Source organism: Phacochoerus africanus, chromosome 9 (assembly GCF_016906955.1).
Source record: "Phacochoerus africanus isolate WHEZ1 chromosome 9, ROS_Pafr_v1, whole genome shotgun sequence".
NCBI classification, from domain to species: Eukaryota; Metazoa; Chordata; class Mammalia; order Artiodactyla; family Suidae; genus Phacochoerus; species Phacochoerus africanus.
Genome location: NC_062552.1, coordinates 97,033,674 through 97,322,031, shown reverse-complemented (window position 1 = coordinate 97,322,031; position 288,358 = coordinate 97,033,674). Strand labels below are relative to the sequence as shown.

Genomic DNA, 288,358 nt, shown 5'->3' with positions numbered 1-288,358 from the left:
TTTTTTTTTTTTTTAGTCTTTCTAGCTATTGTATTTCTTCTTCTTATTATTATTATTTTTCTTCTGAGGGCTGCAACTGTGCAGATGGAAGTTCCCAGGCTTAGGGGTCAAACTGGAGCTGCAGCTGTTGGCCATAGCCACGGCCACAGCAAAACCAGCTCCAAGCCAAGTCTGAGACATATGCCAAAACTCACGGCAACGTTGGGTCCTTTAACCCACTGAGAGGCCAGGGATCAAACCTACATCCTCATGGATACTAGTGAGATTCTTAACCTGCTGAGCCACAGTGGGAACTCCCTGTATTTCTTTATTTTTTCAAAGTGCAAGTTCTTGGTTTTGTTGAATCTCTCAATTGTGTTCTATTTCATCAACATTTGTTTGTATCTTAATTATTTGTTTCATTTTACTTTTCTTTATTTATTATTCAATTTTTTAGATATTTTAGCATAAGGATTTATTTATTTTAAATATTTACTGTTTTAATAAATTCATTTGAGGCTATAAATGTTCCACATATTTACTTTAGTTGTTTTCCACAGGTTTTAACATGTAATGCTTTTGGTTTCCATCTTAAATATTTTAGTTTCTTCTGATTTCCTCTTTAGCTCATGAGTTATTCAAGTTAATTTTTCCCAGCTTTTTACTTTGTAAAATTTTATTTTGAAAAATTTCAAAAGAGTAGAAAACCCGAGATAGTTACACAATGAGTAATTATAAGATGAACACTCCTATACCAATTACTTATATTTACAAATTATGAACATTTCTCCACATTTTTTTTCTCCATCAACTTTTTTTTTTGGATGAACCATTTGAATGCAAGTTGCACACATCATGACTCTTCATCCTTAACTAAATATTCACTATTATTGCTATTGGTAGACTTTTTTTTTGTTGTTAGGTAATGTCATCTTAAAGCCTATTAGACATTTTTTCCTTAAATTCTATTTTGTCTGTTGTTAATGTGGCTATACAGGATTTCTTTGGACTGGCATTTGTATGATAATTTCTTTTCACTTCTTTATTTCAAAACTTTCTGTGGGAGAGGTAATTTGTGTAGTTTTGTTTCTTACAAGCTGTTTACCTGGGTTTTACACTAACAATGAACTGAGGAAGAAATTAGCAAAACAATCCCATTTACAATCGCATCAAAAACAATAAACTACTTAGGAATAAACTCAGGAGATGAAAGATTTGTACATAGAAAACTACAAAATTGCTAAAAAGAAATTAAAAAAGACAAAAGGAAAGACATCCTATGTTTATGGACTGGAATACTTGGTATTTTTAAAATGTTCATATTACCAAAAGCAATCTACAGATTCAATGTGATCCCTATCAAAATCCTAACAGGTTGTTTGTCTTTTTTTTCTTTTTAGGGCTGCACTTGTGGCACATGGAAGTTCCCAGGCTAGGGTTGAATTGGAGCTGTCGCCACAGCCACAGAAAAAGGGGATCCAAGCCGCATCTGTGACCTACAGTACAGCTCATGTTGAACTCTTAACCCACTGAGTGAGGCCAGGGATCAAACTTGCATCCTCATGGATACTAGTTAGGTTCATTATTACCGCTGAGCCACAGTGGGAACTCCCCTAACAGTATTTTTTTATGGAACAAAAAGCACTGTCTGGAGCTTTGAAGGATGACAAAAAACCAAAGCAACCTTGAAAATGAAGAACAAACCTGAAGCATCGCACTTCCTGATTTCAAAATATATTACAAAGCTATAGTATTTAAAATAATAGGATACTGGCATAAGGGCAGATGTATAAACCAAGGGGATAGAAATACATAAACGCATGTAGTCAAATAATCTTTGACAAGGATGCCAAGAATAAATATGGAGGAAAGATGTGCCTTTCCCACAAATAGTGTTGGGGAAATGATATAAGCATACATAAGTATGAAATTAGACCCTATATTACACCATACACCAAAAACAACTCAAAATGGATTTAAGACTTAAAAGTAAGACAAAAAACTGTAAATCTCATAGAATAAAACATAAGAGAAAAGCTTTAGGACATTGGTCCTGGAAATGATTTCATAACTATGATACCAAAAGCACAGGCCACAAAAGTAAAAACAGACAAGTAGGACTATCTTAAAGTAAAAAATTTCTGCATAGAGAAGGAAACAAGAGTGAAAAATGCAACCTACATAAGAGAAAATATTTGCAAACCATACATCTGAAAAGGGATTAATTTCCAAAATATTTAAGGAACTCCTACAACTCAATAGCAAAAAAACCCCTAATAACCCAATTAAAAATGGACTAAAGATTTGAATATTCCTCCAAAGAAGACATACAAATGGCCAATGTCATGCGTCATCAGAGAAATGCAAATCAAAACACATCTCATATCTATTTGGATAACTATTATAAAAAACAAACAAAAACAATCAAAAGACAACAAATGTTGGGGAGAATGAGGAGATATTGGAACATTGTACTTTGTTGGTGAGAATGCAAAATGGTGCATCCGTTAAGGAAAATATTACAGAGATGCCTAAAAAATTAAAAATAGAACTACCTTATGATCCAGTAATTCCACTTCTGAATATTTATCCAAAAGAACAGAAATCAGGATCTTGAAGAGATATTAGTACTCCTATATTCATTGTAGCACACACTATCCAAGATGTGTCTGTCTATGGAAGAGTGGATAAAGAAAATGTGGCATATGGAATTCCCATCATGGCTCAGCAGAAATGAATCTGACTAGGATTCATGCAGGTGCAGGTTTGATCCCCAGCCTCGCTCAGTGGGTTAAGGATCCAGTGTTGGCGTGAGCTGTGGTGGAGGTTGCAGAGGCAGCTTGGATCTGACATTGCTGTGGTTGTAGCATAGGCCAGTGGCTACAGCTCTGATTCAGCCCCTAGCCTGGGAACCTGCATATGCCTTGGGTGAGGCCCTAAAAAAGACAAAAAGACCAAAAAAAAAAAAAAAGGATCTATGCATTGTACCATTGTATTTCCCTCCCTTTTAATGATTTTTTGTTTGTTTTCGTGGTTTTTTGGGGCCACAAAAAAGTATGTCACAATGTCTATTCAGATGTTACCATTAATGCCTCTAAATCTTTGGTTGTCAACTATAAGCAAGAGAGAACATAGATGTTCTGCAGTGCTTGGGACTTCTCTAGATCTTTGCTTCTGCAAATGTGGTACAGGACCGGTAGAATGGGCATCAGGTGACGGCCTCAGGTTAGAGATATAGGTTGACCCAACTCCAGACCTAATGAATGAAAAGATACCTTTAACAAGATCTTTGGGTAATTTTGCATATGCATTGAATTTGAGAATCGCAGTCTAGACACCATCATACCATTGTGATGTTTTCTTTTTATCTCCTTCTGGAATGTGAGCTCTATGGGAACATTGGTTTTTATAATTCTATCCTTTAAGCCTACACGGCAAGTGGTACAGAGTAGACACTCAACAAATGCTTACAAAGTGAATAAGATGGGGATAATGACACTAAGAGGTTGTTTACTTTTGGTGAGGGCTTCATGTAAGGCTGGCTGCTGTGTTTCTTTCCTAGGTTTGTATTAACTATCACCCTCTAGCAAATAATAGGAAGAACTCCACCTTGCGCCCACCAACACTATCTGTCTTGTCATGACCATATAGCAAAAGATTTTCATGTCTTGATGAAGCCATAAGCTTGGGGATTTAAGAAAGATTTTTGTAAAGTCAGAGATCAGAGAGCTGTTCATTTAGTGGCATATATTAGGCTAGGCTACAAGAAACATCTCAGAAAAAAGAATCCTTAACAATAAGCCCCAGGAGAATGGAATTAGATTTGGCCACAGCCATTGCTCCTTGGCTAGAGGAGAGGAGAGGCCGGAAGGAGATCTGAAATGTATCAGGAATAGAATAAGAAAGGGGGAGAAGAAGGATAGCAAAGGAGGAAGACAAGAGTAGAAAGAAAAATGTATATGGAAAGAAAAGAAATTTTCCATCAGCATCAGCTCCAAGACAGAGAAAAGAAGGAAAATTTTAGAGTCCCATCTAATGCTTACTACTTGGTAAGTGCCCTCTGAATTAAGTACAAATGCTTTAGCCTGACATTCAGAATTCTTCACTAAATGTCCAAATCTCACCCTTTAGCTGCCGTTTCCATTATCTCTCTCTGTGTTCCCTTACAGCCAAACTGCATCACTTATATTTGTCTTTGTTAATCTAAATCATTGCTTACAATGCCCCCTTGAACTGGACTGTCCCTTTGTCCGATCTTCTATAGAAACTTTACCAATCCTTCCAGGCTCTACCAAAATGCCCCTTTTCCTCGAAGCCTTTCTTTTATTCTCTCCAGTGGATGCCCTACTCTCCCTCCTTGCAGAGCATCCTCTTCTGTGACTTTCACCTTCAAGTCTAGTTGTGTTCTTGCCTTCACTTATGCAACCACAATGTCATTGATCATTTTGTCTCCCAGTCTCCTAGGGTTCTGCCAATGCAGGAGGCATCTATTGGGCATGGCAAGTGAAATGATTTCAGTTTATTTGCAGTGAACTCATTTGGATCTTACCTGGAGATGCAGTGACTTCCTTCTCAAAAAATTGCCCACCCCCTCTATTTTAAAAATTTGAATATATATAAATATAATGCCAGGTAGACCTATCTTCCTTTTTCTGACTAAATCACAACTTGGTCCCATGGAGAAATCCTCTTCCTTCTCCTACTGCTGATGGCTCATCTTCAAACATGCATTTAACTTGAAGTACTAACATAGCAAGGTATTCTCACCCAGAGATTTGACCATTCATGAGTAGCCTAGGAGGTTGATGACATCCATAATTTATGATCTTCCAGGACATGAATTTGTAAGAGCTGCCTGGTATTAAAGAGTAAGTCATTTGAAGGTGAGCATATCTAGCTAACCATCCACCACATTTCAACACAGCTTTGTTGTTTGCTAGCCACTTTAGAATTCTGTTGACTTAGGAGGGGAAAGCCCAGAGTCTCAAAGAAGTAATCGAACTCAGATACATTTGTTTGACCTACTCAGGTTTGTATCCATTTAGAAAAACACATTGGTTATCAACATTTTTTAAATTTTTGATATATTTTTATCAACTTGGGTCCATAGTTAATATTACAGTTCATCGGGGGTTTTTTGGTGGGTTTTTTTTGTTTTTTGTTTTTTGTTTTTTTGTCTTTTTAGGGCTGCACCCTCTGCACCCACAGCCATAGCCAATTCGGGATTTGAGCTGCATCTGTGACCTGCACTACAGTTCATGGCAATGCTGGATCCTTAATCCACTGAGGAAAGCCAGGGATCAAACCTGCATCCTCATGGATACTAGTCAGATTCGTTTCTGCTGAGCCACGATGGGAACTCCATAGTTCATTCTTTACGTTGTGCAGTTCTATGGGTTTTGACAAGTGAATAATGTCATATATTCTATAATATCATGCAGAATAGGTTTACCACCCTAAAAATCCCTGTGATCTTCCTTTTCATCCCTTCCTCCCTTCTCCCAAGCCCCTAGCAACCACTGATCTTTTTAGAGTCTCGATAGTCTTGCCTTTCCCCAAATGTTATATGGTTGAGATCATACAGTGCATATAGCCTCTTCAGACCAGCTTTGTTCACTTAGCAATGTGCATTTAAAGCTTCTCCATGTCTTTTCTTGGCTTAATAGCTCATTTCTTCTCAGTGCTGAATAATACACCATTGTTAGGATATGTCATGATTGTTGATCCATTCACCTGCTGAAGGATATCTTGGTTGTTTCAGGTTTTAGAAATTATGAGTAAAGCTGCTATCAACATTTGTGTGCAGGTTTTTGTGTGGACACAAGTTTTCAACTCATTTGTGTAAATAAGAAGGGGAACAACGGATGGATTATGGTAAGACTATGTTTAGCTTTGGAAGAATCTGCTAACCTGTCTTCTAAAGTAGCAACAAGTGCGGTTTGCTGTTGTTCCACATGTTTGCTGGCATTTGGAGTTACTAGTGTTTTGGATTCTATCCGCTGTAATAGATGTGTAGTTGTGTCTCATTTTAAGTTGCAATTCCCTTATGACACGTGACATAGAGCATCTTTTCATACGTTGTTCTCCATCTGCATTTCTTCTTTGGTGAAGTGTTTTTTCAGGTCTTTTGTCCACTTTCAATTGAATTGTTTATTTTGTCATTGAATTTTTTTCCTTTACCTAATGCATTGACTAGTACTTGTAGGATAAAATTAGGCGGTTTCCTATAAATATGTATATTTCTGGCTTCTCTTGAAAAGAAAAATACAGAATTGGGCAAGCTGCCTATCTTGAAAGACATTGGCTGGAGTTGAGATGGAGCATCTGCCTTTGCTTTCCCTGCATTCCTCAAGATTCCTAGTCATGACACTTTGCTCCTTTGTCCTTTGTGAAAAATGGCCATCAAGAGAGGATTGCCATTTCTTTTTAAATTGCAAACATGGTCAGGGTATTCCAAGACTTTCACAAAAATCAGAGAACAATCTCCATGGGCATGTGGTTTGGCAAAAAGCCCAGGGCCTCCATAAACAGCTCTCTTTCACATATTTGGGACTTGTTAAGATCTCCAAATATCTCCTTGTGTATGTCAGTAGTCTACTAAACAGGCAGCCCCCATCTCATAGCACCTCCCTCATCACGGCTGCCTCAGCCCATCCCTCAGATCTCAAAGTTCTGCTCTTGACCTACTCCTTTCCCTATTTCATTGCCATTTCATGTCACTCTTCCTGCCTCTACCGGTATTCTTTCAGGGAACGCTTCAGGATATCGGGAATCCAGCAGGGTGGACATGTTGCTAGTGCTTTAAATCTACAATGATTGCCTTAGAATTCTGTGCTTTGATTCAGATGTTGTTCTCAGCCGACTTAGAAACCTTATCACCATGGTCACACCATTTCTATGAGAACGTGTGTTGGAGCTCCCAACAAATCCCTTAAAATGGAAATACAACTTGTCACTAGGTTGAGGCCACCTGCAGCCCAGTCAGGGCAGGAAGAACATTGTGACATACGGGCATCAGCTGCTTCAGTGCTTTGTGCCAGGTTGGCCAAAGCTGGAGTAGAACTATAGCATGTCACCATATGAGTGCATGTATGTGTGTGTGCACATGTGTGTATGTGTGTTGCACGTGTGTGCAAGCATGCATGCACATCAGGGAGGGGCAGGCAGGGAAGGAGGGAAGGAAGTATCATCACAGTTTGCCCAGTGTTCAGATTCTCATATTTGACCATTCAGAACTTTGGCATTAGTCATCTTTCGGTGTTACACTGCCTTTTTCCTTTGCGGCTAGTTGTCATCGGCTTCAGACAGGCATCAGCTTCAAGAATCTTCTTTTGAACTTCAAAAGAGAGTTATCTAATTCATAGGGCAGCAAAGCCAGGTATGGGCATGGAAAGAGTTCTTCTCAAAGCTCTGAGCCAGTGATTCTCAACCTGGATGCATATTAGAATCACTAGGGAGCTTTGAAAACCTGCCAGCGCCTGGCCCTACCTCAGACCAATTGAATCAGATTCTCGAGCGTGAGGTCCAGGAAATGTAACATAGATACACACACATACCTGGGTGGTTCTAATGCAAATCAGGTGGAGAAGCACTGCTCTAAGAGAGTGACACTCAAGTTTGTCGCCCTCAAATGTGATGCTAAGATATAATCATCTTATCTGAGCAAGGATCCTACACCTACCCCTGCAGAGGAGGCTGCTCACAGACACTGTTCTTTAGCGACATGACAGGCACGGATGCTTTAGAAGGAAAACGGATCTCTTTTTTAGCAGTGTTCTCTCTTTCAAGGGAAGAGGAAAAGGTAAAATTGACATCCACCAAGATAATTGAAGCAAGTTAATCTCCAGGCACAGATGACACGAAGTTCTTCTACGCAGCCATCAAATAAAGGCAATTGCTGCTTCTATGATAAACATAATTTGTACTAAATCTTCCCCTCTTTGGAATTATCTATAAATTTCTAAATTAACCTGCAGCTGCTGAGACATTGCTTACGGTTGTGAGAACATCTTCCCCCATCTCCCTCCCCCTGATGTGCTTTGCTTCGATTTCTTTTGCTACAAGCTGGGAAAGCAGGAGGAGAGGAAGGTTTTTTATGTGTTTATTCTAGAGGCCACACATACTTATCAAAACAGAACCCCATTAAAAATACTTTCTCTCTGGCTCATTCAGCAGTTGAATTTAGGGGTGAGCAGGGGAGGGATTCAAACATTAGTTCCCTTGGAACAGAACTGGTGAGTATCTGGCACACGTGAGTGATGAGTCGAGCCACTGGAAGACTATAATTTGTGGAATAAACAATCAGGAACTGGCAGCCAACATTGTAAATAATCAAAATTGGAGCCATGTCGGTTACTGTCTCAAGGTAAATTAGAGTGAGTAAAACCGATCTGCCTTAGAAACGAGGTTGGTTTTCTTCTGTGGCTGGGAAATGCACGCACCCCCCCCACACACACTCACACTCCACACACACTCGCAAGGGTAGGGAAATCTGGTTGGCTGTGCTGCTTCATCTTACCTGAATCCACAGGTGAGGGGCACAGAGCAAGGAGAAGATGAGGAGTCGGGAGAAAGGTGACAGAGTGAGAATGGGAGGTGTGAGAACATTTATATGTCCACTCGCATCAGAGCCCACTTGTAATTCATTCACCTGCATCGGCACTGACCGCCTCTGAGCAAGGGGAAAACTGCATGGGCTGTGGAAGCTTGGCTCTTGAGTTTAGAATGGAACAGTGGCATGTCATCACTTGCTGGTCACTGATGAGTCCTGAGAAGAGAGTGTGGCTGTATTGAATGGTCGGCTGGAATCACCACCACTTCAGGAAAAACTATTCAAGATGCACGCGCTATTGATGCTGTCATCACAGCAGAAGACAGATGGCTTTCCTTGTTGTGATTCCACAGCCTCCGTCAGACTTGTTTATCGAGTGTCTGGCTACACTGACAGATCAGTTAGTTAGAGGGGAGAGACTCATTTGGCACAGAGAGACAGGGGGCCACATGCACTTATGGAGCAGGAAGATCATAAGACTATTCTAAACACACTTTGTACAACTCTCCTCAAACAGCTGAATCTCAGTAGATACCAATTTTCCTCTCACACGTCCTGATCTGTGGATGAGAGAAGTAAAGACCAGGAAGGTCGGGAGCCATGGTCCCTGACACATGATGCAGGGTGCCAAGCTTGTTTGTTTGTTTGTTTGTTTCTTTCTTTCTTTCCTTCCTTCCTTCCTTCTTTCTTTCTCTTTCTTTCTTTTCTTTTTTTTTTTTTTTTTTGTCTATTTGTCTTTTTAGGGCCATGCCTGTGGCATATGGAGGTTCCTAGGCTACGGGTCCAATCGGAGCTGTAGCCGCCAGCCTACGCCACAGCCACAGCAACACCAGATCCAAGCCGTGTCTGTAATCTACACCACAGCTCACAGCAATGCTGGATCCTTAACCCACTGAGTGAGGCCAGGGATCGAACACACAACCTCATGGTTCCTAGTCAGATTCGTTTCTGTTGCACCATGATGGGAAATCCCCTGTTGCTTTCTTTTTTTAAGCTTTTATGGCCATAGATGAGGCGTGTGGAAGTTTCTGTGCCAGGGATTGAATCTGGGCCACAGCTGCGACCTGAGCCACAGCTGAGACAAACGTGTTTCTTTTTCTTTCTTTCTTTTTTTAAAATTATAGTTGATTTACAATGTTGTGCCAATTTCTGCTGTACAGCAAAATGACCCAATCATACATAGATATACATTCTTTTTCTTCTATTATTTTCCATCATAGTCTGTCTCAGGAGATTGGATATAGTTCCCTGTGCTGTACAGTAGGAAAGCTTGTTTCTTATATGTGGGAATTTGATTTTTCTTTTTTCTAACACTTGACTTCAAGATGATGAAAATGAAAACAATGACAATAATGTCCATTTACATGCATACATTTGGTAGGACATCCTGGGTTCCTACGGCAAAGGTACTGGCTATTCTTTGCCACTCCCCTCACCTATTCTCCACCTTTCCTTGTCCCTTCAGCTTCTTGTTGGTTTTGGTAGAGGTGGGGGATAGTAACAGAGATCAGAAGTTGAGAGGAGGGGAGAAAGCGGATATTTGATTCCCCTGACTCCTTGGCCATAGCCTCTAGGTCAGCACTCTTTTGGGGAGGACTTATAAAATGCCCCATTCATTGCTGTAGTATCCTTCCCACATTGCCTGTGATAGAGCAATGAAAGAACTCACATGGCAAAGAAATAGAGGTAATGGAGATGGGTCTATAGAAACTAAGTAACTATCCAAGGTCCTTCAATTAGAAAATGAAGTCAAGGAACTCTCACTATGGCACAAAGGGATCGGCTCCATCTTGGGAGCACCTGGACATGGGTTCCATCCCCAGCATGGCACAGTGGGTTAGGGATCCAGCATTTCCTGCATCTGTGGCTTAGGGTGTGACTGTAGCTGGGATCACATCCCTTACCCAGGAGCTCCATATGACATGGGGTGGCCAAAAATGGAGAAAAAAAAGAAAAAGAAAAGAAAAGAAAATGCAGTCAAGAATAAAATCAAGTCTGTCTAATTATCCACCAAAATGGCTACATCTCTTTATTGCCATGTTGGATATATCTTCCAATTTCTGGCAAAATCAGTTTTCCCTGAGCTGAATAACATTATACAATGAATGAAACTAATAGACACATAAAGAACATTCCATTCAACAGCACCAGAATGCATACCCTTCTTGACTGCACATGGGATATTCTGAAGGACAGATTATGTTTTGGTCCACCAAGCAAGGCTTAACAAATTTTAAAAGACTGAAATCATATCTAGTATTCTTTCCAAGTACAATGGTATGAAACTAGTAATCAATAACAGGAAGAAAACTGAAAAATTTACAAATATATGAAAATTAAACAACTCACTCCTGAACAATAAATAGATCAGTAAAGAAATCTAAAGGGAAATCAGAAGGTATCTTGAGACAAATAAGAAGGAAAACACAACATGCCAAAACTTTTGGGCTGCATCAAACGAAGTTCTATGAGGCAAGTATATAGCAATAAATGCTTACATTAAAAAAAGAGAAAGATCTCAAATAAAAACCTAAATTTACCTCTCAAGGAATTAGAAAAAGGAGAACTAAGTCCAAAATTGGCATAAAGAGGGAAATAATAAAGATTAAACCATACATAAATAAAATAGATAGTAGAAAGACAAATGAAAAAAATCAATGACACTAAGGGTTTATTTTTTTAAAAATATAAGCAAAGTTGACAAACCTTTAGCTGGAGTCACAGACAGAGAGAGATAGAGAGAGGGGGAACTCAAATAAACAAAATTATAAATAAAGAGGAGGCATTGCAACCGGTACCACAGAAATATAAAGGGTCATAGAGGTTACTACGAACATTATACATCACCAAACTGGGTAACTAGAAGAAATGGATAAATTCCTAGAAACACACAACCTACCAAGACTGAATCATGAGGAGACAGAAAATCTGAACAGATCAGTAATGACTAAGGACATCAGAGAAGTAAACAAAGCACCCAGAAAAGAAAAACCCAGTACCAGATGGTTTTATTGGTAAATTCTAACCAACATTTAAAGAAGAATTAATGTTACTCCTTCTCAAATTTTTCCAAAAACTGAAGAAGGGGCAATACCTCCAAACTCATTTTATGAGGTTAGCATTACCCTCATATCAAAGCCAGATAAAGACACTGTAAGAAAACTAAAGGAGTTCCTGTCATGGCTTCATGGTTAACGAATCCAACTAGGAACCATGAGGTTGCAGGTTTGATTCCTGGCCTTGTTCAGTGGGTTAGGGATCTGGAGTTGCTGTGAGCTGTGGTGTAGGTCACAGACATGGCTCGGATCCTGTGTTGCTGTGGCTCTAGTGTAGGCTGGCAGCTGTAGCTCTGTTTCAACCCCTCGCCTGGGAACCTCCATATGCCGGGGGAGCGGCCCAAGAAATGGCAAAAAGCCAAAAAAAAAAAAAAGAAAAAGAAAAAAGAAAAGAAAACTAAAGGTCAATATCCTTGATGAATATTTATGCAAAGATTCTCAACAAAATTCTAGCAAACTGAATTCAACAGCACATTAAAAGGATCATATCCCATGATCAAGTGGGATTTATCTATAGGATGCAAGATAATTTAACATACATAAGTTAATAAATCTTAATGTTATACACTGTATTAATAGAATAAAAATAGCATGATCCTTTCAAAAGGTGCAGAAAAAGTACTTGAGGAGTTCCAGTCATGGCTCAGTGGTTAATGAATCCAACTAGGAACCATGAGGTTGCAGGTTGGATCCCTGGCCTTGCTCAGAGGGTTAAGGATCCGGCATTGCCATGTGGTGGGGGTTGGATCTCGGGTTGCTGTGGCTCTGGCAAAGGCCGGTGGCTACAGCTCCAATTAGACCCCAGCCTGGGAACCTCCTTATGCCATGGGTACAGCCCTAGAAAAGGCAAAAAAGAAACAAAAGAAAAGCAAAAGCAAAAGAAAAAGTACTTGACAAAATTCAACACTCTTTCATGATAAAAAGCTATCAACATATTAGGTATAGAAGTAACATCCCTCAATGTAATAAAGGCCATATATGAAAAATCCACTGTTAATGTCATACTCAAATGTGAAAAACTAAAAACTTTTCCTCTAAAATCAAGAAGACAAGAGTGACAACTCTCACCGCTGCTTTTCAACATAGTACTGGAAGTCCTAGCCAAAGCAATCAGACAAGAAAAAGAAATAAAAGGCATCCAAACTGGAAAGGATGACATAAATTATCTCTATCTGCAGATGACATGATCTTATTTATAGAAAACCCTAGAGACTCCACCAAAAAACTGTTAGAACTAATAAATGAATTGAGTAAAGTTGCAAGACACAAAATCAACATACAAAAATCAGTTGCACTTCTGTATATTAACAATGAAATATCTGAAAGAGAAATAAAGAAAACAATACCATTCAAAGTAGCATCAGGGGAAGGCCCCACAAAATGAGTCTTTATCGGTCTCAGCTAGTCTGTTTATCTAGTTTTCCTTACCAAAAGATTGCTTTGGGTAATTTCATGGAAGTGTAATTAAATTGTGGTTAAAAAGATGTTAGGAAAAATTATGAGAGGCACTTCTGGGAAGGGATTCCTTGCTCTTAAGAAGTTAACACAAGTGAAAGACTTTTTTTTCTTGTTTTGAACATTGTTATCTACATAGATGTCTAAAAATGCAGAAGTCATGAGGTGAGCCATCCTAAGAGGACACCACTTTGAGGATGAGAGAAGTTAAAGGTGGAAAGAATTGGATTTTTACAGAAGGCATGAAGGCCCTGACTGGAAGCACCCTGGACTTGCCCTATCTCGCCTAATTTTTTTTTTAATGATTTAGTAAATGTTCCTTATGGTTCAAATTCCCTTCTACTGGGCCTTCTTTTTAATGTAAACAGATAGGGTAGGGAGTCCCCAGAGCAAGAGAACCAGGCATGGCTTTCTTGGCATAAGAGAAGTCATTTTAGGCCTAAGACACTTTGTGATCTAAACCTGGCCATAATGCTTGTCCTTGAAGGGTCTAAGTAATTAATGATCCTAAGGGAACAAAGGAATGAAAAGCAGACAAGAAAAAATAGTTCAGCAATAAAACAGAGGCCTTGTTCCTCCTCAAGGGATATACAGCACATTCTGATATATAACTTTGAGTTCTCGTAGGAACTAAGACCCCCACCCAGGTGGAGGATGGTAACTGCATGCTGAGACCCCAGACTGATTGGAACATAAGGAATGATGATGTTGACCTTTTTGGACTCTTATGACTTCAATCACTAAAGCTTGGACTCTGTCAACTTTTGCGCCAATTCTATGCTGAATTCTCTTTGGCTCAAGGCCCTTCATGAATATGTATATGCTGCCCAAACCCCTTCATGAATATTCATGTACCCTTTGCTTAAAACTTCCCCAATTTTGCTATTTGGGGAGATACTGCTTTGGGAAAGATCCCTGGTATTCTCGCTGCAAGTAATAAATCCTCTCTTCTCCCACTCTTTGGCTCATTTGTGTCTTTTGGCTCAACAGCCACCAAGAGATGAACCCAGTTTTGGGGTTACATTACTTGTAGCCAAAATAAAATGCAGATAGATACATATAAATTGTGATTCTGGTATCAACTTCTAATATTTAAGGACATTGTCTAAAGGAAGTAATGGTGTTCTGATCTTGTTTGGATCCTCTCATTCCACTGTCTTTGTCCAAACTTCTATATAGTTCCTTTAAATGGTCACCCCAGCCATGGGTCAAGCATCACATAAAAGAACTCCAGAAATTTAAGCCTTACTATCTTTGCTCTAAGTCTGCTGCCTTGACCCGTCCCTTCCCTTGATTTCCCAGTTTTGCCTCCGTGTCCTCAGGGTTCCCACTGGTTAAGACTGGGGGTCTCCCTGTGAATACACAGCTTTGGCAGGACCTAGGGAAATGTCTCTGTTCCTCTCTCATCTTGTACCTCTCTTGGGTCATCTCGGGATTTTTGCTTCTTATCCTTTTTGGTTTGAGTTTCTGTTCTGGCTTCTATTGCTACCATGTCTGCTTACTCAGACCAGAGGTTTGATCCAATTGTTGTAACTCCTTAGTCTGTCTGAACGGGCTCAACATTTCCCCTGAAGTCTGAGTTGTCTTCAACTCTGTTTCCACGGAGGGTTGCTTCTCTTCAGTGCACACTTGATGGAAAGAGCCAGCTGCAGCTGTTACCTGGGAAGAACCCTCCCTCTCAGCAGTTCTGCATAGTTACCTCTGCCCCTTTTCTGACAAATAAGAATTGCAACCCTGCCATGACTGTTTTTGATAGAAAACATCAGATTGGATGCAATTCTACGTTTCTGACCCTCTCCTCATTCCTAGGTTTAACTGCCAGGGCTTTTCCTGTTCAGTTTTTCAGCCCAACAATATGAAAGCTATATTAGGAGGTGAGAGGTATGCCGAAACTCACCAAAAGTTCCCTGCCCTTGTTTTAGTAGGAGATGCCTGCCTACCTCGAAGGTCGGTTCCAGCTGTTAAATTCCATGCTTCCAAATAAGATAGTAAAATATTCAACTTTATGGATTGTTAACAGATTCTTGGACCGAAGCATGAGCCACCCTCAACACGCCTGATTGAATAACAATGCAAAGTACAATGGTATAACACGTGCAATGCATTGGCTTTCCTTTGTAAAAACTCGTTTTATAAAACCCCTTAATTGAATCAGGCTTGAACTTCCTGTGGCATAAAACCAAATAGAATTACACTGATGCTAAAAATGTAAATGTATCCCAGATACCACTGAATGATGTATTCATGGGAACACTCAGGCCTGAAGACTTGCGTGCACACACTGTGATAATAAAGCAGAGCATGAAGATCAGGCATTTGAAATATAAACATTTATGGGAACACTTTTAATTCCCTGCTTTTTTAGGATTGGAAAATAGTTTTGACCTTGGAATCCTAGAATGTCGGACTTGGGACGATCCCTAAGAGATCATTGGTTGAATCTCCAAATGGTAAAAAGGATGCCTGGAGGGGTAAAAAGTTACACTCAAGGGCACTCACAGTGCAAACAGAGCCAGGGCCAGGCTGGTTCAACACACCTGTATGAAGCTGCTCCCTGGTGTCCACCACAGCTCTGGACATTGGGATCGAGAGGTAAAGAAAAACCACTGCTCTCAACATAGCCCCAAGTGTTCAGATGCCCGGATCAGTTCTTGTCCTACTTTCTCCCTCATTCTGAATAGACTCCTTGAGAAATAGGAAACTCTATATTTAGCAGCATATGCCTAGGAGATCAGGAAAAAATAAAGGAATATTTCCCCATCTCTCTGGTCTTGCGCCCTACTCCTGCAGCAGAGCCCCGTGCTGAGTCGCAGAGAGACATTTAGCTGGGTCTCCTTCAGCTGCATCGTTGTGCCTCTCATTCCACTGCAGAAGCTCATGTCTTATTATGCATTTACAACTTCTCTGTGGACACCCTAGCCTGGTGACATTTCAGTTTATCACCATCTCCGTGTTTGGTGGCTGGTTAGGGAATATCCTTTGGAGAATGCATGTACAAAACACTTATTTTCCCTTTCTTTTTCTTTTAAAAAGAGTGTAGTCAGCCCAAGGAGGAAACTGCTGTGTGACGCAGCTGCACCCATACAGAGAGGCTGGCTCTGATCTTGGGGTCTGGGATCCCTCCTAGCACTGTTGCCAGGCAGACTTGTTACTGACACACATTTCCTCCGCAGTAAGTTGAGTTCTTCCCCCTCCCAATTGCATTATGCCTGCAGCCGGAGCTCCGCTGCAGAGGGAGCCGTGCCAGACACTCTGATTCACGCTCCTAAAATATCAGCCGGCCTGGGTATGCGAATGATGCGTAAATCTGGAGAACATAAATCAGATCATCGGATGCTCTCTCTGTTCAGGTATATTGGCTGCAGAGACCACGATGACGTGCCCTCCAACCCTTTGGGGGTTACAGTTAAGAGGAGGCTTAAGGATGCAGCTTCCAGACCTGGAAAAGGTGGGAGAGGAAAGAGGGGCTGGTGTGCTGAAGAGGCCTTAAAAATTGTTGACATGCATCCCGGGAACCAGATAGGAAACTAACATGGAGTTCAGGCTGAGAAATTGTTGGGAAGGCTGGAAAGGACATCTAAGGAGTGGCCCCAATGTTAGCAAGCTTGTCAATTCCCTGTGTTTGGACACCGGGGGAAGGTTGGCTTCAGTTTCACCAGGAATCCAGTCAAGACAGAAAATCAAATACACAGAATGAGGCAGGTTGGAAGCCTCCTTAAAGAACCCTCTAGAAAAAGCCAAGCAACAAGGCCCTTCCTTCAGTGAATAAAGTGCCTCCCCTGGAGCCACTTAATTGTTTCAGAGCCCAGAAAAGAAGGGTCTTGTCCATTTAGCAGAGTTCAGGCCACTGGATGCCAGGGTTTCTTGACCTGGGCCCGGGGACACTGGGCTTGTCACAAATGGCATTACTCCTCTGGTTCTGACATGCCAGGATTCCTATTTCAAAAGCAGTTTTAGACCTGTATGAAAGTAAAAAGGGTTCATACCTCAGCTTCCCAACACTCAAGCATTGCTTTGCTAGGGTTAGGTCCTGCTACATCAGTGGATTGCCCTAACATCAGATCAGATTCCCTGGGGCTTTGTGCCAGAGGATGCATAGAATGACTAGGAGTTAATAGGAGACAAAGCTGGGATGGGATGGGAGGTGCCTCCTAGGAGCAGCAGTGAAGGTACGCTTTAAAAAACGAAGCAGCAATCAGTGGCCCACCCAAAATGTTCAAGAGTTATATCTTGAGGAGTGAAGGAAGACCCATGAACAGACTGACACGTGGGAAGGCCAACGGCTGCACCTAACATCGTGGTATTGGGTAAGTGAGACCAGCTCACTTGTCTCCAGGCATTTAGTCGAGAAAGACAGACAATGTGCAACAAAGTGAGAGGTTGAGAAATTAATTATAACTTATCTTGTGCGCTACTCTGACCTATCACCAAAAACAATGGGAAGATAATTTACCCTTTTCCCTTCCAGGAAAGGCAGCCAGAGTTTTGTGTTCCCAGACCTGGGTGTCTTGACCCCAGGCAGGGAATTTCCAGCTCCTTGTGAGTCAGACCCACCTGGAGAATTAAGGAGGCGTCTAAGAAGGGAAAGGGGTAGAGGTTTATGTGCTGTTGGGGGAAGAGAGCATCGGGGTCTGACTCCACGGAGGTGGTTGGATCCTGGGAACTTGGAAAACGAGACAGGGTGGGTTTGTGGGATTCTCTACATGGCCTGTTCCTTACATTTTGGGCCACCCGCCCCCCCCCCCCCCCACGCCAACCCCATGGCCAGATGAGAGATGGCCATGGATACTCATGAGTCCTGGACACCCCTGTGGCCTTGGTGGTGTGGAGAGGAGCCATGAGGGCCATCTTTGTGGTTGCCTGAAATAGAAGTGCCCCGCAGGAGGCAGGAACCACACGTGACAGGGGCTTCAAAGAGCAGAAACAGCTGCAGTGACAAGATCGACAATAAGCTAGTGAGTGAGTTGACCTTGATGAGCTTCCAGACCCAAGGCGGAGGGTTCTGCACACCCTCTGTCTCCTTTTCCTAAGCTGATCTCCACCCATCCCACGCCTCAGAATGACTGACACGGCACCCACGGATTCCCATAGCTCTGCTTTCCCCTGCCCGGCCCAGGGCTCTGGTTGCACAGCTGTGCACCATGTGCACGCCAGCGCCCACCTAAGCCCATACCCACGGGGATTGAGGGAGACGCACTGCAGACTAGCCAAGTTCAAGATGCTGACAAGAAATATTACATAAGCTTTTGTGTTTAATGAAAAGCACTTCTAGCCCTTTCCTTGTCAGAGAGCAAAACCCACAGCTGCACGCAATCAGGCACCAACATGCAGGGAGCCATTCCTCTGGCTGCACAGGAAGCTCCGGCATGCGCCATGTCCCTCTAGCATCATGCCATCAGGCCAGCCAAGGCCCCAGCTCTGGCCCTAACCCAGGGCTGGCTTGGACTTTGCTTTCTGAATTCACCCCACATCCTGGGTCCTCTCCCCAGTGGGGACAGCACTGCTGGTCCAGGCCTGAGCTTGCCTCCCTGCCGGTGTTCAGCCAGGGCCTATTTAGGGTCCTGTGATGACTCAAGACGGGGCAAAGGCCTCAGGGGATGGAACTTGTAGGCTGACTGGTTTCCTCCTGCCCCAGTGCCGTCGTCCCTTAATTGCGACCTCAGTTTCCAACATACCTCCTGTGTTCAGCCCTCCTTCTCCACGAGTAAATGCATAAAGGTTCTTTTTTTTTTTTTTTTTTTTTGCCACCCTGTAGGCATATAGTGTTCCTGGACCAAGGATCAGATCCGAGCCACAATTGAGACCTACACTGCAGCTGTGTCACTGCTAGATCCATTAACCCACTGTGTGGGGGCCGGGGATTGAACCTGCATCCTGGCACTGCAGAGATACAGCCCATCCTGCCATGCCACAGAGGGAACTCTCATAAGGGTTCTTTAAGGTCCAATGTAGACACCTTTTCCTGTGGGAAGCCTCCCTAGCCTCCAAGCAGATTCACTGCTTGCATTTCTACACCTGCATTACCCTGTCTTTTCCACTTGTTAGATAAGAAATCCTTGGAGAAGAGAAGCCACATCTTATTAATCCCCAAGCCTTATGTAATGCAGGTATAATAAGTATTTCTTCTTCTTTTACAAATTCATTTTAAAAAGCACATTATGTGGGTGGAAAGCCCAAACTATGGAAATATCTGGTTTTCAAAAGAGATCACGAGATATCCGAGTCAAAAACTCTTGTAAAATTGCCTATGGAAAGATGTTTCTTTTTTTAAAAAAAATATGAAAAATTTACCATTTGAATCTTTTTTTTTTTTTTTTTTTAAGCTGACCTATGGCATGTGGAAGTTCCCGAGGTAGGGATTGAACCCACACCTCAGCAATGATCATGCTAGATCCTTAACACACTAGGCCACCAGCTCCCGTTTTAACCATTTTTAAATGTATAGTTCAGGCATTAAGTGCCTTTACATTGTTGTACAACCATCCCTGCTATCCACATCCAGGACATTTCATCTTTCCCAACCCAAACTCCATGTCCATTCACCACTCCCACTCCATGCTCTGCTTCCCCCAGCCCCTGGCAACCACCGTATTGCTTTCTGTCTCTATGAATTTAGCTACTCTGGGCACCTCATATAAGTGGAGTTTCCAATATTTGCCTTTTTGTGATTGCTTAATTTCACTTGGCATAATATCCTTAAATTTCATCCATGTGCTTGTGTCAGAATTTCCTTCCTTTTAAAGCTGAATAATATTTCACCATATGTATATGCCATATTTTATTTATTCATTCACTGATGGACATTGGGGTTGCTTTCATCTCTTGACTATTGTGAATAATGCTGTTGTGAACGTGGGTGTACAATTATCTCTTCGAGACTGCTTTCAATTCTTTCAGGTATAAACCCAGAAGTGGGATTGCTGGATCGTATGGTAATACTACATTTGATTTTTTGAGAAACCACCATACTGTTTTCCACAGTGACAGCACCATTTTATATTCCCACCAACAATGCGCAAGTGTTCTAATTTCTCTGCATTCTTGCCAACACTTGTTATTTTCTGTTCTTTTTTTTTTTTTTTCTCCTCTAATTGCCATCCTAGTGGGTATGAAGTGGTATCTCATTGTGGGTTTGAGTTGACTCTCCCTAGTGATAAGTAAAATTGAGTTGACTCTCCCTAGTGATAAGTAAAATTGAGCAAAAATTTTTTTCTTTACTATTTTTTTCAGATTAAAGCAATACATCATGTACTATAGAAAATTTGAAAAATATGGAAACAAAAATTACAGAAAAGTATGGGAACTCACAAGAGAAAAAAAAACTTGTAATCCAGTTACCTGGAGATAAACTCTGTTAACATTTTGAAAATAACCTTCCAGTCCTTTTTTTTTTTTTTCTGTGTAAATGAATTCTTATGGCAAAAATTCATTTTCTGATTAGCAACTCCCCACTCAGTCCTGCCCCCAGAAGCGACCTTTTTTGTTCACTGAATGATGTGCTAAGCTCCCCAAGGGGTATGCTAGAGGAAAAAAATGAATCATTTAGTTTTTGCCTTACTATCAGCTTTTGTTTTGCTGAGTGGACATATCACAAAAGGCAAGAATTGAATTATTCAAGCACTGAGGACACTTTTAAGGGCTGGAGATGGTGAAAGGGAAGTACATGGCAGAGAAGAGTAACAGAGTGAGGTGAGCCTGCGACAAGGGAAGAAAGAACAGATGTCCATGGGGGAATTTAATTCTGTTCCTGTCTCCCTACAAGATCTTCGGTGAAATCCATATTGCTCACCAGGGGATGATGGGGGTGTATTTGCTACCAAGAACATCGCAAATATACCGACAAGGCTGGAAAAGAGCAAGAACAGAGCCTGGCTACACGGCTGGGACAGAAAGAGACGTAGCTTATGCAAGTAGAGATATGGGCCCTTGGAAAAGTTGGACTGATAGCTACTCTATGCACAATGCTCTGTTGGCATTTTCCCATATATTCAATAACCTCCTAAAGGGTTCTATCTGGGCCAAGACTAGGAACTAGTTACCGAAGATCCATTTCTTCTTCCTGGGCTCCTTTGCAGTGAGATGGCCCAGTGAGACTGCTTTAGCCAAAAGAGAGGGGAAATCATTTGTCCCATTTCTGGGCCAAGGCTTTCAAGAAGCAGTGCTGTTCCCTTCATCCTCCTTTCCTTTCCGCCAGCTTGATGAGGGTGATGACAAGGCCCTAAAGGATGGGGGATCCAAGAGATGGAAAGAACCTGGGTTCCTAAAAAAGGCAATGAAACCAGCCGAAGAAAGCCGGCTGCTGACCAGAAACACTTGTTTCAAGTTGTTACGTGGTTGTCATTTCTATTTCTAACAGCCTAGTCTGTCCCAGCTAATGTATCGCCATCAGAGGCAGGTTAATTGCCCAATATTCTTACTGGATAAACTGCATGTTGAGGTGTCATACCGTTTTAGTTCAACTGCCCAGTAGTCAGGTGTATTAGATGAAAGGCTTTTGGCTACAAGTTAACAGAAAACCTGATCCGAACCTCACAAACAAGATGGCATTTATTGGCTAACAGGAGCCCAGAAGTGAATGGAGTGTATCGATGGTTACAATGTGGTGAGGACTCAATTTCTTTCTATCTCTTCTCTTTTATACCCAACTGTTGGCTGCCTCCTAGGACTAACTTCCTGGTGATTGCAGGAGGATTTCACACTCTCTTGTTCTCATGTAACAGGACAGTCCGTCTCCTTCAATTAACCGACAGCAGCTCAGAGCTTTGTGCCTACCGGCTCACCCCCGAACCAAACCTTGTGACTGTGACAATTGGATTTCCAGTAGCCCAGACCAATCGGGGTTATCTGCTGGAGCTGAAAGTGGTTCTGGTCCCACCCAGTGATGGCCAGATGGCTGCCACAAATGATGCTTATCTTTACAGAGAGACAGTGAAAATGGGTTGCCTGGATATACAAACGAGAAAGGCACTTGATTCCAGCTTTCTCTGAAACAGAGAAAGTTTTTGGAGATGCTAAATAAAAGTGAAGTCATTTCCCCTTCTATGCATTGAAATATGTCTTTGGAAAAATGACTTTCTGCAAAAAAAAAAAAAAAGACAAGAAAGATTGAAACGACGAAAGAGGTGGATGATTTAAAGACAAGGACACAGAGTCAACAACCTGGGGAAAATTAAATGACTTAGAAACAAAGTCTGGCTATGTCAGAAAGTATATTTTATCTGAGGCATTTTCATGATGGGCTGGTTCAAAGCGGCATAAAGAAAGGACCGTGGTATGTCCCGATGTCACATGTAGGAAATTGACATTCAAATCTGCTTCTTGGATGATTCCCTCTCTGCTATTGGAATCCCTTGCACACCTGCTCCCATTAAACATGATGTCAAGGATGTTGTCTCTATGCTAAATTCAGTCTAGTTATGCTGATCTCAGCTCTTCCCTCAAACGGTATAAATTCATTTTTCTGGACATCATACCATGGATCAGAAACAGAAGAGAGGTAGTTAAGTGAATGCTTTTCTTCCTACGCTGCATCACTTTTTACCTCTAAGACAAGACTTAGATAGGTTTTTCTTGTTCATTCAGAGAAGAATTGGGCCAATTATTTTTATGCACACAAAAATAATTCCTTTCAGACGCTCATTGATTGATTTAAAACCCCTGCAAGTAAAATCTGCACAAACAAAAGGAATTCGAAGAGATGGGCTATTAAAAGATTAAGCTCAAATGGCAAAGCAGGTGTTGAGCTGAAAATTAATTGGCAATGTCCACCACAAAATGGTCTAATTCACCTTCTCTTCAGAAGCAAGGGAACCTGCTCTGGTTTTTTTTTCTGCCCTTTCCCTTCCCCGGTGCAATTCTCATCTTTCCAATGCAATCTTCAAAATCTAGCTCAACTGCCACTTCCTCCATGAATCTTCCTGAACTACGATAGCCTCTATCTCCAGAATCCCTGGTACGCACCTAAATGGAACTAAAGAATAGAGGTTAAAAGCTCAGGCTGCGATGTCAGACCTGCCATCAACCTAGATCCTTAGTCCATTAGCTGTGTGACCTGGAGTTTATCCACTCAGAGCCTCCGTTTCCTCCTCTGAAAAATGGGACCAAGAGGGTGACAGTAAGAATAAAATGCAATGCGATAATGCCTGGCTAGGAGCAGTCAATGAATGGTAGGTGTTACTGGAGTTCTCTTGTGATGCAGCAGGTTAAGGATCCAGCCTTGTTGCCACAGCGGCTCAGGTCACTGCCGTGGTGCAGGTTCGATCCCTAGCCTGGGAACCTCCAAAAAAATTAAAAAATAAAAATTTAAAAAATGAATGTTAGCAACATTCATATTATTTTGTATACAGTCTTCCCCCAACTTGGAGTAGCATATCATTGGCCAGAGAATATCTGTTCCACCCATCCCTGCGGCCCTGAACAGAAGGGTGTTAAAAATGCTTTTCAAAGTGGAGGATGGGTGTGGGCCAGGTTGGACCAGGAAGGTCCGTGGCTGCAGGGCAAGGGTGACCCTGTTCTAAGATGGACCTGCAGTGCATCCTCCATTAATGCGGCATGAAACAGGCACAAAACCCCAACCAACTCAAGTGACTGCAGGAAACTCCGGCTTTGCTGCCATTAGAGCAGGAACTTGAAGAGGGACATTGTTCAAAAGAGCACAGCAAGTCAGAGCTTCCTGTGCAGTGGCCAGTCGAACAGAAACTTGGACCCTGAAGGAATTTAGAAATGGGCCAAACTCATTAGCGTTGTTCGTTAGATTGTAATGAGGCTGAAAGGGAGAGGCGGCTCTTAACGTTTTAAAGAGAAAAATGGATTTTTTCCATCACCAAAAAAAAAAAAAAATGAATGGACAAATGAGCCACTTACAAAGGATCATTATGAGTTTGTGAACTGAAGCAAATCCGTAAGGCCTTGGATTGAGCAACACAAGCCAACCAGCACTCGTAGTTGGAGTGGTGAGTGTTCATGGCTGGAGTGAGAACCTGGGCCACACGATGATATAAATCAGCGCCAGGGCTCTGACCCTGCTCCCCACCAGGCATGATCTTGGAAACGTTATTCATTCAAGTATCGGTTTCATCATTTACAAAATGGGAATAAAGTTCTCCCTATGTCAAATGGTTTCTGTGAGGCTTCAACGAGCTCATTCATGCAAAGTACTCAGTTTAGCATCTGACACACAACATAGATTCAATAAATGGTAAAAATAACCTTCACAATTACGATAAAAATAACTATCCCACAACTGAGTTTTTACTATTTTCTTTTAGCATTGTCTTCAAATGCTGACTCCTTTGGTCACGCTTTTACAGGAAACAGAGATAGCATGTTGCTGTTTAAGGAATTTGCCTTTTTTTTTTTTTTGGCCGCCCTCCGGCATATGGAGTTCCTGGGCCAGGGGTTGAATCCTACCCAGAGTTAAGACCTATGCCACAGCGGAGGCAACTCCAGATCCTTATCCCACTGCTCCAGGCCAGGGATCAAACCCATGTCCCTGCCGCCGCAGAGACACTTTCGAGCCCGTGGTGCCACAGCTCTAACTCCAGCAATTAGCTTTTTTTAACCAATAAATCTTCTGAATAGTGCTCTGTGGATATCAAGGACAATAAAGAGATGTATGGGTTGTCGCAGAAAATCTGTATAAGAGATGGGAAAACTAGGTGAAGGAGGTTGATATAATTTACATTTCAGTATATAAGAAATCAGCTCCTTTTGCCAAAATGAGTTGATTTCCTACCCTCAGCAGGACACGCTTCAATTTCTTTTTTGACATGAAAATTTCTAAAAATCAAATACCAAACCAAATCATCTATGCCCTTGACTAAATCTGGGAAATTCTGAGTTATGATATTATGCACCTAATACAGAAAGAATGAGCTCAAAGTCATTCTCCGTAGAGAGATTTACATAATAGGCTGTGCTTTGTATATATTCTGAGATGAGGTCATGGTCTCGCTGTCATTGGGAGGGGGCCAGGAATTGTGATGGGGCTGGGCCCCAGCAATGATGGATTTTGCTCCTCTCACCTGGGCCCTGGGAGAACAATAACCCCTTTGTGAGGTATCAGGCCTCTCTTCTAGGGAAAGGAAGCATAGACACCTGACCTGTAGGAGGGCTGGCACCCCCATGCCTGCCTTATTCTAAGAGGGCTCTAACCACCAAGGCGAAAAGCCACAGTCTTCGATGAGCCACTGAGAATGCAAGACAGACACATCCACTGCCCTCCTGGAGCTTACCGTCTAGTGGAAAAGACGGTAAATAAATGATGGGGCAGATATAAATGAATTACAATTGCAGAGAGCCCCATGATTTTATATTGGGAGCTGATTGGGTTCAGGGGGGACCTTAGGTATGAAACTGCAAACACAACTTTTATAGCAAAGCAAGCGTAGATCCATGGTGTAGAACACAAGCTTGCCTCTGCCTGGCCTGGGGTGGGACTGGCTTGCTGTTTCCTCTCCAGAATTCCACACGGAAGCTTCCAGGGGTGGCTGAGTAGGAAGAGGTGAAGAAGCCAGGCTGGGGCACAGCAGGTTTGAGCTTCAGCACTAAAGCCCTCTAAAGAAATGAGACGGCCCTTACTAATAGGTGATCATCGCTGGCCCAGATTGGCAGCCACCAACTCCTTTACCTAGCCGTTGCATTCTCCAGATTCTTTTATTTATCTTTATTTTTTGCTTTTAAGGGCCACACCTGTAGCATATAGAAGTTCCTAGGCTAGGGGTTGAATCAGAGCTGCAGCTGCCAGCCTACACCACAGCCACAGCAATGCCATATCTGAGCCATGTCTGCGAGCTCTACCACAGCTCACGGCAATGCTGGATCCTTAACCCAGTGAGTGAGGCCAGGGATTGAACCTGCATCCTCATAGATACTAGTCAGATTAGGAACCACTGAGGCACAGCAGGAACTCCCATTCTCCAGATTCTTCACACAGCTTTCAATGCTGTCTCCTCAGCCCAGGCTGCCCCTCTGGTTTTAGGTTATCATCTATCTAATCTTCCCTCTGGGTGTTTCTTGGGAAACAGAGTGCCTGCGGCAGGCGTGGGAGGAGGGGGGGGGGGGAGGGAAGACGGGAGTGGGAGGGAAGCAGAGGGGAGGGAAGGAGACAGACCTCTGACCCACTCTCCTTTCCTACCACACCGTTTCTCTCTTTCTTTAGGCAATTATCAACTCCTCTGCTAATTACCTATTCTAAGCAGTCCCTCCTGGAACCTGGGACTTGGTTGCCTCAAAGCATTTGCTGTAAGATATTGGCCATTATCTGGATACTGCCCTCGCTCAGCCTCTTCAAATTTCTCTGACTAGACTGGCCTTTTATTTATTTATTTATTTATTTATTTATTTCCTCTGTTCAGCATGGGGACCAAGTTACACATACATGGAGACATACTTTTTCCTCCCATTGTCGTGCTGTGGTGTAAGTATCTAGACATAGTTCTCAATGCTATACAGCGGGATCTCATTGTAAATCATTCCAACAGCAATAGTTTGCATCTATCAACCCCAAGCTCCCGATCCCTTCCACTCCCTCCCTCTCTCCCAGGGCAGCCACAAGTCTATTCTCCAAGTCTATGATTTTCTTTTCTGTGGAAAGGTTCATTCATGCTGTATATTAGATTCCAGTTATAAGTGATATGATGCTGTATTTGTCTTTTTCTTTCTGACCCATTTCACTCAGAATGAGAGTCTCTAGTTCCATCTGTGTTGCTGTAAATGGCATTATGTCATTCTTTTTTATGGCTGAGTAGTATTCCATTGTGTATATATACCACATCTTCCTAATCCAATAGTCTGTCGATGGACATTTGGATTGTTTCCATGTCTTGGCTATTGCGAATAGTGCTGCAATGAACAAGTGGGTGCATGTGTATCTGAGTTGTGGAGAAGGGCCCTTGGCTTGTCCTGGGTCATGGAGAGACCAATGGTGTGAGGAAGACACAGACGCAGGGAGGAGGGTGGCCTTCTCTTTCACAAAGTGTGTGGGATGGAAACACTGGAAAAGTTTCACCCTCTCCTATCCGCAAGGTGGTACCAGTTGCAGGAGAATCTCCAGAACCAGGAAAGCTCATAGCACAGCAGAACCTGAATGTTAACAGGGACTCACCCTAGAACTATAGCTTCCTTGAATTTTTTTTTTCGTTTTTATAATGATTTTTACTTTTTCCATTATAGCTGATTTACAGTATTCTATCAATTTTCTACTGCACAGCAAGGTGACCCAGTCACATAGACATGTATACATTCTTTTTTCTTATATTATGCTCCATCACAAATGACCAGTGCTTTTTTGTTGTTGTTGTTGTCATTGTTGCTTCCTTGAATTCTTGAACATCATCAAAACTAAAGATGCCCAAGAGTTCCTGTCATGACTCAGCAGAAACGAGTCCGACTGGTGACAATGAGGATGCAGGTTCGATCCCTGGCCTCGCTTAGTGGATTAAAGATCCAACATTGTGGTGAGCTGTGGTGTAGGTCCCAGATGCAGCTTGGATCCTGAGTTGCTGTGGCTGTGGTGTAGGCTGGCAGCTACAGTTCCCGATTAGACTCCTAGCCTGGGAACCTCCATATGCCTCAGGTGCAGCCCTAAAAAGACAGGAAAAAAAAAAAAAAAAAAAAACACAAAACAACCTGAAGAAGCCCTGAGTAAAGCATAACTGAAAAACTGAAATGACCCCTTAAAAATTCGAATAATTCAGGAGTTCCTGTGGTGGCACAGTGGTTAACGAATCCGACTAGGAACCATGAGGTTGCGGGTTCGGTCCCTGCCCTTGCTCAGTGGGTTAAGGATCCGGCGTTGCCGTGAGCTGTGGTGTAGGTAGCAGACGCGGCTCGGATCCCGCGTTGCTGTGGCTCTGGCGTAGGCCGGTGGCTGCAGTTCTGATTTGACCCCTAGTCTGGGAACCTCCATATGCCACGGGAGCAGCCCAAGAAATGGCAAAAAGACAAAAAAAAAAAAAAAAATTCGAATAATTCTGTTACCATAGGACTCCAGTTATTTGTGATGGTCTTTCACTTTCTTAGATCCCTTTGAGATGGGCACCCAGCATCTGGGCCCCTTCACTGGAGTGTTTGCACCTGGTCTCCTCCAGCAACGAAATACAAAGAAACTATCGGGGCCTAAAAATACTGCATGCATGTGCAGTTGGGGAAAATTATGAACAATAAGATACAAAAAAGGCCACAAACCAAAGGCCACTTCTAAGGTGCCAGTAGCAAAAGCAGGGTACAGCACACAGCTCCACCAAGGGGATGGGCAGACCCCCTAAGGCACTCCTCCAGCCCGGCCCATGGATCCACCCCTACCCTCACCTCCTAGAAGGAACCAGCCCGCCCTCTTCAGAGAGCGAGCCAGGGACCTGTGACTTATTTTCAAGCCTAATAAAGCCTTGCCTAAATTCTTAGTCTGGCCTCTTATTGACTTGTATTGATTAAAGAGTCCAAGGACCCAGGTTGGTAATACCTTAACATGCATCATTAGCAGGTGTCTGGCTGTCAGAGTCATTTATCATATAAGAAAGTTGGTTTTTGTTTGTTTGTTTTTGTGAGAATAATTCCAATGAGCAGAGATTGCCTGTGTTGATCCGTGGAAGTTGTAATAACCACGGGCTCCCTGAGATGTGCACACTCTACACCAGCTCCCCCATAAAATGTGATGCCTTAAGAAGCAGAATATATCTTTTTTAAATGCTGAGAACTGAATCCTTGATACATTTCAAACCAGTTGGAAAAAGAAGGAAATAGTCAATAAATGGTATCGTGTCAACACAATACCCGCTTCCAAACAGAGAAAAGCTAGCCTCTCTCTACTCCACCTCACGCCTTACTTACCCAGTAATTAATTCCTTACAATTGAAGAGCTAACATAAAACAAAACTAACAACTTTAAAATATCTGTATATACAGGATAATTTTTAAAGTAATCCTGAGTTAGGAAAAGCCTCTCAAAGACTTCAAATGCAGAAAATTTAAACAAAATAACTGAGAGATGTGATTACATGAAAACAGCAAACTTAGCAACTAAAAGATGCCATGAACACAATAGCACAGCCACTATGGAACAGTACAGAGTCACCCCCCCCCCCACAAATTAAAAATAGAACCATCATATAATCAAGAAATTCTCACTTTATATTTGAGATAAAATTGCTGTCTCCAAGAGATACCTGCATTCCCGTAGCCATGGCAGCGTTATTCACAATAGCTGAGATGTGAAAATAAATGGTTTGTCTGACGGATGAATAGATAAAGAGGATGTAGTGGTGTGTGTGTGTGTGTGTGTGTGTGTGTGTGTGTGTACATGTTACTCAGTCATAAAAGAAGAAGGAAATCCTGACATTTGCAAAAACATGAGTGGACCTTGAGAGCATTATGCTATGTGAAATAACGCAGAGAAAGAAAATCCTGTATGATCTCACTTACATGTGGGACCCTAAAAAAGCCAAACTCACAGAAACAGAGAGTAGAACGGGGATCACCAGGGACCGATGGACATGGGGAGATGTTGGTCAAAGGACACAAACTCTAGTAATCAGATGAATAAGTTCTGGGAATCTAATGTAATGCAGGGTGACTGTGGCTAACAAAACTGTATCCTCCGCTTCAAAGTTACTAAGAAAATAGCTCTTGAATATTCTCAACACATACACACACACAAGATTTTTTTGTGAAGTGATGGATTGTGGTGATCATTTTGCAATATATATGTGCAACAAATCATCACATTGGACATCTTAAACCTACACAGTGTCATAACGAAATTATTTCTCAGTAAATGTGGAGAGAAAAACAAAACCCAAAACAAAATTAAAAACAAAATGGCCAGACCAGAAGCAAATAGAGATACACCTTACGAGTTGCCTCCCCAAGCAATCTTTTCTGAGGAGAATGCTTCTTTTTTTTTTTTGTCTTTTTTGTCTTTTTTGTTGTTGTTGTTGCTATTTCTTGGGCCGCTCCTGCGGCATATGGAGGTTCCCAGGCTAGGGGTTGAATCGGAGCTGTAGCCACCGGCCTACACCAGAGCCACAGCAACGCGGGATCCGAGCCGCGTCTGCAACCTACACCACAGCTCACGGCAACGCCGGATCGGTAACCCACTGAGCAAGGGCAGGGACCGAACCCGCAACCTCATGGTTCCTAGTCGGATTCGTTAACCACTGCGCCACGACGGGAACTCCCGCTTCTTATCTTTAACACTCACGTTTCACAGAGCATATGTATCTCTCTAATATAACATGTTTAGGGCCAAGATTTCTATAGAAAAATGTCATTTGTCCATCCTCCAAACTTAATATAACATTTTAAACAAAGTGATATGTGTATGGGGAGGGGGTAGGAATTCTTTGCTTTCCAAATATAATTGGAGGGATTTCAGAGTCACATGCAGATGTTTTGAAAAGGGCAGACTGTCAACAAAGGGATGTGAGTCAGACGTTGATGATGCTCAGAGGGGCTGGGGGGCTGCACACCTGCAAAAGTCTATTAAAAGTCATATTCACTCTTTGGTAATCAGGAAGCAATGTTTTCTACATCTGACACACTAAGTAATTTGTTACATGTATTAACTTTTTTCTGTGTTTTAGGAAATTCGTTGGGTAGTAATGGATTGGCAAGAAAGGGGCTGCAGGTCAAGATTGTCACTCTGTGCCTGGATTTCCTAATAGTAAATGAGAGCTACTTGTATTCACATTCAGTAGCACAAATTAATTAATACTAATTCATTATTAATACTGAAAAAAGTATAATTCAATATATTCAAATGTGAAAGAAAAAACAACTACTAGAGGAGGGGTGAAGGGTGGAAACAGATAACTCACAAAAGAAAAAAATGTGACATTGGTCAATAAATACAAACAATACTCAACCTCACCAATAAATGAGGAAATGCATTACATACATTAAAGAACTACCGTTTTAAAAATTCATCAGAACAAGCAAAGAGAAAAAGTCTAATAATATGTATAGTTATTGAGGATTTGGAAAAATCAGGCACTTTTACCTTGCTGATGACTGTGTATATTGATGAAGGCATTTTTCAAGGTAAATTGGCAGCATGTATTAGAAATTGTAATGTACACATACTCTACATTAACAACATGTTTCTAGAAATCTACTATTCAGAAATAGACATAAGCACAGAGACGTGTGTAGGGATAAATATCAAGACATTATTTGTAACAGCAAACCATTTTGAAATGAACTAAAAGTATACCAAGAATTTAAATATATTATGACATGAAAAGCCATACAGATGTTAGAAAGAGTGGGACAGACTTATTATATGTACTGATAGGAAAAGGTCTCTAAGGCAGATTAAAGAGAGCAAATTGCAGAATAATATGTGTAATATTCTACATTTATGTGCATATATATATATATATATATATATGTATACACACACACACACACACACACACACACACACACACACACACACAGAAGCCAATACATAGGAAAGGGGACTGCAGTGTTGAGAGCAGTTACCTCTGGGAGGGACGTCATCCTAGGAGGAGGTAACAGGATATGTCTTCTTGTTCACTAGACTTTCCCGTTTCTTTCCCAGCTGTGCTCCTTTCCACAGGAGGATATATTCCCACACTGTTGACCTCAGGAATGGCCATGTGACTTGCTTTGGCTGAAGAAATGATGTTTGTCACTTTTGTACAGTCTTAAATGTCAGGGCATCAGGTGTCTTGTCTTTTTCCTTTGCCATGAGATTGATAGTGCTCCAGATAGAGGCTAGGGTTTTCCATAAGCTTTAGTTCTAGAGTAAAAAAGGCAAGAGGTAGAACTTGTAGCCAGCTCATGAACAGCATCCAGTTTGAACAAGAAATGATCATTTTTTTGCTATAAGCCACTGAGATTTGGAGGGTGGGGGGTGTTCGTTACTGCCATATAACATGGCTGACTCTGACTGATACAAATAAAGCAAGATTTCTATAGGTTTTCTTTGTGTATTTCTCTACACAGTGCCCAAAGGCATCCCAATGAATGGTGAGACCACAGTGGTTGCTTTTATAAATACTGGGAAACATTTTTCTTCTCTTATAGGGACTGAATGGCAATTACTGCTGACCCACAGTTGTCTGAGTGTGTCAGCCTCAACAGATGTGTCTAGAACACAAAGAATTTGAGAATCACCAACCCAGGAAATAGAGCAGATAATTGCACATAGGCTCTTATTTCCCAATGGCTGCCGTCCCTTGCTCAAATTTCAGACTTATTCATTGATTGACCACCACCTCTGTGTCAGACACTGTCACTTACATTAGCCATCACACAATCTTAGTTCTCAAACACACAGCCTAGATCAATATTACATACTCAGAAGCAGGGATAACAGTAATACCAGTAAAAACCAGCTAGGGAGCAAACCCAAGTCACAGCAGTAACCCAAGCCTCCTTAGTGACAACACCAAGTTCTTAACTGCTAGAACACCTGGGAACTCCAGGTATGTATTATTTCTAATTCTCAAAAAAAAAAAAAAATCCTGCAAGCTAAGTATAATTACACCTACTTTTTTGAATGAAAAAACTGAAGTGGATCAAAATTAATGAAACTCCTTCAGTTCTGACAGCCTGGAGATAGGGGTCAGTCTCAAGTCCTTTTGTTGTCTACACTAAGTCTCCTCCTCAGCAAAGGGATGATTAATAGCAGCATCAGAGGGGGAGTAACTGGGCCTTGAATCAAAATGTTAACCCTCAGAGCAGGGTGCAAAGACCCAGCCTTTTGTTTATGCTGTCACCAGAGGGCGAGGCAGAGCCTGGCCAGCAGCCAGCCTGGTGATCTGACTTGAGTTAGTGCTGGATACCATTCCTCCCATCTCTGCCCACACCCTCTCCTGCTTCTAGTTCTGGAAGTAAACATCTTCCTTGCTCGAGGCATGAAGATGGGCATAAGGAAATTCCTCCCCATAGGCCTACTGTTGTGCAAGAATTCTAGAAAATGCGGACCCGGGTTGCGGCAGCACTTGAGGCTCCAAGGTCCAACACCTCAAGTCCCGTCTGTGGCTGAGGCTGGGGAATTGGTCATGCAGATCTGCTGTCAGCTCGGTACTCTATTTAACCCTCTTCCTGGTTAAGCACTCAGCACAGAGAAATACCCTAGGAAATCTAACTCATGGCTGTTCTTGGTTCCTTAAGAAGCTTAACTTAAATAAGGACATGGCAGGGCTCCCAGCTCCCAGACTGGTATCATGTGGGGCTTGTTTGCCCACCAGCAGAGAATGGTGAGTGAAGGACATTTCACCAAAGAGCCTGAAAGTTCTTGAGCAAGAGCCTTTGGGTATGCTCTCCTTTCTTGGGCTCTGCTTCAGGGTTGTGGTCACAGGACTCAGCTGGCCTTTGCCCTCCAAAACCCAGCAAATCCCCTGGGGCACTCAGAACAGAGCCAGGGGCTTCTTAGTCAGATGAGAGAAATTCTAGGCCACCTATAGGATGGAGATTCCAGTGAGGAGTTCAGCTCCATATTGTGGCTGGAAACACAATATGGAGCAGAGGAAAAAAAGAGATTCAAGCAAGTCTCCCAACAGGCACTCCAGCTGGCACTGAAATGGCAAATGAAGAGACAGAACACTTGAGTGAGAGGTGAAAAGGCTATGAGGATGGGAAATGTAGGCTTCTCCTTGGAATGTGAGAAAAAAAAATATTTTGGTGGAGCACCAGTTAGTGAAAGTTTCATCAGAGTTATGATTCAATGAAATGGAGCGTCAAGTTTATATTAGTGTCAGATTTTATATTAATTAGTGGCATAAATGATTCCACACATTTATTTATGGACTCATCAAGAGTCAGAAAAGGTCAGCTTTTCAGTTGTCCTCAAGTGAACTTTTTTTTTTTTGGTCTTTTTGCCATTTCTTGGGCCGCTCCCGCGGCATATGGAGGTTCCCAGGCTAGGGGTCCAATCGGAGCTGTAGCTGCTGGCCTACACCAGAGCCACAGCAACGCGGGATCTGAGCCGCATCTGTGACCTACACCAGCTCACGGCAACACTGGATCCTTAATCCACTGAGCAAGGCCAGGGATTGAACCCACAACCTCATGGTTCCTAGTTGGATCCATTAACAACTGAGCCATGACAGGAAATCCCAACTGAACTTTTTAGGAGAAATTTTGTGCCTTTGTGAAGCAGGTATGCAAAATCTCAGAGGGCATGCACTCAGGGTTGTGCAAATGGGCACTGCTTAAATCTTGTCTCCTATGCCTCACTGGTCTCACCCTAGACCTGGCCGGGGATCTAGCACAGTGCTGAGGGGAGAGTAGGAGCTTGGCTGTTGAATGAATAAAGGCACAAACAAAGGAGGCGTAGAAGAAAGACACACTCATTGGGGAGGGTGTTTTCACAGTCGTTGAACACCCTGTTTTCCAGAAGGCTCAAGTAGAGGTAGATGAATGAGATTTTTAGCATCATTGTCATCTTAGTCAGCTTAGGCTACTATAACAAAATACCAGAGACTGACCCATATTTCTCACAGTTTGGAGACCAGAAGTCCAAGATCAAGGTGCTGGCTAGCTCAGGTCCTGGTGAGGACCTCTTCCTGGCTTGTAGATGGCTGCTTTCTTGCTATGTTCTCACATGGCAAAGAGAGCGTTCTGGTCTCTATTTTTCTTATAAGAAAGAACACCAATGTCACTGTGGGGGTCTATCCCCTCATTATCTCAAAAAAACTAATCACCTCCCAAAGGCTTCCCCTCTGAACCTCATCACATGCAGATTTTGGTGGGACATAAACATTTCACCCCTGTCAGTGGTGGATTAAGATTACATGTTTTGAGGCCTTGCTTTTGTATGAGAGTTTATCACTGATGTAGACAGAATTCTAAGATGGCCTCCAGGATTCCCCCGCCCACACCCCAGCCTAGTGTGCACACCCTGTGTAACCCCCTTCCTTGAGGTGGGTGGGCATGGCCTAATCTTTAAAGGTGACACTTTAAAGAGAGTCAAGAGGTCAGAGAGGTTGAAAACAGAAGAGGGATTTTCCTGGAGTCTTGAAAGAGCTAACAGTTATATCGGAAGGCAGCTATGCTCACCACCGTACCACCAACGTGCTCACAGCTCTCTTGTGAGAGGGCCTTTGGAGAGGGTCGCATGGTGGGGAAATGTGGGTGGCTTCTAATAGCTGAAAGCAGTTCCCAACCACAGCCCATAAGAAAACAGGAACCTCAGTCCTACAACCAAAAGTATCTAAATTCTGCATAAGTCTATGTGAACTTGGAAGAGGATCACATACTTCATATGAGGCCCCAGCCTGGAGGGCACCTTGATTTCACCTAATGAGACCCAGAGCAGAGAACCCAGTCACACAATGACAACTGATTTACAGAACAGCACGATAATAAATTTGTGTTGTTTTCAGGCAGTACGTTTATGGTAATTTGTTACACAGCCTCGAAAACCAATACAATCTTCTTTCTACAATAGATCAGCCCACATCTCTGGGTCCCTTTTATGAACAACGGCTTCTGTTTGGTTGTTGATTACATTTTCCCTTATATTAATACACAACCTCTTTTCTTTGTCTTCCTTTTTTTCCCCCTTACTGTTTTCTTTGGGAATTTACATAGTAATTCAAATCTACTATGCACACATTGTTATGTTAACATTATTTAATGCAGAAACTATATATCATCTCCCCAACCTCTACAAAGCATCTGCAGGGCACACATCATTGTGAGGCTACTGTTTTCTTTCTTCCCAACCAGTGCTCAAGGCTTCCAAAGCTTAACATTATGTTTATTGCATAATAGCATGACATAAGCCCAAACAATCTGCTTTCTGGGCTTTTAAATAAAGCAACAGCAGAAATCTCTTACGGGCTTGATGAAGAACCACTTCAAACATCTCCTAATTTCAGCAATTTTCTGGTCTATAGAATACAAGGTCTACAAATGGCTCTGCAGGTAAACTGCTCTCCCAGGAAACCCAGCCCTCCCTCATCAGACACAATGATGCTGGGTGGAAATTGGGGAAGGAACCAATCAAGGCCCTTCTGCTTGTTGGGATTTGCAGGCGGCGTCTCAGGGAGCCTTGCCTCTCTGTGAACCACCCTCAGGGAGAAAATGGAGAAGGCCCGGAAGTGGAGCCCTTCCAGGTTGGCACCACAGTGTCAGCCCCTCCCTTTGTTCCTTTTCTAACTGGCAGGACCACTGGCAGTCATGTTCACCTAGGAGATGCTTGGTTCCCTTAAGACCCCCCTGATATGTGGAATCTAATAAAAAATGATACAAAAGAACTTATTCACAAAACAGAAACAGGAGTTCCTGCGGCGGCTTTGCGGGTTAAGAACCTGACTAGTATCCATGAGGATATGGGTTCAATCCCTGGCCTTGCTCAGTAGATGAAGGATCTGGTGTTACGGCAAGCTGCTGTGTAGGCTGCAGACGCAGCTCAGATCTGGCGTTGCTGTGGCTGTGGTGTAGGCTGGCAGCTGCAGCTCCAGTTTGACCCCCAGCCTGGGAACTTCCATATGCTGCAGGTGTGGCCCTCAAAAAAGACCAAAACAAACAAACAAACAAACAGAAACAGACTTAAAGATTTCAAAACCAGACTTACAGTCACCAAAGGGGAAATGTGGGAGGGATAAATTTAGGAAGTTGGGATTAACATATACACATTACTATATATAAAATAGGTAACAAGAACCTACTGCATAGCACAGGGAAATCTACCTGATACTGTGCAATAACCCATTTGGGAAAAGAACCTGAAAAGGAATGGGTATATGTATATATGTGTTACTGATTCACTTTGCTGTATACCTGAAGCTAAGACAATTACACTTCAATAAAATTCAATTTGGCTTAAGAACAGGGAACTTCTTAGCTTGGGCATCTGCTGAACAAGGGTTGTGCTGTTCCCTTTGACCTCCCCATGGTGGTTCTATTCTGAGGCACCTGCTTCTCCAGGTCCCAACTCTGAAGGTGCCCCTCACCTTCCTGCCCTCCTCCCCCAAATCTCTGGGCTTGCCCCATGGGACAAGGATGCCTCTTTCTCCAATTCCAGCCCCCTGCCCTGGGCTGACTAGTTGGGCCTGGGTCACACGCCCTTCTCTTGAATCATCACTGTGGCTGGGGAGGTGGAACCCACTGTTTGGCCAGGACGAGGCATGTGTCCACTTCCAGAGCAGGAGTATAAGTCACAAGGACTGGGGTTAGGGGAAAAGGGTGGGTCCCTGAGGAAAATCAGGGTGCTGTTCCCAGAAGAGGGTGGGGTGTACACTGGGCAGGCCAGAACAACTGATGTCCTCAGCAGGCTGGGCTATTCTAAGGCAGGGTATCTGGGGACAGGTGGGACCTGGAGAAGCAGTTGGGAGCAGAGGATCTCCCCCGCCTCCATGCTTCCACTGAGCTACCTGGAATTGCATATGTTCATCTCCGTGTGTGTTTGCTTTTCACCCATGTCACCAGCCGAGAAGCAGAGTCAAGGTGTAAACGTATAACACAGTTCCTCTCTGCCCTCGGCCTTTTAATGTCCTCTCTTGGCTACAAGGTGGTAGAAATTTCTGTTCCCCTGTACCTGTGTTCCTCTGAGAGAGACCTGGCATCCTTCAGTGCACAGAACACCTGGGGGCCATGTGAGGGCTGCACCCTGGACAGATAGCCTGCCATGTGTGAGGGTCTAGATCACGCTGCCCCTGGAGCTACTGCCTCTCTCCCTGGGCTCATGTCCACCACCCAGGAGGACCTTTCTGTACCCACTTCCAATAGCTTCTTCCCTGTGCACCTGCCAAGGGTTCCATGACCCCTGCTTTCTGGATCGGGGAAGGGAGAGGGCTCTTATAAATTCCCTCTGAGCTCTGGCCCATGGCAGACAGAACAAGTGCTGGTTCAAAGTGTCCTCTTCACTCCCTTAAACAGCTCCCATTTCTTTTGCTTGTTGGTCTTTTTTAGGGCCGAACCTGCAGCATGTGGAGGTTCCCAGGCTAGGGGTCAGTTGAATCAGAGCTGCAGCTGCCAACCTATACCACAGCCACAGCCATAGCAATGTGGGATCTGAGCCATGTCTGCGACCTACACCATAGCTCATGCCAATGCCAGATCCTTAACCCCCTGAACAAGGCCAGGGATCAAACCTGCGTCCTCATGGATACTAGCTGGGGTCATTACTGCTGACTCACGACGGGACCCCCTCCCATTCCTGCTTTGCCAGCAAAACTTCCCTATCCTATCAAAGGGTTAAACAATTGTTGACGGGGAAGGCAGATTTTCCTTACATAGGACACATATTTGGAAACCAGTCTCTTAGTAGCTGGCTGTGCTATACATAAAAGGAGTGCCAATTAGTTTGGGCCAATTTTATTAATATTATAAAACCACTCTAACGTACATATCAAAACAACTCTGGGACACCACTTCACACAGGTCAGAATGGACATCATTAAAAAGTCTACAATAACAAATGCTGGCGGTGGCATGGAGAGAAGGGAATTCTCATACACTGCTGATGGGAATGTAAATTGGTGCAGCCACTATACGGTATGGAGGTTCCCTAAAAAACTAAAAATAGAGTCACCATATGATCCTGCAATCCCACTCCTGGCCATATATTCAGACAAAACCGTAATTCAACAAGATACATGTGCCCCATGTTCATAGCAGCACTATTCACCATAGCCAAGACATGGAAGCAACCTAACTGTTCATTAACAGATGAATGGATAAAGACAATGTGATGTCTAAACACTCGCACAGTGAAATAATGCCATTTGCAACAACATGGATGGACCTAGAGATTCTCATACTAAGCGAAGTAAGTCAGACAGAGAAAGACAAATGCCATGTGATATCACATATATGGAATCTAAAATATGACACAAATGAACTTATTTATGCAACAGAAACAGACTCACAGACATAGAAAAAAACTTACGGTTACCAAAGGGGGAAAGAGGGAGGAGAGGGATAAATTAGGAATTTGGGATTAACAGACAAAATTACTATATATAAAATAAATAAACAAGGCACAGGGCACTATATTCAATATCTTGTAATAAACCAGAATGGAAAAGAATATGAAAAAGAATACACACACACTCACACGTGTATATATATATTTCTGTATGTATAACTGAATCACTTTGCTGTAAACCAGAAACTAACACATTATAAATCAATTACACTTCAGTTAAAAAAATAAAAAATAAAACAATTCTATTATATAATAATATACCTTACTATATATCCTAGTGGAATTATCTATTGGCTTAATAACACTTAAGTCATTAATTTTGTATTTAACATAAGGAAAGGAAATGACTCACTTACGTATTAAACTTGTACTTACTGAATAGTTAATGAGTGCACAGTTGTGAGCCAAGGGAGACAAAGATATTTAACATTTAAATCTCCAAGAGTTTACAATCTACTAGATGAAATAAATGCATAGCCCAAAAGTAGATAAATATGGTTCTATGTCAAAGTCAGTCTATTTTTTTTTTAAAAGACAGTTTACTCTAAGTTCATCTATCTCCCAGCTTGAGGGATTTACCTGAAATTAGCTAAGTTTTGGCTAGAGTATCTGATATCAAAAGGGCCACTCTGAAACTCCAGATACCAGGAAAGATTGAGGAGTTGGGGAGAGAGCTGGAGTGTTGAAAGGAATCCTTTTGCTTCAAAATGAGGTAAGAATTTCTTTACTACTCTGAAAGAAGCTGTATGAAACCCAGTGAAGAAAATGACTAAATCACACTTGATCCTTTGGTTTTTAACAAGAGCAAGGCATATGTGGAAAAGAAGCAGGAACATTGGCTTACCAATGGCACATTAACCATTTGGAGAACCCACCGATCAATAGATTGTGTAAGAGAAACCATTAAAGGAGATTCGTCATATTAGGTCAGAAACCAGAGTAAGGATGAGGGGATGTGTGCTGGGCATTGGCGGGCTCTCCCAGAGCCACCATGGAGAAGGTATCTCAGTGAGTTGGGTCCCAAAGTTAAACATCTCTGGGAAAGGTCCTGGTCAGCCTGTCTTTGGTCAGAAATCACCCTTAGACCAGTCAACTGGGGTCATGGGGCAAGGGTTATGCCATGCAAATACCTGATGATTCTGTAGTAGCCATGCCTGTGTAGGGAAGGTAACTGGGGGTGGGGAGTGGTGGGGAGGAGTTGAACAGACCAGAACATGTATTCAGTAGGCTGATGTTAGCTGCAGAGGTTTCAGTAGCTCAACTTTAGCATCCGGCCACGAAGCACCGAGCTACTCTTGTTGATTCTATGTCTCAGAAATTAAGCCCTGATTCTAAAAAGTGAGTCGTGGCTGAGAAATCCCCACCTGGATTGTTGAAACTATGGTTCTTCACCCTGTACTGGATGAATCCCCACTTCCCTAACCTGTTCCAGTAATTCAGTCATTCTAGAACTGGATTTCTTGGGGGCAGAGGTCCTTATCCTGAACCTGGACCTATGTCCCAAGCTTCACCATGTGCTAACAGACCTTCCCGATGTCAACACATGCCTTCCTGCCTTTTCCTCGATCCCCAGCTGCCATGGTTTCAGCTCCACATCTGTTGTCTTCCTGCTCCACTTGACTGAGCCATGACCACTACCTAACCAAGGATATCTTCAAGACCGAGCTTGAGGGCTTTGCAGAGGACTAGGGGGTAGTGATGTGACAAAAGACCAAGTCAACATTCCTGGAACTGGTCGGTACCAGAATTGTCAGGGAGAGCAGGATGACCACAAAAGACCATCTAGAGAGTTCTTACGTTATTCCTGACTTCCCTGTCTTTCCAGACGTGGGCATAAGGAGTCTGAGTGGGCTGGAGTGGGTGGGTGAGGTGGAATATGAGAAAGTATATATATCAAGACTCGATGGAGTTCCCGTCGTGGCGCAGTGGTTAACGAATCCGACTAGGAACCATGAGGTTGCGGGTTCGGTCCCTGCCCTTGCTCAGTGGGTTAAGGATCCAGCGTTGCCGTGAGCTGTGGTGTAGGTTGCAGACGCGGCTCGGATCCTGTGTTGCTGTGGCTCTGGCGTAGGCCGGTGGCTACAGCTCCGATTCAACCCCTAGCCTGGGAACCTCCATGTGCCGTGGGAGCGGCCCAAGAAATAGCAACAACAACAATAACAACAACAACAAAAAGACAAAAAAAAAAAAAGACTCGACAGCTTCAACACCACAATAACACAATCTTACTATGGATTCTGCCGTAGATATTTGGCTAGTTTGTGAGACAGCTTGAAAATCACACACAACATGCAAATCACATGGCCACCGACAGACAGCCCTCCAGTGCTGCCCATTTTCCCGGATGGGACTCTTCAGAAACACCCATGGGGGTCTCTATCATCTCCTACCCTTCTAAGCGGATCACCACAGGAAAGAAGACCATGAATGAAGATTTCCAGGAGTCTGGCAGTGTGAACCACATCTTGGGTCACTGAAATCTTCCCCCTAAGAGGATGTGAAAAGACAGCCCAGCATCCATGCTGTTTCTAAACTCCCAGGGGTGACTCCTGAGACAGGCCAAACCATCGCGCTAAAGTGGTGGCATCAGGAAAGATTGCTCCTACCCTGGAGAGGGTGAAGAAATGATCAAAACATCCAGTTTTTAAAACTCCAGGAATATGAGACAATGATCTGTGAGTCCCTAGTCTTTAGAAAGAATCGCTAGACTTAAAAACCAAACCAGGGAGTTCCCATCCTGGCTCGGTGGGTTAAGAATCCGACTAGTATCCATGAGGATGCAGGTTCGATCCCTGGCCTCGCTTAGTAGGTTAAAGGCTCTGGCATTGCCATGAGCTGTGGCATAGGTTTCAGATGCAGCTTGGATCTGGCATTGCTGTGGCTGTAGTGTAGGCTGGCAGCTGCAGCTCCAATTCGACCCATAGCCTGGGAATTTCCATATATCATGGGTGTGGCCCTAAAACAACAAACAAACAAAAACCAAACCAAACCAACAAAAACTCCTAACTCTCCAAAGGAAATGGAGGTAGAGAGAGTGATAAGCCCTAGACATTTCTTTGTTCTTTTTGTTCAGAGTGTAGACAGCCAAGTGCCAAGTTTTGGTGGCTGCAACGTGGCACAATAGGGAGAAGGTGGGTCTTAAAGGCAGTCCTGGAGTTCCCGCCATGGCACAGCGGAAACGAATCCTGACTAGGAACCATGAGATTGTGGGTTCAATCCCTGGCCTTGCTCAGTGGGTTAAGGATCTGGCGTTGCTGTGAGCTGTGCTGTAGATCACAGATACGGCTTGGATCTGGGGTTGCTGTGGCTGTGGTGTAGGCCAGCAGCTATAGCTCCGATTCAACGCCTAGCCTGGGAACCTCCACATGCCATGGTGCAGCCCTAAATAGACAAAAACAGAAAAGACAAAAGGCAGTCCCTCTGGGAGGAATCCCAGCTGGGCCTTTTCTTAGCTGTGTGACCTTGGACAATTTACATAACCTCTTAAGCTTTAATTTCCTTATCTAGGAAACAGACATAATAGAATCTGCCTAATGTGAAAACTTGAAAGAAAGAATGCAGGCAGACACTTAGCTCTCTGCTTGGCACACAGAAGAATGTAAGGAGGACAGATGTTGGGTGAAAGGGAGGGGGTAGAAGATGGAACAGGATGAAAGCATCTTAGAAGGGGTTGTGATTGGCCAAACCCAGTGACAGCAAGTTCCTTGAGGTTGTGGCTTTGTCCTGCTTATCCTTGCATCTCTAATACCCAGCCTTGCAGAGTGGGCACTCAGGAAATGTTAGACTGAATGGAGCCCTAGCTGGGCCCTGGTCAGGGAGAGGTTTGCAGAAGGGGAAGGAGGGCAGGTGAGAGAGAAAAGGACAGAGAGGAAGAAGTGAGGCAGCTGGCAGGGATGAAGGGCATGCAGAGTGACAGAGCCTAAGTGATGGCAATTCCAGATGATAAACTCTAACTTTGCCCTGTCTTTTGAGTCCCCATAAAATTAATGGACTTCTGATGGAGTCGTTTCAAAAGTGTTTGGGAGCCAGATGGGAAGCTTATGTCATTGTGTTCATTTGCAAGCTCAAGTGAAAATAATTGGTCCTGATCCTGCCAGCGGGGGAAGGTTCTGGTGCAGGTGCCCTTCACCTCTTTTGTCCATCATTGCTAAAGTGGAGGTGTCCCATCCTCACTGCAGATGCCTGTTGGAAATGCTACCTGCTCTGTGAGGCTGTCTTGGGCCTTGTGGGTGCGGGCGTGGGGTGGGGTGGTGGGGTGGTTAAGTCTCAGTTGCATATGAAAGCTGTCGGAAAAAATACAGAGATTTGTTAGTGATTAGTGCAGGAGGAAGAAAGAACATCAGCTCAAGAGACATGGTCCTCCCACTGCTTGGCAACTTCCTCTGGGTCAGGCCCATCCACCTCTTTGGACTGTTTCACTTTTAGAAGATAGCTTCCCTGACCCCACCTGGGTCAAAATGAGCCATGTAGCCCAGATTTTTATGTGACCTGTATTTTACTCTCTGGCATGAGATTTTCTTCCAACACTTTGGTTAAGTGTTTGTATAGCTCTTGACTTGGCAGATTATTAGTTCCCTAAAGGCAGGGATGGGTGGGAAACCCAGTCAGGAATTATTCTTTTTTTCAAGCATTCACTTAACAGCTCTGACTGAGCCCCCCAGGCACTGTGCTAAACTCCAAGATGACAGCAGTGAACTACTCCCGAAGCATGCCTGCCCTCTGTGTGTCTTTCCTGCTGGGGAAGATGGGTTTTAATGACAAAACGTAATATAAGCAAGAAAGACAGAGGCAGGGCTCCTGCACTGCACAACTCTAGGGTGCAGACTCCCACAGAACACCACGGGAGTGGTGCCCCAGACTGTACAGGGCTGTGGCCCTGGTGTCACTACATCCCAAGGTCTGGCTTGGTCCCAAATGCGTGGCAAACATGCTGTAAAGATTTGTTAAAGAGAGGTAAAATGGATAGATAAAGATCTTCCTCAGGGTGGGAATAACTTTTTCCCCCTCTTTTTGGGGGGGCACACCTGCAATATATGGAAGTTCCCAGGCTAGGGGTTGAACTGGAGCTGCAGCTGCCAGCCTACACCACAGCCACAGCAATGTGGGATCCGAGCCAAGTCTGTGACCTACACTGTAGCTCATAGCAACTCACAACAACACGGGATCCTTAACTCACTGACTGAGGCCAGGGATCAAAACCACATGCTCATGGATACTAGTCAGTTTTGTAACCCACTGAGCCATGACAAGAATTCCGACAGCTTTTAATGTCTGGTTGTACCCATTTTTCTCTCCTTTCTGCACATACTTTCTGGCCCCATGATTAAATCGGCCCAGGGCAATGCCAGCAGAGCCCAGTTTCACTCCCAGGGGCAGGGTTGGTGGCGGGGGTGGGGGGAGCCTGACTTCCTCTGGCTTTTTCTTTTTCTGCTGCGGTGACCAAGGCAGCAGTAGGATGATGGATTCTATCACCCTGAGCCCCTGAGTGATTCTGTGGAGCTGAGCAGAGCAGTGGCTCATTGGATAAGGAGCATTTGTAAGATAAGCCTTTGTCATGTTAGGCCACTGAGACTTCGAGGTTGCTTGATACCTTGGCAGAGACTGATGCTCTCTCCTTTCTGGGAGTTGGGTCAGGGGGCTCTTTGATGGACTCAGCACACAGGGGATAAGTAAATGTTATTAAAAAACTGTTAGGAGTTCCCGCTGTGGCTCGGTGGTAATGAGGCTAACTAGTATCCATGAGGATGCAGGTTCAATCCCTGGCCTCGTTCAGTGGGTTAAGGATCCAGCGTTGCTGTGAGCTGTGGTGTAGATTGCAGATGTGGCTGGGATCTGGTGGTGTCGTGGCTGTGGTGTAGGCTGGCAGCTGCAGCTCTGATTCAACCCCAAGCCTAGGAACTCCCTTATGCTGCAGGTGTGGCCCTCAAAAGCAAAAATCAATCAATCAATCTTTCAAAAAGAACAGATTGAGCAAAGAGGAATGTGTATGGATTAATAAGAATTATCAGCGCCTTTTCCTTCTTCTGGAATCCCTCTGCTTTCAGGAAACGTATTCCGTGGGCCCTAGGCCCTGGCCACAATGGCTGGTGGCTTTGTGGCTGGCTCATTTCCAGCAGGTGGCTTGCTTTTCCCCCCCAAGGCCCCAAGGTAGGTGAGGTAGTGTTGCCCTTTCCACATAGGAAAAAACACACACCAGCTTCTTTCCCTGTGATGCAAACAATGGGGAGGAAGGACATGATTGAGGAAAACCCCAGGCCCCAGAGCTGGAGCAGTTGGGGCCTTTACCTACCCAAGCCCCCTGTGTGGCTGACACACAACAGAGAAACACTGGTAGCTGTGCCGTGGGCACAGACAGGGGTACGGACCGAAACACTCTTTCCCCACTGCTACAGATCCACTTCCTTAGGCCAGGGCTTCTCAAACCCCAGCGAGTATCCGCGTCACGATGAGGGCTTGAGCAAACACAAACGGTCAGCCCCGTTCCCAGAGTCTGTGACGCAGTGTCTGGGGTGGGGCCTGAGAACCTGCATTTCTAACAAACTCCCTGGTGATTCGGATGCTGCTGGTCCGGGGACTGTATTTTGAGACACTGTGGCCTTAGACTGATGTTTGGCCTCTCGAAATCAAGGATAAATGAAATGCCCTTAAGATTAGCCCTACAACCTGCCTTCCACTTTACTGTTACAGAACAAACTCCATTTTTTTTCAGATTACCCAGATCAGAAGGGGGGGAAGGGTGAAGGGGAGGAGAAGGCCTGGGAAAGAACCCACTTTGAGAACTGCTGTCCAGAGGGAAAAGCTTATGGGTGTCGCAAAGGCAGGTCCTAGAATGAGAGCCAGAAGGAACTCACGTGCTAAGGTGGCCGAGGAAAGACAGGTTTGAGCACTGATCATGGAGTAGTGAAAAGACCACTGGACTTGGAGCCCAAAAACCTGCATTCACTCCCATAAGGCCTTGCAGCTGCTGGCCACAGCCAAGATAAGGCGTTTTGAAGTCAGTCAAAGCAGATCCAACAGTCCTCGTGGGCAGAGCCTGCCAGGTTTCTGGGTGGGTAAGGCCAGTCCAGGGCCCTATGCCCAGTGTACTTTGTACTGGGCCTGTGACCCAGGGCAGTGAGCCACCACCAGACACTGCGGAGTGCTCCGGCATCCTCCTGCTGATTTACCCATGCTCCCAGCAGGGTTGTGCTGTGCCAAGGGTTAGCGTGGGTGGCGGTGACTCACCCAGCCTCGTGGGGAAGCAGATGCGCCAGTGCAACCAGTGCTGCCACGGAAACGGGCTAAATCAATTCCAGATCCCTGTAAGGGCAGAGAACAAGCTGCATACTGCCAGGGGCCGCTCTGGTGGTGTTCTGGGTTCAGACGCCAAACCGGGAGCACAGCCCAAGCAGTGCTGGCCATGGAGCTGGCCAGGGAGCCAAGTCGGGTTCAGCAGCAACAGAAGCTGATGCAACGACTAGAGCATGTGACAGAGGGGTAGGAGTTGCGGGGAGGGAGGCATGGGACCCTTGGGCATTAGATGGACCAGTTCAGGCAGACCCTCCTCCTAAAAATGTTGGGGATACCTGTGCTTATTGGGGGGACAGGGAGAAGAGATGAGAAGCTGACTCTTGACTCTCTTCCTGCTCTGCGATTTGGAAAGACCTAATCCCTATGAAGTTGCTCTCTCGCCAGACGATGTGACCAGAAATATACCCCCCAAGAAGAGGAGGAAACTGAGGCCAAGGACCAGAACAAAGCCCCATAGCTTTCAGAGGCACAGTCAGGCTGGGCTCCTGAAATCCTGAGCACTAGTCCCTATGATTTTCCACCAGACATGGGATCCCAAGGAAAGAGGCTGATGGGTCTGGGGGAATTTGCCTTGCCTTAAACAGCCGCTCTCCGGACCAGTGGGCGGTACCATTAATAACATACCCTGCTCTTCCTGAGATCAAGTGAGTCTTTGGCCAGCTTTCCCCACCTTCATCAAGTGCAAAGGCAGGAGGAATGTCCACTGGCTCCACCAACCAGACAGTGGAAATCCCAAGAGTTTCCAGGTTCTCTCAAACTCCTTCTACATCCACCGAAATGAAGAAGCTCACGTTTCAAAGGGATTTTACAGCCCAGGGTTGAGGCCCTCTAGACCTGCAAGACTTCCATCAGGCTAGACCTGGCTAGAATAGTTCCCGGAACAGAAGGCTCTCTGCTGGATTAGGGAATCTCTAGAAGGGACTTCGGTTAAAGGAAATTTCTTCCTGATTTTGACCTAAAATCTTCCCCCTTGTGACTTACACCCAAGTGGTTCTGTCCTCTGGTCTTTGAAGGAAAAATCTCATCAATCATCAAATTGGTCTCACAGTAGCCAGAGGAGGTGAGGAGGGGATTATTGACCTCTTTTTACTTTATTGATTTTATTATTTTTTTGTCTTTTGTCTTTTTAGGGCCTCACCCATGGCGTATGGAGATTCCAAGGCTAGGAGCTGGAACAGAGCTAGCTAATTCCAAATCAGAGCTATAGCTGCTGGCCTACACCACAGTCGCAGCAACATGGGATCCAAGCCACATCTGCAACCTACACCCCAGCTCACAGCAATGCCAGGTCCTTAACCCACTGAGCGAGGCCAGGGATCAAACCTGGGTCCTCATGGATGCTAGTCGGATTCGTTAACCACTAAGCCATGACGGGAACTCCTCTTCTTCTGGCTTATGGCTTCTTTTTAGAGAAAGTGGGTGCCTGGGAGGCCAAGGGGCTTTGGAAAAACAACAGGTGGAACTAGAAGTAGAGCCCAAACACCTTAATTTCCCCAGCCAGGTCTCCTGCCGTTACTCTGCCTTTCTTAATCCTTGCCCATTACTGTTGAGTGCCTACTGTGTGCACCTGGAGCACCAGGTGAGTGTGGAAGCCATGGAACACCTGGACCCTGTCTCTGGAGAGCCATGGATTCCAGCTCACGACGCACACGGTGTTCAAAGCACCAGCTCAGCACATACACCGACACACACACACACACACACACACACACACACACACACACACACACACACACACACACACAAGACTCAAAGCACTTGTTCAGCCAGCAGATCAGGTAGCCTCATCGTCACCCCACAAGTTCAGCCTAGAATATCAGGCATCTTCTTTACTTTCAGCTGCTCCCCCCAACAGGTAGGAAAGGGAAAATGTAGAAAAGATGTTTTAACCACAGAAGAAAAGAAAAGGCCTGAAGAGGAGTTTGAAAAGGCTGGCCATCAACACTGGGCCTGGAGAGATGGCACAGAGAGCTCGTGGGTGTGGGGGTGGAAGCAATGCTCACCAGTGCCAGAACTTAGTCGTGCAGCAGCAGAGAAGTAGGGAAGAGGGGCCGGGTGACCCCAGAACTGCAAACCAGAACCGCCAGGGCCTGGTCTCAACAGAGGCAGGCTCCAGAGACTTCCTAGCACCTGGATAATTGGGCCGGGCTCCACCTCCCCCTACCCCCACCCCATATGCTTTCATCTTTCTTAAAGGCACAGTGCCCTCCCACTCCTGGGCATCTATCCAGAGAAAACCATGACTCGAAAAGACACAGGTACTCCAATGTTCATTGTAGCACTATACAACAGCCAAGACGTGGAAACAACCTCAATGTCCATTGACAGAGGAGTGGATAAAGAAGATGTGGTACATATACACAGTGGAATATTACTCAGCCATTAAAAGGAAAGAAATAACGGCACTTGCAGCAACATGGATGGACCTAGAAATGATCATGCAAAGTGAAGTCAGACAATGAGACACCAACATCAAATGCTATCACTTACATGTGGAATCTAAAAAAAGGATGCAATGAATTTCTTTGCAGAACAGATACTGACTCACAGACTTTGAAAAACTTAGGGTTTCCAAATGAGACAGGTTGGGGAGTGGGGGGATGTACTGAGGGTTTGGGATGGACATGCTGTCAAATTTGGTTGTGATGATTGTTTTACACTTATACATGTAATAAAATTCATTAAGTGATTTAAAAAAAGAAAACCACACACACACACACACACACACACACACACACACACTAAGGCACAGTGCCCTGACTCTGGCGTCTGGCTGAGTATCCACCTATCTGCATGAGCACTCAGTGCTCTGGGCTTCATTTTCTCTCCCTGTCACAGCAGCACTGACTCCACCGAATCCTTTAGGCACAGAGGGACCCAGGCTCTACTCTCTGCAGCTTGTGGAGGCAAAAGCTGACCAGAGAGGGGAAACCCAGGGTCGTGACCTTAACAGTGCCATGGGTCAACAGTCACTGAGGCCTGGGAACGAAGTCATAAAAAAGGGCAGCAGCCCCTGCTCCTTCATTTGGCAAAGTGGAGGAAGAAGCCACCCCCCTCAAGATGGGCAGATAAAACTGTTTTTCTCCAACCCAGGCATCTTGCTACGGTGCAGATTGCTTCCATGGGGCTGGGGCCGGGGCTGGAATGCTGCATTTCTGAAGATGCTGGTGCCTGAGTACTTGCATCTTCTGGGAACAAAACTCCCCAGGGAATAAACCGGGTGGGTGATCAAGGAGGCATTTGGGTGATTTTTGAAGCTCTCTGGTTACCAACACGTTTTTTTTTTTATATATAATTTTTTAAATTTTCCCATTGTATAGCAAGGGGGTCAGGTTATCCTTAAATGTATACATTACAATTACATTTTTCCCCCACCCTTTCTTCTGTTGCAACATGAGTATCTAGACAAAGTTCTCAATGCTATTCAGCAGGATCTCCTTGCAAATCTATTCTAAGTTGTGTCTGATAAGCCCAAGCTCCCGATCCCTCCCACTCCCTCCCCCTCCCATCAGGCAGCCACAAGTCTCTTCTCCAAGTTCATGATTTTCCTTTCTGAGGAGATGTTCATTTGTGCTGGATATTAGATTCCAGTTATAAGTGATATCATATGGTATTTGTCTTTGTCTTTCTGGCTCATTTCACTCAGTATGAGAGTCTCTAGTTCCATCCATGTTGCTGCAAATGGCATGATGTCATTCTTTTTTATGGCTGAGTAGTATTCCATTATGTATATATACCACCTCTTCCGAATCCAATCCTCTGTCGATGGACATTTGGGTTGTTTCCATGTCCTGGCTATTGTGAATAGTGCTGCAATGAACATGCGGGTGCACGTGTCTCTTTTAAGTAGAGTTTTGTCCGGATAGATGCCCAAGAGTGGGATTGCGGGGTCATATGGAAGTTCTATGTATAGATTTCTAAGGTATCTCCAAACTGTTCTCCATGGTGGCTGTACCAGTTTCCATTCCCACCAACAGTGCAGGAGGGTTCCCTTTTCTCCACACCCCCTCCAGCACTTGTTATTTGTGGATTTATGAATGATGGCCATTCTGACTGGTGTGAGGTGGTATCTCATGGTAGTTTTGATTTGCATTTCTCTTACAATCAGCGATGTTGAGCATTTTTTCATGTGTTTGTTGGCCATCTGTATATCTTCTTTGGAGAAATGTCTATTCAGGTCTTTGGCCCATTTTTCCATTGATTGATTGGTTTTTTTGCTGTTGGGTTGTATAAGTTGTTTATATATTCTAGAGATTAAGCCCTTGTCAGTTGCATCATTTGAAACCCCAACACAACTGTTTCGTGGAGTTCCTGGGGCAAAAGCCAACTTACTGGGACCTGGGGGCGGGGTGGGAGCTGGGGGAGAGAGCAGATGTCAGAGGCAGGACTCCTGAGCCCATGACAGTAGCTGCCCACCTCCGGTCTCCTGCCCACCCCAGGATGGCAGAGGATGTGCCGGCAGGGGAGGGCTCTGGATAAAGATGCATCGTGTTCGGGGAGGGAGGAGGCCTGTCCAACCCGGTCCTGCCCAGTCTTGCCTCAGGCTCCTCCCGGTGTCCACCAGGCTCGCCTCCTGGGTCTCGGGCGTCGTGGGTTCTCGCCTCTGCTCTCCGGGTGTTCCTGGCTTCTTAGGGAGCCCCTGCCCTTTCCTCCCCTCTCCCTTCCACCCTGTCCAGAGTCTGCTCGTCCCTCCAATGACCTCAGGGAACATGCTGCTGTGAAACAGAGGATTAGACATGTGTTAGGTCAAGCCGATTCCCTGCTCAAGACCATCCCATGGTCCTCTTGTGACTCTTCCAATGCGTGACTCACAGCCCCTCTCTCTCACCCACATCTCCTCCCATCCCTGCCTCCTGCCTTTTCCTCAGACACCCCCAGATTCCCGACTTAGGGCCCTCATACGGCCGTGTGTGGGTAATTCCCGCATCTCCTTCACATCTTTGCTAAAAAGTCCCCTTCTTCACACAAAAACGTGTACACAAATGTTCACAGCAGCACTGTTCACAATCGCTGAAGAGTGGATGCAACTCAATGTTGTGGGGGAGGCGGGCACGACCCTGTGTTTTTACCCTGCATTCAATGCTCAGTCCTAGGGAAGATCATTCCACATTTGTTTAAAGTGAAATATCTACTTTTTAAATGACCAAATTCTTTCTTTTATAGTATGTGTGGCTTTAGCTTTTAAGAACTTTCTTTTTTTTCTCTTTTTTATATTACTCAATGAATTTATTACATTTATAGTTGTACATATGATCATCCCAACCCAATTTTAGAGCATTTCCGTCCCAACCCCCCAGCACATCCCCCCACCCCCCACCCTGTCTCATTTTAACTTTTAAGAACCTTAAACTTGGAGTTCCTGACATGGCTCGGCGGGTTAAGAACTCGACTAGTACCCACAGGGATGTGGGTTTGATCCCTGGCCTTGCTCAGTGGGTTAGGATCTGGCATTGCTGTGGCTGTGGTGTAGGCTAGCAGCTACAGCTCCAATTTGACCCCTAGCCTGGGAACTTCCATATGCCACAGGTGCAGCCCTAAAAAGACAAAAATAAAAAACAACCCCCCCCCCCAAAAAAAACCCCCCACAACTTAAAACTTTGGTTTGCTTTACCTAAAAAGTGCTGCTTGGAAGTTCCTGTTGTGGCGCAGTGGTTAACGAATCCGACTAGGAACCACGAGGTTGAGGGTTCAATCCCGGGCCTCACTCAGTGGGTTAAGGATCTGGCGTTGCTCTGACCTGTGGTGTAGATCACAGATGCGACTTGGATCCTGCGTTGCTGTGGCTCTGGTATCGGCTGCTGGCTACAGATTCAATTAGCCCCCTAGCCTGGGAACCTCCATATGCCGTGGGTGTGGCCCTGGAAAAAGACAAAAAGACAAAAAAAAAGTGATGCTTAGTGATGAATGGAGGGTTGCTTTCTGTGCAGCAAAATTCATTCTTTTGGTTGTACTATGAGGGACCAGAGATCAGGTAGGAAGGGTGGTTGCCTTAGGGCTGGCATTGTCCGCCCTCCTCTTCTACTTTGCCCTTTGCCCCTAGTTGTTTTATTTTTTGGCTGCTACATGCAAGGGTTTGAAGTGGGATCTCAGTTTCCAGACCAAGAATTGAACCTGGGCTGCAGAGGTGAAAGTGCTGAATCCTAACCCCTTACCCCTACTTTTGTTTACACTCCCCTAACCTGCCTAGGGTATTTACATGGGGTTCCTAGCTCACAGAATGGCTCTCAAATCTTTTTCCTTTCTCAATTCCTTTAACCAAGTCAAATTCCCTCAAACATAGTTCTACTCAGGCCATTATTTTTCTATTAATGGTCCGCCAGGGCCTGTCACACTGTGTTCCAGACATCCATCCGACTGCAGTCTATCTCCTCAGCCTAATGATCAGCTGTCACCGGACCTGGGCCTTGTGCCTCAGTCAGGCTGCCCTTTGTCCCTACACTTCATGGTTCCTCTCCTTACGCCAATCCTTTCCACCTGGAATGTATTCCCTGTGGCTGCCTCCTCATAGCACCTCCTCCAGGAAGCCCTCCAGGGCCTCTCAGTTGAACTGAGCTTATTATGATCCTTTCTGCCCCCTTAGGAGTTCATGGTGCCTCCTTCACGGCGCTGTGCACCTTCTGCCTTGCTGGAGTCATTCTCATCCATGGGTTCCCCACAAAGTTCATCTTTGTAATTCCAATATGTGGCAGACAGCAGGCTCTCTATAAGAGTTGGTTTCTGACCCCACTTCTAATCACCAACTAAAGATTCTAGCCACCAATTTTCAACAAGTACATGGGGGAAGGTGTCCCCCATACATCCAAGCAAGTCTCCCACACCAGCTGGGTGTCATACAATTGATTCAGCTCTGACACTGGCTACCTGGCCATAGCGGCAGATTCCACAGGTTAAGGGCTCAAGAAGATGGGCCGTCATCCCCCCAACCAACCCCCCCCCCACACTTCAGAAGCCAGTCACTAGTCCAGGTTGTCCCCCGTGCTTCTGACTGATGGCTACAGATTGGCGATTCCAATGACCCCCTCTTTGAGCTTGATTAGAGTGGTAGAGTGGCTCACAAACCGCAGAGAAATATTTGATCTCTGTGCTACCTGTTTATTATAAAAGCATATAACTGAGGACACTCAGACGGCAGTGAGGCACAGGGCAGGTTCTGGGAAAAGGGTGGGGAGCTTCCGCACCCTCCAAGCTGGCCACTCTCCCTGTACCTCCGCATGGTCATTAACCTGAAGCTCCCCCAATCCCGTCCTTTTGGGTTTTCCAGGAGGCCTCATTCCGCAGGCGGGATTGGCAAAATCCTTGGCTCTGGTTGGGGGTGGGGGTGGGGGGTGTGTGGGGGGGACCGGAAGTTCACGTGGTAGGCGCTCCTGACAACCAGCACCATCCTTAGGTGTGGGTCATTAACAGAACGAGAGACACCTTTTTTTTTTTTGGTCTTTTTTTCCTTTTCTAGGGCTGCTCCCTTGGCATATGGAGGTTCCCAGGCTAGGGGTCGAATTGGAGCTGTAGCCACCGGCCTACACCAGAGCCACAGCAACATGGGATCCGAGCCGCGTCTGCGACCTACACCACAGCTCATGGCAACGCCGGATCCTTAATCCACTGAGCAAGGCCAGGGATCGAACCCGAAACCTCAAGGTTCCTAGTCGGATTCGTTAACCACTGCACCTCCACGGGAACTCCAAGAGACACTTTTCTCTCCTCATGGGAAATTCCAAAGATTTTAGGAGCTTTGTGCCTGAAATGGGGACAAAGACCAAATATCCTTTTCTTCTTATAAACCACAGTATCACCGTATTAAATAAATGGATGTTGGTTTTGTTGTCTGATCTCTGCCCTGCTTCCTGGCAGGAAGGGGCGCTGGAGCTCTATTTGCTTTGCACTTGCCTGTGACCCATGCTGCCAGGGGCTTATGGGAGACTGATGGCTTCATTTTTACCACCAAGGGCACTGCTGGCCTGCACCAATGCCAGGCAGACTGACTGCAGAAAGCTGCCTGTCCCCAGGCAGGGACCCACGTGTGAATGGGCTTCTTCCCTGGGCATCCGCCCAAGTGACAAGGCAGCCACTGAGGAAGCAGCCTCAGGAGCTGCAGCCCTATGTCACCCAACCCTGTCCTGAACCGCAGCTCCCCGCCCAGCCTGGAGGGGACCCTCCCACCAGTTTCCAAAGAAGCCGGGGAGACCCGCTACTTCTGTTTCTTGAAATTTGCCAGCGGGTCGGGGGCCCTCAGAAATCAGTCCGCAGCTTCAAGCCATGGTCAGCTGGCAGGAGTCCACCCTCCAGCCCCTGCCCAGGGTCTGGCAGCTTCGTCAGGTGTGAGAGCTGCTGGAAGACCCGCTTCCTCTCCAAACTCCAAAGGTGGAGATTAGGCTTTCGGAGGAGGGGCTGAGACCTGGCGCCGGATTAGCTTTTCCTAAAGCCCTGCCAATGGCTCCGTGTCCTGCATCCGCTTGTCTGTCCTTCCACTTATATCACATAAGTGAGATCAAATAAGTAAACGGCTTTCTATAATGCTTACAGACCGCAGATGCTCAGGAAATGGTATTCTTTTTCTTTCTTTCCTTCCTTCCTTTCTTTTTTCGGCTGCACCCGAGGCATATGGAGGTTCCCAGGCTAGGGGTGGAGTCGGAGCTGTAGCTGCTGGCCTACACTACAGCCACAGCAACACGGGACCCGAGCTGCATCTGTGATCTACACCACAGCTCATGGGAATGCTGTATCCTTAACCCGCTGAGCAAGGCCAGGGATCGAACCCGAATCCTCTTGGATACTAGTCAGATTCTTAACCCACTGAGTCACAATGGGAACTCCAGTACTCTTTCTTTTTGATTCAGGCCCATTTGATTCTGCCACAATAAAAATCGATGGACTGTGTAACATTAGCTCCGACTAACAGGTCCTAAATGTTATCCTTCTCACATAACAAGGAGTGTGGAAGTTCAGAGTTCTAGGATTATTTTGGTAACTCAACAATGTAATCAGAGCCCAGGTTTGTTCTTTCACTATCCCTGACATGTGGCTTTTCATCCTCACACTGTGACCCAAGAGGCACAAGAGGGCTGCCACAGCCCCTGCTATCATCTGTTTTCAAGGCAGAGAGTGGAGAAAAGACTAGAACCAGCCATTTTTTTTTAAATCAGAAAATCAATTTTTTTTTTTTTTGCAGAACCCCCAGCAGAGTTTCTCTTTTGTACCTGTGTTAGTTGCCTAACCCTGTGTTAACAAATTACCACCAGTTTAGTGGCTTAAAGCAACACACATTGATTATCTTCCAGTTTTGGAGATGAGAAGTCTGGAATGGGTTTCACTGTGCTGAAGTCAAGTTGTCAGCAGCACTTCATTCCTTCTGGATGCTCTAGAGGAGAATCCATTTTCTTGCCTTTTACAGCTTCTAGGGGGGGCCCAGGTTTTTTTGGCTCATGGCCCCCTTCGATCTCCAAATCCAGTGAGGCCTGGCTAAACCTGTCTCATGCTGTGTCACACTGACACTGACCCTTCTGCCTCGTCTACATTTAAGGATGCTGTGATGACACTGGGCCCCCCTGGATAATCCGGGCTACTCTCCTCCCTACATAAAGGTCAGCTGATAAGAAAACTTAACTCCCTCTACAACCTTCAGTCCCCTTTGCTGTGTAACATAGTTTCATTTTCCAAGGATTAGGATGTGGCCCTCTTGGGGAGGTAGGTTCTTCTGCCTACATCCAGTGTCCTTGGCCAAACCAAACCTCATGGCCACCACCAGTTGCCATCAAGATTGGTAAATCAATTAACCCATGAGAGAAAGCTGGAGATTGCAACTGGGTGAGACTTTCATCATTGAATCTGGTCCCTTTGGTATCACAAAGCAAATCAGGGTTGCATTTGCAAGGAAAAGGGGTGAAGGAATGGCTATTGGGTTGGCTGCTAATGGCCTGCCCCAGCAAGGAGTGGCTGACTTTGGACAGAATTCCGTGTCACATGTCAAGTTTGCATTCTGTAATGAGATGGGAATGTGAAAGTTCCCAGGCTGTACCCAACCCCTCTGTTCCATTCCAGTGACCTCTTCCTCTGCCAGTGAGTTTTCACTCCCTCCCCTTTCCCTGCCCACCCCCACCCAGCCCCGCCACCTGGGGCCCTTCCTCCAAAGAACCTGCCCTGACAAAGTGACTTTCTTGGGCAAAGAAAACCATTCTGTAATGGACCAAGAGGAGTGAATTAGAGAGATGGCAGAAGCAAGGAAAGATTTATGGAGAAAGTGTGTCAGTGTCCCTCTTAAGAGTCTGATAGAAGGAAGGGGAAAGAGAATGGGAGCAGAATTAGGAAGGCAGTTGGGCATTTTCCCAAGGGCTTTGAAAAGAGAGCGTAGAAGCTGGAGATGATAGTCCTTGTCACTGGGTTAGGAAAATGCAAGTACAGATGGTGAGGATTTCGGAATTACTCCAGTCTGAAACGCAACCAAATGGTAGCTTCAACACGAATTATTACAAGTAACCCCGCACCCCACCTCTTCCCCCTGGTGCTAAATTCCTAGTTGGTGGTGCTAGTCAGTGCCTGGCAAATCGTTACCATTGATTTCATAGGTGAGAGACTGCAAAATAGGTGTTTGTACGAGATGATTGCTGGAGAGTCCTTCTAGCTCGGATAATTAACAATCCTGTGATCTTGGTGTGGGGTCCATGAAGCACCTTTCTGGGTGTCTAGGGTGTCACTTTTTTAAATTATATATAAAAAAAAAAGATCAGCTCAGAACATCAAGAAGAATTTGGGGAGTTCTCATTGCGGTGCAGTGAAAATGAATCTGACTAGTATCCATGACGATGTGGGTTTGATCCCTGGCCTCACTCAGTGGGTCCGGGGATCTGGTGTGGCCATGAGCGGTGGTGTAGGTTGCAAATATGGCTTGGATCTGGCGTTGCTGTGGCTGTGGCATAGGCCAGCAGCTGCAGCGCCGGTTCAGCCCCTGGCCTGGGAACTTCTATATGCTGCAGGTGCGGGCCTTAAAAAAAAAAAAGGAAGAAGAATGTGGAACTCCACCACTCACAGAGTCACTTCTCTTAGCTTTAGATTCAGTTTCCTCAAGTGCAAACTGCCTCAAGAATACCCAACACGGTGTTGATACAGGGATCAAAGATAAGCCATGCAAGGTGTATGGCTCATAGTAGGCACTCAAGGAATTTTTCACTCCTACTATAAAGGAATAGACGAAACGTGATGATCTGTAATCAAAGGGAAGACACAGTTGTCTCTGGGGTGGTGGCAACAACAAATTATCAAAAGCAAAGATCTTAAAACATTTAGTTTTGGGTCTCAGAAGTATTCAATTTTTTCCTGCTCCATACTTTCCACACTTCAGCTGACTGGTCACCCCTGCACCTGATAACTAACAGGTTTATGGAACAGCACACCCGTTCATTGGAAAGAGGGTCTTGTTTGTCTCCTTCCAAAACACTGCATAAGATTCTCCCGTCCTCTGTGATCAGGGTCCTCTGTAAGTGTCAGAAAACTCAGGCACTGTTTTTATGTTTGCAAATTGTGAAATTCTTCATTTTGACCAAGATCTCCCAGCTGTCTAATATGGGAGTCACTGAAATTTAAAAGAATAAAAATTAAGTGAAATAGGAGTTCCCTGGTGGCTCAGTGGATTAAGGATCCAGGGTTGTCACTGCGGCAGCTCAGATTGCTGCTGTGGTGTGGGTTTGATTCTGGGCCCAGGAACTTCCACATGCTACAGGTGCGGGGAAAAAAAAAAAAAAATCAGTTTCTCAGCCATAGCGGTCACATGTCCTGTGCTTCATAGTGGCTGCCACATCGAACAGGGCATATTATAGGACATTTCCATCGTCACAGTTCTACTGGACAGCGCTCTCCCAGACTGATTCACCTAGGTTTTTTTTTGTTTTGTTTTGTTTTTGTTTTTGTTTTTTTTGGGGCTGTGCTCTCGGCATATAGAAGTTCCCAGGCTGGGGGTCGATTTGGAGCTGTAGTTGCCAGCCTACACCATAGCCGCAACAACTCGGGATCTGAGCCACATCTGCAGCCTCCACCACAGCTACTCCCACCACAGCTCACGGCGATGCTGGATCCTTAACCCACTGAACCCGAGGTCAGGGATGGAACCTGCAAGCTCATGGATACGAATCGGTTTTGTTCCCGCTGAGCCACGATGGGAATTCCTCACCTAGCTTTTAATAAACCTTAAAAACCCACCCCAACCTGGCAATTGAAGTTTTATTCCTGATAAAGGGGCCATCTGCCTCTCTGGTGAGGACCATTTTGCCGGGAACGCCTTGCGTGGGAGCAGCGTCCAGCAGGTGATCGACAAGGGGAGAAGCCTATGTAAAGCCCATCTCCCTGGGCTCACAGGGGCTCCACCGAGCACGCCTTTCAGTCCATGAGATGCGCCAGCAGCTTTGTGAGCGACGGCTTAACTAGTCACCATTTCCAACTGTGGACTCAAGGGGCGCCCACTCCGATCCAGGCTGGAGAGGAAGCTGAGGAATCCAGTCAAAAGGCCCCTTGGACTTTCCACCCCGCAGCTCAAGGCTGCTGGCTTTCCTCACACTCTCCCCCAGCCACAGATGAGTAGACAGGCATGTCCTTGTCACCTGTACTGTCTGTCAAAATCTCCTCCACTCTCCTCCACCGTCTCAAATGCCACTATCTTCCAGGACCTCCCTGGCTCCCTAGGAAGGCCCTCTTAGCACCTTCTTTGCAAATCTCCAAGGGTCCCCTCTTCTCCCCTGTTAGATAGCAAACGCCTTGGAGTGAAAGGCTCTGTGTCTGTCACCCAGACCAGCACAGGGTGCCGTGTTAAGACAGACATTAATTAGCAGAACCTGGCCCTTGCAAACCCTGGAGGGTCCACCTCGAAGAGTTTTGTGGAGTTTTGTGACAAGGAAACCCTAAGGTGGCCTCTGTGCTTGCCACCAACTGCAGCTCCATTCAGCTATCTGCCAGCAGGGCCCCTGCCTCGGGAGGGGGTGGGTGTCACCCTTGCTGGGTGACATCAGGAAAGTTGCCTCACCTCTCTGGGCTCATTTTTCTGTTAGGGATATAAACACAGATCTTCCTCTACTTAAACGATGTGGTTACATCCAATAAACCTGCCGTAAGTTGAAAATGCATTGAATACGCCAAAGCCACTGAACATCTTAGCTTCACCCAGCCTTCCGTAAATGTGCTCAGAACACGTACATTCGCCTACCCTTGGGCAAAATCATCTAACTCAAAGCCTATTTTGTAATAGTGTTGACTATCTCACGTAAGTTATTAACTACCGCGCTGAACGTGAAAAACAGAATGGCTGTCTGGGTCCAGAATGGTGGTGAGTGTATTGGTGGGCGACCCTTGAGATCATGTGGTTGACTCAGAGCTGTGGCAGGAGGCTGCGGTTTCTCAGAAAGGGGAGAAAGGATGGTACTGTGTATCACTAGCCCAGGAAAAGATCAAAAAATTAAAATGCCAAGTATGATTTCTACTGAATGCATGCATATCACGTTTGCACCACTGTAAAGCTGAAAAATCATTAAGTTGAACCAACTTAAGTCGGGGCCTGGAGCTGCAGTAAGAATTAAAATAATATACCTAAAATACATATAAAAGTCCCTGTCAAATGGTAAATACTCAATAAATCATAGGTATTGCATTATTATTGTTATTCTCTACAACAGCCTCATTGTTTTGGGAAGTAGCTTCCTGACTTCATTCACGCCCGCGTACCTGCTTTGACCTTCAACTTGCTGGATTCCTGTCATCATTCATTGAACCAATTCAAGCATCTTCCAGGCCCTGCTTGTCTTATCTTGCCAGCCCCCATCAATGGGCACCTACCTGCCTCCTCAGGGCCTCAGGATGCCCAGCCTACTCTGGATATGCTCCAACTGGGTGACGGCGCCATGCTCAGGCTGCAGATACAGTGAAAGTTGGCCAGTTGGGATTGCTGTTGTCAGAATACCAGCTCCTGGCAAACACGTTAGGCTGATCGCTGAGCACAGGTCTTCAGCTCTGGTGTGTTTCTGGGAAGAACGAGCAGGGTGTTAAGAAAATCAAAGGAATGAGCCTCCTGAGAGTATGTCATTGGGAATAACAAAGCAGACAGTATAAGCTGATTCTAAAAGTTTTCACTAAAACGGCATTTTGCACACTAGAACTTAGGACCCACCAAACCATCAGTGATCAGAAAACAATGGTTTAAAACGTTGGCAAGCATGCCGTTGTAGTGGATATTCTCTTAACAATGGGCTTCCAACATGTGGAAGTAACAATACGTACCAAGATGTGCACATACTTCTAGAAATATGGTTCAGAGATAGAATTAGAGTCAATATTTTAGTATAAGAATATTGGTGGCAGGAGTTCCCATTGTGGCACAGTGGTGAACCAATCTGACTAGGAACCATGAAGTTGTGGGTTTGATCCCTGGCTTTGCTCAGTGGATTAAGGATCCGGCATTGCCGTGAGCTGTGGGGTAGGTCATAGACGCGGCTCAGATCCCGCGTTGCTGTGTCTGTGGTGTAGGCTGGCAGCTGCAGCTCTGATTAGACCCCTAGCCTGGGAACCTTCATATGCCACAGGAAGCAGCCCTAGAAAAGTAAAAAAAGACCAAAAAAAAAAAAAAGGAATATCTGTGGCAGAAATCTTTACAAAAAGGAAAATTTGGAAACAGCCTAAATGGCCAGCGATGTTAAAATACTTTTGCAAGAATAAAAATCAATCCTTTTCTCAGTGAAACATCCTACAACACACGTGGTCTCTTCTGCTGCCCAGAAAACCCTTGGGCCTGAAGGCTTCTCTTTTCACCCACTTCAGGACCCTGGCTGGCCAAGTTCTTTGCACTGCAGAAGTGGCACCGTGAACCCTGAACAAAAGCCCCGCCCTTGCCAACCTCACCAGCAGATTTCCTCTGTGTTGTAACTTGCAGAGTAAGTTTCCACCTGGAAAAACTGGGGCTTTTGCAAGCCTGAGGTGTTCACTAATTACGACAAGTTCCCTAGGTGTGGAAATGGGGCTCCTTCTGCATCATTGAGACGGAAGCAGGATGCGTATGTGTAACTGAATGGCTTTGCTGTCCAGCAGAAATGCTCACAACATTGTAAATCAACTACATTTCAATAAAACTTTTAAAGATAAAAACATTAAATAAAATAGACTGACGCAGGTAGACAGACTGACCCACCTTGGGGACATGGGCAAGCGAGTTCCAGTCTCAGGCAGGGCCATCTTCTCAGAGTGGCGACCCAGGTTGGGCAACACCCCTGGGCTGAGCCGATTTTTTCATTCCCCTCCAGTCAGGTGGCAATTGAGAGGTTCCAAGAAAAACTGGGAGAAGAGTTACGTGGCATTTGCTACACATTAACTGCAGGGTGTTTCAGAGACTCTAAAATTCACAATAGCCCCACCAAAGGTGGAGTTCCTGACCCATTTCAGAGACAAGAACACTGAGACTTGCTTGCCCAGGATACTGCCAATTCTTGTCCCCCCAGTGTCTGAAGGACCCAGGGAGCAGTGGCCACCTCAGATCCTTGCCACTCTGTCTTCCAAGCCTCCTCATGCAATTAGCAGTGGGACAGGGGAGCTGGCAGGACAAGCAGGGGAGCCAGATTCCAGTCTATGGGCCCCTCATGGACTGAGGTTCCAAAGATTTCAAAGCTCAGAGCATCCTGTAGGGTGGATGACCCTGCAGCTGAGCAGTCAGGCTCAGTTTTGAATGTCCAGGCAGCCCTAGAGGCTAGGAGGGGAGTATTTGCATGTGCACTGTTTTTTCTTACACTGGGACTTTACTCTAATTCCTTTCATTCTAATTACTTTTTTTGGGGGGGGGGGGCGTGCCTGTAGCATGCGGAAATTCCCAGGCCAGCGACTGAACCTGCGCCACAGTGGCAACCCAAACCACTGTAGTGACAACGCCAGATCCTTAACTCACTGCACCATAAGGGAACTCCTCTAATTACTTTTGATTCATTGAAGCCTACATAGATTCCCTCTAATTTACTCAATAAAATGTTACACCTTTTTTTCCCCTTTTTAGGACCACACATGTGGCATATGAAAATTTCCAGGCTAGGGACCAAACTGGAGCTGCAGCTGCTGGCCTACACCACAGCCATAGCAACACTGGATGCAAGCTGCATCTGTGACTAACTCCACAGCTTTCGGCAATGCTGGATCTTTAACGCACTGAGAGGGGCCAGGGGTTGAACCCTCACGGACCCTATATCAGGTTCTTAAACTGCTGATCCACAATGGGAACTCCCACTCAATAAAATGTTATTGAATTCTTTCTCAAGGGCAGATCTAGCTTTTGTGAGGCCAAACACTTCTTTAAGAAAAATTACAAGTAAAAAATTAGGTACAAAAATGAATATTTAGAATGAGAAGTCGCAATATATTATTGGTGTCTTGGACATTCAGGTCCTTTATTCTGAGATCTCTCTGGGTAACTGACATGCCATGCTTGTATAGAAAGGCTTCCTTCATTACAGCCTGCTCTACTAGAATGTTCTGTGACTCCCAGCCCTTACAAAGGCTGTGCAGGGGAGGGTCCTGAAGCTTGACCTTCATTAACTGCCAAGAAATTCCACGTGCTCCATGCAAGGATGAGCAAACACAGATACAATCTGCTCTCTTGGCACTTGCCATCAAATACCATCAAATGATCACACTAAACATTTACAGTTAAAAACTGATTCGTTCCATCAAAGAGAGAAAAATGGAGCCATCTCTGAAGTTGCGTGACAAAGGGGATGACAGACTGCAGGCCCTAGGGCACTTTCGCTGAGAAGGTGACCCTTGGGGAGGTAGCACGGTGGACAGAAGAGGGCTCCAGACCGGGAGTCACTCTGTCCCCAAATGCTTGTTCATTCCTTGGTGCTGATGTGAATATGTGAGCTGCCCCTTGCCAGGAAGGGCCACACAGGGCCCTGTTCCCTGTACTGCAGACCAGCTCAGAGAGCACAGCAGAGCTGGCCTGGCACGTGAGGCTGTGGTGCTCAGTGCCCAAGAAAGCTGCTCCCACTCTGAATCCTGAGGAACCAATAGCAGCCCTCCCTCCATCCTAACCTCCTCCTCTGGCTTGGATTTCATTCCAGTTTCCATCCCCAAGACACCTCCTTAATGTCCCAGCTGCATCCAAGTGGCATGCCGAGATAGCATACTTGGCAGGCAGCTGCTGGCACCATGCAGCACCCAAGAATAGACCTCAAGACTCTGTGACCCCCAACCCCAGATGCTGGTGGCTGGCTCTGCTGCTGCTTAGACCCTGCAACCTGAAAAGTCAATCCCTGGAGCGATGCAGTGAGGGCAACAGCAACCATCATAGAAGCCAAAACCCAAAGCTGGGGAGTCCATTCCAAGCACCCTGGGAACCACTGATTTTAGCAACAAGCTGAATTCCTACATCATTTGAAAAGGAAGAAGCATTTGCACCTAATTTGTGCCTGGCACACAGCAGACTTTTGGCAAGTGGTTGGTGAAGGAAGGCACGGATGGATGAAAGAACACAAGTCCTGCTCGGTCCTCCTGGAGAAGGAGAAAGAACCCTGATGACAGGGGCCGGTAGGTGCCTGCTCCGCTGGATCCAGGTGCTGTTTCTGCAGCCCAACCTCAGGCTTGCAGGAATGTTCCTCAGGCTGCCCTGAGGGGGAGGAGGTGGCTCCGTGTCCAAAGGGGGAGGGGAGGAGAGCTGTGCCTCCAGCCAGAGCCCCAGCCCCTCCCCCATCTCCAGCCAGGACAACTTCACAGACCCTGCTGAGCCCAGTCGCCCACTGATTGGGGTTGGGGTAAACTGTTCAGGCTGATTTTCTGCAGAGAGTTTTCTGCACCTGCCTCCAGCTTCCCCTCCCCTTGTCAAAACTTCCCTTGGAAATCAGTCTGGCTCCCCCATGCCTGATGGCTCTCTTCTTGGTGGGTGTTCCCTTGGTATGAAGAAAAAGATGGCACCATACTACAAAATGCTTGAGGGATAGAGAAGGGACAAAACCCTCAGTGGTGCCACCAACCGAATATCTGCCCTGATAGTCGCCGTTTGGTCTTAGTGTGGCTCACAGCATCTGGGCTCCAAATGCCAGCCTGTGAGCCATCCCTGCCCTCCCCTAGGCTCTCCACTGTGGTACCCAATCCCTAGGCCACCTACCAGGCTGAGGGCAGGGCCAGAGCTGGGGGAGACAGGGAGAGCCGGTCAGAGTCTGAGGGCCTCTCAAAGGGCTGAGGGGTTCAGCCATAGCCCTTCTCCCACTGAAAACATCAGGAGCCAAAGAAAGTGCTGATCGAAAGGGAGCAAATCAGTGGGAGAGGCAGTGATGGCTTGTCCAGCCAGAGGGGCCCAAGAGGAGGGACCTGCTCAGAAACTGCAAGGTCACACTTAGGTTTGTCCAAGCTGCCCTTGAGGCAGGAGGTAGATGGGCCCCAGAATAGACATTGGCAACCACCCTCTTATTCACACTTCCTGAGGCAGGAGATAGGTGGGCTCTGGGATAAACATTTACATCCAGCCACTTACTTACACTTCAAGTTAGAAATGACCACAGGCCCAGGCAAATATCGGGTACTTGTCTTCTGGAAACTTGTTCAACAATGGTAATGACAGGATCAGAAGTGGGGGCTGAGCCCAGCTTGGACGAAAGCCAAGAGGTCACATACTCCCCATCCTTGGGTTCAGGGAGCCCCCCAACTACACATGTGCAGAGAAACCCCTCTGGGTCAGAAAGGGAGGGGGTGCCAGGCCATAATAAGTCTGGATAACCTGCCTACCATGCTTTGCTTCGGAATCCATCGTGAGTAAAAGATGCAGATCAGGGAGGGCCCTGGGTTCGGGTCAAGTGTAAAAGACAAAACAAGATAATTGGCCAAGGGAAGAGAAAGACCTGGAAGCAGTATCCTCTGTAAGTTATTTAAATCACCTCATTGGGGGGGGGGGGGGGCGCCCACGCCCATGCTTCTCCTTTGGGCGGGTATTACTGTGTGCTTCTGCCTTAGATAAACAGACTACTGCCCTGCCTGCTCTCCCACAGGTCCTGCTGTATTTCTAACAATAAACTTTGTGCCTGTTTTCACAGTCTTTGCCTCCTTGAAACATTCTTGCTTTCAACAGGGGGCAAGAATCAGAGCAAGTCTGTTTTCCGCCTCTAGCTGGTCTAGTGGCTAGTATTCCTGGGTTTCAATTAGGCTGCCCAGGTTCAATTCGTGAGCAGAGAATTAAGATCACATTTCCAGCCATCACACACTGCTGTCTCTCTGAAATCACCCTGACTAGGGAGCCCGCCCTGGGTGGCCATCAGAGACAGAATAGGGCGCAGGGACCCCAGCCCTACCTGTGGGCTCGACCACGTCCTCCGGCTGGTTTGCCTTTCATTTCTCAGGTCTCCTGTCTAGCTTCATTATGGGCCTCAGGCTTCTGGCAACTTCCAGATGTTAACACCACCTCCTGCCCAGCGGGGGAGTTGCTGATGGCAGCCCAGGTGTTAGAGGGAGGCCAGATGGCAGGCGGCAGTGCTGACCCACTCTTGCTCCAGAACTGCTGGGGGCCTGGCGGAGACTCTTCGAGAAACTTGTGCTCAGCAGTTCTGTGCACCTTGGGTCTAGTTGGGGGTGAACACGGGGGAGGCTGAAACATTCCCACTTGAGCCGGTTGCTCCCAGCACAGGGCACGGGCCGGGGAGCGCTGGTGCAGGTTCACACAGAGATGTTCTCGTGTAAAAGAACAGCACGAGGCAGAAGCAACAATGCCCTCATATCAGTGCAGTGCTTTACAGTTGCCAAGGAGCAGGAATAGTGTGGGGACTGCCTCTCTTCTCCTCCTGCAACCTGCTGGACACATTGCATTGAGTTTGAGATGAATAATTCGGAAGGGGCTGCAGACAGGTGAAGCTTCCTAATGAAACAGAGACAGGAGGAAATGAGCCAAGTTCCTTTGGGCGTATCGCTTAAACTCTGCAAGGTACAGTTTCTCTCTCTGTAAGATAGGGAGACACGCTATCTACCTGAGCACTCCTAGCGCCCAGATCTTGGTTGCTGGAACTATTCTCTAATAAAAGGGACCAGGGCTCCTGGGAGAAATGGTTGAATCTAGGACTGGAGCAGAAAATTTCCAAGATAAACCTGGAGCACCAGTAGTGTCACAAAGTCAGGAAGTACAGAAAAAAAACAAAGCAACAACAAATCACCCACCTCACAAGGATAGTGGTGATGGGGTGGGGGTAGTCTGTGGAAGGGAGAGAGCAGGGAGTCGAAAGAACTCCCAGTCACCAATGTTGGGACAATTTGAGCAATGAAATAAACAAGTGTTAGATTATAACCCGAGGTACAAAATAAATTCCCACGAGTCCATATTGATAAAAAGAAATGGTTAGAAAACAGACTTGTTGGAAGTTCCCGTCATGGCTCAGCGGTTAACAAACCCGATAAGTACCCATGAGGATGTGGGTTCGATTCCTGGCCTTGCTCAGTGGGTTAAGGATCCGGTGTTGCCGTGAGCTGTGGGGTAGGTCACAGATGTGGCTTGAATCACGACTTGCTGTGGGTGTGGTGTAGGCTGGTAGCTACCGCTCTGATTCAAACCTCCATATGCTGCAGGTGCAGCTTAAAGCAAAAAACAAAAAAACAAAACACAGACTTGTGGTTACCAAAGGGGAGGGAGGTTGGGGAGGGATGGATTGGGGTTCTCAGATGCAAACCAATATTTATATGTATGACTGAATCACTTTGCTGTACTGCAGAAACTAACACAATATTGTACGTCAACTATAGTTCAATAAAATGTTTAAAAAAGACTGCAAAGTAACATTAAAAACAGAAAGAAATGATTAAAAGCATAAATAAATGGGAGAGAAGAGACAAATCTTCCATGCAGAGGAATTCCAAATAATTGATATAGATGCTCTGCCTTGAAGGAGCCATGGGTTGTGAGTGGTGACTTCCTTCCAAAGGGGACATGATGGGAGGGGCAAAGTAGGTTTACACTGGAGAAACCTGACAAAGGCTACCTCCCACCAGGTGACAGGATCAACACCAGCAGTGAGACCGCGGGTTATCAGGATGTGCCCTTGATGTGAGGTGATGAAAATGGCATGTTCCCTCCCTCGTGGCCCAGAACACATGGAGGCTGGTCTCGTCACAAGAAAAACATCAAAATACATCTGAGGATTCGTCTACAAAATACCTCCTCTCCAAAATCGTCAAGGTCATCCAAACCAAGTCTAGTCTGAGAAACCATCACGGCCAAGAGGAAGCAAAAAAGTAAGATGATCTCCTAGATGGGATCCTTGAACTGAAAAAGGACTGTATATAAAAACGGATGAAATCTGAGTCAAGTCCCAACATTAGTTAATAATAACGTATCGATATTGAATCATTAGCCATGACAAATGTACCACAGTAATGTAAAATGTTAATAACAGGGGAAGAATTCTCTAAAAAGTCTTTGCCATTTTTCTATAAATCTAAAAATATACTAAAACTAAAAAGTTTCATTAAAAACTACTGTCTGGGAGTTCCCGTTGTGGTGCAGTGGTTAACGAATCCGACTAGGAACCATGATGTTGTGGGTTCGATCCCTGGCCTCGTTCAGTGGGTTAAGGATCTGGCGTTGCCATGAGCTGTGGTGTGGGTCGCAGATGCAGCTCGGATCCCGTGTTGCTGTGGCTCTGGTGTAAGCCGGTGGCTACAGCTCCGATTCCACCCCTAGCCTGGGAACCTCCATATGCTGCGGGAGTGACCCTAGAAAAGGCAAAAAAAAAAAGACAAAAAATAAATAAATAAAAACTACTGTCTACATAGTAGGGTTGTGAGAATTCTAATAAAGCATGAAAAGTGCTTAGCACAGTTGCCTGGTAGACGGCAACTCAGTTCTGATCAGGTACAGAAAGCAGAGGAAAAATGCACTAGGGGCTCAGGAATACAAGACTTATGACTCTGTGCCCAGCTCTGGCCACAGCACCTTATCAACAACTCCAGAGAGCGGCCAGCTTTCTAGAAATGGTCACCACACACCGGGGTTGCCTAATCTGCATCGCTGTAAAAACCTATAGTTCATGGATGGATGGGGGCAGTGCCTGCAGAGGCACTAATCAGAGCCAGGACCAGAAAGATTAGGGCTTGCTGATTTGCATATAGCCAATCAGAGCTTAGAGGTGTCTCTACAGAGATTTCAGCGCTGGTTGGCACTGGCTTCCCCTTCAGGGCACATACTGCCTCTCTGATTAAAAATGGACACTGGCCAGAGGCTCGGAATCTTGTGCTCTAATTGATCCCTCATGCCAGCCACCATCCTTGTGCTAGCCACCTACCATGAGGGGAGACCATCTAATACCTACCCGGTGACATGGGTCACTCTAGGGCTAAAATCCCTGCAGCTTTGACTCAGCCCTTGCCCCAAGGAGGTACTATCCAGATACCCACCAGAAAGATCTGTGAGGATTCCGGTGGGCAGTTGATGGGCATTGGAGAAACCCAGACACAGAGAAACCAACCCAGGGATGAGAAATCTAATACCCCATGGGTTATTTTGCATCTTTGGGGTTGCAAGTGATACAGACCCAACTCAGCTAGGTTGGGGGCATGAGGGAAGGAGGTGACATTTACAAGAAAGACACAGAGGTTAGCTCACACGGTCAGGTTTGAGAAGCAGAATCAGGGCTGCTCCACAGGTCATCCTTTGGAACCAGGATCCCGGCTCTGGGAGGGGGCACTTGCTGTGGGTTTCTCAGATCTGCTGCCTACCACCTGCTTGCTGGCTCTGTCCTCTCATATCTGCTTTGAGCAGGCACAGACAGCTCCCACCATCACCCCAGGTCACCAAAAGAGGGGACACCACACACGTCCCTCCTCCAGCCAAGCTTCAGTTAAATGAAAGCACAGGGAAGAACCCTGATTCATCCACCTGGACTGCCATGCTCACCTCTAGATGGAACCCAGGAGGCGGGAGGCAGGGCCAGCAGAGGGGTTTGCTCCCACCGGGACCACGCGTTGGAATCACAGCAGTGAAGAGATGGATACCACAGCTCCTTGAACAGAGAGGACATTCTAGAAAGAGTTTCTCATTATGGGTAAAGCTCTTCCTTGCGGACCTGGAAAGGTAAAAAGAGAATTCTAGCGGATTATGGAGTTAGCAACTGCCTGAAATAGCTACTAACCCTAGGACTAAGGAAGAAAGGGAAGATGGTGGAATCATTTAAATTTAGAAATGGAAAGAAGGGGCCCCGGAGACTGGGAACCAGACTTCTGAGGAGGGGAAACAGCTGGTTGGCGTCTCTAGGGGTATGGTGTGCAATAAAGCTGGTGCAACTCGGGTTGGAAAAACTGCTAACTGGATTCAGCTGCTGCCATAGGACTGTGCTGCTGCTGCTGCTGGGTAAACAGTGTGGTCTCCCCGCCCAATGGGGTGCATCCTATTTGACAGTAAAACATGGAACAAAGTCCAGATGCCTGGAGATACACAGAACAACGTCAAAAACATTACACCAAGTGAAAGAAGCCAGACACAGGAGGACACAGACTGTGTGCTTCTATTTTTATGAGTGTCCAGAAAAGATAAATCCACAGAGACAGAAAGGAGGCTGGTGGTTGCCCCAGGTCGGGAGTGACGGCTCCCAGGCTCAGGTTTCTTCACGGGAGGATGGAAAGGCTCTAAGATAAGACTGTGCTGTGGTTGCACAACGGTCAGTGCTGCTAGCAATTATTAAATGGTACACTTTAAGTCGATGAATTTTATGGCATGTCAGTTATATTTCTATAAAGCTTTTTTTTTTTTTTTTTTTGCGTCTCTGGAGCACGGGGACACAGGTTCGATCCCTAGCCTGGCACAGTAGGTTAAGGATCCAGCATTGCCACTTTTGCAGCTTAACTGAGGTTTGGATCTGTTCCCCGGCCTGGGAACTTTCATATGGCATGGGGCGGCCAAAAAGGGGAAAAAAAAAAGAAAAAAAACAAGGATGATCCCGGTGCTAGGCACACCATGGTAGGAGTCATTTTGTAACATATGAGTGTATTAAATGAACACACTGTACACCTTAAACATGCACAATGTTATATATCAATGATATGTCAATAAATCTGGGGAGGAAGCAAGTAGGCAGAAAACCATAGGCAGGTTCTCACCCGTCGCCCTCCTCCTGCTTCCTTTGCAGAGCCGAGCAGGGAAGGTGTGGAGTCCCAGAGCATCGTACATGAAAGGGTGGGTTCGAAGCAGAAAGACAAGTACTTAAGTGTCACAGGCAGGTGGATGTTCCCCAAAGGAAGGAGGTTTTTGGCTCCTGGAAAAGGGCTGGAAGAGATGCTGGGCAATCCCAGCTGAGGGTCCGGGAGGCTGGGGAAATGGGACAGGAACTCAGCTGTGGAAATACGAGGAACGGGAAAACTGTTAGGTGAGAGAGTCAGTGACAGCAGGAGTCACAGGCAATGCAGGACTCCTATCCCAGAGTCAGGGATTGGAGGCTGCAGGGAGGCTTTCCAGCTGTGATATCTTGCAGACAGCAGGCACCTTGTTCTAGAAGATGCCATGTCCTGGTGTGTAAGGAGCTGGCCAGCTCCACCGTGGTGGGTGGGGGTTTGTGAGGCCACCAGCTCTGAAACACGCCCATTCAGGGGCTCCTTCCTTGGAGCTCATTGCTCCTTCCTCTGACAAAAATGCAAATACACGTCAATGGCAGCTCATTCGTTTTCATTCTAAAATTTATAGCATGTGCCTACTATGTGCCAAGCACTTCTAAATCATTTTAGAAATCTAAATTCCAAGCATTTCTAAATCATTCCTTCCCCTGACAGAGAAAACATGTTGCTGAGCCCTGTGGGGGAAACTGGGAAATCTGAGTAAGGAAAGCGCCTGAACTCAGAATGCTCCCGACACTTAGGGAAGGAGACCAGAGGGATGGGAAGGTTAGTGGTGCCAGGGGCAGGGGGTGGGAACCAGGGGTGACTGCAAATGGGCACCAGGTTTCTCTTTGGTAGCCAGGATGTCCTGAAAGAGATTGTGGCATGTTGCTCAACTCTGTAAAAATATTCACAGTCACCGAACTTCGCACTTAAAATGGGTACATTTGATGGTATGTAAATTACACACCAGTCAAGTAGTTGAAAAGAGTGAAATTATGTCAAAAGTTTTTATGGACGCTTGAGCAGATAAGGACAAGCCATCCACCGAGGTCTCAGCCCTCTGCTAGCAGCCACGGTGGCTGTGACATCTGCCACACCCTCTGTGTCCCCCACGGCTGCCTCTGTCCTCGAGGGAGCGGGGTGGCTCACCAAACGGGATCCTTATCTGTTCGTTAAAGTCCTGGGGGCCTGCCAGCCGTCTGTCGCCCCAGGACTCTGGTGGCTGGGAGGGCACTCAGCTCAGGGTCAGCCCGCAGTGGGCCCTGGCATTCAGCTCTGCCCTCAGCTTTGCTTTGCTGTGCCTCCTGACATGGAGATTCTGGAGTGGGGTGAGGAACTGTGGCTGTAGGCTCCTCCCCAGCTTTCACCCCAGTTCTGCAAAGAAGTTACTGGGTTATGGCTCAGCTATTGATAAAGCGGGGTATTGATGCCTACTCTGCCCTCATCACTCTGAGTGTGTAAAAAATAAGACAGCCTTGGAGTTCCCCTCATGGTGCAGAAGAAAATCCAACTAGGAACCATGAGGTTGCGGGTTTGATTCCTGGCCTTGCTCTGTGGGTTAAGGATCTGGCATTGCCCTGAGTTGTGGCGTAGGTTGCAGACGAGGCTTGGATCCTGTGCTGCTGTGGCTGTGGCCTAGGCCAGCAGCTGTAACTCCGAATAGACACCCCTAGCCTGGGAACCTCCATATGCCACGGGTATGGCCCTAAGAAGCAAAAAAAAAAAAAAAAAAAAAAAAGACAGCCTTTGAGCCTTTCCAGTCTCCGGCCATAAAGCAATTAAGATACCACCCAAGGCCCAGTGATGTGGCCTTAGAGCATTCCTGGCTGAACTGCCAGGATCTTCCATGGCAGGTGTTACAGATTCAGACCCTGCCCTGCGCCAGTGGAGCTGATCCTTTACTGATGAGCCTGGGGACTAACTAGAGCCGGCTTTTCACGCTTCATGTCCATATGCTTGACTCAGGGATCTCCCTAAATGTAGGTTCTGATTCAGGATGCCCAGTAGTGCCCTAGATTCTGCATCTCTCATCAACTCCATGCGATGCCGATGCTGCTGATCTATGAACCACAGGCTGAGTAGCTCGCATCTAGAGCTTCTCTGCCAGAGCTGCGGAGCCTCTGCTGCTTCTCCTGGAGAAACCAGCTGCAAGGGAAGGGGCAGGCAGGCCTTTTGTGAGCAGAAGCTCAGGGAGTCAGTGGGCTTTCCGGGTGTACACCAAGGGACGTTTCCTCTGCATCTGTGACCTGTGGTGGCAGCAGGCTAGGATGGCGGCAAAGGTAGCAGCTGCCTCACCTGACCTGCTCCCCCAGCAGAGAAAGTGATGAGCTGCTGATTAAGCAGGAAGGTACCTGCGCCAGCTGAGATCAGCCGTTCCCCAGGGACTCCTCTGAGTGCTGGAGAGGACAGGCACTATGTGTCCCTTGCTCAGAGCCTCTGAGGCCCAACTCCTGCAGGTGATGGGTGGGCCCTGGAGCACCACCACCAACAACGACGAAGGAATTTGCTGCCACAGGCAGGAACCGCCACCCCTGAACTCACGTGGCTACTTTTCTCTGAGTCAGGGAATCTTCGTTTAGTATCACCAGGCACAAAGCACGGCCGATGAGCACAGAGATGATTAAGACCTGGTTTCTGGGAGTCCGGGACCCCGGAGCAGGCAGCGTGAAGTGTGAATGACTTTCGATAGAGGGCAGGGTGGGGAGGAAGCCTCCCAGGACCGAGGAAACTGCGTGGGGAAATGAAGACATGTTGCGAATAGGAGAAGAAACTCCTTTGGAAGGTGTGGCATCAGAACAGAGTCGCAAAGGCTGGGACAGGTCGTGGCGGGTGGAGAAGTGCCAAGAAGAGGAGGGTAGTCCAGGTTGGCAGCTGGAGGGGATGCGGCGAAGCAGGGAGGTGGAAGGGGAAGGAAGAGCACGTTGGCAGAATGGATCTGGTGCATCTGAGGAGCCAGGGAGGCGTATGGTTAATGGGGTCTGTTAAGCATTTACTATGTACCGGACACTTTGCAGATGCCGTAGGGGCTGCAGGAAGTGACAAAAGACGCAAATTCTCTTCATGATGGCAGATTCGTGCATTCCAAACATAGAGAAGTCACTGGCAGAGAGGGCCATGAGGAACATCTGGAGGGGCTCAGACAAGGGACACATTTTGCTGAGCCCTGCGCTTGGATAACTTTGGGAGCCTGGAGAGCAGAGCAGCAGGCGGACTGCCTGATTAACCAGGAATGGCCTTCTGTTCAAAGCATTAGATTTTGCGGGCAGAACTGGGAAGTTTGGCCCTTTTTCACTGATGTTCTACCTCTGCTTTCAGCAGCTTCTCCCCAGCCTGTCTGACAGTGATGGATCGACTCAGTACCCATGGCATTGGAGCTGGGACCTTGACCAGCTACTACGGCTGTAAGGGTTACCTGACAAGTCTTAAGAAAAACTACCCAGAACCTGAAAATGAGGCCAAGGGGGCATCTGTGTGTCTTTTCAATGTCATGCTGAAATACTGTTTAACAAGCTTCCCTAAGGATTATTCATATTCTAGGAGAATGTACTAGTGTTTGACTACACTCTTTCCTATTAATTAAGAGCTCAGACTCTGCAGCTCAATGTCTTGTAGAGTTGTATGGATGCAAATGATTTCTGTCTAGTCAAAAAGATAACCTCAAAGGTAAGTGTTAACTGCCAGGAGGACGTTAATGAGTTTCGTATCCGCCGATGTAGCCACGATTCTGTCTTTCGTCCGATCACATAAACCTCAGTGTCTCCAACGCTCTTAGCACCAGCCTCACCGTTTTGTCCTCTCCCTCCTGAATGAATGACATGGGTTCACTTTATAGCTGTAAGAAAGTCATGCTTTTCATTGAGACCATGACAAAATGGGTTAGAACCAATTAGGTCCAAGGTGGCAGAAGGTTTGACTTCCAGTGGACCTCGAGCCTCGTCATGCACTCACTGTAATACATCCGCTAAATGACATGCCCACAGGTGCCATGGCAGTTCCGAGGCTGACCATAAAAGGCCCACCCTGAAAATCTCCTGCCCTTCTCCCCGCAATGGTTGGAATAATCCTCTCACTCATTAGCCTGTGAAATCCTAGCCCATAAAAACCCACCACCCCACATTTCAGGGCCTCTCACCTTTGGAGATGGGCCCATGCTCTGTCTTTGGAATGTGTATCTTCCAGGCCACTCTCGTCTTCTGAGATGGCCTGCACTTTGTCTCTCTCTCTCTCTCTCTCAGTAAATCTATCTCTTACCTAAAAAAAAAAAAAAAAGTTTTTAGTGATTTTTATTTTTTCGATTATAGCTGGTTTACAGTGTTCTGTCAATTGTCTACTGTATAGCAAGGTGACCCGGTTCCTCATACACGTGTGCATTCTTTTTTCTCACATTATCATGATCCATCACAAGTGACTAGACATAGGTCCCAGTGCTATACAGCAGCATCTCATTGCTTATCTACTCCAGATGCAACAGTTTGCATCTATTAACCACAGATTCCCAGTCCATCCCACTCTCTCCCCCTCCCCCTTGGCAACCACAAGTCCGTTTTCCCAGTCTGTGAGTTTCTTTTCTTCAGCAAGGTTAGTTTGTGCCTAAAATAGTTTTGAAAAAGTCATGCTTTTAGTTTTTGAACAGTATGCTTGCCCAGCTGAAAACTGGAGGCTCTAAGTATTATGAGACCCAAAAAAATTTGAATTGATAATGCTCAGTAGTAGTAGAACTTTCTAACAGGCTAAGATGGTTGTTACCCAGGTTCCCTATCAACAAAAGGAAGGTGAGCCCTTTGGACTGAATCCCTCTAAGTCTGAGGGACAATTCAAGGCCTCAAGAGGAAGGTATTGGGCTTCCAGCAGGTGGCACCTGAATGACAAACTGGCAATGAAAAAATATACCTAGTTGTACCTCAAACTGGTAAACCAGGTCACACCAGTTACATACATGTGAGAGTATGAGAGAGCCTGACTTTTATTTTTTTTAATAGTTATTTCCCCAATACAATTTTTTTGTAGTTTTATTTTTTATATATTTTATTTTTATTACTCAATGAATGTGTTACATTTATAGTTGTACAATGATCATCACAATCTAGTTTTATAGGATTTCCATCCCACACCCCCAGTGCATCCCCCCACCGCCTCAAACTGTCTTCTTTGGAAACGGTAAGTTTTTCAAAGTCTGTGAGTCAGTATCTGTTCTGCAAAGAAGTTCATCCTGTCCTTTTTTCAGACTTCACATGTCAGTGAAAGCATTTGATGTTGGTGTCTCATTGTATGGCTGACTTCACTTAACATGATAATTTCCAGGTCCATCCATGTTGCTAAAAATGCTGGTATTTCGTTCCTTTTTACAATGTTTTTTTCTACTCTACAGCAAGGTCACCCAGTTACACATACATGTACAGCTTCTATTTTCACACATTATCCTGCTCCATCATAAGTGACTAGACATAGTTCCCAGTGCTACACAGAAGGAGCTCATGGCTAATCCATTTCAAAGGCAATAGTTTGTATCTAAAGAGTCCAGAGCTGGAGAGGACACACTGGGTGATGCCTGCTCTGGAGCTGGGGGCATGCATGGAAGGAACTGCCAGCCCCCGAGGGAGGAAGAAAAGGCATGGGCGTCCCTAGCACCTCCTAGGTCAGTGTATGGGGCAGACGGGGGAGGCTGGGGTCGGACGGTGTGTTAGTTTAACACACAGCAAGCAGCCCACGCTCATGGCATAAACTAACCATCATTATTTATCATGGATCAGGCCAGGCTGGGCTCAGTGGGCAGGACCTGCTCCTCACCGAGGCCTTCACTTAACATGATAATTTCTTGAACAGGGTGGGCTGTTCGGCTCCACCCTGCCTTCATTTGGGACCCAGGCCCAAGGTGACCGTTACCTACACAAGAGGATAAGCAGAAGCACAGGAGGCCTCTTAGGCTTAGAGCCGCACCCCATCCCTTCCATCCACATCACTGGTCAAAGTCAAGGGCAAGCCAGGTGCCCTTGCCTTTGATAAGGCCATGGTAAGGGTCTGGATGCAGGGAGAGGTAAGGGATTGGGGAGTTAAGGGATTCTGCCCCCGGGAAAGGCTGATGGCCTTGGAGTCCCCCCGCTCCTGTGTTCCTGCCTCCTTCTGGCTCGGCAAGCAGAGCTGGGCCACCTCTAGCCCACAGAGCCGCATCCTCAGCCAGGCTCTAGGGGAGCTGGGGGCTGCATCCAATGGCTGAGTGGCACAGGGACTGCCAAAAAGAGCAGTCATCTCGCTCCTTCTCTCCCGTCACCCTCTTCCCTCCACCACCCTGGTGAACATTTGGATCTTTCCAAAACTGCTTCCTCGAGCCCATTAAGATGGTCCTCGTCCTGCCTCTCTGTGCAGGGCCACTTTCACGTCAGTTTAATCTCCATGCTGGCATCCCAGGGACCACCAGGTACGTCAGATGGATCCTGGTGGAGGCCAGTGTTTACCACGTGGTGCCTGTCATCAGCAATAGACCTCTACTGCCCCCACGCCCCCCCGTGGGGGTGGAGCAGAATTCTCGTGACTAGATGGGCACTGGAGCCTCAGGTCACAGACAGTCAGGGACTCAACCAAAGTTTTTGTTGTTTATTGAGCGTGAGCCCCAATGATGTGTCAATTATGGGGCCTCTGTAGACATGGGGAGGAGATGGGCCCTTCCCTGGAGAGGAATGGGTCCCTCTGGGGAAGCTGGTGGGTCCTGGGAGCAAGATGCTTCCCATGGTGGGGGCTGTGAGGTCACCGGCCAGGAATCAGGAGCTGGAGAGGGTGGGGGTTTCTGGATGTGGCTGAGGTTAAACATCCCTTCGTACCCAATTTATCAGCACTGTAGAAGAGAAGTATGGTGTGTGTGTGTGTGTGTGTGTGTGTGTGTGTGTGTGTGTGTGTGGTGGGAGAAGGGAATGATTAAGAGATCGAATTGCTGAGCAATTAGGGAACAGTCTGGGCCATGTTACCTGTTACCTGTGACCAGGGCCCCAGTCTAGCTCCTGCAGGAGGATGGCAGTGGGATGGGCAGTTGGGCACAGCTAGTGGTCATGCCTGCCCCAAGGGCACTGAGACCAGGGTGGACAGAACTTATAACAGCCCACAGAGGCCTGGCTTCAGGGGGTGGTGCCTTCTTCCCTGTGAGTCTGCCAGCAATGGAAGAGGATGGCACCAGGCAGCCAGACAGCTCAGGGTGCCAGCTGTGACCTTGAGCGAGAGCAACGACGTGGATTCCTGCTCTGCTGCAGACTGGTGAGATCCCCCAAGCTCCCCTTTCCAAGGAATCAAAGACTGGATGGCTTCAGCTGGTTCTGTCCCTGGCAGGAGTGGATTTCTCAGGGCGGGGCCCCCAGGAGAGGAAGGCTGTGCTGCAGTCGTGACATGAGTGCTGAGGCCGTTTGTTCTGAATAGTGAATGAATGGGTTCTTATGTATTTTCCCCACTGGAGACACAGAGCATGACCGTGACACATATACTCTCCCCGATCCTTACACAGCCTCGGAACATGTGTTATTATTATTCATATTATTCCCATTTTTCACACACACCCAAGTCTTCATTCGGCAAGCTGGACAGTTCTGTGCTCACCCAGCCTTGGGGCTAAGAAAGGACAGTGGGGTGAGAAGAAAAAGGAGCCTGGAGGAGAACAGATGGGCTGGCTGGGGTGATGGGACAGCCTGGGTCCTGCAATTCAGTGCCAGGGTGACAGCAGACACTCAGACAAGCCCTAGGAAACCTCAGAAATGCCTGAAGGATACTGGGTTTCCAGAAGCTCCCCAGATGCTGGTGTGAATCGCCCTTATCTGACCCTCTAAGGGATGGATGACTCCTAAGGGCTGGGAATAAGGAAACTACAAAAACCTGGACTGTGGCTATGCACTGAGTCCCAAATGTGTTTGGTGTCATGAACTGTAGATACACCGCAAGTTTTTTCCATTAAAATTTAAAATAAATACTCGAATATGTGCTTGTAAAATCCAAACAGTGCAAACGTGTGTGGAACAGAAAGCAATCATCCTTGACATGTTTCAGCCTCCTCTTCTGGAGAATCTCCTGTTGCTCCTTAGAGAAAGCTTTTCCCCTCGAAGGGTGGTTGGGTGCATGTGCTTCCAGACCTGTCCATAGACGTGGGATGGCATGGCTGGGTGCTCACTGGAACCAGGTACTACTCCAAGTTCTCACACAGACACACACTCACATTTTTTAAAAACACATAAAAGGGATCACACTCTTTTCCTCTAGTTTGCTTTCTACTTAATACTTTTTTTTTTTTGGGGGGGGGGCCGCCTGCACAGCACATGGAAATTCCCAAGTTAGGGGTAGAATCAGAGCTGCAGCTGCCAGCCTACACCACAACCAGAGCAATGCAGGATCTGAGCTGTGTCTACTACCTTTATCACAGCCCGTGGCAATGCCAGATCCTTAACCCACTGAGCAGGGCCAGGTATCGAACTCATGTCCTCAAGGATATTAGTCAGGTTTGTTACCTTTGAGCCACAATGGAAACTCCCCATTTTTATTTATTTATTTATTTAACATCTGCACCTGTAGCATATGGAAGTTCCCAGACCAGGAGTTGAATTGGAGCTGCAGCTGTGGCCTATGCCACAGCCACAACAACACTGGATCTGAGCCACATCTGTGACCCATGCTGCATCTTACAGCAACCTTGGATCCTTAACCCACTGGGGGAGGCCAGGGATTGAACCCAGATCCTCATGGATACTACGTCAGATTCTTAACCCACTGAGCCACAGTGGGAACTCATTACCTAATACTTTTTTTTTTTTTTTGTCTTTGTCTTTTTAGGGCTGCACTCATGGCATATAGAGGTTTCCAGGCTAGGGGTCAAATCAAAGCTGCAGCCACTGGCCTACGCCACAGCTACAGCAATGCGGGATCTGAGCCGAGTCTGTGACTACATCACAACTGTAAGCAACGCCAGATCCTTAACCCACTGAGCGAGGCCAGGGATCGAACCCGTGTCCTCATGGATGCTAGTCAGGTTTGTTAACCTCTGAGCCATGACAGGAACTCCCTTAATACATTTTTGAAAGCTTTCTAAGACACTATATAGATGCTTCCTTTAAGAACAATATTGTGCCTTTAAAAAAATAGGCACACATGGCAAGAATTTTAGTCAGAAGGATGAGAAATGGAACAGAAAGTTTTCCTGACTCTCCATTTCATTTTGCTCTGAAGCATATACTTCCATTAGTCATCAGCACCTCTTTCACATATATGTATTTTCACTTTTTTTTTTTTTTTTTTTTTGCTTTTTAAGTCTGTTCCAGTGGCATATGGAGGTTCCCAGGCTAGGGGTCGAATAGGAACTACAGCTGCCACCTACACCACAGCCACAGCAATGCCAGATCCTTAACCCACTGAGTGAGGCCAGGGATCGAACCCACAACCCCATAGATCCTAGTCGGGTTCATTAACTGCTGAGTCACGAAAGAAACTCCTTTATTTTCACATTTTTAAAATGTAATAGTTTTCCTCACAGCAACATCTTGTTTGACCCACCTCCTAGAATAATGACAACAAAGACAAAAATAAACCAGTGGGACCTACTTAAACTCAAAAGCTTTTGCACAGCAAAGGAAACCATTAAAAAACAAAAAGGCATTCCACAGAATGTGAGAAAATCTTTGCAAATGATGTGACAGACAAGGGCCTAATCTCCAAAATATACAAAGAATGCATACAATTCAACAACAAAAAAACAAACCCAATTGAAAAATGGGCAGAAGACCTAGTTAGACATTTCTCCAAAGAAGACACACAGATGGCCAGCAGGCACATGAAAAAATGCTCAATATCACTAACTATTAGAGAAATGCATATCAAAACTACAGTGACGTACCACCTCACACTGGTCAGAATGGCCGTCATTAACAAGTCAACAAATAACAAATGCTGGAGAGGGTGCAGTGAAAAGGGTATCCTCTTACAGTCTTGGTGGGAATGTAAATTGGTACAACCACTGTGGAAAACTGTATGGAGGTATCTCAGAAAACTAAGCTTTGAACTACATGATCCAGCAATCCCACTCCTGGGCATATATCCAGACAAAACATTCATTCAAAAAGATACATGCACCCTTATGTTTGTCGCAGTGCTATTCACAATAGCCAAGACATGGAAAAAACATAAATGTCCATTGACAGATAAGTGGATTAAGGAGATGTGGTACATATATACAATGGAATACTACTCAGCCATAAGAAGACAAACTAATGCAATTTGCAGCAACACGGATGGAACTAGAGATTCTTATACTAAGTGACGTAAGCCAGAAAGAAAAGATAAATATCATATGATATACTTATTTGTGGAATCTAAAATATGGCACACATATCTGGAATCTAATATACAGCACAAATGAACCTTTCCACAGAAAAGAAAATCGTGGACTTGGAGAACAGATGTGTGGTTGCCAAGGAGGACGGGGAGGGAGCGGGATGGACTGGGAATTTGGGGGTTAATAGATGCAAACTATTGCCTTTCGAATGGATAAGCAATTAGATCCTGCTGTATAGCAGTGGGAACTATGTACATCCAGTCACTTATAATAGAGCATGATAATGTGAGAAAAAAGAATGTACATATGTATGTGTGATCAGGTCACTTTGTTGTACAGTAGAAAATTGACAGAACACTGTAAACCAGCTATAATGGAAAAAATAAAAATCACTATACAATTAAAAAAAAATATGGCACAGATCAGAAAGAGATCACAGCCAAGGAGAGCAGACTTGTGGTTCCTGGGGGGAGGAAGGAGGGAGAGGGATGGATGGGGAGTTTCGGGTTTGGGATGCAAACTGTTACATTTGGAATGGATGGGCAATGGGGCCCTACTGTTCAGAACAGGGAACTGTGTGCGATTGGGTCACTTTGCTATACAATAGAAATTGAAGAAACATTGTAAATCAACTATAATTTAATAAAAAAATTTAATAGTTTTGCAACTCCCTTTTCTCTCTTTGTATATCTTGTATATCTCTCTTTGTATATCTTTCCCCATTAGCAGATTCATTTTTAACTGTTGCATAATATTCCAGTGAACCAAAGTATCATTCTCTATTTACCCAGCCTCATACATGTAGATGTCATCTAGACTGTTACTAGGGCTTTTCCAGTTATAAAACATGCTGCAATGAACACCTTTATGCCTACATCTATGCCTGAGTGTTGTACTGGAGATTGTTCAGTGGTCTCTTTTAACCAAACTCCTCTGCCTTCTATAGTCATATAGGATTTTAATGGCACATGGCTGCCCAGAATAAAGACTACATTTCCCAGCATCCCTGCATATAGGTATGAATATATGATTAAGTTCTAGTCAATGGGATATAGTAGATGTGATGAGTGTGACTCTGGGATTGTGGCCTTAAAGGGAAGGAATGTGCCCCCCACCTCTTTTCCCATGTGGTGGGGGAAGCTGCCTTCTGCCATGGAGATGAAGGAAGCACTCCAAGATAGTAGAGCAGAAAATATGAAACCTAGGCCCCCAATGCCATGGAATCATGACCCACCCCACCCCAAACCACCCCAGCCTCAGATTGATTAAGCTGAGTTGTTATATTTCAGAAAGAAATATGACTCTATCGTGTTTAAGCCACTTTTGTTTGGGGTATTGCAGCAATCAATCTAATGTCCTAATTAAAATTAATATATTCATAAGATTAATTCAGAACAGTGGAATTGCTACATCAAAAAGTGTATGCATTTAAAAAAATTGATTTTTAATGCCGAATTGCCTTCTGCAGCTATTGTGCCAATTACACTCCTACTGACAGTGCGTGAAGGTACGTGCTTTATCACACCCTTGCCAACACTGTCCGTCCATTCTAAACTTAAAATATTTGCCCATGAGTTAAAAAATGTTTCATACTTTAAAAATCTGCATTAATTTAATGGGGATGGAAAGTCAGGGTTTTGGCCTAGGTTTATTAATACATTATCTTCAACATCTATCAGAAATTTACGGCATCTTATCATGATCCCCGTTCAGTTTACTTCTGAAATGTTAAGTAACATGTCCAAGACGGCACAGCTGGTAAGGGATGGAGTCAGCCTTGAATTCAAGTTGGACTCACCCTAGAAAGGAAAGCAGACTCTTTTTCCTGCATCACATCTTTGGCCTTGACGGGACTTTCACCTCCCCCCTCACCACCTGCATATCCCTTGAAAAAGTACTTAGGGGCCCAGAGAAGCAAATGGGCCTCCACGACAAGGTCCAGCAGGGCCCTCTGAGTGCCCAGGAATTAGCACTGTCAGCTCTGACCCCAAGGAGTTGGGACTCATGAACTCCTGGGTAAAACAGAGGTAGCTGGGCCATCTTTTTCTGCCTTTCCCATTGAGTGGGAAGGTCACCAAGCCTGACCATCTCATAACCATCTTCAAAAGAAAATATTTTTCCTATGGTTTTGTTTATTTTGTCTAATCCCCGTGGGGGGAAAAAAAAATCATCTTTCCAAGTAAAGGTTGTAGCATTATCAACAACACCCTACATTCTAGACAAAGAGAACAGCATCCTGACAAAAAAGAGGAGGCACCTTTAAGTTTCAGTTTCCTCATCTTTATGTTGAGAATAATTACAGCTTATTATCTTTGGGGGGGTTGCAAGAAAGAGGGGGAAAGAGGGGAAGAGAAATACATGTAAAACGCCTGGCATATAGTAGAAACTCTATCAACTGTAGCTATATTCTTATTATTGGGGCTCTACTCCATCCCATACTCTTGCAGCTCGCTGTTCTGTGATGTATATACATGTTTATTGATTCTGTTTTCTAGCCTCATGTACTCATTCATTCGGAAAATATGTGTTGCCCCGTCTTGGCATCTCTGGACATGACACGGGGAACAGTCACAATATTAGTAACACAAGCATGATGTTTATGCTGGGCCAGCACTGTTCTCAATCTTACGTCCTTTGCTGTAGGACCCGCACTGTACCGTGGGGTGGAGGCGGGGGTCTGAGTTCGGAGGGCCTAGTGAACTGGCCCATGTTGGAGGAAGTGAGCAGTGGAGGTAGGACTCGAACCCCAGCAGCCTGGTGATCTTCTTAGTCTTCTTCTAGCCACTCCAGGCTTCTCGCCACTGCGCCCGGGTGTTTCTCCCGGTGGAGAATGTCCCGGTCACCTTCTTTGCCTGGCCTGCCTCCAGCATCACCTTCTCGTGGCCACCCTCCCCCAAGTCCTCTCAGTTCCTAGCTCTACCATACCCCCCAAGACCCCAACAATCCCACCTCCAGCCCTGAGAGCTCCTTGAGGGCAAGGATGTGCTGGATTCATCTGCACATCTGGGCCTGGTCCAGCCTGGTCTCTAGATTCAGGAAGAACTGAGAATGGGGATGGAAGGGCCCAACTGAGAGGAACAAAGCCACCTTCATGCTCTGGGCAGAAAACCTGGGGCCAAAGGAAGGGGCTCCCCTCCAGGAGGTAGGGGAGACCGTGGAGGAGGGTTTGCAAGTGCAGGACCGGGAGCCAGTGCTTCCGGGATGGAGTCATTAAGGCTTATTAGTTTGGCAAGGATGTTCCAACTCTATAATCTGAGTTTCCCAATCTGTAAAATGGGGGTAAAAATTATAACTGTCTCCCGAATTAAGTGAAATACTTCATAGAAAGTGCCAATCCTAGTTCTGAGCACCTGTTAAGTTCTCAATAAGTGTTACCACCCTTATTACTTTCATTACAGGTAATGCAAGATACCATTTCAATTGACTTGAATTCCTCCTACTTTCTTTGCTGTGTTATGTAGAGAATGAAATTTTCTCCAATGTTATTGTTGCCTGGTGACCATAGTTTTTCTAACTTTGAAGAGGATAGAGGCTTCTCTGTGAAGGACAGAATCCCAGAAGGGTGAACAGCTGGCAACCGCTGCCTCCAGAATGTGGTCAGCCCAGAGGGGGCTGGGCGGTCAGCTGCTGACCCTACAGAGCAGGGACCGAGTGGGCTCCAGATCCCTGCCTGGTGTCTTCTTGGTGGTCCCCCTGGGGTCCCCCCACCCTCACACACACCCTGCAAAGGCACCATTCTGGGCTGGGGCTCTCCGGGGGTGGGATGGGAGGGAGCGGTGCTCTCTCTCAGCCCATAAGACTGCTTAACATGGCCAACTCTGGTGTCACAACTTCAGGTTGTCAGCAGCATCCCCAACACAGACCTCCTGTCAGGCCCCTGCAGGCCTTGCTATGTGAAATGGCAAACTCGGGGTCAAGTCATTCAGACAGATGGGAATTCAGGCCTTGAGGGAACATGAAACAGATCAAAGCCCGAATTATTACATTTCACAAGCTGAATTTCCCTGTTTTGGGAGAGCGCAGCAACATAACATTTTGTTGCTGAATGAACTTAGGTTGATCTGGTCTGACCCTCAACTTACAGGTCAGGACACCAAGAGGTGAGGTGGCCCTGCCCAAAGTCACGGAGGGAGTTTGGAACAGAGCCAGGACCAGACCCCAGGTCTCTCTCCTCAAGATTCAATTACGTTTGGGGGGGTTTTGTTGGTTTGTTTTTGGTGGGTTTTGTTTTTTGTTTTTGTCTTTTTAGGGCCACACACACCCGCATATGGAGGTTCCCAGACTAAGGGTCAAATTGGAGCTGTAGTGACCGGCCTACAGCACAGCTGCAGCAACACGGGATCCGAACCGCGTCTACAACCTACACCACAGCTCACGGCAATGTCGGATCCTTAACCCACTGCGTGAGGCCAGGGATCGAACCTGCAGCCTCATGGATCCTCATGGATTTGTTTCCGCTGAGTCATGACAGGAACTCCTTGTTTTTGTTTTTTTAAGGTCTAGCTTTTGCACAAGAGATCATTACACTTTGTCTGAGAAGCCAGGGACCTGTAGACTGGTGCTCCTGTCATCTGGTGGGGAGACATCAGGGATGCTGTGAAACACGGTGCGAGGCGAGACCACCACTCCCGCCACGTCAGAATGGTTGCCTGTCAGTGGGGGTAGGTAACAGTCCAGGCTGATCACCCAGGCCTGAGGAAAAGGGGAACTGCAAGAGGGGAAAAAAGGTAGTAGGAACAGAGTACAGCTGATAATTCCAGTGTCTGGTGAGAAAACAGGTAGTGTCTTTTTTCTGATACCAAATCTGTGGTGTTTTTCCCCCACTAACAAGCCATTCTCTGACACCAACGGTGTGTCCAACCATTGGATTCCATTCTGACACTAATACTTGGAGTTAGCACGGACCCTCAGGTGAGGGGCTCCATCCCACTAGACAGCCCCCGCTTCAGACGTCAGCCACAAGTCCCAGGGGCCACCGGTACTCCTGACACGGGGTCCCACAATTCTCTTCTCGGGTTCGATGATCCACTAGAAGGATTCACAGAACTCAGGCATGCACTTAACTTACATTCACCAGCTTATTGCAAAGGATACAACTCAGGAGGAGCCAAACGTGGTGGAAGAGGTGCACGGGGCACGATGGGGGCTGAGCAGAGCCTGCATGCCCACTCCAGCAGCGCCACCTTCCCAGCAAAGCCACGTGTACACCAACCCGGAAGCTCCCCGAGCCCCATCATTGAGAGTTTTTAATGAAGATGACATTCCATAGGCACAACGAATTAAGCCATTGGCCACTGGTGACTGAATTCCATCTCCAGCTCACATTTTCTCCATGGAATTGGGAGTGAGGGGTGAGGCTGAAAGTTCTAACCTCTAATCACATGGCTGATTTTTCTGGGGAGCAGATCCTAGCCTGAAGCTCGTCAGCCATCCCCCACGCCCACCATGATTCATCTCATTAGCATATAAGACAGTCAGCTCCAAGGGTTTTAAGGAGGTCTCTGTCAGGAACTGGGGACAAATACATATTTATTTTGTCTTTTCCCACAACAAGATAACTCCAAGCCCCAAATGTCCTGGGCTGGAGGGAAGGAGGTTTCTTGAGTCAGGAGACAGGAGCACGGCAGTGCAAAGTGTCCTGTGTGGTTCAGGGGGCATCAGACTTCACAGGAGGTGCGTGATACGGGGGCCCCCCTTACCTCGCTATGCTGCACCCAGCCTACCGGTTCTCTCAGATGCCAGGCTTTTTGTAAAAGCTGCAGATAAGACGTAGCAAGCTTCACTTTTTACTTTCTCCCCTTGCAATTGGACAATTTGCAGACACAAAGAACTGAATTTGCTTCCTCTCTGCAAACTGCCATGCTGAGTAGAGAGAGGGAGGAAAAAGAGCCTGCCTTCTCTCATTGTGGCACTTAAAGCTCTTTCAGAATCCAGCAGTGAGAGCAGGAAGTGAGCCTACCCAGCCAGTTTCCTTGGTTGTGGGTAAAAGACAAAGGGCCTGTGGACACGACATGGGTGACATGTTTCCTGTTGTTAGTGGTGATAAGATTTCATAGGGGCCTTTTATTTTCTTCACTCAAAATGAAGTGCCTTGACATCCAGGGAAGTGGTAAAACCACAGGCCATTCTGTATTTTAGAAGTCTGATATTTGGAAACCTGCAGACCTGAAGAATCAGAGGCTGCTTATGAAGATCTGATGCACAAGGGCTACCCGGACAAGGGGCTGACTCATCAAGAAATGCGGTGGGCCTTTATGTAAAGCCTCAAAACACAAATGTTCACCTCTAAAATTTGTAGACTTTCTTAGACATTTTTTGTTAAGCACTGGGTAAAACAATAACTGCTTTCTTTCCCCTCCCCACAGGGACTACATGCATCTTTTATAATATGTCCATGCCATGAAGTCATCTTGCAAGGAAGTATTTATTAATGAGTCTATGTATGGATTTTCAAATGGGAGACCTCATGGAAATGCAGAGTACGTGTTTTTGTTTTTGTTTTTGTTTTTCACCTGTCAGTATGTGAGTCCCTGTCCTCATCCCCAATCAGACAACTGAGTGGGGATGAAATGATTACTGATGGTAGGAGAATAGGATGGTGGGAATTTTCTGTGGAGGACTCATCACTAAAGAATTCTCTCTACTTCTTGATCTGACCCAGGTTTTCCAGGGGTATTATAAGACTCAGAGTTTGATGGGGAAACAAAAAAGTAATCTTTTTCCAATTCCCAACACCCCTCTCCATCTCTCCACATTGTCAGCCTAACTCAGTTCCCAGCAAAATAGTACTGGGTCTGAGCTGATCAGATGGCAATGGAAGAAGGTGTATTTCCTGGTGGCTACCAGCATGCATCGAGAGGGCCTCATCACGGCCAAAAGCACAGTCTCTGAGGCTGACTGCTCAGCTGGAATCCCAGCTCTGCTACTTACCAGCTGTGGAACTTCTGGGAAGTTACTTCATCCTTTCTGCCTCCATTTTCACTTCTGTCAAAAGGGAATAATAATAGCAATATTACTCATAATGGCCAAAATGTGGAAGCAACCCAAGTATCCATTGGTAGATGCTTGGATAAACAGAATGTGGTACATCCATACAGTGGAATATCATTCAGCCTTAAAAATGAAGAACTTCTGGGAGTTCCCATTGTGGCACAGCGGAAATGAATCCGACTAGGAGCCATGAAGTTGTGGGTTTGATCCCTGGCCTCACTCAGTGGGTTAAGGATCCAGCATTGCCATGGGCTGTGGTGTAGGTCATAAATGCAGCTCGGATCCTGCATTGCTGTGGCTGTGGCATAGGCTGGCAGCTGTAGCTCCAATTAGACCCCTAGCCTGGGAACCGCCACATGCCATGGGTGTGACTGTAAAAAGCCAAAAAAAAAAAAAAAAGTGAAGGAAATTCTAACACATGCTACAACATGGAGAACCTTGAGGACATCATTCTAAGCGAAAGGACAAATACTGTATGAATCTACTGGTGGGAGTTCCCGTCGTGGCGCAGTGGTTAACGAATCCGACTAGGAACCATGAGGTTGCGGGTTCGATCCCTGCCCTTGCTCAGTGGGTTAATGATCCAGCATTGCTGTGGCTCTGGCGTAGGCTGGCAGCTACAGCTCCGATTAGACCCCTAGCTTGGGAATCTCCCATATGCCGCGGGAGTGGCCTAAGAAATGGCAAAAAGACAAAAAAAAAAAAAAAGAGTCTACTGGCATGAGGCACCTAGAGCGGTCAGATTCTTAGAGATAGAAAGTAGAGTGGTGGTTGCCAGGGGCTGGGGGGAAAGGGTGGGGAGTTAGTGTTTAATAGGGAGAGTTCCAGTCTTGTAAGATGAAAGAATTCTAGAGATGCATGGTGGTGCCGGTTGCCCAACCATGTGAATGTACTGAATGTCACGGAACTGTACACTTAAAATGGCTAAGATGATAAATTTTACGTAATGTGTATTTCACCATAATGTTTTTAAAAAGTAATTTTTTTTTTTCTTAACTGCTGCACCTGCGGCATATAGACGTTCCTGGGCTAGGGGTTGAATTGGTGCTGCAGCTGCAGGCCTAGGTCACCGCCATGGCAACACCAGATCTGAGCTGCATCTGTGACCCACGCTGCAGCTTACAGCAACACTGGACCCTTAACCCACTGAGCAAGGCCAGGGATCGACCTTGTATCTTCACAGACACTACACTGGGTTCTTAATCCACTGAGCCACAATACGAACTCCCAAAAAGGTTTTTTGTTTTTGTTTTAAAAAAGGGTGATAATACAGGATTGTTGTGAAGATTACATGAATTGGTGTAAACCAGTGGTTCTCTACTAGGCTGCCCCCTCCTCCACACAACACACAGGGACCTACTGGTGTCACGGCGCCAAGGCTGAGGAGCCCTGGAGTAAAGCACCTGACACAGAGTAGCTATTTAAACAGTGATGGTGACTTTTTATCACCTACAAGAGAGGAAATGATCATGTCCCTGAGTTCCTGTCATTTCTCCAAAGGAGCCTTTCCGGATGCAGAAGGACCCAGAGGGACCGCGCACAGCAACGAAGAGCTTGAGGATGAGATCTGTGTGTCTGCGGGCACGAGGCAGTTGACGGTCAGCAGCGGAGCCAGAAGATCTTTCTCCACAAACTCTGGTTGGCTAACAATTTTATATGACACTCGTTTCCTTCAATCAAATGAATTTGGACCAGAAACTCCAATTCCTCCCAAAGGCAAGCAGAGAATCTGGGGTCAGACATCCAAAGAGGCTCCTCTGGCTACTGCAGTGGGCCCTGTCCAGCCTGTGTGAGCCCTGGAAGGTCCTCCAGGGGTGGGGTTCCAGCCTCCCCAGGCCTGCGTGAGGTCATTCTCCTCTCCCGCACACTTCGCCCCGGCCACCCTGCAGCTCCCACTACTGCGAGGAACCACAGACCTCCACCCCTTTCTCTTGGTGGGGGACACCCCTCTCTCCTGGCACAATTCACCCCAGCCCTACCCTGGCAACACAGGGCAGAGCCGGTGCTGGCGGGTCATCTCTGATGTCCAAACCCCCTCCCCACTTCATGCATCATCATTCTCCTCTGTTAGCCGCTCCTTCCTGGGCTCTGACTAGAAGGGCCAAGGGAGCCTGGAAGGAAGGAGGCGGGGGAAGGACAGCTTCTGGTCCCCTCTCCGGCTGTTTCTGGGCACCAGCTGAGTGGTCAGGCCCCCAGGGCACTGCAGCTCCAGGCCGCCCTGCTCCACCCTTGAGGTCTGAGCACCCACCTCTTCTCTGGCTGCTTCCTGTACTCCTGGCCCTTGGCTCCTGGCCTCTGTTCCCCTCACTGCTTAACCAGCTCCAGACATTATGCTGTCCAGTCCCAGAGCATGGTTTCCACCGGGTGTCCTAGGTGGCGTGTTGTGGGACCTCTGAGGCTCCCATCCAGGTCAGTGGCTACTCCTGTGATGTCACCAGGAAACTGCCCAGGATGGAAACCAGCACTTGGAGGTGTTAGAAGCACACCATGCTCTGCAGCCCATTGACCTTGTCATGGTCACCTGTCCCCACCTGCCTCAGTGGAAGCAGGGCAGTGGCCCCACCTGCTTTCTCTCACAAGGACAGGTTGAGTGGCTGAGACACAAGTGCTCCCCGCAGGTCTTGGGAGAAGGGCCAGCTTCACAGCCCCAAGGGATGGTGCTTGTGAGGTTCAGCGAAAGGATGGAAAGGAAGCACAATCCATGCTTTGAGGGGAAGTCCTGATATTAGAACTTTGGGTCCACAAGTAGCCAGAGGCAGGACTCTGAGGGGGCCATGCAAATAGGTGTAGGCGGCAATTGGTCTAAGTGTGAACCTGGGAGCACGTGGCCAGGGTAACTACCCGCCTGTGAACCCCTGATTTAACAGGCTCCAAGAGCCTTGTCACTCAGTGATTTTTTTTTATGCCTCACACCTCTTCTGGCACATCTGTGTCTCCCCTCAACCACGACACACATGGGGACCCAAGCTCTCCTCGGTGTGGGCTGAGCTCTGCTGCCATCTGGTGGCAGTTTATGTGGGGACAGGAGAGACACGAGCCGCTGCCTCCCTTCCTACACTTCTATTTGCAGAGAGGGGGAAATTTCTTGGCATTTTCTCCAGGGATGGAAGGAAAGGCCACCCAACTTGTCACTGCTGCTTGTGAGGGCCTCACCTCTATGGGCCGTGCTGTCCCTGCTGTGCACCGTTGAGATGTCCTGTCCCCAGGTACAGTGCAATTCAAGGAGACGGTACACACGGGGTATGGGGGCGGGGGCAGGGGTGGATGGAGGATGTCTTATCTTCTTAGCTGAACCCCCATTCACACTGCATGCTGAAATCTGGTATGTTCTGACTGCTCAGTTGGTGTATGATTTCAACTGTGAGCTCCTTGAGGTCAAGGACATTTGGTGTCCATAATCCATATCTAGCACAGGGCTGAGCCCAGAGGAGATATTGAGTGTGAAACACCTCTATGCTATTGGATCAGCAGATCTTGTCAACTCATCTTCCAGAAGCCATTCTCTTGTCCGTAGCTCTCTGCTTTTCCCCAGAGTCAATAGATGATGTGTGCCATCCTTGACCACTCCAACCTAAGTCCCTCCTCAGGAATTGCCCTTCTTCCAAAGTAAGCTACTTTCCAAAGTTAAGTCTCTTTCCAGAGGCAGCCCCCACTGAGTAAGTAGCCAATGCTGGCTGGGGTGGCTCCAGGCTCTGTGCCACAAATTGAGGTAACTGGGAAGGACCACTGAAGCCCCAGAGCTTCCTGTGGGATGGGCTAAAGCCTTTGCTGTGACCAAATCACAGCTCACCTCTCCCTCTGCCCAGCATGCACCCTTCACCCATCACTGTTTGAAGGCTCTCAATCCTCCAGAGAACAGCAGCAAGAGGCTGAGGACAATTCCTCACCTATTTGAGGCAAAGAATTAACATTAGAGGGCCCTCCTTGGTAGCACGCAGAGATTCCTGTTCTCCATCAGTCAGAGGGTGGAAGTGGCTGAGGCTTGGCCCATACTGGATGCAAAGGGAGCAGAGCTCCAGAGAAGACTGGATTCTTGATTTAGCAGGTATGCCACACCAAGGTCAAGACCCTGGCTGGGAAAGAGCTGAGACTTGAGAGAAGGATTGTGACGGGTCTAGAACACCACCCCCTCCCTGCCCCCCATGAGGCTGGCCGATGCCTCTGTTGTGACTGCACTGCTGTTCAACTTGACACTCTTGACAACCTTGAAGCCTCAAATCCCCAGAACACTAGCCTGCAGATGTAACCTACTCCCTGAGGTCGACTCAGAGGCTGCTCATCCCCTTCATGATCTGCTCCCACCTGCCTCCTGGATGTCTGGTCAATAACTGGTCAAGTCACAACATCATTTGGCCAGGGATGTGCTGGGGCTGCCAAGAGAGGAGAGGACCCGCAGGTTGAAGGAGCTATGGGAACCCCACCAGTGTGAAGCGGCAGAAGCTAGGAGAACATATATGGGTCTGGATCGGGAGGCTGCTGAATGGAGAGAAGACGCATGTGCAGTGGTATAAGAGAGTTTATCAACATGAGAACCCTCTCCTGTGACAGAAGATTGCTACCCTGGCATAGTTCCTAAAAGATTATGCAAACATGCTGCTAGGTTGGTTCCCACAGCCTGGAAAAAGCAATAAGCCATGGTAAGTAAAACAAAAATGCCTGAATTGCCATGGTTTGTGGTAGAGAAGGGATCCAAGGCCCAGAGCAGTGAGAATGTTAAAACAGGCATGTTACGTAAGGCCGGAAAACCCACCAACTACGCTCCATGTGAAGGAGGGCCAGGAGGACGCTTTGTCCAGGAAAATGCTAAGAAATGCGTTGGTGAGAGGGCCACCAGCAATAGTGAAAAAGCTGAGTGGGGGCTGTCCTCTGTGGGCCAGGGCCGAGACTAGGAGATGCTGTTATGGAACAAGATTCCTTGATAGCAATGGGATGATAGTCTCAAATTAGGAAGCCAGGAACCCCAAAGCATCAGAAGCAATTGTGATAAGGAGCAAAGTCAGCCTGGCAACTGATCAGGGGAGCCTGATCCAGAGGGAACATGGAAGTGGTGACTAGAATGTGACATTCTGAAGGGCAAGGCAGACAGACAGGCAGCCAAGAAGGGTATCAGGCCATCTACATACAGTTAAAAGAAATCGAGGTGGCTGAGGAAGCACCCCGATGAGAATTTAAGATTCGTTGCCCAGTTCCTGAACCTGGGCCAGGATTCAGACCTGAAACTCAGTGACTGGGGGAAAAGCTGGGCCCTCAGGAGGAAGGACCTGCACAACCACAGCACCGTGTACAGGATGAGTCCCTCTGTCCTTCCCCAAGGGACCTGCGGGCCAAGGCAAAACTCCAAAGAGTTTTGGAGACTGGCTGGACGCAGATACAGGATCTGACCTGACGTAGATACTGGGTGCCCAAAACACCATTGTGATCCTTGTTAGAATGAGGGTCAGGGACCATATACATGAAATACAGACATGGTATCACTTATATGTAGCACCTAAAATATGGCACAGATGAACCTATCTACAGAACAGAAACAGACTCATGGACCTAGAGAACAGACTTGTAGTTGCTGAGGGGGAGGGGAAGGGGAAGGGAGTGGGATGGACTGAGAGTTTGGGGTTAGTAGAAGCAAACTATTACATTTAAAATGGAGAAGCAACGAGGTCCTCCCGCAGAGCACAGGGAATTATGTCCAATCACTTGTGACAGAACATGATGGAAGATAATAAGAGAAAAAGAATGTGTGTATATATAAAACTGGGTTAGTCTACTGTACTGCAGAATTGACAGAATATTATAAATCAACTATAATAAAAAATGAAAAAGAAAAGAAAATAAAGTCCTAGTGCAGGTCTGACCTCGAGTGGGCCCACTGGGTCCATAGACTTCCTCAGTGTTTATTCCCTAGTCCTTGAAAGTATGATCAGAGTGACATGCTTGTATACACACCGTCAGCCACACTGGAGAAGGCCAAGTGGAAACCTGTGAGACTCCCCTGACCCCATCCCCCAACCCAAGACAGTAAATCACAATACCTATGGAGGTGAGGAGAGACATAAAGGCAAGGGGTGATCTCTCATATTCCCAATTGGTTCACTAATCAGGTCCCTACAAAAACCAGACACATGCAAGTTAACGCTGCTTCAAGTACATGGTGACACTTGGCACCTGGTCACTCTGACCAATGTATTCTTACCCATCGCCATTGAGAATGAAGGCCAGAAGCAGTTTGCATTCACGAGAGGCGGATAACACTGTACATTTACGGTCTTGCCTTGCCTGTTAGCCCTCCTGCCCTCCATCAAAGGGTAGTCTGAAGGAGGCTGGGTTGTGTAGCCATGCTGCAGAACACCGCACGGGTCCACTGCTTGGCAACACAGGTCAGTCAGGCTGGATAAGCAAGAAGGGGTAAGTATGGTAGGAGCCTGTAGGAACATCCCCTTCAGAGTAGGGGACCCCCCCTCTCCCATCACTAAAAAGGGACCAGAATACCCACAGGTCAGGGTGGATTCAGGGGTAGCAAAGTCCACTTGGGGAATACTGCTTTGATCCATTTGCCAAATTACCTGGAAAGCTTTGAGTGGGGCCCAGAGCAGAATGACTCTGCAGATAGCCCAGATGTGGTGTAAACAGCCTTGCCACTAGGTCCACGTAACGTGGTAAATCTTACGGTATTCAGAGCATTTCTGACGGGAAAAGATGTGTATATGGAGTTTATGGTAAACCTAATTGTAGAATCACAGTGTAGACCTCTAAGATTCTGGAATCAGGCCATGGCATTCATTCCAGCAGATGGTTTGCTGCTAGACCTTGGTAGAGAGTGTTTGACTATATGGTTTGTCCAACATTAAGCCATGAGTAGGCCTGGCAACAATCCATTCAAAGATGCAAGTGGTACCCAGGGCACTGGACATGAGCAGGGAGAGAGGATGCAAGTAGGCTGCCTGAGTAGGCAGCCCAGACTCCCCGTTGTGTCATTCACTACCGTCCCATTAATGCCTTTCCCTTAGTTCACACCTGTGGCCAAGGGTGTGGGAATGTGCCCCTCATAACTAACTTACAGAAGAGGAAAAAAGCCAATCTTGGCCCACAGATGAGTTCAGCTGGTATGTAGACGCAAGCCAAAAATGGACTCCTGCTGCAGTATAGCCCCACTCGGGTGGCCCTTTAAGATAGTGGTGAAGGGAGATTGCTACAAGGCAGAAAAATCAGGCTATCCAGTTATCTGCTTTGTGGCGAAACAGAACAAGGCCAAGGCCACACAAATGTGAACTGATGGGAGTAGCAAATGGTTTGGCTGATGGGTCAGAGGCCTAGGAGGAGAAAGATAAGGTGGTTAGGGACAAGGGGCACATGGATGACCTATGGGAGTGGGCATGGCATAAAAGGGTCTTTGAATGGTGCGAATGGCCACCAGAGAATACCCACTATGGAAGAGGAACCAAAGTCCAAGTGGGCCAAAGATTTGGCCAGTTGATATCTGCCATCTTTTTCATTAGTCACACCTGTGCTGGCAAAATGTCTGCATGAAAGGAGTAGCCACAGTGGCAGCAATGGTGGCTGTGCAATAGGATTCCATTCACCAAGGCCAGCTGAGCTTCTGATGATGTCAAATATTTAACCTGAGCACCACAGAGATTACTGCTGTAGACTGTATATTCATGCAATTCTTTTCAAGGACAACAACCATCTACCTGATAACAAGCCGGCTACACTGCCCCCTTCCACTCTTGACGAGGCAGTTACTTCTCTTGACTAGAACTGACACATATTATGGGCATTGGCCTTGCAGGGCTTCAGCACTATGATCATAGGAGAGTTTACAGAGCATCAGATCCACTGACACTGGATCCCAGGTGGCACTGAATAGGGCCACGGGACTTTACAGCAAAGAGGGTGAAAGAGTGGGCACATGGCCATGCAATCCACTGGTCCTATAACATACTGTAGAAGATGATGGCCTGAGATAACAATTGAATGACCTTTAAAAGGTGCAGCCAGCTTGGAAATGACCTCCTGTGAGGATGCGGCACCACCCTTCAGGATGCAGTATACATCCCACATTGATGACCATTCTAGTGATCCTGAGGCCCCAACGGGTGGAATACCCCAAACTGGAGACCAATAAGTGTAAATGGGAATGGCCTGGCTAATCATTTCTACCCATGATCCACGTGGGGAATCTTGCTTCCTACTCCTACAGCCTTAGGCTCTGTTGGTCTAAAGAGCCTGGTTTCCAAAGGGGGAAAACTTCCATCAGGGGAGATTGCCAAGAGTCTCATTCAATTTTAAGCTACAGCTACCACCCAGTCACTATGGTCCTTCGTGCTAAGAGACCAGGAGGCAAGATAAGTCACCACTGTGTTCTTTCCTTGGTGGAAAGGAAATCAGAAGGAAGCATGGCTGCTGTCACACAATGGGAGGAGGGACATACAATGGGAGGAGGGACAGGTGAGATACACTGGGGTGTCTCCCTCGCCCAACTTAAATGGAAAATGGTTAGTCAAATACAGCAGTTGCTGCTTGAGAAGGGCATGGTGACCAGGGGCTCAGAGGATGAGAGAGTCTGGGTCATTCCAGCAGGTAAGCTTAGCGATTAGAACAGGTAAGCAGCTAGACCAGCAGAGGTGCTCGTCAAGGAGAAATCAGGGAGGGAGGGAGGTGGGTGGGTGTGAGCAGTCCAAGAACCACAGCAGGTGTTGTGGTGCTCTGCCCAGATTCCACTCTAGGACAGAGACGATCATTCCCGCAAGCTGTCAGGAGTACTGCCTCCCGCCAGGACGTGTCCTCAGGACATCTCAGAAAGGCCATCCCAGCTCCAGATCTCCTCCTGATGGATTTTAACTGAAGCCTTTGTTGTAACCATATGAATGGGTCATCAACCCAGTGTCTTGTGTTCCCTCACATATACTGCCCCTGAAGAGCATTCTCCAGCAACCTGCCCACGCACAAACATCAGGCTCAGAGTCTGCTTCCTCGGCATTGATCCCCACCGTCAGGATCTCAGGCCAGGCCAACCCTGCAACGCTGAATTACCTCATAGCCTTCAACGAAACCTCAGGGCTTCCCTGGCAATTCAAATGTCCTGGACACCACTGAGGGGAATTTCCCCAATCCGGCCTCCATCACGCCACTTTTTATGTGTATTATCTCAGACCTATCACTGAAAATAAGATAGGGAAAAGCTTGTGCATCAGTGGAAAACTATGCATCATCTATATAGCACAGCCTTCTGTCTTATCAGATTCTGATTCTGTGGGAGTTACAGCTTTGTAAAGTGTAGGTATCTAATAAGACATATAAATTCTGTTCCCTCTAGTGAAGTTCAAAGGACTCCCCTTCAAAAAAAAAAAAATGTGTCTCCATTTTACAATTCATTCCAACATCTCTTTACTCCATAGAAATGTTTGGTTTTTTGGGTCTCCCCCTCCACCACCTTTTTTGGCTGATCTGTAGCATATGGAGTTCCTGGGCCAGGGATCAGATCTTGCCAGTTTTAACTTATGCCGCAACTGTGGCAAGGTGGCATCTTTAACTCACTGTGTTGGGCCAGGGATCAAACCTGTGTCCCAGTGCTCCAGAGATGCTGCCAATCCCTTTGCACCACAGTGGGAACTCCTGTGCTCTTTAAACTTGAATGCATTATAACATGTAGTTAGTTCTCCAGATTAACATCTCAAATAAAGTCCTGAACATGGATACATTTTTATATCTGAGAACTGTGATTTACCTTTCCTAAAAACTATCTTAATCCTCAATCCCCACATATGCAAGACAAGAGTGAAAACATTTGGCAGGTTTGTTGTGAATCTACCTGGCACACAGTTAGGCCTCCCATGCTCACTGTAACAAATGCTTTTCAAAGAAAGTCACTATGGTTTTATACGGTCCTGCTAAAAGTTGCAAGAGAAATATACTTTCCAGAATCTTTAATCCAGAAAGAATTGCCATACTCCAGACTTTGCCACAGACATGTAGGCATCTTGCTTTAATGTCTTTCCATTCTTAGATTCTAACCAGTCTGTCACTGTCATTATCTTCTGTCCTCAAATATTAAATATTTCCAAGATCAATTTCCTTTCCAACAATCCCTTTCAGGCTAAACAGACCTCAACTTTTAAACTTCCTTTTTTATTTTAAACTTCGATTTTAATCTCTTTAAACATTTGTTTGCTATTTGCTTAAAAGTTATGAGTGAAAACATTTCCCCTCCCAAACTGACAATATATTTGGAGAACATCAACTTTTAGTTGGAAATATAATGAAGGAGAAGGTCTAGTAAATTTATCTCCTCTCAACTGTAAGATAAAGAGACTTTCCCAGGTTCAAACTAGTAAACTTCATACCTCTGGGTAAGACCAGTTCTCCCGAGTCAAAGCAGGAAGGACAAGGTGTTGAGTAATCCATTTAGTGTTTAGGTGGAAGTGGAAGCTGAGTGTGAGAAAGCTGAAGCCTAACACAGTCCTATTAACATTCCTGAGGCAAGAAGGTGACAACAGAAGGAAGGTGGTCTGCTTGGTCTAGAAAAAGGAAGCCAAAGGCCAAAATCTCACAGCATTTACTAAAACATGGACATAAACATTCTACCCCTGGAAAAGTAGAAAAATTATAAAGGATGCTTTTCCTAAGCCAGGGGGAAAATGTGATGTCCAGAAATACACACTATGTTCTTGTACTCTATGTTCATAAACTAACTTCTGATGACCAAAGGGGCCTATCAGTTGCCTTCTGATACACGGCCACAGGTGCCCTAACCTCTAGAACTCTAAATAATAAACTGGCATTTGGCTGTGAGCCACACGGCAAGTACAATACACTGGCATTTTGATCAGCATATTAACCTTCCACTACTTTCATTACCATTAGTGGCTTCTGAAGTTAACTCAGATTCTGAAAAAAATCAAGTTCAAAAAACTTAGGTTCTGACAAAATCAAGTGTAAGTTCTAACTCCTACCAACCTCCGTATTTGAACAGCTAATCTGCCCCTCTCCAGAACTTCCCTCTCTCCACATGAATTCCAGCTCTTAAGCCATCTTACTCCTTTATCTAAAACAGACCCTGATGCAACATGAGCTACGAGATGATGCTAATGAAAACTTCACTATGAAAAGATGCATTCCAAATTTGACTTTATTCTTCATGTTATTTAGAAGTGCAAGGGCTGAGGATCTTGCAACTTTTAGAGCCAATTCCTAATTTTCTACTGGGCTTGCTGTGTTGGTCACAGGCTTGCCTTGGTGGTGACACCACACCATTTAATCCCTGGAGACACTGGAGCTTTCTCTTGTTTTGCTGCTTGTCATTTCTTTGGCCTCTCACCCATGGCCCAGATAACCTGTAGGTTTTCTTTCTGACCTGCATTCCCAGAGGATGATCTAATATAGGTTGAGAAACAGAGATGTTAACCAGGGACATGTTAGAACTCGTGCAAGCATATGGTTTTCCGGGTTCCATTAAGGAAAAGATATTATTCAAGCATTTTCTGCCACTTATCCTCTGGCCCCTATTTTCAAAGACAAAGTAAGGCTAAGGTCTTACAAAATGAATCATAAGCCTCTGGACTGGATGGTTTTCAGGAAAATAAACCACGTTCTCATTCTACTCAGCTCCGAAGATAAATGAACCTTTATGAAATCACCACTTGTCAAATTTTAGTGAAGTAATCAAAGAATATTAACAATTATCTGAAAAGGCTATTAAAATAATTTCTTCTCCTACCACATACATATATGAAGTCCGGTTTTCTTCATATACTTCAACTGAAATAATGTACTGCCACACACTGTATGCAGAAAGTAGATAGGAGTTCAGATGTCTTATGCAGTTTTTAAAACGTAGAAGCACTCTTTTAAATAAAAATGCTATGCTGACATGTAATGAGTTCATTATTTATTACTTCACTTAGAAATAACATCATTAGTATTTAATTTCTAATGCAATAAATATAAAACTCATAAAGAAAAGCTCTCTGGCAGGGGGAGGACTCCATAATTTTTTTAAATGTAAAAACATTCCAAGACCAAAAAGTCTGAGATCTGCAGTCCTAGAAAAACCCAACTTACCAAAACTAACTAAAAAAAGAACCAGAAATCTAAATAGTCCTTTAGAAACATCATTAAAGGTTTCTTCCTAAAGATCATCCAATGTCAAGGTTATTTCACTGGTGAATTTTTTTTTTCCCCAAAAAGTTAAGGAAGTAAGTAATTTACATGGAGAAAAGTAGAAGCATGAGGAGATGTAAGGCAGCCCCTGAGCCTGGGGTGGGGCTATATCCAGCTCAGAGTCTCAGTTTCTGCCAACTTCCTGGTGTAGATCTGCTATAGATGCATACTAAAAGAATCGCCTTATTTCGTAGGTGAGCCGTCTCTGTATCTTGAAAACAACACATACAGTTTCTGAAAAGCTATGTATAGACCTGTTGCAGACCTTGAGGTCAGTACCTTCGCACACACTGTACAGCAACCTTATAGTTTTTGGTGGGGACCTGCGTTCAAGGCTATGCTCTGATTTGCCTGAGCCAATCATGGTGATTATTCTGGTCAGTGACTGGTTGAGAAAATCAGGACTCAAGAGACTGGTTCAGGGTCTTGCGTATGTCAAATCTTACATTAATGAGATGTAAGGAGAAACACACTCAGGCTTCTGGGAGATTTTCCAACTCAAGAGAGGTAACAGGAAGTGTTTTGTTTTCTTCTGAATGATGATGTGTAAGGAATGAGGTCTAGAAACAGACATTTAGTTTCAGTCTGAAAAGAAAGCCAGTGTACATAGGAGGGCAGAGTTGAGAAAACTCCAGATATATGGAGCTGGAGTAACATGAATAAACCAACCCTGAAAGCCCAGCTTACCTTTCATCTTATAGTGAGCCCATCTCCTGCTTCAACAATTTTGAGTTGGGTTTTTCTTTTCTTGCAACTGTAAGCATCCCAAGGAAATTAGTAGTTTAGCATTTACAATTTAAAGAAACAGCTTTATATTTTGCAATTGTACAAAAAGAGTCACTCTCAAACTGATAAGCTAGACAAAACTGCATTTTGTCTAAAGAAAGGTAGCTTCACTGTTGAGTTCCTACTGGCACCTAATGTATTATTAACCGATATACAACTGAGAAGTGGTGGGGGGTATTATACACGTGAGAGAAAACCCATGAAGAGCATTAAAAGCACAGGAAGCAAGCACTACTTGGCACCTGCTTAAATGCAGTGCTATCCCGTGATGCTGACTATTTATGAAGACAAGTCAAGAGTACTTATGTGCTTCATGATGGGACTAGAGACCTGGAGTAACCTTAGATGGGCCAGTTAGTATGTACTCAGACAAAGTTCTTGGGAGCAGAAAGGAACCCTGGACTGAAGGATGACTTTTCCCTTGGGGAACAGTTTCCTGGGCCCTGAGACTGAATGGTTTCTTAAGAAGCTTTTAGACAAAATGGATTCAATCTCTAGCCTCTTGCTGTTAATATATGTCCTGAGAAATTACAGAGCAATTCAGGGATCTTCTTGTACCAAATTACATTTTCCCCAGTATGAAGTTCAATTATATCTAGTTTCCTTTAATAAACACATATGAATGAGGCAAAAAGAAAATAAGACAAATATTTTGTAGAGTTAGCGCCAAATGAATACCCCCAAAGCCACCATTTGGTCATGTCCTTACTTCACAAGGTGCTTTTGACCTTTCCCAGAGGAAAAGCCACCCACATGGTGAGATTCACTGGCCAGAGGTCCACAAAATATTTCTGATCTGTTAGGAGACTCTCTGGCTCTAAAATGAATGCAGTTTACTTACACAGAAAATCTCTTTCCTTGAAGGTGTGTTTCATTTAACCAGGATGTTTCCTGTCACAGGAAAGAAATACCATCCTTTAAGACTAAATACAATTCGGAGTTCCTGCTGTGCCTCAGCGGTAATGAACCCAAGTAGGATCCATGAGGATATGGGTTCGATCCTGAGCCTCACTCAGTGGATTAAGGACGCTGTGTTGCTGTGAGCTGTAGCGCAGGTCGGAGATGCAGCCTGGATCATGCGTTGCTGTGGCTGTGATGTAGGTGGGCAGTTACAGCTCTGATTCGACCCCTAGTCTGGGAACCTCCATGTGCTGTAGGTGTGGCCCTAAAAAGACAAATACAAACAATAATAAAAGACTAAACACAACCCTTTCCAGATGTACCACTGTGATCAGGGGCAGGAAAACAGCAAACTGTTTGGGATTTTGATGCAGAGGATACATAATCTGCACTCTGCTCGTCCTGGTTGTTACTTACAGTTAAAATGATTCACTAAAGGCTTAATAAGTGACTCCGTCAAGAGCACATGCATTCCCACTGTAAGTCAGCTTGCATTCTCTTCAGGTATTACACAAGAAGTCAGCAATTAGTACACACACCCCAAGTTAGATTTGCCTGATTTTGATGACCATAACCTGATGTTCTTCCCATTTTCTGTACCGTAATTTAGTGTAAGAGTGAACATGTATACATTTTCATCATCCTACATGTTCCGTCCAATATTGTATCATTAATAGGACACATTCAGATAAGTTCAGAAGATGTAAACTACCACCTTTCTGCCAAGTGTGAAAAGATATCCTTTTATTATGAAATACACACATTTCTATTATAAGCTGAATCTCATGTTTGTAGGATAAAGCTTCTGTTTAAAAAGACTATTTCAGAACGAAGTACATGTTTTGAAAATATGCTATGCAGAGCTTAATATGGTAAACTAATTTTTCTTAATCTGACAAAAATGGACAGAAGGTAAAATGAAAAAAAGTTTATTTCCTCAGTGTTTTATCCACTGTCAATACTGTATATTTGATGCAATATATTTGCAAAGAAAAAACAATCTCAGCTTTTATTCTCCACTTTAAACAACTACAATATTTACAGGCTGTTTAGAATAACAAACACTCAGACGCGCGCGCACACACACACTCACAGACACACGTGAGTACATATATTCTTATCTCTGGTTTATACTGAATGCTGGTAGAGGCAATGAATACTTTCAGAGCCCATGGTCAGAAGAGTGAAACCCATTTCCTTCCTCCCACCTACCTTCCTAGAATTATCTCAGTATTCTTTCTTCCATTTCCTCATGCAGAGCTCATTGCCAGACTTGTACAGGGTTAAGATTATCATTCTTTACATTTTATTTAAACTATAATAAGCTTTAAAAAAGCATAAGCAGACATGATTTCCCCCGCATTTCTATTATTTTGGTTGTAGAATCAAGCTTCGTGTATAAGAAAATCCTGTTTAACCACAATTACACTAAACCCAAGAGCCATCTGGAGCAGCCATCTCACTCTCTACCACCACTCCCTTTTGAAGTCCAGGGTACCACCACCCATCTGTGCAAACAACAGGCAGGGATTCGTCCAAATCACCGTCTTAGATGACCTTCGTTCCTTCTAGCTTGGCTGCGCTGAATCATAAACTGTCAGGTACAGAGCTGAGGCACAAGAAAAAAGGTAAAACCCTCTGTAACAGGTGTGTCTCAGAGCTGTCATAACCTTGTGATGGCACTCAGCTCTGGTTCCCCTGAAGAATGTTATGTTGCTTCTATAAAATGGCAGATAAGGAAGTTCAGCTCACAAATAGAACTTACTTTCTCTACTTCAGAAAGAATATGTGGCAATAAAGATAAATTCCTATTATACCTAATTCTTGACGAGATGACTCTGCTGAGGTGATTCAAAGCAGAAAACATACCTCTGTTTCAAGCAAAAAAAAAAAAAAATACTCCACTCACATTACTACCATACCTATTTGTATACTAATTAATTTCTTTCCAATCTCAGTTCTCTCCTAAAAGGCATAGGTGTATATCAACCAGATTTTTTTTTTAAAGAGAAATTAAGAAAAGAAAGGCTGATTTTTCAGTACTTAAATAAAAAACTATGTATATCCAACATGATATTAAAATGTATGCTGCACAAATACATAGTAATATCTAATTTTCTTCTTTCTCCAGATTAATAAACCTCAATTTCCACATTAGACTGAAAAAGAAAGTTCAATATTCGTTAACAGGTTCCAAGTGTCATCTTAGCTTTGACTGACATTGTTCTCTTCACTCATCTTGGAATGAAAGGAAAAGCCTCCAGAATAAAAACAGATGTTTTATACATCACCTCAACAAGGTATTTGTCAAGGAAAAACCAACTGGGTTTGTATCCAAGCAGTCATTTTATGTGATTATATATATTATAAGAACAAGAATGAATATGGAGGACTTTAAAAATTAAAAAAAAAAAAAAAACTTTGTCCATATACATGAGAAAGTAATGAAAATAAACCCAAAGGTAATTAACAATGTGGGCAGCAATGTACACTTTTGCAGCTAGTAAACATAAACTAAAGGATTCTGATGCAAAATTACAATTATCTGTTTCTCAAGTCACATATCTAGGAGGAAAGATTTTGAAAGTTAATTAAACAAAAAAGATGATTTTAGCCTCTGGGCAAATCATAAGTTTAAAAGACCCAGTTCTGGAGGAACATGACTCAGTGCAGCAAAATGTACCAAGTGGAGAATTTCTAATGAGAGGCAAAAGGATGCTGCTCAGAGCAAGGTGGGATTTATTAAGGCTAAGCTACCCTTGCTTAGATCTGAGGCTGTTTTTTTATACTTTGGTATGAGATGGGAAAATAAACCAACCCAGGAAGAAAAATAGACCTTTTTAATGAGCTGTAGTTTACCACAGAAAAACTTGTATTTTTGTTGCCTGACATTTGGTACAGAGAGTAATTTTCCATTTTTCACTCAGGAAAGAAATCTTGTCTGACTAATTCTGTTTTAAGGATTTGAAGTATCTCAGGTATACCTGAAATATTAAAAAAAATACTTGAAATATTAAAAAAAAATACTTCAAACCTAGTAGAGGTTAATCTTCTAGTAATGGAAACTCAAAAAAAGGCAGAATACTGATGCAATTTGTTCACTAATTTCCTGAGAGGTTATTAATCTCCTCTTCTTTTAAAAAATACAGAGCCTCACTGCCTACTCTCCCAAGTCCCTTAAGAATCAACATATTAATCTAGACTCTTGGAAAAATTACAGTTCTTTAGGAAAAAGTGAACATGTTAGAAAATGATTTTTACTACTGAATAAGAAGAAATCAAAAAGGTAACAATTTATAACTTATTCCAAAACTCTCTGTAAAGAGGGGAAAAAAAAAAACAAAATCAAACAAGAAAAAAGTGAGAACTATACCAATAAAACTATTTAAAGCAAAATTTAAGAAGTTAGTGTTTTAATTAACCTATTTTTACTTTCAAATGATGGAAAACAAAGTTTTGGCAACTGTGAACTAAAGACGCTAATATATGTATACTGGGGTCTTGCATACTAATGAAAAAGGTTAAGCAGGGAATCTAAACAAGTAGTTCACCACTCTCCCAGGGGGTGTGGGGTGGGGGGACAAGGTTGAATAAGACATATATGATCAATTTCACCTACGAAAGTGTGTATATTTTCATAAAATAATGGAGGTCAAATTATCCTTAAGACAGGAATACTTCAATTAACAATACTTCTCCTGATGTAATTATTAGAAAAGTATTACGATTTAAAAAGACTAATTTAAAAAAAAAAAAAAGGCTCCCTTTAGGGCTCCTAATTCATAAATTCACTAAAAGCCTATCTGATAACAAAGTTCAACTTGTTTTGAGAAAAATTTTCATTAGCTGATACCCTAAATCAAGACCCAAATACATATGTTCTGTATAAAATCTAGTCTTCCATCTGAAATCTGACTTTTTACAGTGTGTGTGATGTATTTAATAATTGACAGCAGGGGACTAGGAATAAAAATAATTCTAGCCCTCTGATTGAATCACCTGAAGTTCAGATTTTTTCTTTTTTCCCTGTATAGGAAAATGAATTATCTTCCATTTAAGACTGAAAAGGCTCCACTTATCTTCTCTTTGAGGCAGTGACCACGAAGAGATCATATTTGTCTCAGAAAGGGAACAAGCAGCAGGGAGCATAATTCCCTCCAGAAGATTTTAAATAATATAAATAGACAGATCAAACATCCAGTTTCAGAAGAAAAAAAAAAAAATAACCGAAACCTTAATGGCGTACTGTAGATTTGCCAAAATGAGGCAAATTCAGAATACAATGACAGTATCAGAAAAATACATTTTAACTGGTCAATTTAGAAAGGCTACCCTTTGTGTGAAGGTTTAGTAAATCATTTGACAAATGTTTTTTCAGCAGTAAATCTTGCAAAGTGCTAAGTCTGGAAATGTCAGCACGAGGCACCTTGGGTCCTGAATAAGCACAAACATTTTAAATTAGGAAAAGTAAACAGGTTTTGGAATAAAAATGCAGTAAGATGCTGTATGTTAGCTATTCACTTCCCTAGTGTTTATTCCTTCTACTGAAGTATTATGTAATACTGTAAGATCTACATCAGAATGAGCAGGAAAAACAGCTTCTTTCTCCTGTCGCCTCATCAAAAAAATACTTCAAACCTGTGCTGCCCAATACAGCAGCCACGAAGCATGTGGCTAGCGAATGCCTGAAATACAGTGAGGACCACATGCTGGACAGGAACACTTTAGACAGGATGGAGTCAACAAACTGTATGGCCGAAATTAGTTCCACCTGTTTCTTTTTCTTTGGAGGTTCCCCTCACAGGGGCCAGAAAGATGGCTGCTCCTAAATGCTCAGATGTGCAGTCTCCTTTGGAGCGGTACACAAAAAAAAGTTTTCTGAAGGATTTAAAAAACGTCGTACATTGAAAATTAAACCTTAACTGCAGTTCCCACCTAGTCCAATTGTAAATCTGAGTTATATATTTCCCTGAATACATACATTTTTAAAAAATGAATAAAATTTAAGTTATGAGACAACACATGAATTAAGTCAATTTCATCACAGTTATAAATATTTCAAATTACAGCTACACACTATAAATCACAGGAAATAAAATTCAAGTAATAGAACAAGAAGAGAGGAGGAAAGTAAAAGGCAAAGTTATTAAAGAGGGATGTAACAATAAGAACTGCACCGTTTGGATAATTTTGTTTGAAAACATTTTACTTGATTAACTGAATTGCATGTGAATAACTTCAAGAGCTAAGAACTCTTAACATAAAAGGCAATCAATCCTTTCTTTAAATTCCTGGACGTTCATCTTCTTTGAAAAGCAAAAGTATTTTCTTCCCAGAACTGACTCCAGCAGAGCTTGCCTGCCCCAAGGGGGAGCAGCAGAGGAGCCAGGGCACATATAGCGCTGGAGCCCATCTGAAATGTGGACACAGGGGCCGGCAGGAGTGTTCACAGGACCGAGTCACGGACTACTGGCTCCGGGAAACGCCACTGACGAAGCTATGTGTATCTTGAGATTAAGTATGCATTTTAAAGGAAACATCCAATGTACTGGCATGAAGTACAGACTACTAAAGAAAACTGAGCAGCACAGTTCCTGCTACATAAGGAAAGGGAAGGGGTTAATCCCAAAGGCAATTTAAATAATGGTATTTTATTTTTATATATAAATAAATGTTCTGAGAAATCTCAGATTTTAGTGCATTGTAAAAAATTAGTGCAGTTTTTTTCATTAAAGTTTTTAGCGCTCAAGGAATAAGATAAATCTATGTCTGTTCAGAGTCTCTTTCACTGTACATTAAACTTTTACACTGCTGTACGTCAAACTGAGAGTTTCTACACTGGTCTGTTTTTAAAAATCAAGGTAAATGGATTTTGTGTTCTATGACAAAACATGGCAATTATTTTTGGCAAAGAAATTAGAAAAATATGAGATCATAGTTTAGAAATCAAGAGTTTGTTGATTTAAAGCATAGGCAATGCATAGGAAAAAACTTTTTTAAGGATGTATTTTAACAGAAATTTATCCTTCATGCAAAATGTTTTCTCAGCAGCTAACTTAAAAAAATATTTCAGCTTTATTTGGGGATGGAGACAGGACAGGAGTCAGGGTGAGGGGCGAAGGAGTGGTGCTTAACCAAACCAAGCCCACTTTATGTTCAAGTCTCTCCTACAGGATCAAAGTGGTACCTGCAGGCATCTTCTGCTCTCCCCTTTTTTCCCCAAAGTCTTGGAGTTTTGAGGGAAAAGAAATGAAGTTATAAAACATTGGCTCACACTTCAGCCCCAAGTTCTAGTACCCCAGTTTCAATTACTGTCACGTATTTATCTTCAATCTGGACCAGAAGGACTGTCTTGTCGATGTGGGATCTAGTACCTGGATCTCTGCTGCAAGGCACCCATCGGTGAATCACCTAATGATCCAGAATAAAAGAAGCAGTTAGTGGCAGAGACCCTGAACACACTCACAGACTCAATCCTTAAGATTAGAGGTAGTGATCCAGTTAGATAATTAAGCAAAAGTACAGAAATCGGCTAACAACATAACATGCATACCAGTCAGGCTACACAAAAGTCAGAGCACCAGACAGCTGGCTTCGTAAGAGAACTTACATGGCCTTCCATGCCCTCCTGAGGACTCCAGTCTTTCCAGCTGTTTCTCCCAGCTTTTAAGCGAATACCCTCATCAGGCCACTGCAGCTCTTTCCTTTTTGACAGGTTGATCCCATCCAGAATTTGACTGGGATCCACAATCTACATTGCAAACAGATACGGATCATTTCCAACTCATTTTCCCCTTGATAATGAAATATTATATATCCCAAAGAACACTTCTTTCATGGTACTCTTTGTGTCTCAAATTCTCCACTGCCTATAATGGAATACAAAACAATCCAGCGTCATCCAAATTCCTTTTAGCCCACTGAGAGACCTTACTACACTGGCACATGATAATGGCTGAACAGGAAACAAATATCATCAGTGAAAAACTGCTTGCTTTCAGTTTTTACACTGGCAGAAACTTTTTTTCAACATTGAAAAATGCTCTAGTCTTGGGAGTTCCCCTTGTGGCTCAGTGGGTTATGAACTTGACTAGGAACTATGAGGATGTGCGTTCCATCCCTGGCCTTGCTCAATGGGTGAAGGATCCTACATTGCTGTGAGTTGTGGTATAGGTTGCAGATGCAGCTCAGATCCCCCGTTGCTCTGTGGCCGGCAGCTGCAGCTCTGATTTGACCCCTAGGCCTGGGAACTTCCATATGCGACAGGTGCAGCCCTAAAAAGCAAAAAAAAAAAAAAAAAAAGTTCTAGTCTTAGACTAAGTAGTACAAGGTATATTTCCAAAAGAGTCCTTTACTCAAAATACAAAAAATAAAAACTACTGAGTAAGAGAAACAGTGCAATTAGAACCCTGGGCTTACTCACTTGGACTCTGTAAATCACCTCCCCCTTTTTGGCATGTGAATTATTGGCAGGACTTAAGGTGTTGCTGGGCTGTGTGTCAGAGATGCTGCTCTGACCTCCATCTGTCCCCAGAAAGCCCACGAGGGTGTGGTGTTTGCAGGCTGGGATGCTTTGGCTGGAGCTGCTAGAGGAAGGCAGGCCGTGCTGCACACAGGCCATGCCGCTCTGACTGGAGGGTTCCATCTGGTTCACCATGGACAGGCGGGACTGGATGGATGATGGTAAGTTTCGAAGTGATATCTGGCTAGTGGAAGAGCGCCGACAAGGCACAAATCCCGTGGTGGACATCCGGAGAGATGAGTGCCGGCTGCTATAGCAGTATGAAGACTGGCTAGCCACGGAGGCCCGGGCAGGGGACTGTCTGACCAGGCCGGACTGCACAGAGTGAGAGCTGTGGCTAGTGCCTGGGGACAAGAGACAACAACAACATTCATTCTAAGTGCAACGATTCTAATACTATTTACTTCTGTTAGTTTCTAAGACTTACTCCCTTAAAGCTGCTCATCCTAAATTTGCTGGTGAATTTATATACCTAAGACTTTTTTCTTTTCTCTTTTTTGGCCAACCCGAGGTATACAGAGTTCCCCGGTCAGCGATCAGATCTGAGCCACAGCTATGACCTAAGCTGCAGCTGTGGCTGCACCAGATGCTTAACCCACTGCGCTGGGCTATGGATCGTACCTGTGTCCCAGTGTTCCCAAGATGCCGCCAATCTTATTGCACCACAGTGGGAACTCCTACACTAAAGACCTTTAAAGTTGCCAAAAAGAAATGAATATCTGAGATGTTTTCTTACATGATTTTATAATATAATTTTTATTTGCTGAAGCTTTTAAAAATCCAAATTCTGGGTATAAAAAACATTAAATAATTTACAGCAAATAGCACATTTTAGGGTTGAGGTAAACCCTAAAATTTCTTTAAATGTTTCAGAATAACAAGAATACCTCTCTACTACATTAGAAATGAAATATCTCATAAAAATGACACAGTGAGAAATATTTATTAATGATCTACTATGTGGCAAGCTTTGTAACGACTATTTCTCAAAGTGGTGAGTATTAATGCCCTTTCGATCTATTCCAATGACAAGCTAACCTACCTGAAGACACAGTGAGGCTGCACCGTAATTTCACAGACACTAAGGGATTAGTACTAAATATGAACAACCAGTGATACTGAATCTCAGGTTCTTCAAATGGCTTAATATGAGTCTTCAGCTTTGTGACGATTATTAAAAAATGAATATTAATTACACTGAAAAATAATTACATGGACTTTTTATCTGAAAATAAAAAAAGCTTGGAGTTCCCATCATGGTGCAGCGGAAATGAATCTGACTAGGAATCATGAAGTTGTGGGTTCGATCCCTGGCCTTGCTCAGTGGGTTAAGGATCCGGCGTTGCCGTGAGCTGTGGTGTAGGTTGCAGATGAGGCTCGGATCCCGCGTTGCTGTGGCTCTGGTGTATGCAGGCAGCTATAGCTCTGATTAGACCCCTAGCCTGGGAATCTCCATATGCTGCGGATGCAGCCCTTAAAAGACAAAAGACAAAAGACCAAAAAAAAAAAAAAAAAAAGGAAAGAAAAAGAGCTAATCAATGTAAGAGCAAAAGGTACATTTAAAGAAGCACATTGGAAGCTTTAGGTGTTTACTCAGGAGGTTAAAAAAAAAAAATACGAAACATTAATCACACGCTTGTCAGGAGTTTCACCAATACCAGTGCCATTGGATTTTTTTAAAAACTGAAGAAAATGTTTTAAGATTTCATCTGGTCCATGTGAATGGGGGTGGGGGGGACAGTGCTGGATCAATTGACCAGTCATGGGAATAGGTGAAATCTGAGTCCTGCTCCATCCCAGGTAGACTACAGTACTCATTAAAAGGTTAATTAGAAAAAGAATACTTTCCTTTGGGATAAGGAAAATTTTCTTGAATAGGATACAGAAAGTATTAACTATAAAAGGAAAAAAGATGAGCAAATTGCTCTATAAAAAAATCACAATTTCTCAGCAAAAAAAAAAAAAAGAAAAAAGAAAAAAGAAAGCCACTCTTCATGGAAGAGAATGAAAAGCCAAGATACAGAATGGAAAAAGGTATTTGTAGTGCAGAAAACTGTTACGGAGCTTCAATCCAGCATATACAAATATAAATAAGGAAAAGAAAGAAAAGATAGACTTAAACATGAACTTCAGAAAGAGCTGATAAACTCATTTAAAAGTTTCCAACCTCAGGTAGCAGAGTTATGCAAAATACAATTCAGCTAAAGACCACCCCCTTCTCCTGTCTCTCTGAGAGAGGTGGGAATGATAATACTCAAAGGTGTACATTCCTACATATGACTAATGAGAGTATGAATAGGTTAAAAAAAACTCTGGAAAGATTTTTGGCATTATTATGAGTCTTAAAATATTCTCACAATCTTTGAATATTATGAGTCTTAAATATTCTCACAATCTTTGACTTGATTCCATTTATAAAGTTTCCAGCCTAAGAAAATAAGTGACTGTAAAGATTTATATACAGATGATTTCAACATTCAGATGAAACCAAATCATCGTTCAACAGGGTTAAATTATATTAAAGATCATTAGCCTTGAAAAATACTTTCGAAGAGATGTTATTTCAAGTAATATATGTTTACGTATTTATGCAATGATTAAAATAAAAAAGTAGGATAATGTCCAATGGGAATCAAATAAAATTCTATTATATATTTCTAAGCAGGTAATGTGCTATCCTTTTCACACACACATACTGCCTGGACCCCATGGTTAGAGACTAACATGACATACATCACTGGGTTTCACATTACCTAGTGTTGGAGGGTAGGAGGTGACAGGAGGATGGAGTCCTGCTCCCGAGGATCCCTGGCCTGGGTTTCCAGTGCCCCCTTGGGACACATTGCTGTGGGCGTCATTGGCAGTTGTTGCATTGTTACTAGTGCAGGAAGTTCCACCTCCAGTGTCAGAGTCTTCAATATTGCCACCACTGTTACACCCAGCTCCACAACCTTTTCTTAACCTAGGAACAAATACCAGTAGTAAGCACTGTCCCAAGATCACTTCAAGGCAGGTATTTTAATCCTTTTCTAGCTATTCTGCATATTGAATGCTACTAATGTTCATCTTTGAGAGTCTTCATGGGAATCAATATTAGGAACCATTCTTCCCAATGGATCTCACTTTTATACTCTGTATCATCTTTCCTATGTCCACTCTAACAAAGAACTTTACATAAAAAATTGTATCATTAAGATCTCAGCTGGAGAAGTTCCTGTCCTGGCTCAGCAGAAAAACCAATCTGACTCGTATCCATGAGGATGCGGGTTTGATCCCTGGCCTCACCCAGTGGGTTATGGATTAGGTGTTGCTATGAGCTGTGGTGTAGGTCACAGATGCAGCTTGGATCTGGCATTGCTATGGCTGTGGTGTGGGCTAGCACCTGCAGCTCTGATTTGATCCCTAGACTGAGAACCTCCACATGCTGCAAATGCAGCCCTAAAATTTAAAAAAAAAAAAAAAAAAAAGGAAAAAAAAGATCTCAGTTGGATACAGAATTCTTGCCAGTGTATACAACCCAAGAAAACCTAACTGATTTAAATTATTTTATGTTGTAGTACACCTAAAGAAAGCTACTGAAATAATTTTTCTTTAAGTGTAGGGTGACCAACTCTTGCGGTTTTCCCACGACTGTCTGAGTCTGACACCGAAAATCTGCATTCCAGAAAACCCTCAGTCCTGGGCAAACAAGGCAATTCCAGATCAACACCTATTTTTTGAAAAAAAAATAAATAAATAAAATTTTTTTGGACACTACCCTGGTTTGTATTCTTCCTTCTGTCTGAATAGGGGTTGATGTTAAAATGGTGAAATTTTAATTGGTACAACTACTATAGAAAAGAGTATGGAGATGCCTTAGAAAACTAAGTATAGAACTATTATATGACACAGCAATCCCCCTCTTGGGCATATATCTGGACAAAACTTTCCTTGAAAAAGACACATGCACCTGTATGTTCATTGCAGCTCTATTCCCAATTGCCAAGATGTGGAAACAACCTAAATGTTCATCAACAGATGAATGGATTAAGATGTGTATATATACACATTGGAATACTACTCAGCCATAAAAAAAGAACAAAACAATGCCATTCACAGCAACATAGATGGAACTAGAGACTCTCATATTGCGTGAAGTAAGTCAGAAAGAGAAAGACAAATACCATATGATATTACTCATATCTGCAATCTAATACATGGCACAAATGAACCTTTCCACAGAAAAGAAAATCATGGACTTGGAGAATGGACTTGTGGTTGCTAAGGGGTGGGGGTGGAGGGAGTGGGATGGACTAGGAGTTTGGGGTTAACAGATGCAAACTATTGCCTTTTGAATGGATAAGCAATGAGATCCTGCTGTATAGCACTGGGAACTATATCTAGTCACTTACAATGGAGCATGATAATGTGAGAAAAAGAATGTATGTGTCACCTTGCTGTACAGTACAAAGTTGACAGAACACTGGAAACCAGCTATAGTGGAAAAAATAAAAATCATTTAAAAAATGGTGAAATTTTACTCTTTAATAATGGGTAAACACCTATTTGAGAGTTCGTTACTCTAATCATATTTTTCCTAAGTTCTGATATTTAAGGATCTGAACAACGACACTTTTTATTTTGGCCATGCCCATGGCATGTGGAAGTTGCTGGGCCAGAGAGTGAACTAGGGCTACAGCAGTGACAATGCTGGATCCTTAACCTGCTGAGCCATAGGGAACTCCTTGAATATCAACTCTTAAGAAACTGAAAACATTCTGTGATTTTCCTTTACTATTCAGTTACTTATGATGATGCTCCTATTACCATATATCATAATTTACTAGACAAAAGGCAGAGGAAAAATTCATGTGTATACTTGGAGACAAGACAGATTTGAGATGTGAGTGTTGGGCAGACTGTTAAAATGGCAACAGTAATTGTATCCCCACATCTCAACATGTACAGTGTGCTCCCCCTACTGCTGGAACGGAATGAATAAAGAACCTAATCCACTTGTACAAGTTTGTTATTCTTCTCGATTTTGCCTTTTGCTGACCCACACATTCTAATAGTAGTGATATACTGTAATGGAGAATTTAAAAAATTAAGGAGAGGGAACAGTTCAAGATTCTACTAAATGCTAGAGCAGTAGTTCCTGACTAGAGCTGTACATTAGATTTACCTAATAACAGTTTGAAGATGCAACTGCTCGGACTCTATTTCCTGAAGCTCAGGTGGGTTTATACTGTGTCATGGTATCTGTATTTCTTCTGCAAGTTTTCCAGGTGATGCTAACGTACACTGCCTCCATGAGGAGGGTATGGACCCACCACCAGAAAAGACAAATCGTACGGCTCACCTGTGCCAGGTTGACACTATAAAGTTTCGGATATTTCCCAAACTGATAGGTCCCCCAAGAATTTCTTTAAGCTGTTCATGGCTGTCAGAGTAAGAAGTTGTCAGGGGTGAAACAAAGATTGGGTAGCCAATAGGCTGATCACAAGATGAGTTGATCATGTTTCTCAGTGCTTGCTTGGCATTTTGGATGCTACCTCTCTCTGGGTTACGATTACGTAGAAAAACAAGCTCCTGCTGTTGCCCTGCCCAAAGGCCTCGGACACACTCCTTATTCACCTGAAAACCAGAACATGCAAGAATTAGGTTAAGGGGCCAAGAAGGACATTTACATAAAGAGAAGAACAGAAATAGGAAGGCTATAAAGGACATTATGATAGCCAACTGTGACACGTAGGAGACATCCGAATAGGAGTTAACTGTTCCACTGTCATTAGGCTGTTAAATAATAAGCAGCTACAGGGCTCTTCCTTCCACTCTGCCTTGTAAACATATCAAGTTAAATGTAGTCCATTTCATTTTCCAAATTGGTGAAGCACTGATTTTTATAACTGAGAAAATAGATACTTTTGATAGAAATGAGAGGCAACAAATATGGAGAGCTGAAAGGATGTTTGTGATTTAGGAGGTTGATTAAAAGAAGAAAAAAAAATAAACCATTATAAATTATCAAAATAAAATTTCAGAGATTAAGCTGCCTAAAACCAAGATATTTAAAATACCAACTAAACAAAAACAAAAAAATCAAGTTAAAGAGTGAACCATTTATAGTGAGGAATCGATCACTATTAAATACGAGCTACAGTATTATTTTGCAACATATCGTATTAGCAATACAGTGCTGACACTTTAAGAGGTGCTGACCAAACAGCACTCACATATCACAGGCAAAAGTCCACCAAAATAGAAACGAACCAAAAATTTAAGGCTTTATGGCACATGAGTAGATTTCAGAGGACAGAGTAAATTACTGACAAATTAAGTGCTCATAAACAGTAAACATTAACGTAGTATGGCCACTTTTTTCCTATAAAAGAGTTTCAATTACTGTTTAAAAATCTGGATAAGGCTATCTACGTCCCATTTTTTCAGAAGCAAACAAATGCCTGGCAAACATACTTTGATGACCCTGAAGCTAAGGTGGCGCCTGTTGAGCATGATGATCTTGTACTCGTTGGTACCATCGTCCATGACGTGCCGCAGCGCCAGCAGGGAGGGAGAGTTGGCCAGGACTGCACTCCGCCATGCAGGGTCCCCCTCGTGCGCTATGACAAGGTTTTTCTCGTGAGACACGATGGCTTCATAGAGCACAGTAGGGTCATCATACTCATCCGGAGAAGTGAAATGGTCCTACACACAGAGATTAAAAATTTAACTTTTTTAGGAAAAGAAGAGAATGACTTCTAGAATGATGAAAGTTTCTGTAATTACTAAATCAATTACTACATTAAATGTCTTAAAAACTGGTTTATATATTTCATATCTGCACACATGTTAGTATTACCTAGAGGTAAATTACAAAGCCTTAAATGTATCCAGGTTAGGAATGAGCTCATTACTGTTATACTACTTCTGTAAATCCCTCAATCCAACTCTATCCTCTTAAGTTTAAGCTAAATCACTTTTATTTATTTTATATATTGTTTCCTTCATTCAAGTTGGTTTTTCATATTTACATATTATTTTTTCTGTTAAAGAATGAGTTTGCTGTTTTCAGTTAAGGAAGGCTAAAACTACATAAACGTTGTCTGAGTTATGTTTAACTATGCTTTTTTTTTTTTTTTTTTTTAACATAAAGCCACTAGAATGATTCTAGTATACTGTTTTACCCAGCTTCTTATCTAGTTAAGATAAGGCTCAAAGCTATGGGTCCTAGTCCTAGAGAAGCTAGTAAAGTCTTCCCTAAAAAACCTTGTGGTCTTATTAACTACTCATCCATCTGATAAGTAGTTAGTTAATGTCTACCATGCGCAAGATTCTATGGCAGGCGGCATGGGTGAAACACAGGAGTACATGAAACGTATCACCCATTCAGAAACCTTCAAATTAACAAAGGCTATAGGACATACACCCAAATAACCGTAACACAAATCTGGATTTCTGAAATGGTGTGTTATTAAGGAAACACAACTATTGTATCAACTGCCTTCATATTTATGGTTGCGAGATTGATAAGTGCTTACATCCAGGTTAAGTACACATTTGTGCCCTAACCAATCGATTGGAATGTGTGCTATCTGGAGAGGCTAGTGAGAGCAAAAAGGCCATTCCCCGAGGAAGCCCCTCCAAGCTGGGGGTTCACCTACATGAGAATAATGTAAGTACGCACTGGACACATGAGTACACACTGTAAAATGTTCTCCAATGTACACTTTCATCTAATTCCTACAACCTTGTCAAACAGGTTGAGCAGGTAATACCAGCATTTCATAAATATCAAAACTGAAGCTCAAAGAGTATTAGCTGCTTCTTAGGTTTATAAAATTAGTAAATGACTATAATCCCAGGGCTTGAACACCTTTTTTAGAGTACTTCTTCATTCTCATTCTTTAAATTTTATGATTATAAAAGTTAAATGAAAAACCTTTCAAGTCCAGTTGATGTGATTAGTGAAAGCTACACAATGCAGGTAGGTGGCTTTGAGCTGGATCTTAAAGAATGAATGCAATCTCAGTGGATGGAGTTATGGCCAAGTGTGGGAAAGGGAAAGGGCTCCAGGTGAGACAACCTGCTAGTGCTTCGTCCAGACTTCTTCTACCAGGCTGGTGCACTCCTCTCTCCACTGCTCTGAGTGCTGGCTGCTAGGAGCCCAGAGATGTCTCTTCTTCCAAGAGCTGCCTTCATAGCTTGATGGAGTTGCCAGGTAAGAAATGCCAGAGGAGGGTTTTTCTCCCCTTGGTTGTGGGGTGTTCAAGGTAACTTAACATAACTTGGAGATATGCACACTCCAGAGCTCCCTTTAGAATCTAGTGAAAGCTAGAATTCAGCTAAAAGACTTTTTGCTGAGCTTCTTCCCCACTTTGATCACTTCCTTATAAATTTTCCTGGGGGCATCCCCTCAATTAATCTCTTGCACAAGAATCCTGGACTTTGAGTTCACTTTCCTATAGTAGAAGATAGCTAGATTTCATAGGATGTGCTCTCTTTCAGCAAGTTCAATTACAGAAGAAATGACATCCTTGTATAGTAGTATCTGTAAAATTATTTGAATGGGGAGTTCCCATTGTGGTGCAGCGGAAATGAATCCGACTAGTAACCATGAGGTTGTAGGTTCGATCCCTGGCCTTGTTCAGTGGGTTAAGGATCTGGTGTACCATGAGCTATGGTGTAGGTCACAGATGCGGCTCGGATCTGGCATTGCTGTGGCTGTGGTGTAGGCTGGCATCTATAACTCTGATTCAACCCCTAGCCTAGGAACTTCCATACACTACAGGTGTGGCCCTAAAAAGCAAAAAAAAAGATTTCTTAAATTAAATATAAAATTAGTTTTCAAATAAATTTTAAAAATGTCCCCAATTATTCTAGGAAAAGTCTTCAGAAACAGGAGCTCCTGTTATGGTGCAAGGGGATCTGTCGTGTGTTGGGAGCTGCTGGGACTTGGGTTCAATCCCCGGCCCAGCACAATGGGTTAGGGATCCAGTGTTGCTGCAGCTTGTGGTTTCGATAGCAGCTTTGGTGCTGATCTGATCCATGGCTTGGGAGCTCCATATGCTGCAGGGCAGCCAAAAATGACCAAAAAAGTCTTCAGAAGCATTTTAGAAATATACTTGCATTATGAGCAGGAAATATTTTTTGAAAACAATGAAATTCACTTAATAAACACTCACTGGCCACCAAGCACTGTGCTAAGCAATGAGCAGAGAGTAACAAAAGTTATGCCAGTCCTCAAAGAGACCCCAGATTGTAAGATTTTCACTTACAGTATCTCCTGTAAAACGAGATAGAACTAAAATAAGCCAGTTACAGTCTAACAACCAAGTAAATCCTTAAAGAGAATAGTAATGATGTTTTACAAAATGATTAAATAGAGGATAAGAGAGAACATATCAAAAGGACAATTTGCTTGATTTCTCTGAGTTTTGGTTACTCTTCACCTACAAGCCTGAGATTAAAATAATTTTCTAGGTTGTGGGTAATATAACATGTATGAGAGCACTGGTACATTACAGGGCACTCTAAAATACCATACAGATAATAATTTCAATTTCTCAAGTAAAAACATAACACATTAGATTGGTAAATTAAAAAATAGAAAAGAACTATAAAGGAGAAAATAAAAAGTTAAAAAAATACCTATGAAGTGGTAAAGCACACTATCAGACTGTCTGAAACAAAAGAGAAATTTTGTATTTTTAGCTCTCTGGGAGCAGAATTTTCTTTTTTGGTCTTTTTGCCCTTTCTAGGGCTGCTCCTGTGGCCCCCAGAGGTTCCCAGGCTAGGGGTCCAATCAGAGCTGCAGCCGCCAGCCTGCGCCAGAGCCACAGCAACGCGGGATCCAAGCCTCGTCTGCAACCTACACCACAGCTCACGGCAATGCCGGATCCTTAACCCACTGAGCAGGGCCAGGGATTGAACCCACAACCTCATGGTTCCTAGTTGGATTCGTTAACCACTGAGCCATGACGGGAACTCCTGGGAACAGAATTTTTTAAAATCAAGTTTGAGGTATAATTTACGTACAATAAATTGCACCCATTTAAAGAGTACAGATGCACTTTGACCTATGTGCGCACCCATGTCACCACTGCTACAATGCAGACAGAGATTACCATCATCCCCAAGTTCCCTGTTGCCTTCTGGCTTTCAATCACTACACTGATCCACAGTCACTTATCAACCACTGATCTCCTATCACTACAGATTAGTTTGGCCTGTTTTAAATGTTATATAGATAAAATGATTCAACATGTACTCTTTTCACGTCTGCTTCTCCTACTCTGCATGTTTGGGATTTATTCCTGCTGTGGCATCTAACAGTAGATCATTTCTTTCTATTGCTAAGTGACAGATCTGTTGATGAACATCTGAATTGTTTCTAGTTTGGGCTATTACGACTAGAACTGCTTTGCACACTGTGTGTTAAGTCTTTGTATGGACAGAAACTTTCATTCTCTTGGGTAAATATGTAGGAGTAGAATTGCTGAGTCATATGGCAAGTGGGTACTAATCCTGTCTTTTACCATCCCAGCCTTTTTGTGGATTTTCTTGAGCACATATGAACTCTGGAGATGACCAGTACTGACTTACACATCTATCTTTTCCCAGCTGGGGTGAATGGCTGTTGCTTGTTTCTTTACAGGGTCAGTCTTACCCTCCTCAAATGTGCATATGAATCATGGAACTTCTCCAGGTTGCATCCATGCTCTCATCTTCTCCCCTCCTCCAGCCCTCCATGCCTCTGGCTCCTGAGTCCACCTCCTTACCCTCCCTGTTCATCACTGGTGCCATCGGTCATGGCTAATAGTGAGAGTGTACTGTACCCAAGTGTGCTGGACTTGGTTATAAGGCAGGGAACCACTGTCACAGGGCACTAACACCACAGCTAAGAAACATGTAATGACCTGGCAGCAACAGGCAAGAGCACCTGTAGGGAGAAGTGGGCACAGAGACCTAATGTATCAGAAACTACAGAGAGCCTGTACCTCAGTTTCATCTCTGCAGATGGAGATAAAATATCTGTCGTAATTTTTAGAATTAACTGAAGATGTCTGTCAGGAACTATGAGGTAATTATGCTCATAGTATTTCTCATGTAGCAGGTATACAATGAATACCATTTGAGAAATGCTAAGTTTTAACAGTATTTTAATAAGAAGTCATTATCTTTTTCTTTTAAATACACTGAATTCTGTCTCAAAATTCTAATGCTAGTCTGAAGAAGACAATTCTATTTGATTCCAAATGTGTATTTTCCCTATCATCCTCAAAACAGTATTCCATTTTCCATGAGATGTTCAAGTAACATCATCCTTATTAGTAACATTCCTAAATAATATGGGATGTTAACTTCATTCTAACACTTTAAATCACAGTAAAAATCATCTAAAGAGTAATTCACTCTCTATTTGGGGGAAAACGGATTCATTCAGATTTGAGCTTAGCAGATGCAGTTTTACTTTTTTTTTCTTTTCTTTTCTTTTCTTTTTTTTTTTGCTTTTTAGTGCCACATCTGCTGCATATGGAGGTTCCCAGGCTAGGAGTCTGATCGGAACTACAGGTGCCAACCTATGCCACAGCCAGATCGGAGCCGTGTCTGCGACCTATACCACAGCTCACAGCAACGCTGGATCCTTAACCCACTGAGCAAGGCCAGGGATTGAATCCACAACCTCATGGTTCCTAGTCGGATTTGTCTCCGCTGTGCCACAACAGGAACTCTAGCAGATGCATTTTAATGAGAACTGTCATTTGGTCTCTATCATCAGATATGATAGTTACTGTCAGATGAAATTATTACAGCAGCAAGTGCCAATCTTAATTGCGAAATATATTCTTAAAGTGATCCAGGGCTTTGGATATGCATTTGTGGACCCAACTTAATTTTACTGCCATACTAGGATTATTTAATTAAGGCTAACTCTGTCCTAACCATCTATTATTCTATATAACACGCTAAATGAAGCTCACAGTTCAGTAACAGCAGCCCTTACGTAAGACTTCTGAGATGCTGTTACATTGTACTGGCAGTCAGCTCACACCCACCCACAGAAAGGCATGAATTACAGTCACATGAAGTCAGAGTAGCTATTACAGCGGCCAAAGACTTTTACTTTGAATTTGTCCCTGCTTGTGTTTTCCCTCAAGTTCATGCCCAGGTCACTTGCTAATATTAATACTCCACTCTACTCTTGGAAACATAGGCTCAGGATCCTAAGACTTAATATCGTGTCATGAATCATGTTTTTCTTTGTTTCAAATCAGAGTACTTCTCAAAAAGGTCCTAAGAAACATTACCTGGAAGTCAAGTGAAGAAATACCATTGAACACCAGTGATGCATTAGGAATTTCCTCCTCTTACCTGGTGAAGTTTAATGGACATACGGATTCCAGGGACTACTACTTTTCTTAGCAATTCCATGTCAGCAAAGATCCATTCATCTCGAATTGAAGAAATACGGAAATCTCCCTTAAACAGGGCATGTAATCCATAGAGGAATGACTCTAAATTACTGTTAAGATTAAAGATAAAAGTTTACATATTTTGACAAAGGTTTTCCTTTACACAGATTCTAACATCTGTTTATTCTAACATCAGAATCAAGAGGGATAGAGCTGGTTTGACCGGAGGCCCTTGTTCATGAGCTACTATAATAGTGAATCCATGGAAATAAGCAACAGGCAGAATCCGTAAGTTAAAGGAAATTAAGGAAGGCCTAATGGAAAACTTTAGTAATCACAGAAGAAACTTAAATATGTGGTTTTCTTAATTCTAATTCAATTAGATATATATGTCAAGAAATCCAGTTTATAATTACAGTCCCAAACTCTAATGTACCACTGTACTAAAAGTATAAATGCTCTGAACAAAAATTGCAAGGAGATAATGGGAAAATAAAAACAAGTGAACTGTCAGAAAAATAGATGTATATGGGAAGAGATCAATCATACATTATGAATTGATTATTTTTTAAAATGTCTTAAATCCACTAAATTCTCATTATCAATAGTTGCCCATACATGTATGGATTTTAAGAGCCAGGGCTGTTAACCATTTAGAACTGCTACTATGTTCAGCAAAAAGATCTATGTAATAGTATAATAACTGAAGAGACATTTGCAATAAACTAGCACAGAATGCTTCCATTAAAAACTATTTTAGATTTTTTAGATTTAGGTTATAAAGCTTCCAGTGTATTTCTAAAAACAGATATGCCCTCTTTACCTGGACATGTGGTGGGATGCAGTCCCCAAAGCTCTCCGTCCCAGAACACAGAGTCCATAACAAAGGGTCACTAGAGATGAATCTTTGTCCACATCCAGTGGCTTAAAAAAAACCACAAAGAACAAGGTGAGGGGGGTCAAAAGGTACAGATTTCCAGATATAAAATAACTGTGTCACTGGGATGTAATGTACAGCATGGTGATCCGGGGCTGCATATCTGCAAGTTACTAAAAGAACAGATCCTAGACGTTCACATCACAAGGAAAAAAATAATTCTAACTGTATAGTGAAAAACTTATTGCGGTGATCATTTTGCACTATATACAAATATTGTATGATTATGCTGTACACCTGAAACTCATTAATGTTATATGTCAATTACACCTCAATAAAAAAAAAAGGAAAACAAAAGGATGTTAGTTCAGGAAGGTATATAAATATTTAACAAATCAGCAGATATTTAATAAATCAGAGAGGATATGGAACTCAACCAGTACATACTTTCTATCTCTTCAAATAAAAGTACTCATGAAAATAAATTTAACAAACAGCATGACATGAAGTATAAACGTGTACGGGGAGGTTCTTTGGAATCTTTAAATAAAATCTAACACTTTATAATACTGGAACAGACTCAAAAAGAACTGGCTGTGTTAGAGTATTAGGATCTTGGTTAAACATCTCAAGGTACTTGTTGATACACATCATTACTGATATTGTCTGCTCCTGAAAATACAATAGTGCATTAATTAGTTATTTCTGGACTTGGGAAGCAGGCTATTAGTGATAGCTGCATTAGCTTCTAAGTGACTATAGCCGCAGTAAAGAAAATCAAACTGGCATCTATAGAATACTGCTTCCCCTCAACTTTTTAACTGCTTACCTTGATTACTGACCATTATATATTATATATATAAAGTGTACAATACTATTTATATGTATATACACATACACACAAAAAATGGTATACCTTATACAACACTAAAGGAATTCTTGGAAGCATCTCAGTTACTCTGAAGAAACCTAGCAAAGTGGTTCTCAAAGTGTAATCCTAGGACACAACATTAGCGCCATCTAGGAACTTATTAGAAATGCAAATTCTCGAGCGACTTCAGACCTATAAAGTCAAATTCCACCAAAAACACTCTAGGTGATTCAAATGTATGCTAAAGTTGAAGAATCATGGATAAAGGATGATAATAAGCTTAAAAATTTTAACTTTGCCAATGGTTTATATATTTGGCTTTAAGATATTAACTTAATATAGATAGGTTAATTACCATTAACTAGGTAATTTAGTTAATAATAATAACTGTGTCAGAGATCCTCTAGTTTCTTGCCAATTAGAGAGAGGTTTTTTTTTTTGGTCTTTTCCAGGGCTACACCCGTGGCATATGGAGGGTCCCAGGCCAGGGGTTGAATTGGAGTTGTAGCCGCCGGCCTACACCACAGCCACAGCAACGTGGGATCAGAGCCGAGTCTGCAACCTATACCAGAGCTCACGGCAACGCCCAATCCTTAACCCCCTGAGCAAGGCCAGGGATTGATTGAACCGGCTACCTCATGGTTCCTAGTCGGATTCATGAACCACTGAGCCATGATGGGAACTCCCCAGTAAGAGAGGTTTTGAGGATACATTATCTCTTACAGCATTTACCTCAGTTTCATCAACCAGGCTCTTTGAAGGAATTTTGTGTCCAGGTTATAAAACATCAGATAACAAAAGTACTTGTTTTAAGAAATAGGAAAGGAAAATGAGAGGGTGTGTATATAGACTTGAAGTTTGAAGGTGGTTATAATGGATGATGAGATTATGGACAATTTTCTTTCTTTTCTGTCTCCCTCCCTTCCCTACCCAGTCAACTTTATGTGCTGAAAATGTGTTGCTTTTGTGATGAAAAAAAAAAATTTTTTTTTAAATTTAGTTCAGGCTTCTCAATCTGGCCAAGATAGAATTATAAAGACCAGATTTACCCTTGCACCTGAAATAACCAAAGACTTGGAGAGACCATATGAAACAATGGAACAATGGTTTTGAGACATTAGATACAAATCCCTGAGAGATGGGATACAAAGGAGGTACTCTACAAGTTTCCAGGCCATAGCCCAAGGAAGAAGAACACAGGTAGAGCCTAGAGGTCTCCAAGCTGAGGAGTCAGCTGGGAGTCTGGGGAGGTCAAGGTGGCTAGAGTTTGCAGGGCAAAGTGCCAAGAAGGAGAAAGCTACAAAAGAGACAGCAAGTTTCGGAGACCTGCTGAGGGCCCCTCTTGAGAACAGCAGATTTCTGGCCCAAGGCCGAGAAAAGAACCATCAGAAGAAAGCAGAAAGGAACAATGAAAAAATCTCATAATTCTTTTTGGCTATAGTGCTGAAAAGAATATTGTCTCAGTAACTGGGAAAAACTAGCCCCAGACTAAAGGCTGCACTGGTCCCTCCTAAGAGAGCTTAAAGGCTTAAACCTTGAAAGGATGAAACTGCCTCAAGGAATTTAATTGTGTCATAGAACAAAGTTCAAGAATATTCATAGGAATACAAAATTATCTAGCACTCTTCAAGGTAAAATTCGTGAAGTCTAGCATCCAATCAAACACTGTCAGGCATGCAAAGTACCAGAAAAATAGGACCCACAATTAGAAAAATAACCAATTGTTCAATTAAAACTGACCCAAAATTGACAAAGATGTTAGAATTAGTCAACAAGGACATTAAAAGTTACTATAATTATATTCTCTAAATTCAAAATGATAGAGGAATGACAGTATGTTAAGGAGACATGGAAGATGTATATAAAAGACACAAACCTCAAGAGATACAAAAAAAAAATGCAATGTCTGAGAATAAAAAAATACACTGGATAAGATCAATGGCATATTAAACAATGCAGAAGAAAAAATAAATGATCTAAAAAATACAGCAACAGAAACTATGCAAAATTAAACACACGCACACAAAAAAGACTGAAAAAAATTAGAGCATCAGTGAGATGCTGGACAACTTCAGGCAGCCTAATATAAAGTTATTTGGAGTTCCTCAAAAAAGGGAAAGAAGAAGACAACATTAAAAAAAAAAAACCCAAAACAAAACAGTAACTCAAGGGGAATTCCCGTCGTGGCTCTGTGGTTAGTGAACCCAACTAGTATCTGTGAGGACTCGGGTTCGATCCTTGACCTGGTTCAGTGGGTTAAGGATCTGGCATTGCGGTGGGCTATGATGTAGGTCGCAGATGCACTCGGATCTGGCGTTGCTATGGCTATGGCTGTGGCCGGTGGCTAGAGCTCCAATTTGACCCCTAGCCTGGGAACCTCCATATGCTGTGGGTGCAGCCCTAAAAAGACAAAAACAAAACAAAAAACAAACAAACAAAAAACCCCAGTAACTCAAATATTTCCAAATCTGATGAAAATGATATACGTAGGGATTCAAGAAGCTCAATGGACTACAAGGACAAGCACATGAAGAAAACTACACCAAGGCACAATAAAATTAAACTGCTTAAAACTAGTGATGAAGAGAAAATTGTAAAAGCAGCCAGTGAAAAAGACAGGTTACTATGTGATACATAAAGGCATACCTCGTATAATGCTTCACTTTACTGCGATTCGCAGGTATTACATTTTTCACAACTTAAAGGTCTGTGGCAATCTTGCTTTGAGCAAGTCTATTGGCACCATTTTTTTCCAACAGAATTTGCCCACTTTATGTCTTTGGGTCACATTTTGGTAATTCTTGAAATATTTCAAACCCTCCACCAGCAAAAAGATAAACTTGCTTAAGGAGTTCCTGTCATGGCACAGAGGAAATGAATCCGACAAGGAACCATGAGGTTGGGGGTTCGATCTCTGGCCTCCTTCAGTAGGTTAGGGATCCAGCATTGCCGTGAGCTGTGGTGTAGGCCACAGACACAGCTCGGATCCCGCATTGCTGTGGCTGTGGCATAGGCCACCAGCTGCAGCTCCAATTTGACCCTTAGCCTGGGAACCTCCATATGCCACAGGTGTGGCCCTAAAAAAAGGCAAAAAAAAAAAGGGGGGGGGGAACTTGCTTAAGGCTCAGGTGATGGCTAACATTTTTTAGTAGTAAAGTACTTTTAAATTAAGTAATATACACTGTTACATTTTTAGGGGAACAAGGATAAGAATTATGTCTAAAACATAAAACATAACACTCACATGGACTGGGAAACCAAAATATTTGTGTGACTCACTTCACTGTGATATTTGCTTTATTGTGGCAGTCTGGAACAGAAGCTGCAACAGCTCTGAAGTGTGCCTTTACTATTCGTACAGAGGAACAAAGACAAGAATGTCTACAAACTTCTCGTCAGAAACCATACAAACCAGAAGGCAGTGTGGACAAATCATTAATGTACTGAAAAAAAGATTGGTTCAATCTTGGCAGCTCTATTCTGTTATTGCTAGAGAAAGCATATGTCTTAGATTCTCAAATGCATTAGAAATTCTCACAAAGAATGCTTGCTAATACTGACAACGGTGAAAAAAATGTATGGTCACTTAAGAAGCAAGAAGCAAAGTCAAGCTGAGAATAATCACTCCAATTTAGCATTCTAGGCAGTCAATCCATAGCCATACTTACAAAAACAATATTTTAAGCTCTTCAGCAGACAGGTACAACTATATGAGATTATTCCCTCCTATCATACATATAGTAAGATGAAGGAAAGAATGTATTTTTTTAAAAATTTCTGTAATATGCAAGTTAGAAAACTATCTTGGAAGGAAACTATGGAAAAAAAGCCTGGAAGAAACTTTTAAACACTCAGGCAAGGGGACCAGCACTTGGAGTCAGCAAATCTTTCTGTTTAATTAACTTCCCTAGGAAGACGCTATTCTGGGAATGGTGATTCAGAAAATAGAATGCATGGCTTGAAGGAGGGAGGGATAATCTTGTTCAACTTCAAAAACTGGAGCATGAAGGAAATATTTTAATTTTCCTGATAATTTTCTTGCAGAGGGGCTACAAAAGTACAATACAAGCCGACTGACCTAGTGATAACAAGCTCTCTAAAGATACTGAGAATTCCCATGCCTGAGGTAAATCTTTCGAATGTATGATTTATAAGCAATTAAGAGGATGACTTCCTTGAGCTACGTCCATAACCTCAGCAATACCTCTAAGAGATTATCTATTCCTTAAGGTTTGGGAAGGATGGAACCTGTTCCTGAAGGGCAGACAGTGAGTTCCTAGCCCAGGTGACCGTGGTTTAAAACAAACAAAAGTAACCAATATAGTCTAAGTAAGAGACAGACTATTAGAGTAATATGACCACTCCTCCCACCACACACACAAGGAGTAAGTCCAAGGATTTGAGAACAGTATGCAAAGCATTCCAAGTTCATTTTTCATTTAAGAAAAAAAAAAATAAAATGCTTGTTATGTGTTTGAAAGAAGGGAAGGGAAGATTAGTTTTGAGGTCTTCCATTTCCAGACACTGTCTGCTGGTTCTTTTTCTGAGCCTCTGTTAACAGGTTTTTGGTTTTTTTTTCTCTCTCTCTTCTTCGTTAAACATATACACTGCTCAGTAGCTATTGTGCATTCAGGGCAAAAGCTCAAAGGCCACTGTTCAAAGAGGAATTATCAGGATGCTCCCTTTCTTACTGATGAAATAAAAAGAGAAAAGAGGCTGATATGATGAAGTGCTTCCCTCTAACTCTGAGTAGCTGTAAACAAAGGACGAAACCAGGAGGTGCATCTAAAGATGTCAGTGTGTATGTCCCAGACCATGATGAAGGCACTGGTTGTCAAGGTGGCTCACTATGCTCCATGATACAGAGTAATCCCATACATAGGATGCACAAAGACTTTTGTTTGGAAAGCAACAGTAGTGGAGGAATCAGCTTTTAGAACACAGGTCTTGGTACTGTGATTATGGTAAGTGGAGTCTAACCGTGAGGAGGCAGCAACACCGCCACAAGAGCCATGGGACCTAGAAGAGAACAGTAGTTGGTGAAGTCTATAACTCACCTTTCCTTTAGGGTAAGACAAGTTACCCTGAATTGTGGATTACAAACCACCTGAATTATAGTCACTCACTATGATAAAGTCTGGGTCCCTGGTCTAGACCTACAGAATTAGAATCTCTCAGATAAGGATTAAGAATCTGCATTTTTACACACTCCTACACCATTTTTATACATGTTGACTTTCTTACAAGTCAATAATCTAGGTGAAGACTGTTCAGTATGGCAGCCACTAGCCTACATGGACTATTAAATTTGAATCAACTAAAATTACGTAAAATTTAAAATTCATTTCCTTATTCATATTGGCCACATTTCAAGTGTCTGGCAACCCACCATATGTACTGGGTTAGTAACCACCACAGTGGAAAAACACAGAATGTTTCTATCGTTGCAGAAAATTCTGTTAGCACTGGTCTAGATCTTGGATTAAAGATCCAAGATATTAAATTATCCTAAAGCCTGGTATGTGTGTTGGGGGGCGGTGGTGGAAGATGAGGATGATTCAAAATACAGTCTTTAAGAAAGTGCTACCTGTAATCTTTAACCTAAATCTGTGTATCTGTACGTGCATGCTCAGGGTGAAGGGAGTGCTATTTCAGACAGTGAGATTTCAACACTGCAGATGAAAGAATGAAGGAGGCTACTTTCTCTAACCTGTTTTGGCAGAGCTGGTTTGGCCAAACCACGATGAACCAGACAGGTTCTCCTACCCAGATAGAAAGAGAAAGTCTTGAAAAAGTGACCTCGTAATAAAAAAAAAAAGAGATATTTCTTTCCATCTTTGGAAAAAAAGATTCAAAAAGAGTTATAAACGAAATAAACAAACTCTACCTTTGCTCTTCGGGAAGAGCAATATTCTATCCAGTTGAGGTAAATCACACAGAAACTCTCCCTGGATATGCCCGCTAATCGATGGTCATAGTCTTCATCGATGTTTGGATTAAATGTTGGGTCCACATCCACATAATTTCGATCCGCACACAGACGTAGTCCTTCCTGCATCGTCTCGTTAGCCAGCCACTCCTCTAGCTTAGAAGATGTTGTAACATAATAAATGATACCCTAATGTGGAAAAGATTAGAAACTCAGGCTAAATCACAATCTGAATTAACTCCAACTGCTTGGTAAATTAATTCCAACTGTTTATACTGACAGCATGAATCAAAAATATATTATTCCAGCTCAATACTATAAGGATACTATTTTAAGAATGCTGTAGTAATATATATCAGGCCTTTCTGGATGAAAAAAAATAATACTTTTAAAATCACAAACATAAATTCAGCAAGGCAACTTCAAAAAAATCCTAGTTTATTGACTTTAGGATCTTTCAAAAACAATTCCAGTGTATTGAATTTATACCACCTTGTGATCCAAGGTCAAGTTGTAAAGGTACAATAAACAAAAAAGCAATAGAAATATACACATATTTAGAAAGAGGAAATGCCACACACACACACACACACACACACACACACACACACACACATACACACACAAGGTTATAAAGTCAATCTCTTTAGCTTCCTGAGCTTGGTATTTTGGTTTTTTGTTTGTTTTTTGGCTGCATCCTTGACATACGGACGTTCTTAGAGCAGGGATCCAACCCATGCCACAGCTGTGACCCAAGCCGCTGCAGTGGCAGTGCCAGATCCTTACTTCACCCACTGTTCCACAAGAGGACTCCCCTGAGGTTCGGTTTAATGAAACATTAAATAGAAGACTCGGAAGTTCCTGTTGTGGCTCAGCGAAAACAAACCTGACTAGTATCCATGAGGATTGGGGTTTGATCCCTGGCCTTGCTCAGTGGGTTAAGGATCTGGCGTTGCCATGAGCTGTGGTATAGATCGCAGATACACCTCAGATGTGGTGTTGCTATGGCTGTGGTGTAGGCCGGCATCTATAGCTCTGATTCGACCCCTAGCCTGGGAACTTCCATATGCTGCGAGTAAGGCTATAAAAAAGAAAAAGACGACGACGCAGGCTTCAACCCAATCCGTGCAAATATGGTGGTACCCAGAGGTAATAACACATGAATCATTAAGCTTTAGTACACATTTTCCCCTTAAAAATGTTGGCTTCTCCTCTAAACCCCCCAGTCATAACCATGCTGTATTTCTGTACAATCTTTAACAAAAATAGAAAATCCATGCAGTAAAGAACTAACTTCGCCCAAAGAGAGGTTTGGCTTTTGCACTTGGGTTCTGGGAGGTAACCTCTAATTCCTTGAAATGTCCTGCCTGAGAGTCTTGGTTTACCTTGAGGTTTAGACCCAGAGGTTCTAAGAGGTTCTTAGAACAAAAGCTCCAGAGGATCTGGTGACTGAGGCTGCCAATGTGGAAGGTCAAGCCAGTCTGAGAGACTGTGATCAATAAAAACTGCACACTGAGAGTTCCTTGGTTGGCAACACTCTGTGGGTATTGTCACACATTGTTACTGGGAGAAATAAATATTGTCTGCAAAACTCCCCTGGGAGAGGACAGCTGGAAGCTCTTGCCTTAGTCTCTCCAGACTTTGTCCTATGTGCCTCTCCCCTTGGCAGATTTTAATCTGTATCCTTCCATTTAATAAAACCTAACTTCGAGGATAATGGCTTTGCTGAGTTTTTTGAGTTGTTCTAGCAAATTATTAAACCTGAGTGTGGTCTCAGAGGCCTGAATTCGCAATTGGTGTCAAAAGTGAGGATGCTTTTGGGGACCTCCTAAATCTTGCAATATTGTCATTCACTTTGTTGAAAGCAATGCAAAGAAGTGGTTAACACTAAGGGCTCAGGAGTCAAACAAGCCTGGGTTTTAAATCCCAACCTCCAACTTCTAGTTAGAGGACTTTGGCCAAGTTGACTTTTGATCCTGTCTACTTGTAAAACAGGGATGTGATATTTCTTTAGAGAATTAGCTAAGATATACATATACGTGTGTCTGTGTGTGTATTCCTTCACATGGTGCCTAAAACACATGTGCTACAAATGGTACCCATTAATATTAATTAACAAATGTTAATAAGTTATACTCAAGAAAGAAACAGCAAGACCTTCATAGCTACATAGGTATAATTTACTGACTTTACTGGATACTAGAGAATATAAAACACTACTTAGAAGCAAAGCACAAGTAAACATCTTTTTCAAGAAGAGCCTCTGACATCAGAAGATCTGAGTAGGCACGTACCCTTACCTTGACATAGTAGGTTGTGAGCACTTTCCGAAGATCAAAGACTTGAAGCATAGAAGCAGCACTGTTGTCGGTGATGCTATAACCTTCCAGAATATACTTGGTGACTATCACTTCCCAAGCTAGCCAGCGCTGGCTAAATGCAGCATTGAAGGAAAGCATATGAGGAATATGGCCAGGTTCACAACAGCAAAATCCTTCATCTTCCTCAACACCTTCAGTAATGGCCTCCACTTCCCGTTGCTGACAGTAAGTACCTTTAAAAGAGTGAGAGAGAGAGCACTTATAACAAAGTGAAAATAAACAGGAGGTGGAAAAACAAATGCTTCAAAGACACAAGAAATTTGGAAAAAAGACATTTTATAGCAACTGAAACTATGTGATTGATTTTCCTTAGATTGTTTGCTAACAAACTGCAGCAAGCCCCAGAAACCAGGCGGACCATACATTCATCTTCTGCAGAATTACAATGTATACTAGCACATTCAAGGTTCCAAGAATTTGTGCAATAAAGTAACCTCCTTAGTTCTGAATCATTAATTCTCAAATTTTTCATATTTGGGTTTACAATTGCATTCATAACAAATGAAGGTCAAATGAGTAAAGCTACATCTCATGAAGATTTGCAGTAACTCAAAAACACATGAGTGGAACAAGAGCTGAATCGTCCCACGGCACATAATACATATAAACATGCAGAACTCAGGAGATACTAGGTTCTGTTCTCACCAATAATATGCCATGATGAAAGCAGAAATTTTATTTATATATATATATATATATATATATATATATATATATCCTGCTTATTTGGCTATACAACTTGTAACAGTTCATTTAAACTTTTTTTCTGTTGCCAATTCCAACAATAATTGGATACGTGGCGCAGTGGTTAACGAATCCGACTAGGAAACATGAGGTTGCGGGTTCGGTCCCTGCCCTTGCTCAGTGGGTTAACGATCCGGCGTTGCCGTGAGCTGTGGTGTAGGTTGCAGACGTGGCTCGGATCCTGCGTTGCTGTGGCTCTGGCGTAGGCCGGTGGCTACAGCTCTGATTTGACCCCTAGCCTGGGAACCTCCATATGCTGCGGGAGCGGCCAAGAAATAGCAACAACAACAACAACAACAAAGACAAAAAAAAAAAATTGGTATTTGAGGCTTATTAATGATAAAGGTTCAATTGGTATCAGGTCTGATTATTCTGTACTAGCAAACAATTCTTTGAAGTTTCATTCTGTTATGCAAGATAGCTAATAGGCATTCCCTGCATTAGTGTTATTGAAATAAAAATACAAGATAAGATTAAATATAGAATTAGATCCATAGCAATCTATGCCAACAAAATATCATCCAAAAAGTTAATTTTTATTTCATTCTGTAGTCTTACTTCCACTTAATCTGTAAATTCCCTTTATTATGTAAGGACTGTAGAATGATTACAGCTAATTTTATAGGCACATATTAAAGTTACATTATAATAAAAACGACTTAAGTGGGACTTCATAATTTTTTTTCTTTTAAAGAGAATATATACAACATCTATATTTCAAATGCTTTGAAAGAAAACAATGCCATGAAATTTAGCCCCATCTGGTGGTGGTGGTGAAGGCTGAAGCTAATGAGCTGTGTGGTTTGGTACTCTAGAACTTTTAACAGTTCTATTACTTCACTCTCTTGTTTAATTATGTTGGCAAGCACTTCCAAATTAGTGTTACATAGTGGTGACAAGAAAAAGAAAAAAAAGGCACAAATGAACTTACTGCAGAACAGAAACAAATTCACAGACTTTGAAAAACTTATGGTTACCAAAGGGGACAGGTGGGGTGAGGGAGGGGTAGACCGGGGGTTAGGGATGGAAATGTTCTAAAATTAGGTTGTGATGATGGTTGTACAACTATAAAGATTTTCTAAAAAAGAATGCAAAAAAAAAAAATCAAAAAAGTTTGCCTTGAACCTAATACTAACAGGAATGCCTTCTTTACACACGATACTGACTACAGATACACATATACATTTTTTTTTCAGAATAAGAATATATGTAATTTTATGGTGTTTTTAAAATCAATAATGAAAATGAAATTTAATCAATTTGCTTTTAATATTTAAATTTATTTTTTAAATGAAAAATGGCTGAATTGGTGAGGAATACTTAAAAGTACTGCTGATTTCTCTATTCTGAGCTCTGAGGATTTTTGTATCTATAGTCATGAATGAATTAAACTATAGTAACTTTTTGCTTTTCCTATTTAGGGCCCCACCAGCAGCATATAGAAGTTCCCAGGCTAGGGGTCGAAGCAGAGCTACAGCTGCTGGTCACAGCCACAGCCACAGCAACATGTGATCCGAGCCACATCTGCAACCTACACCACAGCTCACGGCAATGCCGGATCCTTAACTCACTGAGCGAGGCCAAGGATGGAACTGGCATCCTCATGGATACTAGTCAGCTTCTTAACCTTCTGAGCCACAACAGGAACTCCAACTATAGTTACTTTTTTTAGCTGGTTCAGTCACATTTTGACATCAGCATTATACTGGTTTTGTAAAAAGAAAGCCTTGAGAAATTTTCCCTTCTTATCCATATGCTGGAATAGAGAGGGCAGAATTATTATTCAATTTCTAGAAGAAACTTCCTGAGCCTGGGTTTTTCCAACTGTGGCATGACGTTGGTTCTATTCCTTAGGTTTTACATGTTATTATATCATTTTATTCATTTTGTCATAGTCCTGCACAGTCAGTTAAAGGTTTTTAAGTAAGGGAAATAACAATGAGAGCTATATTCTGTATAGATGACTCTGTTAGAAGTATATAGAGAAGAGATGTGGCAGGAGTGAATTTAGAGGTTTTGACATATTCTCAGGAGAGACAGAATGAGGTCCTTGTTCAGAGGAGCAGAAGAAACAGAGTAATTGAATTAATGTAGGATGTTTTCACTCTAATATACAAACTCCAAGAATATTTTCTACCCTAACATACACTACTAATACATTTTGCTTAGAAAAATGAAATCAACAATAACAGGAATATTAATAATTGGACAAAAATTTCTATACTTGAAAAGAGATTCTAGAGGACTATTAATAATTGTTTCTTGGGTTAGCCAGATCTTTCGGCCACTTCATAGTGAATATAACTGGTAAAAATAAATAAAGCTAACAATTATGAAAACCAGATATGCTAAAATTAATTTGAGTAAAAAAGTGAAAGGAATTCAATTAGCATAAAACATTTTGAATTTTTGACCTATAAAGTTTGACCTGAAAAATTGAACTTGGTAGAAGTAACATTTAAAAATAGAAGTAATGGGAGTTCCTGTTATGGCTCAGTGGGTAACGAACCCGACTAGTATCCATGAGGATGTAGGTTTGATCCCTGGCCTCACTCAGCGGGTAAGGATCCGATGTTGCGGTGAGCTGTGGTGTAGGTGGCAGATGGGTCTTGGATCCCGAGTAGCTGTGGCTGTAGCATGGGCAAGCAGCTGCAGGTCCTATTCAACCCCTAGCCTGGGAACTTCCAAAATGCCGCAGGTGTGGCCCTAAAAACAAAAAGCTAAACAAAAATAAGTAACATTTACAAACTTGGTAGAAGATGTAACCAAGAAATTTGATAGGCAAAAAAACATGACTGAAAAAAAAAAACAACAAAAACAAACCATGACTGATAAATATCTGAATCTTGAAAATATCAATAAAATAAAACTAGAAATGAAATAAATATGAAGTTTATTTATTTGTCTTTTTTAGGGCTGTACCTGCGGTGTATGGAAATTCCCAGGCTAGGGGTCAAATCAGAGCTGTAGCTACCAGTTTACACCAAAGCTATAGCAACGTGGGATCCAAGTCATGTCTGCAACTTACACTACAGCTCATGGCAACGCTGGATCCTTAACCTACTGAGCAAGGCCAGGGATCAAATCTGCACCCTCGCAAACACAACATCAGGTCCTTAACCTGCTGAGCCACAACAGGAACTCTAATTTGGAAAATTTCTGACCAATACGGTAGAATGAGCAGATGATAAGAAGGATTCTCCTTCTGATTCACACACATAGAAATGCTGGATAAAATGGCCTCCTCACACATATTTTTTTTTTTTTTTAAGTTAAATTAAAACTAAAAAGCAAGATTAAATTTTCAGGTGCCAACAATTTATAGCAATTTTTTTTTTGTCTTTTCTAGGGCCACACCTGTGGCACATGGAGGTTCCCAGGCTAAGGGTCTAATTGGAGCTGTAGATGCCGGCCTATGCCTCAGCCACAGCAATGCGGGATCCAAGGTGAGTCTGCGACCTAAACCACAGCTCATGGCAACGCCAGATCCTTAACACACTGAGGGAGGCCAGGGATCCAACCGGCAAACTCATGGTTTCTAGTCGGATTCGTTAACCACTGAGCCACGATGGCAACTCCAAGGTGCCAACAATTTAAAAATAAGGTGAAGTCATAGCAGTGTTAAGGGGGTGCTGACTTTTGGGTGAGGCTAGTAGATTAGATTTGAACACCACTGGGTAAGAGGTTAAAAACACCTTAGGTACTTTTTAGAATAGATCAAAACACACTTGGATGTTTTCTCTAAAAGCTTTTAAGTCCAAATGTTCCTTTTGGAAATCTATGCATTAATGGAGCATTTTTCAATTTCTATGAAACAAGTTTCTATTTATGCTCACAAGACTTTCAACTTATAGCAGTTCACAACTTTAAGATGTTATGTTTTTAAAGTAATAGCTTCATTTGTCAATATATAAAATTGTTGAGGGCTGCTGCGGGAAGAGTAAGTAACTGCTTAGTGGGTGCAAGATTTTATTTTGGGGTAATGAAAATGCTTTGGAACTAGACTGAGGTGGTGGCTGTACAATACCATGAAAATAATAAATGCCATTGATTCATTCACTTTAAAATGTAACGTTACGTGAATTTCATTTCAATTAAAAAAAACTTTGTTGAGGACAAAGGCATGTCATCTATAGGAAAGTAACTCAGTTAGCTGATCTCTGTCTCACACAAAAACACAGCATTCTATGCTGCCAGCCACCTAATGAGCTGGTCAGAACGAGAGACTATCAAGGGGGCAAGCACAGAACAACAGAAAGTCACTATCACCAGGAAAAAAAGTCTATTATACACTAAAGATACTACCTTTACCTACAGAGCATACCACAAAAATTATTCTTCTCTAAGTGTAAAATTTGGAAAAAACCAGTAATTACTCTTAAACAATTTTTCTCATTCCACAATTCCAAAGACTAAGGATCTAATTTACAACTTTTGAGATGTAAACACATTAAACTTAGATGTCACAGGAGTACATTACAGAAATAAAAGGTAAATGTCTTACCTCTGAATTCAAGTCCCCGCAGCTGGAAAGTAACGAGCCCATTGCCTATCTCGATAAGGTGTACTAATGCATTGAGGTAGTCAGAGGCAAGAATGAAACAGTCCCCCGTGCTGTAGTTTCCCCACCGTCCTAGGAGCAAGTCACCACAGAGACTGTGTTGTAGGGATCTGGTTAAATGTTCATAAAAGATGGAATTCAGATTGTTGTCATCAGATCCTACAAGAAGGGATTGAAAAACAATCAAATTTTAAGTCCCCTTTATATCAACAGGCAAGACTGTTAAAAGCATTAAAACTAATTTCCAGTTAGTTGTGTTTCTTTGATAAGGAATAATATTCAGATATCCTTATAATTTAAAAATGAAATATAGAGTAATGTGAAATTTTTTCAAGTTTAGTGTTAGAAGTCACATAATCTCTCTGAATCTCTGATTCCCATCCACAAAATGTGGAAATTGGATGAGATGAATCTGAGGTCTTTTCCACCTCTTATTTTCTATCACTATTCAATTAACTGTCCCTTAAAATTAAAACCATGCAAGAAAAATGAAAAAGACAAAAGAAATTCTTAACTAGAACAAAAAATACACTGGTAAAGAAAATGGGTAAAGTTGGAGTTCCCGTCGTGGCCCAGTGGTTAACGAATCCGACTAGGAACCATGAGGTTGCGGGTTTGATCCCTGGCCTTGCTCAGTGGGTTAAGGATCCGGTATTGCTGTGAGCTGTGGTGTGGGTCACAGACACGGCTCGGATCCCGAGTTGCTGTGCCTCTGGCATCAGCCGGCAGCTACAGCTCCGACTAGACCCCTAGCCTGGGAACCTTCATGCGCCGCGGGTGTGGCTCAAGAAAAGACAAAAACAACAACAACAAAAAAAAACAAAAAAAAAGCCCAACCAACCAAACAAAAAAAGAAAATGGGTAAAGTAATACAAGATTTCAACAAACAAGATAGTCCAAAACAAAGAAAAGGTGGTCAAAAAAACTCTGCATATTGAGATGCCTTAATATTAGCTTAATAGAAATAAACTGGTATATACAGCAACAGCAGCGAAGAACCTATAAAATTTATTAGTCACCCTTTTAGAAAAAAGAAAGGATCAAACATCACCCAATAAATGAGACGACCATCTTTAGAAGTAACCTACCAAAGCAATAATCTGTAAATCAGTGCCCAGAGTATAGAACTGAAGAATGGCAAAAATACACTAAGCTTAATAATTATTTTAAACTCAGCCTAACTAAATAATAAAATACAAGGGAAACCCTAAGCTCAAGCTGCAATAAAGCAGTTGTATCTAACGCTCTGTGTGCCTATCACAGAATGTGCACATGGATTCAGGGCATGGTCTTTTTGACGTGCAGGATGGTGTCTACAGCATCATAATTCAAGCCCCTTATAAGGACACACTGGAGCTGAGATGGGGTTGTTTTATCTACCAGGACATGATAATGACAGTCATTAATATCAAATGACTGGTTCTCCTTAATCCAATTTTATACTTATGAATCAATCTGATTATTATAATTTAGTTTTTCCAGTAGCATGTGAAATAATCCACAAGTCAAATGAATATAAATGTCCCGGTCTATTGGGAGTCGTATTTCTTTCAGTAAATTAACACACTGACATTCTGGTTGATGAGTTAATCTTTTATGGTTTGGAGTGAGATTCACCCTCTCTGTACCAGATCACCAGGACGTGAGCCAACAAAAAGATGTTTCCCCAAGGAGAAAACGAAGAACCAAACTTTAGACAATGGTGACACAACCAAAATGTCACCCACTGAAGCCTTCTCTTGTGTGGCTATTTGGCTCTTCTAAGGGACATCTCTGTATACAGTAAATTAAAAAAATAATTAAATTAATATTTATCTAAACATTTGGGAAAGGAGGGAAGCAAACGTATTAATAAAGTAAGTGCAGGTCAGACTTCATATTCTTCAATGCACTCCACCACTTTTATTTTTACTGTGTTCTATTTTTTTAACATATGTAAGAATAAGTTTTTGAATGGAATTTTGAAATTTCTATCAGCATTCTAAGGAGCTCCCTTCATGGCTCAGTGGTTAACGAACCTGACTAGGATCCATGAGTATGTGGGTTCGATCCCTAGCCTTGATCAGTAGCTTAAGGATCCAGCGTTGCCATGAACTGTGGTGTAGGTTGCAGACGCAGTTTGGATCTTTGCTGTGGCTGTGGTGTAGGCCAGCAACTGTAGCTCCAATTTGGCCCCCAGCCTAGGAACCTCCATATGCCGCAGATTTGGCCCTAAAATAGCAAAAAGAAAAAAAAAAAATCCTATCAGCATTCTTAACATGCATTTTATAAAAGATGGGTATATAAATGTTAGATATCTAATTCATATATATTTTGCTAAAGTAAACCAAAGTAAAGCAAAGGATATTTAGTTATTTAAAAATGACCTTTGGGAAGTTCTCTTGTGGTGTAGCAGGTTAAGAATCCAGCGTTGCCACTGCAACAGCTCAGGTTGTTGTTGTGTTGTGGGTTCGATCCCTGGCCCAAGAACTTCTGCACAATGTGGGCATGGCCAAAAAAATGAACTTTGGATTCCACAGAGGACTCCCAGTAAGTTGGGAGTGAAATATGTATATAACTAACACCTTAGACTTGCTTCTTTACTCACAAACAGAACTATTACCTGGATTTCTATCAAGCTGGGAAGCCAATCTTGTATTTGAATGATCCACTCGTTTTGTGCTGAAAAGGGCAACATAAAACATCTTTAGTGAGCTTTTTTGTTAATCTAAAGGGAGAAAACTATACTACAGATGAATAAACATTGCTTTATGCAAATCTGAGAGAAATCTACAATTAGCATACTGATAAAGCTCCTTGGTAGAACAATTTTAGGGGTAAGGATTTATTTCTTACTCTTCTACTGCCATCATTCATAAACACTAAAGTTTTTTCCTAACTGATATTTCATTGAACAGTGTGTAGAAAGACACTGATGAGTTTAATGTAAAAAAAAATTGATCAGGATGAAAAAATATATACTGTATACAGTTCCTAAAAATACATAGTACGTGAAATACTCCTTGCAAGGAGAAGGTTTTTGCTGTCCAGCGATACAATGTTCTTTAGAGTAGTGGTTTTCAAAATGTAATCCACAGAACCTGAAGCAGGAGACTCAAGATCTTTTCAGGGAGTTTTCCAAATCAAAACCACTTTCGTAATAGTACTGAACTGGTATTTGCTTTTTTTTTTTTTTTTTTAAACTATGTTGACAACTGTATGGATGGTACAAAAAGCAATGGTGGGTTAAGACTGCTGGTGCTTTAACATAAATCACAGCAGTGGCACCAAACTACTATTTCTCACTGCCACCCATGGACAAGAAAAAACAGTAAATAAAACTCCAGTTTTCCTTAAAAATGTCCTTAATGAAGCAATAAAAATATTTATTTTATTAAAGTGCAGTCCCTCAGTACAGGTCTTTTTAATTCTGTGTGTGGCAAAATACACATAAAGCACTTCTGCTGCTTCCTGAATGAGGATGATTGGAGGGATAGCATTTGTGCAACTGAGTTGCAAGCTGCACTAGCTGCTTTTTCTTCCCACGGAACACCATTTTTACTTGATTGGCTGATGAATAAACTACAACTATTCACAGTATTTGAGTATTTGACAGACATTTCTCAAACGGAGAAAATGAGTCTGAAATTTCAAGGAGAGTAACTGATAATGATATCTGTTGTCAATAATGAAATTCAAGTTTACAAGCAAAAATTAGAATTTTAGAAAACCTTTACCTACCACTACGTGCTTGACAGCTTCCCAATACTTGAATACTTTTCTTTTGAGATTAGTGGTGACATGCATGAATGAACATATTTTTAAAATATTGTATAATGAAATGGGCAAAATTTGGAAGATCTACATTAGTTATTGTACCAGAAGTGTCCAAATGATTGACAAAGATGTTATAAGAGTATGCACGGGTACAAGATTCATTCAAAGAAGACATATCAGTGAATTTTGATGTAATACAGTTCCAAAAATTCACTGCTGGGGTTTTAGATTCCACATTAGCACTAATCTTTAGGAAACAATCATCTGTTGAGTTTTAGTAAAGGGCTGAAGCAGAATACCCACAATGGTCTAAAAAGATTTTTTAAATATTTCTTTTCAAACTATACGCCTGTGGGAGGCCAGATTTACCTTACATACTTCAACCAGAATAAGATACTGCACAACAGACTGAATGTAGAAGATATGAGAATCCAGCTGTCTTTTATAAAGCCAGACATTAAAGAGATCTACAGAATTGTAAAAACAGTGACAGTCTTCTCATTGATTTTTTTTTGTGGAATGGGAAATACAGTTATTCTTCACTAGAAAAAAATGTAATTTATATTGATACATAATGGATTTATTGTTATTATTTTTATATTAGTTATAAACATTTAAAATTTTGAGTTTTGATTTAGTAAATATTGGTAGATAAAACCCCTACCACAAAAACTCTTTGGAGACTTCAATAATTTTTAAGATTTGTATGTAAAGGGGTCTTGAGATCAAAAAGTTTAAGAACTGCTGCCCCAGACATTATTCTAGACTAAGTTTAAGTTGGCCCAGAAGGAAAAAAAAGGATATAAATAACACCAAAACTCACCAAAAAGGAAACACCATGTGTGGCTTTAGGTAAATGACCAGAGCAAAAGTTTCACATCATAAGCCAGTCCATTGTTTAAAAGGTGAGATTATCATTTTCCCCCATTCTATGTGCCAATGTGTGAAAGCGTAGACAGAAAAAGCAGTCATGGAGATGGCCAGGAGAACTAAAAATTAGCACAAGCTCTTTCTGAAGCAACATGCTAATATATTTTATTAAAAAGCCTTTAAAATGTTTAAGCTCTATGACTCAGTAATTCCCCTTTAGATATTTTCTTAAATTTAAAAAAAAAAAATTTTGGATAGTTATTAAGTATCATACTAAGCAACTAGCCTAAAGAACTAAACTTAAATGGGGAAAATATTTTATGTACAAAGATGGTCAGTAAACCTTCCCTCACAAAAAACTAAAAATAATCTGTAAAAAGTTTAGCTCTAGAAATAGCTGTTTCTTAGAAAACGATGAGCTAGCTAGTTATGACATACAATGATGTAACACTGCATAGCATAGAGTTTCAGAGTATTATTAATGTGGAACAATTCTAAGAAATAACATTAAAAGAAAACACAGAAAAATGGTACATTCAATTAGAACTATGTTTTAAAAATCTTATGAATAGAAAAAAAAGTAAACAGACCAATTATTCTGACTCTTCCAATTGTATATAATTTTGAAACTTTAAGTGTATAAAACTTTATTAACCATGTATAATTTACAATAATGCTATCAATAGTTTTTTCCTAGTTAAAAAAAAAAAAATTGGCCTCCAAATGTTTTTCTTTACTCACTTATAGTCTCTCTCCCAGAATTTCACAGGTCGAACATATGAAGTGATGAATATTGCACTTCCCAGAAAGGGGTTCAATGGAGTAGAAAAGAAGGCTGATACGGCAGCCTGAACAAACAACATGGCTGAATCTGTGGGAAACTGGTTAAGGACCTTGGTGTTCACCTGGATGCAGAGCTGCACGCGCGCACAGACACACACACGCACACCCCTTACAAACACACTGCAATTAGAGCAATCAGAAACATGAGGTTCATCAGAGGAATACCGAAGAATGTGTCACGGGACAGTATATGGGGTGGAAAAACAGCCTGGTATCATGCTTTGAAGGGAGCCAAATAAATATTTGCTAACCCGTGTTTGGTAAAATTCTACATATTACTCTTGGGTAGAGAGGCTTGGTTTTAATTTTCCAGAAGATAGGAACTAAAATATAAAGTTACATATCAACCTCTACATGGTAACTAACCTTTATGTTTATTTAAAAATACTTTTAAGAAATGATGAGAATAGAAAATTTTTAACACAATTACAATCATATCATTATGGAAAATGTCTTGAATCCTCATTGATTTATAAATATTTCTAATCATGTTTTTAAAATACTGAAAATTCCTGGACTTTAATACATATACAAACATAAATTTTTCAGTCAGCATTATTTAATTATAAAATCTTAATACTTTTCTCAGGTTCATATGATCTGTGGGTGACATGTTAATACAAGTTAAACAATCCAAATCAGTAAAGGTGTGGACTCAAAGGATTGTATATTTTTGATACTTTAACATATAGTAACCTATATTCTCTGCCTGTGGAAGGTATAACCTACAAACCAAAATTCTCATCAAGGATATGATTGCCCTTTTTAAAAAAAATTTTGTTAGAAGGATACGGGGCACTGCAAAGGGCTGAGCAAAAGCATGGAAAGCAGAACCCCATGTAATTTGCCATGGGGCAATGTAAGTGTACACAAACTGCAATTTATAAAGGAGTTCCCAGAGCTGCAGGAGGAGAAGAAAAACAACAAGTGAAAAGCTTATCAAAATGAGAAACTTCTAAAATGATTTTCTTCCTAATAGGGAAATAGCATTGAAATTATTTTCCATTTGCATAAAAGGGAAAGAAATATCACTGCCAAAACACTGCATATGTTTTTAGTAAAGACCATTGGCTGACTTAAAGATTTGTGCTTGACCTGTTTTAAAAAATCCTATGCTCTATTGGTTATATTACTACTATAAGCAAAGCCAAAAAAAGGCGTGTGTGTGTGTGTGTGTGTGTGTACCTTTTTCTAAGACACTTCCCTCAAATTGTAGTGCTTTGGAAACTGAGTATGTTTTAAATGTAATGGCAAAAAGAATCTGAAAGCAGCAGGGGATAAAACGGTAAAGCAGTTGTCATTGCCTGTTTGCCTAAGAATTTACTAGTGTGTATTAGGCATCTGTTCTTAATCAGAATGGTTATTACCAACAGAAACATAATATACATTTTAATGTTATTTAAATTAGGGTCTGTTTTGTTGTTGAACATGTCTTTAACACTGCAACAGAATCATTGTGTTTGCCCAGGACTGCCTCTTCATGCTAGGCAATGCAAGGCCCCATTCTCAGAACAGATCAGAGTCTGAAAAGCAAGAGGTTCTGACTAATTCAGTGCCATGATTCAGGCACTAAACACCTCATATTTAAGTTACTTAGCTGATTTACAAATGAACTTTTGAAATTTCTAATTTAAAAAAGAAATCACAACCTCAACCACTTAGAAAATGCATTATCTGCCATGACTCAAAATTACACTGGCAATCTTTGGTGTGATCAGGATGACAGCAAGTAAAAGCAGCATGTGTATTATCAAGATGCCATTATAACCGCTTAAAAACAGAGACTCAGAACACTCTTCAGTTTCTAAATGTGAAATAGATTGTACTCAAATTTTGACTACAGCATTAAAAAAGTGATATGCAATTACATGGGTAAGTGGGTGAAAACATTTATATGTGTGTATATATATATATATATATATATATACATATATATATACATATATATATATATAAAGAAAAAAGGGTATTTTTCTTGAATTATTATTAAATCGATGGAACATCTTACAATGATATTTTAAAAATAAATACATATAAAGAGATAGATCCCTTGAATGGTACTTGCTTACCATCTTGCTAAGTTCTATGAAATAACCATTAAAAAATGGTAACTTACAGGTAGAGCTTTCTCTGTTTTGTTAACTAACGTAGCCTAAGCATCTAGAACAGTTCTCGAACACATGTTCTCAAAAACAATTTGGTTAACAAATGAAAATATTAAGAAAATCTAGACTAATGCAAGCTAAGTGTAGTGACTATTTCAAGGACTTTGAGTTTATATTTTACTGAATCTCTCGCTTTTTTCCAACCAGTACAAGATTCAATACAATTTCCAATCTAAATATTAAATTTGTGCGAAATCACATGCTTTTTTATACAAACAATTCTCTGATTAACTTTCTCGTTTCCTCCTTGGTTAATCATGCTCACTAGAAAAGGAAATAAATGATAAAAATGCATACAAATTAGTGACTGAACAAATACAATACAGCAATATTTTTGAAGCTATTTAGCACAATATTTTGAAATTGACTATAACTAAAGCCTTGTTCAGATTAACGGTTTTCATTTGTACTGTTCCCATCCTTGGCCAGACCTGTATCACATCTAAATTACTGTCACAATCTCTTAAGCTGTTCTCCATACCTTTAGGTTCTCTCTTCCCCAATTCATCCCAAATGTGGCTGACCAGGCTAACTTTCCTAAAATTGGGCTTTCATTGTGTTTTGTAGCTGCTCATATGCTTCAGCTCTCTGTTACCTATCAAATGGGATAATATATGTCAAAGTCCTTTGTATGTGGTCAGTGTTAACATGAAATCTAAACTCTATTTAATTTACAAATAATCTGACTGCATAACCTGTTTCATTTAGAAAGGCAGTGTAGTTTAGCAAAAAGATTCTTTGAACAGGAGGCAGAAGATGCAGACTTTACCATCTCATTTGTAAAAGGACTAAAAGCACCCATGGTATGGGTGAATAACAAATCTCAGAAGCATTCTGTAAACTTGAGAGTATTCTGCAAATAAACTGATCTCTGATTGCTCCAGCATGGCCTCATGCTCTCAGTCTCTACCATTTTCATTCAGCTGTCAGGTTATTTCCTCCCTCCATCTGTCCAGCTGCCCACAGCCCCGTTCTACCATGTCTATTTCTAAAATTATTCAAAACTACTACCCACTTTGGAAAATTCCTTATTTAAAAATATATACTTATTAGAGTTCCTCTAATTTTTTCATATAACTTAAACTTACCTTCCTAGTTCTACAGATCACAGGGACAGGCATTGTTTGGGGATTCTAACCCTAAATAAATGGTTGACTGAAGAAATACATTACTTAATAGACAACAAAGCAAATGAAATGCAACAATAATCTTCACTAAATAGCACATTACTTAGGGGTAGACTTTTTACAGATAGACATCTCTTTCAGTGATAAATTACCTTGTTGAAGAGTATGGACATGAAGAAGAGATCCAAGAGCATGGTCTCTGAAAAAGCTTCGTAGTCAATTTTGAAAAAGAGCACAGTAAAGATGACTGTAACATACTGATATGTAGGGCTGCTAAAAGAGGACCGCAGCAACTTCAAACCAGCAATGGTGATCATTAATGCGCCTAATCTACAATATAAAGAAAGCACAACTCGTCAATTAATGACCAGAAATTTTAGATAATCTGTGAACTTCAGAAAAATCACCATTTTATTTACCAAGCTTATAATATATATAGGTGCATATGTTTAAAAACATAAACATAGGTATGTATATGTTTAAAATTTAAATTCTAAAACCATTATAGGGCGTTCCCTGGTCACCTAGTGGTTAGGACTTTTTGCTTTCACCACTGCAACCTGGGTTCAATCCCTGGTCTGAGAACAGAGACCCTATATCAACCCTCTGAAAACCATTTTAACATTCCATTTTAATAACATGTATCATGATTCTTATCCTTTATATACATAAGCATGTTATAAGTAATGATATTGCAATTCTAACATACGGTTCTCCAGTTTCTCAGTATTTCTATTGCTTTAACATTAATAGCATTTAACATATAAATATATATTAATGTTTACCCAACAACAGGTACTGACTGTAGTGGGTAGGCCTACAGGATGACCATATTTTGTGTACTTCAAGTGACCATGAGGTACACAAGAATAATTATCTCCACAACTTACCATGTAATACTAAAATTAACCTTATTTAATAAGTGTCATCTCTTAAAATGTTAGTTGACAATGAGATGTCTGGAGTAGTAATGTGCCAAGAGCAGAAACAGACATTCAGAACAGGGAAGTGAAAGACAAAATTTCACTTGAATTTTTTTCACAGTACTTCGCACCAAAGAGACACTCAATGATGACTTGTTCCTTTATCAATGACTTAAGACACTGCTATGACAACCCTCAATAGTCAAACTTAGATAAGAGGAGTATTGTACTTACTCTGTATCCAGTTTTTTTGGACTAGCAATTGTCTCTGCACTGTTACTAAGTTCATTGAGAACAATTAATGGATAGATGATATTCTTCTCCACAAAAAGGAGCCACACATGAAGTTTCTCAAACCACATCATAGTGGCTGCATCTAACAAGGCAATATTAAGTCAAGAAGATCATGTCATTTAATGTATAAAACAGTCTTTCAATGTGATGAGAAAGGAAAATCTTACCACTCAAATTCAGCCCTATTCTAATTAATGTAAGACAGCCAGTATTTCAATTAATTATCAATTTCCATGAATTTTGAGAGACATCTAACTTTCCAACTTAGATGTAATTTAAATTTAGATGAACTGAATTTCATTTTGAAATGTAATTTTTAACACCTCAGTTTTCTGTTTTGTTGCTGTAATTGTTATTGGCTGCCCTGAAACATACCGAGCTCCTGGGCCAGAGATCAGATCTGAAAGACAGTCTCTACCTAAGCCACAGCTGCAGTAACACCGACTCCTTAACCCAAGTGCTGGGCCAGGAATTAAACCCATGTCCCAGTGCTCTCAAGACATTGCTGATCCCATCGCACCACAGCAGGAGCTCTCAACCCTCAATTTTTAACCATAACTTTTTCTTATTTATGGCTATAACTTTTGGAGAAAAGGTTCCTGAAGATTATTAGACTGTCCCTTTCCTGAAAGAAATAAGTGATCTGGAGTTTCTGTTGTGGTTCAGTGGTAACAAATACAATTAATATCCATGAGAATGCAGGTTCAATCCCTAGTCTTGCTCCGTGGGTTAAGGATCCAGTGTTGCCATGAGCTGTGGTGTAGGTCGCAGACATGGCTTGGATCCCGCACTGCTGTGGCGTAGGCTGGAAGCTGTAGTTCCAAAGTGACCCCTAGCCTGGGAACCCCCATATGCCGTGGGTGAGGCCCTCAAAAGATTACAAAAAAAAAAAAGTCAAACAGAAATCTTAAAGCGTTTGCACATGGCAAGGAAGACTGAGGGAAAAGGTAAGGTGTGGAAAGATAAGTCATAGATATACACTGAAGGGTTAGTCAATGAGAGGTCTGTGAAGAAGAGTTTAGAGAAGGAAAAAGTAAGTTTGATTCTGTGGCAAGCTGGCATTGCAGCACTGACATTCATACTTGAATGGAAAGGAAAGCATCCTGTAAAAGGTCTGACTCATCACAGGGACAAACCTAAGTGTAAGAATCACAAGCCAAAGTGTTATTTGATGATACTTATTTAAGTGTCACAAAAACAAAGCAAAAGAAAAAGTGCACAGTACTGAAGAGTGTGGATGAAATACTTACTTCGAACTTCATACTGATTATACTCCACTGTCTTCAGCAGAGGGTGAGAGAAGCAGTGCCATGGTAGCTGTTTCCTAACTTGAGGCAGCACGTAATGGGTTACAAACCCTACAAAGCCCACCAGTGCATACAATACATACTTGAGCGCAGGCTAAAAGAAGGATAAAGATGAGAAAATTAAAAGTGATTCTACAACCCAATGGAGAACTTCTAATTTGTCAGTTTGATTGTAGAATCTGAGAATGAAACATCTGTCTACAGTTAACATTTCTATATTATGTAATTTCCCGATTAAGTCAGCTATGAAAGTCAGTGACTGCTCATGCATTACAGATATTTTAAAATGTGTTAACTACTTTCTTTGGTGCCTCACAATGTCAATAATTAGAGTGTGGCCTGAGGTGTATCACTTGCTACTCTAAGAATGTGCTTTGTGACTTGCAAAGCAATGTATTAAACTATTTTAACTAGCGCAGATAAAGGATATGAGCTAAATAAAACTAAGTCTGGGTGAAGAGCAGAATATGACGAGAAAAAAAAGTATTCTTTTTTTGTCTTCACATGGTTTAGAGGAGAGTTCTTATGTATGACTAAGCTCACGTACCATCACTTCAAATATTTAAATTAAAAGCCACCTGTTTAGAAACTAAAGAGGCATCCATTTGACCCCCAGAGACCCAATGGACCTCACTCAGCTTTCAAGGTACTCTGGAGTTAATAGTTCAAATTGGTAGGAAAGAAAACTGTCAAAAATGTTAAAATTAAATAATACAACCTTTGCTCCTGGCCAAACGGAATAATACTAATTCTCCCACATGAACCCAAACAGAAGAAAATATATGAACCAATGGTTTGCAATATACTAGCCATAAGGAAATAAACAGTGAACCCTGAGAGAAAGAAATCAGATGAGGTCAGTGTCAGGACTGTTCCAGCTTATTGCCCTTAGAGGGCTTCCAGGCTGCAATGCAGGGTGGGGAACCCACATGAAACTCATACCTCCCAAGTTGAGGAGATAGAACTGAGAACCTGAAGAAACCACAGTAGCTAGAATTTACTAGAGCAGACAGGGTACCAAAGATGAAATTGCGTGGCAGGGGAAAGAACCACATCAAACGATTAGAGAGAACAGTATCCAGCACGCACAGTATCCAGTGCCTGTTCTCACAAGCCAGACTGGAAAGCTCAAGATTCACAGGGCACTGGTCAGTGTACTTAAAAGGGTGTGGCCTCAGTGGGGGGAATATCAGCCACAGACTAAACATATAGGCTTAGTCCCAGTTAACAACCTTAAAGTTAGATCTGAGAAGATGATACTGTCAACAATGTTCAAAAAAGTAAACAGAGGCATGAGGGATACAAAAAAGACCTAAACCAAATTCTTACAGATGAAACTTTTAAGTTCTGAAATAAAATTACATGTTACAAAAAAAAAAAAAGACTAGTGAATTTAACAACAAAGCAATAGCAATAGAAAATATTCAAAATTAAACATACAAGGGAAAAAAAGAATTTAAAGTGACACAGCATCAGCAAACTGTGGAACAAATTCACGACACCAAAGATACATGTAACTGGAGTCCATGAGGGGGGCCGTGGCAGGAGACAGTAGAAGGAAAAAAACATTTGAAGTAATAATAACCAACATGTTCTCAATTTGATGAAAATTAGAAGCCCAAGTACAAAAACATGAAGAAAACAATGTGATGGATCACAAACCATCACCATGTAGGAAAATGGGTCTACACAGCAGAGAGGAGCAGTGAGGAGGGTAACTGCAGGGCCTATGGATGAGCAGAACTACACTGTGGGGACAGCACCCAAGGAGCACCACCCACACCTGGGCCTGATTTAGAAGATGAGGTTCTAGACTTCCAGCTGTGACGGAATGAGACTCTGGGGACTTTAGCAGGGGTGTGTGCATTCTGCACATGGGAGGGATATGAACCGTGGAGACCAGAGGATATCCTGGGTAGTCAGTCCAACACGGTGCCCATGATCCTCCTTCCTGGTCCTTAGGCCTGTTGGTTTTCTCTCCCACAGTGTAGCAGGACTGCCCTGGGTGACCAGTGGATGTGGAAGGAGAGGTGGTATGCCACATCCAACATCAGTCCTGAAAGACTAGGGCTGTGGCCTTGGGCTCTCTCCCTCCAGGATCCCTGGGCTCTGGGGAAAACAGGCTGCCAGAATGAGGATCTCAGGCAGCCCAGGGGAAGGCCAACAGCAGTTGGTTGACTGCAGCCCCACATGACTGCAGCTTCGTAACTCACGCTGAGCTGGGATCATCTAGCTAGCCACTCCCAACTTCATGACCCATGAGAAACCGAGAGAAAATGTTTGTTGTTAAAACCAAACAAAAAGTCATTTATTTCAACATTATGAACAAACACTACAATCAAATCAGAAATCAAATCAAAGTTATTTTCCCCTAGCGAAAAGGACAAAGTAATTTCTTACCTGCAATACTGTGAACACCGTGCTTACATGAATAGCAAAATACAGCACACCAATTACAATGCATACTACGAGGTCGGACTGTAAACGCTCACTCTGTAGAACAAAAAGAATTACCAAACATTACACAAAAATGTTTAAAAAATCTTTCCTTTACTCCCAACTGGCCAAGTTTAAGAAATAAATTTTCGTTGACCCTATTTTGTAACACTTCTAGATATTTCTTAATAATAGTTAACTACAATAAGTTTTATTTTCTCATATCTTGCTTTTTAAAAAAAAAAAATTTTTTTTTTTTGGCTTTTTAGGACCACACCTACGGCATGTGGAGGTTCCCAGGCCCGGGGTCTAACTGGAGCTACAGCTGCCGGTATACACCACAGCCACAGCCACAGCCACATGGGATCCGAGCCATGTCAGTGACCTACACCACAGCTCACGGCCACGCCAGATCCTTAACCCACTGAGTGAGGCCAGGGATGAAACCCGCAATCTCATGGTTCCTAGTCGGATTCATCCTCACTATGCCATGATGGGAAGAAGTCCTCTAATGTCTACAATACCAATGAAATTAAATTAGTTCTACACACTGTGTGACATATCATAACACATAACAAAGTCTTTTTTTGGGGGGGGGACACACCCACAACATGTGGGAGTTCCTGGGCCAGGGACCAAACCCGCACCACCCCAGTGACAATGCTGGATCCTTAACCTGCTGCGGCACAAGGGAACTCCAACAAAGTCTTTTAGAATGAAGTCCCCCACCCCCCCATTGTTTGTAAACTTGACATATAGGAAAAGGAAATGAGATACTTCTAAGTTACTGTGTCATTTACAGGGTATATCCTTTTGGATAACAAAGTTACATTTTCACTAGCCTTGGGAAATGTTGAAACTCCACGTTTATGTCCTATTTTACTTACTGGATTTGGTTTTTTTAGTGTTTACCTTAAAAACCAGAAACTTCCTGATATTAGCCATCAATTGATACACAGATTTATGCTTTTAACTGGATTCAGAAATATCCTATTATATTTAATTTGACACATCCTTTGCTAACATGAAAACTAGTTTGTTTAAATTATATCTTGAGGCAGTTTTGTATTTTCCTAAAGTTTTCTAAAAATATGTGAATAGCTCAGGTTCATTGAAAGTAAATATTATGTCTAACTCATAGACTATATAAATTTAGTCTTTCACAAATGGAAATACATAAAATAACTTAGAAAAAGAATGCTTTGGAGTTCCCGTCGTGGCTCAGTAGAAACGAATCTGATTAGAAACCATGAGGTTGCGGGTTTGATCCCTGGCCTCGATCAGTGGGTTAAGGATCTGGCATTGCTGTGAGCTGTGGTGTAGGTTGCAGACACGGCGCGGCTTGCTCCCAGACGCGGCTCGGATCTGGCATTGCTATGGCTCTGGCGTAGGCCGGCAACTGTAGCTCCAACTGTACCCCTAGCCTGGGAACCTCCATATGCTGCAGGTGTAGCCCTAAAAAGCAAAAACAGAAGAAAGAAAGAAAGAAAGAAAAAGAATGTTTTATGTTTTGTTCCATAAAGCAGATATGAATCTACACAATTCATTTTTTAATAATTAAAAGAATGCCAGTAACATTAAAAATTTTTATATTACTACATCTGTAATTAGTACAGGCTAATATTCTCTCCTTTAACTGGAAAACACACACACATACACTTTTTCACACTGCCCTTGAGAAATAAAACATGCTAAAAGACCGGCAACTTAAGGACATAGATTTTATCAATAACTATAAAATATGTGTTAATATTAATCTTTCCAATTTTAGTTTAAATTCAGTAGGATTAAGAACTCCATAACAATGAAATCACTTAATTTCACCTTATCTAAAAATAAATATTTATTTTAACACACTGTTCTATATCAAAATAAACTTTGGGAATTCTGGTTGTGGCTCAGCGGTTAAGGACCTGACACCTCTGTGAGGATGCAGGTTTGATCCCTGGCCTAGCTCAGTGGGTTAAGGATGGGGTGTTGCCAAAAGCTGTGATGCAGGTCGCAGATGCTACTTTGATTGGCCGCCTAGCCTGGGAACTTCCATATGCTGCAGGTGGGGCCATAAAACAAACAACAAACTTTGAAGAACAAGCATTTCCTACATGCTAAAACTTGAAATAAAAACCATCATGTACAACTATATAAATACATTTTCTCCAATTACTAAAATTGTATTACCGCAAAAATTACTCACTATACAACATGATGAACTGTATAAAATTTATGTCTTTTAGGCATTTTTAAAAAGCTAAAACTTACAACAGAATTTCTAAGTTTTTCAGGCAGTGGATCTTTTACTTCAGACAGAGGATCTTCTGGATTTTTCTCTTCTGTTTTTGGAAAAATCTTGGATTGCACTAAAGAGCTTTTACATTTAAAAAAAAATGAGAAAAAAATTTAAAAATACATCTTAAGCTAAAAACCAGTAATTCAAATGGCAAATAAAGTATATGATAGAAGACAAACTGATCCAAGTATATTTAATCATTAGCAAATGACAAAGTCTAAAAAGTTTCCGATGCTATAAGTAAGGATATAGTAAGACAATTTTTATTAAAATATAATTTTAAAAATTAGGAGAGAAAAAGCTAACAAATACTCTTAGCCAACGGTGGTCTGAATGATCAAAAATTAATATATTTTAAAACCAAATATAGGTAAGTTGACAGCACTTTGAAAAGGCTTTGGAAAAACAGGTCTTGGAAGTTAAATCTGAAAGAAATGCCAACTTATTTAAATTTCTTAAATTCAGTAACAAAGGATCTCACTTACAAAAGCACAGATGGATCACTGCTTTGTCGGCTGAGATGATAGGATACCGCCACTAATAAACCACAAAAAATGGAGAAAAGCACTGGAATATGCTGGCCATCCCAAGAATCCTGTTGGAAAAAAAAGTATGACAGAGCAATGTGCTTCTAATTCACAACATATCATATAATCCTTCTATGTTAGTATTTTGGAGAAAGATAATTGAATTCAAATAAACCTTTTCAGCCATGTTAACTGCATTTATTCCATATAAACTTTTATGTATTACTTTCTGATAAACTAGAATCTAACTGCTAGATTATCATCAGATTTCTTTTGCCACCAAAGCTCTCTAATACACCAGGAATAATAAATTTGTTTCTGATACATGCTGCTATCAATTTCTTTCAGATTTTAGTGGTATTAAATTTACAGCAAACTATGTTCTCCCTTTTGAAAAACAAAATAACCTGGTTTGGCAAACTCTTGACTACTTATAATAATGGAGCAGGAAAAGGCAACACATGGTACAACCCACTAAGCAAAACAGACTGTTAACACTTGATATGCTACTGTCTTGATGCCTTTGTTCAGACATTAATGCCATTATATCCTCCAGAGCACTGAAGAGGCACTCAGTGTTTCTTGAGTGAATGAACTGCATATTCCCAGAAATAAATAATACAAAGTTCGTTTCTAAGACCAACCAAACTGTGGATGTGGATATGCCACATCTGCTTTGTTCACTGCAGTGTCTCTGGAGTCCACTAGCATGGTACCTGGTATAAAGTAGCTGACTCTGGTAAAAGGGAAAGTTACCAGTTCTTAAGTATGGCCTGTGAGGTAAACTCATCTTTCTCTGGGGATGTGAAAAGGGAGAATGGCAGGAATGGGTAATCAAACGGTAGGTCATTACACAACTTGCTTTTTTTCCATTTAATAACAGTCTTTGAAATTGTTCCATATCACAACAGAGAGACCTGTTTTAAATGGCTACATCAAAACTGTATCATCATCGTCACATTATGTGTATCATACTATGTACTGAGCCCCATTCTCAGTCCTTTGTAAGTATTTCTAAAATAATTCTTACAATCATCCTTGGAGATATGTACTATTACTCCCCAATTTGCAGATGAGGAGATTAAGTATAGATGGTTTAAGTAATTTGTCCCCAGTTAAGTGATAGAGTTAGGAACTCAACTTCCCTTTATGTTTGAGTTTACTGAGAATAAAGTTAAACAATATGTGAAGAGTTTGAGAATGAAAGAAAGATAAATACATAAGAAAACACAGTCAAGGAGAACATGAATGCATGTAAGAACAGCATTTGCATAGTGATAATAAGGTGCATGATGGAGACAAGACTATGTGCAGGGAGCAGTGAAAGAAAGCTACGCCCACAACTTCCATAAAGTGCAGTCCATGGATAAGGCCTAAAACTCGATAAAATACAAAAAGTGTAAGTTAGTTACTTAGAGATATGGAAGCAAATACCGAAAGAATCAGCACAAAGAACTGAAAGTAGTAACTATGAGGAAGGGATAATGGGATAAGACACTGCTGTTCCTAGTACTAAGTCCTGTAGAAATACCTGACTCTTTATAAGAAAAGCCTGTGCAACTCTGGTAAAAACTAAATCAAAACAAAAGATGTCCAGTACAACCCCTCTGGAAAACTGGCAATTCCATTTTAGCCGTCTATATAAAAAAAATGAAAACGTATGTCCACAAAAGTCTTGTGTAAGAATGTTCATAGCGGAGTTCCCATCGCAGCTCAGTGGTTAACGAATCCGACTAGGAATCGTGAGGTTGCGGGTTCAATCTGTGGCCTTGCTCAGTGGGTTAAGGATCTGGCATTGCCATGAGCTGTGGTGTAGGTCGCAGATGTGGTTCGGATCCCGAGTTGCTGTGGCTCTGGGGTAGGCCGATGGCTACAGCTCTGATTAGACCCTTAGTCTGGGAACCTCCATATGCCGTGGGAGGAAAAAAAGGAAAAAAAGACAAAAAAAAAAAGAATGTTCATAGCAGCCTTGTTCATAATAACCCTAAATGAGAAACAACTCAGACGTTCATCTCTAAGACAGCAGGGAGATTGTGACATATTCATACAGTGGAAATAAGACAACTTAAAAACTAAATGAGATACTTCTCACAACAAAATGGAATAAATGACTGATACACATAAGACAGATCTCAAAAACACTATACTGAATGAAATACATCGGTTACAAAAGAATAAATATGATATGATTCCATGTATATATTAAGTTCAAGAAACACAAGCCTAGAATAAAAGTGACTGGGGCAGAGGGACTGAGAAGGAATGAGGGGGAACTTTATGATGGTGATGAAACTATTTTATATCTTGACAGGGCTGTATATTACACATGTGTATGCATCTGTCAAAACTTATCAAACTGCAGACTTAAGATATGTGGAATTCATGGGATACAAGTTTTGCCTCAAAACATGTATCTAGAAAAAAAAAAAAAGACGCCGGCCTTTATTTGACAAATGCTTGTCACTACTTTTGACTGCCCTCAGATAAAAGCACAGCAGCATGAAATTGGTCTTGAGATGACTTATTTTATTTAGATTAATAATAATTAAGGATAATCACGCATACAATGTAATTCACAAATATATAAATAGATAGTAACTACCACCTTTATTAAGTCACTAACTAGAAAAACAGAAAGCAAAACAAACCCAGCCACCTCTGAGTTTTCAATGAACTCCTGATTCAGGGTGGGAGAAAATTCAGAAAACATGAAAAACAAAACCACTCAGGGAAGCTGACCTTGTTCAAAAGATTTAAAAGTGGACTTGTTCTGGGCCTCAAAGTTTTCACTTTATCATATAATAGCCCAAATTCTAGAATTCTCTGTAAAGATCTAAAAAATATATACATATTAATAAGAAGTACTAAAGTTGTCTTAGAGCAAAAATATTAATTTTTTTTTTTTGGCTTTTTAGGGCCACACCCGTGGCATATGGAAGTTCCCAAGCTAGAGGTCAAATGAGAACTACAGCTGCCGGCCTGCACCACAGCCACAACCACAGCAATGCAGGATCTGAGCTGTGTCTGTGACCTACATCAGAGCTCACAGCAACACTGATCCCTGACCCACTGAGTGAGGCCAGGGATGGAACGTGCACCCTCAGGCATACTAGTCAGATTTGCTTTCCCTGAGCCACAGTGGGAACTATCGGAAAAATATTATTATTATTTTTTTGCTTTTTAGGGCCACACCTGCAGCATATGGAAGTTCTCAGGCTAGGGGCTGAATCGGAGCTGTAGCCACAGGCCTACACCACAGCCACAGCAACACCAGATCCAAGCCATGTCTGCAATCTCCACTACAGCTCATGGCAAAGCCAGATCCTTAAACCACTGAGCAAGGCCAGGGACGGAACCCGTTTCCTCATGGATCCTCGCTGGGTTTTATTACTGCTGAGCCATGACGGGAACTCTAAAATATTAATTTTCAATGAGCTTTAAAGTTCAAAGAAAAACAAAAAATAAACACAAGGAAAGCATAAATCAGAAATAATGGATGTAAAAGTCTCTATTTATTAGTGCATAGATTTAAAACAAAAAATTAAGCTAATTCTAAAAGTATGCAATAAGGTCCCCTAATGAGTCTAACTGTCCAGAACTTCTATTATCAATTTACTGTATATCCTTCCATATATACACTACATATACAAGCCATCAGGTGTGTTTAAAAAAAGAAAAGCACAGGGGATACCCTGGTGGCCTAGTGGTTGGGGATTCACCATTGTCATTGCTGGAGCTTGAGTTCAAACCTTGGCCTGCGAACTTCTGTATGTCACAGATACAGCCAAAAAAGAGAAAAAAGCACAAAAGAAACATCCATTTTTTTGCATACTGCCCTCCTTTTTATTAAAACATACATACACAAAATGGAATGTTGTTCAACCTTTAAAAAAGGAAATCCTGTCCTGCTCCATTTGCAGCAAAGTGGATGAAACCAGAGAGCATTATGCTAAGTGAAATAAGTCAGAGAATGACAAATGCCACATGTTATCACTTATATATGGAATATTACAATAGAGAAATAGAGAATAGAAAAGTGGTTGCCAGGGGCTGGGAGGTAGGGAAATACGGGAAGACTAATAAAAGGGTACAGACTTTCAGTTAAAAGATAAATAAAGTTTAGGTAGGGGGTGGGCAAAAGGGGTAAAGAGGGTCAAAAGACACAAATTTCCAATTTTAAGGTAAATAAGTTCTGAGGATGTAATGTACAGCAATGATGACGATAGTTAATACTGTATTGCATATGTGAAAGCTGCTAACAGAGTAGATCTTAATAGTTCTTATCCCAAGGAAAAAACTGTATGTAGGGTGACAGATATTAATTAGATTTATTGTGTTGGAGTTCCCGTCGTAGCACACGGTGGAAAAGAATCTGACTAGGAACCATGAGGTTGCAGGTTTGATCCCTGGTCTTGTTCAGTGGGTTAAGGATCTGGCATTGCTGTGAGCTGTAGTGTAGGCCAGAGGCTATAGCTCTGATTAAACCCCTAGCCTGGGAACCTCCATATGCTGCAGTGCAGCCGTAAAAAAAAGACAAAAGACAAAAGACCAAAAAAAAAAAATTTATTGTGGTGCTCATTTTGAAATATATACAAATATTGAATCATTATCTGCAGCTCCAACTAGACCCTTAGCCTGGGAGCCTTGATATGCTGTAGGTGTGGCCCTTAAAAAAACAAAAGATGGAGTTCCCATCATGGCTCAGAGGAAACAAATCTGACTAGCATCCACAAAGATTCAAGTTCGGCCCCTGGCCTCACTCAGTGGGTTAAGGATCCGGCATTGCCATGAGCTGTGGAGTAGGTCGCAGACACAGCTTGGATCCCGCGTTGCTGTGGCTGTGGTGTAGGCCAGCAGCAGTAGCTCCAACTCAAACCCTAGCCTGGGAACCTACATATGCTGCAGGTGTGGCCCTAAAAAAAAAAAAAAAGGAAAGATTAATTTTTTTATATTTATGATTTGGTGACAATTGTTTTAAAATGAGCTAAAAACAGTTCATCCAGATCCTTCTAAACCAATAATGATACTAAATTTCAGTGCATTAATTTTTACTAGACTGTATCTTAAATTGCAGTACTTGAACTTACTGTCCTTAAGTGTTAAAAAAAAAAAAAATCTTGATATGAACAGCAGTTATCTATACTCTTAACTAGAAATCTAAAATCAATTTCATATTCTGTTATTACCAAGCCCACCTCTATCCCAGACCAGTCTAGTTCTTGATAGTCTGTTTCTAATATTAACCTATGATCACTGCATGGAAAAGGATTTTCTCTTAATAATGATTCACTATGAAACTACTTTCAAATTCAAAATAAATGAGAATAAGGCTCAACATATAAAGACCATGGAAATCAATGATGAAGTGATATCAGGAAAAAAAAATCATTATTAGTCAATTTGAAACAATCTTCATACAGAAAAGTAGCCCTAAAATAAAACTTACCACACGTAGTGCTTACCTTCAAGGCACCATAACACAATCCATACAGTAAGGCTACAGCCACAATGCTACAGATGAAACTGTAAAGTGCTGCAAGCAAGCTTGTAGTGGCTAGAAAGGAAAGGAAAAAAGAAATCAACATTTATAAACATTTATGGTAAACACATACCTTAAAAAACTTTCTGTAAAAGTTGTTTCTTCATTCTGTCCTTTTAAAAATTTTTGAAATGACAACAATGGTTTACTACTGACAATTTCTGAAACAAGGTAAATATTTTCATTTTGGGAGTAATAAACATTTATATACAGCAGAAAAAAATTTACACTTATACTATACTTCAAGAATGTATCTTATTATTTTAAAAAATATGGGAAAATGAAGCATGTGAAGCCTGAAAAGAAACTAGAAATGTACTAAGTATTCATTAAAAGACAGTAGTCTGTGTAAACAGAACTGGTGTTACCCAAAGAAGTAAATCTTTATTCCCAAGTGTTAATTAATCCTCACAAAAATATAGATCTAATTACTAACAATAACAACAAAAACAGATCTAATGAGATTGCTAATAATAAGGAACAGAGGATGGCTAAGAGAACTACCTTCTGTTTTTAAAATATGAATAACAGACTTTAATAGTAATTTTACATGGTGGCCATAAAAGAAATCGACAAAATTTTTTTTCTTTGTTTTTGGTCTTTTTGCCATTTCTTGGGCTGCTCCCACGGCATACGGAGGTTCCCAGGCTAGGGGTCAAATCGGAGCCACAGCCGCTGGCCTACGCCAGAGCCACAGCAACACAGGATCCGAGCTGCGTCTGCAACCCACACCACAGCTCACAGCAATGCCGGATCCTTAACCCACTGAGCAAGGCCAGGGATTGAACCCGCAACCTCATAGTTCCTAGTCAGATTCGTTAACCACTGCTCCACAACGGGAATCCCAATTTTTTTTTCTTTGGAAGATATTAAATAGCTAACACCTTGCACAAGTTTGTAAATGATGACCATGCCCACTATCATAAATTACCCACGCTAACCTTCCTGTATAGATTTAGATTAATTAGCACCTATAATTTTCTCGTAAACACTGAAAGTGTTTTCTACCCATTAAGCTATGCTGAAGACCAGCCCACCAGCCCAGTCTTAACTTCCTCCTTCAAAAATTTTTCAAAACATTAAAAATTCTCTAGACACATAGAACACAGAAAAAACTTACTTTCTATTTACAGTTTAACCATAATATCGACATTTTATCAGTAGGGATAATTTCAATGCATATATGCGGAAGATGTGGACTGCAAATGTGAAGTACAAATAGAAATAAACTACAAAGTTCAGTAACTCCCTTCTTTCTCATGTCTTTTTCTCTAGTTGTATGTTCATCTTTCAGTAAAATGTTAGATGGTTAAATAAAATAAGGGTATGTTTTAACCACAGTGGCTGCCCAAAATGTTATTTTCAAGTTCTGAAAAACATTACTCCACAGTAATTTTGGTATGGTCTCACTTGTTTTGAAAATAAAATGTATATATAACAGGGGCATAAATTTCTAAGTGTATCAACTCATAGTCATATATTCTATGCTAAAAGCAGATGTTTCTAAAAATCTTATTTAGTAAAATGTTTTCACTAAAAGTATTCCGGTTTGGGTGTTCCCATTCTAAAGATACAACAAAGTTCTAAAACCAAGTATACAGAATATCAAATGCATACACTAGTTTGAAATCCAAATATAATGCCATGTATCAGAGCTCAATCTATTTGGGACAGAAAATCTTTTATTTCATTACATCTAGACAGGTTCTATGTAAACTCACTATAACTTTTACTTTATTTATTTTTTGTTTGTTTGTTTTGCTCTTTTTAGGGCTGCACCAGTGGCATATAGAGGTTCTCAGGCTAGGGGTCGATTTGGAGCTGCAGCTGCCAGCCTACACCACAGCCACAGCAACACTAGATCCTTAACCCACTGAACAAAGCCAGGAATCGAACCTGCAACCTCATGGTTCCTAGGGGGATTCGTTTCCGCTGCGCCACAACGGGAACTCAAACTTTTACTTTAGATAACAGTTTTTTTTTGTTTGTTTTTTGTTTTTTTTTGTCTTTTGTGCTTTTTAGGGCCGCACCCGTGGCATATAGAGGTTCCCAGGCTAGAGGTCGAATGTGAGCTATAGCCACTGGTCTACGCCAGAGCCATAGCAACACCAGATGCGAGCCGAATCTGTGCCCTACACCACAGCTCACTGCAACACCAGATTCTTAACCCACTGAGCAAGGCCAGGGATTGAACCCACAACCCCATGGTTCCTAGTCGGATTCGTTTCCACTGTGCCACAATGGGAACTCCAGATAATAGTATTTTAACACTTCTTCAAGTCATTATTCCTAGATCTTTCTCTAAGGTAGCAGACTCAACTATTTTTTTCTATCTACAAATTAATCAATTCTTGTTGTCTTTAATTATTAAATGAGTGCCTTTTTGTAAATTTCAATTCTGAAATAAAAACTGGAGAAGTTCCCCTTGTGGCTCAGCAGGTTAAGGACCTGACATTGTCTTTATGACGATGTGGGTTTGATCCCTGGCCTCGCTTGGAGAGTTAAGGATCTGGCTTTGCTGTAAGCTGCAGCATAGGCTGCAGATGTAGCCTGGATCCTGTGTTGCTGTGGCTGTGGCATAGGCTGGCAGCTGCATCTCCAATTTGACCTCTAGCCCAGGAACCTCCATACGCTGCAGGTGTGGCCATAAAAAGATAAAAATAAAATTAAAACTGGAAAAGCATTTTAATGTTCAGTTTATTACCTAATGATCTATAAAAGTAATACTGTAATTAGTAATTGTTATAAGGAAGTACTCACCATTACCACCAAAGATATGAATATCCAATTGTTCACAAAGGTACATTACAAATGTATTCACCTGAGGCAGGAGACCAACGAAAAACACTATTGGGAAACAGAGTGTAAACACTATGGAAGGAAAGAAAAGCAAATTAAAAATTAGTCTATCACATCATCCTTTTTGTTCATCCAAGATCATAAAATAAATGATAAAAAGAAACCCTAGGAGGTTCCCTTGTGGCTCAGTGGGTTAAGGATCAGCATTATTACTGCAGAGGCTCAGGTTGCTGCTGTGGCGTGGGTTTGATCCCTGGCCCTGTTACTTCCACATGCCAGTATGGCCAAAAAACAAACAAAAACACAAAAAAATAAACTCCAAATTAATATAAACTGAAGCAATTTTCTTAAAATTGCTTAAAACTACTAAGTAACTTCTTAAAATAAGCCATTTTAAATCATTTCTCTACATAACTGCCTGAATATTAAATAATCTTTCCAATTATAAACAAGTTTTTAAAATTATTTCAACCTTTTCACATACAAGGAACATAAGATAAATAATCCAAAGGAAATCTTTCATTGACTCTGCCTCGACAGAAGACCTATTATAATATTTGTATGCATCATAGCTTTTTTTTCATTCAGAATAACACTATGGTTTTGTTCCTCACTGAGAGGATTACAATAAACAGTAAAGTAAGCCCATTAAGCTACTTTTACCTATATAATTGATCCATTTATCAGTCCACAGTTTGTATACAAATAAATTAATGTTAAGATCTGAGATATTTTAAAGATGACTCACCTATAACTAAATCCCTGGCTGATATAAGCACCAGTGGATTGGTGAAAGTTATTCCATATAATTTGAACTTGGTGGTGGTGAGGTTTCTGCTACCATAATCCAAGAGCCAAATAAGACCACAACACAAACAGAAATAAACTGGTCTACTGTAGGCAATGATACGATTATGACCCTGAAAATGATATTAAAAAAGAATTCAGTTAATTTTAAGAGTCATGATTATCTACTGAGATCTTTGATAGCTTATAGTCTAAGGACTCAAAATGTTTCCACATTGAGGCCAAGTTTCTGACTGTGGCAGAAGGGAATTACAAATATCAAAAGGAGGTAGAATAAAATAAACCCTACAATATTGGACTGAAATAGAGGTATCAGTATGAATTCACTATTCTTAATATGCATGTGAATAGTATTAGAATAGGTATGTGTGTACACATGTATGTGTGTATACATATATTTTCTAGCTTTATTCACTTAGAGGATCTAGAAGCAATGACATTCTAGCAATAGAGATTACTGGCATCCAGATCTTAGTTTATAAATAACATTATTCACTAAAAAGAACCAAGGATCCCAGGGTAGGGTAAGGAAAGCGTAAGATGAGCCTAGAATGTATTGTGCCCAAAAAGAAAAAAGTACTTTAAAAGTGATAAAGATATGTCAAAAGGAAGGCAGCTTGATGGGCTCCCAGTGGCCAAATCAGGGACAATTTGAGCATCAAAATAATGATAGTAATATTATATTCGATTTAATAAAAGAGAATCCATGAATCCACACCAATACAAAAAAGGGAAAGTTCTTATTTACAGTAAAAAGCCAACTAATAAATGTAGATGCAATGATGGAACTAAAAAAATCACTATTTGAAAACCATCAAGTGATAGCTGATTCAGACACAAATCATCAACAGATATTAAAAACAAGTGGGTGGACGTTTGCAGGACATACATACAATCTCCAAGTATCTCATATGATATACTTACATACTTATTAACTACAAGAGAAAAATGGTAACATTAGAGAAGTGGTTCTTATAAGGGAGTGAAATGGGATTTGCCTCCTCTCCTCCCTGGGGACATTTGACAATGACTGGAGCCCAATGGTGAATACATTTGTAATGTACCTTTGTGAACAATTGGGCTTAGGGTGCCACTGGCACCTTAGTGGGTAGAGGTTAGAGATAATGCTAAACATTCTACAATGCATAGGTTAGAGCCTTTCCATCCCCAACTTTCAACAAAGAATTGTCCAGTCCAAAATGTTAACACTGCAGAGTTTGAAAAACACTACAGACACTGCCCTTAGCCAAAAAAATCAATATTAACATCACCAGTAAATGGATAAATCAGTATCATGTGCTTCCTGATACGATGTGCTGAGAAGAACACACCATTTTTGTAATGTTCCTACCAAAATGCTCAGCCTGTATCTAACAAAGAAGAAGCATCACACAAACTCAAATTGAAAGATCATCTATGAAATAAATGGCCATACCCATCAAAAATATTAATACTGTGTAAGATAAATACTAAGGAATTGTTACAGATTAAAGGAGGCTAAAAAGAATAAATGCACAATCAGGGACTTTCTACTGTCAATGAGAAATAATAACATAAACCTTAATTCAATCTGAAATATTGCCAAAAAAAAAAGGTCTTGATAAATGTTAAGAAACTACAAATTACAGGCATATTAAAGTGACTTACATGTCTGGGAGAAGAAGAATCTGGCTGAACACTCTAAAAATGAAACAGAAAGACAGATTATACTACTGGAGATTGGTAATTTCACACTAACTTCCAAAATACCTGGAATAATATCAAGTAAATATTCCACTGCTAAGAAACAACCTAAATTCTGACTGAAAGATCAACAGAAGATGAAACATGGTGTCACTGATATTAAAACATCTCAAATCTTTCCTCTTATATCAAATCTTTCCTAATTTATTATAGTTAATTAATAACTTGTTTAACATTTCTGAAATGGCAAATAGCAGACAGATCCTTATTTCTGCCAGGCTTATTACAACACATAAGTACAGTTAAGGTAGACTGTTGTCTTATGTAAACATCACTCCATTCAGGAAGTGCACAAAATTAGTTAGCTTAAAAAGAATTCTAGTTTTGCCCACAAAATTTCAAGCTTACTAAATAATTCAATGTTATTTGTATTAAATATATTATCTGCACTCTCAGATCAAACTTACCAAATTGTTAAGCTGTATCCTTTTAAAAGACTTTATCAACTTTCCAAAAAAAATGTTGAAAGGGTATTATACACAGCTACCTCCCAAATACAACTCTTCTCCCAAGCTGCAGTTCATTTCCAATAGGAATTTCACTGGGATGGTCTATCACCATCCTATAGCACTACTGAGTTTTGCTCACTGAGTTTGGCATGTTGCCCTTGGCTGGATATAAGAGGAGATAATCTTTAAACTCTTTCAGGTAATTGAATACCTATCCTCTTAAAGCTCTGTTCCTGGCTTTCTTATTTCTGTTTATGATATTACTATTCTTCTACTTAACTAGATTTTAAAAGTGTCAGTCATCTTTTGCCTTTTCCATATCTAACCATATTAAGGAAATGCACAAAATTAACAGGATAAGGGACACTAGAGCCAGAGAACGAATTTAAATGGTTTAAAGCAATAAAGGAATGGATTAAGGGGAACTGAAATAAAAAGCAAGACAAAGTCCAGAAATATGAACATGGAATCACCAAATTAATCAGAGGGACTTAGTCATTGTTACTAGGGGTTAAGAAGGAAGAAGCAGAAGCTCTAAGCTTTGAGATGGTATATTACCATCAAAAGCAAAGGAGCTGGGAAAGGAAGACATCTGAAGACGATGATATACCATTTTTAGAATGTGCGCAGCTGCCTGTTAGATATGTAAGACTAATGCTCACAAGAAAGGTGAAGACTGTAAGATATATATCTGGATGTAATTCATATATAAGGACAAGAAAGTAATAAAAGAAGACTTCACTGGCAAGGAATTGTACTTTGAAAAGAGGGTCAAATAAAACCCTAGAGTATGCTCATAAATTAAGAAGTGGTCAAAAGAATAAAGCTTCAACAAAGGAAAATAAAGTGATATGAAAAGTAGAATAATCATGACAAAGTCATAGATCAACAATGAGGAGTATAACTGAATCACTTTGTTGTACAGCAGAAATTATCACAACATTGTAAATCAATGTAATTCATTAAAACTTTAAAAAATAAAAAACAAAGAGGAAAACATAAAAATGGAAGATAGCATTCATAGGTATTTAAATGATGCAGCACTCATAGAAATTAAGTCTAAGGAAAGAACATAGATCTGGCAGTTAGAGATTATTAGCCCACAAAGACTGTAATTTCAGTACTGCAATGAGGAAAAAGTCTGGATGGGTCTTAAGGAAATGGAGCAGTTGACACAGGTGGCTTATTCAAGGTGTCTATAAAAGGAGAGAGAAAAAAGAAAGAACAGTTGACGATACAAACAGGACTAAACAGTTTATAGGATGAGAGAAGGTTCTGCATGCTAGTACATATAAGGCCAATAATCAGTATAAGCAAGGGTATTTACTGGCTAAGAATGGACAGGAAACGGTCTATGTTATTTTGCATGGAAGGTAAAAAGCTGTGATTTTTCTATGGAAAGCCTGAAATTGATAACATTTGTTATTTTATAACTGCTATTTAAAACAAAAGCAAAGGGACACCAATCTTCTGCTTTTGGTGTCCTCAAAGAACACATATCCTAGTTTTGACATTATTATATTTATTAATGATAGATTTTTAATAAATTTTACCTACATAAAAGACAAAATATGAGGAGGGTTAATGTTGATATATTAAAAAGAAATGAATTTCAAGAATTCAAATTCTTATTTTTAACAAGTACCTAAATATTTTCTTTTAATATTAAAACAATTTTTTTTAGGGAGTTTCCGTCGTGGCTCAGTGGTTAACGAATCCGACTAGGAATCAAAAGGTTGTGGGTTCGATCCCTGGCCTTGCTCAGTGGGTTAAGGATCTGGTGTTGCTGTGAGCTGTGGTGTAGGTTGCAGACGATGCTCGGATCCCGCGTTGCTGTGGCTCTGGTGTAGGCTGGTGGCTACAGCTCCGATTCAACCCCTAGCCTGGGAACCTCCACATGCCGCAGGAGTGGCCCTAGAAATGGCAAAAAGACAAAAAATAAAAAATAAAAAAATAAAATAAATTTTAGGAAGTCTCATTTACATATCATTATTTTTAAAAGTTTTTATATCCCTTTTGCTCCCCACTCAATCTAATGTAAATGTCCAAGGAAAAAAATTAATCTAAAAATTATCTTCTTAATGTAATTCAATAGATACAAAACCTTCTGCCATTTAACACAACTATTATTCCAAAGTCTGAAAAGTGAGAGGCTGGTACCTTAAGTAATGAGTACTGACAGCTGGCTATCACCAGGCAGAACTGGAAGACCCAGATATCTCTGAAGAAGCCTTGTATGAGAAGAATAGATCCCAAAAAAGCCACAAGAATAGCCAAGATGACAGCTAACACATTTTCCAGGATCTCACGATTTCTGTAGACAGAAAAATTTATAAGCATATTATCAATATAAGAAATGAGTCAGAGTGAAAAAAAGGAAAGACATCAACATGAAGTTCATATTATGCTTGCTAGACTGTTTTGGTACTGGGTTTGAACAAGGTGCTGAGTCATACTTGAGAAAGTATGTTGTTTAGATGGAAAACTAGCAAAAATTCTTATGTGCAAATAAAGCATGCTACAATGGACTGTCAAGTTCTAATTACAACACACAATCTCTATTTTTTAAATCTCTTTTTTAGAGCTTTACTTGTCTTAACTTCTGCTTTTTTGTCAAATTTGTTGCCAAGTAACTAACCAACTTGGATGGCAAATAAAGGAGATACACAAACAAGTCTGAAAAACAAAAATCTCAAAAGTTTATAGAAAATTAAATTGTAAACAGTTGTTATTTATATGACAAAGTTTGTCACCATTTTTTATTTTATTTATTTATTTGCTTTTTAAGGACACATCTATGGCATATGAAAGCTTCCAGGCTAGGGGTCAAATTAGAGCTGCAGCTGGCAGCCTACACCGGGGCCACAGCAACGCCAGATCCGAGCCGCATCTGAGACCTACACCACAGCCCACGGCAACACTGGATCCTTAACCCACTGAGCGAGGCCAGGGATCAAACCCACATCCTCACGGATACTAGCTGGGTTCTTAACCTGCTGAGCCACAATGGGAACTTCTGTCACCAAATTTTGGTACCCACTGGTTTCATTTCCCATCTCCAAATCATCTCAAACAATCTGAAAACTTACTAAAATTATTTAAATATAAGCTCTTACAGATGTTAAGAATGAAGGCACACTGACAAAGAGCATCAATACTGCCTCTATCAAAGTTACTGAGACAGTTTTCTATTTCACTACCCTGACACTGAAAGAAGCAGAATGATGCCCAAGGTACTACAATAGTAATGAAGACACCTTTAATACGTCATACCAAAAAGTAAGAATCTGTCTCACTACTTCTTGGGAAAAAATTATAAAATGTTAAATATGTGCTAGAGTCTTGATTTTTAAAGACTATCTACTGACAAGGGAACATGCTCAGTACAGTTGCTGTACAAAGAAAAACAGTACACAAGCCGTATAGGAAGACATAAGTTCTATTATTTAAAAAACGTACACATAAAGGTTTCAAACAACAATCTATCAATATGATACTACTCATAATGGTTCTCTCCAGGTAGAAGAATTATGGCTGGCCTCTGTTAAAATCTTTCTACATATTTAAATTTTCTAGAATGGGTAAAGAATTATAATCACAGAAAAGTTTTTATTTGTTCTAAGTGGATGCCCTATTTATAATCAACTGACCAAAAAATAAATTTCACAAACATCTTGCACTATTTCACTTGACAGTTCTCCCAGATTAAAACAAGTTCAGTAGTATTTTTGAATCAATAAATACTCATTTGTTCTTATATGGCAGTTGTGGAACCCCAGACTTGCTGAATCCAAGGATCGCCATCAGCCCTGCTACACTATATTCTGTCCATGTCGCTCATCACCAAACATGTGCTCTCCCTTTGGCTTTTGTCAGTTGTTTGTTTTTCTCCTTTTTATGGTTGTACCTATGGCATATGGAACTTCCCAGTCTAGGGGTCGAATCAGAGCTGTAGCTGCTGGCCTGCACCAGAGCCACAGCGACAGCTGATCCAAGCCACACCTGCAACCTATGCTGCACCTTGTGGCAATGCCAGATCCTTAACTCTTTGAGCAGGGCCAGAGATTGAATCCATATCCTCACAGAGACAATGTCAGGTCCTTAAGCCGCTGAGCCATAACCAGAACTCCTGTTAGTTTCTGATATCATTTTTGATGTCACATCTGAGCAATTCTGCCTAACCCAAAGTCACAAAAATTTTCTATTTTTTTTCTGAATTTCATGTTTTAGATTTTACATTTAGGCCTATGATCCATTCTGATCCATTTACTTTGTTTCATTTTTGATAGTTTCTATTGCCATGTTTTCAATTTCACTAATATTTTCTTCTGTAATGTCTACCATTAATCCTATCCACAGCATTTTTCATCTCTGACATTTGAGTTTTCCTCTGACATTTTAGTTTTCATGTCTAAGTCTGACTTGGGTCTTTTTTTATATCTTCCATATCTCTACTTACCTTTTATTAACATGTAAAGTACAGTTTTAACTGTTTTCATGTCTGTGACTGCTACTTCTAATATCAGTGACAGCTACAGGTTGGGTTTGATTGACTCATTATTTCCCTCACTATAAATTATATTGTCATTTCCTTGTGGGATTGGTAATCTCTGGCTGGATGCTAGACATTGTGGAAAGCAGCTATGCTCACCCCTGTACCACCAATGCCTAGATGTTGGACATTGTGAATCTTTTTATGTGGTAAGAATTCCTGGACTTCTATAAATCTTGAGCTTTGTGATGCTACTTGGAAACAGTCTGATCCTTCCAGGTCTTACTTTTATGACTTGCTAGGTGGGTCTGGAGCAGTTCTCATTTAGCTAGGGCTAAATACTCTCCACTTTTAATGCAAGATTTTTTCTGAGTACTCTACATATTGCACCATGAAAATAAGTTTCTTCAATTTGGAGGGTGAGGATACGCACCATTCCCAGCCCTGTGCGCCCGGGACTGTTCCTTTATCTCTTTCGCATGAATCTTGCCCTGGCCTCAGCTCGTCTACTCACATACATTCTGTTACCAAAACTGTTCAATAGTTGAGGAGACCCACTACGAATCTCGGAGGTTCTCTCTCTGAGCAGCAATCCTCTTGCTGGTGTTGTCTTATGGGCTCCAGCTGCTCTAGTCTCCCTGTACCTTTAGCTCCATCTCCTCAACTCAGCAAGTTTGCTGGTCTCTACCTCTTCAGTATCACAGCCTGGAAAACTCTCTTAAGGCAGTAAGCTGGGCAACTGTAGTGTTCACATAATTTACTTCCCATTCTCAGGAATCACCATCCTTTGCTATCTTATCTCCAGTGACTAGAAAACCATTGTTCTGTGCATTTTATCTTTTTTTTCATTGTTTCTGATGGGAGATTAAATCCAGTTTTTATTACTCCCTGCTGACCGGAAGTGGCATTTGGTCAATGAGTTCATAATTGACTAATGTTGTTTACTATTAAGACTAGTGCTGGGAAATAGAAGCTTCCTTTTATACCTTTTACATTTAGAATCATATTACATGTAACCTTATTATCTCTGGCTTTTAGGTACAACTGCATGATTCTTAATGACAAAAAGGATTTTTAAAATAAATATATTAAAATTACCACAAAAACTTTTTAATGAATTCTAGAGAGTCAACGGGAGCCCTATTAACTTAAATTTTATTTCAAGAGAACCAAAATAAAAAATACTTTCCAACGTGGAAACCAAGTCAAAACCTCAATGGGCAATTTGGGACATTTCAATTTAAAAATAAAATATGCACCTATCTTTGTTTTGTTTGTTTGAATTTTATGGCCACACCTGCAGCATATAGAAGTTCCTGGGCCTGGGACTATGTTGCAGCTGCTGCAACTCTGAATCCTTTAACCCACTGTACTGGGATGAGGATTGAACCCGTGCCCACAATGACCTAAGCCACTGTAGTCGGACTCTTAACCCACTGCATCATGGTGGGAACTCCTGCACAAATCTTTAATATAACACTATAGTCTCACCTATCAAACAGGGCCAAAAGTGTGAGTCTGTCAAAGTTAATGCCGATCCACAGCTGGGGCAGGATCCAAAAGCGATAATAATGTTTAACTTTTTGGGCAGCTTCTTCTGTTGGACCATAAGTAGCTGCCAAGTCAGGGCTTAGGTCAATGTCTTGTTGCTCCAGCAAATCTGTATCGATGGTCAATAGTCTATTCAATCGAATCTGTGGAAGAGAGAGCTAAAAGAAAATCAGCATTGAAAGGCTTAAAATATCTGCAATCACGTCATGATTCAAGGGCTACCCAATCAATCTGCAGATTATCTAAGCCCTCTTAACTCTCTACACCAGTCCACTCTTGAGGAAATTTTATGATCAGTAGAAACTAACAAAAGGTAACAAAAAGGGATGTGAACGACAACAAAGCAAATCAACTGACAGGCATTTGAGAAAGATTTTATTAGGAAGCATTTGAAATTTCAGCATTTTATGATGGCATAGCTAGTGAATCCATTAAAATCACCGAGAGTGAATCATTACTGGCTTCTCTTCTCCTGGCCCCTTTTCTTTACTCATTAAGCCACAAACCTCTTCTCTACCATGCGAAATCTAAGCTCTTCTGCATTGGATTCAATGCCTTCAACTCTCAACTCTTCCTACAGTCTCTTGTCACTGTTACTGGTTTTTCAAATCCCTCCCACACCCCCTTTATTTTTGTTTTGGCTGCTCATCTATGGCTATACAGGATATTCCCACAATGTATTTTTTAGATTCAACCTATCCATTCATCAGTTCACCAGTTTCCCCTTCCTCTGAAAGAATCAAAAGTTTATTGCCTCTAGCAGAGCAGTAGCCAGCATTTTACTTTCTCAAGGCTCCTACACCATTTAACAGTGGAAAATACTACTGTGCTATTTTATATAAAGGACTTGAGCATACAGGAATTTTTGGTATCCTCACAGGGTCCTGGGACCAATCCCCTGTGGATACCAAGGAACGAATGTAATCATTTTGCTTTCCTACAGAGTTTCCTGAATATACTGCAGCAAAAAAGTAGGGTCAGTCTTTACTTTTCAAACTCACATGGGAGTATAGTCAAGTATTTTCTAAATGTGTTTCTTACATATAACAGCCATTTCTATCTCTAAGCATTGACAAATACATCCCCAAACACTTTTCCCCCTTATCTTCTATGCCAGAGTTTCTCAATCTTGGCACTACAGGTATTTTCAGCCAGATAATTTTTTGTTGTGGGTGCTGAGCTTTCCACTGTAGAATGTTTCACAACATCTCTGGCTTCTATCCACTAGATACCGACAGCATTCTTCCAGTTGTAACAAGCAAAAATATTTCCAGATACTACCAAATGTTGAAAACTATTGTTCAATGCCAATTCCATTACTGATTTTTATTTATTTTTATTTTTTTATTTTATTTTATTTTTTGTCTTTTTGCTATTTCTTGGGCAGCTCCCGCGGCATATGGAGGTTCCCAGGCTAGGGGTCCGATCAGAGCTGTAGCCGCTGGCCTACGCCAGAGCCACAGCAACGTGGGATCCGAGCCGTGTCTGCAACCTACACCACAGCTCACGGCAACGCCGGATCGTTAACCCACTGAGCAAGGGCAGGGACCGAACCTGCAACCTCATGGTTCCTAGTTGGATTCATTAACCACTGTGCCACGACGGGAACTCCCCATTACTGATTTTTAAAACCCTGCTCAAAACTTATTATCTTCAGGAAACCATTAATAATTAATCCTTTTGGCACTAAATTTAATCTACACATATGTCTTATATATTGCTAATAAGGATTTCATCTGTTTTAGCTTTTCTAACCTCAATGTATACATCTTGATGGCAAAGGCAATGTTATATTTTTAAAATATCCTCACTGTATCTCCTGATATTTTTATACAGTGATATCATCATTAAGCTACACACACACACACACACACACACACACACTAGCATACAAATAACTAATAGTTAACCAACAGTTAGATGATGGTACCAAAATCATACTATTCACAGTGCAGTTTTAAATGACACCATTAAAAATGGCACAACCAGACTATGACCCTGGTAAGTAAAATAGACCTTTACATATCCTCAAAAGTATAATTACTGATTCATATATAGCTAATTAAACTTCATGGTGTATATGTTTGTTTCTTGACAAAGGACTTTAAGAAGAGATCCACCATGGATCTCTTCTTAAAAGCAAAGGTGATTTTGCCATAGTTTTCAACAAAATTGATAGCTTATAACTTCACCAATTTTCTGATTCGTATAGCTACTCAATCTAAAAATACATCGTTTCATAAAAATAAAGGAAAACCTACCACATCATGTGGATAAAATCGAACTGAGGTAGAACTGGATACATGAGAATCCGTGTCACTAAAATAAAATGAAAAAGACTTTAGGAAGTAAACAGCTTGTCAAGTAGTAGAAAGGAAAATAAATCCATTAACAATTATAGGATATTTACACTGTCTTCACTTTGCCATGTAAACTTCAAAATATAAAACTGAATTTTCCTAGAGTTGTGAGTAGGTACATAGCCTCTGGGTCAGACCATCTATATTTAAATCCCTTCATTAACTGAATGAGCTCTTGAACAAACTATCTAACCTTTTTATACCTCAGTTTCCTCATTGGTAACATAGGTTAAGAGTACCTCTACCACAAGGTTCTTGTGAAAATTGTTTAAGAAAGCAATTAAAATATTGCCAGGAGCTGCAATAAATTTACCTATGATGTAATAGCCTAGAACATGACAATTCAGTTTCTATAGTTCAGTCAAGTTTAGATTTCAAACTTGAGACCTTTACCACATTTATGGTGTAAGGAATTGTTCTTAACTTCGATCATATTAAACACAATAAGTGCTCCCACTACTTCATCCTCCTATTGCTTCCACTGTTACAAAATCATCTAAACACTACAATTCAGTCATTTTTGAGGGGATAAATTCGAAACTGGACTGAAGGAGCTTAAAGAGTATAGTTTTCTAAATGTTCTCTTTTCAGCATGGTAAGTGACCACAAGATCCTTTACTTTAAATAGCCCCTCAAAACTGAAAAAACTAAGTGAACTGTCCATATATGTATATCATTTAAACAGGCTGTATTTAAATAGGTGGTATTTAAACCTCCCATTATTAAACAGAAGTCCTAAAATAAGAATCAAATAACCTCTGTGGGAAAAAAAGTGAACTAATCAATCAACAATGAATTTCAATGCAGTAACTTAAGATTAAAATTTCAGAAAAAATTTAAAACATTCTAAATTATAATTGATTCTGTTATAATCAATTGACTATGTTATCAAAATTCCTATTTCTTATTTGCTTTTCTCCTAACTTCAAAATTATCTTATATAATTTCTTCCTGAGGGAAGAAAAGAAACGAAATCCAATACATGACCCATATTTTAAGAAATTCCTCCTTCTTATAGCTGTAGTAAACATATTTTAAAATAAAATAAAAGATGATCATTTAAAAAGACACCTGACTAAAATCCTTACACAAAAATAAAAATTTGAAATTATACAAAGAAAGAAAATGGATGGGTTTGAATTTAGTCATATAAATATTTAGTAAGTTTTTTCAATCCTACAATATATATATAAATATGATATATATATTTAAATTTGAAATTACAGGAAACCACTGTTTCACATTAAGAGCTACAGAAAATTTTTACTTAATTTTTTAAGACACACAATAGCTTTTGTTTTAAAAATAATGACTTTCTGGAGTTCCTGCTGTGGTGCAGTGGGTTAAGAATCCAACTGCAGTGGCTGTGATTGCTACAAAGGCACAGGTTTGATCCCTAGTGCAGCACAGCAAGTTAAAGGATCCAGCACTGTCACAGAGGCAATGTAGGTCACAGCTGTGGCTTGGATTCAATCCCCAGCCCTGGAATTTCTATATGCCATGGGTACCCCCATTTAAAAAAAAAAAAAAAAAAAAAAAAGAACGACTTCCTTTTTCCACATCAAAAAAATTCTACTTTAATTCTTTGGCAATAAATGCCAAATGACAATTTATTTAAGCCAATACAAACAAACGTTTTAAAAATAACTTTTCTTTCTTGATTTTTTTTCCCCTTTTTAGGACCACACCCGCAGCATATGAAGTTCCTAGGCTAGGGATCGAATCAGAGCTGCAGCTGCCAGCCTATGCCACAGCCATATTGAATCTGAGCTACATCTGAGACCTATGCCACAGCTTGCAGCAATGCCGAATCCTTAACCCACTAAGCAAGGCAAGGGATCCAACCTGCATTCTCACAAACATTATGTTGGATTCTTAACCTGCTGAGCCACAACAGGGAACTCCCCAAATAACTTTTCTATCTCAAGGCTTACAAACTATATTTTGTTTATTTATTTATTTTGGTATTTTTGTCTTTTTAGGGCTGCACCCATGGCCTGTGGAGGTTCCCAGGCTAGAGGTCCAATGTGTAGCTGCAAGCCACAGCAACGAGGGGATCCGAGCCGTGTCTGTGACCTACACCACAGCTCACTGCAATGCCGGATCCTTAACCCACTGAGCAAGGCCAGGGATCGAACCCGCATCCTCATGGATGCTAGTCGGGTTCACTAACCACTGAGCCATGACGGGAACTCAAGGCTTACAAACTTTAAACAGGCAAGGACATACACTCTCCTAATATGAATTCACACATACCAGATATTGGACGCTCTTCTTGCTGCTGGTTCAAAATTCACAAGTGACATATCACAGCCACCAGTCTCATAAAGTGTAGAAGAGAACTTACCTAGCAAATAAATGATTTTTTTAAAAAAGCCATTAGAATACTCAGAAATTTTCCTTCATGAAACACTAATTTTAAACTTGCTACAATTTAAGAAAATGTACTATAATTTTCTTTTTCTAAAATACTAAGAAAACAATGATCTACATGTAATTCAGCATGACATGAATTGAAAAGGAAAGCTAAACAAGGGTGTAAAATGTCAATATACATAATCAAGGGTTAAAAGTGATTTAAGTCAGCTTTGCAATATTAACCGCCTCTTTTCTCCTCCCTGCACATTCTCAGTTCTGTAATAATACAAATTTAATGTTTAAAAGTCACCCAACCATTAATGAACAAGTGGTGAGTGACCATCTGGAGGGCTGCTTAAGTTTTAAGATAGCTCAAACTGCATGAAAACAAATTTGGGTGATTACCTTTAGAGGTTTTTCAGTTTCGCTTTACTTTTAAGAAGGAATAAAGTATCAAAATGAATCTAAGGAAGTTCAATGAATGAAGGATAATAATGTTAGTGATAATTAAATTACAGTATTTAATGAACATTACTAGCTGTATGATTTTACAAGAACTCTATGAAAAAACTGAGGAACGCATGCTATAGGCATTTATCTACAAAACCAACAAAAGGTTTAGAAATTGTATTGGGTGCAAAGGAATATAAGTTTTAAAAAAAACTCCCTTAAAATGAACTCTATAAGAAAAAAGACTTTCTAAGAATCTGAATACTGTCTGAAATGCATTCTTAACCTTGAAGATCCATGGTAGCCATACCAGTGGTGCGTAGGGAGCATAAATAAATGAATATAAATTTCTAGCAGAGCAGTAAGATGAGGAATATAACTTCAACTGTTTGGATCTAGTCCAGCTTGTCTTTTGAGTATGTAAAAGGTTTTTGTTTCACTAGCTAGAATTATTGAGGTTATAAATATGAGAAATCTAAAGGGCAATTTCAACTTGATGACAATACTAAAAGATTTCTCTTCCATGACTGCAATGAAAACAGTATACAACAAGAATTTTTACTTAAGTAAAATCCTTGAAAAATGGCAACAAAAGGCCCCTATAATACACTAGTAATATAACCAAGGATTTGCAGCACATTTCAACAATTTCATTCTTTAGGAGGACTAGAATCTGAAAAAGTAGTTTATTAAATAGGATTATTTGAGTATTTTCTATGGGTCATAGACAATATGAAAATATTTATCTTATTAGGGTGTTTTCTATAGTAGCAGGGTTTTTTTTTTTGGTCAGAATATTCATGAGATAAATTAGAAAAAAGCATTCTGTGAAATGCTCAGCTCATTTCTTATTTTTCAAGGGAGGATTATTCAGCATATGGGTTATCTAAAACTGCTTTTTATCCCCCTGTCTTTTAGGCATGAGTCATTCACCCTTGGCACCTTAAAAAGAAACCAAAATGAAATAATACAGTTTTTTGAGGTGACAAGTGGCTGCAGAAATTGTCAGTAAAGAAAAAATTTTAAATACTGCCTTGACTGAGATTTTAAAATTATTTTTAAATTGTCATGTTTTATGCTGTGCTCTTTCCTTACTCAGCATGGAAAATCAAAGATTGGCTGTGCAAACCACAATTAACTTACATTAGCAGAAAAGAAACACCTGATCAAAATCACAGCTTGCTTAAATGCAGAAGAATTATAAAACCATATTAAATGACTAAATCACAAAGTAACAGTGGGGAAGGCTTGGCTACTGAGTGAAATCCAGTAAAAATGGAATGCATCAACATTTGTGTTTGTATCACATAATATGTATATATTTTAGAAATAAGTTAATTCTGTATTCAATATAACATATTATTGGAGTATATCCTAGGTATTTATGCATTCCATGGATTCTGAGTAGTATAAGTCCTATTCTTGGGATATGATAATATCTATTATGCAACTGAAATCAACTAAAACATTACTCTTTGTTATTCTCAAATGAATCAGTAAAATATGATTGTCACTAATGTAACTATGTTGCCCTTTATGTATAGCTGTTTAGTATGAAACATATAGAAATACATGCATTTTAAATAAAAACAAAGCAAAATAAAAATAAAACATTCTCCCCCAAAAGTTGTAGACAGAAAGAAAGCTGGAAAAATTGAGTGGTTTTATTACGACATAAAGCTATAACTCTGAATGCATGTAAACAAATGACTAACAAATAATAAAATTAAGCAACTTAAGGCATAAAATATGTCTAAGAAAAGGGCAGTCATAATTTCAACAAATGTGCATGACTTCAACAGTGCTTTTTTTGTTTTTCTTAAGCTTCTGTCTACCTTCTAACTTTACAAACATATTTAGGGTCATAAAAACACACATGGCACATGTCAGAACAAATTAACCTGTATTAAGGCTTCAGCTTAACTCCACCAACTTAACTCCACCAACAGAACAGATTCTATGTTCCCCTTATATCATCAGGCTTGGCAACTGACAGGACTTCAAAAAGTAACACATTTTATTCAGGAACTAATGCAGAAAAAAAAAAAAGACACTAAAGTGTTTAGCTTAAGGTTTCAGTGAAAAAACGTAACATTTTAATATATTAATACAATAATCTACCAAAGACACCTTTAAAAATAACCAAAATAAGAGTTCCTGTTGTGGTTCAGTGATAACAAACCCGACTGGTATCCATGAGGACGTGGGTTTGAAACCTGGCCCCGCTCAGTGGGTTAATGGATCTGATATTGCCATGAACTGTGAGGTAGGCTGCAGATGCTGGTGGCTACATCTCCAATGTGACCCCTAGCCCAGCAACTTCCATGTGCAGCAGGTACAGCCCTAAAAAGCAAAAAAAAAAACAAAAACAATCACAAAAACAAAAACAAAAAAATAGAAATAAGTACATATTGCTATTATTGGTTTATAAAAATTAAGGGTATCTTAAATCAAAGGGTGGGGGAAAAATGTAATTATAATGTATACATGTAAGAATAACCTGACCCCCTTGCTGTACAGTGGGGAAAAAAAAAAAAAAGTATCTTAAATCTTTTTAGCATACATAACAATTTTACATGTATCTCATTTGTGATTAAAACCATAGTCATAGTTAACCTTTCTTAACTAGTAAGTAAATGTACCCTTATTAATAATTCTGATAGAATATTCTGTATTAAGAAAAACACTTCAATTTAAATATTATTTTTAATGAACATAAACTGGGAAGAAAGTAGAACATCAATGAAATATGTTCTCCTCCCATGTATTATGCTTATAAAGTAAACTCATCATAATTCAACTCCCAGATCATAATTAATTATATGTAAGAGTATGGCTTTATAATGATTTTAAAAGAAAAACACTAATTTCTGACAAAATAAACAAGACTGGAGGCTGGAATTTCAGAGTTAATAATGATATTGGCCATGATACAGCATCTCTGTGATAAAGAAAAAGTTAAGGTATGTGGTATTTCTGTTTCAGATATTCAATAATGACTGCTACTGTCTACAAAAAATTAAATTACCCATTTTTTGAGGTAGAAGAATTTCAAATAACCACAGATCAATAAATAAGTGATGAACCACAAGAAGATGAATAAAATTGAATTCTAACTTAGAGAACAAGGACATCTGAAGCATTTCCCTGAAGCCACGCATGACAGAGCAGACAAAATCAAAATAAACACTGGAAAAAACACTGGTAAAAGACATGGAAATTAATGAGAATGTCCAATTAGTCCTATCGATAAAAATCTTTGCCACATAACACAAAGTTAAGTGAATAAAGATCTAAAGAAACACTTACTGCATTCTTTTGTGTTTTTTTGCCTTTTTTTTTTTTTTTTGTTCTTTTTTTTTAGGGCTGCCCCGTAGCAAATGGAAGTTCTCAGGCTGGGGGTTGAATCAGGACTGTAGCCACCAGTCTAGCCACAGCAACGCAGGATCTAAGCCGCATCTGTGACCTATACCACAGTTCATGGCAACACTGGATCCTTAACCCACTGAGTGAGGCCAGGGATTGAACTTGCATCCTCATGGATGCTAGTCAGATTCGCTTCCACTGAGCCACCATGGGAACTCCCACTTACTGCATTCTTAATGTCACTTTCATTTTACATATGTATCTCAGAAAGAAGTGGTTTGTAGGAGGACAAATCATCTTAGGGTTCTAATCTTTGCAGTATCAATACCAAAAAAAGGCTTCTTAAATTTCTTGGAGATTTCCTTCCAAAAACATCTCTCCCCAACCCATTTTCCTTGGGACCCAGCCCCAAGCCTAACCTTCACACACTGTGTGACTTCTCACTTTCCAGTATTACCCTTAGGGCAAAGAGGGGCTACAAGAGCGAAGACAGATTCAAGGGAGACAGCTTTACAAAGCATTTTTAGAAGATAACTAAGGGACTACAAACATCTATATAACTAACTTAAGTACTAAAAACTGCCTTTTTCTGATGGCGATGAGTACTGTGTTCATAATGTCATTTCAATGAATATATTGCAGCACTTTTAAGAGAAAAGGTCTTGACAAGCTCAGTTTCTTGGACAGCACCTCCTTTATTATGAGTGGTGCCTATGAACTCTGAGGAAATGTGAGTTTTCAATCAGACAGAAACGACTCATTTTACTGCTGCTTATAGGTTAATGGACCTGTTTCTCCTTAGACCAGGGGTCAGCAAACTTCATGTAAGGGGCCAGATAATAAATAGTTTAGGCTTTGTGAGTCAGATGGTGTCTGTTGCAACAGTTCAAGTCTGCCATTACAGTGTGAAAATAGCTGCAAAAAACCCAAAATATAAATATTTATTTTCTTCACTTACAAAAACAAGCATCAAGCTGGATTTAGCCTCCAGGTCACAGTCTGCTAACTTCTGTCCTACCAAAAACCCTTAAGTATTCTAAAACCTATCTAATTCTTATGCTGAATGTTTGAAATCAAGTTACTAATAATTCAAAGTTTCAATACTGAGAACCAATCCTTCTTCCTGGGATGTGCAACACTGCGCTAGGTTTTCAAAACAGGAGAAGAATAAGAAAAAGGGCAAGTATGAGAAGCAAGAGGTTGGTTTAGAAAAGAGCTTTTGAGGATTGGTAAGGAAAGGCAGATTAAGTTCACTGCTTGGTAACAGTAGGAAAGATTTCTATATATTGATATATTTTACTGTCATGGTCACTGTTCTTTACTTCTGACTTAACGTAACATGCCTTAATTCATTTTGCCTAATCCCCAGCTCAGGTGAACCTTCCAGAAGTCAATTTACAAGTTCATATGCTGGCATAAATAAATCCATCATCATCTCATAATTCTTGCAAAGGGACAAATCCCCCTTCTCTTGGTAAAAGCGTCCATAACAAGACATTAATGATATTACAAATGATAAGATAAACAAAAAAGTCACAGAATGAGAGAAAACACTTGTAATTTGTAACTGACAAATCTGTTGTATCTAAAATATCGAAAGAACTCTTGCATGTCAATAATAAGACAAACAGCTATATTTCAAAAGGGAGGAAAAGATTTGGACACATGTCACAAAAGACAACATACATATAACCAAAAACACATCAAAAAATCCTTATCATCCCTGGTCATAAGAGAAAAACCCAGGTTTCAGCCACAATGAGATACCATCACCCATCCACCAGGGCTAATTACATTTAAAAAGCCAACAGCAAATGTCAGCGAGAATAGGAAAGACTGGAACTCTTACACATGCTGGTGGGAATATAAAACTATTTTTGAAAAGTTTAGACATTTTATTCACAATAGCCAATACGTGGATACAACACAAACTTGTCCATTAATAGATGAATGAATACACAATATACAGGAAGCTCAGACAATGAAATACTCAGAAACAAGGAACAAACTGCTAACACATGCAATACCACGATCAATCTCAGAAGCATCATGCTAAGTGCAAAACTAAACACAAAAGGCCACATACTGTGTGCCTGCATTTATATGAACTTCTAGGAGAGGGAAAAACATAATGATATACAGCACGAAGCAGATGCCTGTGGCCAGAGCTGAGGAGGGATGGCCTGCAAGAGGGGCACAAACAATCTTCTGAAGACAATGGATATTTTCTGTATCTTGATTGTGGTATTTCACAGGTGTGCACCAGTTAAAACTTCAAATTGTAGATGTTACATGGATGCGGTTTATCCTGCCTAAATTACATGTCAGTGAACTGATTTAAAAACAAAGGAAAAAAAAAAAAAAAAAAAGACCAGTCAGGTAAAAGACTAAGTACATGGATGAACATGACACAGCATGTGGTCAGAGAAATTTCCGGAAGTTACTAATAAAGGTTTTGGAGAGTGAATGACATTTGTTGTTTCATTTTTGTTTCATTTTCAAAATATGATGCATCAAAGGATTCAAAAGTAGTACATAAAATGAAGAAAGTTCTCCACTCCCCAGAGAAAGCTATTGCCAAGGGCAGTGTTTGTGTTCTTCTGAACAATTTTTATCTACATTTTTGTCCCATGACAAATGAATCATTCTCTTCAAATACACCTTTTAAAATTTACTTCTTTTGTTTACTAAATAGCTTAACTGTTCATGCCAGTAACACAGATGTAACAAGTTCTGAATATTCCACTATGTTGATAAATAATACAGCAAGGGTTCTCTAGTAACAGACATTTAGATAAAGTTTTTCAAAATTACAAATAATGCTACAATGAATATCCATGTACATACATTTTTGCATCTTTGTGAAACTTGTGGATATATAGGCATTTTGGACCTATCGTTCTAAGTTGCCCTCCAAAAATGTCCAATGTTTAAGTGGTCTATTTCTCCAGACCCTTTCCAACAAAGGACATCACTACACATTCAAGGGATTTAAAAAAAAAATTATAATCCTGTTTTTAATTGCAATTTAAAAAACTATGAACAAAAATTTAGCTGTCTGCCCATAACTGCAAGCCACTTCTTTGAACTCTCAACTTTTCTAGTAGGTCACTGATCTTTGTCTTACCGAAGTGCTTACTGTCTTACAACAAATGGCAAACATAATTAAGTGGCAAAGACTGAAGACTGATCTCCAGTATTCATCTTCTCCTTATTCCTTTTAAAAACAGGACCTGAGGATAATGTGACAAAAAGAATATATATATATATGGCTGGATCACTTTGCTATACACTAGAAATTGACAGAACACTGTAAATCAACTATAATGGAAAAAATAAAAACCACAAAATAAAAAAAATAATTGAAAAAAATAGGACCTTCCCCTTACTGAATTTCAGCTGAGCCTATGTCTATCTGCTTAGAGACACTTCCCAGCCTCTCTAGCAATTAGAAGTTGTCATGTGACTACATATGAGCCCACAGAAGATGAAGTTACAATCTGAAAGATAAAGGCTAGCTGTCTTTGACATTTTTTTAGCCTCCCTCGCCGCCCCTACCTTCATCTTTGAGGGGGGAAATATCAACAACTGGAACAGCCACTTAGGACCAGGTGGGGAAGCCATAGTGGAGGATAAGAGAACCAACCCATCTGCTAGTGACAGCTCTAACAGACTGTTAAGAGGGAAATGTAAACTTCTCTTTTATTTCAGTCACTGAAGGGTGATGAAGGAGGGCAGGTCTCTCATTTAAGAACCTAGCCTATATTCTCACTAAGGTACATACTAAGTAACTTTAATTTAGCGTCTTAATGTTAATGCATATATGTGCATAACTGATTCACTCTGCTGTACACTTGAAACTAACATAACAAAGTAAATCAAATTTACTCCAATAACTTTTTGAAAAAAGAATGTTACTATTAGAAAGCAGTTAATCTAGTGCTTCAATAAATTCTTTATAACAAATCAGATATCTCAACCAGTACCTGTTACCTTTCGTAAAATTCCTAGAGCAGTTCAGGCCTCTAAAACTTTAAAAAGTGAAGTTCCGTTAGTGGCTCAGTGGGTTACAAACCCAACTAGTATCCATGAGGATGCAGGTTTAATCCCTGACCTTGCTCAGTGGGTTCAGGATCCAGCGTTGCCATGAGCTGTGGTGCATGTGGCAGACACAGCTTGGATCCCACATTGCTATGGCTGTTGCATAGGCTGGAAGCTACAGCTTCAATTCAACCCCTAAGTCTGGGAATCTCCATATGCTACAGGTGTGGCCCTAAAAAGCAAAATAATAATAATAATAATGATATGCTACTAGTCCCTCCACATTAACAATGATAAATTTTTGAGCATTTCCAGGAAATGAGGGTCAGAATATATATATTTTACCTAGGTTTATTTTTAATTTTAATATTTGTGGGGATAAAACAGACACTCTCAAACCCTCCTAGATAAAGGGTAAACTGGTACAACCTTTCCATAAAACAATTAAGAGTATACATCAAAATCCCAATAATGTTTATTTCCCCTTGACAAGTGATTGCATTTCCCTATATTTATCCCAAGGAAATAATCACAGCTGCACAGACAGGTCTATGCGAAGGATGTTCAGCAGAGTGTTTATTACAACAGAAAATATCAGGAATCATCTTGAAGACTAACAATGGGATTAGTTAAATGGTTAAATTATAATACATAATGTTAATAATAATAGCAATGATTATTTATATAGTTGATTTACTACTGCTGGGCACTGTTCTAACTGCTTTGCATATTTTAACAGATATAATGCCCACCATAAACCTATGAAGTACTATTATTTCCCCTCTTTGATACATGAGGAAACTGAGGCACAAGGAGAGAAAATAACTTGCCCAGAGTCAAACAGCCATTAAGTAGGAGAGCTTGGATTTGAAGCCAGGAAGTGTGACTCTAGAACCCACTGTTCTAGATTAGCTTTCATGGAGATCTCAGTGATGTTATGCAGTCACTTAAAAACAAGCTAAAGAACAATAACACAAGTAAATAATTCAAATGTGCCACGTGAAAAAATCAAGATGCAAAACTCGGGAGTTCCTGTCGTGGTTCAGTGGTTAACGAATCCGACTAGGAACCAGGAGGTTGTGGGTTTGATCCCTGGCCTTGCTCAGTGGGTTAAGGATCCGGCATTGCCATGAGCTGTGGTGTAGGTTGCAGACGCGGCTCGGATCCCGAATTGCTGTGGCTCTGGCGTAGGCCAGCGGCTACAGCTCCGATTGGACCCCTAGCCTGGGAACCTCCATATGCCGCAGGAGCGGCCCTACAAATGGCAAAAGACAAAAAAAAAAAGATGCAAAACTCATACACTCACACAAAACTCATACAATATGATCCAGTTTCTGTTTTAGGAAAGTATATACATGTGTGCATTAAAAAAGACAGAAAGGAAAGAATTAGGAAATGCTGAGTATCTCTGAGTGATGAGGTTACAAATGACTTAATTTTCTTCATTATACTTTCCAGTATTTCTAAACTTGCACTTTTGTTAAAATTAGAATGTGCGTTTCCCATTCTTATACCAAAAAGTTAAACAGAATATATTCTCCTAAAACTCTTAACACTTCTTCCTTTTAAAGTATTTTTACTGTTTCAATAAAAATAAACGTATCACTTTCACTTATATGTACTTTATATTGCCCTTCTCCCCATAAGGTACAAAAAATAGACTCTGTATTCAAAAACAACAATAAAGGACAAGAGCAAGGTTGTTGCAAAAAAAAGAATATAATTTTTTGTTTAGATGAATGAAAATCATCTACTGTTAACTAAGAGACTAAATATAGACTCAAGAACCCTTAAAGCTGTCTTGACTTTGTATTTATAGTAATAACTACTTAAAGACATAGTCCCAAATGTTTCAGAGTAGTCTATAATACATATAACATCTTTTTTTCTTTTTTGTTTTTTTAGGAACGTACTGGTGGCTTATGGAGGTCCCCAGGCTAGGGGTCCAATTGGAGCTGTAGCTGCCAGCCACAGCCACAGCAACTCGGGATCCAAGCCACGTTTGCGACCTACACCACGGCTCACAGCAACACAGGATCCTTAACCCACTGAGCAAGGCCAGGGATCGAACCCTCAACCTCATAGTTCCTTGTTGGATTCATTTCCACTGTGCCATGAAAGGAATTCCTCATTCATTTATTTTATATACCCAACTCATTCACATAAAATTACCTTACTACTGTTAATTAAAATCACACAGAAAATTAAACCATGAGACAAAAAATATTCTAGTGGAAGAGATTATAAAAACCAGTGTCTCTACCAATTCCTTCAAGTTCAGGTGCAGTTCATTTTTAGAATCTTCTTTGGCCAACATTACATACTATGAAACAAGCAGGTATACACTGTCCACTGATTGTGTGTTCTGTGCTAAGTGATACTAAGCATTCAATTTGGCAGCATTCAACTACCACAGGCCAAGAACTATCAGAAGGCAGTTATACATGAAAGATAAAATCTAAATTTCAAGAGAATATTCTGAATATTGACCATGAGATGCTAAAATCACCTCCAATCAGAAGAAGCTTTTATCTTCAGAACTATCTAGACAGATGATAAGTACATATTCTCAATAATCTGCATGTGGCCCTAGGATGGAACTTCATTATTAAATCTCACTTAGGTTTTTTTGAGCAAATAAAGAATTTTTAGAGGAAAATCACCTATTTCAATTTTTTCTTTGAGAAAAGTTAAAAAATCCAAAATAGATAAAAACTAAGCTTTTTATTTCAGCCAATCTACTACCATATCATCAAAGGACAGTGACACTGAATTTTACACACAAAAATTAACAAGTCCTGCATTCACAGGAACTTGGGGTTAACTCAAGAGAAATGTCAATGGAAGGATATTATTTACTGAATATATTTGCAACTAAAAAAATATTATTTTAAAAATAAGTAAATAAACTGAAGTCTATCTTACTCTCTCAAACACCCTCCTTATAGACTACCTGGTCTCTTTAAATTATAAACTGAAAAGCATTCTAAAATTAAAATGTTTTATTGCCTTCTCATTTTATTTAAAAATCATCAAAGTTTCTAATATATAAATTATCTTAGATGACCATTTTCAACTTTCTAGAAGATTTAATGAAGATGATTATTTTCATCAATATATATATTTTATTACCTCTGTAACTACAGATTTTTATAAAATGGTAGAAGAGTCAATAAATAAATAGCATATAAAGGAGTTCCTGTCATGGCTCAGTGGTTAACAAACCCGACTAGTATCCATGAGGACACGGATTTGATTCCTGGCCTTGCTCAGTGGGTTAAGGATCCGGCATTGCCGTGAGTCGTGGTGCAACGACTCAGATTCTGAGTTGCTGTGGCTGTGGCTATGGCGTAGGCCAGGAGCTACAGCTCGGATTGGACCCCTAGCCTAGGAACCTCCATATGCTGCGGGTAGAGCCCTATCAAGACAAAAAGACAAAAAAAAAATTGCATATGAAATGTCATTATACCTCATCTGGGAACACTATACCATATATCTTTCTAATCGAAGCATCAACTATTCTCTTCATAAATGAAAGAGTTAAAACATAGATAAACAAAATCACGGTAAGCAAATACAATATTTTCAAATGCATATTTTTGGATAACAAGATTTTCTTCTTCATTATATTTACTTAAGTTGCTCTTAATCTGCACTCTGAGCACAAGAAAGCCGAACTGTACAGAGAAAGAGAAAACAAACAAGTATAAAATAATCTCTTTAAGGCACTGCTGAGGTTTTAAACTATACCAGCCCTCTGAGAATTAACTATTTAATAACTTATATTTATAGATATATTAACAGGAAAAGGAAAAAACTTCATAAAAGTTATTTGCTATTAGTATAGAGCCATGATGTCCTCTGAGTACAGCATTTAGAATTAGAGTAAATCCTATTTCAGATGATAGGTATTGACGTAAAATATAGAATACCTCAAAGAAAGACTATACAGTAAAAAGCCACTAGAAACTATCTATGCCTTTTCTGCAGCACAGAGAATTCAAATTAAGGTTTAATCAAAATAAATGTTAAAACTCAACATTTCGCCACATGGTACAAATGCCAAGAAGTAATAAAATTGCCCACATCATTACAAGGACACTAAAGCACGAACATTTATTAATACTTTTAACGAGCTACTATGACAGACACTCAAAAGAAAATGTAAAGTTAAGGGCTGAAAGAAACAGAAAAGTGAAAAAAGCAAGTCAGATTTTCCTTACACAGGGCAAATCCTATAAAAAGTGCTCTTACGCTTAGCTCTGAAACGTAACTATCTTAGGAAAGAACTGCAATCACTGTCACCCATTATCTGCTAAATTAAAGTTTTATATCACCAAGATTATATAAGGCCTGCATACCAAGTTCATCGTGCAAACTGCTGCCGCCTACAGCAGCTGCATTGTCATGTGATGCTTCTAACTGGACACTCCCATTTCTCACCAGCAAGGAGGCACTAGCACTGAGCACTGCAGCCTGGGAAGGGGGACGGGACTGGACTTTGACCTGGGCTGTGGTCTGCTGGCCTTGCTGACCATCTTGAAGGCTAGGAAAAAACATGGGTTGGGGAGACATTACAGGGAAGAAAAGAGAAAACAATAGCTAGAAGTCAATATAGAAAACTAATTTCAAAAAAAAAAAAAAAAACCCACCAAAAAACGTTTCCAATGTAACTTAAGAAAGAACCAACGAATTTTGTAATATACACAGATTATACTACTGGCTTATACATTCTTGTCCTTAGGAATCTGAATCATGATGATGAACAGAGAAAAAATTCAGTATGTATGTAAAGTAACCAATCTGTGACATCTTTCCACCTCAAGTCAACCAAGTTCAAGTACAAGGAAAAAGAAAGCAGCAAAGCAAAGTCACAAGTACATTAAACTTACAAAGGTTGTAGCTGGTCCCCCATAGACAAATCTATTTTTTAGTTCGATATGCACTTGTATTTATAATCTTGATATAATCATTCTAGAATTGTTCTTTCAAATTTTCTGGCATCTCAAATTCACAGTAAAACAAAATTTCTATGCTTTAAAACCAAAAAATCTTTATCAAATGCAACTAAGATGACAAATTTGAATCAAAAGAAAACCACAAACTAGTGAAGAAAATCAGAATAAAAAAGCACTGACTCAAGTGAAACAAAAATGACTGCTGAGATGCTGGAAGAAGTATAATTAATATACGAAGTGTTTCTTCTACAAAAAGGCCTACATATTTCTGAATTAAGGTGACAGGCTTTATATATAAAATATTAGTTAACAATAATTATATTCCCTTAATGAATTTTATTCTTTTACAATTCATATCAAAGTCTGATTACAAGGACCTATCATTTTAGAAAAGCTTAAAAATAATTTGGAAACCAGTAATTTCTCAAGGGATATTAGTCTTTTCTACATTATATAAAAAATTTAAAATACCTACTATTTTGTAATTAAAAATTTATTATTAAAATTATCTGAAATTAAGAAACTGCATTAACTCATTTTATATATTTATTTTAAAACACTATCCTTAGTATAACACTCAAATTTTAATTTCCTTAGTATAGCACTCAAATTTAAACTGAGGAAACTCATGAAAACACTTTTGAGTATAATTATTACGTCATTCTCTACATGACATTAAATGCAACTCTGCACTGTTACTAAAATTATTAGACCTTTTAGGAATTAAAAGAAGAGTGCTACTTACAGTGGTCTTATTCAGTCACTTTATCATTTTCATAAGTTTCAAATTCTTTCTAATCCTTTAAGGTAAATGCAGTGGTTTCTCTGATGTCTATAAAACAACAAACTAATCTGCTGCAGACTGAAAGAGCTGTAATTTGAAGGACAGCTGTCTCTTGAACAAGCGGGAGTTAGGGTGCCAATGCTCCATGGAGTTGCAAATCCACGTATATCTTACAGTGCCCCTCCTTACCCAGGGCTCAGCACTCCAAGTTTCAACCAACCACAGATCATGTCATTCTGCTGTATTTATTACTGAAAAAAATCTATATAAATGGACCTATGGAGTTCAAATCCATATGTTTAAGGGCCAACTGTAACCATGAAAGACCAAGTAGAAAGTACTGCATATATTGCTTAAACCTGTGGTTACAGCAACAGACTATACTCTGGAACTATACTATTACATAGCTACACATAATGAAAGTAACTAAAATTTTAGTTCCTCAGACATGCTAACCATATTTCATGTAGTCTAAGAGCCACATAATATGGTTAGTGGCTGCCATGGCTACCAGACTGGGCAGAAGCTAGTAGTTAGTGTCTCTCGTACTGGTCAGTGCAGATTGCAGAATATTTCCACCATCACAGAAAGTTCTATTAATCACTACTGCCTGAAATATTTGTTTTTTTCAGGGTCCTTTTAGAGCCAATGAAAAGTATATACTCTAAATAAAGCATAGGAATGTCTGCAACATATGAAACAAAGGAGACTGCAAAAAGTTGACTTGTTAATGCTTATCAGCACTCACTTTTTAAATCATAACTATAAAAGTATTCATTTAATAACTTCTTTGGAGTAGAACTAATATACTAAACTATATTTGCATCTTCCACATATATATAATAAGCCTATCTTTGTAAGCTTTCTAAACTTATCCATAAACCTTACCAAAATGATCAAATCTGACAAGGGAGAAAATTCTGAGTAGCTTAAGTACTATAACCCTTCAGATTTAGAAGAGAGAATTTTATAATAATGCATTCAACAAATTTTGCCATCACTTTTTCACATAAAGTCATAAACAAAGGTGCTATAGGGCAGTTAGAGATATTTTAATGTGAATGTATTTGAGAATACACTAATCTTCAACATATCCAAATATATAAAAGGTTTCCTTTTCTTTCTTTATTTTATTTTTTTTGTCTTTTTAGGGCCGCACCCATGGCATATGGAAGTTCCCAGGCTAGGGTTGTAATTGGAACAGCAGTGCCAGCCTACACCACAGCTCACGGCATTGGATCCTTAACCCACTGAGCAGGGCCAGGGATCAAACCTGCATCCTCATGGATACTAGTCGGGTTTGTTACCACTGGGCCACAATAAAAGGTTTTCAAAGTACTAGGCAATGAATGAAAATCAACTCCAGAGTAAAGAAAATTAGCCGAAAACCTATGTGGTTGTAAATGTCAAGTTTTGAACATCAGAGACTAGACATTTAATGTTTATGTCCCTTGAATTTCCATTTTCAAAATCCTTAAATAAGAAAAGAGCCTATTATTTTTGTAGAAATTGCCAGGAAAAGTATTTCTGGAGAGTTATACTTCACCTTAAGCTAACTAATAATTGACAATAATTGATCTTTTTTAAAGTAGCAATTATATATCAAAATTACCAGTTTCAGAAAAGGTAGCAACTGTTTTACAACACAGGAAAAGGTAGAAATTTAGGTCTCTAATGACTATCAGCATTACCGACATGCAATCTAATCAATTAACTTTTCTAATTTAAATGATAGATATAGTTCATCTTGGTCTTTTCCTTCTCTGTACCACTTTTTTAGTATTTGACACATTCTGCCTTAATACTGTTATTTTGTATGTAACTCCCCAACGAAAAAATAAACCCTAACAGTATGATCACATTATTGCTATGAATCTCCAAATTCCAGAGAACACTCGGAAGAGTGTCTTGAGTACAGTATACAAACAACAAATATTTGGTGGATTCATTTCTGAGTCCCACAAAATGATCCCTAGGAATTTCCAATCAAGGATTCAGTTTATTATAATGATCTTATTTGATTACAGATCTTTCAATCTTTTATTTTAAAAATAAATCTAAGAATACAGCAAAGCTTTTTTCCTTTCCCCCAAATGCACTGATTTATTTTCATTTCAGTCCTTAACTAGATTTCTAAAAGGGCACATTTAGGCTGATAAATATGTAACTAACTCTTAGTATTATAAAATTCTTAAATATTCATCTTTGTGTTTATCTCTGGTAACTGGGAAGAACTAACAAGGCCCTCCCTACAGGATAACTTAATGAAAAAAAAAAAAACTTTAAAAAATAATTCAGAAATAGGATATTCTAACAAGCATTAAAAAAACCATGCAAATTCTCTTTGTAAGAAAACTGATTCACTCCCATTTGTTGGAGACATATATTTTTACCAAGCTGCTTTTTAGACTGTTGATTATACTATTCATTAATGTTAAAAATAAGTTAATAGATTTTACTCATATTTAGAGTAACTGCAATAAAGTATTATTGTACCTATTCCATTTCTTTTTAACAAACAAGTTTTACAAGTTTGGCAAAACTGTGCTATCCTATATTTCTGTAAAGATGAGATTATTATTACATAACTCATACTGAGAATTAATACTATACCTGAATATTTTTACAATTAAAAAAGATGATTTCATTAAACTGGTGTTTCTTCTAATTCCTCACAGCTAAACTTTATCTTATTACATCCATAATGAAGTCAGCCTATTTAAGATACATGTCATCTTTGTGCTGGAAATATCATGGAACTATAACAAAATCTACACGCTGACTACTGGAAGACTACTTTCCAAAAATCTAACATGAGCCCTTTACAAATGTTTCACAACATAACCTCATTTGAATGGTGATATATTTAAAACCTATGTAGTTGGCTGGAGTTTAGAACACAGTTCTTTAATATTCCACCAGGCAGGGAAAAAAAAAAAAACTGTCTACATTTGTTTGGTAAGTGGGATATAAAGAATTAAAGGATTTTTAAAGACTAAAAAGTGAAGGTTAAAAAGAAAGATTAAGAAATATCAACATGGAGTGAGAAGGCAAGCAAAGAATATGTCTATGGCAAGTATTATTCAAGAGGTTAGAAAACAAAGTAGAAAAAACAAAATGAAATGCTGAGCTCTTTCTGCAGGTAGGGACTACATCCCAAATAAATCAGCAAAAAAAAAAAAAAGGTTACATCAGGGAGCAAAGGCAATAGAAGCGGAGGGCTCACAAGAGGCCAAGGCTCTTAGGAAAGGTTTTTAGACCAAATGTTTCTTTTCACTGGTTGCCTTCCCATTTTCATATTTTAAATATTGGTTTAACTAATCCATACTCTGTTTTGTAAACTATGTATTATTGTAGGATTAATTAGGAACATGACCTACAAAAGATGAAGTTCCTGATTGTAATGTAAAACACAGAAAAATAATCAAGTCTTAAATCTCAGAGGAATATACAATTTAGCAGTATTTTAAAGAAATAAGGACTTTCCTACTTTCATGAACAAGATTTTAACAAAGGAAGGGATTTACCTATTCCCAACTACCATGCATTCAACAGCAGTTATATCACCAAATGTCCTTCCTTTTGAATTTTAAGTTAAAATATAGAAAAAATAATTTTGGTTCTATTACACAGAGATTAAGAAAAGTATATGCTTTAATAATATATGTATGGCTTGAGCAAGCACATATGGTTTTGTCCATATCAGTATTCTTAAGATAAATTAAAGCACAAGTCTTCTGAATAGGTGGTTTATATTTCTCATTCAAGCCACAAATTTGTCAGATTTGACATAATTGAAAACAAAAAAGTTACTAAGATTTCAATGAAAAATTACTCTCAAGATTATAAATAGATGCTTTTTCAAGAATATTGGAAAAAAATTAAAATATTTTTGTTCAGTATACTATGGAGCTTGAAAAAGTCAAAACAAATATGTGTATATATATATCCAATTGACCTTATTTTACCAAAAATTAAATATTCTAGTTCATGTCATTTACTAGGTCCTGGTGATTAATTTTTAAGCAATGTGAAGCAAAATGTATATTTCAGTGAAATAATAACCAAACTGGTTTGTCAACATTGTTATCTGTTATTCCTCAACAAGCTCCCCACGCGGTCCACATCTGTGCACACTAAACATTGTTCAAGATGTTGGGGAAAGATGTTGCAGTATTAATTTGAAGTAGGATAAAGAATGAAAAGCTGACTTAAAAACTGTATTTACATTTTTATAACAGCCCTAAAATGATCTTTGTGATTTAAAATCAGTGAAATCAAATTTGATCATTTTGTTTAAATAATGCAACATAAGACATGCATAGGGCAACAGGCTTCATGGTCACATGCAGAGACAGCCTAAAGAGCTTACAGGTACAGGAGAGACACTCAAGAAAAAGAACAAAGCTATTTAATAAATGCTTTCTTGGGACTGATAGAACAGGTTAGAAGGTCTGTTACATGCATGCTAAGCTTGGTGGAATTTTAAAATACCATACCTTAGGGGTGGTCCGATGAGCAATGTAGGAGGGGTAGGGTTACTCCCTGCATTGTGCCGGCGCCGTACTGCCTGGCGCCTAAAAGTGCTGCGTTCACGGCGAAATGACACCGCCTCCTCGCTGGGCTGTGCTGCTGCATCAAGACAGACTTAGGTCAAATAGGAGCCTAGGTCAGAGATGTAAAAGCAGCTGAGCCTGTCCTCCCTTGATTCCCCACCCTCAAAGGGAAAAGGCAACTTGACTAACTGTGCCCAATGGTTTTCCTAAGTTCACCATAAACCTATCGTATCAGGGAATACACACAACTTTTTACTAAAGATAATTGTTTCTTTAAAAATAATGTCTCTGATCTATTATTATCTGCCCTCATCACCTTCTCTTCAGCCTCAGTTTCCTATTTTAAGATCTGTGGCAGCAACATGGATGGAACTAGAGACTCTCATACTAAGTGAAGTAAGTCAGAAAGAGAAAGACAAATACCACATGATATCACTCATATCTGGTACCTAATACACAGCACAAACGAACCTTTCCACAGAAAAGTAAATTGGACTTGGAGAATAGGCTTGCGGTTGCTGGGGGGGGGGGGGGGGGGAAGGGAGTGGGAGGGATTGGCAGCTTGGGCTTAATGGATGCAAAATACTGCTCTTGGAATGATTTACAATGAGATCCTGCCATGTAGCACTGAGAACTATGTCTAGATACTTACATCACAGTGCGACAATGGGAGAAAAAATTATGTATCCATATATGTGTAATTGGGTCCCCATGCTGTACAGCAGTGGGAGGGGGGGAGAAATATCTCTGTTTTTTTTTTTTTAATTTTTTTGTCTTTTTAGGGCCACTCCCGCGGCATATGGAGGTTCCTAGGCTAGGGGTCAAATCAGAGCTGTAGCCACTGGCCTACGTCATAGCCACTGTAACACCAGATCCAAGCCGCATCTGCAACCTATACCACAGCTCAGTGAAATGCCAGATCCTTAACCCACTGAGCAAGGCCAGGAATTGAATGTGCATCCTCAGGAATACTAATAAGATTTATTTCAGCTGAGCCACGATGGGAACTCCAGATCTCCAGGGTTTTAAATCTTTTTTTAAAAGTCTCAGTTATTTGGTCCCATATTCCTCCAATAGCCCTTTAAGTCAGTTTTAGAAGTACTGTATGTTAATTTGTCAGTTCCGATTAATAGCAAAAGGGTGTTAGTTTCCTCCTTTAGGAAGGCAGTAAAAACAGCAGCGATGGTACTTGTGTTGACAGGAGTAAGGCAGTATTTCTCACACTACCTGTGCCACATTGTGGCAGCATTAGGTGACACCAATGACTGCTAGGCTGCACAAGTAGAATTCTTTAAATTTTCAATTCAAGATACCAGGAGTATGTGTTAACTGTAGAGCAGTTTGCTGCCATCAAACTTTATTCAACTCTACACCCCTGCACCAGTCCTCTCAACACTAGGAAGCAAGAATCAGCAAAAAAAAAAGAGGCAAGTTTAGAAACCCACAGCTTAATCTAAAATCAGTAAAGTACAAACCCCAAAAACCCAAATATATGACTGAGAAAAACACAACGTCTTAACAGTATTATGTAAAATGTTACAAAAACCATACTAATTGACTGATTTGAGTTTCTAAAACACAGTGCAAAATATTTATCTATTTGAATCTAAAACAATTACTGCTTCCTATAGTGATCTATTTTAAGAATCATTTTGAGTGTGAGAAAGTGTCCTTTAAATATGAATAAAGACAAAATAACTTAGTGCAGAAAACATTTTTTCCAAACAAATGAAAACAGCTTTTTTTTTCTTTAGCAACTATGAAATGGATTATAAAATCAAGAATGGTGTATTTGGATTTCAGTTCTATCACAAGCCTTTTTGACACTTTAAAAGCATTAGTAATTCTCATCATTATTCTGCTTAGCAACAGCCATTTCCATCCATTTAAATGTTGATTTTAGCATTCTTTTAAATGTTTACATCTTTATCCTCTCCCTGGGCTGCCCCAGTTAACACTCTTTGTGTAATTAATCTATTATAATTAAGAATATATGGATTACCCCCAGAAGGCATGGCCTTTGCTGTCTTTAAACACTGTTTTCTTTTATTAAAGGAATGATATGCACAGAATTATTTCATCCCCTTGGCAAGCTTCTGCCAGTAAGAAGCATTAAGTCACAAAACACAGGAAAACAATTTACATTACTTCTTTCTTGTTCAGCTCATGCACTCAAGTAACATTCTAAAGCTAGACAACTAAAGCAGAATTAGGCTTTGGGGCTTTGAATTCAAATCAAACTTGACTCCTGGAGCTAACATTTCTTTTCTTTCTCCAGTTTTATTGCGATATGATGAAAATTCCTTTAAATGTGAAAAGGCTGTTAGTTGTGATGTAAAAGCTTCCTTCAGTGTGCAAAAATTATATATGACCTACAAAAACAATACTGTTTAAATCTGGTTATTTAGAATGCTGTCCAACATGGTAGCCACTAGCCATATGTGGCTGTTTAAACTTAATTAAAATTAAAGAAAATGAAAAGTTGAGTTTACCAGATCCATGAACCGTACCTCAAGTGCTCAACAGCCTGTGGCTAGAGACTACCGCTGTGAACAGCACACATAAAGAACATTTCCATCGCCACAGAAAGCTGTATGGGACAGCGCTGATCTAGAAGGTCAAGGATGCTTTTTTATCACCACAATCCACAATGCATATTATGCGCTTTGCCTATTCCTGACAACTAAAACCTCAGTAAAGGAAAGTCTCCAGCATTGCCACTAAGAAGAACATATCATATTGACAGGGTGGTCACTGGATGAAGGATAAAACAAAGCAAAGCAAACAAACCACCTGAAAGGAGAAGTGAAAGATTAGATAGTGACTCATGTACTTCTTAACGGTTCTTAGACATCAGTAAGGTTAGTCTGGGTTACAGAATTTTAAATTACTCTTTTAAACCTCAATCCAAGGTTTATTTTTTGAAATCATATTGAAGATTTCTATTTTATTGCTGCAATAAACTACTGCTCAATTTACAGATCAATTCACTGCTTTTTAGAAACTTTCAAACACTATCTAGTTTCAGATATTTTATTTCAACCAAAATAAAAGAGTAAAATTTACCCAGACACATCTGATAGAGAATAACTTAATTCATAAACGGTAGTAAAATTATTCAGACGGATGTGGAAAAGAGCAATATGTGATCACTGAAAACTGAGAATGGGAAAAGGGAAATACAAAAACGTTTTCTTTGCTATTTTCGTTCTACTAAAGACTTAATGGGGTTGCTTAATTTTAAATAAAAGCTAGTTGATTCCATAGCATTAGGTCAAAAAGACAACTATAATGTCCATTTATAGTCAAAATGTTCTCTTGGCTTCTTCAGAAAACACATTTCTTTGCTATTAATATACCATTTATATTTTGTTATCTGCAAAAGAGCTATTAACACCATTTTTCTTAATAAAACAGCTTTAGAAACATTTGCAGGATAAAAATTTAGACATCTACTATACAACATATTAAAATAGTTATGATTACTGCCTATGATGTCCTCTGTAATATTCAGGACATAAATATTGAATGATAAAGAATATTTAATGTTTACTATATAGCATGACTTTAACAGTAGATAGGATCAGCCATTCAAATGAAAATGCTATGCTATCATTTATGGTCACAGCAGGCATAACTAAATGCCTCCCTCCCCCACCGGGAATGTGCTACTTATACAGAACATCTCCATTTAGAGCAGATTCCAGTGGGGGTCCAGTTCTATTGGAGCCAAGCCCCCCCCCCCCAAAAAAAGTCTACAGCTTAAAATAATTTGCTATAAGCATATTCAGTCACATAAATTATAGCCTTACATGATCAAACTTCACTTCTACAATCCAATTGCAAAAAACTTTTTGTATCCTTTAACTTTTTAAGAGAAAAACAACTACGACAACAACAACAATCTTTTTAGCTAGGTAACCAGAAAGGAGAGAGAAAAATAATTTAAACCTGGTTTTGAAGTTGACATACTGACATTACTTAAAACTCAGTATCCTTTGGCAAAAAAAAAAAAAAAATGGAATTAACTAGTGTAAAAATAAGAGTATAAAATGCAAACAGTAAAAATTTAGCACTACAGGTACAACTAAATTTTATGCATGTGTAGGTAAAGGAGAAGAAAAGTCACAAACATTCCAATGACTCAAAAACCATGAATTACAAGGTAGAAATAAAATACTTTCAAGGACATATATTTAGATAAGTGAATTTTTAAATATTTTTAAAAATTATGAGTCTTGGTTTTCTAATTTTTCTGTGTTAAAAAGCTTCAAGAGACAATTTTGATCACAGTAAGTCTGAGAGAGAACTTCAGATAATTTAGCTCTTTACTTCTAGATTAGTGATACAATCATTAAATTCAAACATTTACTGAGTGCCTAAGGATAATTCATGTAGAAGGCACAGATACCCTAAGACATTTTAGAGATGTCTCAGGATCTCTAAGAGGGTCTCATCTATTCCCAAAGATCACAAGAAAACAAAATATACACCAAAATATACACACCTCCCACCTAAGGAGTTAAATCCCATTTTGTCTTAACAAGTTAAGCAAAACTCCACGCATTCTACACTGAATTATTTTAATGCATTATTTTTTAAAATGGGGGTACTAAAACAACAAGACTACCAGTTTGTTTTACTCCATGAATGAAAACAAGGAAAGCATTAAAGGCACTAACACACTTTCAGGATGACTGCGATACACAAAGGAGTACAATTTGGTGAGGGAGGAGGTGAGAGTTGTTTATATCTCAAAAATGTAAAGTTATGAGCAAAAATACGGTATAGAAAAAGACGCTATTTAAAAATGATGTGGGAGTTCCCGTCATGGCGCAGTGGTTAACGAATCCGACTAGGAACCAGGAGGTTGCGGGTTCGGTCCCTGCCCTTGCTCAGCGGGTTAACGATCCGGCATTGCCGTGAGCTGTGGTGTAGGTTGCAGACGCGGCTCAGATCCTGCGTTGCTGTGGCTCTGGCGTAGGCCGGTGGCTACAGCTCCGATTGGACCCCTAGCCTGGGAACCTCCATATGCCGAGGGAGCAGCCCAAGAAATATCAAAAAGACTAAAAAAAAAAAAAGATGTGAAGCATGGAGCTCCTGCTGTGGCACTAGGGGACTGGTGGCATCTCTGCAGCACCAGGATGCAGGTTTGATCTCGGACCCAGCACAGTGAGTTGAAGGATATGGCATTACTACGGCTGTGCCAAAGGTCTCAGCTTGGCTCAGTTTCAACCCCTGGCTCGGGAACTCCATATGCCACAAGGTGGCCGAAAAAGGGAAAAAAAGGGGGGGTGGGGGGAAGATATAATCATCATTTCTAAACATTGTAATTAATTACCTTTAATTTTCTAGAAAGATAGTCATACTCGAATATAATGGCATAGTGACATTCCATTCCAGTGCTATGTCCCTCATTTTATGGGTGAAAAAGAAGTCAAGAAATAGAGAGGTTAAAACGTGTCCATTCTTAGTAAATGAGAGAATTTGGGATTTTAAGTTTCACTGTCAGATGCCAGAGTGTCCAGTTATGCTCTACGGACACTCAACTCTTTCTTAAGGCTTTCTGTTTCCAGATACATCGATCAGAGTCCTAAGTTTCTATTTCATTGTGTATGTTATTAGATGTGACATATTTATGTGACTCTCTGCAAAAGTAGCACAATGAATTGTATATACTTTGTCAATGAAACCTGATAACTGATTAAAAATAACAACAAAAAAGGATATAATTGTTAGGTCTCTGAAATGGGGGACTAATCTTACTATTCTTTTTCACTCAAATAGCTTAATGGTTTGTTTGGTATATTGCTAAGTATTTGATGCTTAATTAACACATCAGCACCATCATCCTTCCAATTAATGCAAATGATATTAACATATTTATTATAAATATTGAAGCCTTTATAATATAGATTATGGGAGGACTGAACAGAAATATTCAGCTTGCCTTTGGGTTTAATATTTTTTGTAGGCTGACTGCCATGATGACTAACATGCTGTAACTATGCTGTTACACATTAAATATCATGGAAATGTGAAAGGAAAATGATGTGACTCATACAGCTGACTGCTTAGTGAAAGGATTCATAAGTAATATGTTACTTTCTAGTTGTTATACAGCGCTATGGCTGGCCTCCTGTGACATTTCAATTGCTATTAAATGAATTAATAAAAACAGAAGAAACTCTCAGGGGGCCATGTCTATTGTAGGAAAAAAGGAGTAAATCTGTGAAGATCATGAAAATTAAAATGTGTGTGTTGGTACCACAAATAGATCAGAAGCAAGCTGCTGAAGCAAACACTTTACAGAAAAAGAACAAAGTATGAAACATATATAATATCAGAAAATTAAAAGATACATGCAAACATTCTGAAATATTCTTCAAGGTAAAAATTACTTAGGAATAAAGTTACTAGGAGTTCCTGTCATGGCTCAGCAGAAATGAATCCGACCAGGAACCAGGAGGTTGCGGGCTCAATCCCAGGACTAGCTCAGTGGGTTAAGGATCTGCTCAGCGGTATAGGTTGCAGACTCGGCTCAGATCTGGCATTGCTGTTGCTGTGGCTGTGGTGTAGGCTGGCAGCTGTAGCTCCAATTAGACCCCTGGCCTGGGAACCTCCACGCGCCTCAGGTGCAGCCCTAAAAGGCAAAAAGAATAAAGTTACTAGGAGTTTCCCTGTGGTGCACTAGGTTAAGGATATGGTATTGTTTTGCTGTAGCTGTGGTGTAGGCCGGCGGCTATAGCTCTGACTAGAGCCCTAGCCTGGGAACCTCCCTATGCCATGGGTGCAGCCCTAGCAAAGACAAAAACACAAAGAGACAAAAAAAAAAAAAAAAAAAAAAGGATATGGCATTGTCACTGAAGTGCTTCCGGTCGCTACTGTGGCCTGGGGTCAATCCCTGCCCAGAAACTTTCATATGACACGGTACAGTGAAAAAAAAAAAAAAAAAAAAAGAATAAAGTTACTAACGAAGAACTAAATGTTCAAATGATTTTGCAAAAAAAAATTTTAAAGGGAATATTTGTCTAGGCATAAAATCCATTTTAACCTAAACATCTTTTCTCTTTCTTACTTTCCACGTCAGTCAAGAACAATGCTGCTAATATCAGCATGAAAAGATTTTGTTCTAATATACAAACAAATGTTTATAAACAGCATTTTCCAGGAGGCCAAAGAACAAGAAATCTACTGCACAATTTCTAAGCACTCGTTCTGAATTAAAATAATTCCCATCTATGAAAACACTTTAAGGGACTACTCTATTTTTTGATATATAAACCAACAAAATTATTAGCTGTATCTCAAGTTAGAGAATTTGCATATTCTTACGATACTTTCCATAATCCCAAGCAGCCAAACAAATACAGCTGGGCAGAAGAAGTTAAAGATACTCTGGAGTCATTAGCACAAGGAACAGTTCTAAAAGATACAGTGTGAGGATGACTTACTTTCATAGAGGGTCCCTAATCATTTTAATCCTTTGTGAATGGTCTGATAGACCCTCTCTCCAGGAAAACTGCATTCAGAAACCATTTTGAATATATTTTCAGGAGAGGCACTTAATAAGGGGTCATTAGGGAATGGTATATATTTGAAGTAACATTTGAAAAAGAGAACTTGCTTAGAAATGATTAAAAGGCATCATTATCTTAAGTTTTCACAACAAATCTACATACAAAGCACTTTAATACATGGAAGCTTATTACAGTCTGATCGTTAACTGTGAGACAGGCCTAAACTGTTTTACAATGGAGGAAATAATTATAACTGTTTTACAATTGAGGAAACTGAAACACAGGTTTAAGGGCTTGCCAGACTATCTAGCTAGTAACTAGAGGTGGTACTGAAATGTCACTGATTCCTTATCCAGAACTTTACTGTTGCTAGAAAGAATGGGCTGATTTTGGGAATTTGATACATAAACTCTTATTTGCCTCATCAATAAAACATCTCTTATCTTGATATTGTTTTAAGAGAAGACCACTTCTTCAAGTAACTGAAGCACCCAAACCTGTTTACTACATTTAATGAGCATTCTTCTATGCAGTTTTATACACCTAAGCTTTTTTCTGAGTAGGGACTAAATGGAATATGATCTTTCCTTAATGAATCTGGGCCAGCCACATATATATTTATCAGTGCATTATACTGTAATCAGCATTAAGTTATGACACCATGACGTCGTTGGACATATTATAATAAAAGAAATAGTGCATTTAATGACCCTCCCATTGTGGTTTTTGCACTGGTTTGTATTATTCTAGCTTCTATAGAGTTAGCAGTGTATTTCTTCTGCTGTCATCACTTCAGCCTCTATAAACACCCCTCCCTTTCTACTAATTTCCTTCTTCTAACTTACCATGTAAATTGGGAAATTAGAAGATTAAGTTCATTAGAATTCAGCGTCCCTTTATTTAGTAAAATTCACATATTCTTGTCTGTTCAGTGGTCTGTGTCTTTTCTTTCAATGATATTTGGGATCAAAATAACCAACCTTCAATTTACAGATATGGTACAAACTTTCATAAGCTGTTTATCAAGAAAATTTGGTTTTACTTTAAATAGAGTGATTTCTCTTAACAAAAGACTATCTTTGGTTGCCAACACAAAAATATTATAACATGATCCTATTTCATGCTTACCAAATAATCACCCAAATATTACATTTAAAATAATTTTCTCAAATAAAAAAACAGAGGTTAAGAAATTTCAGGGAAAAATACAAAGAAAAATACAGTGAATATAATAAAACTTTCCATTCTGATTGTTCTCTATAATCTGTTGAATCATGTAGTATATAAGTTTAAGTGACCCAAAAGAAAACAGGCTACTTTTCTACTGTGTATAACTTATCCAGATATTTTTATTCTTAAAATATTAGGCATGAGTTATTAAAGATATGCTGTACAATTATAAAAGGAAATTAACTGCAAAACCAAGAGATCAACAGCAGAAAATGCCTGAGAAGGTAAGCAGCTTTTCCCAGAGTCACAACTACAGTGAGCCCACATACTAACAAGGGTGTATGACTCCATGTCATTGCATTAGATAACCTCCTATTTCCAAATACTTTAGTACTTGGAAGTACATTTTCTAAGTTCCATCTTTCCACATGATCAACCCATTCAGCTTAAAGATAAGACAAAAAGAAATCAGAGAACTCATCAACACATCCAAATTCATTAGGATAAACTCTTATTTATAGTTTATGTATAGGCATATGAATGGTCAACCAGTATCCTCTACTGTGTTCACCCGTTTCGGGAGTAGAGTATGTAAAGCAGAATAGATGACAAAGAAAAATTTCTCCTGGACTGTCAAAAAGGACTAACAATTAAGGCTAATATAGCTAATATTACAAGGTACTTGAGATTCTATACAATTTTTAAATAATGAAAACCAAAATACATCCCCTCCCACTACCTCTAATCTTCCCCAAAACTCACATAAGACCCTAATAAAATGTGATGAAAACCAGCTAAATATAAATCAAATACATTTAAGCAGTCTCGTTTTGCTCTTATGTTTATTCTAAACACAATGAATCTCAAATAAAAAGAGCCCCAACAATTCCCTCCTTCGGCAAAAAATGTTTTAACAGCCCACAGATGATTACATTTATTCCAACAAAATGCATGGAAATTTTTAGTTTATTATTTGTTTCTTATTAATAGCCAATGGCTTGTTTTTTAAAAATAAGAACACATCAAAAGAAAACAAAAGCTGTAATCTGAAAAAATGAGGGCTCATATTAGTCAAAGATCTGCACTGAGAAGCAAATAAGACCTTCCATATAACTTTTCCTAAAAAGCAGAAAACTCCACATTCCCTATGAAAAAGAAATGACATTTTAAATACAAAGACATAAGATTTACTAAAATTCTAACACACATTTTAGTATTTACATTTCAGTATTATTTAGAACGGCAATATTTTTCTATCATTGCAGGTTCACTCTTAAAACTTATTTGAACAATTTTAATAAAAACTAAGCTATAATTTAAACCAATGGTTTCATATACATTGTGAACATATCTTATGTGATTTGTAAGAGAAACCACTAAAAGCATTTCAGGCCTTTTATTAAAAAAAAAAAGTAAAGACATTCACATCAAAGACTCAAGAAAATTTAATTACTATATTGTTACCAAATGGTTATAATCACTTCAGATATAATTAGTTCTCAATATTTTAGGTTTGACAGACTAGCATCTTCCTCAGGTACCAAATACCAAAGATCACTTTTTTACATTCCCACTAAAAATTAATCTTTGTTAGAAACTACACCAGAAGAAACAACAGAATGTTCACATTATGGACTTTAAAAACACTATGGGTGACATTAGAATTCTTTGAGAGAAAAAGTATGTTCTTTGTTTAAGAATATGCAAACAAAAAAGTCAGCTTAACTTTTCATAAAAGACTGAATGTTACTAAACCAACAGACTATAAACTTTAAACCTAAAAATATAAGCTTTATTAAAGGATATGGGATGGAGGATAAAAAAGCCATGTGCTAACAACAGAAGACTTCCGTCTTCTGAATTTATTCAAGAACGAGATTCCATAAAAACCAAAACAGAATAAGCCAACTAACTATTTGGGGCAGAAGGAAATACCAAGAAACAACTCTGAAATAAACATTATGGCCGATATAAAGTCACCTGTCGTATTTTGCACAATTTCCCATAAACCCAAATAAACCATTACTTTGACCTAAACGCCACCACAGTTATCATAGGGAGCATCATATATCCACAATGGATATTAAGTGCCAATATAAACCACCAATGTTGATTTAATGAACTTTAATGTGACATTACAGAAAAAAATAAATAAAATGCTTTTAATGCCTGAAACTTGAGTGAGCAAGAAATAAAACCAAAGAGATACATGAAAAAGAGCTACAAGTTTTCAAAGTTATAGTCAGAGCTAAAGTAGTATTTGGAAAAATCTTATATAACAGGTTGAGTGATCTGATTCTCAAAGTTCAGTGGCACATACTGTATAAGAGATGACTAATAATGGTTTGGCGTCCTATTAAAATTCTACATTTTGCTGTTCCTATGGTTGCACAAAAGAGGAAGAGGACCAAGTTTTTGTTATTCCCAGTAAAACATTAACAGGCAGCAAATGGCTTAGAAAAGGTGAATGAAATCACGAACAAATTGATATATTCAAATAATATAACGAAAAAACATTTTCTTGGTGTTCACACCAAAACCTTTTCTAAGATAAACTTTTTTCCATGAGGAAAGAGATGGTTATTTTAACAACACAGTGGAAGAGGGAATATTAACACAGAGTACACCTTAATAAGTATTCTAATCAACAGGACCCCAAACTGCAGAGACTCTTAGAGAAATCTCTTCCTGGCGTTTACTTACCTCCACTGACTGCGTCTTGCTCTTCACCTTCAGGAAACGCAACCTGGCTTGGCAAGCTATTCCTAGATCGGGTGACTGTCTCTAACTGGGAAGCCCGTCCCAAAAGAGATAGCTCATCTAGCACCTCTCCCTCTTTGGCCTCGAGATCAGATTTTGAAGTGGTTAAGGGTTTTATACTTTCAGGTGCCATTAGCCTACTGGAGTCATTCAAACAGGCTACCGTGCCACTGTCCAGGCTCAACACTCGGGCCCGAGTCTTGGCACTATTTGGGCTGGAAGTCCGCCGTGCTGTCCGCTTTTTGCCAGTTCCTTCAGGACCCAGATGGGCTTTGTGTGCGTGCTCAGAGTCGGCGCCCCTTTCTTTAGGGGCGTGTTTGGTCTTTAGGGCGCTGTATCTGCCCTCAGGAGACTGACACGAATGAGAAGTGGTGCTGGAAGAGCTATCACTGCTGAACTGGTGAGCAGACTGAACACTCGATGTTCTGCTCAAGTCGCTTTGGTCACTGGAGTCCTCGTCATGACAGAATATAGCACTGTGTGGCTTGGTACCAGAAACACCTCGAAAGGACACATAGTCCCTATGCCGACTTGAATCAAAACTACTAGCCCGTTTTTTTCCTGTCCGTTTCCTGCCTGACTTATGGGCAGAAGCTGTCCGGTGGATTAAGCTGGAGGATTTAGGTCGGACATCCCCTTCCTTTTGCTTTCCACCAACCTCTTTAACAGCTTTTGAATCGACTGAAACAGCTGACTTATCACTCTCCTCCTCTTTGTTTTCAGCAGTTTTCCCAAGTGGTATGTCCCCCTGCGGCGTAAATTCATTGGCGTGAGGATTTTTATTGGCTTCTTCTGATGCAGAGGTGCTGAGACCTTTCTGATTGTGCGGCTCATCAGAGGTATTAGAATCCTTGGCCTCTTGAGCTCCACTGTTGGTACTTGCTTCCAAGGCAGTCTTTTCACTGCTAGTCCTTTTGTCACTGGCACAGTTACTCTTGTCCTCAGGGTCAGCACAGCACTCTTTCTTCTGACCACTTTTCTTTCCTACTTTGGGAGACTCCTCATGCTCTGACAAGATGCTCTCTATGTGAGTGGAGCTGGTCTGTTCGCTTTTATAGCTGCTGACAGTGCTGTGCGTGTCACGGTCTGTCCCACTGCAGTAGCTCTCTGTTGAGCCACTACTGCGTGTGCTCAGGCTCCGCAAGCTGTCCATGCTTTTGTCTGCTTTCAAGGGTTTGCTTTTCCCACTTCTGGGAGGTGGCTGAGAGTTACTGTTTTTCAGCTCACCAATAAGCTGAAAGTCCCCAGATAAACAAGAATTTTCCATCAAGGATTCTTTGGATCCAGAATGAGGTTTGGAAGATTCTAACTCACTAACAGGATCTAACCCACGTCTTTGCTGATACAGAGGGAAGTCATTCAGTGAACTGTCTGGAAAAGCCACAGCAGAGCTAGAAGTCCGTGGTACACCTCGCGGCCGGTGGTCTTTCCGATAAGAGTGTGAATGTAAAGGGACAAGAGAAGCTACTTCTGTGTCACAGGCGCTGGACAGAGATTGATCCACATGGTGGTGGTGGCTGTGACTTGGCAGGCTGACTTTGTCACTGAAGTCCCTGGGTAAGTCCTGTCCACACGAGGATAAGGAAGGCTGAATGGAGACGAAGGAATCATTGGAGACCAGACGGAAGAGCTTCTGGTCAGCTGCCAAATCTGTTTCAAACATATATTTGGAAATGTTAACATAAATCTGTGATCTGTTTTTCTGTTTAATAATGGAAAGAATTCACGGTGTACAGTAAATCAAGCATAAACAATTTCTCAAGTAGCTCACTGAACAGCAGGTGACCAGTCATTCCCAAGGGCTGCTTTCTACTTCACAGCTGTACAAAGAAAGCTTTCTATTAATGGAATGAACGGAACTTTCAAATCTCTGACTAACCTCAGAAAAAATTCTACAGACTATCAACAAAAAAATAAGAAGCAACGAAGCATTATATTTTAAATGGACCTGGATTTCTATACGAACTCTGTTCCCTCACTTACTAACTGGGTAACCTTGGGTTACCTTTCTAAGCCTGTTTCCTCATCTGTAAAATGTGATCTCAATCTCACTTTAGTACCATGGGACAACTCAGTCAGTCACATACATTGCTTAGCACAATGCCTGGCACCAATTGAAGCCAGCTATCGTTATTTTACCTAGCAAAATAAAAAAATCTTTTTTTGAAAATCTAATTGTTTTATAAATCCACAAAAGCCTAGAGTAATCAGAAACAAAAAAATCAAAAGACTGATAAAAGCCCAAACAAGATATGAAATGATAAGATATCTTACTATTTATAATGGTTGAAAAAATTAAAACAATAATTTCAAGGCAAGATACATTTTATCTTTCACCACTGATGCAAGAGTTACAAAACGCTTCATGAAAAAAAAAATTTATCCTCCCCATATCTGTATGACTATTTCTTTAATCCTACATTTAGGGCAATGATTAGTCACTTGAGTTACCATATATACTTTTATATATATATATATGAAAATACGGACATATATAAATACGGATATACATATAAATAGATCCACCTACCCACCTACCCTACACTGTAATTATTCTTGAAATATAGCTTGACAAACAAACTGCACAATAGCTGACTTTTTAATACACCTTTTGATAGACAAGGATGGCTAAATCTGTTAGTTCAACTAAAAAAAATACTATTACTGTATTTATCATAACTGCATAGAAAAATACAATAATAGATTCTATATTAAGTCAGACTCTTCCCAGAAGAATTATCTTAAATAGTAAAAGCACACATTCTCCTCTAAGATTAAAATAAGAATGAACTGGAGTTCCCGTCATGGCTTAGTGAACCCAACTAGTATCCACGAGGACACGGGTCCAATCCCTGGCCTTGCTCAGTGGGTTGGGGATCTAGCATTGCTGTGAGCTACGGTGTAGGTCACGGTCTTGGCTCGGATCTAGCACTGCTGTGGCTGTGGTGTGGGCCAGCAGCTATAGCTTCAATTTGACCCCTAGCTTGCGAACCTCCACATGCCATCAGTGCGCCCTAAAAAGACCAAAAAAAAAAAAAAAAAGGAAAAAAGAACGAACTACTAGAAATATTTGTTATTAAAAAAAATCTAAATGTAGATTAGACCTAAATAATTAAAAACTTAGATATAGCCTCTAGAATGTACCATATAAACTGTGATTTATAAATGACCCCTTAGGCTTTATCTTATGTTTTCAAGTCTTAGATAAGTGAAAACAATGTTCATTTATTCAAAACTTCACCACTATACTTGGGTTCCTATATTCTCTAAAAGCCCAAAGTTTAAAAATCAGCACTGTATTAACTTTTCTTTAGTATTAATTAATAATGTTATTTCTAAAAACTCTCATATATATCCCTAATAAATAATCATGGGACGGTGCAATATTAACATTTCAAGGATATGAATTTTATAAAACCACTTAACTCTAAGCAGGTAGGTGAAAATAATTCTAATGCACAAGACAATAAAAAATACTAATTATCAAAACCAACTCCTTTCTAAAATATTAATAAAGCAGGAATTTAAGTTTTTCATTTTAAAAGACTCAGCCAAACTTACTTTTTCTTTTCTTTTCTTTCTTTTTTTTTTTTTTGCTTTTCATAGCCACACCTGCAGCATATGGAAATTCCCAGGCTAGGGGTGGAATGGAAGCAGCAGCTGCCAGCCACAGCCATGTAGAATCTGAGCCACATCTACAACCTACAACTCACAGCAAAGCCAGATCCTTAACCCACTGAGCAAGGCCAGGGATCAACCCAGCGTCCTTATGGATGCTAGTCGGGTTCGTAACCTGCTGAGCCACAGAGGGAACCCCAAACTTACTTTAATACGTATGCTTTTTCAATGTTGCTAAATAAATATACCATAATTAGTTTGACTTTGTCAGGAAGAACGTTAGGTGGTTTTAGGAAATTTTCAAGTAAATACGCTTTCTCGGACATTTTTCTTACTGGTAGCAATATCGCCAAAGACAGGTTCAAATCAACCCAGATCGATACTATTTTTCACCTAATTAAACCAATTTCCCATGACTGCTACTAGTAGTGCTCAGGATAAGAAAGGCAAACTGCTCATGGTGGTGTAAACTGGTGTAACCAACCTCCTGCAAAGCTTTCTGGCAATATACCCAAAAGCCTTCAAAAAGTATACTTACCTTTTGATCAGTAATCTATTTCTAGAAATTTCTGCTAAAGGATAAAATCAGATATGTGTATATGTTTTAGAAAAAATTGTTCACCTCAGGTTGTTAAAAAACTCCTTGAAACACAAAACTATAAAAGTGTTCAATAAAAAGAGGCTGAATAAATTATACTGTCTTGTAATAACACCATGTAGGCACTAAAAACATTTTCAAAGATTATACAATAATATGAGAAAATACTTATATGAAAAAGATGGCACTACATTAAAAAAAATTATTCCAGTCTGTAAGAATTAAGATTACTAAGGGTATATGTGCATATATTTGCAGAAATGTTTAGTGTAATTACATTTAGCCATAAAAAGGAATAAAATCCTGATACATGCTAAGTGAAAGAAGCCAGACACAAAAAGCACCATATTATATAATTCCATTTATATGAAATATCCAGAACAGGCACATGCATAGTGACAGAAAGTAGGCTAGTAGTTGACGGACAAAATGGGGAGGGGGGTTATAATAATGGTATGGTTTTCTTTTTGGGGTGATGAAATGTTCTTGAACTGGACAGTGTTCATGGGTGCACAAATCTATGAATATACTAAAAACCACTGAATTATACATTTCAGAAGGGTAAATTTTATGGTATTTGAATCATATCACAATCAAAGGGAAAAAAGTGATACACCGAAAAATATTATCAACAATTATCAGTGGCAGAAGTGTAAATTATTTTCTTACTTAACTATATTTTCTAAAATTAATACATATTACTTTCATAAACAAAAGTCATACCTTCCTCCTCTCTTCTAGATCATCCCAATCGATTATAAAAAAAAAAGTTATTTCGCTTACATATTCTTACACAATCCAAGTCTCCTCCTTTATCTTCACTTCCCCTGTGAGCTATCACCTTATACCTCTGATCTCTTTTACAAAAATTCCCCAGAAGAGTAGTCTATATTCACTGTTTATAATCCTTTCTCTCTGACATGTATTTTACTCCCTCCCCATTAAGGAGCTTATCTAGGTCACCAACATCCTAACACTGTTAAGTCCAATAGTCAAGTCTCAATTTCATATAACTTAACCTATCAGCAACATCCAATAAAACAACAACTCCACTCTCCTTGATATGCTGGGATATAACACCTCAACCTCACCGGTTGTTCCAAATCAGACCTATCAGACTTGAGTGGCTCAGAGCTCAATAGTTAGAACTGTTCATTTTTCTATCTATACTCTCTCTTTTGTAAGTCTCATCCAATTTTCTGGCCCCAAAGTAACTAAAATTCAGCAATACTTATAACCAGTTCCTTCATCTTCTACTTGAGCCCAGGAATCATATGGGGATGGACTAGGGTCCTGATCTGCGGTAGGGAAGACATGAGTCAGGCTACGGAGGGAAATATAGATAATCCCTCCTTAGAAGAGAAAAAGTAGAGGACACATCCCCACACCCTGTTTTCTTCCAATCCTGAATCATGTTGATAAAATGAACAGTCAACTAACTGCTAACCAGCTAACTAACGGTCACTCACTGACCTATAAATCCAAACTAGCCAGAGAATCAGAAGAGCCCCAACTGATATTTAAGCAGAATGAACAACAGCCACTAGGTGGTGCCAAACAACAGCCAAGCCCTAGAGGCGTCTAGCTCCAACTCCTGGCCAGCTAACCACATAGGCTTTCTGTGTTCCTCAACTTCATGCTAGCCCAACCCCACATCTGACATGACGGATTTTTTTTTTTTTTGTATTTATATACTGAAAACTCCTAAATTTAAAACCTTGATCCAGATTTCTTACCTGAAATCCAGACTTATCATACCATCTCCTAATTATTGCTGCTTAAAGGTCTAACACAACTCGTACTTGCTAAGTCCAAACTGAACCCTCTCTTACTCTCCACCATGCTCTCCCCACCCCTAAATCTGCTCCTTCTTAGTGGTCCCCCGTTCAGTTAACAGACTCCATCCTCCCCATTATTTAACCCCAAATCTTAGAGTCATCTATAACTATTCTTTTTTTTTTTTTTGTCTTTTTTGTCTTTTTGCTATTTCTTGGGCCGCTTCCGCGGCATATGGAGGTTCCCGGGCTAGGGGTTGAATCGGAGCTGTAGCCACAGCAACGCGGGATCTGAGCCGAGTCTGCAACCTACACCACAGCTCACGGCAACACCGGATCGTTAACCCACTGAGCAAGGCCAGGGACCGAACCCGCAACCTCCTGGTTCCTAGTCAGATTCGTTAACCACTGCGCCACGACGGGAACTCCCATCTATGACTATTCTTTATCTCATACTGTACACCCAAATCCATCAATATATCCTCTCATTAACATCTGCCACACATGATCAGACCACCTTTCATGCCCTGACCTGTGCCCTGATTACTGCAATAATCTGTTAACTGAGCTCATATCAGGCTTTGTCCCTTTTAATATAGTTTCAACTTTGTTCTAAGCCATGATATGCTCATCTGCTAAGTAACAATAATAATGGTATTAACGTCAAATGCTCATCATGAAGGTTAACTGGATGAACACATATATAATGCTCAGAAGACCCAAACCAGGGTTTGAGAAGGTAAGGCCTGTAGAGCCAAAGCAGCCCTGTACTAGGTTTTCTAAGTAAAGTTTTAGTGTAACACAGCCATTCCCACCATTTATATGTTGTTTACGGCCCCTTTTGCTCTACAATGGCAGAGCTGAGTGCCTACAAGAGAGAGATGTGGGCAAAAAAACTATAGAGAGGTGTGCTGACCCTTCCCGGGCAACTGTGTGCACTGGGTCAAAGTCAAACATCATTATCTTTGTCAGTATATATCTGCAAGGGTAGATCCGTGTGAATATAATTCCCAACCTTCCATACTACAACATGCTTGGGTCCACAAGGTACTTGCTAGATGAAAATAAAGAGTCATATGACCCATAAACACAGTGGCATGAGTCCCTCTAAGATCATAAACCAGTTTTTGAGACACTTTGGTGATTACACATTATAGAAAGGAATACTGTAATTCTCAGAGATTAATTCACCTTTCCTTTTTAAAAGAAAACAGCTTCTATACATATGTTTAAAAGTATTTTTTGAGGGAGGAGGAGGCATGGTTGAGAGGCATGGTCCACAAAAGCAAATAAACAATGATGAGGTGCAACAACTGCAAAAAAAAAAAAAAGCAGTGAGTTACAGTAATAAACCTAAAATTGCAAGTACCGGTAACAAAATATACTTATAAGAACCAGACCTAGGAAAAACACTAAATTCGCAAGAAAATGTCACAACTCAGTGATCTATCTGTAACCTCATTAAAAAAGTCTTATAGTTATAAATAGGAAATTTATCAGTCTGCCTGCCTACCAAACATCACCCTAACAAAAACAACATGCTGGAAATACGGAGACAGGTTTAAAATCCAGTTCTGGCTGATTGATTATAAGCTCCACTTGAAATGGGTATAACATATCCATCCCGCATGTTTGAACATTAAAAGTCACACTTGAAAATGTGGCATTTCTTTATAAAAAGAAAAGGAACTCTATAAAATCCAAAATACTCATTTATAATGGCGTCTGAATAGGAGAAAAAGTATCACTTAAAACCAAAAGTTTCATTAAAAATCTGCTCCAGGAAGGCACTGTGTTAGAGGCAGACAAACAGTTTCTCTGTAAGTTCAACAGCAAGTTATTTCTCTGTCAAAACACACTGTCATTTCTGCAGTTGAGCAGCATATGCAGCAGTTGGCATTCAGAGGTCATACTGGATGGAAAAGAAGTTTTACATCCTAGGTTATCACTAAGCAAGGCAAGATGCTCCAACCAACTAGATAAACTGTGGATTTTTATCTCCGATCCCATGTTATTCTGGGGCATATGCTCATCAAGTTTCTCTGTTTACTTGGCAAAACATGTATAACCTAATTCCAGAAAGCTGTAAGTGCATATGACACTGTGTTACTGTTATCCTAACAAATCATTTTAATATTTCTTAGAAAAATACTGTATTGAATTATTATAATCTTCTGCCCAAATATGAGCATTCCACAAACTCACCCTAGTCAACATAGTATATAAAGTCATCATGAGGTTGAATGTTCTTACCTTGTTCTTCACTTCCTTCCTTACAAAGACTAGAGCTCTGGCCCAGGCTTAAGCTGATATCATCAGAAGTCTTAGCAGTGTCTGTATCTCCTACAAAGTTAAGGGAGACATACGATGACATTATAGTAAAAGTAAAGGCTGTACAGTGTGGCATAACGAGAAGGACACAAGGGAGTATACTGGATATCTAGCACCTAGAGCAGTTTTTGTATCAATATTTCATGAATTAATAAATTTTAGTACTAATATTAAAGGAGTACAATAATGGAAGATGCATTAAGCTAACAGGAAGTAGTTAGATCTACTGTTAGTTCACATAATTATTCTTGTAGTGCTACAAACCGAGTCTGAAAAGCTTCATAATATTAACCAATACAACTACTTCTTTGAAAAGAAGTTTTAAAAAGGAAATGCAAATTATGTATGTAATAACAACTTGAAACAACTTAAATTCCCTCCCATGGAAAAATAAGACTTATAAAATTATAGGGCAAAAATAATAATGAGTTATCTGAAACATGTATTGAATAAAAGGCATATATAAGACGTACCTTTTTTTTAGTGTCTTACTTGTGCCCAATTTAAAAGTTTCATATTAAATTACTTAGTTTAAAAGTAATTTAAAACTCATAAAAGTATTTTCCCTCAAGGCAAGGAAGTTTCTTAAAGACTCATAAAAGTATTTTCCCTCAAGGCAAGGAAGTTTCTTAAAGACCAAAATTTATAATTCATACAACATAATGCAAATGGTGAAATACTTCTATGAAACTGGGACAATGAAAGGGGAACACAATTTAAATCAAGTAATCTTTTTTTCTGGCCATGCCTGCTGCATGCAGAAGTTCCTGGCCCAAGGATCAAACCCTAGCCAAAGCAGTGACAAAGCTGGATCCTTAAACCACTGGGCCACCAGGGAACACCTTTAAGAAATCTTTAAGATACATAATTTTATCTACGAGATAATTTCAAGACTCACTTTTCATTACATGTAATACATGATACAGTTATTTAAAAAAGAAATGGAAAGTCAGAAGTAACTTTCAAGTTAGATGACGCTTACCTTTAATAGTTGCTGCTGTTCCAAGACGAGAGGAACCAGATCCAATCTAAAAATGTGACAACAAAGAAAATGCTAGCTGTGTCATCAGTATAGACTAAAGAGATGATGAAGTGAAATTATATTATGAAAACAAGTCATCAGTCACTTTTATTAATATTAAAGTCACCTGCTGGGCATTACGTGTCAGAGCCACATACCCTATTTGCTGTGGCGCACGCTGCATTTGCAGGACAGATGTGCTGGGACACTGAATTCCTCTGCATTCTCAGGACCACAGAGCCCCCAGGGCAAGAGCCTCCAACCCAAGCAATCCAGGTCATAAAATTATTACCATTTTTACGTTGCATCCTGACATGTCAAGTTATAAACAAAAGCAAAACTAGGTGTTAAGTCTATCTGAAATAAACTTAGACTTGTCAGGGTGTATAAGGGCAAGTTTGAAGAACAAAACACATTAACGTGTGCTACAAAGAGCAACTTAAAATTCTTAGTGTACCAATATGTACTTTCCTGAGTTTCAGACAGAAAGTTAAGTACTTCTTGGTAGACTACTAATATCATATTTTTAAAGAATAAAAAAAACCCAAGGCATCCACAAAAAAAAGGAATTTTTAGTACAAATGCTAAACAGAAAACTAAAATCAAGATAGTATAACATCCCCCTAAAACTTCATAACCATCATTTATTATACTACCGTATAAACAAATACCACAAATTCCATGAACACATTAAGGAAACGAAATGTAACAACATGACAGTTATTAAATCAACATGTCTGTGTAACTCCTTCTATAACCTGTTTTCAAGGAATTCAAAAAGAAAATAGTCAAGCAAATTTAACATCTCATAATAAAATCAAGAGCATTCATATACTTATATTTTACCAAATCCTCTATCTTTCCTTTCATTGATTCAACTGAACAGGAATATACAGTAAGAAACGTGGTCAAAATACAGGTTAATATTGACCTTTAAGTTGCATGAGGGACTTTTTTGATCTGGATGGCAATTAAATGGGTGTACACATATGTAAAAATCCACCAAGCTGTACACTTAGTATGTGTATACTACACTATGTAAAGTTAGATGTCAGGGAAAAAGTAAGTAAAAATAATCACAGACATACAGGTTAAAACTACTAATAAACTCTTGTTGTAGCCAATAAAAAATAAGCTTTGCAATTTCTTTGAACTGTTTAAGTTTGGTTCTCCTGATTTTTCCTAATTTCTGCTTTCAATTAGCCACAAAAGGCACTGCAACTAGAGAGAAAAAGGCCAAAAAGTACTTTACTGCAAAACAAAGTTTCACTCTTATTACACCCGCTAAATAAATTATAAAACTAACATGTTAATTTTTTACTAGAATAATAAACACAAAACTTCCTAGACAGAAATTTAAAAATAAGCAAGCAAACAAAAATACCACTTTATGCACACCCTTCTAAGATTTAAAAAATTTAAAAAAAGTTATCTGAACATGTATATGGTGGTCATTTGTTCATAACCTCTAAGTGTTTCCTTTTTCTCTCCTTAACAAGTCTTCCATTTTCCTAAGATGCGGGGCATATATCTTTTGATTTGTGAGAAGAGGGCCTGGACACTGATCTAGATGCAGCCCTGGTTCTGGTCAATGAACCTGTGCGGGAGTCTGCTGGAGGGCTTCCAGGAAAGACTTTTTCATATCAGACAAGATGATGACCAAGGACCATTTCTCTGCCTGACACTGTCACCTGCTTCTTACTTTTCAACGGGATCATACCTGAAGGTGCTGCACTCATCCTGCAACAACAAAGAAAAGCCAAAACAACTAGGGAAATTCCAACCCAGAGCCCTAAAATTATTGAGGTGCTAAACAAATGCTACACAGCCACCTCCAAACTTAGGTGACAAACACAAACTCCTATTTCCTTCCGTCAATTAGTGGAGTTCTATTATGTGGTGACACAAACAATTTTTTTTTTTTTTTTTGCTTTTTAGGGCCACAACCGAAGCATATGGAGGTTCCCAGACTAGAGGTCGAATCAGAGCTACAGCTGCCAGCCTACACCACAGCCACAGCAACACAGGATCCAAGCCGCATCTGTGACCTATACCACAGCTCATGGCAATGCTGGATCCTTAACCCACTGAGCAAGTCTAGGGATCAAACCTGCATCCTTATGGATCCTAGTTGGGTTCATCAACCGCTGAGCCATGAAGGGAACTCCAACAAAAATAATTTTAGGAATTCCCATCGTGGCAAAGCAGAAACGAATCTGACTAGGAACCATGAGGCTGCAGGTTTGATCCCTTGCCTTGCTCAGTGGGTTAAGGATCCAGCGTTGCCGTGAGCTGTGGTGTAGGTCGCAGACATGGCTCAGATCTGGCGTTGTGGCTGTGGTGTGGTTCGGCACCTACAGCTCCAATTAGACCCCTAGCCTGGGAACCTCCATGTGCCGTGTTACGGCCCTAAAAGAACAAAAGACCAAAAAAAAAATAATAATAATTTTAAAAGATATAATGGGTGGTAATATTTTGCTATTTTCTGTATTATTTAAAGTTTATCCCCCCAAAATATAAGAGTCATGATTGTTCACATGAGAAACAGAGGATTAAGAATATAAATACAAATACAAGAATACAAATACAAGAATGTAATGCAGTCCCCAAAATGTCACTGTAGAAAAACACCTAACGATATTAACATTCATAAAATATTCAGTAAAGAAAACCAAGATCCAAAGAGCAAACACACTAAAATCCCTTTGTTTAAAAAAGTTTATTTGATTATGACATTATGGATGGTTTTTATTTTCTTCCTGCTGCTTTCTTTCATTTGCTAATCTAAAAACAAACACATTTAAGAGGAAAAACCTAAGAAAAAAATGGTATCTTCATACACTTAGAGGTGAAATTTTTATTTGTGTGGTTTGTACAAACTAAAATGGCCCAGTGTTTCTTCTCTTTGATAAGTGCCAAAGGAAAAGTTCAAGAAGGATTACAGATGTCAGAGAAGAAAAATTACTTCTAAGTAAAGAGCTGTCAGGCAAGGCCACTGTTCCATGAAGCCTTGCCCTCTCTCTAGCTGGAAATAATTATTTTCTCCTCTGAAATCATTAGCTCCTTTTCTGTACCATTTCTATAGCAACTATTACTTTGTATCTGATATTTCTTTGGCAATCTATAGCATATTTATGACTTACAGACCTCTACCATGAAATTGCAAACTGTTTGAGGTTAATAAGACCTATGACACATCCCAGACCATCAAAATGCCTTAAATACCATCTAGCACTAAAATATTTAAAGGAATATAAATGAGAAAAGGAAAGAGAGGGAGGTAAGGACAGGTTTTTTAAAAAGGCAGCAGGGTAGGGAGGGAGAAAGGGAAGGAAAATGGAGAGTAGAAGATGGAAGGCAGAAGGGGAGCAGGGGCAACACTGACTACGGTAGAGCCGCTGTGTTCAAGGAGTTCGCTATCAAGTACAGGAGATATTTATAAACAACTACGACAATGTGTAAGAAGAGCTACATACATAAAAAACAAACACATGTAAAAGAGGCCGGGGTATCTCTGTATTGGTAATATCTCTACCAATATACAAAAGGCCCAACTTTACTTCCCCACTTCAGCTTCCCTACAGGATAACAATGTCAATAATTTCTTTTGTTGCAACCACTACAAAACAGAAACACTAAAATCCTAGTTGCACAATGGCCTCTGATATCTGCCCATTTTTACTAAAGAGTTAATATTTAAAAAAAAAAAACAAATTAGATACAGACATGTTTTAACTACACTCAAGATGGGACTCCCTCCCTAAAACAGGCAGGGCAAGTTTCAATGGACACGATGCGAAGAGTAGAGTTACCAAAGGTGACTGGCCATTGCCATGTCCTTTCATCTGGCCTACCAAAAAGAAAAAGGAAAAAAGGTATGGCTCTCCAAAAGTCTGCTGGAAAAACACAGGCTTAACCCCAGGGTAATCTGACATTGCCAACACTTGCCAGTAAGAAGAAAGGCCAGGTTTAATTAAGAATACAAAATATGCAGCCATATTTAAAGACTAAGTCATTTCATTCTATAAAAAGAGACTGAGAAAAAGCACAAGGCCCACAAAAAAAGAGGAGAAAGGTTAGCAACACTTTCCTTCAAACTAGCATTGTAGGAGTTCCCGTCGTGGCGCAGTGGTTAACGAATCCGACTAGGAACCATGAGGTTGCGGGTTCGGTCCCTGCCCTTGCTCAGTGGGTTAACGATCCGGCGTTGCCGTGAGCTGTGGTGTAGGTTGCAGACGCGGCTCGGATCTCGCGTTGCTGTGGCTCTGGCGTAGGCCGGTGGCTACAGCTCCGATTGGACCCCTAGCCTGGGAACCTCCATATGCCGCGGGAGCGGCCCAAGAGATAGCAACAACAACAAAAGACAAAAAAAAAACCAAAAAAAAAAACCTAGCATTGTAAAAAATGAAACTTAAAAAGCATTAATGTAGTTAAAATGTCACAGCCCTTTTCCAAAATCTTCTTTTTCTTTGGTTTTTTTTTTGTTTTTTTTTTTTTGCTTTGCTTTTCAGGGCCACACTGGCAGCATATGGAAGTTCCCAGGCTAGGGATCTAATTGGAGCTGTAGCTGCTGGCCTACACCACGGCCACAGCAATGAGGGATCCGAGCCCCACCTGCAACCTACACCATAGCTCACAGCAATGCTGGATCCTTAACCCAGTGAGTGAGGCCAGGGATTGAACCCGTATCCTCATGGATCCTAGGTGGGTTCATTACCACTGAGCCATGATGGGAACTCCCTTTTTTTTCCTTAAAAAAAAAAAAAATTCATTTGTTTCCCACTCCATCTGCTTGTTAAGGAAAGAAGACACATTTAAGGACCTAAAACAGTTGTTTTACACTCACTCACAATTAAAACTGTTACCAAAATGCAGCAATCCAAATAAATCAGAAATGCAAATCAAAAAAAGGCAATTTTTTATTGGAATACATGAGGGAAAAAAGGCCCTAGTAAAGATTTTAATTCACAGAATATGGTATCTTTCATAATTTTATTTTTAGGTTGTGTACAGCTAGCAATGTGGAATAGCAGAATACTGTGGGACAGTCAGGAGAACTAGGTCTGCTACTTATTCATTTGTTAAATGAGGAGCCAGGTCTGATTCTACCACCAAATTGTTCTTACCTCTATAGATAAAAAGTATTTAGCAATGATGAACCGAAAGTCAACTGTGCAGAAGGCAGTATATAGGCAGTGGAAAAAAAGAGGGAAATCTCCCCTGTATAGAGTTACAAACTACCACATATCATCATACATCAAAAACTTAGTGCTGAATAAATACGATAAATAAGGGCTCTGTCTGCAAGAGAAAGGGGCAACACCACAAGGTCTTTGAAAATCATGATGGTTTTAAGAAGAGTTAGGCTGGAAAATAAAGAGGGCTAAGTCTCTGGAACGCAAAAGAGGAGGAAGGAAGACGGTTTCAGTCCACATGCAGTGCAGGGTAACAGGAGGAAGACTGGCATGAAAAGCAAGAAATGAGGTCTAGCCTACACTCTATAAATCAGCTATTTCTTCTTCCAGATAATGAAAGTGCTGAGACAATGACCACTAAAACTCACGGTTAATCTCTAGTTCTAAAAAGCTATAAGCACTTTAAAGTTCTCACTGAGCCTACCGTCTTATGTTTCTAGAATTTTATTCTAGCTGGTATAGTCATTTATTTGCTGAGAAGGCAAGAAGCAATAACTGGGACTTTTGATTAGTGTGAGAGATGCTTGGGCTCAAAAGGAGAAGTACAGCAGAAAACACCCAGCTGGGGTTAGACAGAATGAAAGTAAAGCCAGCTTCAGCGAAGTTCCGAGATACTTTCAAAATTACTATTTTAAATTAAAAGTAAAAGTTATATAGCAGAAAGACACTAAAATTGGCAAAAGCAGACTTGTATTCTAGTTCCAGCTCAGGATGTTCCATCGATAACCTGAATGAGATTTTGAGGAAGTTATTTCATTTTTTTGTTGCCACTTTTAAACTAGGGGTAACTACTAACACCTGTACCTCTCCAATACAGACACCGCGAAGGTAAGCACAAGCTAGAAGCTCATTCCTAAAGGCACTCACCAACGACTGTCTTGATCCAAACGAACCCCAGGTAATGAGCACACAGAATGTGCCCAGCAACAAGGAACTTATTTAACATGACATTTCTGGTTTAAAACAGTATTAATAAAAGATGACTGATAAACAATCAAAAAATTAGTAATCAGCAAGATAAACCCAAACACAACTGACAATACAGCGAATATGTGAGACCACCATCAGAAGCAGGTTAAAGAGCAAAATAAAACAGCACAGGTTCCTACCTGGTTGCTTGGATCTAGGCCAGCATAAGAATTTCTTGAACTGCAACCAACTGGGGGTGTGGCCTCTCGAATGAACTCAGACATTTCGATCCCCCCACCAGGATCACTGTTGGGGGAAAAATGAGAAAAGAAGAGTAACTTTCATTATTCCACCACAAATGGTTTTTCTTCTTGTTTAAGCTATTTTGTCTGTAAAATTAAGAGGTTCATATATTTAATACAGCAATTGGAAAAAAAAATTCTTCTTCAATAAGTCTGATAATTTCAACTATTTTTTTTTGTCTTTTTGCGATTTCTTGGGCCGTTCCCGCGGCATATGGAGGTTCCCAGGCTAGGGGTCCAATCGGAGCTGTAGCCACCGGCCTATGCCAGAGCCACAGCAACGCGGGATCCGAGCCGCGTCTGCAACCTACACCACAGCTCACGGCAACGCCGGATCGTTAACCCACTGAGCAAGGGCAGGGACCAAACCCGCAACCTCATGGTTCCTAGTCGGATTCGTTAACCACTGCGCCACAACGGGAACTCCTCAACTATTTTATAACCATGTCACTGCTCCAAAATATTTACAACTCTCTCCCAAACTGCCTACGTCCAATCCAACATTAGAAACTGGCCTTAAATACAACTGTAGCATACCAAATACAGCACATATTTTATGTTAGGTGCCATAAAACCACTCTAGCAAAGAGATAGCTTGCCTTTTGTTTTCCAGTAGCAAAGAGAAATCTATCACTTGTAGATCTCACATTACCTGATCACTCCAGGAGCACGGCCTGATTGTGCTGCATGAACATGCTGAGAACTGTCCTTGTCAAGCTATTTGTACCTGTGTTTTTTAAGTTAACAGAATTTAACTGGGATACTAACTTGTCTTACAGAACCAGAAATCTAAGATTTTAAATTTGCACATGTTGAGTTGGAAGGCCTAAGTTAAAAAAGTGAAATGATGCTACATAGCAACAACGGGTAGTAGAAAGTGAGAGAGAAAAGTACTAGGTTCAAAGAACAGAGAGGATATCCACATATAGTACTTACAGATAATGGGATTTCCCAACTGGGAAACAAGATCACACCAAACTCCAAAAAACTTTCTACAATTTTATAATGTTTCCTCAAGAACACAACTTTTAAAACAACTCTGGCCTAAAAGTTATCATAACCCTATTTTTTTTTTTTTTTTTAGGACCACACCTGTGGTATGTGCAAGTTCCCAGGCTACGGGTAGAATTGTAGCTGCAGCTGCTGGTCTACTCCACAGCCATAGCAATGCCAGATCCAAGCCACATCTGCGACATACACAGCAGCTTGTGGCAACATGGGATCCTTAATCCACTGATCGAGGCCAGGGGTCGAACCCGCATCCTTATGGATACTAGTCGGGTTCTTAACCCATAGCCACAACAGGAACTCCCCCATAATCCTATTTTTGGCCCAAAGTTTTTTATTCATTCTATTTGGTACACAAAGTAAGTCAATAAATTTTTTTAACTATTAAGGATAAAAAGCTCTGGAATACATGCTGAACATCACTGTGGACATCACAACTTTTCTGGTGAACCACCTCATCCCAAGTCCTCCTACGGTTCTGGGTAAGTAATGCTGACCCCACTCTCAGGTTTAGGGGTAAGCTTTACTGGTCAAAGCCAATCAGCATATCTCAATCTCTTGGTCGTGGCAATCAGTTGTTCTAGAAAAAGCACATGACCCAACTCAGTCTGTTTGAAGACAGCCCTTAAACATAGACTTTTCAGTAACATGAGCCATAAATTACTTTAAGCTTGCTTGGGTGGGGTATTCCAACAGCTGCAATCAAAAGATCTAGGCAGGAGTTCCCGTCGTGGCTCAGTGGTTAATGAATCCGACTAGGAACCATGAGGTTGCGGGTTCCATCCCCAGCCTTGCTCAGTGGGTTAAGGATCCGGTGTTGCCATGAGCTGTGGTGTAGGTCACAGACGCAGCTCGGATCCCACGTTGCTGTGGCTCTGGCGTAGGCTGGTGGCTACAGCTCTGATTAGACCCCTAGCCTGGGAACCTCCATATGCCACAGGAGCGGCCCAAGAAATGGCAAAAAAAGACAACAATAACAACAAAAAGATCTAGGCAAAAGAGAATTGGCTACAAGTAAGTACAACCTTCCATTTATGTTTCTATCACTACAGCTATTTGAATTCTAATGTATGCTTTAAATTAATGGCCTCATAACTATCATGTCTTTATTTGCTTACTGGGTCCCTAACTCTAGGCCACTGCCTACAGCTAGCTAATGTCCAAGAATGGAAATTAGCTTTGTAACTTGCTACCCATTTATAAAAATAAAACACACTAGAACTCGGCTACAAATATGATGGCCAACTCCGCACACAAATGTCCATGTGTGAGAAAAGTAGAAGTATGTTCAAGTTTGTGGGCCATTTGTTATCAAGTTACTCAAGCTATCAAGGCCAAAATGAGAAATATTTTTCCATGTTGGAAAAATCTTAAGTGTCTATATACAGGCAGCTATCATCCACTGAACTACTGATGAGTAATAACCTACAACATTACTGTTCACCTGAATGCATTCTCTAATTCAGATTGCAAAGAAATCAGAAGATGGAGAGCATGGTGAAGAGCAAAGAATATTCAATACCACAGAAAGGATAGAGTCCTCATCTTGCCTAGTTTACATGCATCAGTTTTAGTGACATGTAACTTACATACCATAAAATTCATCCACTGAAATTGAGCAATTCAATGACTTTTAGTATCTTCATAAAGTTATGCAGCCATCACCACAGTCAATTTTAGAACATTTTTATCATCTCAAATGCAAACCCATTTGGCTGTTACCCACCCCATCCCTCCCCCATAAGCCCTAAGCAACCACTAATCTACTTCCTGTTACTATAAATTTGCCTATTCTGGATTTTTTTTCATATAAATGGAATAACATAACATGTGGTCTTTTCTAACTGGCTTCTTTCACTCAGTCTAATGTTTTCGAGGTTCATCTGCATTGTAACACTTACCAGTGCTTTATATTTTTATGGCCTAATAATATTCCTGTATAGATAGAACACATTTTGTTTATTCACTCATCAGCTGATGAACACTCTTGCCTAGTGTTATACATCACTTTTAACAGCAAGTCCAAATGATCACAATTGGAACATAGTTATTATGAACAGCAAAATGAATATTACTTATTACATGCCAGTCATAGGAGCACATGCTTTACTTGAGTATTCTCATGAACCATTCCCCTGAAAATTTATGATACAAATACTATCATTTTCATTTTACAGATGAAAAAACTGAAAACCAAAAGGTGAAAAACTCTGCCTAAGGTCTCAGAGGAGTAAACAACATAAGTCAAATCACTGGTATATGGAGTTCAGGTGGGAAGGCAGGCAATGCATCTTACTTCCTCAGCCCTCTCCAACGTTTATCCTATCTGTTCTTTCTGAGGTTTTTCCCTACACACTTGAGTGTCATAACCAGTCAGGATTGAGATAAGATTTGAATACCAGAGTCTAAGACACCACTAATGCCTTTTAACAAACAGGCACTTAAGTTCTCTTTCCAATTCAAAACCAGGCATAAACACCATTATCAAGGGCAGATCTCTTAACCTCAGCACTACCGACATTTGGAGCTACACAACTGTCGACTGTAGGGGACCTTCCTGTACACTGTAGGATGGTTAGCAGCATCCCCGACCTCTACCCACCAGATGCCAGTAGCACTTCTCCTGGTTATGACAACCAGCAATGTCTCCAAATATTGCCAAATGTCTCCTGGGGGGCAGGGTCATCTCCGGTGGAGAAACAATAATCTAGAACTAATGCTCAGTGGCCAACAATGAGGAAGGAGGTATTAAGGGAGCCCCCCCCCCAAAAAAAAGGAAAAAAACAAGCAGGCAAAAAGCTTCATTTTAGAAAATATAAATCCTCTTGCAAACCTACTGTATCTTTCTCTTCTCTACAAATTCAAAAATAGAACTTTTAGTCGGCTATCAGTGTCCCAACATAATTTCTTTCTTTCATTTTATGGCGCACCCACGGCATATGGAAGTTCCCAGGCCAAGGACTGAATCCAAGCCACAGCTGCAACCTACACCGCAGCTGTGACAACACTAGATCCTAAACTCACTGCACCTGGCAGGAGAGCGAACCCACTCAGTCAGATTCTTAATCGACTGCGCCACAGTGGGAATTCCCCTAACACACAAATTATCTAAGAATTTTCTTTATTAGTAAGACTTGCATACTTTTGGTCATGGAGATTTCAGCATATACCTGGAAAGTATCGTAGTTTACAATTCTCACAGAAGTGATTTACTGCAATAAGCAATACACCAAATTTAGGGAATTTCTATCTTTATATTTTAATTTCCTCATGTGTTAAAAAGAAAATACCAGGAGCAGAGGAAGGCAGAAAAGCAGAATGGGTCTAATCTGAATTATAAAAGAGACTTCACAAATTAATTTAATTATTATCATTAACTTCTCAGGCTTTAATTGGAACTTCACAGCACCATTACAGTACTAAACTTACAAATCTAATCTGAACACAAGGATGTTCATAAAAGTATGAATGGATAAAAATAAAGTTCCTAAACAAAATAAACCTTCAGAAACTTTAAAATTAACCTGCCTATATTTTAAACGAATCCTTAAATTACAATAATGAAAAGAAAATATGATCTGTCTCCAAATATTTGTATTCAAATCCTAAAAGTCAATGTGCTCAATTTCTTCTTCTAAAACATTAGGAATGTAAGGCAAACATGAATGACTTTGACTCTTTCTCTAAAGAGTTAATAAGCATTTCTGAATTGCTATGCCACGGCCAAGGAAAACCAGAAGCACATGTAGTATGAGTCCTACTATATTCATTCATTCATGTAACAAATTGACAGCTGTAATGTACCAAGCATAGTATTTTCCTGTTCATTTCTGTTCCTCAGAACAAAGATTTACAAGTGGCAGAGTGGAGGAAAGGAGATGTCAAAAGCAAAAATCTACAACAAAGATCTTATTTAATAGTGAAACTTGAAAACTCTCTTTAAGATTAGTAAAAGACAAGGATATACACCAACACTATTTCAACTGATTTTGATTGATTTCAATTGGCTATAGCTGTTAGAAGTTAGAGCCAATGAAAAGTTAAACAAGAAGCATAGGGATTGAAAGGAAGAACTAAAACTGACATCATTTATAGAAAATTTTAAAAAACCTACAAAATTTTACCATTAATAAGGAAGTTGAATAAGGTTACCGGATACAAAGTAGCTTGCTACACTACATTTAATGGGAGAAAAACAAAAGGTAAGTACAAAAATCATATAACAGCAGAAAAAAAATAATAATTTGGCAAATTTAATAAAAGCTATGCCAGTCTTTTAACGGAGAAACAATAAATCTTTACACTGAAAGACATTAAAGAAGACTAAATAAATGCAGAGATTCAATATGGTAAAGATATCAATTCTCAGCAGAGGAATCTATATATCCAATGTAATTCCAATAAAAACCCTAAGTTCTTTTCTTTTTTCTTTTTTTTTTTTTTTAATTTTCCCACTGTACAGCAAGGGGGTCAGGTTATCCTTACATGTATACATTACAATTACATTTTTCCCCCAGCCTTTCTTCTGTTGCAACATGAGTATCTAGACAAAGTTCTCAATGCTATTCTTTTTTCTTTTTTTAGGGCCACACTGCAGTATATTGAAGTCCCCAGGCTAGGGGTCGAATCTGAGCTATAGCTGCCACCTATGCCACAGCCACAGCAACACAGGATCCACGCCACGTCTACAACCTACACCACAGTTCACGGCAACACCGGATCCTTAATCCACTGAGGGAGGCCAGGGATCGAACGGCATTCTGATGGATACTAGTCAGGCTGGTTACCACTGAGCCACTATGGAAACTCCAAAACCCTAAGTTCTTACATACTTTGCCCAGCAAACTGTACATGTATATATCAAAGATCAAGGAGCCAAGAATAGCAAAGTCAGTCCTAAAAAAGAACAAGAGAGGAGGTTTGTCCCACCAGGTATCAAAAGTCATGCTATAAAGATAACAGCAATTAAGATAGTGTGGTAACTGCACAGGATAAACAACTTGATCAACAGAACAGACTACAGCTCAGAAACATACCCTCCTCATAGGAAAACTTAAATTATGACAAAGTAAATAACACAGATTACCAGGACAAAGTCTGTTTAACAAATACTGATTAAACTAATTATTAATAAAGAAAAAAAAAGGTCCCAAATCCTTATTTGGCAAAAGATCAAAATAATTTACAGTAAACCTGAAATGTGAAAAGAAAAACGAAACTTAAAAATAAGGGAGTTCCCTAATGGCTCAGAGGGTTAAGGATCTGATGTTGTCACTGCTCTGACTTGGGTTCGATACCTGCCCCCAAATTGCCACATGCCATGTGCACAGCCAAAAATAAAACCATAAAAAGACAATATAGGAAAATACCTTGTTTTTCCTTTTTATGGCTGCATCTGCGGTATATGGAAGTTCCTGGGCTGAGGATCAAATCGGAGCTGCAGCTGTCAGCCTATACCACAGCCACAGATTTGAGCCACATCTGCAACCTACATCACAGCTTGCGACAACACTGGTTCCCTAATCCACTGAGCAAGCCCAGGGATCAAACCCACATCCTCATGAACACTATGCTGGGTTCTTAACCCGCTGAGCCACAATGAGTAATTCTCTTTCTGATATATCTGTGGGAAATAATTTCTTAAACAAGATGAAAATGTTAATTACCAAAAAAAAAGATAAATGTATATTAAATTTAAGAATGTATGATAATCATAAATTTTAAGCAAAGAAAAATGACAAGCTACAAACTGAGAAAAGATGTATGGAATGTATATAACCAATAAAGGAGTAGTTTAATGAATACATTTTTTAAAAAATCCTTTTTCTTAAACAATAAGAAAAAGAGGACCCCAAAGAAAAATGAAACAATAAATGAATGGGCACTGGAAAGAGCAGAAAGCTTAAAATGACCATATATGCAAGATAAGATGCTCAACCTCATTAGTTATCAGAAAGGATATGTCAAAGTCAAAATGATACACTTATAACACTTACCTGTTAAAATGACAAAATGTTACAACTGACCAGTAGCAAATATTGATGACAATATAAAATAATGACTTTTACAAACAGTGACAGTATAAACTGGTACAATCATTTTGGCAGAATGTGAAAAGACCCTGTGAACCAGCTTACATATACTAGATATACACATATGAACCAAGAGACATGTACAATAATGTGTTATCAGGGCAAAAAAAAACTAGAAATAATATGAATGGCTATCAAGAGAAGAACAGATAAACTGTAGTCTATTCCCATAGCAGGAGAATACACAGCAGCAGACGTGGTATACAATATTCTGCACACAAAAAAGCTCTTCACAGAGAAATACATACAGTATGATTCTGATTAGGATGTCATAAGGCAGACAATATTAAATAATATATGTTTAGGAATACCTACAAAGACTGTATTAACAAAAAGTAAAGGACTCACTAACAGAAAATTCAAGATAATGGTCACTCCTGAAGAAAAAAGAGTAGAATGAAGTGGGAAAGGAATACATGAAAACTCATGGTATTTGTATCATGTCCTATTATGTGGGTAATTAAGTATGCACTTGATTATTACACTCTAAATTATACATATAATTCATACAGTTTGGAAATACATATATTTCACAATAAAAAATTTTGAAAGCTAAAAGAAGATAGAAAAATTCAGTAACAAAAGCAATTAAAAAATACACACAATTATCCAGAATAAGTACTAACAACTATTGAGCAATTACCATGTATCAGAAGTGGTTCTAAGTGCTTTATATATATGATCTCATTTATGCTAATAATCCTATACGACAGCACTATCATTTCTCATCATCCAGATGAAAAAGCCAAGGTATAAAAAGCTTGAGTAACTCTCCTGAGGTCATACTATCACGAAGTGATTCAAGCCCCTGGCAGATTAAGTACAGAATATATTTTCTGTTTGCTTACCCAGTGAATAAGGGTATGCATTTCCTATCAGAAATAGAATAAAGAAGTATGTAGAACCAACTAGAAAGACCTGAAGTTTTATGAGACATAGAAGACAAGTGACTAAATGGATATATATAGACCATGTTTCTGAGTGATTCCTATTTTAAAAGTTGACTTCTCTTCAGATTTAATACAATTATCATCAAAATTCTACTGAAATTTTCAGGAAGATGAGCACACAAGGGAATATATCACACACATTGAAAAAAACTAAGTATATGCATTAGAACAACTAAGATAATACTGAAAGAAACATACTGAATAGGGATTCACACTGCTCAGTATTAAGTATATCAGAAAGCCATAAAAAAAAAAATAGCATGTTATTAACAAAAAGAGAAGTCAACGGGGCAGAAAACAAAGCCCAGAAATGCACATAATAAAAGTATGCTATATGAAAAGCAAGAACTTGAAAATTACCAGGGGAAAAATGCATTGTTCAGTGTTGTTGGTACTAATAAACTTAAGAAAGGAAATTAGAATGTTTCCAAATTGACTTCAATTTAAGAGTAAAAAATAAAATGATAAAAATACTGAAAGTAGATACAGGTGGACATTTACATAATTTGAGGGAAGAAAAATTATCTTACAAAACTTGATATCAAAGATAAATCTAATAAACATTCATAGACTAGAACAGATCACAGAAAAGTAAATGGTGGCATATAAATACATAAATAAAACACCATTAAGTGAGGAAAAAGTATTTGGCACAAAAGACAGAGCTGATACCCTTCATAAATATCTTCTCTAAGTTAAGAGAAAAAAAACTAACCACTGAGAGAAAAATATACAATTCACAAAATAACAAATATAAATGGAACAACTCAAGAAAAATACCTCCATTTCACCTGCAATCCAAAAACTGAAAAACTAATCAATGAGATATCTACCAGTTTGTGAAAATACTAAGTACTCAGTGTTGTCAAATCTGCAAAATGAAGAGGACTTCAAACTGCTTGTCTTAGTAATTAAAGGGAAATTTGGAATTTGGCAATACAGACTAAAAGACTTTTAAAATAGGTCTAGCTTTCTAGTACTTCTACTTCTGGTAAATCATGATAAAAAATTTAATCATTTAAACTTTAAACATCAGAGTGCTCAAATATTTAAATTTAAATTTGAAAATTACTGAAATAACCCAAAAACAAGATAGCTAAATTATGGTATATCCACAAAATGGAATACTGTGTAGTTATTTAAAAAATAATCACAGAAAAAATGTCTTCACTAGTTAAAAACATTTCCTGAGTACCTATCAGTCCCAGAGCCTGTTATAGAACCTAGGACTATAATAGCCCGCAAGAAAAACAATGCCATGCCTTCAAGAAGCTTATAATGTAAACAAATGATTAAGTAAGACATATTTCAGATAGTGATTAATGGTATTAACAAAACTATTACAAAGGTAAAATATCTGTTTAATGAACAAATAGGGGAATCACTTAGGGACAGACAAAAAATTAAATCAATGAGAGAAAAATGTAATCAAAAAGAGACAAATAAAGCCTTTTAGTGCACTGGGGAATATATAGAAACATTACATGTCTTAATAAACGAGTACAACTTTTAATGATATTATTGACATCTTGATACCTGAAACATTACATATTATACTGAGTGGAAACATGGCATGGTGAAACGCATGAACTCCAGAGTGTAACTGTCTAGATTATTTGATCTTTCTCATTTTACTTTCCACATGTGTAAATCAGGGATAGTAACAACACCCACCTCATAAAACTGTTTTGAGGACTGAATAATCTTAAAAATATCAGGTGCTCATACAGTAACTGTTTAAGAATTACATTAGGGGTACCTGCTATTTCTATAAAATCACAATAGCTTTTGGCTCTAATAAAGTAAATCCATCTGTCCAGAATGAGAAAGTGAGTGAGGCCAAGGCAATGGGATAGACTGTGACTGAGAGCAGTAGGGGGACTATTTTAGCTGGGACAGGAAAAGAAAGACTCCAGGAGGGTGACATCTACACAGAGCTGTACCTTAGGAAGACAGTCGTGCTAAGATCTAGGGGAGGAAAAGCTGAGTCTCTAAGGTGAGAATATAAAATTGAAAAAAATTTACAATAAAGTGAAAAATGTAGATTGTAAATGTCAGGTAAAATATTATCACAATTTCCTTCAATATATAGACATTTTTTATATGTATAAATAAAAAATAAATGCTTAAATTTATAAGCTACTATTTATTATATCTTTAAGTGGTTCCATTGGTTTTGGTCTTTGGTGTGAATAACTACTATGGCTATTATTGTTCTAATATGTTATTTATTAATAAGGCCAAGGATTTTTTTTTTGTCTTTTGTCTTTTTTTACGGCACATGAAGGTTCCCAGACTTGGGGTCTAATCGGAGCTGTAGCCGCTGGTCTACACCAGAGCCACAGCAACGCGGGATCCGAGCTGCATCTGCAACGTATACCACAGCTCATGGCAACGCTGGATCCTTAACCCACTGAGCAAGGCCAGGGGCCGAACCCACAACCTCATTGTTCCTAGTCGAATTCATTAACCACTGAGCCACAACAGGAACTCCAAGGCCAAGGATGTTGATTTATTCCCAGATAGACAGTTTTGCTAGGGTATAATGTGACAATCATATCTGTCACTATATCAGCAGAAGATCAACCATTGCCTCAAGACCACATAAACATAACAGCCATGACATGGAGTTCCCATAATGGCTCAGCGGAAACAAACCTGACTAGTATCCATGAGAACATGGGTTTGATCACTGGCCTCGCTCAGTGGGTCAGGGATCTGGTGTTGCCATGAGCTACGGTGTAGGTTGTGAATGCAGACTGGATCCTGGACCCCAAGTTGCTGTGACACAGTCCGGCAGCTGCAGCTCTGATTCAACCCCTAGCCTGGGAACTTCCATATGCTGCAGGTGCAGCCCTGAAATCTAAATAAATAAATAGAACAGACATGACATCATAATAACGTCATTGTACACATACACCATTACACATCATTACAAACTGAGTGACGTGGGTATCCTTACCTCGGGCCGTTGCTGTCTTTTCTCCTTGTTGAACAGTTGCCTTGCTCAGCTTTTCCTCCCTGATCTGTGAACTCGTTTGCATTCCTATCAACAATTTCTCCAGCATCAAGCGCTCTGTGGAGTCGATAGTTGACCATCTTCAGAACAATGAAAACAGCAGCTATCACAGGACAATAAACTGCTACTATGATCATGGAAGAAGGAAGGGCCTTTAAGAGAAAGAAAATGAAAATAGGCATTTTAAAATAGTTTATATTTTATTTAACTAGAGAAACCTGTAACTAATAGGATAAATGCACGCATTCTCACACAATGCAACAACTGCATTCCCAGCACTAAGTTGTAAAAGTACAAGACAGCACTATCCAATACAGTAGTCACTGGCTACATGTGCCTACTGAGCACCTGAAATGTGGTTAGCCTGAATTGAGATGTGTGCTAAGAATAAAACAGCACTGGATTTTGAAGACTCAGTATGGAAAAAAGAAGGCAAAATATCTCAATTTTTATATTGATTACATGTTGAAATAGATTTAGACCATACTGGGTTAAAAAAATATGCTATTAAAATTATTTTCACCTATTTCTTTTAACTTTTTTAGATGTGGCTACTAGGAAATTATGAATTACATGTGTGTCTCACATTGCATTTCCATTGGACAGCACTGAATAGGGTCCATCCATACCAAACAGCTCATGATACAAGTAGAAAGTTAAGGTATCACATTACAAAATATGTGAATAAGACAGGGTTGAGATCCAAATTCATATAATCCCTGATTATATACTCTCTGTAACTTCAAGGATAAAAGCACTCTTTATGTTCATGAAAATCCCAAGTTAAAACTGTCATGAGAACAGCCTTAGTTAGAACTGTGACTATAAAGCCAGATAAGACATGAGACAAAATCCAAATGCTTTATTTTAAAATACTTAAGATACTTAAAAATGGTAACCTGTCCATTAAAATGACTTTTAAAAAGTAACAGAATAGAATCACCAATAGATTAATTGAAAGAAGCAAGTCGGAGGCATCATCCTGGGAATGGAGACTGCACACCCTTATACTTGAGGATCAGAGATGTGGACTTGAGTCTGGGGCGGGGGGGGGGGGGGGGGGGTGGGCAGGCTGGAGAACACCCCATTGGGAAGGCACTGCCTCAGACTCAATGTTGGCAGAGACCATAAAACCAAGACGAACTTATCCCCCTTTTCATGAGGGGAAAAAAAAAAAAAAAAAACCCCAGGTGTCTGTAGCTATAGATTCCACATGCTTTCGTAAGATTACACTTCAGTCATCTGAAAACATGCATGGCTCTAAATTTACTTGAAAAGATATCTTCAAATTGCTTGAGAAGGTAAAACTGAAAAGGTTCCGGTGAACCAGGTAGGTTTAGAATGTGGATATGTCAGTTTAAAAAATAACAGTTATTTGGGAGGGAGGGAGAGGGAAAGAGTAAGGCTTGGAACAGGGACAGGGGAAGAAAGTAAATCAAACGCCAAGTTTAATACTTCTGGATTGAGTGCAGTCATAATAGGTAAATACTTGGTATTTTAAAATACTTAGATTAATAAGCCCTTCATATTAGTTTATCTAAAAACTTAAACTGTTCTTTGAAAAGGTAAACAAAATTGACAAACCTCTGGCCAGACTCACCAAGAAGAGAAAAAAAAAAAAACCCAAATAAACAAAATAAGAAATGAAAAAGGAGAAATCACAACAGATACTGCAGAAATAGAAAAAACCATGAGAATACTATGAACAATTTTCTGCCAACAAATTTGACAAACCTAGAAGAAATGGACAACTTTCTAGAGACTTATAGCCCGCCAAAACTGAATCAAGAAGAAATAGATCAAGTGAACAGACCAATCACTAGAAATGAAATTGAGTATGTAATAAAAACACTCCCTACAAACAAAAGTCCAGGACCAGATGGCTTCACAGGTGAATTCTACCAAACATACAAAGAGGAACTTATACCCATCCTCTTAAACTTTTCCAAAAGGTTGAAGAAGGAACACTCCCAAAGACATTCTATGACGCCACCATCATCCTAATTCCAAAACCAGACAAAGATACAACCAAAAAAGAAAACTATAGGCCAGTATCTTTGATGAATATAGACCCAAAAATTATCACCAAAATTTAGCCGACCAAGTCCAACAACGTATATAAAAAAGATCATACACCACAACCAAGTGAGATTCACCCCAGGTTCACAAGGATGGTTCAACATACGCAAATCAATCAACGTGATACACCACACTGACAAAAGAAAAGTCAAAAACCACATGATCGGCTTATCAGACACACCTTAGAATAGATTTACAAGGAGATCCTGCTGAATAGCATTGAGAACTTTGTCTAGATACTCATGTTGCAACAGAAGAAAGGCTGGGGGAAAAATGTAATTGTAATGTATACATGTAAGGATAACCTGACCCCCTTGCTGTACAGTGGGAAAACAAAAAAAAATTATTTAAAAAAAAAAAAAAACATGATCATCTCAATAGATGCAGAAAAAGCATTTGACGAAAACCAACATACATTCAGGATAAAAACTCTTACCAAAGTGAGTATAGAGGGAACATACCTTAATGTAATAAAAGCCGTTTATGACAAACCCACAGCAAATATAACACTCAATGGAGAAAAGCTGAAAGCCTTCCCATTAAAATCTGGAACAAGACAAGGATGTCCACTCTCACCCCTATTATTCAACATAATATTGGAAGTTCTAGCCACAGCAATCAGACAAACAAAAGAAAGAAAAGGTATCCAAATTGGAAGAGAAGAGATAAAATTGTCACTCTATGCCTATGACATGATACTATATACAGAAAACCCTAAGGACTCCACACAAAAACTACTCAAACTGATCAATGAATTCAGCAAAGTAGCAGGATACAAGATTAACATTTAGAAGTCAGTCGCATTTCTGTACACTAATGATGAAATATTAGAAAAGGAATACAAAAATACAATACCTTTTAAAATCACACCCCAAAAAATTAAATACCTGGGAATAAACCTGACCAAGGAGGTGAAAGACTTATTATATGCTGAGAACTACAGAACATTAATCAAGGAAATTAAAAGAGGATTCAAAGAAATGGAAAGATATTCCATACTCCTGGGTTGGAAAAATTAGTATTATAAAAAATGGCCATGTTACCTAAAGCAATCTACAGATTCAATGCAATCCCTATCAAGTTACCCATGACATTTTTCACAGAACTAGAACAAACAATCCAAAAACTTATATGGAACCACAAAAGACCAAGAATTGCCAAAGCAATCCTGAGGAACAAAAACCAAGCAGGAGGCATAACCCTCCCAGACTTCAGGCAATATTACAAAGCCACAGTCATCAAGAAAGTGTGGTACGGGTATCAAAATAGATATACAGACCAAAGGAGCAGAACAGAGAACCCAGAAATAAATCCAGACAGCTACGGTCAGTTGATCTTCGACAAAGGAGGCAAGAATATAAAATGGGAAAAAGACAGTCTTTTCACCCAGTATTGCTGGGAAACCTGGACAGCTGCATGGAAATCAACGAAACTAGAATACACCCTCACACCATGCACAAAAACAAACTCAAAATTGCTTAAAGACTTAAACGTAAGACAAGACACCATCAAATTCCTAGAAGAGAACATAGGCAAAAACATTCTCTGACATCAATCTTACAAATGTTTTCTTAGGTCAGTCTTCCAAGGCAACAGAAATTTTTACAAAAAGCTACGGGACCTAATCAAACTGACAAGCTTTTGCACAGTAAAGAAAATCATTAAAAAAAAAAAAAAAAAGACAACCTAAGGAATGGGAGAAAATAGTTTCAAACAATGTATCTGACAAGGGCTTAATCTCTAAAATATACAAACTACTTATATAACTCAACAGCAAAAAAAACCAACCCAATTGAAAAATGGGCAAAAGACCTCAATAGACATTTCTCCAAAGAAGATATACAGATGGCCAACAGGCACATGAAAAAAATGCTCAATGTCACTGATTATTAGAGAAACGCAAATCAAAACTATGAGATACCACCTCACACCAGTGAGAATGACCATCATTAATAACAAATAACAAATAACACACAAATAACACACAAATAACAAATGCTAGAGCAGGTGTGGAGAAAAAGGGAACCCTCCTACACTGTTGGTGGGAAATGTAAATTGGTACAATCACTATGGAAAAAAGTATGGAGGTACCTCAGAAAACTAAATACAGAACTACCACATGACTCAGCAATCCCACTCTTGGGCATATATCTAGACAAAACTTTCCTTGAGAAAGACACATGCACCCGAATGTTCACTGCAGCACTATTTACAACAGCCAAGACATGGAAGCAACCTAAATGTCCACTGACAAATGGATTAAGAAGATGTGGTATATATACACAATGGAATACTACTCAGCCATAAAAAAGAACAGAATAATGCCATTTTGCAACAACATAGATGAAACTAGAGACACTCATACTAAGTGAAGTCAGAAAAAGAAAGACAAATACCCTATCACTTGTATCTGGAATCTAATATACAGCACAAATAAACCTTTCCACAGAAAAGAAACTCATGGACTTGGAGAACAGACTTGTGGTTGCCAAGAGGGAAGGAGTGAGATGAACAGGGAATCTGGGATTAACAGATGCAAACTATTGCCTTTAGAGTGGATAAGCAATGAGATCCTGCTGTATAGCACTGGGAACTATATCTAGTCACTTATGATAGAGCATGATGGAGGATAATGTGAGAAAAAGAATGCATGTATGTATGTGTGACTGGGTCACTTTGCTGTACAGCACAAAATTGACAGAACACCGTAAACCAACTATAATGGAAAAAATTTAAAAATCTTAAAAAAAAAAGCTTAAATTGGTGATTTCAATTTAAAACGTCACTGAATAACATACCCAGGCTTATAAAATGCATTTAAATTTTGGGGGGGAAATAACAATAAAAAATAAATTAAAAAAAAAACTCCCCCCACTCCCCAAAAAAATTTTTCGGAGTTCTCACCATGGCTCAGCAGTTAGCAAACCTGACTAGCATCCAAGAGGATGTGGGTTCAATCCCTGGCCTCATTCAGGGGGTTAAGGATCCGGCGTTGCCGTGAGCTGCGGTGTAGGTTGAGGACACGGCTCAGATCCAGAGTTACTGTGGCTGGGGCATAGGCCAGCAGCTACAGCTCAGATTGGATCCCTAGCCTGGGAACCTCCTTATGCCATGGGTGCGGCCCTAAAAAGACAAAAAAGATCAAAATAAATAGATAAATTACTAGAAGATGTTGGGGAAAATACAACTATAAAAAAAAATCTTTCCAAATTAAAAAAATTCATAATCCTGTCTTATAAAATTAGGGCAAATAAAAAAATTAAAAAATTAAAATTTACAAAATCCATAAATATCAGGTTTAGAAAAGTACTTTAAAAAGATTTGTTAGATAATTTAAGCACATAAAAATGAATACCAGATTTACAGATGCAATTTAAATTCAAGGGAGCTTAAGCTATATTAAAAATCCAAACTTTTTAAAAATGATTGTTAAAATGTGTTCTATGTGTACAGTTCAAAATTCTTTCATAAATCTTTCACTGTAAAAAAAAGCTCCCTGAATAAAATTTTCCAAACAGAAACACACACATACACACACAAATTTCAAAGTAAATATGCATATAACACAAACACATATACTGCTTAGAGAATTTACAGAAGTTCTGTATGATGCTGATTTCCATATGATATGTTCACATAAGAACTGGAATTCTTGAAACCATTTAGGTCAACACCTTCATTTCCAGACAGAAGTTAAGACTTACTAAATAACTTTGAATGACTTAGTGAAGATCACCCATCTTAAGCAAATTTTCTTATGTCTATGTGACTTCATGTTTTACTAAATACCACTTTACATTTTCAAATGTAAAGTGTTAATGAAAAAACAAGTCATTATTTATGGAAAAATGTCATATAAGGTAAAAAATGATGGATCATATTAAGTGAATGAAAAGAAAACCACCCCATCATTATTCTTCAGAGTGGTAGAAAAATTCAATGGAAATGTTAACGGTCCCTCCAAATGGGAAAAGATAAGGATCGGTTAACACAGAAGAGTCCACAAAGAATCAAAGACTATGTAGGAGTTCCTGTTGTGGCACAGCAGAAATGAATCTGACTAGGAACCATGAGGTTGCAGGTTCCATTCCTGGCCTCACTCAGTGAGTTAAGGATCTGGAGTTGCTGTGCGCTGTATGTGGCGTTAAGTCGCAGACACGGCTTGGATCCTGTGTTGCCGTGGCTGTGGTGTAAGCTGGCAGCTGTGGCTCTGATTCGACCCCTGGCCTGGGAACCTCAAAATGCCTCAAGTGCAGCCCTAAAAAGCAAAAAAACAAACAAAAAAACACAGATATAAATTAACTCTCTCCCTACTATTACAACTGCTAAGAGTAGTAGATAACTGAGGGCCAAGAAACACACTAAAATGTGCAGGATCCATATACTAAGTATAGAACTTCTCTTTCAAAAACACTCAACAATAAAAGGACTGCAAACAAAATAAAAATTTAACCATTTCACTGGAAACCAGTATGAACCAGATGATTAACACTTGTATTTTCTACGCAAACTACAGAAGTTACACATTATCTTACACTGTGTGGCTTAACTGCCTAAGCCCTATCAGTGGTATTCCCGAGGTTTCCAGATGACAGAGGACAGCTGTGCTATAACAGTTTCACTTTTCCACAGGAGGGTAAAAGTGTACACACACTTGTTCTTTACTTGCATTTATGGGCTCTCAGATGAAACCAGCACAGATGACATCAGCATCAGATCTTAGATGAAACATAAACCCTCTCATGAAAAACCTTTACATGGTATCTGCCTTTTTGTGGTTTCGGTGGTCCCCTATAATCAAACATCAAAAAGCTAGAAACGGAGTTCCCCTTGTGGTTCAGCAGTAATGAACCCAATTAGTATCCATGAGGATGTGGGTTTTATCCCTGGTCTCACTTTGGGTTAAGGATCCAGCATTGCTGTGAGCTGTAGTGCAAATCACAGATGTAGCTCAGATCTGGCGTTGCCATGCTTATGCTGTGGCTGGCAGCTGCAGCTCCAATTTGACCCCTAGCCTGGAAACTTCCATATGCAAGTGCAGCCCTAAAAAGAAAAAAGACAAAAGTGAGAAACTAGTTAGGTCACCTATTCCTCAATTTTATGGATTATATACCAAAAGGTATTAGTATTTGCTTTAATATTTTATTAAATTAGATATATCAATACTGTGTTTTCAAAAAATATTTTTAGAATTGTTTATCAACAAGCAGTACTTAATGGGAAAGCAGGTTCTTTTTCTGAAGAAAAGAACTTTTATAAGACAAAACTGATTATGTTTCTGAAAAAAATATAATTTTTGCACCCCACTTAAAACAATTCTAAAGTAAAATTTGAATTTTGGGGTCAGATACTTAATCACTTAAGGTTAACTATGTTCTATAACAATACCTCAAAAAGTACTAGTATTTCCAAAAGGACACATTTCACCTTCTTAGATTATAATATTCTACTGTAGTTGTTATCTTCAAGTTATTGTTGATGCAAGCAAAACGTTAACTGCTCTCTGGTAAGGAAAACAAATTTTATCTTCGCCTAAATGTCTACCTATAATTACAAATTGCTTATAGAGAAAGGCTGGTTTTACTTTTTCCTAGGATACCACAAATAGTGGACAGCAGAGAATGAAGGTAGTGTAGCAGGTGGTGTAATGCTGATGGACAAACAAGGCCCTCATTAACTAGAAAGGTCACAGCACTGTAAGCTCAAGACAAAGGCCTGCAAAGTCATCACAGGCTTCAAATACTCTTCTTATACCTCCTTTAACAGCTATACATCTTCTACATCTAATATACCAAAAGCTTATAATGTTAAAGCAGACAAGCTGGGTGCTTTTCAGTTCTGTTATGCTATGATTAGTTAACTCTATGATTTCTGAGATTTACTTATGATGTAGTCATAGTCAAGTATTCAGACCAGTCCAGTCAGAGATCAGTGGCCTGTAACTTATCCAAGGTTAGCAGAATTGGCAAACATCACCCACAACTGAGGCCAAGGCTGGGGGGGAAAAAAGTTTAACAAACTCTTAAGATAGCCATGATTAATGCAAGACACTTAAATGTTTCTCCCCCTACCCCCCACTGCAACTACTTCATTCATTTAAAGCTATGTTTACCAAACTTTTGGCATCAGAGGCTGAGTGGGCATTCAAGCAAACATGTGAACTATGTATTTTAAGTAAAGATTCATCCCATTTTAATTTCTCATACTGACAGACAGATGGATTAAAGATGTTAATGTAAAAAGCAAAACTTCAAAACTTTTAGAAGAAATATATAAAAGAATATCTTTATGACCTTAGGATATGGAAGATTTCCTAAGCATGATTCTCAAAGCGCACACTAAAAACGGCTGATGAATTAAAACTTAGAACTTCTGTTTATTGAGACACACTACAAATTGAGTGAAAAGACAAGCCACAAACTGGAAAAACACATTTAAACATGTATCACTGTATATAAGCATACGTATATATGTGTACATATATAATATGTATATTATATAAAGAATATTAGTAACAAAGAGGCAAACTGCTGAAAACAAAGGACAACAGACCTTACAGAAAAAAAAATATAAACAGCCAATAAAAACATATGAAAACATGTTCAATTTCATCAGTAATGAGCAAAACACAATGTAAAACTTCAAAAATATGTAATTTATATTAAGAAATCAGACATAACTAAGTATAGAGAATCAGAATTCTTATAAACTACTAGTAGAAATATAAATTGATATATCACCCAAGATCCAGCAATTTCTCTTATATATGTGAAAATTAGAGCAACATGCAGCAACATAAACTATACAAATACAGTATGTATTGTACTCCAAATGTAACTTTATGCTTTACTGCATTTTCTTGATTTTTTTGTAATAAGCATGTATTTCTTTTATAATTGGAAAAAAGAGCTAAATTTTATATTAAGGATTTTTATATTAGAAAAAAGAATATATTAGCTTTCATCTTTTACAAAGATCTATAGTCTCCTCAATAAAAGATGACTTATCAACATGTAAAGTTCCACATGCAGCTTCTCGCTGTACTTATTTGCAAGAAGTCAAGAAAAAAATCTTGACTCTCAATTATACATTCCTGGGAATGCCAGGAAGAGTTAACAGCTGTCAGTGAGCTCTAGATACATAGATCAAACATAGCTCCCAAAATTATATGTAGTAAGCCTCCTTACTGAGAATTGGGTCAGGTCCTTTTTTTTTTTTTTTTTTTTGCCAATTTTTTAGGGGTGCACCTGCGGCATATGGAAGTTCCCAGGCTAGGGGTCAAATTGGAGCTACAGCTGCTGGCCACAGCCACAGCATCCAAGCTGCATCTGCAACCTATACACAGCTCTTGGCAACACCAGAACCTCAACCCACTGGGTGAGGCCAGAGATCAAACCCACACCCTTATGGATATTAGTCGGATTCATTTCTGCTGCACCACAACAGGAACTCCTGTCGGGAATTTTTTTTTTCCCAAGTCTTTTGGAATTTTTTTTTTTTTTTTCAATTTGGAGTATACTTGATTTACAACACTGTATTAGTTTCAGGTGTACAGCAAAGTGAGTCAGTTATATATATATACATATATCCATTCTTTTTCAGACTTTTTTCCCACATAGGTTATCACATAATACTGAGTAGAGTTTCCTGTGCTATATAGTAGGTCCTTGTTGATTATCTATTTTATTGTGTTAGATATTTTTAATAAGACCATCCCTCTTAAAAGCTGGATAAAGAGAAATGCAAATCAAAACTACAATGAAATATTACCACTCACCCATTAGAATCGTTACTGTTAATTAACAACAACAAAAAGGAAATACCAGAAAATAATAAGTGTAGGCAAGGGTGTGGAAAACTTGGAACCTTTTTACATTGTTGGTTAAAGTAAAATGGTACAGTTTCCATGAAAACACTATGGTAGTTCCTCAAAAAAATTAAAACTGCAATTACCATATATCTAGCAATTCCACTGCTGGGTATTTATTCAAGAGAATAAACTGGATCTCAAATAAACTTCAGGATCTCAAAAAGGTATCTGCACACTTAAGTACACAGTAGCATTATGCACAATAGCTAAGAGGTGAAAGCAACACAAATGTCCACAAGTGGATGAATAAACAAAATGTGGTCTGTATGCATAAAGAGTTATTCCATGTTAAAACAGAAGGAACTCCTTCCCATTGTGGCTCAGCAAGTTAAAAACCCAACAGTATCCATGAGGATGCAGTTTTGGTCACTGGCCTCACTCAGTGGGTTAAAGATCCAGCATTGCCATGAGCTATGCTGTAGATCACAGACTCAGCTGGAATCTGGTGTTGCTGTGGCTATCAAGTAGACCAGCAGCTACAGCTCTGATTCCACCCCTAGACTGGGAATTTCCATATTTCTCAGTTGCTGCCCTAAAAAGAAAAAAAAGGAACTCCTGTCACATGCTACTACATGGATGACCTGACCCTTGAAAACATTAGGCCAAGTGAAATAAGCTATTCACAAAAAGACAAATTACTGAACGATTCCACTTACATGAGGTATCTAAAGCAGTCAAATTCACAGAAATAGAAAACAGAATGATGGTTGCCATGGACTGGTGGGAGGGAGAAATGAGGAGTAGTTGTTCAAGGAGCAGAGAGTTTCGGATTTGCCGAATGAAAAGATTCTAGAGATCCATTGAGCAACAATGTAAGTATACTTAACACTATGGAAGAGTATACTTAAAAATGTGTTAAAACGGTAAATTTTGTTATGCGGTTTCCCTATAATTTTTAAAAGTTAGATGGATGAATATTTCACTTTGCCTTCTCTCTGGTGAGGGAAGAAAATCAAATTCTGAGAAACAAGCTGGGAGACTAAGCCATCTGTACCACTTCTTAAATTCTGACAGTTTATCCTGAACATTTAAAAACAACAACAACGACAACAAACCTATTATTTCAGCAAGGAGTGATAGGTTCAACCTATTCAAGACACCCCAATATATTTGTGATAGTACTCTTGAGAAAGCCACTTGGAATCACAGAAATGCTCATATTAGAATTATCGGTGCCATGAAGTAACTTTATCTTACTCATTTCAAAATTCAAGTAATTCGTCCCTGTGGCTAGCACACTGCATGTTAGAAAAGCAATCTTTAATTCAATGCTCATTTCCTAGTGCAACAACATAAAGAGAGTAAGTTTACTATCTCTGCTTTGCAGTAAATTTTTAATTTTCTCTACCACTGAGTCAAGATCTGTAGTATACTGTTAACAAATGGGTATACTTCCTTAATTGTAGCTGTTCTCAATTAGAACTGATTTCAATACATTTTTTCCAGTTCATGCTACAACGTATCAACAAAATTTAATACTTAGTGCCAACTAACATACTAAGACATCAACTAACATCTAATACTTAGTGATTACCATCTGCTAATTAAGCACATTTCTAAGAGTCTTATGTATATTAATTCACTGAACCCTCACAATCACCTCAGGAAGTCAGCACTATTTTTCGACCCATTTTTATAAATGAAGGAACTGAGGCTCAAAGAGGTAACTAACTTGCTCAAGGTCTCAGAATGAGATACTAAGAAGCAGTTTGGCTCCAGAGTCCCTGCTCTTCATGCTATCTAACTGCCGCTAAATCAGGCATTGGCAAACTTTGTTTAAAACAAAAAACGTTTCACATTTGGCAGGTCATATGATCTGTCATAACTACTGAACTCTGCTATTGCAGTGTGAAAGCAGCCAAAGGCAACATACATGAACATGATATTTTCCAATAAAACTCTGTGGACACTATAGATAGTAAAATTTCAATTTCACATAATTTTCACATAGCATGAAATATTACTTAAAAAAACTTTTTCCCAACCACTAAAAACTGTAAAAACCATTCTTAGCTCATGGGCCATACAAAAGCTATGCAGGTAGCAGTTTACTGGTATCTGCTCTAAATGAACATTTTTTTCTCTCACTATTAAGACATCATCAAATAAAGGATCATCAAGCACTTCCCCCTTATATATGCCAAGTATAATCTACAACCTCCAACACCCCCAGTTTCATCCAACTAAGAAGCAAAGCAGCTGCCAGCAAACACTGGTCAGTAACTGCTTTTCCCCTTCAGTGAGAAAGTCTATCAATCTGCAGCAATATGGATGGAACTAGAGACTCTCATACTGAGTGAAGTAGCTCAGACACCATACGATATCACTTATATGTGGAGTCTAAAATACGGCACAAATTATCTATCTACAAAACAGAAAAGATCACGGACATGCAGGACAGATTCCTGTTTGCCAGAAGGGAGGGGGAGGGAGTGGGATGGATTGGGAATCTGGGGTTAGTAGATGAAAACTCTTCCATTTGGAGTGATGGGCAAAGAGATCCTGCTGTATAGCACAAGGAACTGTATATCTAATTGCTTGTGATGGAACATGATGGAGGATAATGTGAGAAAAAGAATGTGTGTGTATATGTATATATATGACTGGGCCATTTGCTATATAGCAGAAATTGACAGAACATTGTAAATCAATCATAATAAAAAAATTTACACTAAAAAGCACTGGTTTGAGGTTACCATGCAAAAATAGCATTGGTTCCACAGAAGTCACTAGAAAAGTGACAAAAAAAAACCCTTAATGGCTTAACATAACTACCCAACAAAGTTTCATGACAAAAAACTAACTAGGAACTAGGGGAAGAGGGCCTGTCTGTACCACAAAGGAAAATTTTTAAATAGGAACAAACATGAAGACTGAACCTCTCTATCCAAAAAAGTAAATTAACTGTAAGAGAATCATAAAAGCGAAAAAAAAAAAAAAAAAGGTCAGCCTTTCAAAAAAAATAGATATCCAGAAGGTCACATTTCTATGCATCTCTTTAATCAGACATTTTTCCTCAAAATGCTTATCTATAATTTATTGGAGTTCCCATGGTGTCGCAGTGGTTAACGAATCCGACTAGGAACCATGAGTTTGAGGGTTCGATCCCTGGCCTTGCTCAGTGGGTTAAGGATCCGGTGTTGCCGTGAGCTGTGGTGTAGGTTGCAGACACGGCTCAGATCCCGCGTTGCTGTGGCTCTGGTGTAGGCCGGTGGCTACAGCTCCGATTAAACCCCAAGCCTGGGAACCTCCATATGCCGCAGGAGCAGCCCTAGAAAAGGCAAAAAGACAAAAATAATAATAATAATAATAAATACAACTATCATTCCCCCGAGGCCTTTCTTTGCTGCCTATGGTAACCCATAGTTCAATATCCAACTATAAGAAAACAATGAGTAACAATTTTGTTTATAAGTTTGTAACACTAACTTCATTCAGATTGTTCTCTGGGGTTTTTTTTTTTGTTCTTTGGGTTTTTTTTGGTTTTTTTTTTTTTTTTTTTGCTTTTTAGGCCGCACCTGCAGCATATGTTCCCAAGCTAGGGGTCAAATCACCACAGCCACAGCAACACAGGGTGTGAGGTGCATCTGCGACCCTACACCATAGCTCAAGGCAACGCCAGATCCCCAACCCACTGAGCGAGGGCAGGGATCAAACCTGCATCCTCATGGATACCAGTTGGATTCGTTTCCACTGTGCCACAGTGGAAACTCCCACATTATTCTTTTTAAGGCCATGGTTCTCTCCTTGTGTGGGTGGGATCTTTGAATGCTGCCAACTACCAAGGTAGTTGGTGCTTCTATTGAGCAAAAACAATCACTGAGATATTTAGAAAGAAAAATTGAACTTAAATTTTTTCCTAGCTTTAAAGTTAAGTCTGCTCTATCAATCTGTAATAGAAAAGGGAGTAAAAATGAAATGACTGCAATGAAAAGAGAATCTTGTAAATGAAAAGAAAAATTAGCAGAATTTGAAAGCAATATGCCTTATGCCCTGGGGATGATGTGGGGAACCATAGACACTAATCCTGTCCTAAATTATAAATTCAATCAATAACATCTGGAATAACTTTTCCTAACACTTTTTCAGCAGATGACCACAATAAAGCAAGTCACATGAACATTTTGATTCCCTAGTGCATGTAAAAGTTATATTCACACTACTGTCTATTAAGCATACAAGTATTATCTAAAAACTGTACATACCCTAAAAGATACTTCATTGTTAAAAAAAAAAAAAAAAAGCTACATCATCTGAACCATCAGTGAGTCAGATCTTCTTGCTGGTCTTTTTCTCCTCCTGCTGACTGATCAGGGTGGTGGTTGCTGAAGGCTGGGGTGGCTGTGGCCATTTCTTAAAGTAAGACAAGGAACTCTTCCTTTCATGAATGATTTCTCTGTAGCATACCCAATAATTACTGTCACTCCCCAACCTTTTATCGCCACTCCCCATCCCCCACTGATAACCACTAGTTTATTCTCTATATCTGTGATTCCGACCCTTGTTTGTTATATTCAATAGTCTGTTTTTTTTGTTTTTTTTTTTGGTTGTACTTGCAGTACGTGGAAGTTCCCAGGCCAGGGAGTGAACCCAAGCCACAGCAGTGACAACATGGAATCCTTAGCCATTAGACCACCAGGGAACTCTGATGTGTTTACATATAAGTGATACCACACAGTATTTGTCTTTCTCCACCTGGCTTCTTTCACTTAATATAATGCCCTCCAAGTCCATCCATGTTGCTACAAATGGCAAAATTTGCTGCAAAAGCCAAAATTTCATTCTTTCATATGGCCAAGTAGTATTCCACTGTGTATATACACAACAGGTTCTTTATCCATTCATCTGTTGATAGACACTTAGGTTGCTTCCCTACCTTGGCAACTGTAAACAGTGCTGCTGTGAACATTGGGATGCCTGTATCTTTTCAGATTAGTGTTTTTGTTTTTTTTAGATATATTCCCAGGAGTGGAACTGCTGCGTCATACGATAGTCGTATTTTTAGTTTTTTGAGATATCTCCATAGTGTTTTCCACAGTGGCTTTAACAATTTACATTACCACCAACAGTGTAATGTAAATTTTCTCAACATCCTCATCAACATTTGTGATTTGTATTCTTTTCAATGGCAGCCTCCCTGGCAGGTGTGAGGTGATTATTTCACTGTGGTTTTCATTTGCGTTTCCCTGATACTTAGCAATGTTAAGCAACTTCTCATGTGCTTGTTAGCCACATGCATTTCCTCTGGAAAAATGTCTATTTAGTTCTTCTGTCCATTTTTTAATTGGGTTTTTGGGGTTTTTTTGACATTGAGTTTTATGAGCTGATTATACATGTTGGATATTAATCCTTCATTGGTCACATCACTTGCAAATATTTTCTCCCATTCAGTAGGCTGGTTGCCGTTTCATTTCGTCAGTAATTTACTTTGCTGTGCAAAAATCTCCTAAGTTTGATTAGGTTCCATTTGTTTATTTTTGCTTTTATTTTACTTTAGGAGATGGATACCCCAAAATTGCTGCAATTTATGTCAAAGAGTGTTCTCCCTATGCTTTCCTCTTTTATAGTATCTGGTCTTATGCTTAGGTCTTTTATCTATTTTGAGCTTATTTCTGTATATGGTATTAGAGTGTTCTAAATTTCGTTCTTTTACATGTAACTGTCCAGTCTTCCCAGCACCATTTATGGAAGAGACTGTCTTTTCTCCACTGTATATTCTTGTGCCTCCTTGTCATAGATTAATTGACCATAAATGTGTGGGTTTATTTCCGGGCTCTCTATCCTGTTTGATTGATCTGTGTGTCTATTTTTGGAGAGGCACCACTGTTTTGATCTACACATGTTTTTCTGAGTAAACCTAACCATCCTAGAAAGAGCACACTATCCTATATTAAGAATTATCTTGGGAGTTCCTATTGTGGCACAGTGGAAACGAATCCAACTAGGAACCATGAGGTTGCGGGTTCGATCCCTGCCCTTGCTCAGTGGGTTAAGGATCCAGCATTGCCGTGAACTGTGATGTAGGTCGCAGACTCGGCTCAGATCTGGCTGGCGTTGCTGTGGCTCTGGGGTAGGCTGGCAACTGTAGCTCTGATTAGGCCCCTAGCCTGAGAACCTCCATGTGCTGCGGGTGTGGCCCTGAAAAGACAAAAGACCAAAAAAAAAAAAAAAAAGAATTATTTTAATTTATATCTCCTTTTTAAATTAGTAATTTGACTTTTTCTATGAATCACTCTTTTACTAGTTTAATCAGTCTAAGTAAATCCCTGAGTAAACTGAAAAAAACTATCCTCTAAATGGTAAATATGAGGACCAGAAAGCTACTCATAAAATCCAACTGAAACTGCTTAACCTATCTCTTTACTTTGTCTCTGATATATTCTATTGAAACAATTTTTCAAGATTTATAGTAAGTGAAAATAAATACGTCAACACGACTTTACAATTCTGAAGAACAGAAGCTAGGTTATCTTCTTACTATACCTCACAAAATGCTAGTTCAGGATATATTCAGTGATATTATCTTAGAGGCAAATACATATAAAATAATGGGATTCTTCTCGTGCTTATTAGCTGTACTCCTATAAAAGTAGTGTACTATACAAGCACAAAATAAATAACAACAGCTCAAATTTAGGGCTTAAAAATCAAAAGAATTTAATTCAATAACAAAAGCATTAAGCAAAGGTAAAACCAGAAGGATCAAGTAAAAATAAATATTTTAAAATAAAATATGAATAGATAAAAAATTAGGTTATCAAACCTTATTATATGATTGTGTATTTTTTATGTTTCATTGAAATTTAATGGAGTAAGTTGAGCTCCTAATGTAAGAACGTTAAGCCAGTAGGATTCGCAAATTAAAAGAAGTATAGTAGCTCTTTTAAAAGTATTAACAGAATCCATATATCATTTTTGCCCTTAGCTCCTCAACTGGCTTGAAACAAAATGATGGTACTGCGTGTTGCATAATCCATTTCTACCTTTAAAAGTAAATGCTATAATAGGTAATGTATCACACACTAGACTTAAGGTGAGGTAAACATGAAAGTTGCCTAACAGAAAAAAAGAATGAAGGAGAGTATAGCTAATCTTACTACCATTTCCTCAGTTTCCATAAAGGCACCTCTGACACACTTAACTCAGTGAATAAGAGTTTTATTCATTCATTCAATATATATTTACTCAATACCTATTAAGCCCCAGACATTTTTCCATGGAATGGAAGCACTGAAATAAATTCTTTCTTATCCTTGAGGTTCTTAGAGAATGACTGTTGTTTGACCAAGTGCCAGGTGCTTTAAATGGATTATCTCAGAACAATCCTTTGATCAAAGTACCATTATCATCTCCACTTCATAATTAAGACAACTTAGGCTAAGAATTCATTGCCTGCAGCCGCTAAGGAGCAAAAACAGGATTTATATCCAGTCTAACTCCAGCAGATCAGAACCTGAGTTTTTAACCACTTCACTAGACGGTCTCACTCCAAGGCAATGTTTCTCTTTTTTTTTTTTTTTCATTACTACCCTCCTAAGGAGTCTTCTTAGACATTTTCCCCCTAGTCTCTCCCTGTGAAATAACAGAAAATACATATATGGGTTTCTGCCCCTGATTCCTGATAAAGAGCTCCTAAAACCTCTGGGATTTCCTAAGTGACAAGAGCATTAGGAGCATCTTCTGTTCTAAGATTTGGTCTTTAACTTTGGTTCCTGACACCTAAATTCTTTGCAAATTCCAGGGTGACAGGATTATCTTCTGTTCTAATGAGGTGACTCTGGGTGGGCTCCTTGTTAGGAGCTGGTCACCAGAAAGACCAAGGCATGATTAGAAGCTTGGGATTTTCAGCCTCATCCCTCATGCTCCAGAGGGGAGAGGGGCTGGAAATGGAGTTAGAAATTAATCATGACTATGTGATGCAACCTCTGTAAGATCCCAATAGTATGAGGTTAAGAGAGCTCCAGGTTGGTGAACACAGGGAGGTGCTGGAGAGGGGCATACCCAGAAAGGGCATGAAAGCTCTACACTCTTACATATTTTGCCCTACGCATCACTTCCAGCTGGATGTTTGCCTGTAGCCTTTATACAGCCTTTTATAATAAACTGGTAAACAGTGGTAAACTGTTTTCCTGAGTTCTGTGAGCCACAAGCAAATCAATCCAACCTCAGAATGGGGTGAGGGGAACCTCCAATTTAGAGGCAATCAGTCAAAAGCACAAGTAACAACCTGGACTTTGGAATGGCATCTTAATTGTGGGAAGAGGAGCAGTCCTGCGGACTGACACCTTAGCATGTGGAATTTGATGCTATCTCCAGGTAGACAGCATCAGAATTGAATTAAACTGTAGGACACCCAGCCAGTGTCTGAGAGAATTGCTTGATGTGGGGAAAAACCCCACACATCTGCTGTGAGAAGTGCTGTGAGATGTGGTAATGGGAGAGTAAAAAGGAAACATGTAGAAGTTTAAGTTTTCTAAACACTGCCCACCTCATGAAATTCACCAACACAGGAACACTATTTATCTACATGTACCATATGCACATCTGTGTACAGAAAAATATTTTACCCCCCCCAAACCTAAGAACTAATTTTTGCCCATTGAGGACAACAACATGCCCACTGAGGACGAATGCTCTAGAGCAAAGTTTCTCAGCCTCAGCACAGTTGACATTTTGGACCAATAATCTTATGTTGCTACAGGTCCTCCCATGCAATATAGGGTGTTTAGTACCATCCCAGGCCTCCACCCATTAGAAATCAACAGCACTGCTGTGCCAAAGTTAGGTTAAAATTTTCCTGAAGTTTCCAGCTCTTGAAGCAATTGCTTCTCTCACTGCTCTTTACATATTCATAAGGACTACAGTTCCATATTTTGTTCGTAAGAAACTGGAATGGACAGGATCTGAGCAGACTGCAAATGATGCATCTCTGCAGCTGGGATGAAGGAGCACATGTATACAGCAGCAGCAATGGGAAGAAGAATTTTACATAAACACAGCAGGGAAAGAGGCCTGCTTTTTAAGAGCAGTGAAAGGATATTAAATTTTAATAAAACCCATTTATCATACAGGCACACCTTAGAGATACTGCAGATTTGGCTCCAGACCACTACAATAAAGTATCACGATAAAGCAAGTCATATGAATTTTTTGGTTTTCCACTACACGCACTTTATTGCTAAAAAATGCCAACCATCATCTAGGCCTTCATCGAGTTATAATTTTCTTGCAATAGTAACTTCAAAATCACTGATCACCATAAAAATTGTGATAATGAAAATTGCAAAAATTGCCAAAACATGATACAGAGACACAATGCGATTGGAAAAATGGCACCCAAAGACTTACTCAGTGCTGGGTTGCCACAAATCTTCAATATATATAATGTGTAGTATCTGAGAAGCATAATAAAGCAAAGCACAATAAAATGAGGGATGTCTGTACATGCTACAGAACAAGGCTAACTAACCCCTCCCTCCAAAATGATGAATGAGATAAATTTCCTCATTTTAACTTTATGTGAGAACCATAACTAAAACCCTGGGAGATTTATAATGGGCTTCCACTGAATTCACATAATATGCCAGTCAAGAAGGGCAGCCAAGATTAAACATATAATTATATGGTGATTTCAAGGACAACGCTAATCATTCTAGAGTCAAAATACATAGTGAGAAAGATGAGGGAACACTTAGTTCATCTCAATCAATCAGAAGCAGGCTTTCAGGAACAGACTGATCAGAAAAGTATCTTAAGCGACTGTGAAGGAGGAGATGGAGGGTGACCGTGATGGTGGTCCTGAGGTCAAAGGGAAGAAATGGCAAAGGCAATGTGCATAACCCTAAACCAATGATTTAACTTCTAGGAGCCTCTGTTTCCTCATCAGAAAAATAGGAATGGTAACAGTTATCTTCATTGCACAGGGCTACAGTGAGTATTAAGTGAGAAAACTTGAAAGGAAACAATGCACAGACCTATAATAACACAGTAACTATTTGATGTTGTTAATAATGTTTGAGCAATGTAGTGACAATACTACCAAAAGCAAACAAAAAGGCCTCTGAGCAGAAATAGTTCAGAGGAGTCAAAGACGAAATACAAAAGAGAAGGTGCAATAGGTTAAGACCTGTGAGACCTCAGAATCCATGGAGGTAAATATTAGTCTGATAGTGAACCACCAGAAGTCATTGGAAATGGAGTAGTATTTCCATAATACAGTAAAGAAAAAAAATAATCTATATTTCAACCAAAACCTTAGTATGCTCAATGGTAAAACACTCAAACTCCCATTAAAGAAGGGAACAAGGCAAGACTATCCATATTTTCAGCATTACTTAATATAGGTATGTAAAGTGCCATTCCAAGCAATTACACAAGAGGAAAAACTATAAATATTGGGAATAAGTTAAAACTACTTACAAATACAATTGTATGTCTGAAAATCCTTTTTAAATGAACAGAAAAATGATTAGAAAGAATACCTAATTCCATAAAGTGTCTGGTTACAAAATTAATAAATTGAAATAAACAGTTTTGGATGGGATCCTGAAACAGAAAAAGGACATTAGGTAAAAAATTAAAGAAATGTGAACAAAGAATAGATTATAAGTTAATAATGATGTATTAATATTGGTTCACCGGTTGTGAAAAAGGTGCCATAATAACCTAAGATGTTAACAATAGGAGAAAGTGCATGCAAGATATATGGGATCTCTCTGCACATGTTCCATAAATCTAGAACTATTCTAAAATGAAGTTTCTTAAATCATTATTTTCTTTACATACAAGCAAGAATCACTTAGAAACATAGTGAAAGAAATGGTTCCATTTACACTAATGTTAGAAACTAAAATCTAAGAATAATAATCCTAAGGGAAAATGTGCAAAGTTAGCAGAGAAAAACACTTTGTAAACAAAATCTACTGAGGGATATAAAAGAAATACTTATAATATTAATATGTCAAACTTCCCTTCCTATAGTAACCCAAAATTCAATGCCTTTCAATAAAATAAAAAATTCAGTAACATCCCTGGGAAATTTAACAAAATGGAGGGAACAAGCATGCAAGAATAGCCAAGGAATTAGCAATACAATGAAATAACAAGGAAAGACTACTACCATGAAAGAAAAATACATAAAACTAGGATTACTTTAATAATACGATATTCATGCAAGAATAGACATACTGATGAGACAAAATGCAAATAACCAAGTGGAAACTCAATTATGAAAATAGTGGCATTTAAAACTCAGAAAAAGACTGGATTGTTTGGAGTTCCTATTGTGGCTCACTGGTTAACGAATCTGACTAGGAACCGTGAGGTTGTGGATTCAATCCCTGGCCTTGTTCAGTGGGTTAAGGATCCAGCATTGGTGTGAGCTGTGGTGTAGGTTGCAGATGTGGCTTGGATCCCATGTTGCTGTGGCTCTGGCGTAGGCCGGGAGCTACAGCTCCGATTCGACCCCTAGCCTGGGAACCTCCATATGCCACAGGTGTGTCCCTAAAAAGACAAAAAAAAAAAAAAAAGGATTATTTAATAAATTAGGTTGATTGGGACAACTGCCTATTAAAAAAGGTTTTTTTTTAACTAGATACTCACACACTGCTTAGAGCAATATAAATTCCAAATGGGCTAGACTATGAAACTATTAGATATTTGCAATTAGATTACAAAGGACTAACCCTCTTTAATACATAAAAACTCTTAACTATCAATAAGAAACAACCTAGTAGAAAATGATTAAAGCATATGAACTATTCACAGAAAAACAGAAAAAAGAAAATGTCCCTTAAGCTCATGAAAAGAGGCTCAATCCCACTCAAAGTAGGAGAAATGCCACTCAAACCTACTCCATGATACTATTTCTTACCAATACAGCAAAACTATGTGACACTGGCACACAGGAGTAAAAACAGGTACTCTAATACACTGCTTACAGGCAGTGTGATACAACCCTTTTGGAAGACAATTTGGCACTATCTTTCAAAACTACAGAAGCATTTACCCTTTGAGCAAGCAATCTCACTTCTAGATGTCATCACATCTGACATGAGATTTGTACACATTATTATTATTATTATTATTTTTTTTTTTTTTTTTACAGTCCCATCTGTGGCATATGGACATTCCTGGGGTAGAGGTCGAATTGGAGCTGCAGCTGCAGGCCCACACCTCAGCCGCAGCAGCACCAGATCCAAGCCACATTTGCAACCTACACCACAGCTTGTGGCAATGAAAACTGAACCCATGTCCTCACAGAGACTATGTCGGGTCCTTAACCCACTGAGCCATAATGGGAACTCCTGTACAAATTATTTACTGAAAGATGGTGTGTATTAATAAAAGGCTGCAAACCAATCTCTATCAGCAGAGAACAACATAAATAATATATCCACACAATGGAATACTATGGAACTATTAATAAAATGAACCCACCATAAGCCCAGGACCAGACAGCTTCACAGGTAAACTCTAGCAAACATTTAAAAAATTAATACCAATCCTTCTCAAACTCTTCCAAAACACACAAGACAAAGGAATACTTTCAAACTCACTTTATGAGGCCAGAATTGCCCTGATACCAAAACCAGGTAAGGACACTACAAAAAATTATAGGCCAATAACCCTGATGATCACAGATGCAAACATCCACAACAAAATATTAGCAAACCAAAGTCAATCAGGTATTAAAAGGTTCATACAACATAACTAACTGGGATTTATCTCAGGGATGCAAGAATGGATCAACATCTGCCAATCAATCAAAGTGACACACCACATTAACAAAATGAAGGCTAAAAATCATATAATCATCTCAACAAATGCAAAAATAGCATTTAACTAAACTCAATGTCCATTTATGATTAAAAAAAAAAACAACTCTCACTCTCAACAAAGTGGGTAGAGAGAGAATGCACCTCAACATAATAAAGGCCATATATGATAAACTCATAGCTAATATAATCAATGATGAAAAGCTAAAAGCTTTTCCACTAAGATCAAGAACAAGACAAGAATGCCTATGCTCCCCACTTTTATTCAACATAGTATTAGAAGTCCTGGCCAGAGCAATTAGGCAAGAAAAAAGAAACAAAGGGCATTTACATTTGAAAGGAAGACATAAAACTGTCACTGTCAGTGGATGATGTGATATTACATACAGAAAACCCCAAAGACTCCAGCAACAATCTGTTAGAATAAACTGAATTCAGGCAAGTTGCAGGATATAAAACTAATACACAAAAATCTATCAAAAAATTTTTTCTTTGCGGGATCAGATAGGAGCCTCAGTAGCAACCCACACCACAGCTGAGATAACAATGGATACTTAACCCACTGTGTTGGGCCAGGGATCAAACTGCATCTTGGCACTGCAGAGGTGACACCCAATCCCACTGTGCCACAGTGGGAACTCATCTTTGTTTTCTTCTTAAAAATTTTTTTCATTGAAGTATAGTCGATTTACAATTTTCTGATAATTTCTGTACGGCAAAGTGATTCAGAGAGAGTTTGGTTTTTTTTGCTGTTGTTGTTTTGTCTTTTGTCCTTTTTAGGGCCGTACCCACAGCATATGGAGGTTCCCAGGCTAGGGGTCTAATCAGAGCTGTTGCTGCCGGCCTCCACCAGAGCCACAGAGCCACAGCAACACCAGATCTGAGCCGCATCTGCAACCCACAGAGATATAGTTTTAAATATTATTTTCCATTACAGTTTATCTCAGGATACTGATTATAGATCCCTGTGCTATATACTAAGACTATTTTTAATCCATTCTATACGCAATAGTTTGCACCCACTAACCCTAAACTCCCAGTATATCCTTCCCATACCCCACACCAAGTTGGCAACCACAAGTCTGTATTCTATGTCTGTGAGTCTGTTTCTATTTCTGTTTCATATAGAGGTTCACTTGTGTCTTATTTTATATTCCACATAAGTGAGATCATATGTTTGTTTTCCACTGTCTAACTTCACTTAGTATAATAATCTCTAGGTCCATCCATGTTGCTGGAAATGGCATTTATTTCATTCTTTTTTAAGGCTGAGTATTATTCCACTGTATATTTGTACCACCTCGTCCTTATCCACTTATTTGTCAAGGGACATTTAGGTTACTTCCACGTCTTTGCTATTGTGAATCTTGCTGCTATGAACATGTGCATATATCTTTTCAAATTAGAATTTGTCTGGATATATGACCAAGAGTGGGATTACTGGATCATACAGTAATTGCATTTTTAGTTTTTTTGAGGAACCTCCATACTGTTTTCCATACTGCCTGGACCAACTTACATTTCCACAATGTGGGAGGGTTCCCTTTTCTTCACACTCTCCCCAGCATTTATTTGTAGACTTTTTAATGGTGGCCACTCTCACTGGTGTGAAGGAAGACCTCATTGTAATTTTTCAAACGTATCACACTTCTATACATTAATCAGGATCTACTAATCAGATACACTATCAGAATAAACAACCCCACTTACAATTGCATGAACAGAATAAAATACCAGGAATAAATTTAACCAGGGGGAAAAAATCTGTACATTGAATATTATAAGACACTGATAAGAGAAATGAGGATGACAGAAATAAACGAAAAGCTATTCTATGCTCATGGAGCAGAAGAATTAATATTGTTAAAACGTCCATACTACCCAAAGCAATCTGAAGACTCCATGAAATCCCCATTATCCTCATAATGGATAAAGACTTGCACTTAGACCCAAACCATAAAATGCCTAGAAAAAAAAAAAAAAAGAAGGAGATAAGCTCCTTGACATAAGTCTAAGAAGTGTTATTCTAAGTTTAACACCAAGAGCAAAGGCAATAAAAGCAACAACAAACAAGTGGGACTCATCAAACTAAAAACCTTCACAGCATAAAACAACAAAATGAAAAGACCACCCAATGAAAGAAAATATCTACAAATTATGTCCAATAAGGGATTAACACCCAAAATATACAAGGAACTCATACAACAGCAAAAAAACAAAAATTCAATTAAAAATGAAAATTCAATTAAAAATGATACTTTAAAAAAACATATTGATGGCCAACAAGTACTTGAAAGGGTGCTCGACATCATTAATCATCAGGGAAATGCAAATGAAAACCACAATATCACCTCACACCTGTAAAAATGGCTATTATCAAAAAGATAGGAAGTAACAACTGTTAAGAAGGACGTGGAAAAAAGGGAACACTTGTGCACTATTGGTAGAAACATAAACTAGTACAGACACTATGGAAAACAGTACAGAGGTACCTCAAAAATTAAAAAACAGAACTGCCATATGATCCAGCAATTCCAGTTCTGTTATTTATCTGAAGGAAATGAAAACACTAACTCAAAAAGATACATGCACTCCCATGTTCACTGCAGCATAATTTGCAATAACCAAAATATGGAAGGAAACAATGTCAATCAGTGGATGAATGGCTAAAGAAAATGTGGTATATGTATACAACGGAAAACTCAGTGAGCCATAAAAAGAAAATCTTGCCATTTCCAACAACATAGACAAACTTTGATAGCATTATGCTAAGTGCAGTAAGTCAGAGGACAAATATTCTATGATCTCATGTGGGATCTAAAAACAAAGCAAGGGAGTTTCCATCATGACTCAGTGGTAACAAACCTGACTAGCATCCTCAATGACATGGGTTCGATCCCTGGCCTTGCTGAATGGGTTAAGGATCACAGCATTGCCATGAGCTGCAGTGTAGGTCACAGATGTGGCTTGGATCTGGCATTGTTGTGGCTGTAGTGTAGGACAGCAGATGCAGCTCTGATTTGATCCCTGGACTAGAACTTCCACATGCCATGGGTGCAGCCCTAAAAAGATGGATAGATAGAAAAACAGACTGGCAGATAAAAATAACAACAAAGCAAAACAAAAACAGAGGTCATAGATATAGAGAAAAGACCGATGGTTGCCAGAGGTGGTGGGACGGGTGGGTGAAACAGGTGAAGGGGGTCAAAAGTATAAACTTCCAGCTATAGAAAGTAAATATTAAAACTTCTCATCAGTAGAAAAAATTTTCTAACTATATGTGGAAAGAGATATTAACTAGACTTATTGGGCCTTCATCAGTAGAAAAAATTTTCTAACTATATGTGGAAAGAGATATTAACTAGACTTACTGGGGTGGTGATCATTTCACAAAATATACAAATATCCAAACATTATAATGAATACCTGAAATTAATACAATGCTAAATGTCAAGTACATCTCAATGCTAAATGTCAAGTACATCTCAATTTAATCACCAAAGAAACTCAGTACTGATGCACAGGTATTTAGGATGTATTAAGTGGGGGAAAAAACAATATATAGAATGGAGTGGTAGGGGAGGGAGACAGACATCTGAATTTGCACTTGCCTTATAAATTTAGGTGCTCCTATGCTGAGTGCATATATAATTGTTATATCTTCTTGAATTTATCCCTTCATCACTATGTAGTGTCCTTCTCTCTCAGAACAGTACTTTTAAAGTCTATTTTGTCTGATGCGAGTACTGCTACTCTAGCTTTCTTTTGATTTCCATTTGCATGGAATACCTTTTCCCATCACCTCACTTTCAGGTCTCCTATAGACAGCATATTTTATATATGCTTTTGTATCCACTCAACCAGTCTACTTTTGGTTGGAGCCCTTAATCCATTTACATTTAAGGTAATTATTGATATGTATGTTCTTATTGCCATCTTCTTAATTGTCTTGCATTTGTTTTTATATATCTTTTTTCTTCCCTTCCTCTCTTGTGTCTTGATGACTATCTTTAGTGTTGTGTATGGGCTTTTTCTTATTTGTATGTGTACCTACTGTAGTTTTTTGGTTTGCAGTTCCCACGAGGTTTTCATGCAGCAGTCCATACACACAGACACGTGATTGTTTTAAGTTGCTGGTCTCTTAATTTCAAATGTGTTTCCAATATTCTACATTTGTATTCTCTTCTTGCAAGTGCTGGATTTGATATCATATTTGTGTGTATGATTTCTTACCTTTACTGTTATGTTTTCCTTCACCAGTGAGCTTTTTCCCATTTGTAATTGTTTCTACCTGTGGCCTTCTCTTTTTTGCCTAGAAAAGTTCCATTAGCATTTGTTTTAAAGCTGGCTTAGTGGTACTAAATTCTCACTTTTGCTTGTGTGTAGAGCCTTTACTTTCTCCAAATCTGAACAAGAGGCTTGCTGGGTAGAATACTCTTGGTTGCAGGTTTTTTCCCTTTCATCACTTTAAATGTATTTTTCTACCCTCTTCTGGCCTGCAGAGTTTCCGCTGAAAAAACAAACAAACAAACAAAACAGCTGATAACCTTAAGGTGATTCCCTTGTATGTTATTTCTTTTCACTCGTTGTTTTTTAATATTTTTTTGTCTTTAATTTCTCTCCATATAACATGGGTCTTGGCATATTCTTCCTTGGGTTTATCCTATAAGGGAGTCTCTGCACTTTCTGGAATTGAATGTTTCCTCTCCCATTTTAGGGAAGTTTTCAGCTATAATCTCTTCAAATATTTCCTCAGGCCCTTACTCTCTTCTTCTGGGACCCTACAATGCAAATACTGGTAATTTCTTTTTGTCTTTTTGCTATTTCTTGGGCCGCTCTCGCGGCATATGGAGGTTCCTAGGCTAGGGGTCGAATTGAAGCTGTAGCCACCGGCCTACGCCAGAGCCACAGCAACGCGAGATCCGAGCCGCGTCTGCAACCTTCACCACAGCTCACGGCAACGCCGGATCGTTAACCCACTGAGCAAGGGCAGGGACCGAACCCGCAACCTCCTGGTTCCTAGTCAGATTCGTTAACCACTGCGCCACGACGGGAACTCCCGTGGTAAATTTAATGTTGTCTCAGACGTCTCCGAGACTATCATCATTTCTATTCATCCTTTTTTTCTTTATTCTGTTCCACAGCAGTGATTTCCACTCTGTCTTCCAGCACACTTATTCATTCTTCTGCTTCATTTGTTCTGCTATTGATTCCACCTAGAGTAGTTTTCATTTCAGTCATTGTATTTCTCATCTGTTTGTTCTTTAAACCTTCTAGCTCCTTGTTAAACAATCCTTGTACCTTCTCAATCTGTACCTCCATTCTTTATCCCAAGACCTTGAATCATCCTTACTATTATTACTCTGAATTCTTTTCCAGGTAGATTGCCCATCTCCACTTCACTTAGGTGTTTTTCCAGGTTTTTATCTTGTTCCTTTGCCTGGAACATATTTCTCTTCTCATTTTGTCCAACTTTCTGTGTTTGTGGTCTCCTTTCCACAGACTGGAGGATCACAGTTATTCTCACTTCTGGGGTCTGTTCCCTGGTGGGTGACTTTGGTTCAGAGGCTTGTTTAGGCTACCTGGTGGGAGGAACTGTTGCCTGCCACTGGTGAATGGAGCTGGGTCGTGGCCCTCTGATGCACAGGATCATGTCAAGGGCTGTGTTTAGAGATGGCTGTAAGCTCAGTACAACATTAGACAATCTGTCTGCTGATGAGAGGGGCTGTGCTACTACCCTGCTTGTTGTTTAGCCTGAGGTGTTCCAGCACTGGAGTCTGCAGGCTATTGGAAGAGGGCAGATCTTGGTTCCAAAATGGCATTCTCCAGGAGATCTTATACCAATCAATATTCCCTGGGGTCTTTGCCATCAGTATCCTTGTCCCCATAATGAGCCACAGCCAGTCCTCGCCTCCTCAGGAGACCCTTCCAAGACCCACAGGTAAGTCTTGTCGAGAACACTATGGAGTCACTGCTTTGTGTCGGGTGTTGTGCACACCTCAAGAGTGGAGTCTCTGTTTCTCCCAGTCCTGTGGAGCTCCTGCACTCAAGCCCCATTGGCCTTAAAAGTCAAATGCTCTGGCATCTCCTCCTGATGCCAGATCCTCAGGCTGGGGAGCCTGACGTGGAGCTCAGAATTCTCACTCCTGTGGGAGAAACTTTGCAACATAATTATTTTCCAGTTTGTGGTCACCCACCTGGCAGGTATGGGGTTTGATTATATTGTGAAAGCACCCTTCCCACTCTTCTTGTTATGGCTTCTTCTTTGTCTTTGAATGTAAAATATCTTTTCTGTTCAGTTCAAGTCTTCTTGGTTGATGGTTGTTCAGCAGTTTTTTGTGATTTTGGTGTTTTCATGAGAAGAGGTTAGCTCAAGTCCTCCTACTCTGCCACCTTGTCTGGAATCGAGCAGGGGAATTTTTAATACATGGTAAAGAGCTATTTATTATACACACAAAGAACTCTTAAAAATCACTTAGTAAGAACATGACTTTCAAAAAGGGATAAAAGATACAACAGGCAATTAAAAGAAAAAAGATACAAATGTCTATGACGCCTATGAAAAGATATTCAAAGAACCTATAGTTAAGGAAACACAAATTAAAACAAGATGCCATTTTACACTAACACATCATAACAACCAATGTTGCTGAGAACAAAGGCAAACAGGTCTCCTTTCATACACCAGTGAAAATATATATTGGTATAACATTTTCTGAGATGTAACCTGAAAACATCTACTTTAATTTTTAAATGTGTATAATTTGACTCAGCGATTTTTCTAGAAATTTATGCTATAAACTTCCTACAATAAAACCTTATGTATACAAATATGTCCCATGGTATTGCCACAGCACTGTTTGTTTTTATTTGGGATTTTAGCTTTGGACCACGTATACTTTTATTTTGGACTTACATACTTGGATACCACATGAAACAGTTTCTACAGCTAGTACTATTTTCATAATAAAAACCTAACAATGGTTTTTATCATGACAGTGAAACGTCCAAGAATTATACTGTACTGGGTAAGAAGCACTATATAAGCATTAAAATTATCACTACCATAAAAGCCTCTATTACAGCCTCTATTACAGTAATGTATTCACTGCTGAAAAAAGGAGATGAGTTAAACCAGCAACCTAAGCAGGAAACAATAAGGTAATTTCAGACAGCCACAAATAACAGACTAAGAGCTCCCAGGTAGTGACTATTAGCATGAGATGTTTGCCAGCAATCACCTACAGACCTTTTCTGTTAGTATATCCGGGGGGAGTGGATTTTCAAAACACACATGCCCAGAATCTCCCCTAGACACTGATATATTGAAGTAAAGCAAAAGAGGACCTTAGGCAAATTAATTCCCAATTATCAGACAGTGGGCTTTTTTTTTTTTTTTAAAGAAGAAAGGTAATGGCAGCTGTTCTTACATTATCACTTGTGTAGAAGCCATATCATATGGAAGGCCGGCAACTCTCGAGTATCACGACAGACACCAGTAAGGAATATAAAAAGAACTAACAATCTTCAAAAACTACTGAATAACTTCCCTTAAAAAAAAAAGTTTTTTTAAAGGGAAGACTAAGGATTAGCACTACATCAGTCTCACTCCAGCCTGTGTTGTGATATGCATCTTGCTACAGGAGAAAGAAAAGAAAGGAGCAGTTACTTAAAATGAGGGTGGGGGGGTGCTGGCAGCTTAAAACCCTCTCATAGAGAATTCTAATTCTCTTCACCCCTACTAGTTAGCAAAAATATATAAAGTTATAATTAGCTGAAAGCCACCTGACAAAGCCTAGAACAGTGTGAAGAGCTATGCGATACACTGTGATTTTTAGTTACTTTGTCTTTCTATATTTTACCTACAGATACTCTTTAATAAGGAAGAAAGGCAAAAAGATACAGCACAAGTTTGAGTAACAATGACACTGCATAATGATGTGAACAAAAATGATGCTATAAACACTTATCAGTGACTGTAAGATTAACAAAGCAAAGGCAAAGCAACAATGAAAGGGCAATTTTCAACCAAAAGACTAGCCATGTTAGATATTATGTTACAATTTCATAAATTCTAGGAACTAGAACTTTGAACAATTAAATAAGGCTTAAGAAAGAACATGCTGGATATATTACAATAAAATAACTTGGTGGCAAAACAATCCATTATACCCAAGAACAAATATTCTTTCAATAAACAATCTTTTCATAGAACAGATTCACTTGCCCTGTGGGAAGATCATGATAAATGATGTTCCAGCACAAATTCCAACCTCATAAAGGTCTCTTACCATAAGGCCTACCGTAGTGCCCGGCAGACAAGTAAAAGTTGTGAATGTATGAATTATCCTCCACATAAAGCCTTCTAGGAAGTAACTGTGTCCTCCTGCCAATTCCTGAATACTTTATGACACATAAGGGATTAGTCAGATTCTACCCTGTAATATGGTTGTGTATTTGTCTTACTGCTTATAATTTAAAAATTAGGCAAACAGCATTATAAGAGGAAGCTAAGACACTGGTGTCCATTTTGTGTGAATAAAATCTAAAATCTTTCATGCTTAGAATTATTTCATGTCATATAATTCTTCATATGTAAAATATCTCAATTTAAAAACAGCTTCACATCAGAGTTCCCATTGTGGCTCAGTGGTAATGAACCAGAGTAGTACCATGACGACGCAGGTTCAATCACTAGCTTTGCTCAGTGAGTTAAAGGAAATGGCACTGCCGTGAGCTGTAGTGTAGGCTGGTGACTACAGCTCCTATTGGACCCCTAGCCTGGGAACTTCCAAATGCCACAGGTGCGGCCCTAAAAAAAGACTAAATAAATAAATAAAAATAGCCTCACATAGGTTAACGGGCAATGCATGATTTAAAAAGCACTTAGAATACTATCCTCTTTTGTCCATCTAAGATGTATCTATCACAGACATTAAAAACTTTCACTAATTTTTCTTATAAGATACAATTTGATTGTTATAAATTGTAAAAGTCCTTAAAGAATAGAATCCCAACATGGCAAGGAAAAACAGAAAGAAAGTCATATTAAAGATCATGATAGTAAATGCAATATAGTATCCTACACTAGATCCTGAAACAGAAAAGGAACATTTACGGAAAAATTGGTGAGATTCAAATAACATCTATAATTCATTAATGGTACTATACCAATGTTAATTTCTTCATTTTGACAAATGCACCATGGTTATCTAAGATTTTAATATGAGAGGAAGCTGAGCAAAGGGTACACAAGAACTCTCTACACTATTTTGGCATCTTTTCTGAAAACCTAAAATTATTTTAAAACACAATGTTTTAGGAGTTCCCACCGTGGCTCAGCGGTTAACAAACCCGACTAGCATCCATGAGGACATGGGTTCAATCCCTGGCCTCATTCAGTGGGTTAAGGATCTGGCATTGCTGTGAGCTGTGGTGTAGGTCACAGATGCGGCTTGGATCCCACGTTGCTATGGTTGTGGTGTAGGCCAGCAGCTACAGCTCCAACTGGACCCCTAGCCTGGGAATCTCCATATGCTGCAGGTGCGGTCCTAAAAGAGAGGGAAAAAAACAAGTTTTAAAGATGATAACTATGATGTTTGGATCTGTTTATATCTAGACAACATTCAGGGAGTGAGGAGGATTAGGAAAAGGAGATACATGATTCAAACTTCTCAAATTTGTGACTAATATTCCTGTCTATTCTCAGGGCAGTTGGCACTCAGGGTTCTATTTGGTTTGTGCAAAGCCCTACAAAATAGGACATTTTTCTTTCCCTTAAAACCTCAAAAGGAAATGGAGTGATTTCCTCTAGGTTTTCTTTTATTTTTCATCATTAATACAAAGCAACTGAGACTAGCACCAATGGTGCAAATTATAAAACATGGAACCCCTCAAGTTTTAATGATAAAGGAAGACAAGACAGTGAGAGCACTTTTACAATTCCGTCAAAGAAAGCATTTAGTCAACTTTTAGCCGGAGAAGCAGAGGAACCAGAGGAATCAGAATCAGTAGCTATTTATTTCACTGTGGTTTGCTAAAATTCAAATGTAATGCTAAAGAAGTCAACAGCAGTAAAATCTACAGAATATTTGTTGTAATCCTCCCTTTTCCGTAACATTAGTCTGTGCTATTCTAGTGCTCCTACCCTGGTGCCCCAGGTGTCCTAGCCCACCTACAAAATAATCCTCTGTCCTCCCCAGCTATGTATAGAGACCAGGAAAACCATCTGATTTAACTCAAATAAAATAACAAGAAGAAACAATCTCCTCTCAAACATTTCTGCTTGTTTACCAATTACCTACTGTGAAAATTATCTGAGCAGAAAGAAGAGGAAAAATCAGATAAAAGTTGTTTTGTGATATATGTAGTGCAGTAAACATCCTTCTTTTGGATAAGAAAAGTTTGTTTTTTGTTTCTTTCTTTTCCCTAATAATTTTTTTTTCTACTGTACAGCATGGTGACCTAGTTACACATACAAGTATACATTCTTTTTTCTCACATTATCATGTTCCATCATAAGTGACTAGACAATTTCAAAAGTTTGAAAAAGTACTTTAAGAGAAATTACCAAAAGATACAAGATTACTGAAATGATTCATTCAACATTCTACTGAATAAGAAATTTACAACAACACTCTTTTTTGCAAAGTGTTGAGCATAGGTGGGAAAACAAGTACTCTCAATACTGCTGATGAAAATTTAAATTAGTAAGACCTTTCAGGAGAGCAATTTGGCATGTTTGACCATTTTCTTCTTTTCAAACTCTTTTTCCTTGGCTTCCTCTCTTTCGTAATGCATTCCTCTCTTCATTTTCCTGTTACCTTTCTTGTCTCCTTTGCCGATTTTTAACTGCCGTTGGGCTCTGGCATTCTGTCTTTTTAACGAATTACACTTTCTCCCCAGATCTTCTACACCATGGCTTGGATTATCCTCTATAATGCTGATAACGTCCAAGCAAATTTTACCCCCAAATTTACATTTCTCGTCAACACTGTGAACTCATGTTCTCCAACCTCAAAGGAATTTTCAAAATTGCCCAGCAATTCTACCATCCCTGCTCATCACTTTCTCCCCCTGCACCCCGCCCTGAAAATAAGGATAACATTTCACCTAGAAGTCCTTCTCAACGCTTAAATATCCTCCTCATGTCCCCTTCACTCTCAACAGAAAACTTAAGATTACATAAATCATAAAAGATCTGCCTCAGCTACCACCACTAAGTGTTTAGCCCTTCTGCCATCAGCAGTCATCCTTCCTTCCTTCCTCCTTTCTGAGGGTGACACTTTACTACCTGTGCTCCCTGGACCACAAACCTATTTTGCCTTCTAAAGGACCTTGCATTATTATTTCAAATTATCATTCTCCCACCCATATTACTTTTCATTAAAAAGTCACCGAATTAAAGTGCTTATTTATCAAAGGAAAAATATGCACGTATTTTAATATACCAAGTCTACTTCCAGAAATTTATACAAAACACTACAATAAAGATTTAACTCTAAGAATATTCTCCCTAGTGTTTTCTAAATAGCTAAAAACTACAACCTACATAACCAATAATAGGAAAATCATTAAATATACTGTAACACATCCATACTATAGTTTACTACAAAGCTATTAAAATTGCTTTTTTTCCCCACTTGGAAACAAGGCTTCAGAACCATAGTAATTTTATGAGCCCATTTTTCTAAGGAAGACGCATAACACGTATTTGTAAGTTCCGAACACATTTTGCTTACTAAAATAAATGTTCAAAAGCCTAGGCAAATGGAATTACAGGTGGTCTTTATTTTCTTTTTACTTATCTATCATTTCTCATTTAGCATATGTATATTTATATTCATTGACAAAACAGAAAAATCTAAATACTTAGCAAATAAAAGTACAGCATTAAACAGCAATAAAAGTGAAATGAGAGGATGAAGTATGCAATTATCATTATTTATTTTAAATAAAACTTGGACTTATTTGGGAGGAGAAAGCATTTTTGGTTTTTGGGGGGTTTTTGGGGTTTTTTTCTGGTTTTTTTGTCTTATTGCCATTTCTTGGGCCGCTCCCACGGCATGTGGAGATTCCCAGGCTAGGGGTCCAATCAGAGCTGAAGCCGTTGGCCTACGCCAGAGCCACAGCAACACAGGAACCGAGCCGCATCTGCAACCTACACCACAGCTCACGGCAACGCTGGATCCTTTACCCACTGAGCAAAGCCAGGGATTGAACCCACAACCTCATGGTTCCTAGTCAGATTTGTTAACCACTGAGCCATGACAGGAACTCTGAGAAAGCATTTTTGATATTCGATAAAGTTTTCCAATTTCTTTCAGTTCCTTTTTTTTTTTTTTTTGTCTTTTTAGGGCCTCACCCATGGCATATGGAGGTTCCCAGGCCAGGGGTCAAATCGGAGCTGCAGCTGCTGGCCTACACCACAGCCATGCCACGCCAGATCCGAGCCGCATCTACGACCTACACCACAGCTCGTGGCAATGCCAGATCCTTAACTTACTGAGCAAGGCCGGGGACTGAACCTGCGTCCTCATGGATATCAGTCAGATTTGTTTCCACTGAGCCATGATGGGAACTCCAAATTTCTTTCAGTTCTGATAAAACCTTCCCTCAGGCTGGAGTGATGCCTTTTATGTAACAGCCAAAAAACTGGAAAGAGGTCCTCCTAATCTCCAGGAGACTGGAGAAAAATGAAGAAACTGGAGTGCATTCACACAAAAGAATACTGCTCGGCAATAATGGAACAAGCTACTGATATAATCAGCAGCATAAATGGCTCTTTACAACCTTATGCTGAGGGAAAAAGACTTAATATGAGTACATACTAAGTGATTCCATTTGTATGAAGTTCTAAAACAGGATAAACTCATCTGTGATAGAAAAAAATCAAAACAAGGGTGAGAACGGGACCAAGACGGCGGAGGAGACCTTCTCCCGCAAACACATTTAAAAAACACCATCTACATGTAGAACGATTTGCACAGAACATGTACTGAGCACTGGCAGAAGACCTTTAAATCTTCGAAAATGGCAAGAAACCCTCCACGTAACTAGGTAGAACAAAAGGGGAAAAAAAGAACAAGGGTGAGAGAACTGACTGGGAAGGGCAAGTAGGAGCTTTCTAGGGTGATGCTCACATTCTACAACACAAGGGGTTTGCACTATGGGGCTGTATGCATTTACCTACTTAACGGTTCGCTTTTATTTTATTTATTTATGTATTTATTTTGTCTTTTCAGGGCCGCACCCATGGCATATGGAGGTTCCCAGGCTAGGGGTTGAATCAGAGCTGCCGGCCTGCACCACAGCCACAGTGACACAGGATCCTTAACCCACTGAGCGAGGCCAGGGATCAAACCTGAAACCTCATGGTTCCTAGTCGGATTCATTGACAGTGCACCAAGATGGGAACTCCCAATGGTTCACTTTTGGAACTCTGGCTGATGATATGCATGAAGTGTCTGGAGGTGATCTGTACTGATGTCTCAGACTTACTTCACATGCATCCCCCTTAAAAAAAAAAAAATGGTATCGATAGGTAGAGGAATGCATAGAGTATGAAATTTTTTTTAAAAACCACAGAATCCAACCCAAGTGGTGGATACATTTCTTTTAACTTTTCTATATGTCTGAAAATTCTCAAAATAAAATGTTGGAAAAACTTATGGAAAGTAAAGTCAAACATAGAAAGCAAACTACCTGGTTAAATCTATGTATTCAAAGGCTGAGAAAAAAATGGAAATGTTCCTAGTTTTTTAACTGCCAAATGATTTTACAAGTTGAAGTAATTTCTCAAATGGCAGAAAATATTCTATCTTTAACAAATCATTTTAGGAATCAATTGCTGGTTTTATAAATTAGAAGCTCTTAAAAAAAAAAAAAATTGGGGAGTTCCTGTCTTGCAGTGGTTAACGAATCCGACTAGGAACCGGGAGGTTGTAGGTTCGGTCCCTGCCCTTGCTCAGTGGGTTAAGGATCCGGCGTTGCCGTGAGCTGTGGTGTAGGTTGCAGACGCGGCTCGGATCCCGTGCTGCTGTGGCTCTGGCGCAGGCCGATGGCTACAGCTCTGATTCTACCCCTAGCCTGGAAACCTCCACATGCCACAGGAGCAGCCCAAGAAATGGCAAAAAGACAAAAAAAAAAAAAAAAAAAGAAGCTCTTCTTCAAGTGGACCAAATGGTTGCTTTCTTGGAAACTTCATTTGTAAACCATCTTCGGACAATGTACCCTTGATTTATTTAGGAGACACAACAGAGACATAAGAGCTATGTCTGTGCATAGCCAATTATGGAAACAATTACATTCACCTTGATACCAAATACTGAAAATACTGGTAAGAAAAGACACAGGCTATAGGTTGAATCAAATCATCCACTATTCATTAAACTTTTCATAAAGGACACAAAAAAATACTAAATAATCATGTTTAATTGCTAATATATAACTTTCCTAACTTAAGGAAAACATTTTAGGAAATAAAAAATTATAAAATATGAAAATGTGAGTTTTAGTCATCATAACTGAATCTTATTTACATTGATCTTTAAAATATTTTTAAATTTTTAAGAAAGAATGACTTGAGGGCCTCAGAGAAATACTAATAAGGGATTTTTTATTATGTGACTGATAAAGATCAGCTACAGAGAGAAAACAATAACTAGGAAGGAAAGATGAAACCTTGATATATTTTATAGGAATGGTTTATTTTCTGAATATAATCTCTCCAGAGATTTATACGATATATATTACCGTACATATCACTGTGTATTTGTATGTATAATTACACAAAATTATATACACAAAAGACAATACACACTGCACTTTGAATGACTTAGGGTTTCTCAAGAGTCATTTGTATTTGATTTTTCAATAATTCTATGTATTATTTTTTGTCATGCATATTGATATTGAACCTAACCCCCAGATAAGATGTGACTCCACCACCTAACCCCCAAGTAAGATGTGACTCCACCACAAAACAGAGCTCACCACCATACTCCCCGCACACCCAACTATTCTACATCAGTTAAGGTGTTAAGGCGCACTTATATACTTAAACATTTCATTCAGCAACATTTATTCACAACTTAATATAAGCCAAACACAAGAGCAGACACCAGATACACACTGCCAAATAAATCAGATATGGTCTCTGCCCTCACTGGACTTACAAGACATTGGGAGGGAGCGAATGTCAGAGACAGCAAACAAGCTTGCAAAGATCTAAATATGTGTTTGTGATAAGCACCACAGAAGAAAGTTACAGATTGGAGCAAGGGAAAAGAGAGAAAACCTGTTTATGGTTGTCACCTCCCGACTTTTAAGCCCAGTCCTAAAGACCCGGGAGGCAGCCTGCCAAGAGCTGGGGTGGGGGGACATATCCCTTCAGAAGACACAGCAAGTGCAAAGGCCCCACAGGAGGAGCAAGCCCAGTAGACTGAAGGAACAGAAAAGCAGCCAGTGTGACCACAGCACAGTGGGAAAACTGCATCAACTGCAGACAAAGGCGGAACTGGCTTTGAGGAGGTCTCAGTAAAGATAACGGATTTTATTCTAAATACAAAAAAAAATAATAATAATTGCACGATATAAAAAAGGGGGAATGGCATGAACTGATGTCCCTTACTTTGTGGAAAAAGAGCTGTGTAGAAGGGCAAGAATAGAAGCCAAGATAGTAATGCAGACAACAAACAGCATGAACTAGAAAGTGGAAAGGAAGGTTTGAGATATTCTATCAGTGGAAGTGGTTAAGACTTGCTCATAAGGTGAAAAAGAGGGGGATGGTGTGAGCAACTAGATACAAGATGGTACCATTAACTGGGAAGAAAGACAACTAGTTTTGTAGGGGGGTGGGGGCCTCAGGAGGGAATCAGGGACGTTTTAGATATGCCTGTGAGACAGCCAAGAGATTGTTAGGTAAGCAGCTGAATATAAGTCAGGGGCATATTGATAAAAGTTCTTTAAACTGACCAAGAGTGTGTATAAAATATAGCAGGTCACACTCCAGATCATCTGCATCAGAATGAATGCGCCCATGTGCACATTTTTAACATGTCCAAGTGATTCTGATGTCAACTGCAGTCTCATGGTTCATCACCTATGGATATCAATCATACTTTTCAAAACAAAACATTACATTGAGCATTAATATGTGAAGATAATGGTCTGATTTACTGTCTAATTTCCTCTAGTCATACATTATAGAGGAAATACTGTTCTAATTAGCCCTTGCAAATGACATTGACTGATGGCGGCTCTGAAGGTGAATAATTTCTTCCATTTCATACTGTCTCGCAAAATATCTCACAAGTAAATCAAGGTTCAAAAGGTGCAGAGTCTTGCCCAAAGGGCACCCAATCAATAAAAAAGCCAAGACTCAAAAATCAAGATAACGCCAACTCCAATCTGCTTTCCATCACATGAAAAGGCCACAAAACTCACCATCTGTGACACGTACACACATAATTATGACAAGATAAAAGAGGGTGAGTCTCTTAAGGAAAACAGAAGAACAATGAAAGTAAGAAAAAAGAATTACTCCTTGATTTTCATTACTTCGAAGTTGTGTAATTGCAGAAACTATAAATTCCACTTTTCAAAGTATCCACAAAAGCTACTAATAGCCAAAGTGTTTGAATCCTATACAAAAAGCCCTAAGACTCTCTAATTCAACATACAACCTCTTCAAAGAGATCTCAAACAAAACAAAACAAAACAACAACAAAAAAACCGGCAGGGGCAGGGAGGGGTACCTGTACCTGGGCTTTAAAAGTCCTGTATAATGAGTCTCTAAGGGCTCAACCTCGGGTGTCCTCATTAGTAAAATGAGGACACAGGGTTTGAGATAAAGAACATACTTAGTAGTCATTATCATTTATAATTATTATTGGAAGTGTATACAAATAATCTATAATGACACTTTATTTTAACATGGAATGCTGGATTTTGGTTCGAATGTATACTTCAGACTATCTACCTCAATATTCTATTCCTAGAATGCTTCCTAAAACATTACCAATCTTCTTTGCTAACTGCCCCTAGGCGAGGATCAATCCCCTGACTAAGTGCTCAGGGTCATTATGTACTAATCATTTCACAACAGTTCTAATGCTTATAACTGTTCATTATCCCAAGCAAGACTTGAAGTTCCTTGAAGGCAAAAGCTATGTCTTGTTCATTTTTAATCATCATTTAAATCTGAGTACTTACTACGTGCTTGGCACTGACCTAGGTCTTGACAATACCGCAGTAAACAGTCTCTGCCCTCTTAGAGCTTATATTATAGTGGGATAAGAGAAACATTAAGTATAAATATGTATCAATTTGAAATAAGTGCAATTAAATAAAGGAAGGTAAGGGGGCTGGGAAGTATCTCAGGAGCTGGGAAGTTGCTATTTTACACAGGTTATGAAGGAAAGCCTCACACACAACTGAAACCTGATATAAATGTAGCATGTAAGTCACACAGATATCCACCTGGAGGGGAAAAGCCATCCAGACAGAGAGAGAAGAGCAAGTGCAAAGGCCCTGAGGCAGGAATGGCTATTGTGTGGGAAAACTTGTAAGAGGGCAAATGGGGGGGGGGGGACCAGATACATGGGAGGGGTGGCTCTGAGAGCAGAATGCCTCCATCTGACTAATGTTATAAAGAATCACTCAGGCATTTTTATGAAGAATAGAGAATAAAGAATGGAAGCAGTGACTCTCATTAGAACTTGCAATATCCTAGCAGAGACATAACAATGGCTTGAATTAAGAGAGAAGTGATGATGATTAGCTGGATTCTAGTTATGTTTTCAAGACAGAACCCACAAGATTTGTTGGTGAACTGGACATGAAAGAAACAGGAAGAAAAGAATCAGCTTTTTAAAGTTTTTAGGAAGAGATCCCATAAACTTAAACAAGAAAGTTAGAGAAGCAATTTATATTTTCCTAGAACCCAGCAAACTGCCCAGCACATAGCAGACACTCAAATATTTGTGAATTAAATTTAATTGAATAAACTCCCAAAATGAAGGAGTAAACTCAATGTATGGATCTACATTTGCTCTAAGTTTCCTTTAGTAATGTTTGTTAGTTACACCAAGAGTCTTAGCCACTAACACAGGTCTCAACATGGAAACTTTACACCGGAATATAGCAACTAATCCTGATATCTCAAGAACCAGCTTCAGTTTTAAATCTACAATTCTCCTGGATATAAAAGAAATCGGCTATGATAAGCTCTGTGACAGCCTGAGGATTCTTACACCCAAAGTAATTAACCTGTTCGTTAATGATGTCATATTCCTGGAAGATAGAGAAGTGCAAATAGTACTAACTCCCTAGGCCAGAATTAATTGAAAACTAAAACACTTCGTGATAAATTTTCAGACAGGGACAAGACTGAACAAGTCCCCTAAAAAAAAATAATCCATCAGTCATCAGCAATTTCTTACATGCCTTTTTTTACCTCAAGCAGCATGTCCCTCCCAAACAATTTCAATGAAAAAGGTGAAATTTAGCACATCTTCCTCCACTTGTTCTGCCAATTAGCGAAAATGGGCTTCACTTCGGAAAGAACCGGGTATCCTCACCTTTAACACTGATGTAGTCATATTCCCAGACCTTCTAATCCAGCATCCTTACTACAGCTCCACGAAGAAGCATAAAGTCAACAGAAATACACTCAAAGGCCTCCTAAAGTAAAGTTACAAACCTTACCTCTCTTCCGGTCACTTTTAAAGTTTTCACTGAAGCTTAAGTATCACCTCTCTTCCACATTAGTCTCCCTAATGCCCCACCCTAACCTAATGTGTTTTAAAAAAAGAAAATGCGCTTACAACTTTCAGTGAAAATACAGGTTAAAAAGCTAGATCATTCGGGGAAGCTGAAGAAGCTGATCGTACCGAATTCAGCAACAGGCAGTACTTTCTCTTTCCTATCAGTAAAAGGCCTTGAACCAACCCAAACAAATCTGCTGAAATGCCAGCCAAATTTCCCCGTATCTCCCCCGCTCCCTCCCCCCAAAGCTGGCCTGGAAATAACAGTCACCGACCACGGCGCTGAACAGAACTGAACCAGTGGTAAGCAAAAACAGGATTTTGAGAGGCAGGAAGAGTGAGAGCCAGATTTTCAACCACCACGTCTAAGCGAGTTAAGAGCCCGGATGCCCCACAAATACATTCCAAACCGAGCGGCACACGCTCTTCCCCCGCTCCAAAGGCTCCGCACGCGGATTAGAGGCGAGGTGGAAGGAGAGTACTCCCCGGAGAGGCGGAGCGAGAACCGCCTCGGAGGAAGGGAGTGCCCAAGGGGTGCCCGGCACCCGAGGAACGGAGCGCAAATAAGCACGCGTGCCAGGGATGGAGGCGGCGGCCCCTTGGGAGCACAATGCTCGGCGCCCACCCCCAAATGCGGAGGCAGGGAGACCCCGTCAGGCTTTACCCACCCGGGTAGAAAGGGGGGGGGCAGGATCAGGAACCTCGAAGGAGGGGCCTAGGAAGCAACTCTTTCCCAGTAAACGGGCTGGGCACCCCCACCCCAGGGTGGGGCGCGGAGGGAGGCGGGGGCTGCTGCTGATCCGCTTCTTCCATCATCCCTGAAATAAGGGAAGCCCTCCAGGGAGAGAAGAGCGGGGAGTACGCGTGGGGGAGGGGAGCACTAGAGCCAAGGGGGCGGTGGGCCCGCGGGGGATCGGGGACCGTACGGGGAAGGCGAAGAGGGCGCACTCCCCGCCTGGAGCCAGGGAGGCGCGACCGCCCGCTGGACTCGGGGAACCCGGCCAGCCAGAAGGGGGTTAGGAGCCACCCTCCTCCCCGCCCCCACAACTCACCATGTAGAGGGTGAAGGGTAGGCCGAGCAGAAAGAGCCACAGGTAGAGGTGCAGCGCGTTCACGAACGTGGCCTGGTGCGGGTCATAGTACCATCCCCCGCTGAGAGCGGCCCACACCCCCTGCCGGAGGATCTGCAGCGTCTGCGACCCCATCCCCACCCGGCGCCGCCTCCGCCGCCGCCGCCGCCGCCGCGGTCCCCGCCCCGGCCCCAGCTCTGCCTCGGTCACCAGAGCCCGCAGCTGCCCCGTCTATCCGCCTCCGGAGCTCCGGGAGAGCGGGCCGGCGCTTCGGCGGTCGCTAGGGCTGCTGCAAGAGGAGGAGGAGGAGGCAGCGAACGAGGAGGAGGAGACCGAGGAGGAGGAGGCGGCGAGCGGCGGGGCGGAGGAGAGCAGAGAAGAGGAGACCGGCCTCCAGAGCGCAGCCGCCATCTTGTCTCCTAACACCCGGAGCCGGGCCCCCGCCGCCCGCGGCCCGCCAGCGCCGCTGCCGCCACCGCCGCCGCCGCCGCCGCCGCGACCCCCGCCGGCCGCCAGCCCTGGGCCAGGCGGAGAAGGAGGCCCGGCGCCCGGGAGCGACCGGGAGCAAGCCGCGCCCCCTCCGGCTCCTCCTCTCCTCTCCCTCCGCCCCCTGGGCCGGCTCCCCACGGGTGCGCGCAGCCCCTGCGCCGCCGCGGGCGCCTCCTGCCGGCGCCCGGGAGAAGCGCTCGCGAGCCCAGGCCTGGAGGCGGGGCTGCCGAGGTTCCGGGGACCGAGAGTCCGGGCTGTGGGAGACCCCTCTGTGTTCCCGCCACGCGACCCTGGCAAGTTCCGTGAGCAGTCCAGAAACCGGGTCTTCCACTCTCCAAAGCCTTGACTTTGGAACCTTGTCAGCATCCTGGCTGACGTTTTATATTTATTAAAGACCTGGGAACAACGAGGCTAATATCCAAGATACTCACTGAAGACCTGAAAGAATTAGGTACAGCTGATGACGATTGAAAAGAATCACAAATGCACCCAATTTGAGCAAGAACTGTGTTGGCCCGTGGAACGAGCTGGAGGCTCTTGACAAAAATAACCACGGCCAGGATTGGACAGATTTATTACGTGCAAAGACAGATTAAATTAATAGAAGTTGTAAGAGATGTAAAAGTATGGGCTGGACAGCTTGATCATTGTACATGGTGATTTTATTTTTTTAACGTGCTGTAATTTGCAGCCATTTTTATTAATGGGCCGATCTAAACAGGGTTGAAAGATTAACTGTGGCTCCACCCCAATTCACAATAAGATCTTGCACTTTTTATAGCTGTAAAGACTGGGAATCATTCTTGGCTCTGTGTAATGTTTATAAGGCACGTCTGATCTCATTGAATGAAATTTTTTTAAAAAGAGTTTGCAGTTTGAGTTTATGATAGCAATAAAAGTACTCTGTATTCTTGGATTAAAGTTGCTATAATTAGCAAGAAAAGAGAGCCAAAAGAAACCGGGGGTGAAGTTTTCAGAAGAGTATTGAAAACCTATTGCAATACCTCCCAGAGTCACTTCACAGTTCAGGCATTTCCACATCCATTTCATTTGACCTTCACAATACTCCTGTTAAGAACAGCCTAGAGGCTATACTTATTTTATGAATTAGGAAACCAGAGTTCAAAGAAACTAAATGATTGCCCAAGTTCTCTCAAGTAATAAGTGGTTGAGAAGACTTCTGCAACCAGCAGTCATCTTAAATGCATGAACCGAATTTTGGAAGTTTATTTCACAGCACTTTACATCTTATCTGTTCAGATAAGAGTTTGAACTGGTGGATAACTGCTCAGCTTCTGGTCACCTGTGGCCAGCTTAAACGAATGACCAGTTCTCAAAGTGTAAGCCCAAGACCAGCTGTGTCAACATCACTAAGAACTTGTTAGAAATGCAAATTCTCAGGCATCACTCCGGAGAAACTCCGGGTGTGAGATCTAGCAATCTGTTTTAACAAACCCTCCAGAAGATTCTAATCTACCTTAAAAGTTGAAACAACCATGTAGAACACCACCCCCCCGCCTTGATTTGTTCAATTCCTTATAGGCACATAGTCACTGAATTCCAATAACATAGCTTGAAATTGAGCGACACTGGCCAAAATATACTTTAAAGTATATTAGTATGTCTAAGAGCAAAATTGAGGTTAAATATGCAATTTTACAATTAAAAGTTTGGCCTTGAGTCTTGGTCACAGACACAAGGTATTGTCGAGTGTTCATTTGTTTCTCCTAAGGGAGACAGGTAAATTCTCTGAGCAGGTTTTGGAAGTGATCCCAAGCTTTTCCAACACAAAGGAAGATGTAAACAAGGATAAAATTCCAGTAGCACATTGGTTTCCACACCAGCAAATACCTGCTATAGTTTAATGTAAAAGGATTAACTGTAATAGGGGTGAGGTGGACTGGAAGAAATGGAGACCAGAACAAGACACAGCCATGGAACTGGAGGCAGACCCAGCTGGCATGATGAGTGTGCAGTCAGAAGGGAGTATTTGGAGGGTATGTAACCGGCAGCAGCCAGGAAGGCAGCCAGGATCAGGCTGGTTCAACACAGAGAATGTGAGTGTGGTAAGCCAATGGGCAGCTGAAACACAGCCTTGGAAAATCCAAGAGCAGAGAAAAATTGGAAATCATGGCAAGCATTAAGAAAATGCCAGGCCCCAGCCTCAGTGCTGTCTTCCAGGTCTGCATTCTGCTCCCTTTGGGGAACTGATGAAAATAAATAGAATTCAGGTCCTTGAGAAGATGCACTGGGCAAGTTTGGAGGACAAGGACTTGGGCTCAGGGGAAGACAAGTGTCCAAAGACCAGATCTGGCAGACAAAAGGAGCCTTAGAAACAACGGAGGAGCCGAACACCTATAACTGAGACTGCATTTCACACCGGTCGGGGTTGCCTTATGTTGAGGTCTCAGAATGTTAATATGGAACTCTAATTCCCCTCTCAGTGTGACTGGGATTGATCTAAGAGCCTAGAAGTGGGAGTCACATGGCACCAGTCACCGAGTGAAAAGGGGTCAGCAGGATGAGTAATCTCAGGCGTATAGACTACGTCTTTCAGCTCTGGACTGGTAAAAGCATTTTAGAAAAAAAAAAAAAAAGCTAATTAACTGACTTAGGGAGTTAGCCACTGAAAGAATTCGGTGAAATGGATGACCTTTCCCAGAGACTGACTCAGTCTTTGGGGTGAAAGTGGGAGGGGAGAAAATCCTCCAGTGCTTTTTATCTGTAGCTTTCAAATGTTTATGAGTGTTGTCACAACAAGCTTCCTATTTTATAAACAGGAAGCCAAGGCGCAGAGAGGTAACATACTCTCTCATACTCATAAAAATGTAAGAGCAGGACAAAAACTAAAGAATCTAATTTGCCTAAGTGTTAACCCTCTTAGCCATTCATAAAAGCCATTAATAATGTGACACTTAGAATGTCAAAGTTAGCAACATTGACATACTACCAAACCACCACCTGACCTATGTTCATCTTTCAGCTCATTCTATTTAAATGATACTTCCTGACCATAGGCCCCCTGAGGACTAGGAATGCTCTGACAGCAGATGCTCTCTCCTGCCTGAAAGGGATAAAGATGAGTGGGCGAAACCTTCTAATAACCCCCAGCTGTGCCCACCTTGGAGCAGAGGCGGACAGACTGCACTTCTGGTCAATTTACGTGGCAGTGGTGATCTACTTAGACATCATAGCCAAATGTCCTGGCACAACCTAAATGTAGCAGGTCTCCACGGCTTTCTGCCACAGACGTGCCCCCCCAGCCCAGCCCTCTTATTTATTTGTGTCCATGAAATCAACGTTTTCCCATTGACTCAGGCTCCGAGTCTCATACCTTCCCCCATGTCTAGTTTCCTACAGACAAGTCAGTCCTCTCCTTTTTCTGCTCAATCCCTCCTTTACATCTCCAGATCAATCCATCCAATGATTACTCTCCTAAACTCAGACCCCCAGCCTTCTATTGCCTCCAATCTCTCTTCAAAACCATTTTGCATCCCACCAACAGACAGATTTCCCTAATCCACCTTCCCATATCCCTCCTCTTCTCAGAAGCTTTCAGTTCCCTTCTGGTGCCCACGGTACTGAAGGCATACTCTTTGGCAGGCATTCAAGGTCCCTCATAACCTGAATCACTATTTTCTCTAACTTAGCTCCTGTTATTCCCCACATGAAATCTTTTAATGTGACTATCAGCATGCCTATGCACTTATTTTTATTTATCAGTCCATTGATTGATCAGTTTCTGCCTCAATACTCTTACTGATGCCATTTGCCTTACCTAGAAAAGCTTATTCTTTCATCTCTCTACTAAAATTCATTATGACTATTTCAAACCCATTCATATACATTTTTGGCTGCACCTACATCATGTGAAAGTTCCCAGGCCAGGAATCAAAGCTGTGCCACAGCAGTGACCTGAGCTGCAGCAGTGACAATGCCAGATCCTTAACCCACTGAGTCACTAGGGAACTCACATTCATCTATTTTTTGAATAGCCTAGAGTACTCATATGTTCCATTCACTTAGCACTTAAATGTGTACTACTTTATATCCCTCCAATTAAACTGTACCTTCTCTGAGGGCAATGCACTTCTCAGCCTGTCACGCAATGCCTGGGTAGCAAGCTGTTAAGATCAATTGATAGTTGGTATAAGCTGAAGAAGTAAAGTAACACAGAAAGCAATGACTTTTCAATTAAAGATTTAAATCTATTTTAGCTTTCAGTTGGTAACTCTTCAACAGTCAAAGGCATTTCACCAGCTTAGAAGAAATATGCAATAAAGGTGAAGATAATCGGAAGAGAAGGGAAGTGCCTTGATTCCTCCCGGACTCTCTTTTTAGCCATATGCTGTACTTTAGGGCACATTAGGAAAATGAAAGTCAAAGAGCAGCCAAGGCGGGGTGGGGAACTTCCTAAGTCTTACATAGTATAAAATACCAGTATGTGGATATGGAGCTGAATAAGTAAAATAAGAGCAGCTCATCCTTCTTGGAAATCTCAATCTATTGGGGTGTTTTGTTTTGTTTTGATGTCAATTCCATATGATATGAGTACTTTAGAACAGGTTCTAATTGACACTAACTAGTTCAGTAATTCTCACTAAAGATTTGTGTCATCCTAAGAGTATCTTCTGTTGTATATTTAAAAACCCAATTCACCTTTCTAAAACTCACACAAATTTTGGGGGCAGCGCAATGAAAGGAAAGGGGAAGTTTACAGGATATTGCAAAACTCCCCAAATGTTGGGAATTCCTGAATTATAAACAATATACACATACATTATTTCTCACCTTTTGACAATAAAGGATTCTTCTATGTCAGATGTGTTTAGCCATACCATATTAAGGATTTTATTTACCATTCTGATTCAGCCAGCTCTGCATAATTCCTGCAGGACCTATTGGGTCAACTGATGCAGCTGGGTGATTCTCTGAAATGCTCACCTGATTAGTAGTTACCTGTGTGATCTAGAGCATCTGCTTGTAGTTATGCAGAAATGAGAGAGGTGTCGTCTCTGGAGGCTGGATGCCTGGCTCCCCTGGAAAGGCGCATCAAGAATATTCCTTGGTAGGAAGTGGTGTTCGGTAGTAGAAAGATCATAGGGTGTGGAATCAGATAAGCCTGTGCTTCAATCCAGAGTCTGCTACTTTCTAAATTAGTCCTAGCCCCAAGTCAAGATATCCAAGTAGAATCCAAGAAACCTGGGGAATTAAATATTGAGGATTCAGTGCATTTAGTTTTGAGTGCTGCAGCTTTTTTTTTCTAATGGCAGAAATGGACATCCCAGTGATGTAATGAAAAGGCCTTTCCCCTGGAGATTTTTCACATCTTTCTGTATTCCCACATTCTGTCAAGGTTTCCAAACTCACTAGTTTTGTTTGTTCATTTGGTTTGGTTTGGGTTTGGGTTCTAATTTTTATTTTTTGCTTTGCTTATTCTCACTGGGATTCTGCAACTGTTAATATACACGACCATTTTCTAATTATGCACAGAGTATATTTTGTGTATATACTCAGGGGAGTGATATGGTCGGATAAAATCTCTCAAATAAATCAGTAGAAGTCATGATGCAACGTAAAACCTCCCTGTTTTTCTAGTTTCCTCACTCTCTCTGAGTATTTCCATCTTTTAAACTCATTATGCTCTCAAGTCCTGTAACAAGTGTTTTTCAACGTGTACTCCATGAACCACCAAAATCACAATCTTCTTTTGAAAACACATATTTCCAAGTTATGACACATCTATACATAGGGTATTGGAAAATTCCTCCAGTGTTGGGAATCCCTGAATTAGAGGATTAACATAAACACCTATTGTTTTCCATCTTTTGATATTATGAAAATAGAATTCCAAACAGCCAATAGAATATTGAAGTAGCTTTTAGTGAACTCATATGGATTGATCTTTAAGATATATAGTTCAGTGCAATTAAAAAGTGTAGAACTGGAGTTCCCGTAGTGGCTCAGTAGAAAAATCTGACTAGCATCCATGAGAATGCAGGTTCGATCCCTGGCCTCGCTCAGTGGGTTAAGGATCTGGTGTTGCTGTGAGCTGTGGTGTAGGCTGCAGATGTGGCTTGGATCTGGTGTGGCTGAGGGGTAGGCCAGTGACTACAGCTCCGATTCGACCTCTAGTGTGGGAACCTCCATAAGTTGCGGGCATGGCCCTAAAAAGCAAAAAAAAAAAAAAAGTATAGAACAGCAAGTATAATATATTATTATACATTAAATTTAATTAATGTATTATTATATTATACTGTTATTATAATTGACATATTATAATGATTATATACTATATATATAAAATAGGATTATGTATTGAATGTGCCTAAGGAGACATCTGAGAAAAGGACAGAAGTTACCACAGGTGTGAGGGAAAGGCTGACTTTGCTTTTTTCTTTCTCTTTTTTTTCTTTTTTGGGCCACACCTTGGGCATATGGAAGTTCCCAGGCTAGGGGTCAAATTGGAGCTGCAGCTGCCGACCTCCACCACAGACACAGCCACAGCCGCACAGGATCCGAGCTGCATCTACAACTGACACCACAGCTCACGGCAATGCCTGATCCTTAACCCACTGAGCAGGGCCAGGGGTCAAACCCACGTCCCAGCCGTTGCTGAGACACTTAGATCCCATTGCGCTACAACAGGAACTCCTAAGAATTCTTAAACCTCTTAGTCTCTAATTTATGAAGAGCCTTTTATAAGCATCTATTTATTAGCCTTCAGGCTTGTATTTTGAAAACCTGACATTAACTTAATGAGAGACTGCTTGGCCCAGTCTCTCTACCACTCTGCTTCCAAGTGGCATTTTGAGGAGTTCCCTGGTGGCTCAGTGGATTAAGAATCCAGGAATTCCTGTCGTGGCACAGCAGAAATGAATCCGACTAGGAACCATGAGGTTGCGAGTTCGATCCCTGGCCTCACTCAGTGGACTAAGGATCTGGTGTTGCCATGAGCTGTGGTATAGTTTGCAGATGCAGCTTGGATCTGATGTTGCTGTGGCGTAGGCTGGCAGCTGTAGCTCTGATACAACCCCTAGCCTGGGAACCTCCATATGCTGTAGATTCAGTCCTAAAACAGACAAAAAGACAAAAAGACAAAAAGACAAAAAAAAAGAATCCGGTGTTGTCACTGCAGTGTCTCCGGTCACTGCTGTGATATGGGTTGGATCCCTGGTCTGGGAACTTCTGCAGGCTACAGGCACAGCCAAAAACAAAAACAAAACAAAACAAAACAAAAAACAAGTGGCCTTTTGGGCTAATACATACATTTTCATCATAAAGTAATATATTCCCATTTTTAAATCTAAGAAATATAGAAAGGGGAGATAAAACCTATCCAGTAGACCCCCTACCCGGTCACAACCATTGTAAATGTTTGGTATCTTTCTGCTCAGTGTCTTCACTCCTTCTCCCTAAACTTATTTCTGTACCATATTCTAATTGGAGCTCAGAGCCTGATTTGGAAAGTTTTTATGTCAACACATGCCATGTGCCTTGGCAGCTTGCTAAGTCTGAGAAACTTCAGAGGCGTTTTTTTCCTTCTGATTTACCATGTGTTTCACTTTGATTCTTGGAAACATAAAAAAACATAAAAAATTCAATTCAAACTCACATAAACAATAAGGAAAAGTATTGCTTCAAACAATTGCAAGTCCAGGGGAAGGGCAGGCTTCAGGGGCAGTTTAATGGCTCTGGATCTGTTTTTCTGCAGTACCCTAAGATGACCTCCTCTATGTGCTGGCTTTGACCTTGGGCTGCTCCCCTCATAGATGCAGAATGGATATAGAAGTTACTGGTTTCACACAGAAATGCCACCAACATAAGAGCAAGGAAACGTCTTTCCCAGGAGCCTCTAGCATTCTTGATTCAACCCCTGTTCTCAGGGCAATGCCACACACTGATGTTGGCCAATTACTGGCCATAGGAATGGAATTACTCTCAGATGTGAACACAGACACAGGTGGCATGTTGGAAGGGGCAGACGCCTAAATAAAACTGAATTGTGTTAAGGATCAAAAAGGAGGAACAGAGATTGAACAGACAACATACATGGGTTTAGAAACTTGGCCACTAAATTAATATATGTATTAATAAAATTGATTTTATTTAATGTATTTATTAATTTTAATTTACTAGTTTTGCCTAATTTGTTTCACTTAAATTTTTTTTAGTTCTTATTTCATTAAAGTTTTAATAGAGGATACCTTTTTTTTTTTTCCCCCAGGGGCAACAAAATATTCATCAATTTGCAAAACTGGAACAGTCATTTACTGGACAATGGTTAGAAACCACTATAAATTATGTGACATAATATTAATCAGGAATGACTTGGAGTTCCCATTGTGGTGCAGTGGGACAAATCCGACTAGGAACCATGAGGTTTTGGGTTCGATCCCTGGCCCTGCTCAGTGGGTTAAGGATCTGGCGTTGCCATGAGCTGTGGTGCAGTTCATAGACATGGCTTGGATCTGGCGTTGCTGTGGCTGTGGTGTAGGCCAGCAGCTGTAGCTCTGATTAGACCCCTAGCCTGGGAATCTTCATGTGCCATGGGTGCAGCCCTAAAAAAAAAGGAATGACTTGTTACACAAAGGAAGCAAAAATATTCAGTAAATAAGAGGTTTATATGTTGCCCCAGCAGAAGCTATAGAGGTGCCATCATATAGTTGAATATAAAAAAAAAAAAATTCCCAAAGGATATACAGTGAAGCACCCCTTCCACAGCAGACCCCAGCTATACAAAGATATTTTATGTATAAACAAGGAAAAAAATATATAGATATACATATATATTCTCTCTCTTTGTACACAAAGTAAAGCATGTTATACACACATCTCTGCACCTAGCTTTCTTTGCCTAACAATATATATCGGAGATTATTATAGCACATAAAGCAATTCATCATTCTTTTTTTTTTTTTTGTCTTTTGTCTTTTTAGGGCCCTGCCTGCGGCATATGGAGGTTCCCAGGCCAGGGAACTAATCAGAGCTGTAGCTGCCAGCCTACACCACAGCCATAGCAACGCCAGATCTCAGCCGTGTCTGTGAACTGCACCACAGCTCAAGGCAACGCTGGATCCTTATCCCACTGAGCTAGGCCAGGGATGGAACCCACAGCCTCATGGTTCCTAGTCGGACTCGTTTCTGCTGCAGCGTGGTGGGAACTCCTCATCATTCTTTTTTTCACTGTTTTGTGTTATACAGTATGAATGTGGCACAATTAATATAATGCCTATGGAGGGTCATTTAGGGAGTTAATATGTGAAAGTTCCTGGGCCAGGGATCAAACCCACACCACAGCAGCGACTCAAGCCACTGCAGTGACAGTGCTGGATCCTTAATTAGCCGTGCTGCAGGAGTACTCCCTTTTGTTTTTGCTTTTTGAAAGTGCCTGTTTTAGAACCCCCTCATCAACAGAGATTGGTATCAGGCTTTTGGGTTTTCACTAATTTGGTCATTGAAAACTGATATCTCAGTGTAATTCAACGTTTCTTTTGTGAGTGAGGCGGAATCACCTTCAGGGGGCTAGCATCCATTTGCGCTTTCTCTTCCAGTCCCTGCCTATTCATATTCTTTGCCCATTTATTGGTCATTTCTCTTCTGACTTGTAAGAGTTCATGTGTTAAGGGCGACTAGTCTTTGGTCTATAACAGAGCTGCAACTATTTCCATACATTTTGTCATTTGTCAACTTTGCTTGTGATTTTTCTATGCAGAAAATGCTATGAGTTTGAATATATAATCTTTTATGGTCTGAATTTAATGTCACAATTAGAAAGGCCTTCCTGGAGTTCCCGTCGTGGCGCAGTGGTTAACGAATCCGACTAGGAACCATGAGGTTGCGGGTTCGGTCCCTGGCCTCGCTCAGTGGGTTAACGATCCGGATCCGGCATTGCCGTGAGCTGTGGTGTAGGTTGCAGACGCGGCTCGGATCCCATGTTGCTGTGGCTCTGGCGTAGGCTGGCAGCTACAGTTCCGATTAGGCCCCTAGCCTGGGAACCTCCATATGCCGCAGGAGCGGCCCAAGAAATGGCAAAAGACAAAAAAAAAAGAAAGGCCTTCCCCACTTTAAGGTGAATAACTCCCTTCTAGCTTCTTCCAAAAGAGAAGATGGTTTCATTTTAGACATTTAAATATCATATCTACTTAGAATTTATCCTGGTCAGGTATGAGGAATCAATCCAACTTTGATTTTTTTTTTCCCTTTTGACTGACTTTAATTTTAGGCTATTTAATAACAATCCTCCTTCTTGTGTGACAATCAGGTACTCCCAGTATTCTCTATAAACGTTTAAAAATCCAAATTTTCATTGATTTTAATTAGCAAAACAATAGCTTTCAGATTCTGTAAGTTCCCTAGGCCATGGTATATTCTGGAGGTTGGGGAGATCATGGATGAGAGAACGTCTTAAAATCATACAAAAGAATAATGCTTGTTGGAGATTCTGCCGTGGCGCAATGGGATCAGCAACATCCCTGGAACACTGGGACGCAGGTTGGATCCCTGGCTCAGCCCAATGGGTTAAGGATCCTGCATTACTTCGGCTGCTGCATAGGTTGTAACTGTGGCTCGGATCTGATCCCTGGCCTGGGAACTACATATGCCATGGGGTGGCCAAAAAAAAAAAAAAAAAAGAATAATGCTTGTTGCATTTCTATCATCATTGCTATGTGGAAATTTGCTTACTCAGGACATGTACTCACAATGTAAACAATTGAAAACAATAAAGTATGACTTAAGTGATTTAAGTCACATTTAATGTTCTACTTAATAATTTAGGCTCTTTTCAGATACAGCATGATTAATCTTCTTGAGGATCAGGGCAGGTAGCTGGCTCCTGTGTGCATCCTAAGATGCAGCTGAGGCTCCAGAGTCTTCAGCAAGAGACAGTGCTCCAGGGGGTCTGAAGCCCCCTCCAGGGCTACCTATGGACACAGGAGTCCAGCAGCAAAGACAGAATGGAGGCACATCTTGGTTCCTAAAGCTGTGGGGTTTGGCAGGAGGACTAGCCAAATCCAAACACCCAGGGATACTCGACCTAACTCTCTTCCCTGGCAAGGAGAATGTAATATGCACTGTGATTTTTCTAGCAGGATAGAAACTAACATCTGTCCACAGCAACAGCGTCATGGTCATTGCTGAGTAAAAATCCTTTGACAAGTAGAAACAGACTTCTGTTGGAGCGCTGTCACATTGCATTATAGTTGTTTGTTTACTGCTCCATCTTTCCCAGGAGACTGGGCATTCTCCAAGGGCAGAAGCCCTTTGTCTTCTTTGCGACCATATAGTTTAGTACACTCAACCATCTCGATGGGAATGTGCTTATTGCATGCTTTCTCTCTAATGTGGGCCATATGCTTAGAGACTCACTCTTCAACATTCACCATTTGTTTTTTTAAATTTAATTTTATTGAAGTATAGTTGATTTACAATGTTGTATTAGTTTTAGATGTACAGCAAAGTGATTCAGTCATATATATACATGTGTACATTCTCTTTTTTCCCCATATAGGTTACTATAAGCTATTGAATAGATTTTCCTGTGCTGAACAGTAGGATCTCATTAATCTTCTGTTTTATATAGTAGTGTGTATACGTTATTCCCACCCTCCCCCAACAGTTTAACCTATGGTAACCATAAGATTGGTTTTGATCTAATACTCACCATTTGTTGAGTAACTTGTGTCAGTCACTGAACTAAAGCACCTTGCACACAGTACCTTTTTAATTCTCACAGCAACTCTATGAGGTCCGTACTATTATTTCACCCATTGTAACAATGAGGAAACTAAGGGACAGAGAGGTTAACTTGCCCAAGGTCACACAACAAAAATGGTGGATTCAAGATTCAAATCCCTAATGGTCTAAGTCCAGTGATCATTCACCTTAACAGCTACATCACATTGTTTCTCCTCAGTCTTTGGGGGAAAAAAACATTCTATTTAAAACAATATTGAGGAGTTCCCGTCGTGGCGCAGTGGTTAACGAATCTGACTAGGAACCATGAGGTTGTGGGTTCGATCCCTGCCCTTGCTCAGTGGGTTAACGATCCGGCGTTGCCGTGAGCTGTGGTGTAGGTTGCAGACGTGGCTCGGATCCCGCGTTGCTGTGGCTCTGGCGTAGACTGGTGGCTATGGCTCCGATTAGACCCCTAGCCTGGGAATCTCCATATGCTGTGGGAGCAGCCCAAGAAATAGCAAAAAAAAAAAAAAAAAACCAGTATTGAGGAGTTCCCATTGTGGCGCAGAGGTAATGAACCCAGCTAGTATCCATGAGGACTCAGGTTCGATCCCTGGCCTTCCTCAGTGGGTTGAAGATCCAGCATTGCTGTGACCTGTGGTGTAGGTCACAGATGCGGCTTGGATCCTGCATTGCTGTGACTGTGGGGTAGGCTGGCAGCTGCAGCTCTGATTCGACCCCTAGCCTGGAAATTTCCAAATGCTGCGGGGGCGGCACTAAAAAGACAAATAAATAAACAAACAAACAAAAAACAAACAGCACTGAAACTTTTGCCTTCAGAACATTGTCATAATTCAGCCCATGGAATATAGGTTTTTTTGCGATTGCTGTTATTTGACTAGAAATACACTTCGACGTTCCTTTTTGAGTAATTCCACTCCACCCCACCCCGAGCAAGGGAAGAAGAGATGAAACAAAGAAGGCCAAAATGCTTTGTTTAAGAAAAAAATAGGAATGGGTGAGTTTTTAGCTGGCTGCTCAAGAGACAGTGTAAAGACACCTGAAAAAGGTGAGTGAGACATGAGAGAGTGACAAATGAATGGGCCAGCTAAATCTTAGGTAAGATCATGGCCTGTGGGAAATTTGCTGTGTGAGGAAGACTTGAGAAGTGTACAAATAACCCTGAACCATAAGCAATAGTCTGCAACCTTCAACAAGTATGTTGAAGAGCTGTTTTGCCAGGAATTGCAGAGGGAGAAAGAGGGATGGTCCTGGGAGGGGAGCAGAAGATGGGGAAGTTGAAAGCAATGACTTGGAACAGACGGCAGCAGTGAAAAAAGCAAATAGTATCAACAGCCCACTGCTAAAACAAAAGCCACCCAGAAACCCACGGGAAATATTGGGAGTGACTTTCCACCCCTCATCTGGGAGTTTGAGCAAAACTGACTCCCAAGAGCTGAAGGACATGGCTGAGCTCTAGTAACACACTCCTCTATCCCCTCCTGGGATTGAACCTGGTTGCATTTTGCTCAGCTGCATCAGTTAAAAATGACCACACTCATGCTTATCCTTTTAGTCAGTGTAGATCAGAGTTTCAGCCTCAGTCCTGTTGATATTTGGGGACGAATAATTTTTTTTATTGTGGAGGAAGGCTGTCTTGTAAGAAGTTTAGCAGCATCTCTAGATGTCAGTAGTAGTGGTAAACCACCCCCCAATCATGACAATAAAAAAAATGTCTCCAGACATTGCTAAGTGTCGTGAGGGGGGCGGGGGGCACAGAAGTCACAACAGCATTATTTTGTGTAAAAATGGCTCCCAAGGAGTTCCCTGGTGGCTCAGCAGGTTAAGGATCCAATGTTGTCACTGTAG

The 288,358-nt window shown here is 40.5% G+C and overlaps 1 protein-coding gene across 7 annotated transcripts; it reads right to left on the bottom strand.

Moving 5' to 3' along the window:
* Window positions 1–102,336: 102,336 nt before the first annotated feature.
* On the bottom strand, window positions 102,337–274,909 carry PCNX1 (pecanex 1). Of its 7 annotated transcripts, none has more exons than XM_047796813.1 (36): window positions 274,304–274,909; window positions 231,703–231,911; window positions 220,589–220,694; window positions 214,246–214,291; window positions 213,186–213,275; window positions 204,885–206,591; window positions 193,435–193,567; window positions 187,555–187,739; window positions 175,235–175,325; window positions 172,880–172,937; window positions 170,559–170,776; window positions 166,736–166,889; window positions 164,031–164,063; window positions 162,325–162,496; window positions 161,538–161,648; window positions 158,701–158,792; window positions 153,197–153,306; window positions 152,684–152,789; window positions 150,389–150,481; window positions 147,932–148,082; window positions 146,622–146,763; window positions 145,617–145,794; window positions 142,965–143,073; window positions 142,071–142,200; window positions 139,306–139,364; window positions 136,647–136,862; window positions 131,318–131,571; window positions 128,976–129,206; window positions 122,164–122,264; window positions 121,300–121,450; window positions 115,402–115,632; window positions 114,287–114,561; window positions 111,699–111,907; window positions 108,847–109,289; window positions 108,034–108,174; window positions 102,337–107,834 (listed from the first exon to the last, which is right to left on the bottom strand). In XM_047796813.1, the coding sequence occupies exons 1-36, from the start codon at window positions 274,454–274,456 to the stop codon at window positions 107,694–107,696; spliced, it is 7,029 nt and encodes a 2,342-aa protein (XP_047652769.1). In that variant the 5' UTR covers window positions 274,457–274,909; the 3' UTR covers window positions 102,337–107,693. The 7 variants fall into 7 exon arrangements, with proteins under 7 accessions (XP_047652769.1, XP_047652771.1, XP_047652770.1 ...); XM_047796815.1 differs by having other exon boundaries at window positions 170,559–170,761; XM_047796814.1 differs by having other exon boundaries at window positions 193,435–193,564; window positions 274,304–274,843.
* Window positions 274,910–288,358: the final 13,449 nt, after the last annotated feature.

Excerpts from the sequence above, each read along its gene's own strand:
- PCNX1 (XM_047796813.1), bottom strand. The coding sequence starts at position 274,456 with ATGGGGTCGCAGACGCTGCAGATCCTCCGGCAGGGGGTGTGGGCCGCT. Across the intron at positions 220,695-231,702 it reads AAAGACAGCAACGGCCCGAG|TGATCCTGGTGGGGGGATCG; the intron begins GTAAGGATACCC and ends TTCCCCCAACAG. Across the intron at positions 164,064-166,735 it reads GTCAGTACTCATTACTTAAG|AGTGTTCAGCCAGATTCTTC; the intron begins GTACCAGCCTCT and ends TTTCATTTTTAG.